This window comes from Rhinolophus hipposideros (assembly GCF_964194185.1).
Source record: "Rhinolophus hipposideros genome assembly, chromosome: 12".
NCBI classification, from domain to species: Eukaryota; Metazoa; Chordata; class Mammalia; order Chiroptera; family Rhinolophidae; genus Rhinolophus; species Rhinolophus hipposideros.
The window spans coordinates 59634800-59868626 of record NC_138058.1 but is presented as its reverse complement, the minus strand read 5'-3'; the positions used below and the strand labels follow the sequence as shown (position 1 = coordinate 59868626).

General features: G+C 48.4%; 14 protein-coding genes and 1 pseudogene across 46 annotated transcripts; 9 read left to right on the top strand and 6 right to left on the bottom strand.

Moving 5' to 3' along the window:
• The first annotated feature begins 13001 nt into the window (after positions 1-13001).
• Positions 13002-58050, top strand: MAPRE3 (microtubule associated protein RP/EB family member 3). 2 transcript variants are annotated; one of them, XM_081069767.1, is made up of 7 exons: positions 13002-13155; positions 53396-53523; positions 54178-54323; positions 54931-55132; positions 56449-56603; positions 56719-56871; positions 57126-58050. In XM_081069767.1, the coding sequence occupies exons 2-7, from the start codon at positions 53403-53405 to the stop codon at positions 57192-57194; spliced, it is 846 nt and encodes a 281-aa protein (XP_080925893.1). In that variant the 5' UTR covers positions 13002-13155; positions 53396-53402; the 3' UTR covers positions 57195-58050. The 2 variants fall into 2 exon arrangements, with proteins under 2 accessions (XP_080925893.1, XP_080925894.1); XM_081069768.1 differs by having other exon boundaries at positions 13007-13155; positions 54931-55087.
• A 4229-nt stretch (positions 58051-62279) lies between these two features.
• Positions 62280-72961, top strand: TMEM214 (transmembrane protein 214). The gene is made up of 17 exons (XM_081068931.1): positions 62280-62508; positions 63441-63640; positions 64212-64362; positions 64667-64801; positions 65040-65122; positions 65562-65667; positions 65777-65858; positions 66118-66219; positions 66572-66713; positions 67133-67224; positions 67507-67555; positions 67751-67864; positions 68081-68198; positions 68765-68861; positions 69053-69221; positions 69364-69509; positions 69726-72961. The coding sequence occupies exons 1-17, from the start codon at positions 62364-62366 to the stop codon at positions 69850-69852; spliced, it is 2058 nt and encodes a 685-aa protein (XP_080925057.1). The 5' UTR covers positions 62280-62363; the 3' UTR covers positions 69853-72961.
• A 3208-nt stretch (positions 72962-76169) lies between these two features.
• On the top strand, positions 76170-95263 carry AGBL5 (AGBL carboxypeptidase 5). Of its 7 annotated transcripts, none has more exons than XM_081068925.1 (17): positions 76170-76405; positions 77098-77235; positions 78559-78819; positions 79020-79191; positions 79514-79677; positions 80241-80418; positions 80695-80873; positions 81291-81747; positions 82255-82424; positions 82762-82897; positions 83564-83766; positions 84401-84615; positions 91809-91964; positions 93138-93250; positions 93551-93597; positions 94148-94278; positions 94729-95263. In XM_081068925.1, the coding sequence occupies exons 3-16, from the start codon at positions 78605-78607 to the stop codon at positions 94194-94196; spliced, it is 2454 nt and encodes an 817-aa protein (XP_080925051.1). In that variant the 5' UTR covers positions 76170-76405; positions 77098-77235; positions 78559-78604; the 3' UTR covers positions 94197-94278; positions 94729-95263. The 7 variants fall into 7 exon arrangements, with proteins under 7 accessions (XP_080925051.1, XP_080925052.1, XP_080925050.1 ...); XM_081068927.1 differs by lacking the exons at positions 76170-76405; positions 77098-77235 and adding an exon at positions 77392-77658 and having other exon boundaries at positions 94729-94849; positions 94922-95263; XM_081068926.1 differs by lacking the exons at positions 76170-76405; positions 77098-77235 and adding an exon at positions 77330-77923.
• OST4 (oligosaccharyltransferase complex subunit 4, non-catalytic) lies at positions 95112-96352 on the bottom strand. Its single transcript, XM_081068930.1, has 3 exons — positions 96253-96352; positions 95990-96127; positions 95112-95363 (listed from the first exon to the last, which is right to left on the bottom strand). The coding sequence occupies exon 2, from the start codon at positions 96124-96126 to the stop codon at positions 96013-96015; it is 114 nt and encodes a 37-aa protein (XP_080925056.1). The 5' UTR covers position 96127; positions 96253-96352; the 3' UTR covers positions 95112-95363; positions 95990-96012.
• A 6233-nt stretch (positions 96353-102585) lies between these two features.
• EMILIN1 (elastin microfibril interfacer 1) lies at positions 102586-110403 on the top strand (the record flags this gene model as incomplete). 2 transcript variants are annotated; one of them, XM_081068913.1, is made up of 8 exons in its annotated part: positions 102897-103191; positions 104153-104278; positions 104749-104969; positions 106102-108027; positions 108387-108503; positions 108945-108962; positions 109120-109257; positions 109696-110033. In XM_081068913.1, exons 1-8 carry the CDS (start codon positions 103022-103024, stop codon positions 110031-110033), a joined length of 3054 nt encoding a protein of 1017 aa, XP_080925039.1. In that variant the 5' UTR covers positions 102897-103021. The 2 variants fall into 2 exon arrangements, with proteins under 2 accessions (XP_080925040.1, XP_080925039.1); XM_081068914.1 differs by lacking the exon at positions 108945-108962 and having other exon boundaries at positions 102586-103191; positions 108387-108518; positions 109696-110403.
• Positions 110280-121784, top strand: KHK (ketohexokinase). Of its 5 annotated transcripts, none has more exons than XM_081068915.1 (9): positions 110735-111303; positions 114612-114728; positions 117076-117210; positions 117406-117540; positions 119273-119345; positions 119865-120011; positions 121071-121159; positions 121278-121435; positions 121523-121784. In XM_081068915.1, exons 1-9 carry the CDS (start codon positions 111212-111214, stop codon positions 121606-121608), a joined length of 1032 nt encoding a protein of 343 aa, XP_080925041.1. In that variant the 5' UTR covers positions 110735-111211; the 3' UTR covers positions 121609-121784. The 5 variants fall into 5 exon arrangements, with proteins under 5 accessions (XP_080925042.1, XP_080925043.1, XP_080925045.1 ...); XM_081068918.1 differs by having other exon boundaries at positions 111140-111303; positions 117162-117210; XM_081068916.1 differs by lacking the exon at positions 117076-117210 and having other exon boundaries at positions 110280-111303.
• Positions 121785-122948: 1164 nt separating this feature from the next.
• On the bottom strand, positions 122949-134964 carry CGREF1 (cell growth regulator with EF-hand domain 1). Of its 3 annotated transcripts, XM_081068921.1 has the most exons (7): positions 134766-134913; positions 134525-134600; positions 125321-125432; positions 124242-124307; positions 124082-124152; positions 123821-123945; positions 122949-123628 (listed from the first exon to the last, which is right to left on the bottom strand). In XM_081068921.1, exons 3-7 carry the CDS (start codon positions 125425-125427, stop codon positions 123158-123160), a joined length of 840 nt encoding a protein of 279 aa, XP_080925047.1. In that variant the 5' UTR covers positions 125428-125432; positions 134525-134600; positions 134766-134913; the 3' UTR covers positions 122949-123157. The 3 variants fall into 3 exon arrangements, with proteins under 3 accessions (XP_080925047.1, XP_080925048.1, XP_080925046.1); XM_081068922.1 differs by lacking the exon at positions 134525-134600 and having other exon boundaries at positions 123023-123628; positions 134766-134964; XM_081068920.1 differs by lacking the exons at positions 134525-134600; positions 134766-134913 and adding an exon at positions 125857-125966 and having other exon boundaries at positions 123023-123628.
• Positions 134965-140122: 5158 nt separating this feature from the next.
• Positions 140123-145428, top strand: ABHD1 (abhydrolase domain containing 1). Its single transcript, XM_081068234.1, is given in 10 exon segments — positions 140123-140341; positions 140344-140384; positions 143104-143264; positions 143593-143775; positions 143938-143983; positions 144135-144247; positions 144371-144544; positions 144722-144770; positions 144873-145038; positions 145144-145428. Coding segments are annotated over 10 exon segments (1215 nt in total). The 5' UTR covers positions 140123-140271; the 3' UTR covers positions 145356-145428.
• On the bottom strand, positions 145367-149266 carry PREB (prolactin regulatory element binding). Of its 3 annotated transcripts, none has more exons than XM_081068231.1 (9): positions 148888-149266; positions 148111-148303; positions 147701-147921; positions 147441-147521; positions 147218-147342; positions 146851-147024; positions 146630-146702; positions 146281-146440; positions 145367-146103 (listed from the first exon to the last, which is right to left on the bottom strand). In XM_081068231.1, exons 1-9 carry the CDS (start codon positions 149020-149022, stop codon positions 146009-146011), a joined length of 1257 nt encoding a protein of 418 aa, XP_080924357.1. In that variant the 5' UTR covers positions 149023-149266; the 3' UTR covers positions 145367-146008. The 3 variants fall into 3 exon arrangements, with proteins under 3 accessions (XP_080924357.1, XP_080924358.1, XP_080924359.1); XM_081068232.1 differs by having other exon boundaries at positions 148407-149262; XM_081068233.1 differs by lacking the exon at positions 146281-146440 and having other exon boundaries at positions 145916-146103.
• Positions 149267-151025: 1759 nt separating this feature from the next.
• Positions 151026-159921, bottom strand: PRR30 (proline rich 30). Its single transcript, XM_081068673.1, has 5 exons — positions 159665-159921; positions 159157-159234; positions 158710-158756; positions 152802-152855; positions 151026-152534 (listed from the first exon to the last, which is right to left on the bottom strand). Exon 5 carries the CDS (start codon positions 152182-152184, stop codon positions 151102-151104), a length of 1083 nt encoding a protein of 360 aa, XP_080924799.1. The 5' UTR covers positions 152185-152534; positions 152802-152855; positions 158710-158756; positions 159157-159234; positions 159665-159921; the 3' UTR covers positions 151026-151101.
• Positions 159922-162550: 2629 nt separating this feature from the next.
• On the top strand, positions 162551-165763 carry TCF23 (transcription factor 23; the record flags this gene model as incomplete). The annotated part of the gene is made up of 3 exons (XM_081068326.1): positions 162551-162772; positions 163533-163775; positions 165584-165763. The coding sequence occupies 3 exons, from the start codon at positions 162551-162553 to the stop codon at positions 165761-165763; spliced, it is 645 nt and encodes a 214-aa protein (XP_080924452.1).
• A 17879-nt stretch (positions 165764-183642) lies between these two features.
• On the bottom strand, positions 183643-184627 carry LOC308505967 (glyceraldehyde-3-phosphate dehydrogenase-like; annotated as a pseudogene). The gene has a single exon. The product of its transcript is annotated as a glyceraldehyde-3-phosphate dehydrogenase-like (transcript).
• A 9121-nt stretch (positions 184628-193748) lies between these two features.
• On the bottom strand, positions 193749-206896 carry SLC5A6 (solute carrier family 5 member 6). Of its 13 annotated transcripts, XM_081068893.1 has the most exons (19): positions 206745-206885; positions 206516-206619; positions 205297-205362; positions 203093-203187; positions 201758-202295; positions 201406-201471; positions 201061-201112; positions 200621-200688; positions 200156-200310; positions 199641-199781; positions 199320-199449; positions 198693-198781; positions 198177-198289; positions 197777-197844; positions 197286-197372; positions 196973-197139; positions 196656-196759; positions 196297-196412; positions 193749-195939 (listed from the first exon to the last, which is right to left on the bottom strand). In XM_081068893.1, exons 5-19 carry the CDS (start codon positions 202136-202138, stop codon positions 195790-195792), a joined length of 1887 nt encoding a protein of 628 aa, XP_080925019.1. In that variant the 5' UTR covers positions 202139-202295; positions 203093-203187; positions 205297-205362; positions 206516-206619; positions 206745-206885; the 3' UTR covers positions 193749-195789. The 13 variants fall into 13 exon arrangements, 12 of the variants coding, with proteins under 12 accessions (XP_080925019.1, XP_080925017.1, XP_080925016.1 ...); XM_081068891.1 differs by lacking the exon at positions 203093-203187 and having other exon boundaries at positions 206745-206896; XM_081068890.1 differs by lacking the exons at positions 206516-206619; positions 206745-206885 and adding an exon at positions 206056-206407.
• On the top strand, positions 206155-210327 carry ATRAID (all-trans retinoic acid induced differentiation factor). The gene is made up of 7 exons (XM_081068912.1): positions 206155-206284; positions 206882-207003; positions 208735-208806; positions 209067-209138; positions 209239-209360; positions 209658-209755; positions 209987-210327. Exons 1-7 carry the CDS (start codon positions 206186-206188, stop codon positions 210089-210091), a joined length of 690 nt encoding a protein of 229 aa, XP_080925038.1. The 5' UTR covers positions 206155-206185; the 3' UTR covers positions 210092-210327.
• A 205-nt stretch (positions 210328-210532) lies between these two features.
• Positions 210533-233592, top strand: CAD (carbamoyl-phosphate synthetase 2, aspartate transcarbamylase, and dihydroorotase). 4 transcript variants are annotated; one of them, XM_081068879.1, is made up of 44 exons: positions 210533-210779; positions 211030-211169; positions 213007-213136; positions 214047-214189; positions 214364-214505; positions 215216-215387; positions 215573-215758; positions 215942-216054; positions 216374-216519; positions 216797-216928; positions 217068-217301; positions 217437-217658; positions 217861-218049; positions 218302-218426; positions 218599-218729; positions 221335-221447; positions 221884-222128; positions 222340-222586; positions 222956-223054; positions 223600-223824; positions 223911-224093; positions 224295-224513; positions 224817-224984; positions 225590-225772; positions 225873-225977; positions 226422-226661; positions 226885-226966; positions 227244-227410; positions 227555-227719; positions 227877-228008; positions 228365-228566; positions 228935-229125; positions 229205-229345; positions 229564-229665; positions 230108-230204; positions 230823-230867; positions 230964-231136; positions 231244-231318; positions 231804-232016; positions 232193-232318; positions 232484-232639; positions 232726-232827; positions 233031-233125; positions 233235-233592. In XM_081068879.1, exons 1-44 carry the CDS (start codon positions 210698-210700, stop codon positions 233335-233337), a joined length of 6681 nt encoding a protein of 2226 aa, XP_080925005.1. In that variant the 5' UTR covers positions 210533-210697; the 3' UTR covers positions 233338-233592. The 4 variants fall into 4 exon arrangements, with proteins under 4 accessions (XP_080925005.1, XP_080925008.1, XP_080925007.1 ...); XM_081068882.1 differs by having other exon boundaries at positions 210567-210779; positions 230108-230195; positions 230967-231136; XM_081068881.1 differs by having other exon boundaries at positions 210567-210779; positions 230108-230195.
• Positions 233593-233827: the final 235 nt, after the last annotated feature.

The window sequence follows — 233827 nt, the reverse complement described above, 5'->3', positions numbered from 1 at the left end:
ATGGAAAATTACATGGCCACACCTTTAGCAGACCATGTGCATGGTATCAGGTGGTTTATAAAGCAAAAATAAAATATACCCAGGAAGACTAGATGCCTTTGTACGTATGCATGTATGTATGTATATAACTGTGGAAAAATAAAAGACCACAGACAGTAAAATAAGGCTTGACTGATTATAAGAATCTACATCTGGAGAAACCTGAACCAGCCAGCAAATAGGCAACCATCACCCTCAATTTCTTCACTGAGAATTACAGGTTGACTTTTATATACAGTTACAACCTAACGCTAAGAATTACCTTGTAGTTGGTGGAGGAGGAGATCTTATGACACCCCAGGGAGGAAGAAACCTCATGATACAAGGGGAGGGTAGACTAGTCTTAGCTTAATAGAAGGCTATTTGACAGTGTTACTGATGACACATTTGAAAGGCTCTTAGTACTTTTCCAGTAAACCATTAAAGGATCTAACATTTTGATGACACTTGATACTGTCTTACAATGAAAGCTGAGTTCTTCACTTTTTTCCCCTCGTGAATATACAAACCACACATTTATAACTAGAGGATTCTTGATTTGCCTATGACAATCCTGATTTAAGTATTGCTCTAGAAAAATTATTAATAGTACCCCATCTCACATTCAAATATGTCCTGGTTTGGACAACATATTACATGGTCACCTTATGTGCCTATATATTCATTAGGCTATTAATATTCCTGTCCAGGAGTTAAAACTATTCTATCACTGAAAGATGAGGGACAGGGCATGATGGGAAATGAGGAAAATGGGTCTGGATTGGGTGGGGACAAGGGTTTCCTGTGACAAACCCTGCGTCTCCACGTAGCTGCTGGAGGCTTCATGTCTCAGTGGCTGTGGACGCAGCAGAGTGATGAAGGCCTGGGGGCACTTTTTCAGTTTAGCTTATAGATCTTATTCCATTAAACGTTGTAAGTCCACCAAATTTTACCATTTACTTTTAAGGGGACTTGGATCCCATTTATAAACTTTATTGAATACCTTACATTTTAAACTACACTTAAAATTCTATTTCCTTTTTAAGTACCTTTCCTGAGTACTAAATAATTATTACCAATCAAATAAATTAATCTCATAAATATAGTCAACTTAGAGATTTATTGGATGTTTTGCTGCTAAACAAACTTAGTACGATTTCAACTTAAAAGTCCTAAGTCTTAAGTGACACATTTTAAATTAGCTATGAGGAGCTCACTCTAAAATACCAAAATTTTTTTTTGCAAATACAAAAAATACCAAATATGTGCAGATTCTCTCTTAATACAAAAATATTAACACTATTGTTTTGGTTCTTTAAAATCTTTACTTTTGCAATTCTATACGTCTGCCAAGTCTAAGTTCTCACTGGGTTTTGGCTGCCATTCTTATCTTGATGGCAAGCTGGCTCTTGGAGGATTAGAGGAAGGGCTGCTTACTAGCCCCACTCAAGTGGCTCAAATCTCCAAAGTTATGTACCAAAATTTCACTTTGCCACTATCTGGTCCGTCTACAAAACTGCATCGTTATCAGTGCAAGATTTATACATGAGTTCTGGCCAAATGAATTCTGCCTCTAAAATTTTTTTGAATAAATTAGATCCTTTGTATTTTAAGATTTCCTTAAATTTTAACTTAAATTCTGTCCTTGTATAGCTTTCTTTTTTAAAAACAGTTTTAATTTTTTTAAACTTAATTTTCAAAAGTTTTTGATTTATGGAAAAATTAAAAGGTAGTACAGAGAGAGTTCCCACACACCCCATATCCAGTTTCCCCTATAATTAATATCTTATAATTAATGTTACATAAATATATAGAGATCTTATAATATATCTTATTATATATCTTATATATATCATAATGTAGTATAATGAATATCTTAGATTAATATGGTGTATTTGTTACAATTAATGAACCAATGTTGTTACAGCCTCATTAACTAAAATCCATACTTTATTCAGATGTCCTTAGCTTTTCCCTAATGTCCTTTTTGTGTTCCAGGATCCCATCTAGGATATCACAATACATTTATTTAGTCAGCATGTCTCCTTGGGCTCCTTTTGGCTGTGAGTTTCTCAGACTTTCCTTGTTTTTAATGACGCTGATAGTTTTGAGGAGTATTGGTCAGGTATTTCATAGAATGTCTCTCAATTGGGATTTATTTGATGTTTTTCTCAAAAAAAAAAAAAAAGAAAGAAAGAAAATGGTTAGGCTTGTGTTAATGGATTTTGGGGAGGAAGACCACAGAAGTAAAATGCCCTTTTTATCATATCACATTCAGGGTGTATACTATCAGCGACTTATCACCATTGATGTTGACCTTGATCACCTAGCTGAAGTCTGGTACAGCTTTTAAATTTACATCGTTCTCTTTTATGAGCTACAAGCTCCCTTTTTTGCAATATGCAATTTCCTTAAGCAACTGAATACATATACTATGCATTGTTGTACTAAATTTTGCAGATGTTTGCTAAATGACTCTCACAGTTAGGATTTTTTTTTATTCATTATCAGTTGTAAAATCTTTAATTTGTATATGGGAGATCAAGAAAATACCAGTATCTTAGAATGCCACATGGTTAACAAGAAATACATAAACACAGGTTTAATTTAAAATCCTCTTGAGGTTTTATCTAAAATCCTCTTGACTCATGGGTCAAAATTTAGGCATTTATATACATACACACACACACACACACAAACACGATATTTTTATAGTCACTCCATAACACCAACTTTTTTAATTTTTATAGTTTTTAGCTGTACACAAATACACTCAGGCTGTCATACTGTCTTTCCAATTTGAATGACAAAAATATGTTGCCTATTTTCCTCAAAATGCAAATTCTTCACATGTTTACTAGTAAAAGTAAACAATGATTCCTGAGACCCTGAGATTCCTGAACACGATTTTTCTTTCTACAGATCAACATTATGTGAATTATAGACCTCCAAATCCCTTTGGGGGGCAACAGATTCTTCACCTGTAAATCAAACATCGCCTCAAAGAAAAACAGTTGCTTACAGTTATGCATATTTAAATTTCCTAATCTATTCAGTGTTTCCTGCTCTATTAGAATTCTTGGTTTTGAACTATCCTCTGAAGTTTTGCTGTCTACGCTTACTTTGAAGGGAGTTGTTCCCTTTTGATCACTTCCGAAAGACATCAAGTTTCAACACACTGGAGGGGTTCTTTTCAGTAAACTAGTCTTCTCCTGAGGTTAGCCTTCGATCCCTTACTGACACGGGAGCCACTGCTTCTGGGGAACAATGTCTTTAGGGAAAGATCAGGTAATTTTGAGCCCCAAGGGAAGGGAGACTTCAGTGGCAGGGCTTCGAGGGCCTGTTTCTGTCTCACAGTTGTCCAACAGAAAAATGCCTGGTGTCCACAGAAGGAGAGATACGGAGTCACCATCAAGGGTGTTTTAGGACCAGACGCCACATGAGGGGGTTGCTAAGGTTTATTCAGACACTCTGTTTTCCAATGGCCAGGCTTTCATAAGTAAATTTATCCCAATGTGGTCTGGTGGACAGTCAGGGCTGTATCTTCTCAAAGTTGTGAGGGTTTGAGCTTGTGCTTTGGGAGCACTTCATAGTCTTTACTTGCTGTCCAGAAGATGGTTTCGTAATTTCTCCTGGGTATCTGTCTGAGAAGCTATGAAAGAATTTTGCCTTTTCTTTTGTAACTCTCATGTTTTCATAGCTATCACACCTTCGTCTGGCATCACGGTCACAGGAACTATCAAGATGAAATTGTAATTTTGGACATCTCTGCTCTGCCCATTCCATTTTTAAAACAAATTCAATGAATTGGGGTTCATTATGTTTTCAACATGATCTGAGCAGAGGTGGGGGCTCCCTTCCAAATCCTTGAGCTAAAATAACCCATTAAGTCAGTGTAACACAGTGGTTCTTAACCAGGGATGATTTTGTCCCCCACGAGACATTTGGCAATGTCTAGACACAATTTTTGGTTGTCAAAACTGGGAGACAGGGTGCTACTAGAATCTGGTGGGTAGAAGTCAGAGATGCTGCTTAACATCGTACAATGCATACAACAACCCCCCCCCACCACACACACACACACACAATAAAGAATTGTCCAACCCAGAATGTCAAAAGCACCATTGAGAACTCCTGGTTGGGTGAAAACAGGACCGTCAATCATTTTAAGAAATAATGTGGGAAAATTTTAAGAGGTGGGAAAGGTAACTCAGTTTTTGATGCCTACCTTATGTGGCAAATCTTTCTGAACTAAAAACACCCCAGAGATGGAGCTGAACCACAGCTTCCCCTGGCAACAGAGGGGAGGTAAGGGTGATGCCTGGAAAGTAAGATATCAATGGGTCCTACCATGTGTATGCTCAGGCCTCATCTGGCAATCCTCTGCCACCATCATCAAGGTCCATGTTGTGCCACATCCTGCCACAACTATGTTAAAATGTTGCAGGAAAATAAAAGACCACAGATGCAGAATTTAAAATTAAGTTTTGTTATTTACTGAGACGCTGCATGCAGGAAGGCAAAAGGTTAAGCTCTCACCAAGTGGCAACTTAATGACTGTCACATCTCAATTCCTTACCAATCAAAAGTATACACTTTCTTATATCCATGGGTGTAAACTAAGACCCTCTCCAGGAATTGCCTTATGGCCAGTAGAGGAGGGAAGACTTCTTAAGACCCAGGAAGGGGAAAGAAGACCTCATGACACTCAGTTGGGGAAGGGAGAGTGGACATTATGGTTATAAACAAAACTCAAAAAAAACTATTTGAAGGAGTAAAAAAATATACATCTGTAAAAGGTCACATTTTTCCAGTAAAATACTAAGGTTGTATCTTTTTTTCTCTTCTCAATTCAAATACTTTCCTTTGGGTGTAACAGGTATACAATAAAATGCATTTGGTGGTTTCCCATTCTGCATGTAAGGAGTTTGGGAGTCGGTACTCCATCCTAACAACAAGCAAAAAGCTGAATAGACTGACAAAGCAACTATGATTCTTGGGTCCTTAAGAGGACACAGGTCAAACTGCGGCCCCCAAGATTGAAGAGAGAGATAAATGAATAAAGCTGAAGGGATCATACTTCCCAATTTTAAAAGCTGCTATGAAGCAACAGTAATCAAAACAGTGCCATGCAGTACTAGCAGAAGGGTGGGCATATAGATTAATTGAATAGAATTGAGAATCCATAAAAAATACCCAAGTGTCTATTGGTCAACTAATTTTTTGACCAAGATGCCAAGATGATTTAATGGGGGAAAATAGTTTTTTGACAAATGGTATATGGACAACTGGATATCCACATGCAAATGAATAAAATTGGAACTTTACCTCACATCATATATAAAATTAATTCAAAATGGATCAAAGACTTACATGTGAAAGCTAAAACTATAAAACTCAGATAAAAAAAACATAGGGGTAAATCTTCAAGACTTTGGATTTGGCAATGAATTCATAGATAAGACAGAAAAACAAACAAACATGATCAACAAAAGAGAAAATAGATCCATTTGACTTTATCAAAATTAAAAACATTTGTGCTTCAAAGGACACTATCAGGAAAGTGAAGTGACAGCTCAGAATGGAGGAAAATATTTGCAAATCATAGATGTGATAAGGGATTTGTAATGACTTATGACTCAATAATAAAAAGATAAATAACTCAATTAAAAATGGGCAAAAGATCTGAATAGATCGTTTCTTTAAAGAAAGTATACAAATAGCCAATAAACACATGAAAAGAAGCTCAACATTTTCAGTCATTAGGAAGATGCAAATCAAAGCCACATTGAGATTTCACTTCACACACCCTAGGACGGTTATAATAAAAAAATCAGATAATAACAAGGGTTAGCAAGCACATGGAAAATTGGAACCCTCATACACTGTTGATGGGAATGTAAAATGGTGCAGCCAACTGCAAGGCCTGGCAACCAGCAAAGAACAGCTGTTGAGGCAGAGGGTCCTGGGAAAGTGAAGCCCCAAGCAATGACCTCCTTTGGAGAGTGAACGCCTTCAGTTCCCAGGCGGTCAGAGCAGCAGCTGTAAGTTTAAAATGCCAGGAGGGTATATCCTCCCCTGCCGGTCTTCAGATTGGCCTCCTCTTCTACCCTGTCTGCCTTGTTTGGCCTTTCTTTGCTCTCCCAAGTCCTGGATTCATGAGATGGCTCCTGACCACAGTACTACCCATAAAGACCTCCAGATGGCGCTTTAAGCCCATCAGTGGCTACCTTGGCTTAATGATGCCAAAACTGACCTAATTCAGGTGAACAGGTAAGACCCAAGAAAGGTAGATGGTCTAGGTTACCATGGCCTCAATCCCAGCCCCCAGAGCAGCTCAGAATTAGCTCAGCCTTGAGTATGAGGAACAGGCCATAACAGTCCTTCTCCTACCATGAGAACCCTGGGTAAATTGTTCCTTCCAAGGCTAATCTCAGGTTTGTCAACTTTAGCAAATAAAAATACAGAATGCTTTATTAAATTTGAATTTCAGATAACAAATAATTTTTAGTATTTGTAGTATAGATATGTCTCAAATATTGTCTGTGTCATACTAAAAAATTATTTGTTGGTTATCTGAAATTTAAATTTAACTCGACATCTTGTATTTATCTGGAAACTCTGGTTTAGATTTACTTACATGAGTTTTCCACCTTTTATTTAATGTATGTTGATGGAATATCTGCTAAGCATGTGTTACAAACTACAAAAATGAATCAAGTGCAGCTCCTGCATTTAGAGATTAGTGTGGGGAAAAGGCATATTGACAAAATAATTGTAGGACAGAAAATGTAGGAAGCATGGGATAATGGAAGAAGTTTGGATTTTGGTGTTGGCTTTAGGTTCAACCCCTGTTTCTGCTGTTCGCTAGCTGTGTGTTAACCTTGGGCAAGTGAGTTAACCTCTCTGGGCCTCTGCTGTTTATTGTGAAAATGGAAGTGATACCAACCTCAGGAAGTAACCAGAGAGGTCATAGGAAATGGTATGTATGTCATGCCTACCTGTAGCAGGAGCTGAATAAATGCTAGTTTCCCCTTTATAAGTAAGAAATACTGTGAAAGAGAGATAACTAAAAGCGCCACAGTAACAATGAACTTTATATCTGCTGTAAAAAGATCTCTACAAAGAATGTTAACACTTCACTCTTTAAATAACAATAATAGCTGATACTGTTTACTGAATGTCCACAACATGCCAGGCATTGTCCTAACCACCTGATAAACATGATCCATTTAGTCTTCGTATTAACTCTGAGGTTTTTAGTATTATTATCCTCACTTTACAGATGAAGAAACGGAGTTAAATAACTTGCTATAGAGCTAGTGAGTGACAGATTTAGTGTTTCAACTCAAGTTCATGTAGCTCCCTAATCCGTGCTCTTAACTTCTATCCAATGATACCTTTGCATGAATTGGCCCTGGACGTTTCAGGTGATGATGACTAGTCATTGTGGCATGATTTGTGCCCACTGAGCAGCAGGAAGAGCTGATGCTGCTGCAAAAGCTGAGAGAGGTGAAAGAGAAGAATCCTGGCGCCCTGAGGCCACCTCAGACTCATCCGGGTTAATCTAAGCCTTTGTCACCCACCCCATCATCATGGTGGGTGTCTTCCACAAAAAGCGGTGTAGCATCTTACAACCTAAGCCACTGGTCTAGAATTACTGTTCATTCTGGATATCATAGGGCATTACTGGTTACAGGGAGGTTGTCTTAAGACCTTTGCAAGTTCTACATTTGCATATTTGCTCCTATAGAATGCAACGGTACAATTGAGAAGGAAAATCAAGTGACTTCTTGACCCTAATGAGAGTTTTGGTTATTATTGATAGTTACCATTTGTTGGGCATTGACTGTGTGTCAGGCACTGCTAGGCATTTTTCACACATTATGTCAACCACCCACCAAAACAACAGATAAGAAAAACCAAGGTTCAATTTTACATATCCAGGAAGTATTGGACCCAATGCTTGTGCAGCTCCAGCAGGGTCGAGGGTTAGATTCACTCTCTAGATAAGGACTCATGTGCTTCAAGTTGTGTAATTAAAATTCATTCCTTAGCAAGATTACATACTGCTTACATGGATAACTTGTACGTTTTAAATCCACATCAAGGGTTTCGTCTACGTGGCAATCAGTCCTATTTGAATGCACTGTTCCACTTTTAGCTGGTTTCAAATGAATAATGAATATTGTTGGTAACAGTTACCAGCACAGCTCCTCCCTGCCTTCACCTCACACCAGGTAGGACAGTCCTGCATGTTCCATTTTAAAATCTAAACCTCCACTAGCCAGGGTTAACCCACTTTCTTATACTCCCTCCACCACCTGGCTTCCCAATCTCCCTGGGAACAGTGCAGGAAGGCCAGATTGTTTCTAACTTGCTTGGCTGTTTTTAGTCCCATGTGAGGTGCTAAGAATACAAAGGTAAATAAGATATGTTCTTAGAATGTGAAGACTTCTGGTGGGGAGAGATGTGAACAAGAATGGTGACACCAGGCAACGCGGAGCTATGATAAAGAATGTATTTGAGCTGGGCTAATAGTAAGAGGTCCTTTACTTGGGGCTTCAGGAACACCTGGAGGCCCCATGAAATTTTATACAAAACTGTCTCTATGAATATGTGTACATTTTTCTAAGGAGCGTATTCACAGATTCATTAGACTCTCAGAGGGTATCTAATTTTAAAAAAATGTTCAAAACTACTGCTCTAGGATTTTGGAATACATTTTGAAAACCACCATACTTTTCAGGGATGCTACTAGTTTTGTCAGCTTATTTCCATCTAGACTAATCAACACCATACTATTTCCTTTCATTTCTTCCACAGATAGGTTTTAATTGATAATATGAAGTAATAGTCAATGCTAATATATTGACATATTTTATTATCACCTTTAAGGATCTATTAAAAATCTGTTCTCCTCTGGAAAAAGAAAAGAAAAAGAATGTACTCGATAGCAAAGAGAACATGTCAACTGTCTGGGGGAGGTCCAGGCCATTGTCTGAGAGGTGATGACACTAAAACTGGTCTTGCAGAATGAGTAGGAGGTTGCCTAACGAAGAGAAAGGAGAGACTCCAAGCAGGGCAACCCTCAGAATGCAGACTCAACCACAAAACAGAACTGCTTACTCAGCCAACTGCAAGGGGCATGCTCTTTGTGGCTGACATATATAGCAAGAGCTAACCAGGTTGGGATGAGGGGCATAAAAGGAATGGAAGGTGAAGTGAAAATGGTTAATAGGGGCCAGATTGTAACAGAGCTTGTCCACCATGTGAAGGATGCTGAACTTTTATCCCTTAAGCCAGTGTGTCTCAAATTTTCCATAAAAGTACCCTAAAAGGCAGTGGATAGTACAGGCTTAGAGTTACCTTGAGTTCAAACTCTTTTTAAACATCTTGTCTTTGAAATCATGTGATTCTTGCATTCTACTTCATCATATATCTGTTTGTTTTTGTCATGCAGGGTCTCAGCTCCCGCTCCACACACAAGAACACAGAATATGGTGAGGCCAAAAAGGAACACCAATGGAGCCATGGATAGGGGGTTCATACCACTATATTCTCGCTGGCGACGGGGTTGGAGATACAGGAAGCAGGAGCCACACGATGCGCAATCCGCTGGCCGCTTTTCTGCCAACCAACAAACCCAATAGCGTAGACACAGCAGTTATATTAGTGGCAAATGGCTAACCGGTCACAGCGGCTGGCCATCTAATAACCGAGCCAGCACCTTTCCACATGAAGCCGAGACGCTGGAAACTGCTCTCTGGGACTCTGTCCCCACAGTTTTAATATTTTAAAATGTTGCTTTCCTGAATCTCTACATAAAGTTTAAACTTGAGGGGGTGGCCGGTTGGCTCAGTTGATTAGAGCATGGTGCTAATAACACCTAGGTTGCCAGTTCGATCCCTACATGGGCCAATTTTAAACCTGAGGAAGAAATAACTATTCTATAGCTTCTCCACTCTGTTTCCTTACATGAATCCCCTGTGCCCAGAAAGTCTCTTCAGCCAGTTTGAGAAAGACTGCCATAGGGCTTTAAGCATAGGAGTTATGTAATAGGATTTATCTTCTAGAAAGAGCCTTGGAGCAGTGGTGTTGAAGATGGGCAGAGGTGGGAGAGACTGGAGGCAGGTGGGAGGCTCTGCCATAATCCAAGAAAGAGACGATGAAGGTGATGGAGATGAAGAAGGGAAATAGTTCTGAAAGGCATTTAAAAGTGGAGTTGATCGTATTAGAAAACTTCTGGAATAGGGAGTTGGGGAGAATGTGAGGGTTAGCATCATCCTCAGGTTTTTCTTGGATAGTGATACTATTAACAATAATAGGGAATATAGAAAGAAATATAGAAATGGGGGGAAAGGTAAATAAGGTACACCCCACAGAGTGTGAGGTGCCTGTGGGACATGGGGTTGGAGCTATCTAGAGGGCAATTACATATACAGGTCTGACAGTTAGAAGAGCTGATTGGGATGGAGATACAGATCCAGAGGTCGTGAGAATAGATTAGGCCATTCAGAGTATATATAGAGGGAGGAGAGAGGAAAATGAGATACGGAGGTGCCCTGGTTAGGGGCAGATTTAGGGAGCAAGGGACAGTGGAAAAAAGAGTGTCAAAAAGTCAGGGGCGCCCATGGCTCCCTGATGAATGGCCAATTCCAGGGTTGAGGTAGGAAAGGTACCAGATAAGCCTGGAACATCTTGTGCCAGAAAGCAAGGAAATGTTTGAAAAATGATGAGGATAAACCCAAAGGCACAGGAGCTTGAAGTTTCTTCCACTGGCCAACTCTGTGACAAATTGAGCATCAAAACAAATGATCAGAAGAAAGGATTATAACCCATAGGGTGGAACAAAATCCATGTCAACACTGACATAAACAAATGGCAGTGGGTCCAAGCTCTAAACACAGATCTGGTAGCAACACATGCCTGCTGGATTTCAGAATTGCTATGAACCAGTAACTGCTGTGTGTACCTGGTTTTTCTCTTTTTTGAAATGATGATGTTTATAGCAATTATCCTATGTCTGTAGTATAAGCTGGTGTGTACGAGGCAGTTGATGTGTCTCTTTACTTCACAGGTCTTCAGATCAAGAGAATTGGTACTCAAGGAGTTATACCCAAGGAAATGTACCTGAGGAGCCCTGTCCACTCTGGGACTTGAGTTAGATGATGAGATCCTGGACTTCAAGTTGGTGCTATCCCTGATAAAATGGGCTCAATCAGAGTGCTTTGACACCAATAGTCCTAGGGTTCAATCTCTGGGAGCTTGACAGGGAGACTTGGAAAAGAATGCTAGCCTATGAGTTCTTCCTTCTGAGTCATTGGAGGAGAATGAAGCATCTCCCGCAGGTCAACAAGCCCAGCAGAGGCCAGTGATGTTTACCAAGAGGGCTCAATCCTAGCTGGTTAGGAGATGATAGAATGGTAAGGTATGAAGAGTTTATACTGATTACAAAGGGTGACAGGAGTCGTGGAGGAGGCCAGTACCCAGTAAGGAAATTTACTTAGTGGAAACATTTGGGTAGTATAGAAGGTAGACTAGCTAGAGGTGAGGATTCAGGAAATAGAGAATACCAGAGTCTCAATTAATAGATTACTAGAGTTTTGGCATTACGATGGAGAGCTAAGGGAGTAAGAGAGTTATAATAGTAGCAGTAGTACTTAAAGATGAAATACATATGAAAATCATAGGGAAAATGTTGATTGAGACTCTGGCAATTAGGTCAGAGAAAGTGAGGAAGAATGAAAAAATTTTTTCTTTTAATTTTGTTACCTTTTGATCCCCTTCACCGATTTCTTTGGCGCTAAAGAAAACCTTTAAAGAATCTTTGAAGAAAATCTTTGTGTTCACTTGATTCAATTGTGTAAACACTTATTGGAAGTCCAGTATGTGTTCCATTCTGTGCAAGATGCTGAGGGAGCTGATAAGACAGAATTTTTGCCTACAAGGAGCACATAGTCTGATTGGGGAGATAGAGGTGTACACCAAGAACGATACTTTAGAATGTGTGTAATAAAAGAGATATGTACAAGGTGGGGACCAAGGTGACCTTAAGACATCCATGGAAGTAAAGGTTTAGGGAGGGAGAACCAGAAGTCATCTGCACAAAGAACAAAGCTGATGAAATCACAAAGTGAACAGAATGGAACCCTGGGCAGGCAGGCATGAGCAGGAAGAGGAGGGATCTAGAAGAACTGAGGAGATAGATCCATACAAGCAGACTTGGAACTGGGAATTCGGGAACACCAATAAATATATCAAAGGTGGGAGCTAGTGATGAGGAGGTAGAATCTAAGCCAGCTAGTGGGCAAGAAGAAGAAACACGAATTATTTACAAATGCTTTGGGAGAGAGTACAGTGGATAAAAACTCAAATGATATGTACATAGACGATTTTCTTAGCTCGATTTAGGAGTAAAGGTATAGACTTTCTGGTAGGAAATGAAAAGGAATGTTTAATACAAGTAGAGTAAAATTGAATTTGGGGATTCGAGTGACAGGCTGTAATTGCAAGCGAGGAGATAAAACCCAGCCTTAGCTCTCTCGAGTTGTTGAAAGAGAAGAAATATTCTCCACTTTTCCCTTTGCAGTAGCTGTGAGACAGATAAGAATCCGTCATCTGGCTACTATGGAATCAGGAGTAAAGGGTTCTTCCTGTGACTAGTTAGACCGGGTGGGGGAATTGTTACCCTGTTGCTAAGGAAAAAGGAAGGGGCTGTTCCCGGTTGCCATGGTGACAAGTTAAGAGCGTTCCCTCGGTACCGCGGTAAATTTACGAAGCGGGTTCTTCTCCTTGTTGCTATGACAATCTATAGGGACTGTTCTCGTCGCCCCCCACCTCCCGCCGCCGTTGCTAAGACAAGGTAGAGGTAGGGGCTGTCCTTCCCTCGCCACCGGTTGCCTTGGAGACGGCGGGTGCCCTGGCCCCGCCCCGCTCGGACTGACAGCGGTGGCCGCATCGCGCCTGCGCAGTTCTCTCTTCCCCCGCAGTCTCTGTGCGTTGAAGCCGGAGACCGCGGCGGCCTCTGTTAGGACCTTCCGCCCCGAGCCGCCGGCCGGAGCCGCAGCCTCAGCCGCAGGGCTCCCACCGCCTGTCCCCTCCCCCGCCGCCTCCACCGGAGCCGCGTCGCGCACTGTGAGTCCGGGCCGAGGCGACAGACGCCGTGGGGCTGAGTCAGCGGGAGGCCCGGGCCCGGGCTGGGGGAGGGGAACCGGCCTGCCCCCCTCGCCGACCCACCCGCGCTCCCGCCCCCCCCAACTGCGTCTCACCCCCCGCTCGCCTCCCTCCCTCCCTCCCTCCATCCCGGGCTCCCTGCGGCCTCAGCCGTCAGGCCTCCTCGAGCCACTCCCCCTCCCCTGCCGTCCCTCAGACCCGCCTCGGGGGTCCTTCCCCCCTGGATGGGGTGCTACCGCACCTCGGCCCTGGACTGATTTTTCCCCCCCAAGTGCCACCCGTCCTCCGTTGTCTCTCTTCCTTACTTGTGTCGGGCCTGACACCTCCGGCCTTTCTGGTTTTCCCCAGTGATATGCCAGAGAAAGAGTGACAAGGGAGAAAGCGAGGGGAGACTTGGGGGAGGGGGAGACATTCTGCCTGCCCAAAGCTTCGGGCCTCAGGTTTCGTACCCACACGCTCCTGCCCTGGCTGGTGTGGGAAGCGGGTCTGGACAGTTCTGACCGGCTGCTAAGAGCTCGAGTGGCTTTCAGAGTACATTTTGCTGAGAAGGGTTTAGCCCCGTCGTGGTCAGCTACTGTTTAGTGAACACCGGCTGGTGCACGGTGGCCTTGTGGTGGGCTCTGCACCGCCGTGGCGGGTGCTGTGGGGAGGGCGTGCAGGCGGGGAAGGTTGCATGTGGGAGCTGAAGTTCTTGCGCGTCCGGTGTGTAGTTGTGAATCAGCATCTTGCCGTACTGTTTAAAATGCATTTTTCACCCCCTCAGTACAATCCTGTAATATTGTGAGCTTTGGAAACAGGCTCGATGTCATCCATCCCAAGTGCTTCCTGTTTGTATATTGAGGGGTTGTGGCAGGACTTGATTTCTGTGATGCCTGTGAATTCCATGTGGTAACCAACTGGGTAAAACGGAGTTTTAGTCTAGCATGTGCAGATGGGAGAGGAGAGAGAGGTTTCTCCATGGTGTAGGTCTAAGGCCTGTACCCCCTCCCGGCCTTCTGCAGCTGTGAGTCTTCGTGGGAGCTGTCACCTGATAGGGGTTCTAGCATATTTGGAGGATTCCCTGGGTTGTATTTGCTACCCCTCCACCTGCCCATCTTGCATTCCCTGATCTTGGAATAGAGGAAGATCCCAAACTGGTTTCTTTTTCCAGCAGACATCCAGCTAAAGTCTGAGTTGTTGCCCACAGCCAGAAGCTGTCTCTTAATAAACATGCCTGAACTTGAGGGCTCCTAACTACTGTGTGTGTACTTCATTGCCAACTTCCTTTGATTTTTTTCCCCTGGCTTCCAGATTTGAGTGTCCTGTTAGAAAATATGTTTAAATATCAGCCAGTTAAACTGTACAAGAGGTTTTGGGTTTTACTACTGCAAAAGGAGTAGATGGTTCACTCCTAAAAAATCATGCTGAAGGACCCACTAATGTGGAGTTTCTGGAATTGCAGATAGTGAGAAATAACAATTTTGCTCCTTGACTTTGCTCAATCATGGCCTATTGGCAGCCTCCTCAGAGCCACTCCCTACTCCCATGCCCATCAGATTAGTTTACAGTAGGAAAGATGGCTGTCGCCCTAGTTTTAAACATAGAGATGAAGTTCAGGAAAACTACAGCCCCCATGCAGCAGTGCAGTTTCTTCTGTTTCGAATGCCAGTCTGGGGTTTGGCGGGATGCACCTGCCTGCGGGGCGATGGGAACTGTGGGGTCTGAGAGTTACATTCCTTCTGTGTGGTCCTCTCTGTGTCACATAGCTCACCGAAATACCCGGGCAGGGCAGGAGCAGACAGCTGTACTGGAGAGCTGCTCCTCCTGGGTTGAGTATATTTTGGGAATCAGTGATATACTGGGATGGAGGGTTGTGAATTAAGAAGCAAGAAAATTTGTCAAGGCTAGATAGATCGGGAGGGTATGAGTATTTTCCAGTATGAGGGTATTTTCCAGTCTGCTGTGGGACAGTACATTTTCAGAGTATCACAGTGGTTTTTATGTGGGTTAATTTGCCTTTGAAATCCATACCAGTGTTTTATGAGATAATTATGGAATGCCTTTTAAACTGCTACGATTGGGTGGGAAACAGAACTAATACCTGTTTCTCATACATTGCCTATCCAGTTGTTACTGAGTGTAATTGTTAAGATCCAGTAGAGGGACATTATTTGAACCAAGTTAGACCTAAATCTATGTAATCTATGTTGTGGTTCTATAGCACTATATTGTCCTTGATTCTAAGGCAAGGCACACCAGCAATTTACCAACAGATTTTAGATAAAATAACACTACCAGATCAAATTGTATATGTTGATTCTAAGGTAATCTTAATTTCAGGAACATGAAAATAGCCGGGAGGTGGCAAGACTTGAAGGAGGGATTTGTGTGTCTTAAAAGTGAGAAAGAGTGAGATTTATAATATTCCTGATGCCGTTACTGACCTATCGTCCTGAGAGTACATGCATTGTGAGGACAGATTTCTTCAAGTCCTTAACCCAAGCCAGCCTACTTTACTGGGATATGTGTCCAAGATGATTGGCTGGAATTAGGCATGGTAGTTGGCTATTCAACAGAGGAAAGAGCCTATGTGGAAATCTAGCCTAAAGCCTTAATATGGTACCCTCCAGAAGCTAAGCTAATTAGCAGGCAGCAAATATCATATGAGCTACGAGGTCTGACACTTAAGTTCGTGAACTTGTCACCTTGCACTTACACTAGCAGCACTGTACAAAGAACTTGGTGAGGTTTCATAACCTTGGTGTATCAGTGTCTCACAGCTGTTTTTGTGTCGATGTGTGGCAGTGTCTTGCTGAGCAGCGTTCATTATTGTTGCATGTTTTTGTGTGCTGTCATGAGAACGTCTGAGCTTGAATTAGAGCAGTGAACAAACATTCAATTTCTTGTTAAACTTGGCAAGAGTGAAGTGAAATCAGGGACATGTTAGTCCAAGTTTATGGGGATAATGCCATGAAGAAAACGGTAGTGTAAAAAAGAATTAAACGTTTTTCTGAGGGGAGAGAACGCGTCACTGATGAAGAGAGGTCAGGGCGGCCAGTAACGAGCAGAACTGATGAAAACATTGTAAAAATTTGTGGAATTGTGCATGAAAATAATCGGATGACTGTAAGGAGCATAGCAGAGCAAGTAAACATCAAATAAACAGTTAGGAAATTTTTAACTGAAAATCTTGGCACGAGAAAGGTGTGTGCAAAAATGGTCCCTAAGGAGCTCACCGATGAACAAAAGCAGAGTCAAAGTTTGCCAAGACCTCCTGGAGAGGCAAGATGATGTTTTGGGCCGTGTTATCACTGGTGATGAAACATGGGTGTACCAATACGACCCTGAAACAAAGTGTCAAAGTGCACAATGGAAGTCAGCCAATTCTCCATGACCAAAAAATTTCCATCAGTCCAAATTAAGAGTCAAAATGATGTTGCTAACCTTTTTTGATATCAGAGGGATTGTTCATTATGAATTTGTACCAACTGGACAAACAGTTAACCAAGTTTACTATTTGAAAGTGCTGAAAAAGCTGCATGAAAAAGTTAGATGAAAATGACCTGAACTTTTCGCCCACAATTCATGGCTCTTGCATCACAACAATGCACCAGGTCATAGGGCACTGTCTGTGAGGGAATTTTTAGCCAGTAAACAAATAACTGCATTGGAACACCCTCCCTACTCACCTGATGGGGCTCAATGACTTCTTTCTTTACCTAAAGATAATGGAAATATTGAAAGGAAGACATTTTGATGACATTCAGGACATCAAGGGTAATATGATGACAGCTCTGATGGCCATTCCAGAAAAAGAGTTCCAAAATTGCTTTCATTAGGGTAGACTAGGCGCTGGTGAAGTACTCCAAAGGGAGTATTTCAAAGGTGACCGTAGTGATGATATTCAGCAATGAGGTATGTAGCACTTTTTCTAGGATGAGTTTGCAAACTTAATTGTCAGAACTGAATTGTATAACCTGAATTTAACCAAGTAACATCTTTCAGAAACTGAACAGAAAATATAATTTTCTCCACCAGAATGCATCTGACCCGATGTGTTTACAAACATATTTGTAAAGATCCAAAGACATGTGTCCTTCCCACTTAGGATGGTAAAAGTGGAGAGGACTTCGAATGGTATAGTTCAGTGTCCTCATTTCCAGATTTCCACGAGACACCAAGGGTTAGGTCACCCAACTAATGTAGCAAGTATGTGAAAATACTATAGAGTATGTACATCATGCAAATAAACACTGATGGTTGTTAGTTGCTGAGTCAGGATTAGAACCCAGATTTCCAGACTAGAGCTATTCTGCAATACTACGTTGCTTCATCCCTCATGTTTAATATTCCAAAGTGTTTTAATAAAAATAATTTAGTAGTCTGTAATTAGCCCTATAGACAAGGGCTTGTTTTACTGTCTGAGATGTTGCAAAGCCAGGCAAAATGTAGTGTCACACTAATTAAATAGTCTTGACACCTTAAAAATAATAATTTTTCCTCACACATTCCAACTTCAGGGAGGTTGTTGTTTTTTAAATTTGTATTATCTAATATAAAGAAAATGTGAAGGAGGGTGTTTGAAGTCTTCTCAACTTCTTATCTGTGAAGTTGCTGCATTCCAGAATATAAGGTGGAGAGGGCCGAAAGGGGGCCAAGAGGATTCTCTTCCAGCTCCCAGAATGTAGCCTTTATTAGTTTCTGGAAGTCATAGGGACCTCTAATCCCTTCCTTGGGAAAATGAGGCAGCCTGGCCTCTAGAAGAAAAACGACCTGAGTTCAAACCCCAGTCCTGCCACTTCTTGGCTGTGTGGCCTTGGGCAAGTCGTGGGACTTCTGAGTGCCAATTTCCTCTCTTGCAAGTCTGGAATGACTGTTTTACAGGGTGGTTGTGAGGACTAAATGAAAGAAAAGAATGTAGAGTACATGCTTAGTAAGAGGTAACAATCATTATTTTATATCACTACAGTATAAAATAAAAAATAATGCTTTCAAAATTTTATTGTGATTTAAATTCATCTTCAGTCCTCAATTCAGTAGCTCCCATCTCCTGGCAGACCTCTCTGTGTGTTTGACATGCACAGAGAGAAGATTTGTCCTATGAAGACCTGGCACTTACAGTGTTATTTCAACTGCCAAAAAAGGAGTATATGAAATACCCCTTTGTCTCCATGTATTCAGCTGACCCGGTTATCTAAAAGACTGGCAGGGCAGGAGCAGTTGAGTAGAAGAGTGCAAACTTGGTGTGTTTGTGTGCATTGTGGGGGCGGTTGGTCCTCCAGCTGGGGAGGCCAGTCTGAGGAGTGATCTTAATTTGAAGTGGAAAAGCTGCTGAGTTCTTGCTTGTGAGTAAAGCCCACATGGTCTTGATTCACTTTCTCTTCTATTAGAGGTATAGCTTTACTTGGTGACTTTGCTCAGATCAGCTTCTGCATCCAGGAGATCTTAAGGGCCAGGGAAAGGAGCTACCCATTTAGGAGGGAAATCTCCTCACTAATGGGCAGAGAGGTAAAGGGAGGTCATTTTGGATGGCAGCAATTCCAGACGGACTCAAGGCAGAGACCACCGAGTTAATGAACCAGGGCCATTCAGATCAGAGAACATAAATGAATTTAAATTCCTATAAATTTCATGAGGGAAGAAAATACCCAGGAATAGCATCCAAAGACTGAAAAATAATAATAATAATGATAATAATAATAATAATAGATTTGGTTGTGGAAGAGAAGACTCAAAGAGGAATTTTTACTTTATATGTTTCTAAATATGAATTGTCTAGAAACACATACGTTTTTATAGTTTCACAAAGACCAGTAGAATTAGTAGTATTTGTTTTTCAGTGAATACATTTTGGTACAAAACAAGCAGTTGCCTTTCCGTGGAGCCTTCTGTGGCTCCTTTCCATGGAGCCTTTACAGGGGCACATAGGATTAGACTGCTTCCCTGCAGCAGACCAAGCCAATTGGCATCAAACCAGGCTCTTCAGTGATAGCAGGACCCTCCAATGTGGCCACTTCCCTGGCAGCCCAGCGTACTTATTGACCTCCTACCTCAACACCTACTCCTAGTCTTTTCATTTCCTTCTTGTGAAGTCCCCTCTTTCTCTTGATCAGTTGAAGTAATCATTACTATTCTAATAAGGTAATTTAATTTTCAACTATGGATGAAAATGGCATCTGACCATATGACCATATGGTCTTCATGAAAACTCCATGCCTCTTACTTAACATCAAGAGAGCTTGGAAGTTTAAAGGAACCCCAACTGAAACCCTGACACACTATGTTACAGTGACTGTTTTAGCTCCAACCTGGCTGATAGAGCACCCCTTTCATACGGAGATTTATTAAGTGTTTCTCTTAGGACTTACTGATAAACTATGACAACTTTATTAAGTATTATTGAGCTTTTAATTTTCTCATAAGTCGGTCAGTTGTGTTTCCTAGCCAGACGTCCTGCTTATTATAGAAAGATGACACACCTATCATTTGGACGCATGCTCCCTTACCCAGGAATTAGGATGGGTTATGCTGAGTAAGCCACATTCCATTATCTAGTCTTCCCTTTGGCCCGAAGTACAAATTTGTGTGACAGTTGACCAAGGTTGGTGAGGCACCCTGGGATGGTTTCTCCTCTGTGTAGAATTGACTGGCTAATACTGGCCTAAGCCACAGATCTTGTTCTCACCAGTACCATGCCCTACCAACTTGGCTAAACTGGCCAGATGTTGTTACCCAACTTTTTACTATAATATCAGTGTTTTAAGCTCTGGATGTCTCATTTGCCTGAAATAAATGACTTGGCCTATCTAAAGTGTTTTGACTCCATGTAAGATTATTTTTTTCTTGAAGCTATTTCCTATATATAGGAGATACATACCACTTGTGTGATATGTTTAAAATAACTGAGCAAGAAGCATGGCTTCAAATCTGCTTAGTAATTTTGATAATGTATATCAAAAGCCTTAAAAGGACACATATCCATAAACCATAAATTGCTATTCTGGGAATATTTATAAAAATCAGAGGTGTGTATAAAAATACTCATACAAGGATTTTTATTAATCCAACATTATTAATATTAAACATTTAAAACAACCAAAAGGATCAACGATTCATCTAGATAAAATACAGGCATTAAAAATCCTATAGAAGAATATTTATTGGTATCTTAAACTTTTGATACAATCAATGAAAAAAGGATGTAAAATAGTATGTTGAGAATTATACAATTTTCATACAAAAAAGTATGACAAGGTACTAGAAGAGCATATGCCAAACCATAAATGATTATCTTTAAATAATGGAATTATAAGTGAATGGACATTTTTCTTAGTGCTTTTAAGTGTTTTCCAAACTTCTTTGTGTTAAGCAACTATAACTTTTGTTACAATTTTTTTGTATAATACCAGGTCTTATTTTTTTTTGGGGGGGAGAGAAGGGGAACAGGACTTTATTGGGGAACGGTGTGTACTTCCAGGACTTTTTTCCAAGTCAAGTTGTTGTCTTTTCAGTCTTAGTTGTGGAGGGCGCAGCTCAGCTCCAGGTCCAGTTGCCAGTTGCTAGTTGCAGGGGGCGCAGCCCACCATCCTTTGTGGGAGGTGAACCTGCAACCTTGTGGTTGAGAGGACACGCTCCAACCAACTGAGCCATCCGGGAGCTCAGCAGCTCAGCTCAAGGTGCCGTGTTCAATTTTAGTTGCAAGAGGTGCTGCCCACCATCCCTTGCGGGAGTCGAGGAATCGAACTGGCAACCTTGTGGTTGAGAGCCCACTGGCCCATGTGGGAATCCAACCGGCAGCCTTCAGAGTTAGGAGCCTGGAGGTCTAACCACCTGAGCCACCGGGCCGGCCCTATTACAAAATTTTTAAACGAGTGATTTATAGATTCCATGTAGTAGCACAATCTCTAAAAAAATCATAAGGTTTTTAATTTTTTATGATTATTTTGTTTCATTATTGCCATGATTAATTATAAACACTTCTCAAAGGTGTTTCTTTAGATAGCTACTTCATGTCCTCTTGGAGAGAGAGCATGCCTGAAGTATTATTGGGTGGGCCTGTCACTTAAAATCAGCCTAGAAACTCCAAGTCCATCCGTCCAAGCAGTCATCTACCTTGACTCAAATGAGATGTAAAAAAAAAAATACATGAAAAGAAAGTGTTTTAAGATAGTTTTCTTTGCCTCTTAACTTTTGCTGTTTAAATTTAGCAAGTTTCCGTAAAAACCTGTATACCACAAGGCTGTTTGGGGTAGGCTGTGTTTCCACGTCTTCAGGTTTTCTAGATTCCCAGTTCCCCAGTGTGTTGGGGGCCCTATTTAAGCCTTTCTCTCATGTTTGCGGGGTGTGTACCTATCTGAACGACCTGTTTGGAAGACTGAGCCTGGGCTGCTGCAGTCTCCTTTCCCCTGTCTCCTTGGGCATATTCTGATCAGCCATCAGCTCTGAGGCCCTTTTCCTTACAGGGATTGAGAAGGTTGGGTGCCGGCCAGTGGCCTGAGCAGAAGCCCTCTGCAGGAACAGACTGGGCAGCTCCCTCCTTGCTCCAGCAGGTCCCCAGAGCTGCTGGCTGTGAAGGGAAGGGCCGGCCTGGCAGCTGTCCTCTCGCCTTGTCTTTCCCATCCACACACACATTGTACATTGCCTCAGGGGCTGCGTCCAGTGGACTGATACCTGCCTTCTGCCAGTAGTGGAGTCTGTCCGACCCTGAGCACTGGGGATCTGGGACTTAGAATTGAGGGCCATATGGCCTGTCCCACAGCTCAGCCTCGGCTGCGACAAATGTTTACTAAGCAGGATGTGCCTCTTCTTCCAAATGGTTCTGACTCCCAAAACACCTGTCCCACACGGGGTGGAGGCCTTCCCTGCCACCTGGGATTATTAGTGAACAAGTCCTTAGGTATGGCTGGCGGGAGACGCTCCACCCCTTGGAGAGAGTGATTGTCAGAGAAGCATTTATCTTCTCTTGAGGGCGTTGTTGTTGTCCTGGTCACCTTGTAATTTAAATGGTGTTTCCTGACTGGTAAGAACTGAAATTTTAGCTGCTCTGAGTCAGCAAGATCATACTGGGACTAATGTGCGTTGTGCCATGTGAAAGGGGCAGGCCTTGGACCACGGGCTGAAATTAAACATCCCTTCCCATGGGAGGAGTGTTTCACTGAAGGCTTGTCTCCGGGGGTATAATACGTACTGTGTAGGCAGACTTTTCTGCAGCACCAGACTCTTGGCAGACAGCCGCACCTTCCCTCACCACCTCTTCTCTGCCGAGTATTGCCTCTTATCGGGGATGCTGATTTAGTCTCTGATTTGTTGTGATTTTAGACGGGGAGAGTTCACAACTGAAAGTTCCCAGTTTGGGAATCCTATTAACACTTTTAAGTGACAAGACCACTGCTAAGTACAGAGATATGTTATGCTGGCCCCGAAATAGCAAGGTGCAGGGTTTTGAGACTTGATAAGACTTGTATTCCCCGGAAAGCATAGTTTCCAGGTTTAGAGGTTATTCATATAAATTTGCATATTGTCTTCTACTAGAATATTATCTACTAGAATAAGGCCTTATTCTAAGTATATTCTCAATAAGTACTATCTGTAAGTCCTTTCTGTTTTGTATTCTTAATCACTGTGAGATGTCAAAGAAATGAGATTCAACCCCTGTCCAAGAGGGAAAGGCAGTCTGGTTCGGAGATAAAATGGATGTGTGGAATGATGAGTGTATATGACACTGTCAGATGTCAGTGACACATCTGTGTGCTTTATGGTGTAAGACATGGTCTTTGCCCTTAAGAAACTCAGCTCACATTCTGGCAAGAGAATTGGACACAAAATGAGAAAATCACTACAACCCAAGGGGATGGGAACTCCAGCAGCCATGGGAAGGGGTGCTTCGGTAACCCAGAAAGAAGAGCCACCCTGAGCCTGTGAGAACGGGAAAGGCTTCACACAGGGAGACACAGGAGCTGAATGTGCAGGATGACGCAGGCTCCCGCCCACCAGAGGACAGATGAGTAAGAGCGGTCCAGCAAAAGAAGTGAAAGGAACAGTGTCTTGTGTGTCGTTAGTACTATAGAGTCTAAATTCAAAAGGATTCTGAGAGGAAATAATTATTGTGAACTGGAGTAAGCGGAAAAGGCTTCACAAAGGAAGCGGAACCTGAGCTTGCCCTGAAGATGAGCAGGCTCCAAGCAGACAGAACCCCAGGGAGGGCTTTCCATGGGGCCAGGCGCAGCCTCCGCGAAGGAACAGTCGGGGATGTGTGCAATGAGGACTCCACGTACAAGGTCCCCATACACAGAGAGGTCCCCGTACACAGATCCCCGTACACAGAGGGCGCGAGCTAGTTTTGAGGTGGGACAGCATTGGTGACATTGAGCAGAAGTTAGGAAGTTGAAGAGACAGACAGTTTGAAGGGGAGGTTAGTTTTAGACACGGAGAGCTAGAGCTGACAGTTGGAGACATCCGACTGGAGGGATCACATAGACCCAGAAGCTGAGGGTGCGGTTGGGACAGAGCCGTAGATGTGGGAGTCAGCAGCACAGGAGGGGTGGCTTCCCGGAAAGGGACCTCTCCAGAGATCCTGGGTACAGAGTATAAAGACCAGAGCTCCAAGTAATAGCTCTGAGAATTATCCGTAACTTGGAAAAAAGTGAAGAGATGTGGGGAAGTTAGGATGGTTTCAGCAGCAGGGTAAGAGAAGATGTTGAGAGCTTCAGTGCTACTGCTTTAACTAGACTTAAGGATTTACCCAGAAGAAAATCATGATGATTGCTAAGGGTGTCAGTCCAGTAAAACACTGGAAACAGAAGCCAGATCGCATAGGATTATGGGGAAAAGCAGATAGAGAGAAAATAGAGACAGTGGATAGTCACCAGAGAACAATAGGGAAGGGGAAAAAAGTAGTAACCAGAAGGAGCAGTAGGATCAAATTTTTTCTTATAAACAATTCTTTCACTATCAGCAAACATACGAGTATATAAAATTGTAATAAGCATACATCTTTTGTTTATATATATTTGTGGATTAAAATGTGCCTCATCTGCAGATTTCTCTATATCACTCCAATATCCCATTCTTTCTGTGGTATCCCGTCATACTGATACCAAAGTATGCTTAACCACCAATCCAGTATTGGGCAATGGGGGTATTTCCAACATTTTGCAAGTATAAATATTTCTGCTGTGAACATCACTTGCACAAGTTGCTTTCCTTCTTTTGTGGGTTATTTCTTCAGAATATAGCCCATGAAGTAGAATTACAGAGGCAAAGGGTACAAACAATGTTGTTTTTTTCTATTGAGATGTAATTGACATATAACATTAATTATATTGGTTTCAAAGGTACAACATAATGATATTATACAAATGTATAATATTTGTATATGCTGTGAAATGATCACCACAATAAGTCTAGGTAACATCCATCACCACACATAGTTACCAATTTTTCTTTCTTGTGATGAAAACTTTTAAGATTTATTTTCCTAGCAACTTTCAAATATACGATACAGTATTGTTAACTACTTATAGCTATAACTATACTTAATGTACAGTTACCATGCTATACATTACATTCCCAGGACTTATTTATTTTATAACTGGAAGTTTGTACATTTTGATCACCTTCACCCATTTCACCCACCCCGCACCTCGGGCAACCACCAGTCTGTTCTCTGTGTCTATGAGTATGGTTTTTTGTTTTTGTTTTTTTTTTTTTGTTTTAGGTTCCACATATAAGTGAGGTCATAATGGTATTTGTCCTTCTCTGTCTGACTTATTTCACTTAGTGTAATACCCTCAAGGTCCACCCATGTTATCACATATGGCAAGATTTCCTTCCTTTTATTGCTGAATGATACACACACACACACACACACACACACACACAGAGGGTGTCAACAAATGTATACACAATTCAAGAAAGGAAAAACTATTAAAATTGTAGTAATATATACCGATAACAAAAGGTAAATACAAGTCACATTTGACTTCTGCAATTACAAGAGGTGCTCAAAGTGGTTACCATCAGCGTAATTTTAATAGTTTTTTCCTTTCTTACAATGTTATACATTTTTTGCCATCCTCTCTCTATATATATGTAATACACGCATACACACCATGTTTTCTTTATCTATTCTTCCATCAGTAGACACTTAGGTTTCTTCCATGTTGTTTTTAATGGGCTTATTATACATTGTTCTCCATGGTGATACAACCAACTTAGAGTAAAGAGTTTGACATCGACTTGATTTCTGATAATAAAGAGATCTGAGCATGTCTGATGGCAGAAGGGGAAAAGTTTTTTTGAGGAAAATAATCCAGGTACAAGAGAGAAAGGGAGCAAATAGGATGACCTGGAAGACACCAGGGAAGAGGTAACTTTGCAGGGGAGGGAAGGAGTCCCTTCCTCTGAGACTGGTAGGAGGAGAGGGCGTGGCTGTTTTTACCCCTGACTCGAAGGGTGAAGTCCAAAGGAGCTGACTGGAGTTCCTGCTAAGAAAAGACCTCTCCCACTTGCTGGGGGGTGGGGTGGGGTGAGGCCTGAATTACCCACTGTGAGAAAGGAGCCTGGGCCTCTGCGAGATGAATAAACGTCTTGTTGCACAGGGGTGAGGGCTGAGTTGGGCCCATGAATTCCTAATGGGCTAAGTCTCTGAAGTCCTCTTGCCTGGAGAGCATCAGGACTGGGGGGGTGCAGATCGGCATGTTTGGGGCAAGCTTTCCCAGGGGGCAGCATTGAAGACGGCAGTGAAGCAGCTGGCCCTGAGGTCAGAGGTGGAGGGAAGCACGACAGATCTGACAGGCGCTGGTTGGCAGCGCCATGAGGGGGCAGAGTAATTACAGGCTCCAGTGAGAACAGAAAGCAGGTTTGGAAAATGAAGGATGCACAGTAAGGAGGTAATTGACAGAGGACATTTTAATTTTAAAACTGGGAAGAAGCTATTCTTTTCATTATTTACCTCTGAGGCATGTTGGATTTTTTCTTTTTACATGGGCATGTATTACCAGTAACATTTTTTAAACTACAATCGAAGCATTAAAATCTCGGGAGGGGAGCTGTGCCTCCAGGGTGTGGCTGGATTACTGCGAGCTTGACGAAGGAGAAGCGAAGATGGAGGAGGACAGAGTCTGGCTGGATGAGGTGTTAGAACTGCAGGTGTCTGCTTCTCTGCCGGTAGCTCCCATGGTTGCAGCTTGTCCCTGGGCCCGGCATCCAGCCCCCCCGCCCTTTCCACCCCCACACCAGTGGTGGTTAAGACCTTCCCTGGGCTGCACAGTCACGTTTTCAGTGTGCTGCTGTGTGGGTCTGGCTGTCTCCAACTCTCTGACAACGTGCCCCTGAGCCATTCCTCTGTGACTCAAAGTTCTTCTTCTAGGCAGACACAGCCCTTTGCCAGGAATGCAGTTTTGTGAGTGGAGTGTGGGCTCCATTTCAGCCTCACTCCCCTCCCTGGGTGCTTTGTGCAGTGTACTAACTGAGCAACTGTATACAGCAGTCCGGTGTTGTTTCGTGCCTGCTTTGGAACGTGGCATAAGGCCCGTGCCTCCTCTGACTCCTCTCCTTCTCATGTCGTCCTTCACCAACCACTTCAACCCCAATCCTGACTGACACCCTTGGTTGTGGCCTATGTTTCACTTGCAGGAGTCACATTACCTTCGTGCCGCACAACTGAAGCCATTTACACAGCTAACAGTGCACAGCAGTCCCCGGGACTGATAGCAGGGAACTGAGCAAGGTGGAAACACGTGGAAAGGCAGGTGCGGCATCCACATGGGGAGATGGAATAGTGGGGTCAGTGCTCTGCATTCTTCCCAGGCCCTTCACTGCGTCTGAACCTTGCCCGGATAGTTTGTAAATGCCTTTTCATTAAAGCCAGGACCAAGCTGGAGTGTGGCTTCCTGCCAGTCCCTACCGGGAAGGAACAAACAGCTTGCAGTGCAGGCCTCGAGCCAGGTGGGGTAGGAGCTAAGGTACATTGTTTTGCATGAAGAATTAATGGGCTCTTTGTAAACATAGCCTCCTGCGTTGCTCTTTTCTCTTTTCTCCTAGTCAACCGAGGTGAGAAGAATTGGCCCATGATTAGTAGAATGAAGAGGAAGGCTACCTGATAGGTGCAGTACACTAAAGCCCCTTGAACTTAGAACTAGGAGACCTGGCCTTGGAGTTACATGACCTTGAACAAATCACATCCCTCCTTAGTCCCTAGTTTCCTTTTCTGTAAAAGGAGGAATCTTTGCATGTGCTGTTCCCTCTGCCTGGCGCATTCTTTCCTGGGCTTTTAGGGCTAACTCTCCTTAACCTCGCATGGCTTAGCCTAAAGGTCATTCCCACAGGGAACTGTGCTGTGACCTTTACCCCAGCTCTGCCCCGGTTGGGGCCCCCGTGACTGGGTTTTTTATATCGTGTATCACATCCGTTAGTTGGCTGTGACATCGATTTATTGGGTTGTAACCATAATTTTTTAAATTAATAGAGCAGAAGATATCAGAGTACATTGCTCATAGTAAGAGTAAGAATTATTTAATGAAGGTTTTGTTTTATTATGTCTGTATGTGTGTGTTTGTATGTATATATTGGATTCTACTGTAAAATGTACTTTTTACCGAGAGGTTGAAAGCCATTGCTTTCAAAACACTAGTCTTGTATTTTTCCTCTACAGCACTTAATGTAACTTATATTGTATACTTATTTGTATGACTATTTTATTACCGATTATCCGTTTCACTAAATAACAAGCTCTAGGAGTCAAGGACCAAAACTGACTTTTACTCATCCTTATAAGACCTAGAACTAGTTGAGGCTCGACAAATAGTTGCTGGATGAGTGGCTTTCTGAGGGCTCTTTTGTTGATGTCATCCTTGGTCTATGAGCTGGTTCCCAGGAGTGAGTAGGTAGTGACTGCAATAATAAACTAAAACATTCACATTCATTCCGAGTGGACAAGAGAACGGAGAGAGCAGTCCTTGGACTTCTCAGTCTCCAGGTTGGGAGTGGAAACCAGGAAGGCCCAAACCAGATCCCCTCAGAGGAAATGGGAGGAAGAGAATACCGCTACATGGACCCTGTTCAATAGGCAGAGTTCATTCTCCAGTAAGAAGGACATTCGGAGACCCAACCCACCACAGAATCTGTGCTTCTGTAAAGACTGTCAACTTGTCTAGTGTAACCTCTCCCAATGGCCCATTTCCCACTCTCCTGGGAATGGGCGACTAGCCCCTGACGCAGGAGCCCACTGGGTTCCACAGGGAGACTCCTTTTTTTCACTGAAGCACCGCCACCCTGCCTGCGAGCACTTCCCGAGAACTGATACGATTCTTGAGGTTTCTTTCTGAACCGAGCCAGTCTGACAACAGGTGGAATGAGCACGCTGTGCCTTCCCAGATATAACAAGCCTCTGATTGTAGCCCAGAGAACTTCCCATGGCCTGGAAGTCTCCATTAGTGAGACCCAGCCAGGCACTGCTCTGGCCCAGCGCTGTTCCCGGATGTACGAAAGGTCATAACTCGAGAGGACTTGCTCCTCTGAGGCCCTCTTGAGAGCACTGGGAACCCAGTGATAACACAGGCATTGTCAAGAGTAGTTAAGAAGATCCAATTTGCCCCTTTATCTTTAAAGTTCATCATTTGAACTCAGATGGTTCTGCCAGCATCTGGCTATTATTCTGTGGAAATTATGTTGCTTGCTGCCTGGAGCAGATGACCTTTTGGGGAGGGAGGAGGGAATAAACTAGTTGTTTTAGAGCTCCCAGAACTGTTAGCAGAAATACCTTAATTTATGTATTGCTTTCAGATTGACTTTCTGGAATTGACAGCCCCTTCTCCGAACAGCCTCTCCAAAGAGGCTGCCTGTCCGCTTCTTTATGAAGCTTTCCCAAGTCCCCAAGCTGCAGTTGGGTTGTTGAAGGCAGGAGGCCAGCTGAGAGAAACAACTCAGGAACCTTTGCCTACAGGTCCCTGAGCAGCAGCTGCCTCTCCCCTCTGCTTCCTTCTCTGTGGTGGGGATTTGGGGTTTCGAAAGAGATTCCTCAAACGGCTGCCACTTCCTCAGTAATTCCACTGACGAACATGCCTAAGAGTTTTTGCATCACCTGTCTCACTCTCACCCTAATAATCCATGCATCCTAATTTGCAGCCACGCAGTAGTTGTCCCATGAATTTTTAAAAATTATTCTTAAAAATCACCATTACCTTGTTCATATTTTCAGAGAAACTTTTAAGAGTAATGTATGTCTAATGCCTCTAGTATATAGTAGTCACCAAAAAAAAACCCTATTTTTTCTTTTTTGGTTAACAAATGTAAGTCAAAATTGCCCTTAAAAATATTTTAAAATGAAAACATTACAGAAAAGCATACAGCAGAAAGTAGAAGCCTTCCATCACCTTCTCCCCAGAGAATCACTGCCACTATTTTGTTGAATGTTCCAACATTTTTCTCCCACACAAATACTAACATATTATTTCTTTTTTAAAGACATGGGATCTTACTATTGTTCATTTATATAAAAACGGGAAAAGATAGAAAAGAATAAATAAGAACATGCAAACCACTTGAAATTCTACCACTCCACTCAGACAGTACTGGCATCAAGGGATGGTGTCGTGCAGGGTGTCACGCGGGGTGTCAGGCGGGGTGTCACGCGGGGTGTCAGGCGGGGTGTCAGGCAGGGTGTCAGGCGGGGTCTCAGCTCCCGCTCCCCACATAATGCAGGATAGGGTGAGGCCAAAAAGGAACACCCACGGAGCCACAGATAGGGGAGTCACACCACTATAATCTCGCTGGAGGCTGGGTTGGAGACACAGGAAGCAGGAGCCACACGATCCGCTACCTGCCGTCCGCTTCTCTGCCAACCAACCAACCTCACTTGCGAACTGCAATCCGCTCTTGCCAGCTCAACCACCATCACCTTCCTAGCCCCCATTTGCTGCTAGCGTAGCCACGGCAGTTATATTAGTGGCCAGTGGCTCACTGGTTACAGCTGATGGCCAACTAGCCACAGCTGATGGCCATGCAATCACAGATGGCCATTTACTCCCTGAGCCAGCACTTTCCACGTGAGGCCGAGCCTGGAAAAGGCACTGCTGGCTCTGTCCCCACAGGTGGCTAGGTGGGCTTTAGTGCTGCCCCTGATCCAAAGCTATCCAAGTAAACATACAATCCAAATACAGTATGTCCTAGTGCTACCAGTGTGTCTCTCTCCCCACCAGATTACCAGCCTAAGCCCCTCCATACAGAAAACCTGTTGCCACCATCTCTGTTTACTACTGTGCCCATATCACTGCCTTTTCTTTCAGTTTTTAACTAAATTCGAATCATATCCATTTAGACTTTTCCCAGTAGTCATGTTCAAATCCCAGTGAAAGATACATGTGGAAAGCATTTCCCATTGCCCAGGTAACATTATATTTGGTTTTGGTTTTGTCCCCAGTAGCACTATTTCCAAGAGACTGAAATAACATGTCAGGGAACTTTGTTTTGAACTCATCCCTGGGAGATGCTTTCGCTGTGCTGGCGGAGAAGCTAAAACATAGGAGCAATGACCTGGTTTTAAGAGCAGAATAAAACTCTGCCTTAGCTAGACTGACCTATAGGTGTCTAAATGCACAAGATCATTAGCTGAACTGCCTGAGTTTAGGGAAACATTTGGAAAGGAGTAGAAGGGATATGCCCAGATCCTGAATTTTTCCTTCTCTAGCCTGGGTATCAGCTGCTTCCGTCCAGACAGAGGTTGTGAAGACATGTGTTGCTGAAACCGTTCCCCACTTTGGGGAAGGATGTTGGCCCTTAAAACCAGACAGAATCCCCCCGGGCCATCCTCCCAGTTCCTGAGATGCTTCACAGTATTCTAGTTCTAGGTTCTCTTCTCCTTTCTCCTTTCTCCATGTGCAAACATTTCGCCAGGGAGAGTTCTGACAGTGTAGATCTGAGTGGGCGAAACCATTCTCCTAGAAGAACATGGTAGAAGCAGGCTCAGGAAGCCCACTCCACCACCTCAGGTCTGGCTCAGACCATTGCCAGGGCCACAGGGCAATCAACATAATCCAGAGTGAGCTCCATGAGGGAGAGATCAGAGGGACTCTTCAGCTTAGAGAGTCCAAGTGAGAGGACATATGATCAGTCACTACATTAATTTCCTATTGCTGCTGTAACAAATTACCATGAATTTAGTAGCTTAGGACAACACAAATCTATTATCTCACAGTTCTGAGGTTGAAGTCCAAATTCTGTGTCAGTAGGTATAGTGGGTTAAGTGGTAGCTTCCAAAAAGTCCTAATTGCCAGAACCTATGAATATTACTGCCTATGACAAAATGAGTGATTAACTTAAGAATCTTAAGATGAGGAGCTGGGGCTGGCCCGGTGGCTCAGGTGGTTGGAGCTCCGTGCTCCTAACTCCGAAGGCTGCCGGTTCGATTCCCACATGGGCCAGTGGGCTCTCCACCACAAGGCTGCCAGTTCAATTCCTCGAGTCCCGCAAGGGATGGTGGGCTCTGCCCCCTGCAACTAAAATTGAACATGGCACCTTGAGCTGAGCTGTCTCCCGATGGCTTAGTTGGCCAGATGGCTCATTTGGTTGGAGCACATCCTCTCAACCTCAAGGTTGCCATTTCAACTCCTCGAGTAACGCAAGAGATGTTTGGCAGTGCCCCCTGCAACTAAGGTTGAACACGGCACCTTGACTCCCACAAGCGATGGTGGGCTGTGCCCCCTGCAACTAGCAACGGCAACTGGACCTGAAGCTGAGCTGCGCCCTCCACAACTAAGACTGAAAGGACAACAACTTGACTTGGAAAAAAGTCCTGGAAGTACACACTGTTCCCCAATAATAAAGTCCTGTAAAAAAAAAAAAAAAGATGAGGATCTTATCCCAGATTATCTGGGTGTGCCCTAAGTCCAGGCAGAGAGAGTTTTGAGAAAGAAGAGACAGTGTGAGCAGAGGCAGAGATTGAGGTGATGTGGTCACAGCCACTGAATGCCGGGAGCCACCAGACACTAGAATAGACAATGACCAGATTCCCCCCAGAACCTGCAGAAGGCGTGCAGCTCTGCTGACACCCCGATTTTGGATTTCTGTTGTGTTAAACCACCCAATTTGTGGTGATTTGTTAATACAGTGAGCTGAAATCAAGATGTCAGCAAGGCTACATTTCTTCTGGAGGATCTAGGAGAAAATCTGCTTCCTTTGCCTTTTCCAGCTTCTAGAGCAGGGGTGTCCAAACTGTGGCCCGCAGGCCAACTGCGGCCCGCAACCCATTGTTAATTGGCCCGCAGCAAATTCCAAAAATATATTTAGTTTACTTAAATAAACCAGGGGAGGCAATACGTACTTCACCTCGAGTGAGGGGCCCGGCTGTTTGTGTATTTTACCGCATATGGCCCTTGGTAAAAAACATTGAAAAAAGTTTGGACACCCCTGTTCTAGAGGCTGCCCTGCATTCCTAGGTTTGCGGCCCTGCGTCACTCCGACCTCTGCTGCCATCACCATATTTTCTCTCTGACCCTCCTTCCTGCTTCCCTCTTAGAAGGACACCCACCTGAATAATCCAGGATAATCTTCCCGTCACAAAACCCTTAATTCAGTTACCTCTGCGAAGCCCCTTTTACCATTGAAGGTGACATATTCAGAGGTTCCAGGGATTAGGACGAGGGCGTCTTTGGGGGCCTGCCACAATCTGTATAATCCTACGGGTGTGGCTGGGAACCGTGGGTCTGTTCACAGCATTCCCCAAGTGTTCACATTCGATGCTACTCCTTCACGTAAGAAAGGCTGCATCACAGGAAACACTTCTTTACGCAGAGGTAGGAAACATGAACTCCGACCCTCACGGGTTACTCTAGGCAGAAAATATAGAAGGGCCAAGGTCGGCTGTGCTAACATGATGGGGGTATGAACGTGAGCTGGGCGAGGTAACAGTGTCCCTTTAGGTTCCTGGGCTGCTGCTGCTGTGTGTGCCTGGGCTGAGGCCTCCTCTCCTTCCGTGCTTATTCATCTGGCAGACTAAACTGAACGGGCCTGGAAGGGCATTTCGGGTAGCCGTCAGTCATAAAGCGGGTGCCTGTGGAGACACAGCCCCCAGGAGAAGCCAAAGGATGTCCCGAGAAGTACTCCTCATGCTAGGATTAGAGGTAGTGGGGCAAGCTCATTGCACAGGGAGAGCTACAGGACCTATGGGAGGTGTTAGGGCTCCTTTTGTAAAAGGTGGGAGTCATCCATGGGGGTTGTGGTCAGAGGGACAGGAAAAAGCTGAGAAGCCAGCATTTCAAACCTATTTCCAGCTAGAGGTAATAATTCAGGAGGGAGCGTCCCAGTAGTAGTTGCTCTTGAAGGCGGATGTAATTACTTGAGGCGGTTCGAATCTACATGCAGCCCATCAAAAGCAGAGTTCCCATTCTGCTGATCTCTCTAGCTCTGGGAAATAATAATTTCTTCCTCAAAAGTCAATAAACCTTCCCCCTTGGAGAGGATGGGAACACATTAATTATTAATGTTTATTTTCATATTTACAGATGAAAGGCATGCGGACTTCAAAGAAGTAGAGTAGGGACTGGGGAAGAGAATTTTCAACATTAAAATTATCTGCTAGAAAACACTCATGCCTATTTCGGAAAAGTTTTTAGTGGTTGAATATAAAGTTGGAGAATTTTAAAAAGAGATTTGACAACCAGTAAAGGGATCAGAGAAGAGTCCAGTAGGATAGAAATGTCTGTGTTCCTAACCACTCAAACTCATTGCGAGGGCAAGGCATCAGACAGAGGTGTCCTGCCATGCTTGTGAAACATGAGACATTATGGCGAATACCTCAGAAACTTGCCAAATAATGAATGGCTTAATTCTGCTTCAGTTCCTCTTTTCATAACTCCAACGTCTGAAACTCCAATTAACGAATTTCTCTTTAAAAACAATCAGCTTGTTAGATGCTTGCTCTCACTGAGAGCATAAAACTCAAGGTAGGGGACAAAAAAGAGCCCATCATCCTGGGGCCACCTCTTTGCTGACGACATGCTCCCACATCCTCGGCAGGCAGGCCTGCTGGAGGCCAGGTTCTAACAGCCAGGGCTGTTGTTTCATGGTGTGTCTCTGGGCCACTGGCCTGAGCAGCACAGATGAGTCAACACTGTCTTCCGCGGGATCGGCACCCTGGCTTGGTGGGAGGGGAGGTTCCTCCTGGACAAGTTTTAATGCAAGAACATTCCAGTGTCTCAGCGGCCTGTGCTATGTGAGATACCATCTGCCCTAGCCTCTAGCTTGTTTTTTTAAATGTGCATATATGATTGTCCTTTAGCTGCTTTTTAAATGGTGGCAGAAGAAACCAATTAAGTGGTCGTGAGTAGCTGTGACCCTTCATTGAAATTGTTTTCAGCACCCATATGGGGTGTCAGTGTATTTTGTTATGTTTGTTCACCAAGTTGCTTTATCACAACATCCTGGAATCCAACCAGAAAGAAAACTGAAACTTCTGGAGATGAGGGAAAAGTGCAATCTGAGAAACCATGCTTCCCTGTGACTCAGCTGAATGCTGATCGGGCCACTGACAGAAGCAGGTAAATGGGAAAATTTCGTGTGTCTTCTCTAGAGCAGGGTGATCTCAGTGACTGTGTCACCAGGAGCAAAACATGCAGACTCCTGAGCCCCTGCCCAGATCTGTCCCTCTCCGGGCATGGGCTCTGGGATCTGCAATAGTAATAGACCAGTCAGGGGATTCTTGTGCACCCCAAATTCTGAGAACCTCTGCTTTAGAGTGTGTCCCTTCTTGAGGTACATGAGTCAGTCTTGGCTTGAAAGGCTCTGTCCAAAGCCAAATGTGACACTTGCCCCTCCTTAGCAGGAAAATGGTCCTGCCCTGGACCTAGGAGCGAGTTGTGCACTAGCTAAGCACCACTCTATGCTTGTGCACTAGCTACGCACCACTGTATGCTGTGAAGTTCCAGGTTTCTTATTCATTGTTACTGTCAGCCCGGCAGACAGCTTCCCTTCAACATTTTCATAGACAGCCATGCAATTACAGCACCCTTATGTCCCAAACTGACACAGAAGTGAAGCTTTGGGATATCACTGTCTTTACCTCTCTCATTCTTTGACGGCATTCTGAAGTTTTCCTTGACACCCTTAGAAGAAAAGTCTCTAGGGAATTTCTGATGGCTGTTTTGTAGAGCATGATGAAACACCCACTAAGCTCCAGAGCCCCTGGGCAGCCCCTGTTTAGTGTGGTCAAGGGGAGAAGTGACTTGTCAGCTGGACGTGATGCAGGCTCCTTTCCAGACACTGCCTTGATTAATAAGAAAAGCAATACAGGGTCCATGTGATTCAGGGGAGAGGACAATACATACTACCACGAACAGTACAAAAGGCAGGCTTGAATTCTGTCCTCAGCTTCAGTGTCGTCTGACCATGGCAGGGAAGGGAGCTCTCTGGGGCCTCTATTTATCCTTCTATAAAACGAGGGTATTACCTGCTCCCATTGCCCAATCATGAGGGCAGTGTTGGGAATACTTTGAACTTCTCAGATGAAAGATGATATAAAACTACAAAGTAAAGAGTTGGTGTAGAACTACGTCTGAGATGGCTAAGGGAGAGCAAAATGTAAGGCTGTCAAGATTTTCTGCTCTGCTACCAGGGGGACGTTCTGGGCCCCCTTTTGCCTTGCTTCTGTTATGAAGGATGGTGTGACGACACACGATCGTAGAATGAGAGTTAGCCTAGTGTGGTGGTTAAGGGCAAAGATTTTGGGGTCACCAACCTACTGAATGAGAATCTCAAGGTAGGGGATGGAGCAGCTGCAGTTTTAAGAAACTCCCAAGGTAATTGTGACGCACCTCAAAGGTAGAGGAGTAAGCATGTCCTCACCAGACCACTGATGGTCCCCAGAGAGGCTGTGTGTTTCCACACGTCCCTGACATGCTCAGCCTCTCTTTCTCCCCTGAAGCACCTCTCCCTCTCAGCCTCCGCCCCATCACGCATCACAAGCATTATCTCTTGACTACTTACCATGTTTCCCCGAAAATAAGACCTAACCGGAAAACAAGCCCTAGCATGATTTTTCAGGATGACATCCCCTGAACATAAGCCCTAATGCATCTTTTGGAGCAAAAATTAATCTAAGATTCAGTCTCATTTTCGGAGAAACCCAGTACCACTAAGTGAACTCCAACTCTTTCTTCAAGGCCCAGATCACCTTTTACCCAAAACATGCCCTCACTTTCTCAGAGAAATTAATTATTGCTGAATGCAAAAGTATAGGCAATTATCAAGCAGAATGCAGTGAATATCTACACCTTGCATGGAAAAGTAACCATGAATTTTTAGAGGGAAGAAAGTCACAGAATATTCACATTTTTTTCTATTTTTCTTTAAACAATGGAACAAAAATATATATATAGTTTGAATTTGTATATTAAGAGGTCTGAAAAATACATACACTGGATACCAGGGAATTTTGCTTTTTTATTTTACACACATCTGTATTATTTGAATTTGAATACCACTTTTGTAATTTTTCAAATTCCATAACAATGGAATCGCTCAAGTAGTTACCAGGGCAGAACTGACTGAGGGTACGGCCCTTATCTACCACGTTACCATTACGTGTCTATCTCCTCTGTGAGCTCCTTGATGATGGGGGTCTCGTCCTGTTCATCTGTCCATCATCCATGCGCAGCATGTCCCTGACACGCAGTGGGTACACGGTGCGTACTTACTGAATGTAAGCGATCTAAGAGTTTGGGCTGATCAGCCCCAGGGACAGTCAGTTGTGCTGCTGAGGTACAGCCTATCCTTCAGTTGGCATTTCGTCCTAGTAGAAGGACATAGCAGAAAGGAAGTGATCGTGGTGGTTGCACCAATCCTGCCTACAGCCTCGATCACAAAGAAAGAGCTTGATGGTGGTGTTAGGGAGCAGAGGACTTTCGGGGTGCCAATTGACTACCAGTGGTCTGTGGGTCACTGCCAATTCACTTTATTAAAAGTCACTACTCCATAGCTATGATTCATGACTGCCTGATCCGAAGTAACCCCAACGCTCTTTAAAAACAGGATAAAACTCCCCATTCACTTTGGAGAGCCCTGCAGAAATAAAAAATGGGTTCATTTTCACACTGTTTCCTTAATGTCACCTTTCTGTCCCTCCAGAATCCTGCAGTCATGAGATTGCTTAAATAAATGCTTTCTGGAAAGCCCTGGCAACTTACAGGCATCCACTCCCAGTTTTACATTTCTAGATCAGACTCTCAAACTCTTAATCAGGCCAGATGTAAACAGGTAACAACTGTCTCTGTTCTTTCTGCTCCACTATACCTAATGGGCATTCCTCCTCTCCTTCCGTTATTGAAATAACTCACTGTTAGAAGTCTAGCTAGACTTTTTACCTTGATCTTCTCAGGCCACACATGGGAGAACTAATTCCCTGTCCTTCACCACCACCACCACCACCGTCCCACACACATCCTTCCTTTGTGCCAACTTCCTATGAGAAACAGACGTGTATAATTACTGAAGCTCATGATTTTGGGAAATCAGAAACTGTTCTTACTCTTGTAATGAAGGGAGAAGAATAAATGAGATATGTTCATATTTGTTTTATTTACATCTAAAAGCTATAGCAATATTTTTGTTCAAACATTTTATTTTTAAAGTCATATTTTAGAGGAAACTCAACAACTCATTCTCACTGAGTAATGTTCTCAGATAATTTTCTTTTAAAATACTGATCTATCCTAGGGGTTGGGGATGGATTCTTTGAGGGGGAGGGAAAACAGGTCACTCCACAAACATTAAGCACCTACTTTGGAACATGCTTTGGAATTAAAAATACAAATGTGAGACACTACGCCTGCCCTTAAAGTCATGTTGTAGGTTTAATACATGCTGCTGTAATTTGGTACGTATGGGTGTGGCTAACTCATGGTATAGTTTTAATATACTCTACCGTAATTCGGTACAAGTGGGTGTGACTCCCTGCCCAGTGAGATGGCCCAGTTGAGGACCAGTTGCTCTCTGCCCCTTTTTCAGCCTCACTAATGCTAATGTTTGCTGGATTTAGGAAATAAGGCAGTTCTGGTTCTTTATCCCACTGTCATAGGCCCAGCTTTGTTTGTTTGTGTCCTCTTCACTGGTTGGGTCTGAAGGTTCATGTCTTCAAGGAAAGCCAGAACTGTAATGGAAATCTTGAGAACCATGCTCTCCTAAGTAGGGACGGGCTTCTCCCAAAAGACAGAGACTTATTGAGAACATTGGCTTAAAGGAATGCTTCTGGGAGACCCCAGGATTTGGCTGAAGCCCTAATCTTTGAGGGTGGGAGCTGTCCAACATTTCAGCATACTTTTGCAACTGCCCGCTTTGAAAGAAATGCAGCGGCAATCTGTGTGCCATGTTCTAAGGGAATTGACACAGTTCCCAATCTAGCCCCTCATGTCTTTAGATTTGATACTTTTATGATTAACTCTCCTTAAGGTCACTGAGCCCTGAGAAAACCTACTTACATTTATTTGCTCAGGCACATTTGTACGAAAAAGTAAATTTAATATAGCAAGGGATATACTTCTTTTGTGGTACCTTGAAAATCAGAAAGGTAATCAGAGCTTGCTTTGTGAGCATGAAATCAGAGCAAATAAGTTGGAAGATGTTAAAAAATGATATATCATCCACACTGTGGTCAAGCTTGATTAATTCTTCCTTCTCACAACACAGTACAAGTGATCAGAATACAAATGTCAACTGAACAGAATGCCATTCCATTGGACAATCTTAAAATTACACTAATATAGTTTTACTTTCCAGCCATCCTTTTTTCTGTATTCCATAATAACCACCCCCTCTGTTTATAATTGCCTTTACAACCAGATTCTACATCATGACATGCTACAGCTTTTCCAACTTTGTGGCTTATTTTGCATTGACAGAGGTGCTGCCTTTTGACGTCTAGGAAGACATATTGGTCTTTTTTACAGTATCTCCAAGTCACACTATTCCTCCTGATAGGTAATCCTGTCTATAACATACAGAAATGTGTTCTCAGGAATCAGCAGACATTTTCTATAAGGGCCAGGTAGTAAATATTTCATGCTTTGCAAGCCATACAATCTCAATCAAAACTACTCAGCTCTGCTGTTGTTATTTGAAAGCAGCCATAGACAGTAGGTAAATGAGTAAGCATGGCTATGTTCCAAAAAGAAACTTCATTTACTAAAAAACATAATAATAATAAGGCTTTAGCTCATAATTGCCAACCCCTGCTTGTTAGGGGTCAGCAAAGGGGGGCTCTTTCTTGTTCTTTCCTGACTTTGTTCAGTCCTCTCATCATAAATATTAATATGAGGCATAAGTCTTCAAAAGTGGTTTTCACTCTCCCCTAAAAGGAGCAGGAATCCTTAGAGAAATAGCTTTTCCAAGACTGAGGCAGGGAAAGTATAAGTTGAGCTTGAAACATCTTACTGCACAAGAAAGTAAAGAACTTCTCCAAAAATGTTGGGCATGTGTCAAAAAGGCACAGGAGCCAACTGGAAGGGGTTCCAGTGGCCACTGCTGGGACAATTTCAGCATCAAAATAATCACGGTAACATTGGACACTTAAAAAAATAATCATCATCATGGTAATGTATTAGAATCCACTGAATAAAATAACCTATGAGTTTATACTGATATAAAGAGATAAACGAAAAAATAAATGGGGGAGGAAGGGAAAGCTCTTCCTTAAAGATAGGGGGTAAGAGAAAAAAGTGGCTGTCAAACAGGTTGGAAGGCAAATCAGAATCACTTGGAGAGCTTTTCCCCATAACTGAGCCTCTTTCTACAGGGTGTGTGTGTGTGTGTGTTTGGAAAAGCTCCCCAGGAGACACTGCTGGGCTGGGAAGCAAGTATTTCATTTTTCTGACCTCCACAGAGGACAAGCAAGGGTGTTGGGAATGGGTGCTGAGTCAGTCAGCCAACAGCGCCAAAGAGCCATTACTTATTCTTCAGAAATATCGCTCTCTTACACACTGTCTAGTTTAGATGTACCATGGTTTATTTAACAGTTCATTACTGTTGATCGTTTCACTTGTTTTCAGTTTTTTACAATAAATACACTTACACCCAAAGTTTTATACCTACCCATAATTGCCGCTTTAGTATAAATTCCTAGAAGTAGAATTAAGGTCAAAGACTACATAAAATATAAAGGCTTTTAATATAATATCATTTTTCTAATCAAATTGCCCTCCAAAATGATTGTACTAAATGACATTCTCACCAACCATGTTTAAAAGAGTATATTTCCCTGCACCCTCCCTCAATATAAGAGGGTTTTGTTTGTTTATCATTAAGCTATTATCCTATGAGCATCATATGGATTTAACTCTGCATTAGCCCTGACCAGACTGCGACGTGCCCAGTGACCTCTGGAGACCCAGAGCAGGGACCCTGAGAACCTCAGCCAGCCCCACCCTCTCCATCGCTGCCTGGATGCAGGACTGCAGGGTCCTGTGGTGCCAGGAGGCCGGTGTGGGTCGTCTCCTGACAGGCATTGCAGAGGACCTGTGACGCTTCTGTGAGCATGTACTCGCTCACCTGCCCTTATTCTGAAAGTCCTTTCTGCCACTGTGGCGGCATCATTCGTCCCATCTGAATCCTAATTCAAGGCCCTCCTGGCTTGTCTGGGATTGAGATGCACCTGGGATCTGGCCTCTTTTGAAACAGCCCTCTCTACTAGTAACAGTTTACTCTTACCTGATGTACCTCAGGTAAGGTAGCTTGTAGGCCTCCTTCATAATCTGCAATAAAGAGAAGGCTAAGAAGATAATATTGGTGGGAGAGAGCGCCATGCTCTTAACAACAAAGTTGCTGGTTCGATCCCCACATGGGCCACTGTGAGCTGCACCCTCCACAGCTAGATTGAAGCAACTACTTGACTTGGAGCTAATGGGTCCTGGAAAAACACAAATAAATAAATGTTTCTTTTTTTTAAAAAAAAGAAGACAATATCGGTAGATTCTAGGGGGTATTTAAATAATATTCAGCTGATTTTGCAACATGCTGCAATTTTCTGGAGAGGTAGTCAAAGGAGTGAATGATCCCTACACATCATTTTGAAATAGGTATTATCTAGTCAGCACTCCTCATTGAACAGGAGTCATCCTTGAATGAGAGGATTCCTCTGATCAGATTAGCTCTATGCACATAGTGGGTGCTTAAATATTCCTATGTGTAGGCACATATTCATGTGTGAACAAATGAGTGAATGATGAATCCAAGCAAGACTTGTGCTCAGTGCAGGAACATAGGCCAAATCCCAGGACCTCACCACCACCCCTCTAAAATCAGAAAAAGAAAGTTCCAGAATTCTGATTCCAGGAGGGAGATGTTTAAGAATCCTATTTCAGTGGTCCCTTGAGGACTTGACCCTGACCTCCAGAGAGGTGACAGGCAAAATGTGAGATGCTACTGTCAATTATTATTTCTGTGAGGGAAAAGAATGAAGAGAAACTAAAATTTATGTACATGTGAGATCTGGAAAAATCTTGGCTGTAATGAGAAAGGGGGAAAAAAGCAACCCTGATTTCCCCTTGAGAGGCTAGGGTTTTGGTTCTTAAATCAAGGCCCAATTTTTCTCCTGCTTGAATTATCTAACAATCTCTTTTTCTTAGAGCAGAAACCAATGTGCCAAAATGACCTCATTGAGAACATGACATCTAAAAGTAGGGTAGCAGGATTCAAAGAATTACTGCAATGAATAGAAATGTGTGGGGAGAAAGTAGTAGGATTTCATTAGGGGTAAGCCCATTTCCTGAGAAATGGCGTGTGTTTTCAGTGAGCTACAAATATTATACAGCATGAAGAACCATCAAATGTAAAGGAGACCCTAAAACCAAGTGTGCAGAAGCCCCCATTAGCTTAGCTGCTAGGGCTCTTGCCCATAGGAGAAGTAGAAGTAGGCTTTTCCGCAGGTCAGGAGAGACTACAGTAGAATATTGATGTCTGATGAGTCCCATGAAGTTGAGTCGTAACAGGAAAGGTTTGTCTAGATCTCACGTGTGCACATAGGTAGACATGTTTATGATAATTAGGTAAGCCCAGAGAAGGAAGTTGTTGAAAGGCTAATTTAACTCACAAAATACCTCTTCCTGTTCAGATTTCCAAGGAAGTGATTTGCATATTGAGGATTTTGTTCACTTATAAGTGTGTTAGTTTCAGAAAAGTTGGAAAGATTTTAATGGCCTATCGTCTGTCACAAGTAAAGAATTTACTTCCTTGGGAAAAATCATGTCCTCGGTAATGAACTTCACTTTAACAAAATTCTAACTTCTCTTTGAAAATCTTATGCCTCTACTGAAAGAAAACCATAGATAGCTAGAGTCAGTCTTAGAGCTTGCCTCAACGTTAGGATCCAGTAGAAGGTCATCCACATAAAGAATCACAGGGAAGTTCAAAGTCCTAGAGGTTGGGGTTGAGAACTTGTAAAAAGTAGCAGGGGCTTCAGCAAATGTTCGGGGCATAACAATCCAGGTATGTTGTTGATTTGCCAAAAGAAAGCAACACTTGATCTACAGGAAGACTAATGAAAGCAGAATGAGGTCGGACAAGTAAGTTTGCGAACTCATCCTAGAACAAGTGCTGCATCCCTCATTGCTGAATATCACTACGGTAACCTTCGAAGTCCTCCCCTGGGGAAGCTGTGCACCAACGCCCACGCCTAGTCCACCCTCCAAAGCAATTTTGGAACTCATTCTGGAATGGCCATCAGAGCTGTCGTCGTATTACCCTTGATGTCCTGTCATCCAAATGTCTTCCTTTCAATGTTTCCTTTATCTTCAGGTAAAGAAAGAAGTCATTGGGGGCCAGAGCAGGTGAGCAGGGCGGGTGTTCCAGTACAGTATTTGTTTACTGGCTAAAAACTCCCTCACAGACAGTGCCGTGTGAGCTGGTGCATTGTCGTGATGCAAGAGCCATGAATTGTTGGAGAAAAGTTCAGGTCGTCTAACTTTTTCATGCAGCCTTTCAGCACTTCCAAATAGTAAACTTGGTTAACTGTTTGTCCAGTTGGTACAAATTCATAATGAATAATCCCTCTGATATCAAAAAAGTTTAGCAACATCATTGCAACAAGTTCGTGAACTTGTCAGACCTCATATATCTACAACTGTAAAATATGCAGCCTCAGGAGGCATAAAGTAGTACATGGTTCTGGTCAGGGAATGACTGTTCTATTTATGGCCTCAAGGTCCTGAGCAAATCTATACCCCACTATTGGGGTTTTGACTGGAGGGCAGGGGTGCTATAGGACTTGTTCAAGATACTATGAGTCTTTTATTGTACTTCTGACTATTTTAGTTCTTTAGATTCTGATTTAAGAGGGATTTATGCAAGTTTGTGGGTAGAAATTTAGAAAGGTCGTTCTGAACTTTAATGGATTCACCCCAATAATCCTCAGACAATTGGATGTTTGAAACTTTTTTCCTTTTTTCACTCTAAAACTCCTCTCAATTTTGTTCATACTGAAGGCTCCCCGAACTGGCCACTATAATTCTAGAGTATCCTTGATGAAATTGTGCCTTCGGGAAAGATAAGTTCACAAATTTCAGTTACAGTGTAAATACGTGTATATAAGAAGCAGGAATCTGGCCTGCGAGGGCACAGACTTATGTTTAGACTGAGGCAAACCCATCATTTTGGGAACAGTCAGGCCACAGAGTTGCTGGTATACCTGTATCTCTTCAGCCCCCTGCCCCAGCCTAACGCCTGGGCCTTCCAACCACAAACCCCAATCAGATGTGTAGTCCCAAAGAACAGAAAAGTATGGAGAAATCTCTCCCAGAGCCATACTGTCATGGACAAAGCAAGATGAGGCTGAGGAATGTTCTCATAAGGTTTTTTGTAGTCGCCACAAACTGGAAGCAATACAGATGCCTTATCTGGGTGGATGGGTAAACTGGCTCATCCACACTTGTACCATTGTTTGGAATACTACTCAGCAATAAAAAAGAACTGCTAATCCATGCAGCAGCTTGGGTGGGACTCAAAGGCATGCTGAGGGGGGAAAAGCCAATTTCAAAAGGTTACTGTATGCTCCCATTTATACAATTCTTATTATACAATTCTTAAAATTACAAAATTATAGTGATGGAAAACAGACCTGTGGTTGCCAGGGGTTCGAGTGGGGGAAGGGTATGGCTATAAAAGGGTAGCAGGGGGGGATTTCTTAGAGGTTAGAGAACCTTCTGTGTCCCAGTAGGGTGGTGATTACATGAATGTCTACATGTGATAAAATGTCATAAACTGCACACTCACAAAAAAAGTGGACGTAAAAGCTGGTGAAATCCAAATAAGGTCTGTAGCTTAGTTAATAATGTGCCAATGTCATTTCCTGCCCTTAACAATTGTTATGTAAGATGTCATTGAGGAAGCTGGAGGAGGATACATGGGAATTCTTTGTCCTATTTTGCAATTGTGAGTCTAAAATTATTTCAAAGTAAAGAGTTTACAGAAATTTGGAGGGGCACTGATTTCCGCAAGCAGCACTTGGGAATCTCTTCAATTTTTACTAGAAAAGATAATATAAAATAAAGCCTCAAGAATGATAAATCTAATGCACTTTCTGAGCACTGTATGGAAATTATGCTCAATTATTTTAACTATAGTATTGTTACAAATATATTTTATACATGGAAAAAACAATCGCCTGGTGAGTTTCCCCCAGGATCAAAGAGCTTCTAATCTCCTTGCAGAGCTCCTGGTGTGTGGCTTCTGTCTAAGGTGATAACCGGTGATAACCGCATCTCCTTCTGCCCCCAACATGCATTCTGGGATGAACTATCTGCAGACCTCTCCCTCCTCCCAGCCCATCCCTTTTTCCTTTTGACTCTTATTTGCTTGATGAGCTTCAACTTCAAGACCCAGACCCAGCTCAAACTACGAAGAAGACTTCCCTGACCCAGGAAGTGGCATGCCACTCTTGGGGGGGGCAGGGGCGGGGGTTGCAGCGTAACCTGCTGCCCTTTGGTTTTGTTTACTTGATTAGTTCCTACCCTAGCGGTGAATTCCTCAAGAACGCAGACTGGGTCTCATTCCTTCTTATAGGCCCCTGTTCGGCTCTGCCTGGATGGAGCACACGCTCCAAAAAGCAACTGAGTGAATCTGAGGCTCTTGCTTATTAAAGTCCTTCGTAATCAATTGTGCTTATTCTACCCTGCCTTAATAGAGTGTCAACAAAATTTTCAGGAAAACTGAAGATCAAAAGGGGTTCTGATTAACCACAGTTAAGCAGAATAGTAAATTAATATTTAAAACATTGAACTTAGCTGAGACATTATCTACATTTGTTCCCATTCTTTCTTTTCCTTCGTGACGTAGAGTTGTAGGAAGCTTTAGAAAGGTTGTACTCGTGAGCCTTCTTGGGTAGATAAGATCTAGAACTTAAGGCAAAGATGGGAACTCCAAAGGGGGTGGGTGGATGTTGAGATAGAGAGTACAGGTCTATGTTAAACCTGTAGATCACTTCCGATTTCTACTAAAAGCAGCAAGGTGTTCTCCACTTTGCAAGCAGTCCCTCTCTTGTCTACCTGCCATGCTGCCGCAGACATAAATGGCGTTGGTGACAAACTGCTCGTTTGCCTCCTCAGCATCCTCGTGGGCAAATGATCTGGGACTCCGTAATTGTCTGCGGCTCTAGCTTCTGTCCTCACACCCCAACAAAATGAGTCAGAGCTGCATCATTTTTCCTTGCACAATCTAATGACCATTTCTCCATCCAAGATCTCGTAACTTCATTAAACAAGGCAGGTCCCTCCTTTGGCTCCTGAGACACCAGCTACCTCTCCCATTTCCTCTCTTGATCACATCCCCTAACATTCTTCTAATATTTAATCATTGGTCTTATGCTCATTTTTAAAAATAAAAGTAATAATAGACGTGCTTTCTATGGCCTATATTGCCCATTTTCTCTTCACTGCTTTCTGACATCCTGTCATCTTTATAGGCCCAAATTAGGTGCTCCTTCCCCCAGAAACCATCTAACCACTGAGGCCCCATTCACCCTTTATACTCTCCTGGAGCACTTAAAATCCAAGTGTCCTTTTACTTCCTTTTACTATTTAGTAGGTCATATAATCTGGTGTGTGGGGCCCCTTGTTGTCTTATGACTTACTCGTATTTGTTCAACCAAACAAAGGCTCCTTGCGGACAAGACCCATGCCTTAAAGTGATCCTGTGTCCTCATGGTCCCTCCTGGAGTGGTTAGCACTTGTGTCAGTGATCAATAGACACTTGCTGATTGAGATGCAGTAGCTTGGAGAGAGAAATGTATAGAAGAGAACCTTTGAAATTTCCTTCCCCTTCTGCTCGTGCTCAGGGGCCTAAGAGTGAGCCATCGTGTAGTGGAGCTGTGCAAAATCAAATCACTCTTCCTCCCCCAGTGTGATGGTGTGGAGAGAGCATAGGGTTTGGGTTCAGATGGCCCAGGTTCATGCTCTGACCTTGCCAGTCGTCATTGATCCTGAGCTTGAGTAATCTCTTGAACAGAGCCTTCATTTTCTCATATTCAAAAGTGAGATAACTAAGGCTTTTTGGAGACAAATGTTATAATCCACAAAAGTGGTATTCGTGATGGGAATTGCAGGCACCCTGACAGATCAGAGAGAAGCTGTTTGAAGGTAGGCAGGCCTTCTGGTGCGCCTCCCGCGCACGTCCCCATTGAGGGGGGCTGACAGTCTCCTGCAGCGTAGCCAGGTAGGGCAGGGGTGAAGAATGGCATGCCTGCTGCATGGGCGAGAAGACAGAGAATCAAACACTGAACGTGGTTGTTTCTTCTGGACATCGACAGGGTAGGCTTTGTGGTGGAAAGGGTAAAGGATTATATGAGCAGACTATCAAAAAGGCAAGGAAATAAAACTGGAGGATTCTGAGAAGGATTGGCTGTGGGGTGGGAGAAGTTAGAGAGCAGAGAAGGGCTGAGCCTTGGGTCGCGGGAAGGGAGGTTGAACAATAACAGAATCCAGGTGTTTCAGAGGAGGGGTGAGTATACCACTTGGCAAGAAAACAGCCACACAGTCTGAAGAAACATTATTCTAAAGGAAGATAAAGCGACGTGGCTTATATATCCCCAGATACCCAAGTGTGCTTTTGAAGTGTGAAGAGAATCGTTAAGGAAACATCAAACCCACTAGGGTTGTGGAAATGAATGTGTTCTTCCCAACACGTCACAGCAGCTGCTGGAGCCCCGTTCCCTCTCTGTCCTCGGGGTCGCTGCAGATGGGCCAGCAAACCCCCCCCCCCATGAGCAGGCCAAGGAGAGAGGGTCTCCTGTACCTTTTGCGTTGCACAGAACTGGATTGAGAGCCATCTTGATGAGGGAGTTTTCCCAGCAGGTTACCAAGTTCGTGTCTCAGAACCATCCTGAAACCCTGCCCTGAGGAATCTGGCAGCAGCTTGTTATATAGTTTCTCTTTTACTTGCATTAAAGGAAGAGGTTTTTAAATCTCTTGCTGAGCATCCAGAGGCTTCCTGCTGTGTCTGGTTATGTGTGGCCAGTGAGCACAGCTACCATTCTACTCTCCTCCCTTCTCCTCCGGTCAACAAACAAGAAATAAGGCCAGAAAACCACCCTTTCAGAGCCTACCTACCACCTGAAACCCCACACTGTGGTTTAACCTCTACTGTTCATTCATTCATTCATTCAACAAATATTGATTGAGCAGCTGTTGTGTACAGGGCCCTGAAACAGTGCTAATTAAAAGAAATGGGCAACTTCGCTCCCAAAGTGCCACTCTGTCTTTATATCTGACAGCTACAACCGAAAGCCGAGCTTGTCCCTGCTCTGTCCCCACTAAGGACCCCAATCAGAGGGTCTGTGGGGAGTTGGTTCATGGTGCTGGAAAGAAGAGCGTGGATCGAATATGTCGATCGTTCTCTGCCTGCTGTAAAGATTGCTCAGCCCCCACAGGCAGGGTGATGATGAGCGTCTGGTTCCCACACACACGGTCCCTCATTAACCTGACAACAAGCCCTGTTCAATAGTATCATCATTCTGGTTCTTCAGACCTGAAAACCAAGGCTTAGATTCCTCAAACCATTTGCTCAAAGTCTCACGGGCAGTAGGTGGCAGAGCCCGCAACCAAGCCATATATGCCATTATACATCACTTCCCCGCACTGCACAGCTTCCAGGGGTCTGCTGCTGGTCGCCTTGGATGGATGGGTGACTCCCATCAGGGACATTTGTTGACTTAACAAGTAGATGTTTGAGGAACTTAAAGATCTCCAGTGGAGAACCTTCAGAAAGAAAGGTTTACCTTTCTATCTGCCCGCCTACATGGACCGTACTAAAATGAATTAATTTTAGCAAGTGAGGAGTTCTGTTTACTCCCATCCTGGGTTTCCGTTAACCCTTTGAGTTATGGTCAGATAGAGCATCCTGTCCAGAACTTGCCGAAGGACTCCTTCCCCTGGACAGCAGCAACAAGGCCTGTGGCAGCATTACCCAAACCAGCGTGGGGAAAGCCTCCTTAGGAGTTCAGATCATTATTCAGCAGGTCATGGCCAAGACTCCAGTGTCTGGGACCTCAGCGGGGTCAGGATCTCAGGGAAGAGCTGCGTGACCTAAGTGTTGTGAGAATAGAATCCCGGAGAAGCTCCCACCCCTGCCTGAACCTACACTGTCTAGGTCCCTGTTCTGGATCTGGATTCCTCTTCTGGGTGGACACGTGCTTGTTCCTCGTCAGCCCAGGACCACTCCGCCTGCCCCATCTCTACCTTTGCCTAATTCGCCTTTGAGAGGCCAAGCCTCCCTGTGAGTCAGATCCTTGCTCAGCCATGAGACAAAGGTGATTGGCTGGGTCTGCCCGGGCTTTGTGACCCGCCAGCGGGGATTCTCCACTCCCTCTGAGCCCTTCATCCCTGCCTGTACATATTGCCTCCATGCAACCCCAGGATAACCTGGATATGTGACCCAAGGGGGCAAGGGGTAGCAATTTTACAGATTTTCCAAACAGGTGACTTCAGCCCCCCTGGACCTGGACAGGAAGGGGTAGCCCAGTGACAATGGGCATAGCCCCTTGTCAGAAGCGGGAAATATTTTGGCAGGTTCCACAGAGTTCTCTCTCCTGTGATCCCACAGCGTCTGTTCCAGTTTTCCTGGCCGGTAGGATGGCATCTACAAAGCAGAATATATGGGAAATCTGGACTTGGGGAGGTATCGTGGTCTCAGGTCCAGCTTCAGGAAGCCCAGGTGGCTGTCCCTAAGCAGAAAGGGCAGAAAAAAGCCCTGTCTCCCTCCTGGACTGGAGTCTCAGAGACCTGAAGTTGGATGTGTGCTAGGGACCTGCTTCTCAAACAAGTGCCGTTGGATTCTCGTGGTCTGCCCAGTAGTGCTAATAACACTTACCAGATACTTACTGTGTGCCAGGCTCTGCTCAGCACTTGTATACGTGGCTCACTTAATCCTCATAACAGATCTATGAAGTGGGAACTGTTACTGTTCCCATTTTATAGATGAGGAAACTGAGGCTCGGTGTCAAACACCTAGGAGATAGTAGAGCTAGGATTTACACCCAAGTGGTCTGGCTGAGATCCAGGATTCTCAAAGCAGAAGAAGCTTTTTGGAGCCTGCTGGAGGCATGGCTGACACCCACTAAAGGACTGAAAGACCTTTCATAGCCATGCTAGGCAGAGGTTGAGGCCTGGAAGCTGCAGAGGGGTCTTCTAGGGACCAGAGAATTAGAGAAGACTGGGGGAGGTGGGGGCTGAATTGTCTTCAAGACATATTTGTGGAAGACAAATTTCCACTGAAGACTTAAAAACAAAAGGCCAAAATTAGATTTAGGCTGGTGATAAGTTTCTGAAATATTAGAATGTGAGATTTCAGAGGTATGCTGACTTATTTGTGATATAAGAATATAAATGCCTAGGAACTGTAACAGCTATATGTGATGTCGGAGGGGTAAAGATTGGGGAGGGTCATCACTTTATGAGGGGTATAAATGTCTAACTATTACATTGTACACCTGAAACTAATTATATATATATATATATACACACACATATACATATACATATATATCTGGGAAGAAACGGATGGTCTCTTGAAACTCTTCCAGCCATGGGCTGTTGAGATTTAGTCACGATGACCATTTTCAAGGCATCGGTTAACTGTGAGCTCCACCTCTCCTGAGAACTCTAACCACCTTTCTGTGGCCAGTGAATGCACCATAACCCTTATGGTCCTAACTTGGGAAATGAGTCAGCAAAATCGCCAGATTAAACCTCCTCAACATTTCTTTCCCATGACTCCACACCTGGTAGCAGGAGTCAGGAGTAGGCTTCTCCCAAGGTCATGTCCTCAGTCTAATCCTGAATGGGGTTTTCAACGGACCTAGAGGGTGACATGTCACCACCCAATCGGGCTGTTTCTCCTGACAGTCACTATGTGCCAAAGATGATGGTAGGAACACAGGGACTGGGTTGGAAGACCCCACAATTGTAGCCCTTGGCACAAAGCCTGCCCCCTCTGGGTGAGTGCCTACCATCATCTCCGGGGAGGTGAAGCAGCCCTTGGGAACAGGTATGGTAACTTTAAGAGTTTTCTCAGACTGTGTCTTCGCTCTAAGTGGAGGCAACTGGTCCACCTAGGGCCAAATGCTTTATCTACCTCTGCCCACAGAAGCTGGTCTGGTTTGAATCTAGGCCTGAATCAGCCCCCAATTCAAAAAGGCATCAGAAGATGGACCCATTGATGAGTTTAACTTGTGGCTTTAACTTGGAACTTGTAACTAGAGAGGTTGGTTTAGTTGAGTCCAGAATATTAGAGCAGGCTGAATGCTCTAGGCCACTCCAACTGGTCCAGCTCTTATAGGACATCCGGGTCCGGAACAAGCATTCCACTCAAGCCCCTGCCCGGACACCATGAGCTTTTGACAGAACCAGGCTTTGTGTTTGGAGGACCAGATCCAACGTAGGGGTCTCCTTTATTACTTGGAGACTTGGGGCTGGGGAAACATTTAGAGTCTTTGTTCAGGACCTGTGTGCCACCTGCTGGCCATGATTTAGTTGTGTTTACGGGGCCAAGTGGAGGAGAGGAAAATTAAAAGCGCATCCTGCCTTCCCTGTCATGATGAGGGGGTAAGGGAACTAGGAGTCAGTTTTCTTCATGACATGACCCTTGAGCAAATGTGACAGAGAATCCTTGCAGAGACCCCTGGGTGCCTTGGATGAGTCCTCCTGAGTCCCCTACCAGGGCAGAGGGTTGCCTCACCTGAAGAACCTGAGCGAGTCCTGAGTGGAGACAAGGGCGCTGTTCCTAGAATCAGATGAAGACTGTGGTTCTAATAAATGGTTGTGCACCAGAATCACCTGCAGGCTTTTAAGTTACATGCAAACAATCTATGTGTGTATAACTATATCTACTATGTTCTACAGTGTATATAGTTATATACATAACAGATGTAATAACATCATAACAAATATATTAATAGTTACATATCATATATATGGTTATACACACACATGCACGCACCTGGGCTTCCCTCCAGCCTGTTGGAAAGTCTCTGTAGGAGAATCTGATGTACTCTCCTAGTAAAGAACCTCTAGAGTGCACGGGGCAGGCCACGTTTCCTTCACTTTGGGTTCCAGACCAAACTTGCTAAAGAGGCAGAATGGGCAGGGACAGGGAAGTGGTTTGGGTGTGCTTCCTTCACAGAGACACTGCACATCAAACCCAGAGAGATAGTCTTCACTCCAGAAACATGCACTCTCACAACTCTTGAAGTGTATAGTCCTTTCAGTCTATCTTCCGTTTCCCCATTTCCGACGAAGACCTAGCTACAAGAAATAGCGCCCGTTTCCTTCCTCCCTTAACAGTGCGAGTCAGCGATAAAGGGCACTGGCCCTTGGCCTCTGCAGGGGGCGAGGGGGGTGGAGCGGCGCCGCGGGGGCAGGGCGAGAGGGGGGCGCCATTGCTCAGCTCCAACCGTAGGCTGCTGTGCAGGGAACCGAGGCCCAGAGTTGCCAAAAGAAGCCAGAAGTCCCAAACTGTTTGTGTGAAACATCCCAGCTTTGAAATATTGGGCACTAATTCAAAAACGTTTCCAACACTGTGAGTGCTAAAGAGTGCGAGTCCGCAAGGCAAATTTGGTCTATGAATGTATCATGTATTACTGCTGATTGAAAGGGCTTTCAGCTGGGGAGTGGTATGGCCAGGGCTGCTTTTAGGTTCTGACTGCGGCAGTGTCCGGGATAGACTGGGGGAGAGAAAGACTGGAGGCTGGGAGGCCTTCTAGAAGGCTTCCGCCAGCCTTGGCTAGAGAGAATGGGAAAACCCCGAGGCAGCAGGAGAGGTGGTGAAAGCAGGGCACCTGGGGAAGGCAGAGTTGCCGGACTTGATTAGATATGAGCATGAGGGAGAGCAGGCTGTCTGGGACGGTGCCGCAGGTTTCTAATGTGAGTGATTGGCTGGCTGGTGGTGACATTCACTGGCATAATGAACACAGGAGCAGAACCATGTTTTAAGGGAAGGTTCTGGTCAAGGAATTGAGGTGCCGGTGGATCAGCCAGCAGGCCCCAGGCCCCACAGGAATATGGGCTCTGAAGTCAGAGCAGAGGCAAAGGTTAGTCAGCTTTCCAAAACACAGATCTGGTCAGGATACCGTCCGCTTCAAATCCTCTAATGGTTTCCGGTTGTCTGAACAGAAAGTCCAAACTGCTCCTCCCGTAAACAAAGCCCTTGGTGATCTGTCCCTGCCAACTGTGCCACGCCCAACACAAAACCTGTTCCCCAGGCCTGCTGAGCAACTCGGAGTCCTGGAATAAGCCAGGCCTTTGTTCTTGCTGGTCCTTGGGCCTACAGCGCCCTTCTACCCCTTCCCTTTGTATGTTTGGAAAATTCCTGCTTCTTTCCAGCTCCCACATCTCTTCTCTGAAGCCTCCACTGACCCTGCCAAGCAGAAGCGATCACTTCCTTCTTGGCACCATCCCTGAACTTTGTGTGTGTCCTGTCACTCCCTATTGTGGGGATTGGTCTGTCTGTAAACTCCTCGAAGGCAGAGACCACATTTACTTCCATTTTCCCAGTTTTTAGCACACATCTAGCTTGTAGTACACATTCATTAAATGGTTCGAGAATGAATAGGTACCCCTTCTCTGGAGGGAAACAGCAAAGCGGCCTAGAGGAACATGCTTCTCATTTTCCTAGGGATGGTCCAGCTCCTGCTCTTCTTACAGATAGAGAACAGCACGAGTTCCCCAGTGCTGACCTCGCCTCTCTTCTTTCTTTGCAGCTGGGGTATGGCCGTTAATGTGTACTCCACATCCGTGACCAGTGAGAATCTGAGTCGCCATGATATGCTTGCGTGGGTCAATGACTCTCTGCACCTCAACTACACCAAGATAGAACAGCTGTGCTCAGGTAGGAGGCTGGAGGGAAAGGGAGGGAAGGGGGGAGGCCAAACAGCCACAGCAGAGAATGTAGCTTGTAATTAGGATTAACGATTGCTGCAAGCCCTACAGTAGTCAGTGTTTGGCATTGAAGGAAGGAATTGGGGTCTCCATGGAGTGGGAAGAGCAGGGCAGGCGCAGGGAAGGGTTGCAGGAGGGGCGGGGCAGTGGGGACAGGCAGTAAAGATTGAGGCTAACAGCATGAGGTCCAGTGTAGCCACTCTGGGTCCACAACTCAGCTCTTCTTGGAGTGCAGACCTGTGCAAGTCACTGCATCTCTCGGGGTCTCAGTTTTCCCATCCATAAAATGAAGATAGCATCACCTATCCAACTAGGGTTGCTAGTAGATTCAATTACGTACATACAGTGTTTGCTACGGTGCTGGTACGTAATTGCATCAATAAATAGTCATTGCTCTTATTCTTGGAAAGCTGAGAACTTGAAGGAGGATTCTGGCTGTGTCTATCCTGCAAGTAGGACTGGCGCCGACCCCAGAACAAGGAGAGAAAAGAGGAGATGGGGTTGTTTGGGGGATTAGGCTAGCACAGGGCCCGGGAAAGTGAGAGCAAGCAGCCTGGGCAGGGGGGCGGCCTGGACCTGCTCCGTCAGCCGTGCTTCTCCACAGGGGCAGCCTACTGCCAGTTCATGGACATGCTCTTCCCTGGTTGTATACACTTGAGGAAGGTGAAGTTCCAGGCCAAGCTAGAGCACGAATTCATTCACAACTTCAAGGTGCTGCAAGCAGCATTCAAGAAGATGGGTGTGGACAAAGTAGGTGCCTGTGCTCCCCGGGGCCCTGAGGAGCTGTGTAACCCTGGGAAAGAAGATGGCCCACCCGCCAGGGCTCCAGGGGCTGCGGGGGTCATGCCAGCTCTCACCCCCCCACACATCCCTGAGCCCCGCCAACACTCCAGAGGGAATGTTCCCCCAGCTCAAGGCACCGTGGAAAACCACACCCTTGACATCTCATCCTGACAACATGCCTGTCCCTTCCTCCTCTCTGAACCCGTCTGTCCCAGCAGTTGAGGCTTGGCCTACTGCTCCTATGAAGTTCCTTCTCTAGGGCCTGAGGAAAGTCTCTTGCTCATTCTACTGCCTCGATGGTACCAAGCCCCTGGTTCCAGCAGCCCCCCACCCCACATGCAGATAACAGCAGCTCAGTGTTCCTGTGCCTGGAGGGAAAGGCTGTGTCTGGGTCCCACGCTGGGGCCTGCAGCCTACCCTTTTGCTCCAGTGCCACGGGAGGGGGGCCAGGGAGAAGGTAGAGGACACTGCAGCCCAGGGGCTGGCTTTCCTGAGAACAGTGGTCCTCTCACAGAGGAAAGCAGCCCTCCAGCAACAGGTGATTAAAGTTCTCTGCTTATGTGATCTATTTCAGATAATTCCTGTAGAGAAATTAGTGAAAGGAAAATTCCAAGATAATTTTGAGTTTATTCAGTGGTTTAAGAAATTCTTTGACGCAAACTATGATGGAAAGGAGTACAACCCTCTGCTGGCGCGGCAGGGCCAGGACGTAGCGCCACCTCCTAACCCAGGTGATCAGATCTTCAACAAATCCAAGAAACTCATTGGCACAGCAGGTAACGTGCCCGAGCTGGGGGAGGGAGTGTGGGGGGCCGGGCCGGCAGGGCTCTACAGCCAGGAGTGCCCCCTGGGCCACCCGGCCCGGCCCTGCCTGCCTAGAGGAGACTGTTATCACGGAGTTCAGATGACGCCGCCTGCTGCCCTCTTAGACCCGGGTTGTCACAGTAGGGAGGAGAGGGCTCCAAAGATTGCTTCAAAAGGAGAGCCACCAGCACCAGCCAGGGTAGGGTGGCAGTTGGCAGTGGGAGGCCCAGGGCACCTCCTTCTGCATGATCTAGCATGTTTGCCTTGAGGTGATTGGCAACATGTGGCATGGATCCTCCATCCAGGTCCATCCAGGCCAAAGGCCCGGTACCAGCACACACACCCTTCTTGCCCCCTGCCCACTGGATGCCTGGGGATAGGAGTTTGCCAAGCTTGGTCATGTCTTCCTCCGTTCCAAAGGCCATAGCCCTAAGTCCTCAAGAGATGAGTCTCAGAAAATGAGGCTTTGTCTGGGTTCTAGAGGAGAAGGGAAAGAAGCAGCAGGGCTTTTGGGAGAAGAGAGGGTTGGGAGAGAAAGGGGGAGGAGCAGCCCAGCCTGCATCTGAACCCGTCATAGCAGAGCCCTCCTCTGTTTGCGCTGCTGCCCCCCACCCCCTCCCGGGCCTGCTCCCATTCACCTGCTTGCTTTGCATTAGAAGTAGCCAGTTCTGTCAGGGAGCTGCCCTAGCTAGAGAACAAGTAGCTACAGCATGCTCCTGCCCTGAGTCAGGTCCAGCAGAGGGCGTCGAGCCCATGCTGAGGTAGGAAGCCCGGAAGGGCCCGGTTTCTTTTGAATCCTCCAGTCCTGAGACTCTGCAGTCACCCACATGGAGGGTGGCTTTGGACTGGGGTTTCTGTTAGGACAGACGCAGTGAGAGCCAGATTCAAGACCCTGTATGAAACTGGTTTTCCTCAGGCTCCAACTGTCAGTACAAGAGGTCCCCCACCCCTCCCAGCCCCCCTTTCCAAATTCTAGGTCCCCTCATGCTAGATCCCCTCATTTCTGCCTCAGGCCAGCACTCCTCCCTCCCCACACCTCACACCTTCTTTGGCTCCTGTAGTCTCTGCTCTCCCAGGGTGGCCTAAGGGCTGGCCAGCTGCCGTGGTGTCACATGTGGCCAGTGGCTTGAGGCCTAGATGTAGATGCCCCTTCTGAGTGGGAGAGGAGGGGAGGGCAAGAGTGCCTGCCTTTCGCATGGGCTACCCCCGCACTTGTCACACCAGGCTGTCTCATGCCATGTGAGCTCTGGGCTCACGTGGCCCCATCCGACTTTTCTCCTCTGGGCAGTTCCACAGAGGACGTCCCCCACAGGCCCCAAAAACATGCAGACCTCTGGCCGGCTGAGCAACGTGGCCCCACCCTGCATCCTCCGGAAGAATCCCCCGTCAGCCCGAAATGGTGGCCATGAGACTGATGCCCAAATTCTTGAACTCAACCAGCAGGTGAGTGAGATGGGCAAGGGGAGCTGAGATAACCCGGCCACAGCAGGGCTCAGGGCAGGAAGGAGAAGTCTGAGTCAGGGATCTCTGGCTTGAACACTGCCTCTTCCCCAAGCAGCTGTTGGATTTGAAGCTGACAGTGGACGGGCTAGAGAAGGAACGCGACTTCTACTTCAGCAAACTGCGAGACATCGAGCTCATCTGCCAGGAACACGAAAGTGAGAACAGCCCTGTTATCTCGGGCATCATTGGCATTCTCTATGCCACTGAGGTGAGCGCTGCCTTCACCCGCCAATGTCCCAGGCCCACTGGGCCCTCCCCCATCCCTCCAGGCCCTAAGACCAGAAGGGGTAAGACCAGATGGGGCCTTGAAGAACATGGACCGATGAGGAGAGCGAGCTGAGGTCACGAGCCCCTGGTCACAGAGAACAGGGAAAAGGGGCCTAGAACTCAGGCCCTTGCTCTCAAGCTACCTCATCCTGGCCTGGCCAGCTCACCACTTCCCTCTCCCTTCCCATCCTCCAGGAAGGATTTGCACCCCCTGAGGACGACGAGATTGAGGAACATCAACAAGAAGACCAGGACGAGTACTGAGAGCGGCTCCAGCCCTGGCTGACTGCACGCCTCCCCCCCACTCCCACCCCCACATTATAATCCTTTCCTTACAGCCAGTCGGCCGGGTGCTTTGTGTCAGTGCCGCAGCATTGGGGAGTCAGGCACTGGGGGGGCTTGTGGGGATGGGGTAGGTGGGCAGGCAGAGGCCCCCTCCTCATATGGCACTGGCCCAGTGGGCGGGACCCCTGCCCACTCCCCACCCTTATTTATTTCCGTTGTCTCTATGCTGTGTCGGCCAACACTTCCCAGGGTGCTGCTGCCACCCTCCCCAGCCAGCCACCTGCTCCCCTGACAGCCAGCAGCTGTATATTTGACAAAGTCATTGGTATATTTTTACTTACTGGATTTTCCTTGCACTTTACCTGTTCTTTTCCCAGGGCTGACAGCACGGGCTCCGGGGCAGTGTGCCTGGCTTGGCTTCCCTTCCCCGTTGCCGGGCCGTGGCAGGACTCACCGATTCTTATTTATTTTGTCCTTTGACTTCCCAGTAGTTGAGGGGAAGGCTGATGTCAGGAGAGGGATAGGGGGACTGAGAAGGGGGTGCCTTAGGCCCTGGTGGTCAGGGAGAGGGAGGGGAGCATGCTTGGGATGAAAATGACTTCCTGGCACCAGGCTCAGCCCCCACCTCGGCCCCCAGCCCCCAGCTCCGAAGCCCAGCACTGCCCCGAGGCCCCTAGCCACTCCCTCTGCAGCTCGGTTCATACCACACAGACTGCCCAGACCCTCCTGTACGTCTGCCTCCCATCTGCCCACCTCCCCCACCCCTGCCCCTTGGGCCACCCAGCCTGCATATGTGTTCACTTTTATTTAAATAAACTTGTGTGGTAAAAGTCCATGCCAGGTCTCCCTCTGCTGAGCCACAGCCTGTGTCTCAGGGCTTTCCTCCTGCCAAGCACTCCCCTCTCCAGAGGTGGTGGCCACGGAGCACAGCACCACAGCCACCTTCTCCCATGTCTAGACGCTGCCACTGGCACTTGGCCTCAGAGCCCAGCTCTGAACTCGCCCCATCTCCCAACACTGGTGCCTGGTTTCTAAGACAAGGTATGGAGGCCCGACCCTGAATACCTCAGGAGGAACAAAGTTCGGAGCCATGGCTGGGACGATGGGCAGCCCAGAAAAGCGGTTGGGGCTAACAGGGTGGCCTGGCCAAGAGGTGCGTTGTTTCAGTCTCCTTTGGGCCAGCTAGCCTGCGTGCTGTCCCCCATCCATTGTCAAAGCTCACACAACTCACAACGGTGATCCAGCTGGGACAAGGGCTCATGTGCCCGGGAGCCGAGTAGCTTACAGCTCTAAGCACTGAAGCCCAGAAGGACAGCAGGGGCCGTGTGGTTCCTTCTGTAGAACAAGCTCTAATGGGAACAGGGAGGCAAGAAGCCATTCACATCATCCACACAGCCCCTACATTGCTGGCGTGTGCCCCCGCAAAGGGCCACAATAACCAGTGTCTGGGAAAGCCAACAGGAGCTGAAGGTACTGAAATGAATATGGCTACCAGGCCCGTTCAAACAGAGACTCAGTGGCCACCTAGACCAGCACCCTCATTTACTGATGATGGGACCGAGCCCCACATGTGACATAACATACTCAAGGCAGGAAAAACCTGGACTGGAATTCAGACCAACTGACTTCGGGTTGAGTGCTAGTCCCCAGAGACCACAGAGGTGTCACCTCCACAATGTTCCTCTAGTTTCAGATTCGTCCTGGTAGATGTTTCCTCACCATCCTGAGTATGACCGAGGTAGTTGTGGCTGTGTTTCTTCTCTGACCCTGTTCCGTGACCCTCCTTCCGGACCATGACAGTTTCTCTAATGACTCCAGGCAGAAGCCTTACATAAGCAATCCCTGTCCACTCCTCATTCACTTCGCCTCCTCATTTTGACACCCACCCCCACCTACGGATACTTCTGGCCCTAACTCTGTCTCTCTTTTTCCCCAACAAGTTCCTTGCCTGCTTTTATTGATGTTCATGATTTTTCAAATCCCCTTGCCCTCTTCTAAAAGGCTTTTCCTCCATTATTCCAGGGAAATACTAGGAAAGGATAAGGTAGTTGTTCTGCGTTGCCCAGCGTTCATCTTCAGGCAAAGACCTCTCTGCTGGTAAAGTGGGTGTGGGAGGCAGAATAATGCCTCCCCCCAGAGATGTCCACCTCATAATTCTCGGAATCAGTGACTATGTTAGGTTACATAGCAAAAGGGAATTAAGGTTTCAGATAGAATTAAGTTGCTAATCAGTTGACCTTAAAATGAGAGTATCCTGGGTTACCCAGATGTGCCCAATGTAATCACAGAGTCCATAAAAGTGAAGACGGTGCAAAAGAGAAGGTCAGAGTGATGCAATGTGAGAAGGATTTGACCCGCTGTTGCTGGTTTTGAAGACGGAAGCGGGCCATGAGCCAAGGAATGCGAGCAGCCTCGATGCTGGGAAAGGCAAAGAAATAGTTTCTCCCCTAGAGCCTCCAGAAAGGAACGTGACCTGCAGACACCTGTTTTGGCCCCGTGAGACTCATGTCAGACTTCCACCTTCCAGAACCGTAAGACAGTTTGTGGAGTTTTAAGCCACTAAGTTTGTGGTAATTTGTAACAGCAGCAACATAAAACTAACACAGTGGGTCAAACTGTGCTTCAATGAACTCGCCCCTCTTCTTGCCCCCACACTAGACACCTACCTGTCCCCCTTGACCCAATATCTTGATTCTCCCCTCAAATACGACGTGGGTATCTGCCCAAGCCCACCTCCATGGCTGGTGTCTAAGACTGTTCTTCGAACGCAAAGAGCTCAGGGATGTAAAGCCATTGCCTTTCCCCCCCTTCTTTTCCAGTATCTCGTACTAAGTGTGCTTTTCCATGGAACACTGAAGATGGTGAACTGTCATTTTCTGTTCACACTGTCTCCCACACCGTCTTTGAGTTCCTCACAAGCGAGGTATTTCCTCCAGCTCCATCTAGCACAGCGCTAGGTACTTAGGTAGAGATGGTGCTTTGGAAATGCTGCTGGATAAGTAAGTGAATGACTTCTGTCCCCTCTGTACCAAGTTACTACAGATGACCTGCCAGACTATTCTAAGGAAAGACAGGAAAGAAAGCCTCCCCACTCCTATATTTCTCCATGGAGCAGTCCCCTCCTTTGCCGCTATGGAAAGCCTATTCTGTTCCTTGTCCCAAAAGTGTCTCTTCTGTGACCATACATGTGACACAGAAGGGGTCAAGCAAAGAGGGGATATTATTGTTGGACTCTGACTAGAGCTAAACCAAGGATCTGAAAAATGAATTAATGATCAACTCCAATGTGGTCCTTGGCGAAAGCACTCCATCTCGGAGCTACCTGAGGCAAAGTCAGCCACGATCAGGGCTGAAGGGGCTGACGACAGGCAGAAGGAGGCAGCAAGTCATCGCCCACCTCCTGCCTTTCCCCCACCCAAATGCATCCTTCACATATCCCCATCTACCTTTCTAAAAAAGTGGATCATGCCACTTTTCCACTGGCTTCCCAAGGTCTGGAGGATAAAGTCCAAATGTGGCAGGCAAGGCCCACAGCGTATGGGCTCAGACTCCTTTCCAACTCATTTCCAAAATCCCATTAAGCGATGTCACACTAAACCACTTCCAGTTTCCCAGCCTTGCCCTGCCATATCCATCCTTTAGGCCTTTGCTTAAATCAATAAATCCATACAACCGGCCTATTCTCTCCATTGGTCCTGATCCCCAACCAATGAAAAGTCTTCCATTCCTCAGGACCCATCGCAAATGCCATTTCCTAAGCTGTCCATCCTGTAGGAATTTGGACTCTATTAGGTCTTGCTATAAGGGTTGGTCTGCCTGTACCTCATTACGGCAGGTATGAATCTCATCCTCAAATGTAGGGGAGTACACGAAAGGGCATATTTCCTTAACTGTGATAAATTACTTTCATTTCACCCTCCCTCGTCCTCCCCTGCTGGGATGCTTCAAGCTTTGTGGTCTCACGTGATACTACAAGCGTGGTGGGAGGCCCTCCAGGGATAGTGAGTGTCTGAGCAGTAACCTGTTTGAGTGGTTCCTCAGGTCTGGGGTGCTTGATCACGTCCCTGCCATATCTGGGACTTGGGACTGACTCTTGCAGTCAGCGCCAGAGCCATTTCTTTCCCATTGCCTGGAAGGGGAAACCCAGCCTTGGCTGCCCCAGACCCCCAGACTTTTCTCTGCCTTTTGTCAGAAGGACTGTCCACACTCCACCCTCCAAAAACTGCCTCTTCCCTGGAGCTCCATCCTCTTCCTTGTTCCTTCACAATAGATTTTTATAGCCCATTAAACTCAAAGTTTAATCATGAGCAACAGTAAAATGAGAACTTTCCTAGAAGGAAGGATTTAATCTTCAAACTCTTCCTGGAGGTGAGGAGAACTATTTCCATTCCATCTTCTAGCACTACTAGAAAGAAAAGAAAAACCCAGTTAAATTTCCACAAAGTCACCCAATGCAGTGGCCTTCACACAGTAGATGCTCAATAAAAGGTTGCTGAGGGCAGCCGGATGTTAGAGCATGAGCTCTGAACAACCGGGTTGCCGGTTGGAGTCCCACATGGTCCAGTGAGCTGCACCCTCCATAACTAGATTAAAGACAATGAGCTGCTGCTAAGCTTCCGGAGGGGCGGCGGGATGGCTTAGTTTGTTAGAACACAAGCTCTCAACAAGTGCTGTGCCCCCTGCAACTAAAGATTGGGTTCAATTACCGCATGGGGTGGTGGACTGCGCTCCCTGCCACTAAAGAGTAATGGTGACTGAACTTGGAACTGAGCTGCGCCCTCCACAACTAGATGGAAGGACAACTACTTGGAGCTGATGGGCCCTGGAGAGAAACACACTGTCCCTCAATATCCCTCCGACAAAAAAAATAAATAAATAAAAATACATTTAAAAAAAAAATTTGCTGAATGTAATAGCCTCCCCATCCCAACATCTTTCCCTGGGTGTTTCTTGCTATGACCCCCTCGCCCCTCGCCCCTCGCCCCTCGCTGGGAATAACCTGGCAAAAACGAAAGACTACAAGTCCCAGGCTGCCTTGCGGGTGGCATCATGCTCCGTGAGGCCCTACGAGCAGACGTGGCAGAGCGCAGTGCGCCTGTACCGGACTGGAAAGGCCAGGGAGGTGGCGTTGGCAGGAGGGTCGGAACCATGGCGGCCAAGACGGCTGGTGGGGGTCGCTGGGAGGTGGTGAAGAAGGGGCGGCGGCCTGGGGCCAGCGGCAGTGGGCGAGGCGGCGGAGGGGACCGCCGGGCGCTTGGGGAGGCGAACGGAGTATGGAAATACGACCTGACCCGTGAGTACCCACCCGGCCCGCTGCACGCGCCGCCGTCCGGCCCAGGCCTGCCCCTCTAGGGTGGTAACGAGGCAGAACGCCCCCGGGCTCCTGCCGATTGCCTCCTCCGGGTCAGCGAGCGCGACCCTCGCCTTGTCTCCCTCCGTTGAGCATCACGAGAGGTAGAAAGCACGAGGGAGGTTGCTGTCCTCGCCTCGCAGATGAGTAAACTGAGACCCAGTGAAGTTAGAGGCCTTGCCGAGTATCACGTGTCAGAGGGGACTTGGATCCCGGCCTTCGGATGCTCAGCTCGCTGCACGCACGAACCCTACCAGCTGTTCCCCGTCTCTGGCCCGGCCTCGATGGGCAGGGGTCCTAATGCAGGCAGGAGGCATCCTGGTTCAGTGTACAAGGTGCTCCCTCCCTAGTCACCAGCAGAAGAGGGGAAGGGACGACCGACAGGAGGCCTAGGGATGGGAGATATGACCCACCTCACACTCTCAACACCCACCAAGTCTTATTCTAAGTGGCACTTCTTTCCTCAGTCTCCTGGAGACATCTTGCCACTTGTTGATTAAGGTGTTGTCACATCTGAACCAGGAGGACATGGGGTAGAACCAAGTTGGAGAATTTCTGACCTCCCAGACTAGTGACCACTCACCAAGGAAGCAGCCCTCTGTCTCCAACCCCTCCACTAGTTCCCACATACGCTGATTTACTAATAAATGCCTCGTCTAGTGAAAGGGCCTATGAGTTCAAGAGCTGTGATGACTGAAAGAAGCAACCAAGAGGGCTCCCTGGTCTGCCCCCTAAGCAGGATAGCAAGGAGGGGCTTTGAGGCAGCTCCGCCCTGGAGATGAATTAGGCGACAGTGTGGGGGTGGGGACCCCTGTTCCTGTGAGGCCCTCATGACCTAAAGACGGCCCCCCTTTCTCTGCCTGTCATCACCCCAGCTCCAATCCAGACAACGAGCACCCTTTACGAGCTGGGTTTTGAGAGAATCATGAAGAAGCAGAATAAAGAGCAGGTTCCACCCCCTGCTGTGGAGCCTAAGAAACCAGGGAACAAGAAGCAGACTAAAAAGGAGGCGACCCTCACCAACCAAAACCAAAAACAGGGCCGTTTCCGCAGCCTGGAGGAGGCACTGAAAGCTGTGAGTGTACCTAGATTTTAGGTGGGGAAAGAGGGAGGACTTGGGATGTAGAGAAAGTGAAAGGACCCGGGCGAGGATGGGCAGCTGAGAGACATGTGGAATTTGGGACACTTGGCTGAGAGGAGGCTTTCAGGGAAGGATGGAAACCCCAAGCGATAGAATGTTTACACTTAGGGTAAAAAGGAAATAAGAAGTTTATAGGGAAACAAATTAGTGACAGGAGAGCCTTGAAACTTCATGGATGCCGCGGAGGGGTTAGAGAAATGACTTGTGGTTTCTCTCGGCATGGAAGCAGTAATCTTTCATTTTGTAGCTTGTCTTTTATTTTTCCCCTTGAACATGTGAAGGGCCTAAGTGTACTGGACCTTGAGATCAGCAATTCCAGCTGTCCTATACTTTGTAAAGATCTGGATGCAGCAAAATGGTGGCATTCTTCATACTCATGTTTAAAAGCAGAAACCCTTTGTTCTTCCTACCACCACCTAGTTCAGTCATTTCCCCACCTCTACCCCATTTTTCTACACTCAAAACTTACCCACGACTGACTCTGAGGGGCCTGTGTCCCTGGCAGCTGGACGTGGCAGCTCTGCAGAAGGAACTGGACAAGAGCCAGAGTGTGTTCTCTGGGAACCCATCCGTGTGGTTGAAGGACCTGGCCAGCTATCTCAACTACAAGCTCCAGGCACCTCTAAGTGAACCCACACTGAGCCAGCATACTTACGGTTAGTTCTCCCAACTCCCTCAAGCTCAGACAAGTTCAAGAAAATTCTCAAAGGGCTGTGTGTACGCACGTTACGTAGTGACGGCAGACCCCAGTGCCCCCCACTGTCCTGATTTATGTGGGTGATTTGAGCTGTTCTCAAACCATCATGGCCGTGAAAGCTGGACCTCATTGGGATGGGAAGGATGCCAGTCTTGGTGCAGGGACCTCTGCCTCCACTCACCATCCTTGAGGAGCACAGCAGAGGGCTCAGAGCTGGCAGAGGCTTCTGGTCGTAGCACTCACGTGGAGGCCTGTCGCCCCAGATTATCCCTACAGCCTGGTGAGCCGGGAGCTGCGTGGGACCATCCGAGGGCTCCTGGCAAAGGCAGCAGGGTCTCTGGAGCTCTTTTTTGACCACTGTCTGTTCACCATGCTGCAAGAGCTGGATAAGACGCCAGGTGAGACAGGCCCATGTGGGATAGCCCAGCCTCATCTTGGGCACCTGCTCCCTTTTTCCTGCGTCAAGAGTGGCTGGGTGGTTCTGTTTCTAGAAACGTGTTCATCTCGACACTCTTGTTGGGAGGAGGAGGGTAGGACTCGCTGGGCCTCGGTTCTGGGATCATACCTGACAAACGGAGATTTCAGGTTTGGGATGCCTGGTCCTGTGTGTGGGTCTGAGAACATATGTCTCTCCAGGGGAGTCGCTACATGGTTACCGTATCTGTATCCAGGCCATTCTACAGGACAAGCCCAAGATTGCCACCATGAACCTGGGCAAAGTGAGTTCAGGGTGGTGGTGAGGACACCAGGAGGCTAGGCCTGGGGTGGCTGGGTACAATCCACACTGTTGGAGCCAGTCAAGGGCTCGTGGAGGACCCCGTTAGACAGTCATAATGGCTGCCACTGTTAACGCTGGCTGTGTGTCTGCTTTATATACATGAGGCAGGTACTGCTGTTACTCTCATTTATAGATGAGAAGATTGAGCCACAGCGGGGTTCAGTCACTTTCCCAGAGTCAGTCATCTAGTAAGTGGCAAGTCTGGGTAAAGGCCATCGCCTGGTGCCAGAGCCCCTGCTCTGAATCACTGCACCACAAGACCAGAGAGCCCCCTGGCCCTCAGCCGTCGCTCTCCCAGTTGACAGCTCTTCTGCCTGGCTGTCGGGGTGCTCCCGGTGCTTTGCTCCGTCCCAGCCTGCCTCCCCCACTGGTCTCCTCAGTTCCTGGAACTGCTGAGGTCCCACCAGAACCGACCAGCAAAGTGTCTCACCATCATGTGGGCCCTGGGTCAAGCAGGTTTTGCCAACCTCATCGAGGGATTGAAAGGTAACAAGGCAGATGGGGTGAGGGGGGTGGTCTTAAAGCCAGGACGCTCGTCTTTACTGTCCCAGTGGATCCAAGCCTGAGGCTTCCTCCCTGACCTTTGTCCCCACAGTGTGGCTGGGAATCATGCTGCCTGTGCTGGGCATCAAGTCCCTGTCCCCCTTCGCCATTGCATACCTGGATCGCCTGCTCCTGTGAGTAGTGGGGGGGGGGCAGCAAGGGGAGGGCCCAGGTGTCTCCAAGTGGCTGTTTCAGCAAAATGGGATGCTGGGATCCTGGGGTCCATAGAGTGAGGAGAATTAGGGTCAGAATGTATGGGGAGGAAGAAGGGAAGGAGGCATTAAGGGATGGGGAGTAGGGTAGAGTTTATGCTCTTTTTCCTAGATGTCGGTCTCGGCTGGCATCATGCCTGGGTGGTGGTTCCCAGCAAACTGGTGTCTTCCTTCCCCACAGGATGCACCCCAACCTCACCAAGGGCTTTGGCATGATTGGCCCCAAAGACTTCTTCCCGCTTCTGGACTTTGCCTATATGCCCAACAACTCCCTGACACCCAGGTAGGGCTGCCTGGGGGCACAGCTGCTGTGAAGGATCCCAGCGGATGGTTAGGAGCAGGCAATGTATCCCTGTCCCTTCTTCTCCAGCCATCCTAGAACAACCTGCAAATTCAAGTGAAATTATATGGACCCTCGAGTTTGATTGGCATATGGGCATTTTCCTGGGGAGAGGGTCCTTGACCTTCAACAGCTTTTCCAAGAAGCTTCTGAGTCTAAAAAGATTCAGAGCCATTACAAGGCCTCTAGTGACTTCCCTCTTAGGCAAGGCGTGGGTTCTGAGGCAGGCAAAGGGACACAGGGCACAACTCCAGTTAGAGCCTGTGTCTGGTTCTCCTCCCCATCCCCACCCCAGCCTGCAGGAGCAGCTGTGTCAGCTCTACCCCCGACTGAAGGTGCTGGCATTTGGGGCAAAGCCGGAATCCACCCTGCATACCTACTTCCCCTCCTTTCTGTCCAGAGCCACCCCTAGCTGCCCTTCTGAGATGAAGAAAGAGGTGAGGAAATGGTGGGAGGCTCCTTTTACCTTTCAGGGGTCGGCTGCTGAGGTCCCTGTCTGCTGACTACGGCCTCGCCTTCGTGGACCCATTTCCTGCACATCCCTTAGCTCAGTCCTGTCAGCCTCCTGCCCCACTCCCTCACGCTCTACACTAAAAGAACAAAGCGAAAAGACGGCACATTCAGGTCTGGCTGATCTCTGATGTCCTGCCCCTTACAAACGAGGGATCTCTGAGCCCCAGGTCTAGCTCGGGAACCCCAGCCTCCCCTTTACAGCCTCTCAGATTTCTGGGGTCTGGGCACGCTCCTCTAGGGCTGCCTGGGTGGCCTCACTTAGGGGAAGGGGGTTTCCTTTCCGTACTCCCCGTCCGCCATCCCCATGCCCCAGCAGGGTCTGCCTCTCCTGTCTCCTGTGCAGCTCCTGAGCAGCCTGACTGAGTGCCTGACAGTGGACCCCCTAAGTGCCAGCGTCTGGAGGCAGCTGTACCCCAAGCACTTGTCACAATCCAGGCAGGTGGGGGTGGAGGGTCACCTGCCTCTGATCCACACAGAGAAACCGTACTTCATGCTTCCGAGCCTGTTTCTGTCTTAGAAGCAGAAGGGGAACATTTGTCACTATTGCTGGGGCTCATGCCTCTCTAGTCGAGTGGACACATCGCTGGGTGGCCTCTAGGAAGCGGCTCCTCTCTGGGTGGGGTAGAGAGTCTTTCAGCCTGAAGGAGGTGGGGTCTAATGGATGATGGGAGGAGCCAAGCAGGCCCCTGATTGGAAGGGGTTGTGCTTCCCCCACAGCCTGTTGCTGGAGCATTTGCTCAGGTCCTGGGAGCGGCTTCCCAAGAAGGTGAGGAGCTGGGAGGACATGGCAAGCTGAGCCTCACCTGGGTTCTGGGTTCGTACCCCTCAGCCGCTGTCCCCCCTTCCCTGAGAAAGTGCTCTGTTGGTACACTTGGTACAGAAAATGAAGCATGACAGAGGTTCAGGGTTCCCTCATGGGCCAAATCTTAGGTTCTTAACCCAGATATTTCTTACCCTATAGACATGGAAGTCTTTGCAAGAAACCATTCAGTCCTTCAAGCTTACCAACCAGGAGCTGCTAAAGAAAGGCGGCTGTAATGACCAGGATGTCGCCACCTGTGACAAGGCCTGCAAGGTGCGGGCACCCAGCCCTCCCCAGCCCACACACTGTTCTCTGTCGTGGCACACCCTGGGTTGGGCCTGTAACACATTCCTGCCCCACCTGCCCCTGGAGCCCCACTGCCTTGGGGGTAGTGTGAGGGCTTGACCCTCTCCGTGGACAGCCTAGCTTGAGGCAAGACCAGCCCGTCTCCCTCCTGACTGACCACTGCTCCTGCGCCCTGCCTCCTAGGGGCTGTTGCAGCAGGCTTGGGGCTACCGGCTGCCCTGGACACAGATGCTCCTGTTGATGCTGATCTTTGCCATCGGTTTCCTGTGCCACGACTTCCGGTCACACAGCTCTTTTCAGGGTAAGCAGGGGTTGGCAGACCAGGGAGATAGTGGGGGGTGGAGCGTAGAGCTGGGTGGAATGCTCCTGTCCCCAGCATACACAGCTTTGCCCTGGATACTGCAGAGACACACTTTTCAGACAGGTTTTTGTGTGCACAGCTGTGACATGACCGCTTCAGGTTGGACTAGCACTTTGCAGTGTAGAAATGTTTGTGTGTTCATGGTTTCATTTTAAGTAGGTGTTACCTTCTTTTTAACTCCTGGGAAAATTGAGGCTCACAAACATTTATCAATTAGTTTAAGATCACAGCTGGTAAGTAGACGGGCAGACCCCAGACCCGAGGCTTTCTGATGCCTAAGCCCAGACCTCCACCTGACTGCACCATTCCTGTGCACCTGGCCTGGCAGGAGAAGTGGGCTCGGCCTCCCAGCCTTGCGTCCCTCCCTCCATGCATGCTGTGCAGCTCTGTGAACACACTGAGTTCTGCCCCATCCCCCAGTGGGCCTGCTCTGGGGCCTGTAGTGTCTGTCTGCCCAGTCCCTGCCGCCCTCACTGCCCAGCTCACCAGAGGCCCCCTTTACTCAGCCTCCCTTTCTGGCCGGTTGCTTCAATCATCTGGTTTCTTGCCTGCTGGCCAACAAGCGTGTGCCAAGATCTACTCGTACAGCCTGCAAGGCTATAGGTAAGCACCTCCCAGGAAGGGGAGGAGGGAGAGGGCGGAGAGAGGGCTTGGGTATTCGGGGTGGTGACAGTATTGACCGTCCGTGGGAATAGATTGGGATTTTCCTCTTCTAAGGCCTCCCTGCTACTCTTCTTGGGGAGGCCAGCTGCCTGAGGAAACTCAGCCTTCCTCTCTCCCTCCGTCTTCTACAGCTGGCTAGTGGAGACGTTGCCGGCCTGGGGCTCCCACCTGCTCACCGTGGTGAGGCCCAGCTTGCAGCTGGCGTGGGCCCACCTCAGTGCCACAGTCAGCTTCCTTTCTGCCCACTGTGCCTCCCACCTTGCCTCTCTCCGTGACAGCCTCACCAGTCTGTCCCAGAGGGTAAGCCGGAGATGGCATTCCCAGAAGGGCTGGTCTCCCCAAGGGCTGAGTTCTCGGGAAGGTGCAGCCCCGCATGCACTGGGTCCTCAGGGCCGGGGTCCATTGCCGGTCACTCTAACCCAGTCCATTCTTCATGCTCCAGCTCCAGCTCCCTGATGCCCTGAACCAGCTGCTCTGTTCTCTGGGGGAGCTGCTCCTGCTTCTCTACCAGAACGTGCTGCTGCCGCTGTGGCACATGCTGCTCGAGGCCCTGGCCCGGGCCCAGCAACACTGCCACGAGGCATGCAGGTGAGACCCTCAGCCAGGGCTCCAGCAGGAGCCCCAGGGGCCGCGTGCCCTCTCCAGGGACAAGGCTCCTCTATCCGCTCTCTCATGCCACCCTGCCCCTTGCTCCTGCCTTGGCCCCCTTGGTATGCGGCTGTGGGTCTCAGTGGCAGCCTGTGACTTGACACAGCTGCACACCGCTACTCTGCAACCCCCATAAGTGCTCTGCTTTCCTCCCAGAGGTGAGGTGACCTGGAACTGCGTGAAGACACAGTTCAGTGAGGCTGCCCACTGGACCTGGCTCTGCCTGCAAGACATCACAGTGGCTTTCTTGGACTGGGCCCTTGCCATGATATCCCAGAAATAGCCCTGCCTCCCTGGCCACCGGGCTCTGTCTGGAGCAGGCCCTCTGAGACTGCTGGGGGGCAGAGGGATTCAGTTCTGTGTGGGGTCTTTTTTTCATCTGGTCCCTGAGTTCTGTCTCCTAGGCAAGTGGCCAGTTGCCTCTGCACCAGTTCGTCCATCTTTGGTGGTGACTGAGCCCAGGGGTGTCTCAGTCTCCTACCCACGATTCCACTGAACACGTCTCTGGCCCAATGGCACATAGCTCCCAGCCTGTCCTTGGACTGGTAGCCTCTCTTGCCTCCTCTCTTGTCCTCTGCTCTCCACTTTCTCCCATCTCATTCCTGAAGCTCCAAACAGCTTATCTCCAAAGAGGTGGGCCTCCAGCGAGTGGCTTCTACATACCTCTGACGAATGATTTCTGCTCCCAGACTGAGCACAGCAGGAAAAAGAAAGGGATTTCCCGGAGAATACAGCACCGCAGTGGGCATGGGCAACAGCACCTTCACCTCTACCCACCGCCTGGCTGTGGCAGTCAGTGGACATGGAGGGCTGGGTGAAAAACGCTCTCACCTCAAAATGCCCAATTGAGGTCCTTCAGCGTCGCTTGCTGCCCCCTCCATCGTGATCCTACTTCCTCACCATTCCCCTTCAGTGCTGGGGGGGTTCTGCCTCAAGGCTCCGCTTCTCCCCGCTGCCCACCCCTACCATCTCTGGAGAGCAGAGCCCAGGTAGTTGTGTGCCTCAGGGCCAGAGAACCTTCCCAACGGTCTGTTGAGACAGGATTCAGCATATGGCTCCTGGATATGCCGACTAGGTGGAATAAAGGACACAGATTTGATGTCTAGCTTTCCTCTCTGCATCCTCCATAGGCATTCCCATAGTTGTGGACAGGACAACAAAATATGGGCAACTGCATGTTCTCCTTTGGCCCCCTGCCCTCTTAGGGCTTGTAGCCACTGGCAGTAATTGAGCTTCTGGCAAGGAAAGCCCACACCCGTCATTCTAAACTTTGGCTTAGGAGGCTTCTAGACACTTTTTGCCCCTGATTATTGTCCCACTTGTCACTGATTCATATCCCAGTTAAGATTTGCCTTGACAGCTTGAATATTTTATGTTTGGAGAAGTTGCGGTGAGAGGATTCTCCTAGGGGAATGCTTGGCCAGTGATGAGGGGCTATCTTCTTTGCCAGGACCTTAATTTATTAACTGATTTGTTTCCTAAGGAAGTGAGTGAAAGATTTAGAACTTTAAGAGACACATGATCAAGGGTTTATCACCAAAATTCCTTTTAATTTTTGACTTGAGACTATAGTAAGTCGTAACTGCATGAGCTTCAGCTCCCACCTTGAGTTTCTTTGCTTGAATGTTGTAAAACAAGCAGTACTAGAGGTGCACTGCCCACTCCCAACTTCCACGGGCTGGTTTCTGCTTCCATCATGAACACCTGAGATGACAGCAGGGATGATGGCCAGCTACCACTTTCCATTGGCATGTGCTACCCCGAGATAAGTCGCTCCATTTTCCAATGGCAAGATTATAAAGTAGCAAGCATAGGAAAATCTTGATAACGTGAGGTCATGAGAACTATAGCATCTCACATTTTTGTTCCCTTGTTAGGAAGTAACTACGTTACCTAGGGAATTAAACAGCCCACACTGGACAGAACCAAGCTCTCCTAGTGACACTTAGCATGAACATTTTTCTGAGGAAAAAAAACCAACCCTGCCTGGCAAAGAGCCATGGTCTAGCACTGCTAGGCAGAACTGTCCAAGGTCCCAAGATGTTCCATTTCCGCAGTTCTTCACCAATCAGAAACAAACGGTCAATTTTTAATAGCGAATCCTTGGAACTGTCCTGTGTTCAAGACAAGTGAAAGAAGGCGCTGGTGTGATCCTGGGTTGGCAACAGCAAAGGACAAGTAGGTGGATGACACTCCATCCTACAATGACATTTAGTCCCACTAAGGTTGCTGGGCTGATCTCAATCCAGCAGCTCTCAGAATGCCACTTACAAGTGCTTCCTTTGTGCCTAATGTGTGTACTGTGCCTTGCTGGGTTCATTTAATTTCTGACATATTAGTCTGGGATACATTTTTCTCAAACTTAGGTTAACTGGGGTCTCCACAGCCTCTCAAGGACACTTGACACCTGAATTAGTTTTACTTGATAGATACAGTTGGTTGACCCAATGTTGGAATTGTCCAGAATTTTTGCTCTGTCATTGGAGGAGTCCAACCCTGCACTTGGCTGTCTATTAAAGCTAAACCAATCATCCAGATGTTTCATTTTTGTAGAACTGTCAACAAACAGGAATCCAAACTGAACCAGTGAGTTGAACGAGTGTAATCTAGTAAGAGTACACGCTGATACTGACAGGTGGGCAATGACTTGTTACTGAAGAATGGAAGTAAACTGACTTCAGAGGGCCTCATCCGGGCATTGTAACTTTACTTGGCACACACAGCTGGAGTTCTACAGATAGCATGCCATAAAACTAGGACAGTTTATAGTTATCTCTTACTAACTTTAGTTGTTATCAATTCTGTGTGGACCTGCAAATTATATCACATGACTCAGTTGAAACATTTAAAGTATGTTTCCAGAGTCCTCTGGTTATTTGTGCCCAGTCTACAGCTGCAGCTGTAGAGCAGGCCAGCTTGATGGGCCAGCCTGACTTACGGATTGATAATATTGCCAGGCAGACTATGTTGCTCGGCTCCCACATGCAGCATTGCAGGTCCATTCTCAAATGCCACCACCCTTGGGGTGGAGTGTTTCCCATGGAGACAGACATGCCTTCCCTCCCCTATTGTGGAATAACCTAGTTGTCAATTACACAGAAATTTCAATGGTTGGATGACCTCAGTATTTTAGCATGTCTTATCTCTCCTCAAGGAGTTTGAAGTGAACACTTAAAGTGATCCATCCTTTTTCTACATACTCTTCATGGTTCTGTTCACAAAAGGGTTTGAGGGGACAAAGGATCTTGCTTTCTCCTATGCGTTATTCCATTTTTGGTAGTTTCTTTGCCCCATATTTGAGATATGAGAAGGAATTTGAAGACGGACAGTTCAGGGTATGAGTGAATATCGAATACTGACTTCTGCCTATTAATAAAAATATTGAAATCAGACATTTTTGGATGTACCTTGGTATAATTTTTTTTTTACTGTGTTAGCACCAGTTATTAATTTTTAATAGACTTTATTTTTTAAGGCAGTTTCAGGTTCACATCAAAGTTGAGCAAAATGTACACGCTCTTTACCCCTACACTTGCACAGCCTCTCGTTCTGCCGACATCAGTGAACCTACACTGACATCACTATCATCCAGTTTGTAGTTTACATTTACATTAATCATACTTTGCATGATTTTAATCTTTTAAAATTGATTGAAACTTTTTACCTATCATACAGGCTATCCTGGAGAATGTTCCAGTGCATGAAAAGAATACATATTCTGCTACTGTTGGGTGAAATGTTCTGTGTATATCTGTTAGGTCAAGTCGGTATGTTGATCATGGCTTCCATTTTCTTGTTAAGCTTATAAATACAGAGGGTGTCAAAAAATGTATACACATTTTAAGAAAGGAAAAAACTATTAAAATTGTAATAATATATACCGATAACAAGAAGTCATGTTGAAATTACAAGAGGTGCTCAAAGTGGTTACCATCAGCATAATTTTAATACAGTTGTTTCCTTTCTTAAAACGTGTGTACATTTTTTTGGCACCCTCTGTATATCCTTAACGTTAAAGAACTCCACAAATCAATAAGAAGAGTGCTAAACACAAGAATAAAATTATGGATGAAAGACAAAATTCATAAAAGAAATGCAAATAAACAATACACTTGAAAAGAAGTCCATTTCATTGGTTAAAAAAAGTGCAAATTTAAAGTAAAACACCATTTACTTAAAGTAAGATACCATTTACTTTTGCCTATGTTTTTTTTAAGTGATAATATACTCATGAATGGTATAAAAAATTGGCGTAATGTTTCTGGGAAGTAATTTGGTAGTATTTATCAAAAGTCTTGAAAGTTTCATACTATTTTACCAAGTAATTTCATTCCTAAAAATATATTCTGGAGAATAGAGAAGTAAACAGAAATATGGACAAAAATTTATGCACCAGAACTTTTATTGTAGCAGTATTAACAATGAAAATTTGGATATAAACTGTCCAGCAATAAGATAAATATTTCAATAAACTGGTAAAACCTGAGGATGGGAAATGACTATTCAAATGATTTCAAAGAATCTTTAATGGTATAGAAAAATGGTTATAATTAATTGAGCTTTATTGAAATATTGGCTATAATAAAAAATACGGAAAATAAGTTGTTGGTGAGGATATGGAGAGATTGAAACCATCCTACATTGCTGGTCAGAATGTAAAATGGTTCAGCCACGGTGGCAAACAGTTTGGCAGTTCCTCAAAGAGTTAAATATAATTACCATAAAACCCAGTAATTCCACTCCTAGGTATATACCAGGAGAAATAAAAACATATCCACGCAGGAACTTGTACATGAATGTTTATAGCACATAAGCTCAGGGTTCATAAAAAAACAAAAAGTGGAAATAGCCCAAATGTCCATCAGAACGGATGAATGAGTAAACAAAGTCGTATATCTATATAACAGAATATTATTCAGCTATAAAAAGGAAGTAGTGGTATATGCTACAATTTGGATGAGTCTCAAAAACATTATAAGTAAAGGAAATCAGACACAAAAGATCACACATTTTATAATTTCTTTTAAATAAAATCTCCAGAATGGGCAAATCTATAGAGACAGAAAGCAGATTAGTGATTGCCAGGGCATGGGGGTGGGGAGTAATTGCTTAAAGGGTAGGGGATGTTCTTCTAGGGTGATTTAAAAAAATAGTTTTGAAACCGGAGAGAGGTGGTGTCATGCGGGACGGCCTGCGGGGTCTCTGCTCCCGCTCCCCACATAAGACTCCCCACATAAGAACGCAGGATGAGGTAAGGCCAAAAAGGAACACCCACGGAACCATAGGTAGGGGAGTCACACCGCTATAGTCTCACTGGAGGCTGGATTCACACGACGTGCGACCTGCTGTCCGCTTTGCTGCCAACCAACCGACTCTCCTTCACTCTCCTTCACTGTCCTCCACTCTCCTCGACCTCCCTCGGTAGCCGCAGCCGCGGCAGTTATATTAGTGGCCAGTGGCTCAATGGTTACAGCTGATGGCCAACTAGCCGCAGCTGACAGCCATCCACCACCAGAGCCACCACCTCTCCACGTGAGGCAGAGAGCCTGGAAACTGCTCTCTGGGGCTCTGTCCCCACAGGTGGTAATTTGCACAACATTGTGAATGCACTGAATGCCACTGAATTGTTCATACTTTAAAATTGTTAATCATGTTACCTGAATTCCGCCTCAAAAAAAAAGCAACATAAATAACTTCTGCTTCCAATCCAGAGAGAGGAGAGAGAGAGAGAGAGAGAGAGAGAGAGAGAGAGAGAGAGAGAGAGAGAGAGGAAGCTAAACACCTTGCCGAGAAAACCACCCCAAGCTAATGCCTTGGGTACACAATGGTAGCATTTGCTGCGACTGAATGAAGTTAACCGTCCTGCTCTGTGGGTGGGCGTAAAGCCTGCTGTGCTCGACTTCAGAGCCCTCGGCTTTAAAGCTCAGCCTGGAGAACCCGTAAAACGTGAGCTGCTAGGGCCTTGAACCCGTCACCTGACCTGGATTTACCCAGGATAATAGGGACTTCAGGCAGCACAGGCAGTTGGCGAAAGAGCTGGAAATGGAGGCCAGGTCTCCCCGCACACCCATCCCGCCAGACTACAAAGCAAGGCTTCACAGAGTTGGGTTTTAGGTTGGTTTCTTTGTTTTTAAAACACTGGGAACTTCTGGTGAGCAAAGGATAGTAGACTGGCTTTGCCTGTCCCTGGGAAAAGAGGTGAAATCGTGAGCCGGGTAGGGGCGGGGGCCGGGTGGGCGTGGCCCTGCTCCGGGCCCCAGTTTGGCGGGGTCAGCCAGTCCCCGGCCCTGCAGCTGCGTGGTTTGTATCTTTCTTACCCTCGTCAAGACGAATACATCCTGAAAAAACGTTGGTGAACTGACTGAAAAAATGTCCTTCACATCAGGAGAGCAGTAGGATTTTATTGGCGTCTCGAGAGAACCGAAGGGAAATGCGGAGCAGAAATAGCAAAAGCTATTTGTTTTGCAAACGGGGCTTTCGCCTCGTGGAGCACGTGTGCATACCGGTCTCCCTTGGCAGTGCTGCGCATAAGCTCAGGGTTGCGGACGGGATCTGTCTTCGTCCGCAGTCCTCTAGAAGCCATCGCGGGGGGTGAGTGTGGGGCGGCGTTGTATTGTTTTATCGAAAGCAGGGAAACGGAAAGGAAGTGTATTGCCTGTGTTTCCTCGGTCCAGGAGTCGGAAGCGGGTCCTTTGACAACATCCTTTGCTCGCACTTATGTCTCCGGCTTCATCTGTTCTGTGTTGCCTGGAGGGGCTTGGCCCGGGTGAGCTTTCTTAGGAGAAAGAGGGTCCAGAACCCCAAAATCTATCGGTCTCTGGAGTAGTGCGGCCTCGGTAAGTATTAGAGGGGAATTCGCAACACGCCACACCAGCGGGGCCTTCGATAGCTCAGTTGGTAGAGCGGAGGACTGTAGTGGGTAACATGAGCGGCAATCCTTAGGTCGCTGGTTCGATTCCGGCTCGAAGGACTTCGTACAACCTTTTTAACCTCCATCTAATTGAAATAGCCAGGGGGGAAAAAGGTTAACTCGAAGGCCGACTGAATTTGCATGAGCACTACCGAAGTTCGGTAAAATATATATGCAGTAAGAGATCAGAGTACAGTACAACTATTGTGGATTAAATGCAAACATATTAACAGGTGTTTTTAAATAAGGCTCTATTACTATTGCTTACGTGTACTTATCTCGTGCCTACTTTTTAAAACTTTTGCCCACAGTTCTACTATCCTCTGGTACTAAGTATTTTGAATGGAGCTTGTTCCCCGGGTCAGAGGACAGCTTGCAACAACCTGTAAGGCAAAGGGAAGAGCAACAACCACAACTGGGGGATTAGCTCAAATGGTAGAGCGCTCGCTTAGCATGCGAGAGGTAGCGGGATCGATGCCCGCATCCTCCACTCGGCTTTTGCCCATGCACCGCAGGATACCAGGCCCGTGGAAGATGAGCTGAGCCGGCTAGGTGTTTGTGGTACACGTAGAGCGACTCAGACATTGATTAACTTTATGTTGTTCTTTTATTTTGCAGGTCTTTTCCAATTTACTTCTTGGTCACTTTGTGTCTTCCCCCTCCTGATGGGCAGGCCGTTAACCGCCTTCTGAGAAGGCACAGGTGGAACCCTCCCGCCCAGTCGATCATCCGAACCCCCAAACGGCACTGGCTCAGGTACCCGCTCGCGGGCGAGGGAACCCCTACGTAATGGCCAATGGCAGTGAGTTTTACTGGGCGGGTAGCCAGCTGTACCCGTGGCCAATAGGCGAAAGACTTCTTGTTTCCTGGCAGAGCGGGGTCCCGGCACCACGGCGCTCGGGTTTTGTTTGGGTCCTGGGTGGAGGGCCCGGGTGCCGGGGCCCGAGGTGGCGCCTCGCTAGCGGGAAAGGGAGCGGGATCAGCGGCCGGGAGAGAGGTGAGGGGCTCTGCGTGGGATGCCGGCCCCGCCGCCCCGGCCCCGCCCCCTCCCAGCCCCGGCAGCCCGTGGCACTTCTGGAATCCCACCCCGCCCCTCAGCCCCGGCTTCGCTCAGCTCCGCCCCACGCCAGTGGCCCCGCGCCTGACCCCTGTCACCTGCCTCCCCGCCCTCCCTGGAGTGTGAGTCTGTCCCCACCCACCCCACGCCTCCAAGTCCCTACCTGCTCCGCGCAAGGTGGTCGGGGTAAGGGTCCTTCACAGTCGAAGGTTGAGAAGCCACCCGTCTGCCCCCAAGTAGTTCTCTACAACCACTTTTTTAGGGGTGCTCGGAACACCCATTACTCACCCATAACCGCCCGGTAGCTTATTCAGGGACTCCAGTGCTTACAGGGTAGGAGAAGGGTGGAAAGACCTGTGCCCTCACGGGAGTTGAGCTAGTCTCTAGGTAAGCAAATGGTTTCTGCCCAGTTTCCTTCGACTTGGCAAAGGCCACACTTTTTTTCCATAACAGGGATAGGGTGGTAAAAAAAAAAGGAAGAACCAACCCTTCCAGGGCTCAGGGGAGCAACAGAAGAATGCCTGGTCAGTTCTTGTGAGGACAGAGGAGCGGAGACAGGAAGCTGCCCATTTAAACTTAGAAACGTGGTTCTCGGCTCTGCTCTGCTGGATTGCGGGGAGGCAGCCTGGGAAGCAGAGGCGGAGCGGCCCATTCTTTAAGAACGGCCATGCGCTGTGGTGGGTGTATCTTGGCTAGGTTTGGGCAATCTGACCCCTCTAACTATATTCTCTAATCTTTGGGCTGCAAAGAAGCTTAAAGGCTAGTATCTCATTTTGAAATAGCCAAGCTGTCGTAAAACGGGATCCTTTTAGGTCAGTAATAACCTTAGTGTGGGGACAGCATACTGCTTTCTGTCGGCCTTTGCTGGAAGGCCACTTCTACCTTTTCTGAGGGGTGGGGAGAGAACCTCTTGCTTCATAAGGCACTCCGAAGAGTAGCTCTCATTTCTCCAGAGATACCCAGGAAACTTGTTTTCATTTTTCTTCCCTCTCCCCCCTACCCCACTCCCCATTTTTCTCCAGCTCTCAGGGCCGGAGTGGGGCAGGAGGATGCTTTCCCAGCCCCACCATGGAGCTGCGCTGTGGGGGATTGCTGTTCAGTTCTCGCTTTGATTCAGGGAACCTAGCCCACGTGGAGAAAGTGGAATCTGTGTCTAGTGATGGGGAAGGAGGAGCAGGCGGGGCATCAGCCTCCACCAGCAGCATTGCCTCTTCCCCTGACTACGAATTCAATGTGTGGACCCGGCCAGACTGTGCTGAAACAGAGTTTGAGAATGGCAACAGGTAAGAAGAAAGTAAGAGCGAGTGGAAGAAGAAAGGGGTGTCCCCAAATCGAGCTCAGTTAGCCCGTGGCCTTATAGGTCATACCAGTACCCTACCCTTCCCTGTCCCTTTCCTCCTCCTGCCTCCTTATTAATCTGCCACGTATCCCGTCTCCAACCCTCCTGTCTATAATGACCTGTCTCTCCTACTCTGGCCCTCAGGTCGTGGTTCTACTTCAGTGTCCGGGGAGGATCTCCAGGAAAACTCATCAAGATCAATATTATGAACATGAACAAGCAAAGTAAGCTGTATTCCCAGGGCATGGCCCCTTTTGTGCGTACACTGCCCACCCGCCCACGCTGGGAACGCATTCGAGACCGGCCCACCTTTGAGGTAAGTTCTCTGTGAGGAGGAAAGAAAGACTTGGGTGCTAAAAGTAGAGGAGGGAAAGGAAAGAGGAGTTACCCTTGATACAGAGCACTAGGCAGGCAGGACACCCTGACGCGCTAGCTGGAGTCCAAGGTAAGCCCCTGCCTCAGGAAGCCAGGAAGGAGCTCTTGGAAGGAGTTTGTTGACTGACGTATGGAAAGTCTCAGAGGGAGGGAAGTTGGTAAATGTGACAAGGGTGTGAGGTCAGTAGCTGGTGACTCCAGTAGGATCTTAGTTCTGACACCGATGGCATGTTGCCCCTCCCCTTTCCTCCCTTGCTCCTCAGATGACAGAGTCGCAGTTTGTGTTATCCTTTGTTCACCGTTTCGTGGAGGGCCGTGGGACCACCACCTTCTTCGCTTTCTGCTACCCCTTCTCCTATAGCGACTGCCAGGATTTGCTAAACCAGCTAGACCAGCGCTTTCTGGAGAACCACCCTACCCATCGCAGGTGCCAACCCCATTCTTACTAGTACCACACACTCCTGGACCAGACAGTACCTCTGCTACTTCTGGAACTTGCCCTAAGAGCCATGCATCAAAACTTCATCAGTTCTTTTCTCTGTAGAGAATGTGGGGCTTTGGGTACCTTTGACAAATGTTTCTGTGTGACCTTGATCTCAGCGTACCGCCACCTACACTGTACTCACCACCTGCTCAGTTCAAGGCCTTAATATCCCAGTTCCCATCAATTATCCAGAATTGAGCCAGCACTGCCATCGCTCAGCACACCTGTGTACTGTCCCCACCGAGGGCAGCTCTGTGTCTGTGCTAAGTAACCTATCGCAGGGAGCTGTACATTGGAGAAACAAAGTTCACCCTGTCCTGTAGTCTGCATTCTGGCAATGCAGACTTCCTCCCAAGTCCTGTACCTCCTTTAACACTGTGAGGGACTGTAAGGCCCAAAGGTTACGGTAAAGGACCGGAAGCTACAAGTCCTGGACTCATGACAAGGCCCACCTCCTGCTAGGACTTTAGGGACTTCTCTTGGCTTAAGGATTCTTCTCCCTATAGCCCCCTGGATACTATCTACTACCACCGGGAGATCCTTTGCTATTCTCTGGATGGACTTCGTGTAGATCTGCTAACTATCAGTTCCTGCCACGGGCTTCGAGAAGATCGAGAGCCCCGTCTAGAGCAGCTATTTCCTGACATCAGCACCCCTCGACCATTCTGTTTCACAGGCAAAAGGGTGAGTGGGAAAAGTGTAAAGGTAGGACCTTGGCCTCTCCCGAGTCTAGGCACTGTTGATTGCTTAAGGCCACCGTATCTCTAGGTGTCTTAGACACAGCCTCAGCCTGTATTCTCAGGCAAGTGTGGCAGTTCCACTTCACTTACAAACTCAGCCAGCTGCAAATCCAGGGGCTATGCCTGCCTCATCCACCACCACTACCCTCACCGCCCTATATGCTGTTCCAGTGGAACTGCAGAGTAACTGACCTAATGGCTGCTCTCCTTTCCACCTCAGATATTCTTCTTAAGCAGTAGGGTACACCCTGGGGAGACTCCATCTAGCTTTGTCTTCAATGGCTTTTTGGACTTCATCCTCCGACCTGATGATCCCCGGGCCCAAACCCTACGTCGCCTCTTCGTGTTTAAGCTGATTCCCATGTTGAACCCCGATGGTGTGGTCCGGGGCCACTACCGGTAAGAAGCGTCCCCAGCCTGTCTGGGTTGCCCCCGAGTCCCCTTCAGGCCCTGCATGTCAGTGAAATACTATCAGCCTCTCCTCTAACTTCTCCTACATTCCCAATCCTCTTGTACCCCAATGAGGACAAGGCCATGTAACCATGCAGTGACCCCAGAAGGAATGGGATCCCATCTAGTGACACTCTGGAGGGAGCAGAGCTAGAGTAACTGTGGGGGCATCTGCGTAGAGGGCACTCCCCTTAGGTCTGTGTGGTAGGATGAAAGCAGGTTATGGAGAGGGCCTCAGCTCTTTCCTAATGAACTTCAGTCTCTCATTATGTCAGTCCGTCTCCCACAGTCTCCTCGCATCTACTCTAGTGCCCCCTTTGCTGGCCCAGCCCTCTAGACCCCGCTCCAGTCCTGGTTTCCCTACAGCACAGACTCGCGTGGAGTGAATCTGAACCGTCAGTACCTGAAGCCCGATGCGATGCTGCACCCAGCCATCTACGGGGCTAAAGCTGTGCTTCTCTACCACCACGTGCACTCCCGTCTGAACTCCCACAGTCCCTCTGAGCACCAGCACAGTCCTCGTCTCCCTCCTCACGCTCCCCTTTCCGACCTGGAGAAAGCCAACAATCTCCACAACGCAGCTCACCTTGGGCGCTCACCGGATGGGGAGAACCCTGAAGCCCGGACACAGACCGAGCCAGCAGAACAGAAGCCCCACAGTGTGTGGGTTATGCCACAGCCGTCCACTGAGGTTGAGCAGCCAGCCCCCGACTCCATCCCCCCCAAAGAGAGTGGTGTTGCTTACTATGTGGACCTGCACGGACACGCTTCCAAAAGGGGCTGCTTCATGTATGGGAACAGCTTCAGTGATGAGAGCACCCAGGTAAGAGTGCACAGAACGTCATGTGCATGTGCGAAGTGTGGCAGGTTAGGAGATGAAGGTTAGGCCATGAACAGAGGGAAGGTGATCTGGCAGGAAGGCCTGTGGCTGGAAAGGGTGAACTACTTCTGAACAAGCGTCAAAGGGGCAGGAAGGGGTGGCATTGGGGCCATGTGTCTCAGTCATAACATGACCTTTGAAAGAGGGTCAAGCTGTTGGCATTGTAGTCCTTTCTTTTCGACAGTTTGGGAAACCAGGGGAGGAGGACAATTTTGTATTACTGGAGAGAAGAAGCTAAGAGCTTAAAAAGAGGTAGAATTGTACCTTTTTAACACCTGGAAATAATGTCAAACATTCTGTGAGAATTCAAGAAATGCTGACTACTGCTGATGGTTGTGAAGGTATCTGCTGTGTATTAGGTCACGTTTGGCCCCATGTTTGCCATCTCTCTTGCCCTTGTCTGTTATTTGTCTGGCTCTCCTGAGATGCCTTTTTCCTCCCCCGAAACAGGTGGAAAATATGCTGTATCCAAAGCTCATCTCCTTGAACTCCGCCCACTTCGACTTCCAGGGCTGCAATTTCTCAGAGAAGAACATGTACGCCCGAGACCGCCGAGATGGCCAGTCTAAGGAGGGAAGTGGTCGGGTTGCAATCTACAAAGCCTCAGGGATAATCCACAGGTTCGGTGGGAACTGGGATACAGTTGACGAAATAGTTTCCATAAAGAAAGCAATACCGAGTATAGACAGTTTAGGGCCAGGGGACGGCCCAAGTCTTTTCAAAAGGCCGTCTCACGATTAGTGTTATCATTGTCTTTAGTCTGGGACTCCACCCTTTTGGGACTTCCTGGGTATATGATACAGTGCCAAGGTCAGCTGCTGGTGGCTTGGGATTAGGACTTTCTATTTATGTCCACTTTTTTCCAAGTGATTACCTTCTAGACTACCTAGGCTGGCCCCCAAGGTTCTGTCCTAATTCTGTCCAAACAGCACACTGATAAAGCTCTCTGTGTTTTAGCTACACACTTGAGTGCAATTACAACACTGGACGCTCAGTAAACAGCATCCCTGCTGCCTGCCATGACAACGGGCGTGCCAGCCCCCCTCCCCCGCCGGCTTTCCCCTCCAGATACACTGTGGAATTGTTTGAGCAGGTATGAATACATGGGATAAGTGGGGAAAGGGGGAACCGCAAGGTCTGGAAAGGCCTTCACTCCTGCTGCCCGACTCTAAGTTCCTCTGAAGAGAGGCTCAGCGCTCTCAGCAGCTCCCCACTGGTTACTCTCCTCAGTCGGCAGGCGCAGGCCGCGGAGGATGAGTGGGCGCTGTTTCTGAGAACACACACTCCCTCCCCGACACACAATCCCCAGCCCATCTGAGTCAGATTCTTTGCCCCTGAGCTTATGTTCCTGCTGCTGTTGGGTTAGTTCACTCCTGGGCTAAAAGCACCCCTCTACAGTGGTCTTGATCCTTGGTGTCCTAGGGGGCACACAGGAGTAGAAAGAGCTGTGGGTTATAGAAGAGAATCAAATGCCTTCTGGTAGAACTCCTTCCAGGCACCAGCCAGAAAGCACACTTGCCCCAGCTCACATGGATATGGGCCCCAAATGGTTTAGGGACTAAGACACTGAGCAATGGTTTAGGAAACAGGTCTAAATCTACTTGTGATAAGCAGTTCAGGCACAAAAGTTAGGGTACCTGTTGAAGAAACTTGTGGCCTGGCCTCTCCTTCCTTCCATTGTGCTGTGCACCCCACCCCAACACAGCAACCTGGTTTGGAAGACTAAGACACTGAACCAGACTGGATGACTCCCCCCCAGGTGGGCCGAGCTCTGGCCATTGCAGCTCTGGACATGGCAGAATGCAATCCATGGCCCCGGATCGTGCTGTCGGAGCACAGCAGCCTCACAAACCTCCGGGCCTGGATGCTCAGACATGTGCGCAGCAGCCGAGGCCCGAGCAGCACTGTGAACGCGGCTGTCAACAAGAAGAAAGGCTCCCGAACTCCGCCCAAGTGTAACAAGTAAGACCAGCAGGGTGGAAGGGACAACGCATTTGAAAGTGGAACAGGCTGTAGAGTGAGGAGTTCCTGGGGAGTTATGTTCCTTCCCTACTTCCAGAAGGGCCACATGGTGAATATTTTTAGGGTCAATTAAAATTAGTAAGATTAGCTCATTTTTTGGGACTGGGATCCTCTTCCCTTCTACCTGGAGCTGCATATTTTATAAATATCTGAAAATCGGGTCGGGACTCCTTGCTCCAGAGCCCTGCTCAAAATCAAATATAATTGGAGTGGGGTGTGGGCAGGGCTCAGCTTCCAATGGTTGTGAATGACTGATTGAGGGATCCAAAGGCCAGCATCACAGCAATACGGGGGATCTCCACTGGGAGTTAAAGCTGCCCAGGGCCTTTGTCGCTCTCAGTATGTTTCCTGCAGGAGCCTGTATGTGTGGATAAGGGCTCCTCGGCATTCTGAGATCAGCTGGTATGCCCCAGCTTAGATAACTTATCCATCGACAAGAATTCCTTATCCCTCAGAATGAGTCCCTTGGCCTTTTCACCCCAGAGGTGAAGTTTTACTGAGCATCAGACGATGGGAAAAGGCTCGAGACACAATCTCCCTCGCCCAGGGTTAACTGGCATCTGCTTCTTTACAGTGGATTGCCTGTTTCCTGCTCTGAAAATACCTTGAGCCGCACGCGAAGTTTTAGCACTGGCACAAGTGCTGGTGGTAGCAGCAGCAGCCAACAAAATTCTCCACAGATGAAGAACTCCCCCAGCTTTCCTTTTCATGGCAGTCGGCCTGCAGGGCTGCCAGCCCTGGGCTCTAGCACCCAAAAGGTCAGCCACCGGGTGCTGGGTCCTGTGAGAGGTAAGCTAGTCTGGGAGCCCCTGCAACAGGTGTTCAGTTGTTTGGGGCTTTGCTGGGGGAAGTGAGAGCTTGAAGATATACACTTGGCCTGGGACCAAAGGGTGAATCAATAAAATTAGTTCATAGTGGAATCTGCAGCCTCTCCTACGACCTTGGTGTTCCCTGCGGCATGAGCTCCAGAGTGGGATGGTGTGTGGCATAGGTGGCAGTCCTGGGTATCTGGGCTTCAGCACGTGCTGGGAGGCAGGGAAGTTTCTAAGGATGAAACATTAGCTGAAGCAGAGCCACACTGAGTCATGGAGCCTCCACTTCAAGAACAGTGCCAGGCTGTCTTCTTGGAGACAGTGTAAGGAAATGCCCTTACAATCCAAATTGCAACACTGTAGAATGATGGAGAATCCTCTCCAAGGTCCTGTGGGCCGAAATTGTTCCTGGCTTCAGAGCCAATTCAGAAAGTGAAATCAAAGATTCCAGCTCTTCCAAAGAAAAATGGAACTGCAGACAGCTTCTGTTCTAGGCTTACAAAGCAAGTCTAGCCTCTTCCAGCAGTGGCCACAATTGCTCCACTTTGTATCAGTCCCCCTAATTTGGCCTGATGAGACCCTGCCTGATAATACAAGAGATTCTGGGTCAAAGTGGATACCAGAAACAGATGGTCCTTTAGGGAAAAATTAGAGGAAAAGACTCCAGAACCATTCTCTGGGAGTGACCAGGCTATGGTGGGGAGAGATTGTGGCAGTGCCCCTTCTAGAAATACACTAAACCACAAATCAACGTTGTATATGATTTCTGGGCCACAGAAATCTTGCCCGAGTATGGAGGCTTGTACCTAGCACCAGGAGCTTTGCTGGTTCTCGGGCTGTACTCATTCATCCTTGTTAGCCTGTCCCTGCTACTCAGCTTGTGCTGTAGACCAGACACATGCACAGACGCAGCGCCTTGGCAACCCGACTGCACGAGTTAGAGCAGCCCGAGGCGAGCAGCGGTCCCTCCCGGCTGTGACCAGTGAGACGTTTACTCTCTGACACATATCGTAGTTACCCTGCTTCTATGCTGCAATTCTGTCTTCCCTGGGACAGGACACTTGGACATGTTTGAAGGAGAGTATTCAAGTAGTAACAATGCCTTATATGTAAATAACATTAAACAGTGAACAAAATAGCATCACATACATTTCATGTAATCTTCACAAGAACCCTTTGGGATAGATGGCTTTCCATTTTTATGATGAGGAAACAGGCTATTTATGGGTGACTTGTTCAAGATTAACACAGCTATTAAGTGGCAGTTATTCAAACTATGTCTTTTCACGCTCTGGTATACTTGAGTTGTCCATCTCAAATCTGGCTAAAGGTTTTCCTCGTCTAATTTCTTCTTAACTCATAGTTCCTAGGAAGGAATATAGCATCATAAATTCTCCTTCCCTGTCTACACAAAAGGGAGATAGTAAAGAGCCTTTTCTAGGTCCTTGCTGGAGGATTCTAGGCCCTTGCTGGAGGATTCTAGGCAGTTTTAAATACCCTCCCAATGCAGAGAGCTCTATTAAGCTCCTGGAGTGAGAGACATGAATTCTGGTTCTTTGTTATTTCCCCGAATAACTAATAGAAAAGAGGCATGGTCAGTACAAAGTAATTCAATTCCTACTAGAAGATATAACATAAAAGCACACATTATAAACATACAGGGGACCTGGGAGCCACTGTCATAGATAAACAGGAGTTAAATTACCCAAATAATGTTTAGTTGAGAAACGGTTTTGAAGAATGGGTGGTGGTATACGGTTTGACAAAAACATTCCAGAGATGAGAATGAGAGCCAGGACCAGAGCTGCTATAGAGAGGACAGACTGCTGTACTAGCAGGCTGAAAGGGGCAAACCCTTCACCATGGGAACCAGGTGAAGCGAGGTGGGAGGAAGAAGCTGAAATGTTTTGAAAACCAAGATTATGAGTTAATGAGGCATATGGCAATGACTGTGTGCTTTTGAGAATGATGGGAACCAAAGGCTTACATGAGTGAGCGGTCTGTGAACTGTATCAGGCAGGGAGGGGAGGTGTGACCTTTGGAGTAGTTTATACATGAGAAGACCAGCGCCTGTACCAGGGTCTGGAAAGGAGAGAACCAGAAATAGAAGTGGCAGGACTCAGTGATGCTGGAAGAGAGACAAACTAAGAGAGCTTCAGGGCTACAAGCTGAAGAGGTCATGGTGACATTAAGACAGTGTTGGGTGAGAGTGATGAGCTTGTCTAGTTTAGACATACTTGGATGGCATGGTATCTACGTGGAGAGTCCCGCAGGCAGAAAAAGGGCCAAACTGTAGAAAAGGTGACTCAGGGTTGGCTCTATATACAGGTGCTGGTAAACCAAATGAGACGCTATGTTCCCCAGGAGAATGAGCTCAGAAGCAGGAAAAGAGAGATGGTTTGAGTGCTAACACCCCAGGGACTTGAATAAAGATTTATAAGAACTAAGAAACTATGTCTCTAAGTCAGGGGGTCAAGGAAAGGTTTACTACTAATACCAAACAGGAATACTGTGAGGAACTGAAAGAGCAGATACTGGGAATCTTGCCTCCTCTGTGCTCCTGGGCATTTGCTGCAGTTTGTGCTGCTTTGTCTCTTCAAGTGTCTGATATGAGTCCAGGATGGGGGATCGGCCCTCGCCTGGGACCAGGACCTGTGGTGCAGACTCTGGGTCTGGACTTGGTATTTTCAACCCTTGGGACGACTTCTGTTTGTCCAGTGTGATCTATCTGCTGTGGCTTTGTGACATTTCCTTTTCCACACGTCTGGCTCTTTGGCCCCTGCCACTTCTAGACATACTTGGTCTTCCAAGACAGGAAGAACACGACCCCCGGACCACTGATATATCTAACTATAAAGCAGCTATACTTTCCTATCCCAAAACTGGCATTGTGATTTGATGAAGGATTTTTTTTTTGACTTATGTAAGAAAATTTCCACTAATGTATAAAAATTGTATCACATTTAAGTATACATTTAATTAGTGACTCCTTTATGGCTAGAACAAAACGTGAGATTGGGCTATCCAGAAAATTTCAGAAGAGATCTAGGCAGCCCACTCAGAAGCTTGAGGCAGAGGTTCAGGGAACTAGTCTGCCAGGTTCTGTCCTCAGATGCTGGGGGATGACATTTTAGAAGGCCAACGAGTAGCCAACTTGGGGTGAACAGGAATGTTCCTAGGGAAGGAGGCTGAAGGAGCCTCTGAGTAAGCCTTGACTCCCAGCACCCCCAACCATCGTCAGGATCTGCTGTACCTCCTTCTCCCCTGCTACAAAACAGGCCCTGAGTGCCACCTTCCCAGGTCCGTGGTCAAGTTCCTGCCCACTGGCTCAGAAGCGCAGCCAGCAGTTAGCAGCAGCCGCTGCTGCAGAGAAGGAAGAGATCCGCTGGGAATAGTTAATACAATGACGGAATGAGGGAAGTCACGTCTGCAAGCTAACTGGTGCAAGGGCAGATGGAAACGGTTCAAAGAAGGGCCTGCTGGGGAGAGGGCGGAGAGATAATCCAACTTCTCCTAGGGGTTATGTATTGATAAAAACAGGGCAAGGACTGGGGGGGAGGCCAGTGAGGCGCCCAGGACACACAATTTAGGAAGGTACTTGCTCTCAGGCTCAGGCAAGGATCTCCCTATGTTGTATACCTTAGATGCCTCACTCGCTTCATCCTATTCCTGGCCCTAGATTCAAGCAAGTCTCAGTAACTGAAACATGCCCTTGCCCTCCAGCCTACCCAGCCTCCAGGACACTGGGGTAAAAGACAAGGGACTTAAGTGTAAAGTCTTCAGCTATCGTCCTACCACTGCCACTCATCCCTCCCAACCCGCAGTTCAACCTGAGGTTTTAGAACCCTTTCCTGGCCTGTGCAATGCCTTGGCTCAGCTAACAGACAGCTTTTGGTAGAGCAGCTAAAGGCCAGTGGTGAGTGGAGGTTCCTTTGAGAAGTGAGTCAAAGAACACAGGAAGAGTCCTCCAGCGCCTTCACCACTTTTACTGCAAACAAGTTTCATGTTAAATAACGACTGAAACATTTGATGGCAGGAGATGTCTCCTCTCACGTCTACTTATCACCCAGCACCATGCCCAGCACTTATTAAATGACCAGCAAATATTTGCTGAACAAATAAAAGGCAAGAAATTGGGAACTGCATGAACGTGTATCTTACCTTCCCACCCCTCCGAGGGCATAAATGAGGCCTGCAGTCCTAGGGGTTAAAGATCTGGGGTGCTACATGTAGGGGCAGTTCCAAAGTTGTTTTGGGGGGATGATCCAGGACCTAGGCACAAGTCACATAACTGCTCTAAACTGTGAGGCCTTAGAACATTCACTCGCATTCACACAGTGGGAGGTCAGTCGGGGCTCCTCGTGTCAGACTTGCCCCAGGACTGTCCTGCCACTCCAAAGGGAGCCTGTGGCCGATTACCATCGAGCATCACCTCACCGGCTCTGGATGCAGAGCTGATCACATACCACTTGCACTCAGTCTCAAGCTGCTGTTTCTATAGCTCAGAACCAAGAAATAATAGAGTTGAGGCTCCTCCCTTTAATTTGTCTCAATGGGAACTCTGCAGGCCTGGATTATACTGGGGGCCAAAAGCCAAAACATGAGACACGGCTGTGTGCTCAAAATGCCAAATTTTTAGGCAGGCCTGGCCAGATCTTAGGATAGCCTTTTCAGTAAGGATTGAAATACTATCTTTAAAAGCCTTACACTTTCCAGATCAGACTTGCCCCCTAAACCAGACCTTGTCTCCTCTCCTGAAACTCTCTTTAGAGGCAGGATTCCTGAGTTGTATCCTTAGTACCTTTCCTATCATCCCTACATTTCAAACTGACTTTTTAAAAACGATTTGCCTGTTTCGCTTCCTTCCTTCTTGAGTGTCATGCAGTTTCTCACCAGAACCTACAAGCGTCCCAAAGTCTTTTCGCCTGCTTTCTTGCTTGTGCTCTCATCCTTTTTTGGGGTGGGTGAGGCTTCATCCCTTAACATGGTTTCAGCATGCTCCTACCATATGTATGGAGATTTCTCAGAACACCTAGAAAGCTGCTATGTCCCCCTCTATCAAGTTTATTATTTATGCCTAGTGTACACTGTCACTTGGACATAATAGTGACATTACTGTTTTAATCAAAGAATTACCCCGGTCCGGATTCTACAGTATCACTAAGTCATTGGTGACGGGTAACGTTTCAGGTTACTTCACTGTGGCCTTGAATCTCTGACTTCTGTTGTCCGTCGGCTTCACTGTACCAGCTCTTACTAGCCCTCTACGATCTGGTTGTTTCTGACTCTTGGCTGTGGTCTTAAACTCTACTTGGTACCCAGCATCTCAACAAGCTCCTCAAAGCTGTAGAGTAGCTTCCATCTTGAGATCGCTCCCTTTCTAGTCCTTATTCATGAAAGTATCATTTTTTTAAAAATTTGGTTTGGGACCTTCCAGAAATCGCCTTGTTATTGCCAGCTTCTGCTCAGTGTAGCCAGACAAGATGAAGTTACTGTTACCTCCTTCCTAAGTTGGAGGCTTTTCACATCTAACATATGTTGCTCTTAGGTGTCAACTGACATCCTGGAACCCCCATTGAATTCAGCTTTGTGAAGGTTAATAGCTCGTGCAGTTTGAGAGCATTTCGCACCTGCTGTGCCTCTGTGATGAGGAAGTAACCTGCCAAAGCTGAAAGCCTCCCTACCCCACCCAGTCACTGTCTATACCACTGGGCCCCCACCTTTCAGAACTTATAAAGTGAGGCTCTAGCCACAAGGAATGGACCAGATTGCTGCCCCATAGGGTATAACCATATGCCCTTAGACAAGAGATTACTGAGCCAGCTTAAGGTCTGTAGTGTGTGTCTGCGATTCAGGTAAACAATATTAAGGTCTCTGTTTTCTAGACAGTATTTTATAGGCACTGGGATATGTAGTATTAGAGAAGGTCCTTACCCTCAAGAGACTCAAATCTAATTAGAATATCAGCAAAACATTTATTGAGTACTTACTATATGCCAGACACTATTTCAAGTCCTTTAATATGTACTGATTTAATAAGGAGACAGAAACTCCAATTACTGGCCAAGTAAGAAAATGACAATAAAGCGAGAACAATTAATTCTACCTGTAATAGTCAAGGAGGCTTCACAGAGGTGTCATTCGAGATGGGACATGTAAGACACCCAGTTTCACTAGGAAACACGTTGCAGAGGAACCACACAGCCAGTACTAGCCACAGGGGTTGTAACACAGGGTGTGAAGGATCAAGTCAGCACCCTACCGAGGGTGTGTAGACACGGACCACAGTGGGCAGGGCTGGGAGTGCCACGTGAAAAGGTTTAGACTCGCTCCTTTAAAAGACCTTCCGTACCTCCCCCTTGCCTGAGCCAAAATGATTTTTAATCAGGTTTGTATTTTAGAATAACAACTTCTGGCACCTGTGTAAAGGATGGATTGTAAAAAGAGAGAGACCAGTGGGGAAGTTTTTTTCAAAAGCCTGAATGAGAGCTAATGACTTGTATCTGGACATTGGCAACAGAGAAGGAGAAGAAAGGAGGAACTCAAGTGAAGGCGAGGTAGAATCGTCCCGATTTGGTTAAACACAAATCTAAAAGAGCGAGAAATTGAAAGATGAAACAAGGTTTCTTGCAGATTCTTCACCAAGATATGGAGAACAAAAGGAAGGGTGGGAGAAAATGAATTTTGTTTGCATCATGAGAGACTATCCGTCAGAAATGCCCAGTGGACAATTAGAACTGTAGTTCAGGAAAAGGGCGAGAGGAAGATTTGGGAGTTTAAAGTACATTGAGCAGGAGAGGACCAAGGACAGAATGGTGGGGGGGGGGGCAGTGTCAATTAAGGGACAGGAAGAGTAGTTGAAGAGGAGCAGTGAGAGGTAAGAGAACCTAGGAAAGCTATGCTCTAGAAGCCAAGCTCAGTAACTGCCACAGGGATAGACTGGTGGGGGAGCAGGTTGGGTAGTACAGAGAGGTGAGGAGTGGCTGAGCACTGGATGATGAATAAATATTAGAGGTCTTTCTACTCGTCTTAGATTTACTTCAGAAGAGGGATGCTGGTGTGATGACAAGTTTGAAAACAGGCATCTTCTGACCAAGGAGAGCCAGCAGGGCAGTGGAATGACAGTACCTCACTTACGTGCCTTTATCTGCTCATGTCCCTTCCACGCAGAGCCCCGAGGCCATGACAGGAGACGTCGGCAGCAGCCACTGACCTATCGCCTTACTTCAAGCAGCCTGGCCCCATCCCCAACGCCTGCCAGTTCTAGCCCAGCCTCCTCACGCAACATAGGCTCCTGCCTACTGCCCAACTCACTCAGCGTATCAGGTCTGTACCCACTGCCACTGAAATTGGGGTTGGCCAGCCTCCTTCCTTCCTTCCCACACAGGGTGTAGACCAGGCCTGAAGAACTCCCTTCAGCTCCGTTGCCACCTGACCTGGACCTCGTTGACTTGATATAATACGGGCCACTTCAGACCAGGGGCGTTGGTTATCCTCCTGGATTATCCTAAACACTCGTGACCTTGTACGTGAAGATGGAATTGAGTGAACACCTTTATATAATAGTTAACCGTTTATTGAGCGTTTACTATGTGGCAGGCAATGCTCTAAGCACATTATCTCATTTAATCCTCAGTTTTATAGTTGAGGAACCTGAGGACTTTTCTACCTGCTACTTAACTCAAGCTCCAACTTGAGGAGTTGGGCAACGTTGGACAAAATTGAAGAATGGAAAAAAGCATAGGCCTTTTACCTGTCATAGCCGCAAGTGTGTGACCATATCATCACATAAAACCTTGGCCAGGGTGGCCGGTTTGCTCAGTTGGTTAGAGTGTGGTGCTAATAGTACCAGGGTTGCTGGTTCAACCCCCATAAGGGCCACTGTGAGCTACGCCTTCCTTAAAACAAACAAAACCCCCTTGGCCATCCGCTCCTTTTAAGTTGCAGACCGCCTGGCTGGGAACGATTTGTGAGACGCCAGCAGGGCAGCATCCTCCCCTCCCTCACGGCCCACTCCTCCTAACCGGAAACTCTCTTCACTGGGTAGCCCTCAATCCACCTGTCTTGGTTACTGCTGACTTGATCCTTAAATGCTTACACATTTGATTGGAACAGGCTTTAAGGGCTAGAATTCAGAGTATTTCAGCTTGAGTGTGTTCTGATTGAAGCGCCGACTTGCTGTTCCACTCCTTGGACCAGACTAGAACATGCCAAGTTTCTCAACCAGGGGCAACCCCACCACCCTTGGACATCTGGCAATGTTTGGTGACATTTTTGGTGGTTACAAATGGGGAAGGGACAGGAAGAAATGCCATCTAGTCGGTAGAGGCCAGGGATGCTGCTAAACATCCTCCAATGGCACAAGACAGCCCCCAGCCACAAAGAAATATCCAGCCCAAAATGTCAGTGTTGACAAGACTGAGCAACCCTGATTTAAAATAAGTTACCACTTCTTCTCCATGGCCCTTACCCTGCTTATCAGTTTCCTTTGTTCCCTAGGGAGCAGCTGCTCATTCCTGTCCTCAGGGGACAAGCCAGAGGCTGTCATGGTGATTGGGAAAGGTCTACTAGGGACTGGCCCTCGGATCCCCTGCATAAGGACCCGATTGCAGGTAACACTTTTGGGCCTTCCCCAGTCTCCAGCCTAACAACTCTGGCAGAGCCCAACAAGGCACTGTAATCTGGGTAGCGGGAGGGAAAACGCCTAGCACTGCTTTACAGCCTCCTCCCTGAACCATGCCACAGAGCTGCTCTGGTTCTGAGTGCCTGTCTGTTAAGTGTCTCATCCCTTCAGCCAGGTCTCTTGCTTGCTTCCAACCCCAGCGACCCTTCCAGATATACCCCAACCTCTCAGCCTGCTAGCTTTGGCTTTGCTCGCCCCTGCCCTTAGCTTTTCCTCTCTTTCTGCCCAGACCTGCCCGAGGAGAGTTCCCGCCAGGAGGGGTCCCGGATTCCCCAGGTAATACATCTGGTTGCTACTCCTAGGAACAGCTGTATGAACTCTGCTTCAGGCCAGATCCCCAAGCTAGGTTGGCTAAAGGCAGGTGACTAGATGGGTGAAGCTTAAGCTGCTCTGGCAGGAGCTAAGGCATAGAAGGCTCTGTGGAAGCTCTACCCGTCCTCGAGCATCTTTCTATACCGTTTTTCTCTATTCAGCCAGATCTTGGCCATGGTATAGCCACGAAGGTTAAATGCTGGATCCTTTTGCCTCCCCTAGTTAAATAAGACTTGGAGTATATAGTCACAGGTTGAATCCAAGAGTTCTCTAGCTATTAGGTTGGTGCCAAAGTAACTGTGGTTTAAAAGGTTAAAAACAATTGCAAAAACTGCAACTCTTTTTGCACTAACCTAATATTACCCTGCCTTACCCTCTCAGCTAGGGACAGTGCCCAGGAATTCAAGGTCCCTGTACCTGTGTTGACCACTAAACTACATTCTTACTCATGGAAACTCCAGAAGCAAAAAAGTTGGAAGAATCCAGCCTCTTAGCACATCCCTTGTCCACACAGGCTAGGCCCAGGTTGGGCCGGGGCTCACCGCCGACTCGCAGAGGGATGAGAGGCTCTTCAGGCCCCACATTCCCTACCCCTCGGACCAGGGAGAGCCGTGAGCCGGAGCCGGGACCCCGCTCAACACCAGGGTGAGCCCCGGGGTCCAGTTCCTCGCCCAGCTCATTTCTATCCCCTCATTCCCACATCTGCCATTCAGGATCATTTTCTTCTTTCCCTACTCCCTTTGACCCCAAAAAGACTAAATGTACTTTAAGAATCTAGTCCCTGATTTTTCCCCCCATCATGGCCTCAGTCTTCACTCTGACATGAAAACTTCTAATTAGGGCCTTCAAAAAGACTAAATGTACTTTAAGAATCTAGTCCCTGACTTTTCCCCCCATCATGGCCTCAGTCTTCACTCTGACATGAAAACTTCTAATTAGGGTAGAAGGCTTAGGAAAGCTGGCTGGTTCCAGCGTCAGACGACTGTGCAATATTCAGCCTTCCCCACTCACCTCTCTCATCTCCCAACCCCTGGCTAACAGACCAGAAGAGGGGCAATTTTTACAACCCTGATTCCTCTCTCTTCTCTGTTGCAGGCTGCCTCAGGCCAGGCCCCCACGGCCCCGCTCTGCCCCTGCCTTTTCTCCTATTTCCTGTAGTCTGTCTGACTCCCAGTCCAGGACTTGTTACAGCGGGGGGCCCTTGGGCCAACCTGAGGTTTGTTTTGTCCCTAAATCTCCCCCACTCACTGTTTCTCCCCGGGTCTGATGCCTTGACCTTCATGCACAGGATAGTGCCACAAGATGGGGAACACAGTGAGAAATGTGCTAGTCCCCTCCGAGCTGCTGATTCCATGTGACAACCGTGACTCCTTGGAATGCCAGCCACACTGTTCTGAGGCACTGCAGAGCATTACCTTGAAACAGGACAAAGCAGAGCTGTGCCACCCCTTCCCTCTGTCCACAGCACAAGATTTGGGACCACAAGAAAAAAAATCTATATTTTTATATTGGGGGGGGAGGGAGTAGAAAAGAAAAGCAGCCCCTATACTGGGTCCTACTCAGTGGCAGCTTCTTGTTCCATAGGGCTAAGGAAGACTTTGAGGAAATAAAAGTTGTTTGAAACAAATCCAGCTGTAGTTGCTTTGTATGTTGTGATGGGTAGAAGGGAGGAAGTGAAGTGTGAAGGCCCCTGGCACCCTCCATCTCGCCTCGGACTATGTCCTGGAACCCTGGAAAAGAGGGGAAAGACCTGAGGTAAGAAGGATGCTGCAGCTTTCCTCTGGGGGGGTCCTTCAGGAATCAACGCCCATCCGGCCTCCTCCCCCTCTCCATTTTGACCCAGACTTCAGGCTGGTTTCCAGGCCCCTCACCACCCGTCCCCACCGCCCTCCCCTCTCCAGGACGTGGGTCTGCAGCAGCCAATCCCTAAATCCGTGCCCTTTACCCCCAGAACATGGAAATAAAATGTTTCTTTACAGCCCCTCAAAAAAAGCTGTGTAAACAAAGCCTAAACAACTTTGGAAAAGTGTGAACAACCCAAATCCTCATCCGTGGATGGCATTTACTCCCACGGGTGACAGTGCCTCCGTACCCCAACCGGGGCATCTGGGGACCACGTGGAGTTGCGGACCGAGGGGGCTGGGAAAGCCATCCGCATCCTAGCGGGGCCGTCTGAGGCGCGGACTCCGGGCGCTGGAAGGCACCCCTTTCTCTGCGCGGGTCAAGGGCCCCGCTTCTGGACGGCATCGCGCTCGGCCGCACGCGTTCTCGTCCGAAGTTTGCAGCCCTGCAGGCCCGGGCGCGGCCTCGCCACTCCACTCCCCGGGGGCTGGGCGCTACAGCCCCGGGCCGTTACCTGGGCTGAGAGCGCGCCACTTGTCATTCCTGCTTCTTGGGATTGTTGACGGCCACGTAGTGATAGAGAACGACAAGCAGGAAGAGCGACACGCCCAGCATGTTGGCGAAGATGGCGAGCTGCACGTCCGTGATCATGCTGCGGAAAAGAGGAGGGAGTAAGCCTCGGGACGGCACGCCCCTCACCCAGCCTGGGACCCGTCCTCACTCCCCTGGTTCAGCCACCGCCACATGGGCCGCAGACCGCGCCTGCGTGCCTCTCACCTGATCAACTGGGCTCGGCTCCGACGCGGTCTGCGCGCTAGCCCGAGGTAGGAGAGTTGGACCGGAAGTTTGTAGCGCCACTCTGTCCGAATCCAGGCACTTCCGGCTGGGCGGCTGGGCCGGATCGGGCTCTCTAGCCCCCCGTCTCGCCTGCTCCCCGCGGCTCGCTCGCAAGGGGCGGGGTCTCGGGCGGGGCTGCGGAGAGCGCGCCACACAGCGCAGCTGTTCGCAGCTGGCGCGGCGGGGGACCCGGTTAGTTTACCTTCGCGGTGACCGCTTTCCCGGAGCCGAGGAGTGCACTAGGGTGAGGGTGCGACGGCGGAGACGAGCAGGAGGCTCGGCCTGACCCTAGACTCTGACTCCCCCCTTCCTGCCCCGGTCCCCAGCGCTGCTGCCCACCCTTCGCTTCCCGGCCCGGCCCAGCCAGGTGCTTCCTTTGAGCCCCGCCCACAGGGTCCCCTCTCTGGCCCGGGCTTCGGGGAAAGGGATGAGAGGCGGTGCGGAATGGAGACGGGGCTGGGGCGACCGGGTGCTCCTCTTCCTTGGCGCCAGCCTTTCTGCCCCACAAACACCAAGTAGAACGACCCTGTCAGTGATCTGACCTGTGCCTCTCCTACCCAAGCTCCCTCCCTCCACCCACCCCCGGAGGTGGGCGTCGGAAATAGGGCGGACCCTCCCGGAATCTAAACCCAAACCGTGGGACTTTGGCCAAGTGGGAAATCACCCCCCGGATATGCAGCAGGGGGGAGGAGAGGAAGGGCTGAAACAAGCAAGAGGGGTCGTGGGTTCAGAGCAGAATGGGTTGTGGAGGAGAAAGAAGAAAGAGGACTGTGGATAGACGTCCGAGGGTCTCTGGCGAGGGGAGAGGCACTCGGGCTCTACAGCCCTCTGCCCAGCCAGAAACTACTCCCCCCTCACTCCTTGCTTTCCCTCAGCTTCACCATAAAAGGGAACGGCACTGAGCCAGGGCTGGGGCCGGGGGCTGGGCTGGGTTGGGCTGTTGCGCTGGAGCTGTCAGGGGTAATGGAAGCCAGTTGCTTTGCGGTAGAGGGGGGGGCCAATGCTCAGGGGACGCCTCTGCTTCTCTGAGCCAAAGAAAACTACAGGAGCTTCTATGAGGCTGGAACAACTGGGTCAGGGGACCAACTTGGCTGCCTGTGTGCAGAGTGAGCTAGGGTGCCCTAGCCTAGAGTGGCCTTCCCTGGCCTGGGACCATCAGCAGTTTGTCCTCCATGCTCCAGCCCGGTGACTCCTAAGCTGAGTCTCTGCCTTTAGGAGTCTGTAGTTCCCCTGGCCTCACCCCGAGCCCCCAGCAAGTATTCCCCAGAGGTTTCCTCTTTGGAACCCCAAGCCCATGTCCCCTCCACATAACAGTGAAACCTGTACTCCCTCGTGTATCTCTCAGTGCACAGTGTGTTCCCAGCTCTGCTCTGGGAGAATGAGAGCCTAGGTCTGAAAGGACTATACGCATCATGCTTCATGTCTTCTAGACATTTGAAGCAGATCCAAGTCCAAACAGACACTTAGGTCTACTGTTGGAACAGAATTAGACCTCTAGAACTAGACCCTAGAAAGCAGACTTTCTGGACTACAAACGACATGAGGTGCTTCAGATTTTCAAGGCTGTCCCAAGACCAGCTGAGCCAGGTACAAAGTGTCCTAGACTGTCAGAGCTGAAGGGTGCCTTTAAGATCATTTTTTAAAGAAGGAAACTGAGGCCCAGAAGGTAATTGATTTGATCAAGGTTCTGCACGTTAGAGGCAGTGTCACTTGATCCTCTTTATTCCATACTCCATGTCAGATTGTGGAGTCGTAGGTTGTCCTTCGTCAGGGACAAGAAGGAAAGGATTTGTTTTAGAACCATCTAGAAATGTCCTCCACTCTCCAGAATTTCCTGTGCCTAGGTCAGCGAGACTTTTCAGCCCTGAATGGGTCATTTGGCCTAGTGCCTGAAGGAACTGAAACTAAAAATGGTCTCCAGAGCAAAACTAGACTCAGCTAAGAATGAATAAAGCTTGAAAAAAGCTTGGGTGGAAGAATATGTGGGAAACGACACAGGCAAAGCCTCACCCTGAGGGGAATTAGAGGAGGAAGAGGATCTGGAGTGGGACAGGTATGTGGAGCTTAATCCTGGTGATTAGTGTGATATTTTCAAGGAAAAAATAGGAAGTTAGTGTTAGACTCAGGAGTGAAAAAGCAACAAAACCTAGAAAAAGGGGACTGGACCCTGAGTCCAGGGAGGTTGACACCTAAAGTATTGTACCTGTCAGAAGGGTTGAAAGGGAAAGGAAATGTATACATTTGAGGACGGGTGGACTTTTGCTCGAGAGTCCCCACAAGCTTCAATTCGCATCTGGGTTGGCATGATCCAAAGGCCCAATTCACATTTTCCCCTCCCAATATTCAGTCCTCTGACAGTATTAGACATAAAATGTCCTTACTGCTAGTGCCCCCTGGGTATTCTGGCCCTGGGACAGGAGCTCGTTGTTCAGCCGGTGATGGTTGACTGAATGAGTTAGTTTGCCTAGTATAGCCAAGATTTCCCATTGAAATCCCCCATCTTGGAGAGGTTATAAAATAGATATTGTCTTAGTGCCCCAGGACTTAGCCTATTTTGATGTCAGGAATTCTCTTGACAGTTGCTTTGGAAATGTGTGGCTATCTGCCAGTACCATCACTGCAGCCACCACTGTATTCTCTCTAAACCTAGTCTCCATTGCAGCCTGCTTGCCCAGGCTGCTTGCCCTCAGGCCTCCCCAGTGAACCCTGGAATTGTTCTCCCCGGTGAACCCAGAGCCACTGATTTATCTGAGATCTCACAGACATGTCAGCCTGTAGGTCTTGGCTCCTAATTCCAAGACTAAATGAAATGCAACCTACTACAATTGTATTTCAAAGACAAGATTTTGACTTGACACATTTAAAACACAACTAATTTTTATGCTTAAGGGGGCAGGTGAAGGAATGGGTGACACTGGGCAGTGACAAGATGGCTGGGAAGAATTTTTAGGTTGCCAGAGGCCCATGAAGGGAGAGAAGAGGGGAAAGAGCCTAGAAAGTAAACCTATAGCAGTAGCCAGGGCAACTAAGAGGGGAAGTGGGTTGGCTTCCTGCCAGGGCCAGGGCCTAGAACTCATGCTGAGACGGGACAAAACCGCAACCCTTCCATGGACAGCCACTTTGAAATCAGGGTCTCCTAGGACCATTTCCTTCAAATCTGCCTGTGTGCTGATCTCTACACCTCTGAGGAGCAGCCACAAATGTCCATCTCTTGGTTCCAGTGCTTCCTTTCACCATCCTGTCTTTTCACCAATGTGGTTTTCAGCCATCAGGATCATGTTCTGTGCCACAGGACCTCGGGGTGACATTGAAGATTTGGTGGCATCTGTTATCATGTTTTCCAATTATTGCTCTACAAATGGTTCCCAGAGTCAAGACCCACATTTCTAACCATCTCCTGGACATTTATTTCCGTTGAGATGTGTTATCTTAAACTCAGTACAGGCATACCTCAGAGATACTGCAGGTTCAGTTCCAGGCTGCACAATAAAGTATCGTAATAAAGCGCGTTGTGATCTTTTTGCTAGTGGAGAAAGTAAATTTGTCAAAATGCACATAATTTTTAATTTGTAAAAAAAGGCAATATCTGTGAAGCACAATAAAGCAAGATATGCCTGTATATCCAAACTAAGGTCATCTTTCTTTCCTCCAAACCTGCTCATTTTCTCTACTTACCCATCCGCATTAGAACCCTGGAATCCTCTCTGGTATCTCTTTCCATCAGGTCCCTCATTACCCAGGCAGTCACAGCCTTCTCTTCCAGCTCTGCAACTTTGCAATATAGAATTTGGAAGGGACCTTAGACAACAGGCAACAGACCCCCAATGGAGTCTTGGGATTTGCTCAAAGTGATAGCACTATGTTTAGAGGAGGTGCTGGAGCTCCTAGCATCCTCGTGCCCTAACACCGTGCCCATTGCTCTTGCCAACAGTGTCTTCTTTCTGTTTGTGTATTAACCCTCTACTCAAAACCTTGTAACCCAAGCACTTAACCAGTCATCTGAGCCTCTCCCTAATTTTTCCACATTCAACTTCTCTTTTTGTGCCACTTCTTCCTGACACAAATAAGAGCTAATGTGTATTGAGCATTTACCACATACCAGGCACTATTCTAAATGCTTTACATGTATTAACTTACTCCTCGAAAACCTAGGAAGGAGGGTACTGTAAACAAAAATCTAGACATACTTTTTTAAAGAAATTTAAAGAGTTTATTCAGGTAATGGTTTGCAAACTAGGAAATGTAGTCCTTAGTATGAAAAGAAAATATGTTCCAAAATGGAGGGTATAGGGCAGGGTTATAAAGGCAAAAGTTGCAAGGAACTGATGTGATCAAAGAGATGGGTTGCTATGAGAAACAAGATCATCAGCTTACCTCATTTGTTTTCTGATTGGTGGGGGCAAACTGGACTTTCTGTAGTTGACTGACTCAGTGATTGAGCAAGAGGAGTTATGAAGTGAGAACAATGGGTGATATATGATTAAGCATTTATCAAGTCTTAGTTTCAGTTCAGGCCTATAGAGCCAAAAGACTGTCTTTGCTCACACAATTATATTAGGTTGGTGCAAAAGTAATTGCGGTTTAAAAGGTTAATTGCAAAAAACCGCAATTACTTTTGCACCAACCTAATAATACAGGGAGTATTATTTAACAGCGATGCAAGGAGTACAATTTATTAAACAGCACAATCAGCACTGAGGGACTGCTCGCTCTGCAGGCAGTTTCAGAGCCCAAAAGGGCAGCTTCAGAGGCTCAAGCTGCAAAAATCCAAATTGGGGGCCACCAGTTATGATACCAAAGTTGTTTTAAGTCCTCAGTTCTATCATTATTCCCATGTTACAGAAAAGGAAACTGAGGCAGACCACATTCCCCAACCTGAAATTTCTCCGCTCACTGTCTCTTTTTTTTTACACCCCTCTCTCCTCACTGTCTCTATTCTTCAATTTTTACCCCCAACGCCATTCAAGTTGTACTTTTTCCAACAGCTTTTCTCTCACTCCCCAGCAGCCAGCTGTCTTTCTCCTTCTGTTACCCAGAACACACCTCATCCATTTGTCTGGCCCCCTTGGCACTCTGTCTATCCTGCTTTGTGTTCGTTTTCTGTTCTGGACCTTGTGTCCCATTCCCCAACAGCCCCAGCTGCTCCTCACTGTTGTAAGTGAGCAACTCCTCACTTACAGTTGCCTGTGCTACCTGGGTGCCTCCATAGTGCTTGGCACACAGTGCTCTCATCTGGTATTTCCACTTCATTCTCACAAGTGAGCATCTCACTTCACAGGGACCTCTGGTCCAGAACACAACGCTGAGGGCCAGGTGGTTAAGAGGGGGCAGCTGACAGATTCAGACATCTCAGGAAGAGCTGTAGGGTCAGGCTGATGGTTGAGTCTGACTGAGTTCCTTGCCTGCTACGGAGGTTATCAGACTTGCCTCCAGGCTAGGGAGTGACTTCCTTTTCTATACAGATAGGGCCCTATTTTCTATATAGATACCTCTCTCCCCTCCCCAACTTAAGGCCTGACACTCACTAAGACAAGCCTGGGACCCATATTCATTTGGCCTTTTAAGAGGCTCCCTCCTCTGCTCCCCCCTCTCCGGATTCCTTTCTTCCTTTTCTGGCATCTCTGAATTTCCTGCCTGCCTCAGTGGAGTCCTTTTCCTTCTACTTGACCCAGTAGCCCTCTCTTCTATCCGCCTTCTTTCTCCCAAGTCATGACCTAGGTATTTAGATTCTAGTCTCAGCCCTGCTGTTGATCTGCTGTGTTACCTTGAACAAGTTACTCTCCTTCTCTGGGCCTCAATTTTCATATCTATAAAAAGGAGAGAGCTGGACTGGTTGGTGAATGACGTCCTGCTGAGCCCTCCGAGCCCGTTCTCCTATTACAGTCCTCCCTCCTCCTGTCCCCTCCAGGCCCCTCTCTCAGGTCTTCTATCCCCTGGGAGGCCTGCCCTAGCCCCAGGAGACCTGTGGCTCCAGCTCCTGTTCCCCGGTTCCCCGTCTAAGCAGCCAGCCCTGGGCCTCCTCCCCAGCCCTGGCCCCGGCTCTGCTCCATGTGGCCCGTCTGAGAGGCTGGCCCCAAGCCCGGCGGCAACTCCACATTTCTCTGTTTTTCCTTTTTTTTTTCCCCTCTTTTTCCCGGAGTTAACAAGAAGCAGATGTGGCGCACGATGGTTGGAGAGGTGGGGGGAGGAAGGGGGAGGCTGGACCGCCAGCCAGACAGGGGGGAAGGGAGGGGAGTAAGCAAGAGAGAGAGGCGGGAGGCCAGGGCCCGCCCCACACAGCCACTCTAGCGCCTCTGGACAGCCACAGGGGTAAAGTCCTGTCACCCCCAGGATCCGGTCATTGGGGAAAACAGATAGGGGACCAGAGGAGAGCCAGCTGGGGCAAGGAGGCGGAGGCCCAGGAAGCAGCATCTGAGAGGGGCAGGGACCAGGCACAGGAGGCCGGGGGCACTGAGAACAAACTCCCCTCAGAGGTGGAGAAGAGGAGAGCGGAAGGAACGAAGGGAAGAACAGACGGGAGCCTGAGGAGGAAAGAGGAGGGGGAGAGAGGTCAGGCCAAGAGGCCAAGGAGGAGGCGAGTGGCTGGGGGCTGCCTGCAGGAAGCTGAGGACAGGACCCAACTTGGAGCAGCGGGCATCCCCACTCCAAGCAGAGGCGCCAGTGGTCAGGCGGGATGTGCCTCTGAGGGCCACAGCGGAGCACCCCCACCATGGCCCCCAGGAACCTCTGGAGCTGCTATCTCTGCTGCCTGCTGACCACAGCTGTGGCGGCAGCTAGCTACCCTCCTCGTGGTTACAGCCTCTACATGGGGAATGGCGGGGCCCTCAGCCCTGGTGGGCCCCAGGCCCAGAATGCCCCCCGGCCTGCCAGCCGCCACAGGTAAGAATCTGGGTCCCAGCCCTAGGCTGGAGGTAGGTGGGAGGGTGGGTCAGAAGGTGGGCATCCTGGCCCTGCCCCACTTTGGCTACCCTCTCCTGGGCTGTATCGCCAATGCAGGGAAGAACGGGAGAGGAAACCCATCCATCAGATGGCTCCTCACACGCCCACCTTCCTGCCCGGTGTTTCCAGGGCCCCCCTGCATAGATGGGTCCCCCATCAAACCTCATAGGATCGGCTCCCACGTCCTCCCCATGGGACGTGCAGTTAGGTGCCCAGGGAAACTACCCTGAGGGGCATGGGCCAGGCCTTCCGGCCAGCTGTGTGCCAGCCTGGGATCCTCAGGCAGACCTTTTATTCCTGTGTAGGGCTTCCTCGGCCCATCTAGTAATCCATGATTTTAACACCACTCCTGCTCTGCTCCCTTCGGGTCTCCAGCCGGACACAGATCAGAGGCCAGCATGAATGGGGCCAAGAGTGTAGAACTGCAAACCCCATGGGGGACAGGGCTCATCAATGGCTTATTCTCTGCTTAACCCTGAGCTGGACCCCTGCCTGCCCAGTCCTCTCCCCTGAGGGGCGGGTGGAAGCCAGCATCCAAAGAATCACCAGAGGGCCCCCGCCAGCCGGCTCATACAGGCCACGCCAAGCTGGGGATTCAGACAGCGAAACGAATGAATGTGTGAATTCAGAGCCTCTCCAGGACCCCTTCCCCAGCCATGTATCAACTTTTTGTAGTTGTGGTTTTCCATTCTGTGCCTCTTCTCCTGTCTTGAAAAGTCTTTATTGACTCCGTCCGTACAGGAAGGCGTGGGGGGAGCTGCCCTGGCCAATGCCCTGGCTCCCACTGGTCCCCAGGGGCCCTTCATCTTTTGACCCTCCCTCAGCCCTTCTGGTAGCCTCAGTGCCCTGCTTTGGGGCATGTGTCTCTGGCCCTCGGGCCCAGGTGAGGTTGTGCCTGCAGGAACTGGTGTGCCTACGTGGTGACTCGGACAGTGAGCTGTGTCCTTGAGGATGGAGTGGAGACCTTCATCAAGCGCGAGATCCCGGCCTGTGGCTGGGGCCAGCCCCAGTGTCACCGCAGCATGATGTGAGCCCCGGCGCTGGGGAATGGGTAGTTGGAGGGGGCTGGGCTAGGACGGAAGGTGACCAGCCAACTCAGGGAATTTGTACAAAGCAGGTAATTGTGGCAAGGGGCAGGACCAGGGGTTTCAGTCAGAGCCATTTTGAGAAGATACCGAGGCAACATTTTGGTGGGATATTGAGGGCACACTTACCTAGACTACTCTGACAGCCCCCAAATGCCATCTCTGTGCTGGGTCATGCTCAAGGAGAGGAGTTCAAGGTTCTAGCACAGGACAAGGGGAGAAAGAATAGGGATTTGGCCCTTGGCCAGCAAGCTGACAGCTGTCAATGGAGCCAGGCCGCATGCTGGACAGTCAGGCGGCCCAGCCTGAGGGACAGGTCTTGCCCACCAGCAGATGCCCATCTCTGAGCACAGGGGCCAGGGTCACTGACTGTACAGGGAAGAGTACAGAGCCCTCCCTCTACCTCTCCCAGGTACCGCAGCTTTCTCCGCCCTCGTTACCGCGTGGCCTACAAAACAGTGACGGATATGGAGTGGAGGTGCTGTCAGGGGTACGGGGGTGATGCCTGTGCCGAGAGTCCTGCCCCAGCGCTGGGTCCTGCACCGACCACACCACGCCCCCGGCCCCGGCCCGGCCGCCCCAACCTCTCAGGTTCCAGTGCGGGCAGCCACCTGAGTGGACTAGGGGGGGAAGGTGAGTATGGGAGCCCTGGGGAGAGAAGTGGGAGATGGGATTGGGTGGAAAATGTGGTCAGGATGTTGAGGGAAAACCCCATGTCCAAGTCAGAAAAACCGGGGCAGAAGGGAGTCAATGAGATCCCTGAGATTCCCTGTCCGTGCATACATGCGTGCACGTGTGTGCGTGCGTGCGTGTGTGTGTTTGTGTGTGTGTGTGTGTGTGTGTGTAACAGATTAAGAGACCAAGAGAAAAAGGCAGAGAAAGTGAATGTGCTCACGCACGCCCACATGTGGCCAACATACTTCCTCGTTGGGAACAGCTGCGGGAGGAAGGGGGCATTCCTTCGAGAAGCTTGGTCCAAAGGGGTAGACAGTTGAGACTACAAGTCCTAGCATGCACTGCAACCGACTACAGGTCCCAGGCCTCTCGGTGGCCTCTGGAGACGGCAGGTCCCAGAATGCAGCAGTTCCTGTTGCCTTCCCATGTGTGTGCTGGGCGCTGCGGATGTGCTGTGTTTGCCTGCCAGAGAGATAACCATGATGTAATTATAGAAACAGGAACTTCTGGCCAACTCTCCCCGCATCCAGCCAGAGCCCCCGCAGGCTTGCCACGGTACCTTGTTTGTCCCGTGGTGTTGCAGAGAGGTGCCGTCCAGGAACAGCCACTGTCATGCAGTCCACACGGCCTCCCCCACATTCCCATTTCATTTGTTCTGAGGGAGCAACCTAGTGTCATACCTATTTCACAGATGAGGACACAGTTTCCATAGAGTAAAGAGGCCCTCTGGACAGTGGGAAGGACATGGGCTCGGTGGTCCGGTGGACGACTTGGGTTTGAAACTTGGCCCTGCCATGTATTACACTTGTAATCCACAACCCAATTACTTAGTCTCTCTGGTCCTTGATTTCTCAATCTGCAAAATGGGAAGAGTTGATGACAGCTGCCCAATGGAGTTGTAAGGGGGAAAGGTTTGTCCTAGAGGCATTTAGTGAATGGGAGTTTCCTTCCATCTTTTCTTGCCCAAATCACCCAGGAAAGGGGTGGCCAGATCTGCTAGGACCTCTGACCTGTTGGAACTGGGGAGCTGGACCTAGGAGGTAGGCACTGAGCTCTGACGTCCAGCCTTATGCCTTCCCTTCTCTGCCAGGTCCTGGGGAGTCAGAGAAGGTGCAGCAGCTGGAGGAGCAGGTACAGAGCCTGACAAAGGAACTGCAGGGCCTTCGCGGTGTCCTGCAAGGACTGAGTGGGCGCCTGGCTGAAGATGTGCAGCGGGCTGTGGAGACGGCCTTTAATGGGAGGCAGCAGCCAGCAGATGCAGCTGCTCGCCCTGGGGTCCACGAAACCCTCCATGAGATCCAGCAGCAGCTGCAGCTCCTAGACAATCGCGTCTCCACCCATGACCAGGAGCTGGGCCATCTCAACAACCATCACAGTGGTGGTGGTAGCAGTGGTGGCAGGACCCTGGACCCAGTCCCAGCAACTCCTGGCTACAGCGAGGACCTGCTACAGGAGCTTGAGCAGCGGCTGCAGGAGTCCTGCTCTGTGTGCTTGACGGGACTGGATGGCTTCCGCCGGCAGCAGCAAGAGGACAGGGAGCGGCTTCGAGCACTGGAGAAGCTGCTGGCCTCTGTGGAGGAGGGGCAGCGGCAGCTCACAGGGCAGATCCTGGGCCGCAGGCCACCTCAGGAATGCTGCCCACCAGAGCTGGGCCGCCGACTGGCAGAGCTGGAGCGGAGGCTAGAGGTCGTGGCTGGCTCCGTGACAGTGTTGACTGGGCGTCGAGGCACTGAGCTGGAAGGAGCAGCAGGGCAGGGGGGTCACCCCCCAGGCTACATTAGCTTAGCATCCCGCCTCTCTCGCCTAGAGGACCGATTCAACTCCACCCTGGGTCCTTCCGAGGAGCAGGAAGAGGGCTGGCCTGGGCGTCCTGGGGGACTGGGCCATTGGCTGCCTGCTGCCCGGGGCCGGCTAGAGAAGCTGGAGGGGCTCCTGGCCAATGTGAGTGGGGAGCTAGGTGGGCGGCTAGACCTGCTGGAAGAGCAGCTGGCAGGGGCTGTGCATGCATGTGGGCAGCTCTGCTCTGGGGCTCCAGGGGAGCAGGACTCCCAGGTCAGCAAGATCCTCAGTGACTTGGAGCGCAGGGTGCTGGACAGTGAGGCGCAGCTGCGGCTGGTGGGCTCGGGCCTGCACAAGGTGGGAGCAGCTGGAGAGGCCCAGCAGGCTGCACTGGAGGGACTGCAGGGGGTCATAGGCCAGCTCCAGGGTCGTGTCGATGCGCAGGATGAGATAGCTGCAGAGTTCACACTTCAGCTGAATCTCACAGCTGCACGCCTGAGTCAGCTGGAGGGTCTGCTGCAGGCCCGTGGGGATGAGGGCTGTGGGGCCTGTGGTGGTGTCCAAGAGGAACTGGGCCGTCTTCGGGATGGTGTGGAGCGCTGCTCTTGCCCCCTACTACCCCCACGGGGCCCTGGGGCCGGCCCGGGTGTTGGGGGGCCAAGCCGTGGGCCTCTGGATGGCTTCAGTGTGTTTGGGGGCAGCTCAGGCTCAGCCCTACAGGCCCTGCAAGGAGAGCTCTCCAAGGTTATTCTCACCTTCAGCTCCCTCAATGACTCATTGCATGAGCTCCAGACCACCGTGGAGGGCCAGGGAGCTGATCTGGCTGACTTGGGAGCCACCAAAGACCGCATCATCTCTGAGATTAACAGGCTGCAGCAGGAGGCCACAGAGCATGTTACAGAGAGTGAGGAGCGCTTCCGAGGCCTGGAAGAGGGACAGGCACAGGCTGGCCAGTGCCCCAGCCTAGAGGGGCGATTGGGCCGTCTGGAGGGAGTCTGTGAGCGGTTGGACACAGTGGCTGGCGGACTGCAGGGCCTACGCGAAGGCCTTTCCAGACACGTGGCTGGGCTCTGGGCCGGGCTACGGGAAACCAACAGCACCAGCCAGACACAGGCAGCACTGCTGGAGAAGCTACTGGGGGGGCAGGCGGGCCTGGGCAAGCGGCTCAGTGCCCTGAACACCTCCCTGCTGCTCCTGGAGGACCGACTTCACCAGCTCAGCCTGAAGGACCTCACTGGTGAGGGGGCAAGAGAAGACCCGGGGTGGTGGGGGTATCCCTTTCAAGTCCTTCCCGGCCCCCCACAACAGCCCAGTCTTCACCTCATCTACTTTTTCCTTGCTCTGCCCAGCAAAAATCGCAGACCCAACACTGTCCCAGGGTTGGTTCATCTACAAGAGATTTTCCAAGGTCCCAGCTCCCGGCCCTCCCCTGCAGCTCGGACAGGCCTGTGGGTGGAGGTGGGGTGCTGCTCTGCCAGCCAGGTATCCAGCATGGGCAGCGAGGGGTCCCATCAACTTGTCCATGGAGCCACACCCCTCTTTGTCCTTTGGGAATTCCTCATGTGGCTCTCCTTCAACTTGCGTTTGTCACTGTAGGGCCTGCAGGTGAGGCTGGGCCCCCAGGGCCTCCTGGAGTACAGGGACCCCCAGGCCCTGCCGGACCTCCAGGACTTCCTGGCAACGACGGACAAAAGGGGCCCATCGGACCACCAGGTATGTGGGCTGAGAGTCTTGCTGCAGCTGGGTTATCCGCCCCCCGCCCCGGGTCGCCCCAGGCTTGACATTCTACTCTGAACTTGACAGGGAAGGGGGGAAAGGGGCAAGAAATTGGGAGTTCTAGATGGCTGGTAGTGACTAGGAAAATGACTAGGAGCTGTGTTGGCTAATTGGACATGGCGGCCTCACTGCCGTACTGAAGACCAAGGTTGAGCCTACAAGGCCTGTGTTGCATATGAAAAGCTAGGGGCTAAAGAGTTATGGCCTAATAGTCGAACAGAGTTGACCTATCCCTCCTTTTCTTAGTACCCCCTTTCCTGCTTTGAAGTCTGCATAGCACCTAGCACCTAGCACAGCAGGGCAGACTCAGCAGATGTTTGCCAAGTGACTTAGTGAGAGCGGCTGTACTTCTCACTGCTCCCTTTCCTCTTCCCACAGGTCCCCAAGGTGAACAGGGTAAGTTCTCATGTGATGCTGGGGGGAGGGGAACTGAACTAGGGGTTGGAGGATAGAAGGCCTCAGGCAGTCTTGAAGGTAGAGACCTAGGAGGAGAAGGGGGCTAGGCAGCTCTGCACTGAGCCTCCCCTCTGACACCTACCCTACCCCCACCCAGGAGTGGAGGGGGCACCGGCACCTTCTGTGCCCCGGGTGGCTTTTTCAGCTGCCCTGAGTTTGCCCAGGTCTGAACCAGGCACAGTGCCCTTTGACAGAGTCCTGCTCAACGATGGGGACTACTACAATCCAGAGACCGGTAAGCCTGGGAGTAGGCTGGCTGGGCACTGCGGGAACCAGGAGGGAGCGGCAGGGAGGCTATGCAGTGACATGCTCTCATTCTTGCCCCTTCAGACAAGGTGAATCTCTTCATGCTCTGGTTTGGGGAGAGCCTATTCTTTCCTTCATTTATTCTTTCTCACCACAGCTTGGGCCGAGCACTGGGGTGGGAAGGGGAGGAGCCATTGGTTCAACAGCTCTTTACTGGGGGTGGCTGTTGCCCAGGCCACTATTGTGAGTGCTGGGGATGCGGTGATGAACGAAACACGGAATCCCCTGCCCTCGTGGAGCTTACATTCTGGTGGAAGAGAGATGAAAAGACCCAGCAGGTCCCTCCCTAGTCCAAGAGTTCTGGGTCGGGAAGCCTTCAGGGGCCCAGCCACCTGTCGGTCCTCCTGACTGCCATCCTTGTCCTCAGGCGTGTTCACAGCGCCACTGCCCGGCCGCTACTTGCTGAGCGCGGTGCTTACTGGGCACCGGCACGAGAAAGTGGAGGCTGTGCTGTCCCGCTCCAACCTGGGCGTGGCCCGCATAGACTCCGGTGGCTACGAGCCTGAGGGCCTGGAGAATAAGCCCGTGGCTGAGAGCCAGCCCAGCCCCGGCGCCCTGGGCGTCTTCAGCCTCATCCTGCCGCTGCAGGCCGGGGACACGGTCTGCATCGACCTGGTCATGGGGCAGCTGGCGCATTCGGAGGAGCCACTCACCATCTTCAGCGGAGCCCTGCTCTACGGGGACCTGGAATTAGAACAGAAGTAGACTGGGGGCCGGGCCGACCTGCCCGGAGTCTAGGCCGGCCAAACAGCCAGCGGGGGCGGAGGTCCCGGGCACCCAGCCCCGGGCGAGTCGCCGTCTCGGGACCCGCCGCGGCACTGGCGCCCAGAGCAGCCTCCTCCCCACGAACGGAGTGCGTCGGGTTGGGGTTTCCGGAGCCCCTCGTCCAGACTTTTGGCCTGATCGCTGTCCCACGCAGGACTCGGACAGTGGAGGAGCCGATCCTGGCCCTCTTTACTTCCCCAACTGGCCTCTAGGCCGATTCCCTGGGTTTCAGGGCTCTCCCGAGGGTGTTTCGGGAGAGTGCCCCACCGCCATACTAAACTATTCAGGAATAAAGACACTTGGTTTTTATAAAAAACAAAACAAAACACCCCGTCTGCTTCAATATGTCCAGGTATAGATAGGAGTACACAAGGGACAGGATGGGGGAGCCCCGGCTCCGGACCCCGGCTCGCGCCCTCCGCTCTGCGTGGGGAGGCTCTGCCAGCACTTGCACGGGACGTGCGGGCCACACTAGACCCAGGTGAGACCCTCCTCCCGGCCCGCGTCCGCCAGAGGTCGCTGGGCGCCGTCTCCCGTCACGTGACCATCACCGCTCTACTTGCCCGGCGGAGGCGGGGCCTCGGACAGGGATTGGCTGGGCGTCTGGGCCACGCTGTGCAGGAGCCGGCGCGCGAACCACTGCTTCGGATTGCGTGGACTGGTTGCAGCTGCGAGGTCCGCTCAACTCAGTGGGTCTAGGGTGTAGCGTGGGAGCCACCCGTGCAGCAGAGGGCGAGTTAGGGGCGCCTTTCTACTGCACTTTCTCTTTGCATTCATGAGATTGCCTAGCCGTGCTTTAGCTCCTCCGTCTGACAAGTGAGGAAGCTGAGGCCGAGAAGTGGGAGGCGTTGCCATCTGCTGGGCCACACAACCTGTTAAGGAGAGCCAGTGGCCAGGACCTCGGGGTCTGCGCTCCCACGCCCGCTTGGATTGGTGGACGTGGGGAGCAAGGTTCTCTGCACCCCACTGCACCCGCCGCCGCTGCAGGAGGCTTCCCTGGAGGAGGAGCTCGAGACGAGGAGGAGGAGTCAGGGCAGAGAATTCGATCCTACGGGATAAGAGCCCTCCGGGGAGGAACCCCTGCAGCCGGGTGGGCAGACAGCTCCGGGAGCGGCCTCATGGAAGAGAAGCAGATCCTGTGCGTGGGGTTGGTGGTGCTGGACATCATCAATGTGGTGGACAAGTACCCGGAGGAAGACACGGACAGCAGGTAGGGGCACCCGGGCCCCTCGGAGACCAGGGCCTGCTGCAGCCCCGTGTTTGTGCCTGGCAGCCAACACTACAGGGCCACGGGGTCAGGGCCCCCCATTAAAGCGGTGAGAGTCCAACCTCGGGGGCCCGTGCCCCGTGCCCTCTGCCCGACACCGGGGGAAAGAAGTGAGGCCTTTAGTAATAAGACTCAGACTTCAGATAGCATTGTGTTCTCCAGTTCTCATTTCATCCCTGGGGCTATGTCAAGTATGATTATCCCCATTTTACCCAGAAGCAAGTAGACACTCTTGAGAGACGAAGTGATTTATCCAAGGGCACGCAATTAGTACAGTGTAGGGCCAATTTTTTTTTTAACAACATGACCTATGCACTTGCCTCTCACCAGCATTTACTTCTCATTTATTTAGTACATATGTATCTCATCTATTAAAATAATTCAGGTAGCCTACCATAAGAAGTATGTACAGTTAAGATTGTTTAAGAACATTTAAAGGTGTGGTATTGAGCTTCACCATGTAGCTCAGGGCTGGCCGGCACTGGAGGCAACTTTGGAGATGCTGTGGGTTATGGACAGAGCTGGTCACTACAGACTTTTCCCCGGTGCTAAATTCCAAAAGGAGTTTACCAGAAGTCCTTTTTATAAAAGGAAAAGTCTGTCGTGAAAAACATTCTTCTCATTTGTCTGGTAGAAGATGAAGAGTCATTTGTTGGTTCTTACTCTTGATAAGAACCCCACTGTTACACTGTAACCCCAAGAAGGTATTTCTGTGGGTGAAATACAGGCTTCTCTCTTGGTGCAGTCCAGTGCTTAGAATACTGAGAATTGCTCTTTGGCTATTCTGGATAAAAGGCCAGTTCAAGACTGAGCTCAGCAAGACATTCCAGCACTGATAGCCACGAGGCTAATAGAGGGGAGAGACCGGGCATTCCTCAGGCTTTGGGATCATCTAACACTGTCACGTGTTACCACATACTTTCCTCACAGCGGCACATGGGAAGTGTGCAAAGATCAATCAGATCCTTTCTTTCTAGCTGAAGGAGATGTAGAGACATTATAGTTTTTGTAAGGCCACGTGGTTCACGAGTGGCAGAGCAGTCATCACGTCCCAAGCCTCCTAACTCCAAGCTTAGCGCTCCAGCCCTCCGTTGTCTGTCGTGACCCCGTCCCATTGCTGCTGCCCTTCTCATGGAGCTCACCCTTGGCTTTGGGCTGCTTTGTTTGCCAGAGGTTAGAGCCTCTTGCCAGCGGTGCCGGGGCCAGTAGGAGAGAGGCACAGGCCAGCCCCCGCTCCTGCACAGTGAGGAGTTAGGCGTCCTCTCAGAAGAACAGTCTACATTTCAGGGCCACAGGTCCTCCGAGGACTGGTGAGGGCCTGGGGAAGACCCAGAGTGCCTCTTTCGACGAGAGCTGCAGCCCCGTTTCTCTGAGCTTATGTCAGAAGGCCAGGGTGAGGAGATCCTGCTAGCTCCCACCCTGACTGGGGCTGGTTCTGAAGGTGGGCACTCAGAGTGGTGCCTCTCTAAACAGAGCCATCCCATGTTCTCAGTACCGCTGCCCTTAGGTATACTTTCCCTTCCCCCAGACCCATGGCTCTGCTCCTCTGCAGAGCACTTGGGTTGTGTAGGGCCTCTCTCCTGTGCTCCCATCCCACCCAACACAGATGAGCTAGCCTGAGCGGGGACTAGTCCTCAGCCATCTCAGCCCCACTTGTCTCAGGCTCCACAGGCAACTGGGGACTCACTGGAGCTGCTGATCGGTACTTGGCCCAACCCCTGAGAAATGGCCCTGTCTCCCAGAGTCCAGGCCGAGAAGAGCCTTCCAGAAAGTATCCTCATGCTCATTAGAGTCTTCCTGCCCCGGAAGTTGGGTATCAGTGTGACTTTTAAGGGTCAATTTATACCCTTTTGTTGACACCTCATTCAAGCTGGAGCCTCACTACTCTCCCTTCAGAATTACAGAGGACGTCACAGTGGTTTGAGAGTCAGGAAACCTGGGTTCTCATGGTAGCTTTGTCATTAATTATTGGTGTGACCTTGAGCAAGTCAAATCCCTCTAGGCTCCTCCTCTCGGCATGAAAATTCCTCTAAAGCTCATAGTTTGAGAAACGTTTGCCCCTTTACAAATTGGTATCCTTCTTTCTAACGAGATTATGGTCCCCTTTTCCCAAGGCTGAACGGAAGTTCAGGGTTAAGTTTTGTATACAAATATACTTTAGTCTAAAAATTATGCTTCATTTGCTTCCCTTAATTAATTGGCCCTTTGGTACTTGTTCCTCTTATTGTAAGAGGCCAAAGTTATCATTATTCTTTTTGGAACTGGGAGAATGGAAATAACATCCTGCATTGTTTACCCCATAGTATTATTGGCGCACAAATGAGAAATCATTAAAGTGCTCTGATATGTATGCATAAGTTATCATTTTTGTTGTTGATGATTACAATGAAGTCATACGGGTGTATCTTGAGTTAGTTCCTCTTGTTAGATTTTCAGTAAAGATGGAGAAAAACTAAAGAAAAGAAAGGTAACTGTGATGTTACGGACATGTCAACTAACCTTATTGTAACCATTTTGCAATATAGATGTATATAAAATCACCATGTTGTGCATCTTAAACTTACAGAATGTTACGTGTCAATTATATTTCAATAAAGCTGAAAAAAAAAAAAACCAAAAGGAAACAAATCAAAAAATGATGGAGAAAAACTGGTCTTCACCCAATAATCTTTAAAAAATTTTTGATATTGTGAAAGTTAGCTCCCCCCAACCCTCACTTCTTAAATGATCACAGTGTCTGGGTTTGATTCCTGTCTTACTCATTTTAACATGAGTTATTGAAGCAGCTCTTCTAAGAGAGAAACAGATAGTAGATTTGACACCTTTGGGAAGGAAGCAGCACTTGTAGTTATCCAGCTCTCAGGAGAAGGCTGTCCCAGCTGTGCCTGGGGGAGAGGTGGGCCATTGTAACTGAGGAGGAGGTAACCCTGAGGGAGTAGAACCCTCAAGTTGTGACAGATTTGAGTGAATGGTTTCCTAATGTCATAAGTATAGGTGGAAGATAGAAATTAATTGCTGTGCATTTGAATTTAGCCTGGATTGGAGAGACAGACCTGGTCCTCAGCCAAGCCACTGTCCTTCCCTAGCCTCAAGCTGCCCATCTAGAAAATGGGAAGACTGGCTTGGATGCTTGCAGAAGGAGTTCTCCCAGCTTTTACATTCTGTGGCCCCTACCCAAGGCTCTGTGATCAGCCCTGCTTATTTCAGGATCAGCCTGCTGGCACTGCAGGGACTCTCCTTGTATTTTGCAGGTGCTTGTCCCAGAGATGGCAGCGTGGAGGCAACGCATCTAATTCCTGTACCGTTCTCTCCCTGCTCGGAGCCCCCTGTGCCTTCATGGGCTCACTGGCCCCGGGCCACGTTGCTGAGTGAGTTGAGGAGGGAGCACGGGAGGCCTGCCTTCAGGGTGGGGAGAGAAGAAAGTCTTACCCCTGAGTGGTGGGCTATAAGAAGAGGTGTGTGGCCACCAGGCACGGGTGGGAGGAGGCGGAGAGGAGTACCAGCATCCCAGACCCTCCCTGGGGTGGATTATCTGCTGCTCAGGTGTTAACGCTGCTCCTGTGAAAAGTTTCATCTCTACAGCCTGTTTCCCTGTCCACTCCCTGGAGCCTGCTTCAGCTTCCCCACTTTCTCCTTTGCTTCCAACGGACTCTGAGATGGATGTGACTTTGCCCTTAAGTTCTTTATTCCAGCAGAAGGAATAAAGAAGCTTGAGGCAGAAGGCAGTTAGGGACATGCTGGACCCACCCTCCCTGAGAGTTGTCCAGCATCCATGGTCCGAGGGTCCAGGCCTGCAGTTTCTTTTCCAGTTGAGAGGGCAGGGCCAGTGCTCGTGTCCCAGTTGTTCCCTGAAGCAGAAAGAGCACCCTGCCCAAGGACACTCTGGAGCCACGTGCTAAAGCTGGGCCCAGACCCATGCCTCCCAGCTCATCTGCTATGAGGCTGCAGCCTGTAAGTGGCCTACACACTTAACGCTATGTTGGCTACTGCAGGGACCCAAGATCCCTTTGACCCCTGGCACTGCCAACTCAGCAAGCGCTTATCAGGAGGTGAGGCTTACACTTTGCCCACTGTGGGCACTGGAGTAGGCTGCCAGGTTGCTGGCCTGTGAAGCAAAGCCCTTTGAACCCTGGTTTGGAGGGGGAGGGGGGCTGCTGCCAGAGCCCTGCCCCCGAGCCACAGCCAGATGCCCTTCCTTGATGAACTGGAACAGAGCGAATTAAGGGGCGAGAGCCTGCCCTGTGAGCTGGAACAGAGGGACCCAGAGTCAACAGCTGGTCTCTTGTTAACCCTTTGCAGCAGCTGCCTTCCCTCCCAGCTAGAAGCGAGACTAGCTCTTGCTTCAGGTAGTGGACCCATCCTTATGTAGCAATCATGCTGATAGTGGGCCATTTCGAATTCTCCCCTTGTGTTCAACAAACATTTAAGGAGCATCTACCATGTGGCAGGCACTATGGGTGCAGAAAGTTATTTGACAAACCAAACCGTATTTCCCAGGCTGTGGGGAACCTACTATTTGAAGGATCCTTGAAGTGTAAGACAAGGACCGATGTCCCGACTTGGGTGTGTGTGTGTGTGTGAGTGTGTGAGTGTGACACGCCATTGAGTTGGCCTCTACTCCTGGTGACCCTGTGAATGAATGATGTCCACAGTGTCCTGTCCTCACAGCCCTGCTCAGCTCCTGTAGGCTCACGCCTGTGGCTTCTTTTATGGAGTCAATCCATCTCATGTTTGGTCTTCCTCTCTTCCTGCTGCCTTCTATTTTCCCAGCATTATTGTCTTTTCACTTTCATACAAATCTGTATTGTCCAGCTTTGGTGTTGCTATAAGTGGGGTCCAGCCCCAGTGAGAAAAGCCAAGATGATGGCGGGTCGACTGGCATAAATGTCAACTCTTGAGCACAGGACCCTGCATTTCCGGAGACGGCCAGGAGGGGTGGGCCTGGCTTGCTTGTTCTCCCGCTGGTGTAGTCTTCTTGAGGGGCTGCCCTGGGCTCGCTCTGATTGGAGGGGATTCTGGGCAAGAGTCTTGGACTATGCCCATGCTGAGGGGCATCAGGCACTGGGAGCCAGCTCACTGCCCAGGAGGGTTCGCCTCACTGTGCGAGGAGAGGACAGTGAGCAGGGCTGCCAAGGCAGCACCACTTCCTGGCTGGGCATCATAGTGTAGCATGAGAGGATTCATGTTCAGGCTGGAAGGGACTTCAGAGAGAAGAGGGCCACGGGGATGAGTGTGCAGAGGGCAGATAGGGGGCAAAGTATCATCTTGGTAATTCATTTTTAAAAATTTTTTCCCCTTGTTTATTCATCTTGGTAATTATTAATTCTCCCTGGGCTTTGCATGAAACAGACCACAGTGTCCTCACCTACTTGTTTCAAAAAAGGCGCATGTGCTAGGCCCCAAACCTACCCCAGTTAGCTTTATGAATGCGAGAAAATCCTTTCCAGCTTGAGTCAAACTGAAGGCCTGTGTCAGGATTGGAGTTTGCTTCAGTCAGGACCTCAAAGAAGGACCCTTAGTGTTTTTCTCACTGAGCTCCAGCCTATGCATTTCTGCCTCTCCCACCTCCTTACCCAGCCTGTAACAACCGGTGATTTCCAGTTCCTTCCTAGCCCTCTCTGCTTGCACCCTGGGTCTGTAGTGGCCCTGCCAGCTACCCTCCAGTCCCCAAACCCTAGTCGAGCTGCACCTCCCTGGGTTGCTCCGCCCCAGCAGTTTTGTCCTGGATGACCTCCGCCGCTATTCCGTGGACCTGCGCTACACGGTCTCTCAGACCACGGGCTCTGTCCCCATCTCCACAGTCGTCATCAGCGAGGCCAGTGGTAGCCGCACCATCCTTCATGCCTACAGGTTTGTACACCTGTCTGCGTCTTGGCAGCTGCTGCTACCATCGCTGAATCCCAGGACGGGACTCTTCTCTCAGAAGAGGGGTGCTCACACCCACATGCTCCAGCACTCCTCCCTACCCCGATGGAAGGTCCAGGCCACTTGTAGGCTCTAATTTGTGTCTCCTTGCCCTTCCCTTGGCTCGGGCTCCACCCCAAGTTTCCTGGTGGCTGACTTCAGGCAGCGGGGCGTGGACGTGTCTCAGGTGGCCTGGCAAAGCAGGGGGGAGACCCCTTGCTCTTCCTGCATCGTCAACAACTCCAATGGCTCCCGTACCATTGTGCTCTATGACACGTAAGGCCCCCTGGCCTTGCCCTGCCATACCCACCAATCAGTCCCCCAACTCGCCACCACGGGCATCCCAATTGCCCACCCTATGTGGCCTCATTGTACCAGAAATTGTCCTATGCTAAATTGCTCAGTGATTTCTGAATTGTGTTCAATTAGGGGAGAAGTGGGTGGGAAGGGATGGGCTTTGCTCTGCCTGGCAACCTGGCCTTGGTCAACATCACGGTTGGGCAGGCAAGCCTGTATAAAATGTAATTTATGTGATTGCTCCTTAATTAGTCAATCAGCAGCCTGGGTGTGGGTGGGGGGAAATTGTTCTGAGGGTGGAGGGATGGGAGATGTGATTTAAACTATCGTGAGCCCTGAAGGGGAGCCAGTGGGATTTCCATGGTCAGTCCCCAGAATTATCAGCCTGCAGCATGGCACCAAGGAGCTGGGGTTTGGATGTTCAGAAAAGATGAGCCCCCTGCAAAGTTCCCAGCATAATGAAGGCAGACCAACACAGAGAAAAGGGGAACACGGGGTCAGCACATCAGGCCCATCTGATATGGTACTAACTTAGGGGGATGGGGATCCCTTTAGGTTCTGATCTATTAGGAGAGGACCTGTGGGCACAGAGCCTTCTCTTCTCCAGATTCTTTCCTGAACTATCTCAGAGGTTTAGTTTACTGAGAACCTAGTGTGTGCCAGGTACTATGTTAGGGCTGAAATGCCAAACTCAGCTGCCCTGGAGTTCAGGCCATCCTTACTGCTCAGCATGACCACTGGACCTGGGGGAGAGGACAAGTTTATGGCCAGTGGTCCTTAGGTTCTGTGAGTCCCAAGGAATGATTGGGTGGGCATACATGCTACTAGTGGCAGCATTCACATTGGGCCAAATCCTAGTCATCTGCCCGTTAAGCAACAATCTGTAGTGATTCTGATCAAGGACACAACATGGTGTTCACAGAAAGGGAGAGAGAGGAGCTCCAAGGAGAAATGTTTATTGCCTACTGGCCTCAGTCCAGGCATAGCCACACATACCTCCAACGGCAACAGGCCTGTGAGGCTGGGGGTTTTGGCCCCATTTACCCATAGGGAAGCAGTCTCAGAAAGGCCAGGTTACACAGCTAGTTAAGTGGACAAAGGATTCACCTACAGAATTGGCAGGGAAGGACATCGGCTGTGCGTAAGTCTCTGGCTATGGAGGGTCAAGGCAGACCCTTCTGGGGTCTCCACCATAAGTAGCCAAAGTGGTGCTGTCAATGCTGGGGTGCCAGAAGCGAGTGGGACCAGACTGGAGCTCCAGGCAGAGTAGCCATGACCTTTGTAGTTTCCCATGGCACAGGGCACTGGGAACTATGTGTGCTGCTGACAGGGGGAATTCTGGGAATTATAGTCCTTGATGCTCTTAGTGTATTCTGGGAGATGTGGTCTTCAACACACACAGAACTTGCCCTTTGACACATGCTGCTGTTGAGTTTGCTCTTAGATAGTACCACAGTCTCAAACACAGGAAAGGGAATCCCAGCAAACCACCTCCAGTCCCATCTGGATGGAGCCGAGTGGGGCAAGGAGTGGTTGGGAGTTTAGCCCTAGGACAGGGTCTGTCCTGGAGCTGAGCCTCAGAAGACGGGGCTGTAGATCAGCTTCATGCTGCAGGCAGTGCTAGGCATAGGGGCCCCAGCAGCCCGTTGGAGATCCTGGCCCTGGCCGACCTCACCATGCCCCTTCTCTGTCCTTCCATCTTGTGACTTAGGAACCTGCCAGATGTGTCTGCTATGGACTTTGAGAAAGTTGATCTGACCCGGTTCAAGTGGATCCACATTGAGGCAAGCCCTGCCCTACCTGTGTTTCGAGGGGCTCAAGTTGCCAACCCCTCCTCATGTTTTGCCTCTTTCTTGGTTTCTTTGAACCAGGAAAGTACCTTAGAGATCAGTGAATCCAACTTCCCTCGTCCCATCTCCATCCTTCTTTGTGTTTTCAGGTAGGACACTAAGGCCCACAAAGACTGAGTGACTTCCTCAACATTACACAGCAGGGTGCAGGCACCAGAAGCAGGAGGCTAGCTCCAGACAAAGTCCCCTGCTCTCTGTGGTACAGGCTGCCCCACCACCTCTGGACTCTGGCAGCAGCCTGGCTGCAGAAGACCTGACCCATTACCTCTAGGGAAGCAGAAATGGGAGGTCACCTAGGTCCATGACAGCTCTAGAATTCTGAGACTGAGGATGTGGTTCCAGCCCAGTCCCCCCCAGTTCCTCCCAGTTCCTCTCCCCACTCCCCCAGAGTTCCAGCAGGGAGGGAAGAATGAGCCAGATTAGCTGGTCCTGAGCTGCCCTGTCCTGCCCCAGGGCCGGAACGCAGCAGAGCAGGTGAAGATGTTGCAGCGGATAGAACAGCACAATGCCAGGCAGCCTCCAGAGCAAAAGATCCGGGTGTCCGTGGAGGTGGAGAAGCCCCGAGAGGAGCTGTTCCAGTTGTTCGGCTATGGAGACGTGGTGAGCCTCCTTGCAGCTTCTGCTTGCCCATCCCACTAATTTGGTCCTTAAAAGGAGCCTGAGCATTCCATTGTCCTGCCTACCTTGCCTGGAACAGCTACTCATGGCTTGGTAGTGTTGGCAGGAGAGGTACAAAGCAAAGAGGCTGACCCCCAGCTTCGGGCTCTGGTGCAGGCCTCTGCAGTGACCAAGGAGAATTCTCTACCCCAGTGTGTGCATAGGTATGAGGGTGGCCAGAGGGCTTAGACAGGGTCAACAGAGCCAGCCACAGAGCAAGCCTGCATGGAAGCATCTCCTCCGTGGGCCTCCTCAGTCTTTTCCTCTGTCAAATGGGAGTATAGGACAGTTTCTGAGGTGTCCTCCAACTCAAAGGTGGGTAGCAGGTTATGGGAGCCACTAGGGGCTGAGGGAGCATGGGAAGGGGACTTGGACAAGGTGGATTTGGGCAGGACTGATGTATCATCATAGCCAAAGCCGGTTGGTCCTCAGCCTTGGCCAGACATTAAAAGATGAGGATGCCTGAGCCCCATCCTTGTTTGTTATTTAATAGGTAGTGGGGGAGCCTGGGCTGAAGTGTTGTTTTTTTTTAACAAAACTCTCTCTGGCAATTCTAACATGTAGCTGGTGTTAAGGAAACTTTTGGGCCCATACCCCTTTGTGTTTAAGATAAAGAATCCAGACCTTGAGGGTATAGTTATGTGAGGAAAACAAACCAAACCAAAACCAAAACGCTTCTGAAAAGGGGGCAGTTTAACTTGCAGTGGTAGATTTCACCTCAAGATGGCGCTCAAGGCTCGCTTTGGGTTTTCAATTGCGAAGCAATTCATTGATCGTAGAACAACCAGACCAGGGCTTGTGTGTCACAATTTACAGGGCTGTCTTCTGGCATGTCCTGAGCAAGTATGACAATGCTATGTTGGGGATTTAGGTGGCCACGTTGGAGGAGAGGGTTATAATATGGGGGCCATGCTGGGCTGCTGGTGGTGGGTGGTGGGTGGTGGGTGACTGAGCTGCGGCTAGAGTTAGGGTGACCATCAGCCTCGCTTCCACTGCCCATAGGTGTTTGTCAGCAAAGATGTGGCCAAGCATTTCGGGTTCCGGTCAGCGGCGGAGGCCCTGAAGGGCTTGTACAGTCGTGTGAGGAAAGGGTGAGCTGGGGGAAGCCAGGGAGAAGCCCTAGGTGTGGGGATTGAGGGAGCCTGGGCTCTGGGATCTGCCCTGGGGTCAGCGTTGGGATCACACCCGGCTGAGTGGAGTGTCTTACAGGGCTGTGCTTATCTGTGCCTGGGCTGAAGAGGGTGCCGATGCTCTGGGCCCTGATGGACGGCTGCTCCACTCAGATGCGTTCCCACCACCCCGTGTGGTGGACACTCTGGGGGCTGGAGACACTTTCAATGCCTCCGTCATCTTCAGCCTGTCTCAGGGTGAGTACCTCAGCGGGAGGCGCAGGGCTGGTGCTCCGCCCTGCCCAGAAGACGGGGGCTGACCCACCTACTTGTCCCTCCCTCCAGGAAAGAGCGTGCAGGAGGCACTGAGGTTTGGCTGCCAGGTGGCCGGCAAGAAGTGCGGCCTGCAGGGCTTTGATGGCATCGTGTGAGTGCCCTGTGGCAGGAGGCATTGGCTCACACCCCCCGTTGGCCTTCTTCCTTCTGTCTAGCCTGGCATCCAGGCTGCCCTGCTCCTGGGCAGATGCAGGCTGTGGGAGGGCGCTCCCTGTGTCCTGGCATCTCACACTGCAGAGCCGCAGAACAAATAAATCTTCCCCAGAGCCTGCTTCCTTCTGGCAGTCTGTGTGTCCTTGATGTCCAAACTGCTCTGGCTGGGGCTTCAGGAGGCTTTGCTACTACAGTCTTTCGCCCTTTTTCTCCATTCCCCCGACTTACCTCCCTGCCCAAGACCAGAGGGGCTGCCTAGACCAGAGCAGCAGAAGTGCCCCTGGCTTGCTACCAGCTGTGCCTGTGGGGGAGGCCCAGCTCAGGGGTAGGTAGTGACCAGAGCCTTTCTGGCTGGGGAGGACACTTAACTCCTTGCACCCCAGGGACCCTTCCAAATCACCACGTCATGAGAAAAGCTCCTTTGGACCTCTGTGCTGTCGCAACACTCCAGTCCTGTGGCCCCAGGAGTGGCCCAGGCTGAGTCAACTTGACAGGCCAGCAGGCAGGGAGCCTACTCTGTGGTTTGGTGGGGCCTTTGCAGTCCAAAAATATTCCCTCAGTGACTGCCCCAAAGCCTGAAAGTCCCACCTTTGGAGCCTTGTAGTTAAGGCGGTGCCTCAGCCGCAAATGTGACCCCGATACATAGTGCTGCTGTCCCTGGGGGAGACCTGAGGGCATATCGCAGCTGGCCAATTTCCACAGGGCAGTGGGGTCAGGGTGAGTGAGGCCACAGAATGTGATGAACAGCTTGGGCTTTGCAGTCACACAGACCTGATTTCAAATCTGCCTATTCGTTAACTGTGTCACCTTGGGAACATTACGGAATTCAATCTTCCTCAATTTCTTCATCTGTAAAATGGAACTAATTCTGTCTGGTCATAGAATTCTTGTGAGGATAAAATCAGACAATACATGAAATGCCCAGCATGCTGCTGATGTGTACGAGGTTCTCAATAAACGGTAGTTATTGTTAATATGATGGGGGGGGGCAGACACAGAGTGATGGGGAAGGTCTGCCCTGAGCTGCAGGAGGGCACTGGGTGCCTGAACACCAGCTGAGGAGGGAACAGGAGCATTTGGGCCCCAGGGAGAGGCTGAGCTCTCTTCCCCGGGATGTCTGCAGCTGGTTGTGGCCTAGTGCTGTACTCTCCTATGTCTCAGCACCAGCTGGGAACGCTGGGAAAGCTGAATCCCTGCTCCTCCAAGAGACCTGTCCATTCCCCAACCCTCTGTGTCGCTGAGGTCTGGGCAGGCTGGACCAGTAGATAGGTGGCCCAGCGGGGTGAGTTCATTCGTTCTTTATTGGTTGTCTGAGTCCTCAAGCTGCCCCTCAAGTTAGGGTTTCCCTGAGCTGCACAGAAAGACCTGCCACCTATTGGGGCCAAGAAGGGGACGCAGAGGTGGTCCTTATCCCAACATATATATCCCACCCTTTGGGGCTTATGTTCTGGCACTGAGACTTCTAGGGGTAGAAACCTGTATCTTTAAGGTTTATATCTCATCATTCTCCAGTTGAATAGCATGAACCTCAAACTTATTTAGGGTGTTCTTAGACTCCAGTGTTTCCCCTGGAAACTCTTCTGCTTTCTCTCCTATGTCTCTGGCTTCTGCCTGTCCCCCAGCCTCCCCTCCCAGGCCTGGTGCTTCTCCCCCAGCGCCCCCTCCAGGGCCTGGGGCTTGTCCTCCAGCCTCTGCTTGTCCCCCAGCCTCCTGTACAGGCTCCAAGGACTCCGTTCTGGCCTCCACCTGTCCCCCAGCTTCTTCTCTGGGATCCAGGGCTTCCGGTGCTTCTTCTGTTGCTGGGCTTTTAGCTGAAAGGGGCTGCCTCCCAACATCTTGTGGCTCCTGGGGCTCTGTGTGCTGCGGGGTCTCTCCTGGGAAGTTGATGAGCTCAGCAGGGGTCATGAGCCCATCCCCATTCAGGTCCTGAGTCTCAAGCACTTTGTCCACTACCAGGATCACCTGTGCAAGCACACAGTGGCCAGAGGTGTTCCCAGCAGCCCTGACCCTCCCAATGCCACCCGCCTCCATCCCTGTCATGCGGGCTTTGAGCATTCCTGGGGATTCACCAAAAAAATCATGATGAAAAAGACCAAAGCCCCAAGGAGCTGGGTCTCCTTCATGATAGAAGTGCCCCCATCCAGCAGGACTTACGGGGTTGGTGGTGGGAGAGTCAGCAGCTCCAGGGGTCAGAGCTGCGGTCAACATGGACAACAGCTCCAGGCCATCCAGTTGTCCACTCTGGTCATAGTCATGGAGGGCAAAGAGGTAGAGGAGAACTAAGGAAAAGAAGCTGGATCAGAAGAGGCGTCAGGGATGGGGAGGAGGCAGGAGGCCACAGGACGGCCTGTGGTCAGTCCCAGCGCTGCTTCCCTGTGCCTCCCACCCACTGGCCCCATCAGCCCAGCCCCTTACCCTGCTCGCGGCTCATGTGCTCTGGCTCTCCTTCCATCTTCTGTAGTCCCTTTAGGTAGCTCTGTAGAAGTCTGACAGAAGAGTGGACAATCAGCCCCCAAGCGGCCAGTCTGCACGCCGCTCCAGGCCTTTCCTCAGGCCTCCAGCCCAGCCTACTCACCGGAGCTGCTCCTGGCCTGGCTGGAAGGGGTTGGGTAGGGGCTGTTGCTGCTCTTCAAGGTCCAGCCTGGAGGAGGGAGGAGGAGACCAGCCTTGCAAAGAGCCTCACTCAGGGCCCAGCCTACCAGCCATCCACCCCCCCAAAGCTCCTGGCAGAGTTCTCCCCAGACCCTAAGGGAATTGCTCCCCACATTCCGAAAAACCTTGTGGGGAGGAGGTCCTTCTGGTCTCCTCAGAAGCAGAGCCTTACTCCCTCAGACTGTGTTTGCAGATTCCTAACTTAGATGGTAAGCGGAAACCCCCATAAGATATTTGGTTACAAAGAGACCAGAGGAGGCCACACCTAGTAGCCACAAGCTGGCAACCACAGGAAACAGGCAGAGGGGGCAGGACAGCATGGATTGTGGCAATCCTTCCACTTTGATGCTGGGCCAAGGGGCAGGTCTCTGTGGCACTGCCCAGTTTTATATAGGCCCGATATACTCCATGACACAAACTGGACTCTCCCACCCTCCCCGAGGTGAAGGCATATACGTTGCTTCTGGAGCTGCAATCTGCTCAGGGTTTCTTTGTCAGTCTTTAAAGCTCAAGATTTGCTCCCAGTTCTGGACCAAGTCCAGCTCGGTCTAGACTGGTGACTCTAAAGAGCTGGCAGGAGCTGCTGCAGCAGCTTTTGTCCGTGTGGCCAGCCCTTGCTGCTGATCCTCCACCCAGCCCAGCCTGCTCACTGCATAGGTAAAAGAAAGGTATCCCAATAAAATAGAAATGATTTCTTAGTGAGCTCTATTTCTTTGGAGTCCCCACTAGAACATCTTGATAAGGGGAGTGCAGCTTCTTCCCTGGCCCATAGCCTCTTCCCTGTGCTTCACATTTCATTGGGACTGAGCTCCTGGCTCCAAATGAGTCCAGCAAACACACTGCATACCGACTTTTGTAGAGGGTGAGGTGGGTGGGAAGGGATACAGCCAGCGACTTACACCCTGGTCTCCTGCCTCCCAGAGGGGTTCACCACACCCTCACATCCTCCCAGACTCTCCCTGCTCCTGGGCCTTGCTTGGCCTTGCCCTCTGAATCCCTCACCTCGTGGTTCCATCCCTGGGAGCAGCCTGACTCAGAGGAAGCAGCAGCAGCGCTAACATTCTCATCATCATCGGTAACATCCTTCCTGGAATTGGAACAGGTAACATCTTTCCTGGGAACAGAGTTAGGGAGTGGGGGAAGGGGGGATTGGTGAGTGAGACAGGAATGCCTTCTCTTCCTGCCTCCCCGCAGTCCTGGCATAGGACCCCTGCTTGGGCTGGAGTCACACACAGACATCAAGGACCCCTAAGATCCCATGTGTAAGGTGCACAAAGCTGCCCCGCTCTGGTGGAAGCAGCACACGGACAGGAGCCCCTCCCCACACCCCACTTCCCTGGCCCTGCCAGCCCCCTGAGGTACTGGGAGGAGCGCAGTTTAAATTAAGTCTGATCCAGTTCAGTCCACTCATTTTACAGATGGAAATTAGCTCAGAGAGGTTAAGAAAAAGGCCAAATTAGAAATGCAGAGACTCACAAAAAGACCAAGACTTATAAACAGAAAGGCAAATTGTTAGTTTGTATTCATTAAAACCTCACCAAAGAGGGGTGGTTGGATGGCTCAGTTGGTTACAGCGCCAGCTCTGAACAACAGGGTTGCCGGTTTGATTCCCACATGGGCCAGTGAGCTGCGCCCTCCACGACTAGATGGAAGACAATGAGCTGCTGCTGAGTTCTCTGAGCTTCCGAGGGGCGGCTGGCCAGATGGCTCAGTTGGTTAGAGCACGAGCTCTGACCGTCAGGATTGCCCGTTCGATTCCCAAATGGGCCAGTGAGCTGCGCCCTACACAGCTGTGCCTTCCACAACTAGTTTGGAGATGAGATGCAGCTGAGTTTCCGGAAGGGCGGCTGGATAGCTCAGTTGATTAGAGCTCAAGCTCTCAACAACAAGGTTGCCAGTTCAATTCCTCCATGGGATAGTGGGCTGCGCCCCCTGCAACTAAAAATTGAATACGGCAACTGGAATTAGAGCAGGGCTGCACCCTCCACAACTAGATTGAAGGACAACGACTTGGAGCTGATGGGCCCTGGAGAAACACACTGTTCCCCAATAAATCTTAAAAAAAAAAAAAAAAGTAAACTAACTTAAAATAAATAAAAAAGCAAAAAAAAAAAAAAAAAAAAAAAAACCTCACCAAAGAATAAATCAGACTCGTTGAAATAAGTCTAATCTCAGGTAGGGATTGAAAGAAAAACAGGGTCAAACGAACAGCGGCCTCAGGAACTGCAGTTAGGAAATCAGGTCCCGATATGAAGGAAATAAAAACTTCCCCTGAGGCCTACATTGTGTAGGCCCACTGGCAATGCAATCATCATTTGATTATATGAAAACAGTCAAAAAGAGAGGATCGAACAAAAGCACAGAGCATGAAGTGTGGATAGTCCCAAGTGTGTGTGCATATCGTGCGCTCCTGAAGCAGGCACCCACCACAGCTGAGGCCTGACCCCCACACCCATCTCCAGGAAGACAAATCAGCAGATGTTTGGTCTAGGCAGAGGGTGAGGAGCCCTCGGAGACAGTGCCCTACACTCTGGCTGGCACTCAAATTTTCTTGGAGAAAGGTTCATAACTTTTAGCAGATTCTCAAAGAGTTCCATGACCCTGACAAGGTTCAGAACCACTGCTAGGGTGGACATCAGCTTCCTAAAGGATGCAGGGAAGATTAGGCCAGCATCTGGTTAACAGGAAGATACAGGTGGGAACCTGCCTGTCGCTGTGCCAGCAGAGCTGCCCTAAGGAAGCAGCAGCAAAACATGGAGGTGCACGTGAAGGTGAAGCTACTGAGAGTCCTAGAAACTGTTTTCAATTTTCTACGCATACGTTGACCCCAAAAGAGATAATCTACATAGTTTGTCCATAATCCCCGGTGGCCAAATGGGTGTTGCAGCCACAGCTGCCCTAAAGGTGTTCACAAACATCGGCTGGCAACATAGGTCCTTGGACTTTCGTTGCTGCACCCAGGAGAGAAGACAAGGTCTTGGGCCCATGCGAGAGAGGCAGCTGGAACTGAGATCTCCATAGTAACTGGGGACCTCAGAGATCCCACCACAGTAGAACCCCCCCACAGTAAGAGGATGGACTAGAAAAACATCCAGACTTTCATGTCTGGTAGTATAATAGTAAATATCCCAGTGAAAGTAAGTCCAAAGCTGGATAAAAATAGAAAGTATCTTTTCAAATGCAGTAAGTTGGCAAGAAAGTTAAGAAATTCTCTGAGTATAAAAGCGCAGTGAAACCTGTAATCCTGGGGGAACAGTCAGTTTGAAGTCAGCCTTTGCCTTAAGAGTATGTGCTAAACCAAACCCCAGGTGAACTTGACTTATCAGTTTGAGTGCTTTGTGCAATAGAAGAGACCACAGAGACAGCCTGGCTCCACCGAATGTGAGGAGATGAATTGGAGACTATATACAGAAAGTGGGATTCAAACAGCTCAACTCTCAATCTAAGGGTGAACAAGAAGTAAATTCGCCATGTAGAAGGACAGCACAGACTCTTGCTTACTTTGGCCTAGGTGCTGGATAGAAGGGAGAAAAATATCTTCCCGGAGAATTTGTAATAAACCTGCTCTAATGTGGATTCGAGGCCTCTGTGGTTCAAAAACCTAAAGCAGATCATTTATTTTGAAGTGGTACCTGGTTGATAATTCTCCCAGTTCTGACAGGAAAATATACATCTGGTCTGGAAGAACACACCTCCAATCCAGGGCTCAAAGAAGTCCCATAGGTAAAGTTTCAAGGAGCATATACTCAGCCAAAAAGTCATAAACATACAAGGAAAAGAAGACACTGAATAAGAGCCAGCTAAACAACTGCAGGCAAAACCAGACTTGAAAAAACTAAAGATACCGTGTTTCCTTGAAAATAAGGCCTAGATGGACAATCAGCTCTAATGCGTCTTTTGGAGCAAAAATTAATATAAGACCCAGTCTTATTTTACTATAATATAAGACCAGGTCATAATATAATATAATATAATATAATATAATATAATATAATATAATATAATATAATATAATATAATATAATATAATACAGTACAGTACAATACAATATATAATATAATACCGGGTCAATATAATATAATATAATATAATACTGGGTCTTATATTAATTTTTGCTCCAAAAGACGCATTAGAGCTGATTGTCCGGCTAGGTCTTATTTTCGGGGAAACACAGTAGTAGAATCAGTACACACAGAATATAAAGCATATTTAATATGTTTTAACTAAAGCTTGAAATTATGAGAAAGGAATAACAGCATAAAAATGACCAACTAGATTTGAAAACAAAGTATAACACAAATATATAGAAAAGATTGATTTAAAAAATACAACAAGTGAAACAGATTACACACAGATGTGAGAATTAACGAACTGGAAAATAGATCTGAATAAATTAACTAGAATACAGTTTGTGGGGCAGGAACAAACTATCCTCTACCCTCAAGGTTCTTTCGATTGGTCTAATAATAATCAATAGACATCAAAGAGATATCAGACAGATTAGCAAGAGAAAATAACCAAATTTAATACATATGTATGGGAACCCCACATATATGAAAGAGTCAGAGACCCCCATATGCACAACAGGTTCAAAAGTAGAAAGGGGGATTGAGGTACATGAAACATTCTGAGCTAAGGGATGAGGTAAAGTGCCTTGAGGGCTTCAACAGGTCCTTGAAGGATGATAAGAAGAACAGACATTTAATAAATAGAAGTTTGCCCTGCCCTATAGATGAGTCAAAAGAGGTTATCTCTGATAATCTCCCTTTATGGAAAAGGCCCCTAATTCAAATTCTTCCAAATAGTCAAGGGAAGGACAGAAGTTTCTCCTGAGCCCGCAGCTAACGTGGCCTTTAGCTCAAAACAATCTATACACCACAGAAGCACATCTTGGGGTGAGTAGCTTTGAGCCCCTAAAAGTTCATTGAGTCAAAGAAATAGAAAATATAAAAAAAAGGTTAAGCAGCATGGAGGATGGAGGAAATAATAGAGCAAATTGGATAGAAGCAGTATTTGAAGAAATAACAGTTGAGATTTTTCCATGTTGCAAATCCCTAATATTCCAATCCAGGAAGCCCAACAATCCCAGGTGAATTAAATAAACAGAAATCCACACCTATAGTTTTTGTGAAACTAGAGAACACCAGGAAAATGAGACGATCTTAAAAGCAGTCAAAAAGAAAAGACAAATCACCTAAAAGGAAGAGTAATTAGACTGACAGCTGATTTTTCAACAGCAAGAGTGATGCCAGAATACAGTAGTATAGTCTTTTAATATGTTGAAAAAGGAGGGAAATGGCCACTCTAGAATTCTATTTTCAGCAAAATTATCTTTCAAGAATGAGGTGAAACAAAAACAACATTAGATAAACAACAAATCAGAGAATTTACCACCAACATTCCTTCATTAAAGGAAATTCTAAGGGATCTATTTGAGGAAAAAGAAAAGTGATCCAAGGCTTTGAAATGCAAGGAAAAGTGGTGAGAGAGAAAAAAAATCAGAAAGTATGTGGGAAAATATAAACATAGACTATTAAACGATGATAATTATGTTACTATATGGGACAAAAGAAGTGGACTGAACTACATTAGAGAGCAAAATACAACGTGAAGATGGTTGTTTGAGAAGAGAACAGACATACTATACTGATCAACTTGGTTAAATATGCATATAAAAATTTTAAGGATAACCACTAAAAAAAAAAAAGAGAAGAAATAGAATATATATATGACCTCAAGCCAGCACAGAATAAAGTGAATGGAATTTTTTTAAAAAAATCAATTCAAAGGAAGGCAGGAAAAGAGAAAACTTACTTACAGCTGTGCTATTAATGTTAGTGAAAGAAATGTAAACAACTTTAATGTCTAACATTTAGGCAATGGCTAAGCAAATCATATTATATGACAGAGCCACTAAACATGATAAATATTTCAAACTTATGTTTTACTGGAAAAAATGGACCAATTTGAGTATATCAAAAGTTTATATTTTTGTATCATGAGAGACACCATAAATCAAGTTCAAGGAGTGATAGAAGGCTGGAGGGAATGCAACTGGTGTACAAGGCTACCTGGGCTCTCAGGAGGGTGGAGCTCACCACCACCTTGCCCTCAACGGGGTGTTGAAGACAGAAATCTCCATTATAACCCACAGAGACTGAGTGGAAACCCAAGAACTGCAGAGATGTGTGCCTAATCTGGGAGGATTAGTGAGAAGGCTTTTCCCACAGGGTGCCTGAGTGGTCAGGAAGCAGTGGCTGAAGGAGAGTCTAGGTGAATGGGCAAAAGGGCCACGTCACCCACTTCTTTTTATCCAGAGTGCTGTGGTTTGAGGTGGGGGCAGTGGGACAGCTGAGGGTTCCAGGCTCTAAGGTGGAAGGATGGGCATACAATGGCTAAGGAGGCCGGTTGGCCAGAAGAGGTCAGAAAGAGAAAGCTACAAGGTATGGAGCCTGGGGCTCAGTGCCACTGATACCGTGGGAAGCACCTTTGGTGACAAAGGCCAGGCAAGCAAGCATCCATAGGGAAGGCAAGTATAAACATAAGTCTGTAGAATAAAGATAAACAGTATTCATTTCTTTCATATTTATTGAGTACCTACTGTAGGTGAGGCACTATCTTATAAGATAATAATATAAAACAGAATTACTTATTCTTTTTCTTCCTTAAGGTTTGCAAATATGTTAAGTAGGAAAAGTTATACATGATTAAAATGATGATTAATAGGACAGAGAAACACAGAATTGCCAAGGAATAGGTAGCACGGCCCAAAGTTAAAGGATTTGGGGCCTAACCTCAGGCTGCCTAAGTTCAAATCCAGGCTCTGCCACACACTAGCTGTGTGACTTCTGTGTTTCAGGTTCTCCGTCTGTACCCTCTCCTGGGGTGTGGTCAGGGTTAACGAGACAAGATGTGTAACACACAATGTCTGGTCATACAGGAAGGCCTTTTTCCTTCAGAAGTTTTCCTGGATTGCTCGGCAGTGGCTTCATACATACCCACCATCCTGGTCTCCCCACCTGGGTACCCTCAAATTGCTTTCTCCTCCCCATCTGTTTACTGCCAGGACCTAGGGGAGCAGGAGGCACTGGAGTAATTTAAATCCCTCAGAGCTGTCAAAATCGATTATCCAGGCTTAATATGTCATCCATTAGCAATTGCCTTTTAAAAGAGGACAAAGACGACCATCTCTAGCGGTAGCAAGCAGTTCAGGCATAAAGGAGATGCACCCAGCAGATCTCACTAATCTACTCACTCATGAGGCCAACTGTGCTGGTTTGAAAAAAAGGTCTACAAATTTCTTTTGAGAATCCTCCCCACAAAAGCTGGAGTCTATTTTGCCTTTCCTTGTATATGAGCTGGACTTAGCAACTCACTTCTAACGAATAGCTGAAATGACGCTGCATGACTTCCAAGTTTGGGTCACAAAAAGCCACATAGCTTATGCCTGGTTCTGGTTCTCTCTCCCTCTCTTAACATGCAGATATGCACCTCTGGAGCCCTGAGCTGCCATGGGAGAAGTCTGGCTTCCCTGAAGCCACCATGCTGCAAAGACCATGTGGAGAAACCATATAGAGATAGAGATGCCTGAGGGCCCCAGACATTCTGGCCTCTAGCTGCACACATCTCCCCAGGCCAGGGACCACACAAGTGAGAGCAAACTTTCAGGTGATTCCAACCCCCAGCCTTCAGGCTGCCCCAGGTGACACAGCATGGAGCAGAAATGTGCTTGTTTCCACAGCCCTGCTCAGACTGCACACTCATGAGCAAAGTCAGTGCCACTGTGTTCAGCCACTAAGTTTTTTTTTAAAGATTTTATTGGGGAAGGGGAAAGGACTTTATTGGGGAACAGTGTGTACTTTGGGACTTTTCCAAGTCAATTGTCTTCCTTTCAATCTTAGTTGTGGAGGGCGCAGCTCAGCTCCAGGTCAGTTGCTGTTGTTAGTTGCAGGAGGTGCTGCCCATCATCCCTTGTGGGAGTCAAAGATTCGAACCGGCAACCTTGTGGTTGAGAGCCCGCGCTCCAACCAACTGAGCCATCTGGCCACCTGGGAGCTGAGCGGCAGCTCATTGACTTCATTCTAGTTGCAGAGGATGCAGCTCGCTGGCCCATGTGAGAATCGAACAAGCAGTCCCGTTGCCCAGAGCTCACGCTCTAACCAACTGAGCCATCCGTCTGCCCTGGCCACTAAGATTTGAGATGGTTTGTTAAGTTGTCGTAGTAATTAGAGCTGGTTTCATGGCTGTGTGACCTTTACAGCCACTGGTGCCCTGCTCTAGGAAAGGTCTTCTACTTCCTCTTAATGTTCAGCTGTCACTGTCTCACAATTCTTAATCTTAGTTTTGCACCGGGACCTGAAGAGGATGTACCTGGTCCTGAGCGCTGCCCACATGAATTACTATCACTCTCCTCCTCTTAGTTCTGTATCTGTCCATGTATCTGTCACACTTATGCAACTAGTCGGCATGTGTAATGCACAGAGAACAGAGCTTTGGAAGCAGCCAGACCCACGTTCAAATCTCAGCTCCACCATCGCACCATCGCTGTGACCTTAGTAAGTTAATTATCCTCACTAAACTTCAGTTACTGTATCTGCGTAGTGGAAAGAGTACTTACTCACAGGGTTACAGCGACTAGTAAGTGGGTAATGAATTAATTACTCCTTGCACAAAGTAATGCAGTAGCCTCTCATTCTTATTCCTGCCTCTTCTCCATTTAAAGAAGCCCCCATACCCACATCAGCTTAATCTTCCTTTGCTAGAACTCCACTGTTCCAAAACCTTCAATGGCTCCTTCTATCGATTATAGTCCAGAATCCCCCCCTGAGCATTTCAAGCCTTCTACACTCAGATATCAAATTATCATCTTAGACTCTTCTTCCAGTGCTCCATCACACTAACAGAGGGCTGAGTGGAGTCTCCTGACATACTTTTCACTTTCTTTTCAGTGCTTTGGCCCGAGCTGTCCCACCCTCTTCCTGGAATATCCTGGTCCCTCGTGACGACCCTAGCACTCTGGTTGTAGTCCACTCCACAAACTCAAATAAGTGCATGTGGACTTGTGCATGTGTCATCTAAGTAACAGTCTCTTAAGTCGTCCTTCCAACTGTGACATTTTTAGTACAGGTAACTCACCTCCCTCTATTATTTAAAGGAAGTCAGGCTCAGGCACCTCCAGGAATGAGTAATGAGGTTGGTGTCGTGTGATTTGTTCACACAAATTTCTAAGTATTTACAAAGCATTTGTAAGCAGCAGAAATAAAGCAGTTACAAACCACTGCCTGTCAAATAAAATGTTCCTAATCATTTCCTGTGACTTTAATGTGCGTAAACATAATTTACCCTAATGACCACATGAAAGCCACCACGACTGTCAGTTAACAGTTGTGATGTAACTCAGTAAAGTTATTCACATCACACACACACAGGCACACTCACATTCACAACGACCCTCTGGCCTCTGATTTCTTCAAACCTTTGCACCAGCACAAGAGAGGAGAGCCAGCCTTGGGGTTAGACCTCTGATCAAACCCTGCCTCTCACAGTGGTAACAGTGTGATCTAGGCAGGTGTCTTAACATCTCTGGGGGCCCTGGGATCTTCCTTTTAAAAATGAGGATAGCACTATCTATCTGGAAGGGGTTTGGGGAGGATGCAATGGGATAATGTAGGTTAAGTGGCTGAAAGCGAGCAGATGCTCCCTGAGTATTTCAGAGACTCTAGGATGTGGCAGGGGCCTTTCATCTTGCATAACTTCCCATCCAGTGCAAACATTGCTTCCACAGTATCCCTGCCAATGGCCATTCAGCCTCTGCCTGACTTTCCAGAATGGGAGCCTAGCACCTCACAGGGCATCCACTCCACTTCTGGCTAATTCTGTCAGGAAGAAGTTATTTGGAACCAAATCCTCTCCCTTAGCTTATCCCTCTGGTGCTTCCCAGCACATCCCTCCCAAGAGAAGAGGCAGTGGCTATACCACCAAAGGGTCCCACAGCTGAGCACTGGGCTCCATCCTGCCACTTCCAGCTGGGTGATAACCTTGGCCCCCACCCAGTCCTTTTCTTCATCTGTCAAATGAGAATGAAACTCCTGCCAGCCCCCCTCTCCCCAGGGCAGTCAGAGTGACGAATGAGACACTTGGATAATTGTGAAACCTCATCATCACACAGAGGGAGCTCAGGATTCGCCTTCCACCCCTTCCTTTACCTGCTCTCAGGGGTGACCTCCTCCCGAGAGGTGCCTGGAGGCGAGGTCCACCGCTGCGGACGCGTCACAGCTGCAGCTGCAGGGGATGCAGGGGGACTGCGCCTTCAGCATCCGGACCCAGAGGCCAGGAGGCCGCCTCCGCCCCGCGATCCCGCTCCGCCGCGCGGTTCGCTCCCAGCTGGCTTGGTGGGGGTCCCCCGCCTCTCCCAGCCCGCCCGCCCCGGGCGGGTCTCGGACCCACCTGCGGCCGCGCAACCAGGCTCAGCTGAGGGCCGGCTTCGGCGTCGCTCCAGGCCGTGCGCCGCCGGCGCCTCGCTCCGCGCCTCCCCCAGGCAGCTCCACGTGGCCGCTCCACGTCGCCCTCCTGGCTGCAGCCACCGCCCTGGCACGGGCAGAGTCCGGAGCGCCAGCGAGAGGACAGGGTTGCCGCCCCGCCCTGACCGCAGGACCGGGCCCTCTGCAACCCCCACCCGGCTCCTCCTCCCCGCGGTCTCTGCGTGTGTGTGTGTGTGTGTGTGTGTGTGTGTGTGTGTGTGCTGTGGGTGCCACTGCCTGCAAGCACCCAGATGTATGTTACAAGATGGAATGGAACTTACTGTGAGCGCGTGTGATTGTGATTGCTGTGTGTGGCTGTGTGTGTGGGGGGGGAACTTGTGACACAGCAAGGGGTGTTTTGTGCGACTGTGTATCCAGTGTGACAGTCTGGGCTTGAGAAAGTATGACCCATGTGTGACTGACCGTGTGGCATGTGGTGGTAGCGGTATGTGTGTCAGGGAATCTGGGTGCACGCTTCCTGAGTTGTTTGTGATCCTCAAGTGGCCGCTGGGACTGCTGGTTCCCAATGACACTGCCATTGTGTGGCTGTGCCTGTCCATCCCTGAGAAGAGGCTCGGTAGGAGACCTGGCAGCAGCGCTGGTGGGAAGGGCTTGTCTGGGAAAAGCATCTCAAGGGTGATGGTGGCAGTTATTTGCCAGCACCAAGTGTGGCAGTGTGTGGCTGTAGCTTTGTGGTCGAAATAGAGTGTCACCTGATTTTGTCAGGGGCCAGTTCCTCCACGGAGGCTCTGGACTACATCCTCACCCACTGGCCCAAAGACTTAGTTCTTTGAATAAAAGATTTCTTATCTCCCTGGAATCTTCATCTTCTCCCTCTCCATCGGCTCCTTTCCATCAGCATCCATCACAACAAACCCACTCTCATCAAGGTCCTTCTGTCCTCCTCGTGGTGGACACTGATGGACACTACCTCCTTGGATCATGGTACCCACTAGTCTCAGCAACACCGTTTTCTCTCCAGAGTCATTTCTTCTTAGTTTTCTTCATGTACCAGAGTTCCTCTGGGCTCTCTCCTCACTCCCCATCTGCTCAGGTGTTCATCTATTTATGTAGCTTCCATCACTCTTTGTTATGGGTTGAACTGTCTCCCTCAAAATTTCATTTACTGAGGTCCTAAGCCCTAATATCTCAGAATGTGACCTTATTTGGAAATAGGGTTGTTGCAGACATGATTAGTGAAGAGGTCATACTGAAGTACGGTGGGTGCCTAATCTAATATGACTGGTACTCATATAAAAATGTGGATACACATACAGTAGCATGTGAAGATGCAGGCAGAAATTGGGGTGAAGCTTCTATTCTACATGCCAAGGAATACCAAAGATTGCCAACAAAACACCAGAAACTAGAGGAGAGGTGTAGAATGAATTCTTCCTCCCAGTTCTCAGAAGGAACCAACTGTGCTGATACCTTGAACTTAGACTTTTAGTCTCCAGAATTGTGAGACAATGAAGTTCTATTGGTTAAGATACAATTTGTAGTACTTTGTTTTGGCAATCCTGCAGACTAATACATCATGTAAATGCTGATGACTGCCAAATCTCAAATTCCAATCTTTAAGCCCCAGACCACTTCAGAAATTGAACAGCCTACTGATTTGTGTCCAGATCTTAATTTATAAAGGTGACTGAATGGCAACAGGGAGAGGTCAACACCACTGAAGAAAAGTTTAATGTTACAGTTCCCCTAGAAACGAGAGGCACAGCTCACCACACAGAACCGCAGCGGGAAGTACCAGTGTAAGTCAGAAGCCAGAAAGAAGCAAGGGGAAGGCTTAAGCCACAGCCTTTATTAAGTGGAAAAGGTAAGGCAGGGCAGGGTAAACAGCTTCGGATTGGCTAGTTTGAATATTTCTGGCAGACTCTGGGGGACAGGGGCTATCCCTAGTTGTCTGATACCTGGCCCTATGTTGATTTACAACAGAGGACATACTTACTTGGTGTGTGAGAGTTAAATAAAGGAGGTGGCTCAGAGTATGGGCTCTGGGTAGCAAGGGAGATATAAACAACTTTGGCTATTAGTTTGGCTTTATAGTAATGGATTCCAAAATTCAGAGTCTAAGAAAACACAGAACATCTATTAGCACCCCAACCTCTACATGTCTGAGTCAGAATGCATCATCTTCCACCTCAAACCTTCCCCTCCCCCAGTTTTCCTATCCCAGGGACAAGCACCACCATGCATTTCTGAATCAAAGCAGTCAGGGGCCGGCCTGGTGGCTCAGGCGGTTGGAGCTCTGTACTCCTAACTCCAAAGGCTGCCGGTTCAATTCCCACATGGACCAGTGGGCTCTCAACCACAAGGTTGCTGGTTCAATTCCTTGAGTCCCACAAGGGATGGTGGGCTGAGCCCCTGCAATTAACAACAGCAACTGGACCTGGAGCTGAGCTGTGTCCTCTACAACTACAATTGAAAGGACAACAACTTGACTTGGAAAAAATCCTGGAAGTACATACAGTTCCCCAATAAAGTCCTGTCCCCTTCCCTAATAAATCTTTAAAAAAAAAAAAAAAGCAGTCAGAAACCTGGGGGTCATCCATGATTCCTCCTTCTCCTCCCATTTCCAAACTACCACAAGTCCTATCAATTCAGCCTGTCTCGAAGATCTTCACTCTTCCCCCAGTTCAGGCAGCCATCATCCTTGCCAAAGTTCTGTGGACAGCCTCCTAATTGGTCTCTGTGCTTCCATTCTCATCCTCCTCCAATCCATTCTCCAGGAAGCCTGAATAATTCTTCCAAAACAACTCTGATCATGTAGCCCACCACTTTATAAAACTCTCTGTTCATAAAACTCTCTGATGGCTTTCCTCCACCCTTAGGATAAACTCTACCATCCTTTATGTTGCTGCTCAAAACCTGGTTCTTGACCATCTCATATGCTCCAGCCACACCAAATTTCTTTTGGTTCCTTTAAGAAGTCGCTCACATGCTTTTCCTTAGACTGTTCCCTCTCCTGGTACTACTCTTCGCTTGCTTCCCTCTTGCCTGGGAAGCTCCTACACATTTTTTTGTTTGTTTGTTTCACCTTAAATGTACTGTAAACCTCCCCATACCCTACTGTTATTGTAATGACGAGTCGGGTAAAGAAAGAGGAGCACACACTAGAGTGGGGTTAATTAATTAATTAGCAAGAGCTAATCAATTTATTTAGCAATATTAATAGCAAAAGACAAAGGCATTTAAAAGAATATGCTGATGACGGGAAGTAAAGGTGGTTAAGACTAAACTATATACATTGATAACAATGTCATGTCAAAGGAGTACACATACATATAAGTTTAAGAGATCTCAACATATGTTTACTATTGATCAAAAATCATTTGACTAAATACACAAATAACATCAATAAGGAATACCCAAAAGCAGTAATAAACTCTATAGGATATCAACTATTACAGTAGATGCCAAAAGCGCACCAAACCATAGGAAAAACAACAGTGAAAAGGTCAGGTATCAAAACCTTGCCAGGTCTGCAGCCGGGAAAGCTGAGGCATCTCCCACTGCTGCTTGCTAGTTCCCAAGAATGTTGCTGCTATTTTTTCTGTTGTTGTGGTGGTTGCTGGACGTTTGGGCATCTCCTGATGTTGGCAAGCTGCATACAAGTTTTCAAACTGCTAAACAGTTCTCAAGAATGCTAACTGTGAGGAACAACACTGGAGAGGCCGGGAACCAGCCAGACCTCACCAGGTCTGCGGCTGGAAGTCGGGGCGTCTCCTGGTATTGTAAGCTGCATGTTGTATATGAGTTTCCAAAATGTTAGAATGATGAAGAATCATCGATGACAAATGACAAAATAACAAAATTACACTGCCAACTGAGGTCTGTTATATATATATATATTTATTTTTTTTAGATGTACCTTAGAGCCAAGCTCCTTGTTCCTGCCTCGCCCTCATGGAATGGCCAATTCCAGGAGGTTTGGGCACTTACTGTGATAAAAACATTACTTATCCTGCTGAAGGGCCAGTTCATCCAGACAAACAATACTTACTGTTTTCGCCTGGGATCATCGGCCCAAGGCCTTCCAAAGCCTGGCAACATGCCTGTCACATCATTCCGATATAACTTACTTTTTCTACCTCATCTGCTGATGCGGGCAAAACAGACAGAAAGCAACATCATCCCATATCTCTCCTGCTGGGAAAGAGACGAGGGAGAAATTTTCTTAACCCTAAGCTAACCAATACCTCACATGCAGTCTCTCATGTTGGGGGAACAAAGGAACAAAAAGCTAACAGACAAAAGCTCACATCAGTCAACGAAGGCACATTTTCCTAACATCTTCCCTACAGTTATCTAACATCTGGGGATACTTTCGCTGATCCCATGGAGTTTAGGGACCCTCCTCCATGCTCCCACTACAGCTAGACCTCCCTTTATCTAACCCCATGCTCTACTGCAGAGGTTCCACCCTGACTACACATTTGAATCTTCCAGAGAGCTTTCAAGTTATATTGATACACAAGCTCCACTGCAGACCAACTGTATCAGGCGTGGGCTTGCACACTGGTAGTTTTGACACTTCCCAGATGATTCCAATCTTTAGTCAAGATGGAGAGCCACTGCTCTGGTAGATGAGTTGTTTCTACGTCTCCCTGGAAGGCAGGGACAGCGTCCTGGCGCGTCTCAGGTGCTTAGTTCACAATGGGTGACGAGTATCTGTTGTGTTTACTTGACAGGGATTACGTAATACAGAGAAACACGGGGAAGAGTGAATTTAACCTGTGTGTGTGTGACTGTGTTGTAATGCCAGCCGCTCAGTAGCTGACACCTGACTATGTGACAGGGAGGGGTGTTACAGTGTGAACGGCTGTGTCCAGTGTGGAGGACCGCTATGAATGGCTGAACACTGGAGCTTCGGGGTGTCAGACACGACGTGAATTGGCCGTGTCCGGAGCGTGAAGATTCCACTGAATGGCGGTCCTCTGTGTGACAGGGCAGGACGTCACCAGCGGTGTGGCTGTGTCCTGTGAGTGACGGACTGAGTGGCTGGGGTCCTCCAACCCGGCTGCCGCACTCGCCGACGCCGGGGCCGGGTCTGAGGAAGCCGCAGGAGGCGCCCCTCGCCAAGATGGCGGCTACGGGGAGCCGTGAGTCCTTGCAAAGGGCTGCCCGGCTGTCCACCGCCGAGCGGAAGCAGGAGGCGCGAGGTCCGGCCGCGGGCTGGGAGCCATCTGCAGGTCAAAGGGGTCAGCGCCGCGCAGGGTGCGGGCCGCAGCCCGCCCCCGCCCGCCCGCGGGGGTCGCAGGGCCGGGGCCGCCGAGCAGCGGTCGGTGGAGGCGGGACGTGCACGGGCCGTCCAGTGACGTGTAACACCAGGTGGGGTGCGGCGCGCACCTGCGGGCCGGCTCGTCCAAGTCAAGGCGCTGGAGCCGGTCGAGAGCTTGGGAGTCGGGACTCGGCCACCAAGTATGCTGAGCTCCTTCCTGAGCCCCCAGAATGGCACCTGGACACACCTCTTCTTTCCGCTTTTGGGTCTCGTCGCTCCCTCCACTTGGGCTACTACTGGGCGTGTGCGCCCCAGGTGGGTGCGGGTCCAGAGCTCTGGCCGCGGGTCGGGGATACTCGGGTCTAGGGGGCAGCTTCCAGCCGGGGGCTCGAGCCCTTTGTGGGCGCTGGCTTGTTTGGCCTCCCGTCCCAGGTGACATTTGCTGCCCCGATCCCACCACCACCAGCCCCGCGCTTCAGCCAGGCTCCGCTTTGCTGCGGTATTATCACCTAATGGAGAGTCGGTTCTTCGCCTGCCTCGCTTCTCCGCGTCTCGCGCGCTCCCCATGCCAGCGGGGCCTTTCGGTCATCGGAGGGGCGCTGCTCCCTCCGATGTAGACAAACATTCGGGGAAAGGCCAGGCGGAAGGCATCCTGACGTGTCAGGGAGATAAGCACGCCATGCTTTCCTTTTCCTTTTAGGCAGCCTAGCTGAGTTTCTCATTGGTGGTCCTAAATGAAGGAACCAGATGCCTGCGGGTTTGTGGCTTACTCCCAGCACCACTGCAACAGCGTAGTAGGGCCTTGCTTCTCGTACGGGCTGGCGGAGGTTCTCCTCCTGGCTAGGATTAATGGATAACCCTAACTGCTCTTGCTTATGCAACTCTGTTTTCAGTTGTAGGTTCCCCATGGATAGAGCAGGGAAAAAGTCTGAAGAGGCTGACTTTGATAAACTTGGAGATTTTATTCCCATTGAAATTTAGATAAAATACATATCTACAAAAATCTAAACCTTTTAATCTTCATTAAACACAGTTCTATCTACGTAGCTGAGTCTAACAAGAAACCTATTGATTCAAGCCCTTTAAAAAGATCAATCAGGGATTTTAATTTTTCCTTGACTTTTCTGTAGTTTTTCAGCTTTCTACATTCACATGTATTTTTTTTAAATAAGTCTGCCTTAATAAAACAATTTTAAAAATCCAAACCTCCCCATACCCTATAAATTTTATGTCTGATTTAGAAAGTCATTCATTTCAGACCAGAGCTGTCCTTAACTAAACGTTTTCCTTTGCTTGCAAGCAGCCACAAAAGTCAGAGACCTCTGCCACTTTATACTCCAAACCCTTCCTTGACTGTCACGTACTCATCCATCTTCGTTAAAATGCCGAAGTGCCATTCTGGAGGTCCTGACGACATGGAGTTTGTGCAGCATGGTATCGGACTGGTAGTGATTAATCACAGTGACCAATGGCATCTTACAAGTTAATTCTCAGGAATGAGTCAAGAAGTACTTCACAAGAGTTAAAATGAAATTAACCCGCATAAATCAAACCCGTGACCTAATGTATTAGCACTTTGTTCTACACTGCTAAGCTGTTTGACCAAGGATTTACTAAATTGATAACAACTCAAAATCTTGGCAATTAGGAGGTAATATAGTATGGTGACTAAGATCATAAGCTCTAGACTCAGACAGAACTGAGTTTGAATCCCAGCTCCGCCACTAACTAGCTTTGGCAAGCTTTGTGACCTTTGACGAGCTGCTCAACATTCAAAGCTGTTATCCCACAGAGGGATAACACCTATTTCAAAGAGCTGTTTGTGAAGATCACAGGATATAATCATGTAAAATGCTTGGTATAATGCTGGAACATAATGAGCACTCAACAAATTTTACTACTAGTATTAATGGTAATATAATTATTAATTCCGCTTTGCCTCTTGGTTGCTATGTGACTATGGGAAACAACCTCTGAGTCATAGTTTCTTCACGGAAAATATCCTATCTGATAATGTTGAGCTTAGCTTGGTGCCTGCAGACAGCACACAATGAATGACAGGTGTTCTTATTCCAGGTTTTACGGGTGAGTCACATCTCACAACAGTCACACTAGCAACCTGGCTTCTCTAGTTCATAATTTACCTAATCCCTTTTGAGTACTCAGACAGCAGAAAAGATAAAATCTGATCCTCGGGTTCCTTAGGGCTTGTGACAGAAATGCAATTTCTTTTTCTTGAGTCTGAGGCCTTTTGGCTTTGTGAGGCATACTCCTTCATAAGCCTTCCGTGTGGCTAGGTCCTCTCATTCACATGATGTCTCTCCTGAAGAACCAAGCAGAGGCGTTGTGAGTAAGGTTGAATGCCCTCTAACCTCATCTGTCCCTATTAGCCCATCCCTGTTACCTTCTCCCTGGCTGGCAAGAAGGAAGAGAAAATCTATTCACATCAGGATGTTTCCTCTTTCAGAGTATGGCCTAACAGCAGGGGCCCCACAAGAAAATGATGGGCTGTGGTAGGAAGAAGCCTTTCAGCAGTGAGCACACACAGTAAGGAATAGGACTACGCACCAATGGGGTGCTAAAAGCAGGAGGAGCCAGCATGGCTGGAGCTAGTTTTGGAAAGATGACAGTGTGGATAATTCAACCGCAAGGCAAAGGTAGCAGGTTGAATGGTTCTGCATTTCTTCTGCCTCTGTCCAGGATCCCAACCCTTCCTGCAAGGGATCAGCTGGGCAACTTCTATTACCTACTCTCTCCAAAATGGGTTTGGGGCATGGATAGGCTGAGAGGGGGCCTCAGCACCCAGTCAGCTGCATCAGCACCCAGCCCTAGGTATGAGTTGGTTCAGGGTCAGTTCTGGACGGGTGACACTCCTGGAGTTCTTTGGGCTAGAGCAGATGATATTAACAGATGTGACTTGTTAGATTTCTCACCGCAGCTGAAGCAGTGCCCTCCAGGCTGGCCTCTGCAGAGGGGTCACTGGTATTGGGTGCCTCACTGGCTTGGTGTGAGGCCGATTGTGTTGTGATTACAGAGGCCTCAACTGGTGACTGGGTCCCGGTTTCTGGCCTTCCTGGAGCAACACTGTCCAATCACTGTGGAGACTTTCTACCCTACGCTATGGTGTTTTGAGGGGCGGCTACAAACCATCTTCCGAGTCTTACTGCAGTCTCGGCCTCTAGTCCCTTACTGCAGGTAAGGGACAGAAAGGGGTGAATGTGAAGCTGCAAGTATAGGGGAATCCTGTCTACTTTTTAAAATGAAGGTAACCTTTGCACCATATACCTGGGTGTGTTGAGGGTAATAAAGAGTGGCTAGATGGAGGGCTATTTCATTGCACAACCATGAGGTAATCCATCTTTTATGTCCCCATCATACCTTGTTAGTCTTGTTTGGCATAACACATGCCCTCAAGTGAGGCTGATGGGAGTTGTGGGAGTTGTGGTGTGGCAGGGGGTAAACCTTTGGAAGTACATGGAGTTCCTAATGATATCTTTGTGTGCCCTCTTCTCCAAAACCACAGTGAAGTCCTCCAAACCCCAGATGGAGGACGGCTCCTGCTAGATTGGGCTGACCAGCATGACAGCAGTCAATACCCTGACCCTGCCACCCAGCCCATTGTACTACTGCTTCCCGGTATCACAGGCAATAGCCAGGAGGCATACATATTGCACCTAGTTGACCAAGCTTTGAGGGATGGTTATAGGTAAGGATGGCCACAGCCCAGAGGAGCTGGGTGGTGAGAACTGGTAATAGGGAGGTCAATTCAGACGGTGCTATATGAAAGGCAACTTTTGACTGGGGCCTTCCTGAAGGCTGACAAAGAGGGGCTTCTAGGGAGGGGCTAAGATGTACCTGTATACCACAGGGCTGTCGTATTCAATAACCGGGGCTGCCGTGGGGAAGCTCTCTTGGTGAGTACCCTTTCCTCAGTCCTTCAACCCACTCCCTTGAGAGATCCTTGGCCCTGGGGCTCCACTTACCTATCCTTCCCCCATTTCCCTTCCATTTTTCTGCCTTCTGGCAAGGGCCTCCCTCCCTATCCAATGATCCGATTTGCCTCAGACCCACAGGGCCTTTTGTGCCAGCAATACTGAAGATCTGGAGACAGTCGTGAACCACATAAAGCATCGCTACTCCCAAGCTCCATTGCTGGCTGTGGGCATCTCTCTTGGAGGGTAAAGTCTGCCTGGGCTTAACCCAAATGCCCAGTCTCCCTTTGTTTCTTTTCTCCTCCATATCCTCTGTCCCAACTCATTAATGCAAACCCTTTTTTCATGGCCACTGACCTGATCCTGCAGGATACTGGTGCTGAACCACCTGGCACGAATGGGGCAGGCTGCAGGACTGGTGGCAGCACTGACTCTATCTGCATGCTGGGATTCCTTTGAGACCACCCGCTCCCTGGAGACCCCACTCAACTCACTGCTCTTTAATCAGCACCTTACTGCTGGGCTCTGCCAAATGGTGGACCGGTAGGGTCTTGGCAAGTGGGAGGGAGCAGCAGACAGAGTAGGATGGCAGAGACACCAGGTTCTCCCAGTGCTTGGGTCAGTTCTATATCTGGGCTTTTTCACTCATAAGATAAAACGGGCTGGGGGCTCTGGATCAGATCCAGGAGCAGAGTCAAACCTCTAAGCGCTCTTTTGCAGAAATAGAAAGGTGATGGAAAAGGTGGTGAATGTAGACTTGGTGCTACAGGTATAGTCTTTCAACCATCTCCCCTCCACCCAAAATTGTTCTTCTAGTATCTTCCTGTTCCCTATGTTCATCCTAGCCTATCCTGCCCTCCACCATCCACAGGCCCATACAATCCGCCAGTTTGATGAGCGCTACACATCTGTGGCCTTTGGATATCAAGACTGTGTTACCTACTATCAGGCAGCAAGCCCAAGAACCAAGGTAGATGCCATCCAGATCCCCGTGCTCTGCCTCAATGCAGCCGATGACCCCTTCTCCCCAGTCCATGGTGAGCACCCTGAATCTGGATGCTTTAGGGCCCAAGGACAATGGGCCAGGAGGTGCAAGTAGAGAGCCTGGGCTCTCCTGACCTCCTCTCCAACCCTTCCCCCAGCCCTCCCCCTACAGGCTGCCCAACAGTCTCCCCATGTCGCACTGCTTGTCACTGCCCAGGGTGGCCACATCGGCTTCCTGGAAGGGCTGCTCCCCTGGCAGCACTGCTACATGAGCCGCCTCTTCCATCAGTATGCCAAAGCTGTCTTTCAGCACCCAGCAGAGCTGCTCGGCCTCAGGGCTCCCTCACCTTCTGAAGGAAGCAAAAGCTGACAACAGTACCACTGGGGTCTTAGTTCAGTCTTCCCTTGTTTATTAAATATAACTTTTCCTGCTGAATGGACTGAGGTTCCTCTTCCCTTCTCTCAAGGCTAGGGAACTTACTGCATATTTAGCCTGGATGGCTTACAGCTACCCAGCTGAACCCACACATTACTGCCTGGGTCTTCCTTTTGCCCCTTCCTTCCCTAACAGCAAGTCCCAGGCCAACAAATGCCAGGGGCTCATGTGAAGAGCAACTGGCCACAGGTTGTGAAGGGAGGAGAAATGGATTGTTTTGCAGGAAGGGACAGCAGTGCCTCCAGATTCTGAGGCATCTTCACATATTTCTGGAGAAAGGACAAGCTCAACTCTGGAGCCTCTGGTAAACAGAGGGAAGGAGGCAGGTGTGGTCTGGAGCTGCAGACACTGATCTCCTGGGTGGATCCACAGATGATGAATGCAGGGTTCCCAGGACTCGAGTTGCACAGGGCCACAGCCGAGCTTTAACTGGGAAGGGCAGCAGTACCCATCAAGTCTCATCGGAGGCCACCTCAGCTGTAAACCCAGGTGGAGGTGGAGTGGCAACGGGGTCCAGTACTCCACCCTGGTCCAGAAGGTGGCAGTGTGGCAGTGTCCAGGTGGCAGTCTCCCTGGGAGCAGGGAGGCTAAAGAAAATCTGGAAAGGCACTCTGGAGCAGCAGGATGGTCATAACAATAAGCCCGACACACAGCAGCAGCAGCAGCCACACAGGAACACTCCCTGCGGGGGGGTAAGGGAAGTAGTCAGGGGGCAAAGGGACTTCACAGCCTGAAGAACAGAACCCTCAACCAGTTCCATTCAAGGAGGGCGGATGGCTACAAGCAAGCAGCCCATTCTCCACAGAGCAAATTTTTGCTACAGCAAAAGGTTAGGTGGTACCCCACCCCAATGACTCACGCCGTGAGGGCAGCAGGTGCAGCTGGCAACGGCTATCAACAGCCACAGAGAATAGGGCAGTTTCGTGGGACCCAAGGAGCTCTGGACCACGACCTTTCTCAGGTAGAAAGGTCACATCTGTCACCACGATGCCATGGGCCTCCCTCACATAGTAGAGGCGCTGGAGACAGAATGAGAACTAGTGAAGGAAGGCCCAATTGGGAACAGTTCTGGAAAACATCCCCTCAGCCCCCAGAAGGCTTTCCCTCTACAGGAAGGCCAGACTCCTTCCTGCACACTCAGGGTAGAAGCAGGCCTAGAGTCCCCACTCCAAAGAAACCTCAGGGCTGTGCCCACCTCTACCCGTTACCTGGAGAGAGAAAGCTATGTAGATGGCAACAGAGCCAGTGACCGTGCCCAGGCCTAGGAAGGTGCCCGATTCACTGCAACAGACAATAAAATGCTCATTGTCCTGGAGGCCTGTGCAGCGACACTCATTCACTAATAACAGTCCTCAGGGACTCAGGCAGGACTCCTTCCCAAGCTCCCCCAGCCACCCTCACACCCAGCCAAGCCAGCATCATCTCATACCTGACACTAAGGCAGGAGATGACTTCATGGCCACAGGGTTTGGTCCGAAGGGGCAAGAAGGTGGAGCCATCCCAGGCTGTGAGGTAGCAGGGTGGGGGCTGGCGCAGACGCTTGTGGGGAATCTGCACTGTGAAGAGTCGCAGCCCGGCAGGCTGGTCTGGAACCTGCCCAAACCTGGCAGCCAGGTGAGAAGCTGTTAAACGCCTGGAGCCTGCACAACCCTCAAGAGTCTGTACCCTCCTTCCTCCTGGTCAGGCCTGAGGTAACACCCACCAAGGCCATGATGCTCCCCAGTTTCCCCTAAGTCTTTCCCCACTCTCCCAACACATCTAGGCTGACCCTCTGGGGTCAGCCAGGGTCTTCACACCTGCAGGCCTGGTAGCGGTAAGGCGTGTTAGAAAAGGTGGGTCCATTCTCTTGCCAGTGCAGCTGTGTCACCAACTGATCCTTCTGCCACACAGAGGCCTTCAGGTCCCAGCCCACAGTTACCAACTAGTCAGGAATCAAGATTCCAAGATGAACAGTTAGGAGATCCACTTACAGAACGCGCAGCAGAATTATATACTTTCTCCACCCTCTCACCTCCTCACCTTGCCATCAGGCCCCAAGGCTAGGTCCTCAATCTCTCCTTCATGGGCTTTGAACTCCAGCACTTTCACTAGGTTGGGTACCTGCAAGCCAAACCACCATGATTAGCCCGGCAGAGCGCATCAAGTCCCACCCTCCTCTCTTCTGATGGCCATGCAGCGCAGGTTTCACTCTCATAAATTCTAGAACCCAAGTTCAGTTTCTCACAATTCTGGCCTTGCTGAGACTGACATTCATCCTTCCTAATCCCCCCAAACCACACCTTCCAGACACGAACGTAGCCATCTGTCCCTCCAGTGGCAAGCAGGGTATTATCATGGTTGAAGCATACAACTTTCTGCAGTGGATCAGGGCTGAAGTCTGTCTGCACTGCCTGCAAATTCTCTACTTTGAGTTCTACTCCATCCTGGTGGGTTTCAGCTCCAGATTTCTTCTCTGCCGGGGCTGCCCCCTTCCTTTGTCGAGGTCCCTGCTCCTTGGAATCTGCAACAGAAACAGCCTGCCACTTTCCAGGCTTCTATAGTAATGCCAGGTCCCTCCCTACATGGCTGGTGAATATCCAGCTTCTCATTGCTACCATAACCCCACTTCCAGCCCCAGTTTTACAGAGACCAAGATGAGAGTGATGTTACTCATGTAACCTTTTCCAAAGCTAGAGAGGGGGCTTCTCACCTGCCTTCTCTGCCTTGTTTTTGCCCTTCTGCTGCTGGGTCTGGAAGCGCAGGAGCTGACAGTGGGCATCCTGCCCTGCAGCGAGGATGTTACCAGCCAGCGCCAAGTTCATTGTGGCCCGTGTCTCCGTGTCATGGGAGTGTAGCAAGGTGGCGCTCAAGCGCCCATTAATCTGCTCCAGCTGCAGAAAGTGCTGTGGGAAAGGGAAGCACAATGAGCAGGGTTCAGGGGTGCCGGGAGTTTACCTCAAGGGCAAGCCTGCATCCTATAGTCTGAAGCTCTACCCCTTTGCTTACCGCACTTTCTAGTGCACAAGGCTTTCTCCAACCCTTTTTCTTTTTCTTGAACCTCGCAAATCTGGGCAGCTGGCAGGGTTGGCGTTATTGCCTCCAGTTTACAGTGCAATAGGGCGGCGCTTAGTAGAAGGAAGAAACCTAGCCTAAGGACCAAACGCAGCGCCGTCGCCGCCGTTAGAGGGCGGACGGACAAGTCCATGAGGCCTCCCAGGAAAAGCCCAGGGTAAGACCCGCGGAGCTGCTCCCGTGCTCGAGTTTAAAGCGTGCCCGCCAACGCAGCCCTAAGAGCAGTTTTCACTTTACCTCGGGAGTCTCTCAATCAATTGCTCGGCTGAAATTCGCGCCGGCATATCCGGCACGCCGGGGATTTCAACCGGGGAGGGGCAGGGTCCGAAGCTGGGGTGCGGCCCGACCCGGCGACCCTCCCGGAATCGCCTTCAGCCCGTGGAGCGACCCGGCCCCAGCGGCCCTGCGCTCTCACCACGCCATTCTTTATGCCCGTCTTGGCGGCGCCTCCTCCGCCCGCAGCGATGAGCAGCCCGGTGCTGGGGTCGACCTGAAGCGCGTACAACGGGAACGGGGCCCGGTACAGCTCTGGCGCCCGGCGCCGGCCCATCGCGCCCGCTTCACTGTCCGCACGGCGGCACCCGGGACATGCCGCGCCCGGCCCTCGATTCTTGCCCCGGCCGCGATTGAACTTGGTCCCGTCGTTGCCGGGAGGACTCCCGACACCTCTCACATCTGCCGAGTGGCCCAAACTCTAACCACACAGTGCTCGGTATCTCTGCCCGCAGCCGGCTAACTCGGGCTCGCAGACGCTCAGTGCGCACGCGCACCGAGCGCGCTCTCCTCGCGCAGGCGCACAAGCGCCGTTCCGCGTCAGCACCAGCCGGCCGCAGGGGGACGGCGATTCTGTTCCCCGCCCCCCCCGTGACGTCAGATTCCGACCTCTTATTGCGGGGGGGGGGGGTGCTCTCCTGTTTCTGGGGAAGGTCCTCGGGGGTTCTGGAGGAGGAAGGGGAACTAATAAAGGTTAAGGAAGGTTAATAAACCTTTAATAACGAAATCCTCGGATGAGGGCTGTCTACCCTTCAAGAGGGAAACGCAGACTCATGCAGCTCAGCCTTCATGTTTGACCCCAGAGAGGAAGTGATTTGTCCAAGGTCACGCACGGGAAATGCAATCTCTCAATGGAGGCAGTGCGGAGTTTAGCACACGCTTGGCTTCAAATTCTGAATGCACTGCTTCCTGGCCTGAGGAAACCACTATTTACCTTAACAACTACCCAAGGTTGGCAGGCAGGGGTGGGCGTGGCTCCCGAGGATTTGGAGGTGGAGGCTGCTCCCCTCTGACACCTGTAGAGACAGGCAACCTGGCTCCCCGCCGGGCAGGTCTCACTTCTGCCTGACACCCCACCCTCCTAGGAGGCCCTTGGGTTTCTAATCTCCCCTGAGAGGGTCCCTGTGTTTCTCGGCAAGTGAACGCCAGGAGTGCCCTTTCCTGCAAGGATCCATCTGCAGCTCCCCTGGCCTCATCAGCATGCATCTTATTAACCTAAGGTTCCCCCAGAGGAAGCGGCCCAGTGGCTTCGTCTTTGGGGATGCCATTATCTGTCTTTGCATGTGTGAAGTGTCTGCCAGAGCCCTCTGCACATCTCAGGGCTCAGGCCTTGTGGATCCATGCCTTCCTCAGATACATGGCATCCACTGTCCCTGGCCACTGTTTCCTTTGACTCTCCCCCACTCCTTGTTGGGTCCTAGCCCCCCTTGAAGGTGTTACTGTAGGCAGAAAGAACGGCCGCCGGAGGGAAGGGGAAAGGAAGAAGGAGGTGCAGGGAAACAAAGGATGCGAGATCATTCTTAAGGTGCAGCTACAGCTAATTGTAATAGATTATAATATTATTAGCATTATAGGCAGGAAAAAATCTCTACCCCCTATGTCACCATGACAGTTCCAACAAGGGCCAAGTAAAGACAAGGGAATCCCACCCCCACACACACAGGAAGGAGTGGTAAGTGAGGACAGCAGGAACCTGTCCTCACACCTGTGACGCCACCCCTAAATCTTGACTATTTCGTGCCCTGATTCAAATAAAATCCTAAACTTCTTTATTGTTTGGCGCAGTTGCTTGTTCTTCTGGGCCTGCTTACTCCTGCGTTTTGGGAGTCTATTCTCTTTCTTTTAAGAAATCCTCTACTTGCTTGGCTTGGCTCACTTTGCTTGCTTGCTTATTCGGTGCATTCCTGAATTCCTTCCTGAGGCTTAACCAAGAACCCATTTTCCAGTAACATAGGTACCCACTGTGACTGCTCAGCAGAGCACAAACACAGGTTTTTCAGGGTCAGGCTTTATTGGATAAACTGAAGGCTGAATGGGGCCTTGGATGCCCTTGGTCCTCTTCAGCCAGGAGAGAGCAGACTCCACAAAGGGCTTCCAGGATTCAAGGCTGGAGAACACACCTGACCTCCAGCCAGCCAGCCCTTCAGGGTGTCTTGGGGGCTTCCCAAGATCTGGGGCCTGGTGGGGACAGTGGGGTTTAGCAGAGGTGCTCCAGGGAGCCTCCGTGGCTCTGGAACTAAGGTGGTGTCTTTCGGAGAATGGGCTCTGGAGAGCCAGGCCTCTCTCGAGCAGAGGAAAGCTTGGGCTTCAGGGAGACAGTGGCCTGTTTTGGTGCCTGAGGTGGAGGCTCTGAACATCAGGCGGAGTTTGACGGCTGAGGGCCTGCAGACCTGAGGCTCCGGATCTGGGAGGGTGTGCCTGGGGCTGAATTTGCCCGGGCCTGAGCCATTGCTGGGGCCTGAGATGCCTGGGTTGGATACCCACGGGCGGGAGGGGCCTTGCCCTGAGACCTTACTTCCTCTGGCCTTCTTTCTGGTAACAGGTGCAAAGCCCTGGCCTGGCCACGAGGCAGGCGAAGGCCAAAGCCGATGCCTAGGCGGAGTGGCCTGGATTCCTGGCCCTGTGCACAGGGCAGTAGTTGGGGGAAGGCCAGGAGCCGGGGTCCAGTCCTGTAACTGGGGATGGGGCAAGAGGGGCTTCGGGGCCGGAGACACACCAGGCATATGGGATACTCCACGACTGGAGCCTGGCCGGTTCTGCCTAGCCACAGGCGCTGCAAAAGCAGTAGCCGCAGGTCGTGTGCAATGCGGCGGTGCCCCAAGTGGGCCACCAGGGCCTTGGCCAGGGCTCCTGGGTCCCTGAACTCTGCAGGGTCCCTCTCGCTTGGCACGCATTCCCCCACCACCCCAGGGGACCTGGTGTCCTGGTATTGATGAGGCCAGTGCCATGTCTGCTTGTTAGAGTAGATCCCAGGAGAAGTTAGGCTGGGACTTGGGGAAGTAACAGGGGAGCTAAGTAGGTCTACAGGGTGGGAAGGAGACTGGCAGCCTGAGTGGGAGAGAGAGTTCTTTGGCTCAGAGGGAGAGGAGGAATGAGTAGGAGGAGGAGAGGGGTATGGCCGTTGGGAGGGAGAGGAGGAATGTGGAAGAGAGAGAGAGGGGTGATTCTGATGAAAGAAAGTGGGAGAACTTGGGAGAGAGAAAGAGTAGGGATGTAGGGCAAAGTCAGAATATGACTCAGAAGAATGAAAATGGGAGACGGGAGAATGGGACTGTGGGGAAAGGGAGCTAGGTGGGTAGGAAGGAGTGAGTGATTTCTGGGGAGGCAGAGGCTGAAGGTTGGGGGGATGGGAATCCACAAGTTGTGAGGGGCCCTGAAGGGGGTGCCCAGGGGGCACTGTGGTCTGTAGAAGCACCTGGTGCTTGTTTTTAGGCAGCATTGCCTTGAGTCCAGAAAGGACTGGAGTGTCAGGTGCAGAGATTAGAGATCTGGCAGAGTCAGAACCAGAATCTCTGAGGTCAGACTTAGCTGAGAAACCAAGGTCTTCTGTGTGCCGTGTGAGGCTGCGCTGGTACAGCTGTTGGTGGCAGGCCAAGGAGACAGCCAGCCCGGTAGCACCAGGCTGTCTGGGCGTTCAGGCAGAAGCTTGGGTCTGAATTCCGCCTCTCACTTCTTTGCAGTCAGCCATTGATGAGGGATGTATAGGGATGGAGAATCAGAGCTGCCTCGTGGGAGCTGAGGGGCAGCAGCAGTTATCTGAACGGGTCAGGAAGACACAGCCTGTAGGACCTATAGAGAGGGAAACAGAGCCCAAGATATTGGGAGAATCAGTCCATTTCTGGCTCTGCTTCATGTGCCAGTACCAGGCCGATTCACCAAGACCCTAAACACATGTCACCTTTGGGGTCAGAAGAGCTGGAAAATGCTCCAGGGAAGGTTAGAGCTGAGGAGAATTATAGGGAGGGAGGATAGGATGGAGTTGGATGAGGGAGTTTGGGGGGTGAGGGCTGAGATGGGACTAGGAATGGAGGGTATTCTGGTGCTGTGAGCTCTTACCAATGAGGGTTCCTCTGGGCTGTGTTTCACAAGGCACTTGAGCAATGAGGGGACCTGGGAGAAAGATAAGCAGTCACTACAGGGTGGATACACCCCGCTCTGCCCCCAGCTTCCTTTACCTCACTCAATTCACGCTGACCCAGATTTCTATCTGAGCCTTGCCCTCAGTCCTCTTCCAGGGAGGTGGAGGTCTTCTGTTACAGGCTTTTGTTCGAAACCTGAATCAGGGATTCTGCAAGCATCCTGGTCTCCTGCCACTCTGGTTCCCCTAACCCCTTGCTGCCCGCAATGCTGATGTCCTCTGGCTCAGCCTGGCCCAGGCTGAGATGGTTTACCACACCCAGCAACAGCGGTAGCAGTGGGCCTAGCTGGTGAAAGCCTCTGGGAGACTGGGACTTTGTTTAAGGAGTGGCGTTGCCGCCCCCCTTGGGAGCTAAGAGTCCCATTTCCTAGGGGGAGTTCTCCTTGACATCCAGTGCTTATGTCACAAAGGTCAGGTACTGATGTCATAGACCCTCTGCCTCAAGACTCTGGGACCTTCTTTCAGGGATCATCCAAAGCTGGTCCTTAACAAAACTGAAGCAGACAAAATTCTTTGAGGCCCTCAGTCTCCTCTTCAGGTCCTCTGCTCTCTGCCCTCTCTTGAACTATATAGCCTATTGGTCTGGGCTTTCCCTTCAACTTCCTGTTGTCTTTTGCTTTCTGATCAGTGGTTCATGCTCCATGCCTCCCTGGACTTGGGATATGGTTATATGTTTTAACAACTGTTTTATTAACAGCTTTATTGAGATACAATTCAAATACCACACAATCCACCCATTTAAACTGTGCAATTCACTGTCTCCTAGTATACTCACAGGGTTGTTAAACCATCACTACAATCTCATTTTAGAACACTTTTGTGTTCTAAACAAATCCCAGACCCATTACCAGTCACTTCTTATTCCACCCTCCCTACCAGTCCCTGGAAACTATAAATTTACCTCCTGTTTCTATGGATTTGCCTACTCTAGAAATTTCATATAAGTGGAATCACACAATATGTGGCCTTTTATGTCTGACTTCTATCACTTAGTATGTTTTCAAACTTTATTCAAGTTGTAGTATTGCTTTATTCCTTTTTATTGCCAAATAATATTCCTTTATATGCATGTACCATATTTTGTTTTCTCATTCATCAACTGATGAACATTTAGTTGTTTTTACTTTTTTGGTGATTATGCACATGCTGCTATGAACATTCTTATACAAGTTTTGTATGGATATATGTTTTCATTTATCTTGAGTAGACACCTAGGAATAGAATTGTTGAGTCACATGATGAGTCTATATTTCACATTTTGAGCTGTACCATTTTTCAGTCCCACCAGCAATGTATGAGGGCTCCGATTTTTCCTATCCTCACCAACACATGTTATTGTCTGTCCTTTTGATTTTAGCAATTCTAGTGGGTAAGAGTTAGTGTAATATTGTGATTTTAGTTTACATTTTCCTAATGACTAATCATGTTGAGCATCTTTTCATGTGCTTATTAGCTATTTGTTTATCTTCTTTGGAGAAATATCTATTCAAATCTTTGGCCCACCTTTTAATTAGATATTTTGTGTTCTTATTGTTGAATTGTAAGAGTTCTTATATATTCCGGATACAAGTCCCTTATCAGATATATGATTTGCAAACATTTTCTGCCACCCTCTGGATTATCTTTTTATTTTCTTCGTGGTCTCATTTGATGAACAAAACTTTAACTTTGATGAAGTCTAATTTATCTATTTTTTTCTTTTCTTGCTTGCTTTTGGTGTCTTATCTAAGAAACCATTGCCATACAGTATTCCCTTTATCCTTAGGGGATATATTTTAAGACCCGCGGTACATATATATAGATATATTGGGGGCGCCAAAAAAAATGTATTCACATTTTAAGAGATGGTCAACGTTGCTCAAGCAGTAGTTTGCCATAATCAGAAGTGCCTGGACACTGATGGCAACCACTTTGAGCACCTCTTATAATTACAGAAGTCAAACATGACTTGTATTCATTGTTTGTTATTGGTATATATTAAGTATTACAATTTTAATAGTCTTTTTCTTTCTTAAAATGTGTATACATTTTTTTGGCCTCTCTCTCTCTCTCTCTATATATATATATATAATATATATTACATATATATGTATGTATGTATATAACATATATACATATATATGTATGTATATATGTATATAATATATATACACACACATATATATGTAATGTTTTCCCCTATACATACATACATACATTCATACATACATACATACATACATACACTTTACAACTTTTCTTTGGTGTAGCTTAATTGCCAGCATCACTACTGTTGTGCTTTGGGGCCGTTATTAAGTAAAATAAAGGTTACTTGAACACAAGCACCAAAATACCATGACAGTGGATCTGATAAAGGAGACGGTTGCTGACTAAGGGGCAGGTAGCATGTACAGCGTGAATAACCTGGACAAAGGGATGATTCACATCCAGGACAGGATACAGCAGGAAAGCACAAGATTATATCACACTACTCAGAACGGGGTGCAATTTAAAACTGATGGATTGTTTATTTCTGGAATTTTCCATTTCTTCTTTTCAGACAGTGGTTGACCACATGTAGTTGAAACCACAGAAAGTGAATCTGTAGATAAGGGGGGACTATTGTATATGCTGTGTCATCAGAGAAGGCAGTTATATCTGGCTTTTCACTTTCCAGGATAAGAAATGTGCTCTTGACCATGCCAACTAAAACACAACAGCCTAAAGTAATGCCAGAATGCCAATTTATAAATTTACCCTGAAAAAGTAGCTCACACAACAGGAAATAATTAGCATATTCTCTGTCTATAGTCTAGCTATTTGGGGAGTCAAAATGTAATCAGAATCCACATCATTGATTTACCATGAGAAATCGTAGGTGCAGGGACTGACCTACTGCTTTCAATATCATCAGTATTCTCAAGTCATGTAGACAAACCTGCCTGGGAGTCAGCAAGATCCTTGATGCATGGTATCGGAACAAGGGATGTTGGGCAAATTAATAAATTGATTCCCTAATAACACCAAGCTAGAAGAGTTAGTTTCATTCATCTCAATAGAAATACTCAGTTTGTTGCACAAAGCTCTACCTTTTCTGAACAGTGCTGGGATGAGTATAACCAGATTGACCTCTGTGACTCTTCTTTTCTTACTCTTCCAAAGTTGATTGACACATTCTCTCAAATGAGCTATTAAAGAGACTTGCTAGATGGGAATTAAAATTCACGCTCCTATGCTCTGACCCACTGTGAATTGCTTTTGCAGTTCAGCAATGCAATTTACCTTATCCACAGGTGCTTGTAGGTACCTAAATATAACGCTGAAGTACTTATCACATGCATTTTCCCATATTGCTCTTATTTTCTACTTTGTAAATGAGTTTTCTAGCCTGGGAATCATAATAACCCCAATGTATTTGATTTCATCAAGGCTTTTAGCAGAGTATTGTGGCGGAAAAATGTGAGCGAGCCAGTTGAACCACTATTGATTGTTTATTTATTTATTTTTGCCTTTATCTCTTATTGTTATTTGAAGTATACAATAAACCACAAATTCCATTGTACAAAATCCAAATAATACAGAAGTATAAAGAGTAAAATTTAAAAGTTGGCCTTGACACTCTTCCTATTTTTATTCTGGCCAGGGATGTTTACCATTAGTCCTTTGTTTCTGGATATATCTAATATCTTGAGTCTATTAATTATACTTCAGTATCTCTGCTATGTATCTCTATTTAATCTATCAGGTCCTGAAAGGATGTGTTAAAATCAACTATAATTGTTGATTATTTATTCCTGCATTTTTGTCAGTTGTTACTTAATGTATTTTTGAGGCTGTACTATTAGGTGAAAACATATGTTTATGATGATTAAGACTTCTTGTTCTGTTGTTCCTCTTATAGTTTAGCAAAATACAATAAAACTTTAAAGATAATCCAACCAAGTTCTCTTCTCAAGAAGTTAGAAAATGAACACTCGGGCAAAACTGAAGAAATGAGAAGGAAGAAAATAAAAATGATAAGGGCAAAAATTAATAAAATGGAGACTTAAAAAGAATATAGATTCATACCCATTAAAATGGTGATTATAACATAAAAACAAAAGCAAAACAGAAAATAAATGTTACTGAGGATGTGGAGAAATTGGAACCTTTATTCACTCACTGCTCATGGAAATGTAAAATGGTATGGTACTACAGAAAACAATATGGCAGTTCCTCAAAAAATTAAAAATAGAATTACTGTATGATTCCACAATTTGACTTTTGGGTATATACACAAAAGAACAGAAAGCAGGGTCTCTAAGTGATATTTGTACATTCACGTTCATAGCAGTATTATTCACAATAGCCAATAGGTGGAAACAACCCAAATGTCCATCCACAGATGAATGGAGAAACAAAATGTGAAATATACATACAATGGAATATTATTCAGTCTTAAAAAGGAGGGAAATTTTGATACATGCTGCAACATGGATGAACCTTGCCTATATTCTATGTGCAAGAAGTCACAAAAGGACAAATGCTGTATGATTCTACTCATACGAGGTACTTAGAGTAGTCAAATACATAGAGACAGAAAGTTCAGTGGTGGTTGCCAGGTGTTGGGGGTAGGGAGAACGGGGAGTTATTGTTTAATGAGTAGAGAATTTCAGTTTTGCAAGATGATTAATGTTCAGTGGATGGATGGCAGTGATGTTTTCACAACAATGTGAATGTCTTAATGTTAACCATTTATGTAAAAATGGTTAACATGGTACATTTTATGTTATATATTTTATCACAATTTTAAATAAATAATTTTTAAAAAGATATAGAATATTAAAGAACTCAAAGGCTGGTCTTTGAAAAGATTGATAAGCTAAGCATACTTCTGGCAACACTGATGAAGAACAAAAAGAGTTGAGTGCAAATAAAATACAGAACTGAAAAAAAGGGAAATATCTAGAGACATAATGGAGATGAAAAAATAATAAAAGAGAGCTCCCATTTGGGGCTGGAGGTAGTGAAACTTGCAGAGAACGTCTATAGCACTTGAGGCACTAGGAAAAGAATGAGTTACTTACTGTTCTAGAAAGAGAGGGAGAAGGCTGCTTTTCTTGTTCCCTACCACTACTAGATGAAATAGATAAATGTATAGAAAAATATGAAATACCAAATATTTATAAGAAGAAATAAAAAACTTAAACCAATCAATAAGAAACTAAAGAAACTGAGATAGAAGTTGAAATGTTTTCTCTTCTCTGCCAGAGAAAAAACCTGGGCCCAATAGTTTTACAAGTATGCTTTACCAAACTTTCAAAGAAGAGTTAATTCCTATCTTATGTAAAGAGTCGTTTCAGAAAATAGAAAAAGAGTGAGAGCTCCCCAGCTCATTGTATGAGGTTAGTGTGAGTTTGTTTCCAAAACCAAATGATAATAATTAAAGAAAAGAAAATTATACTCTCATTTCACTTATGAAATAGTTGCAAAAATCCTAAATAACTTATTAACGAAATGAATAAGACAGTGTATTTAAAAAATGAATCACAAGCACATGGGATTTATCATAGGAACTCAAGGAAAATTGATCATCAGAAAAATCTAAATAATAATTTAACATATTAATAGACTGAGGGAGAAAAATCATGATTATCTCAAATGATGCAGAAAAACATTTGATAAAACACTACACCTATTTTGATTAAAAAAAAAACACACACCAAAAACCTCTTAGCAAATGAGGAACAGAGGTGTACTTCCTTAACGTTGTAAAGGTCATATATCAAAAACATAGCAAATATTATGCTTAATAGAGAAGTTATAGATACATTCTACTTAAGAGTAAGAGAAGAAAAGGGCACCCACCATCACTATTTATGGTTATCATAGCCTTAGAAGCACTTGTCAACACTCTAAGGAAAAGAAACAAGAAATACAAAGATTGGAAAGGAAGAGATAAAATTGTCATTATTTTATCTACTTAGAAAAACCAACAGAATCAACAAAGTGGTAAAACGAATAAAATTCCACAAGGTTGCTGGATTCAAGATAAACTTAAAAAATTTAATAGCATTTCTCTATAGTAGCCATAGTCAAGTAGAAAATATAAGAATAAGAGCATTTGCAAGAGTAACAAAAACTATGAAATATTTAGTTCAATAAAACTATGAACTGTTTCACTGAAGCAAGAATATACATTCATGGAATAAACTATAAAACTAATAAAGGATATAGAGAATGACTGTAATAAAGTAAGAGACATTCCACGTTTTTGGAAGGATTGATTTAAAAGTATCAAGATGGCAAACTTACCAAATTAATGCATTGATTCAATGAAATCCTAATCAAAATTTCAGTTGGATGTTTAGGAACTCAAAATTTCTCTAAGACCTATATGGAAAAATAAGGGTTCAGAAATTACTAAGTCAACCTAGAAATATAAGAATAAATAGAGGAATTTTATCCTACCAAATATTAAGACATGCTACAAAGTCATAATAATAAAAGCAGTCTGGTATTGGCTCAAACACAGACAAAAAAAATCAGTAGAACAGAATAGAGAGCTCAGAAATTGACCTGTATGTAAATACGGAAACAATATATGGTGAAGTGGGAGCTGTGACTAAACAGGGAGAGAGAATGGACTGTTTCGTAGATGATGTTAGCAGATAACACAGAGATAATAAAACTGGCTCCTTATATGGGGAAAAATAAAACTGAATCCCTACTACACATCACATACAAAGGGTGTTTGAACTCATCAGTAATCAGATAAGGGCAAATTAAAGTGGGAACAAGATCATCCTTTGTACCTACTTACCTGTAAAACTAGGAGTCTGGTTAACACCAGGTGGGGTGAGGACGTGGGCCTCTAGGGCCCCATGCAGTGCCATTGGACATGCAGACTCTGCAGCCATTCTGGATGGCACTCCGGCAGTACTTCGTCAATTAATCCAGCATTCTGCTCCTGGAAATATGCTTTTAAAAATCTTACTTGGATCCACAAGGAGACATGCAATGGTATTAATGCCAGCATTGTGTGGGGTGATGAGAAACTGAAGGCAATCTGGATGTCCATCCCTGGGGCTTTGGGTGCTCAAAATGTGATGGGTGCACATTGTGGAATACTCTGCAGCAAGTAGAAGCAAGGGACTTAAAAACATAGGATTGAACGGGAGGAGTAACAATGACACATATAATACAATACCTAATACATAAGTCGTATTGTATTATATATGTATAGTATAAAATGTATTATCATTTTACTGAGTTTCAAATTCATTCCTACGGCAACGCACACGGTTCAATAACACATATCACCTTAGTTATCTATTGCTGCTTACCAAATTACCCCCAAACTTAAACAGCAATACGCATTTATGATCTCACATGGCTTCTGTGGGTCAGGAATTCTATGGGTCAGAGCAGCATAGCTGGGTGAGACTGGCTCACAGGGCTCTCATGGGCTACACTCAGACTGTCTGCCAGGGCCGTGGTCATCTGAAGGCTGGACGGGGGCTGGAGGATCTGTTTCCAAGGTGGTGCATTCACATGGGTGCCAGGGAGTGCTGGCTGTCTGTCTGTGAGAGGCTTCTGCTCCTCACCACGTGGGCCTATCCTCAGGGCTACTTGAGTATATTCATTACATAGCAGCTGGCTCCCTTCAGAGCGAGCGATATGAGAGACCTGAGCGCTCTGAGAGAGAGCATGGAGGAAGCTACAGTGTCTTTTATAACCTAGTTTCAGAAGTGACACTCCGACACTTTGGCCACACTCTGTTAGAAGTAAGTGATTATGTGGGGCCCACACACAGGGGGAGGAGGGGATTAGGCTCCACCTTTTGAACAGAGGAGTGGCAAAAAATTTGTGTACATACTTTCAAACTACCAAACATACTAGCAAAATAATTTACATTAAGCAGTTTAGAGAGGTTGCACATAATAGGGAAGAATGATAGGAATGGGATAAAAGGAAATAGAAGGAGGGGAAAGAGGGAGGGAAGTTAACAAGTGGTCCTGTGTGTACCAAACACAACAGTGTGCCACAAATTGAGGTATATGTTTAATTGTCTGCATCTTGAGTTAAAAAAAGAAAAAGAAAAAGAAAAGCTGTGTGTGCATCTTTTCAGCTTCCTTCCTATGTGTTCACATAAGCCTGTAAACCTTCACATTTACAGGTTGTGTTTTTTGGTGTTTTGATCCTGGCTGGGATCTTATGATACATATTGATCTATAACTAGGTTTTTTCACTTAATTGTGCATCTTGGAGAGTTTTTTCATGCCGTTATACAGAGGTCTGTCTTATTCTTTCTTTTACTGTACATCATTCCATGCTATGGATATAGCAAAATTTAATTAATCACTTTCTTATTGTTGGACAGTCAGGTCAATTTTACTTGTTTTCTTTTTTCCTTTCTCTCTGGTTGGCTGGGTGTTCTGTCCGATTGTATCTATAGCCACTTTTGTTTTTCTGTCCTCTCTGTGCTTTCCTTTCATTTATTTTGTTTCCCCTGGAGCTCAAGAGTCAGGGAAAGGGACATGCAAGATGATTCTGCTACAGGCAGAGATTGTAACCTGAGGGCAGGGAGGGGCTACTGTAGCAGATGGGCTATTTCTTCCTACTCCTAACAAGTTGGATGGAGGATACAATGCCACTCTGCAAACATCCTGGTCCTTGCTTTCAAAGACTCCATCCACATCTAGCATGGGGACCGACAGGTGAGTAGCCCACCCAAGGCAGAATAGCATCAGGTAAGGGTTGGCCTTCCAAGTCCACTGAATGTCTGTGTTTCCCCCACCCCACCCCCATCACTTACTAAGTGCTTGACATAGGGCGTGTTATTTCACCTCCCAATACCTCAGTTTTCCCATCTGTAAAATGAGGATGTAAGAGTCTATTTTCTTATAAGGTTGAGCTGAGAAATAGATAAGGAAATGTATATAAAGCACTTAGCACAGTGCCTGGCATTGCTGATCTGAGAACATGGAACTGATAGGGAGACAGCCAGGGTGTGGTTGTGTATAAATGGGGGCACCAATCCAACAGGGAGCCAGGAGCTCTGGGTTCTGTGCCTTCACAAATGAAGGGAATAACCCACAGGATGGGCAGCCTTTGCCCTGGATGAGCTAGTGGAAGGTATTGCAGGGTGGCAGAAAAGCAAGAGGAAAAGCATTGGGTTGGAAACAGGAGGCATGTTTGGAGATGGAGAGTAGCACCCTGTAGCTGGAAGCTTATGTTCACTGGCAAGGGGAGGAAAAGTCCTTTCAGGGATGTGTGCAGGCAGGCTTCTGGCACAGAGAAGAAGGTTCAAGGCCCTTCCATGGACTTGAACTCCAAAGCTAAAGGCACAGGTCTATCACGGGACAGCTGTCAGGCTCAAGCAAGGCTCCAGGAAGGAAGCTCCCTTCCCACCATCCTCTTGCCTCCTTCAGAAGGGCCTCCTCCCAGGCCCTGGCCACTCCCAGCCCCCTGCACCCCCACCCCTCAGCTGGTTGGGAGGCAGGCAGGAGGCTTTTCGCGGGGGCTGTGCCGGTGGGCCGTTTTCCCAGAGCAAGGAGTGAGGCAGGACTGAGTTGGCGCCAGCTCCCTCAGATACAGACATTGCTGGCTGGATGACCAGCCTGCCCCAGCTAACTTGAGCCCAAGGGCTCCTTAGGCACTGTGTTCCTGGCCTGGAGGCCTTGACACCACATCCCAGGGGTGTGGCATGTCACAGAGGGAGACCACAGGGGCACCAGCTATGCCTGGAGTAGGGCAAAGCCCGGTGAAGGCCAGGCCGAGGTTGGTAGCAGGCAGTGACAGGAGGAGGAGCCGCCTGAGCAGGACAAGTCACCACTTGTGGGAAGAGACCATCTGGAGCAACCAAAGGTGGAGCAGAGCGGCCCCTGGACTGAGAGGGGTCAGGGCCAGGAGCCTGGCTGGAGGCAGGGTAAGGAACTACCGGCCTTGCAGAGGGGAGCTGGGGAGGCCGGGGTTGGAGGCCTGGGAGGTCGCCTCTGAGGGCAGAGCCTCACTCAGTATTGTAGTCCCTGCCCAAGAGAGGGGACATTGGCTCCTTTGACAACAAGGCTCCCTGCTGGGGTGGTTGGGACACTTCAAAGCTGGTCTTAACCAGAATGCGCTTCAGAGAGCTGTCCTGACTCACTTCTCTCAGGAAACTGAGGCTTGGAGGACTGATGTGAACATCCCAAAGTCCCAGGGCAGCCGTCAGTGGCAGGGCCGGGACATCAGCCTGTGGGATTTGACCCTGGTTTGGTCCTTTCTTCTTCGCCACAGCTGTCTCTTCCTCACGGGACTGGTGGGGCAAAGGTCAGCCCTACTGAACAGGCATGGCTCTGTGATCCCTGTGGCCCGAAGGGCAGGCCCCCTGATAAACTGGGTTCAGACATGCATATGGATGGAATGAGGGCTAGGAGGAGGCACCGTGGAGACTTACAAAGAGTACAGGACTCTCAGGGTCTGAGACAAGCATTGTCATCCTGTTCCATCTGACCCCAGGCAAGGCCTTTTCTCCATTTCCTCAGCGGTAAAGCGGGGCAGGGCCAAGAGACAAATTGGGGGTGAGGCCTGTTGGTCTCTGCTGACCAGTGTGCTACTACTATGGCAGGAGACCTCACACTAGAATGTTCTTAGAAGCCAAGGACATGTGGGGATGTGCTCAGACTCACTCACCTGGGTCCTCTGTGCAGAGTGAGACCAGTCCTGAGAACGCAGCGCGGGAGCGGAGCCGCGTGAGGACACTGCACCAGGCCTTCCTGGCCCTGCAGGCTGCTCTGCCTGCCGTGCCCCGCGACACCAAGCTCTCTAAGTTGGATGTGCTGTTGCTGGCTACCAGCTACATAGCCCACCTCACCCGCACACTTGGCCATGAGTTGCCTGGCCCTGCCTGGCCACCCTTCCTGCGTGGACTCTGTTACCTGCACCCTCTCAAGGTAGGCCACAGGCCCAGGGCCTGGGGGAAGGGGGTTAGGGATAGACGGATATTAGACTCAGGCCCCCTGCCCTGAGCAGAGCAACATGGGGATCAGCTGTTTCCTGCTCTCTCAAACAACAGGAGCCTAGATTGGCTCTTAGTGTGCAGTGGAGGGTGGTGATTGGAAATGACTTCATGAGACTGTGGTTCCTCCAAGAGGAGGGAAATTCATGGAGGTCCCAAGACTCTGGGGTGCCAAGTGGGAGGGGAGAAAAAGGAGCAGTTTCCAGGGTTGGTGCCTAGGAAAGGAAACCACACCTAGGGGAGTCCTAGATTCGGGGGGACATCATCCCATCATACAATGACTCATGTCCTCTGGACTTGTGTGACAAAGAGATTTCCCCTCTGGAATAACAATAGTCTAAAAAACCATCACTCTAGAAGCAACTAAGCTGGGGAAAGAGGGAGCAGAGGGCACAGTGGGGCCTGGGGTGGGGGCTTCCTGAATGTACCACTTACCAGACTGCAACCTACCTTTCCTGCACCTCAGTTTTATTATATTGAAAGGGAAGTAACAGGAGCCTTACTTCTCTTCCAGGGTATGAAATAAGATCATGAATGAAAGTATAATTAACAATAAATCACCATCTCAATAACAGCTAGCATTATTTGGATGCTAAAGTTATGCCAGGAGCTGGACTAAGTGCTTTAGTGCACTCTTGTCTTTTAATCCACACAAGAACCAAAGGAGGATAATTTAACAGATGAGGAAACTGAAGCTTAGGGAGATTAAGTGGCTAAATGCAGTCTGAATGCAGGGAGTCTGACTCCAGACGCCACCGCCATCCACACACACAGCCACCAAGCAGACCCAGGGGCTGGCATGTGAGTTGCTGGTTGCAGAGTATAACTGTGCTATAAAGCTTTGCCCTCTGAGAATAGCGCTGTAATAGGGTCAACTTTATCTTTATGGTAGATGCTTTTAACCATGTCTCTCCCCTAAACATCATAGTTCTGAAATGTCTTGAAACTTGAGGATTTTTTCTGTCAAGAAAATGTAGCTGAAATGCAAAAAATTGAGACTAGATGGGCACAACACTAAAATGGTGACAGCGGCACCTGGGGTGGTGGCCGTGGATAGTCATTGCTTTAGCTGTAAAATGGTGGCCAAGGCAAGGCCATTGCATATAGTTGACAACACGTTGAAGAATGAAACATGAGAGACTGGTTAGGTCTAGTACACTGGCAGCTTGGTGAGGAGGGGTAGTCAGCCAGGAGCAGTGCCCTCTCAGCCTCAGGTGAAGGAGCTGCCAAGAGGAGGGCAGAGTCAACCTGGTTTGCTGGGACTATCCACGCTCCTCCTGGAAGGATGGACTATCATGGAAGTCCTCAGCTTGGAGGGAGTAGGCAGCACTGATGTCTGGGGCCAGATACCAGTGCACTGGGCAGGGGACTGGGCAAGATGAGGGCTCAGGACTGTTCAGTGTCAGGAGGTGCCTCTCCTTGCCCTGGCTCTGCTGCCCTCCCCACTGCCCAGCCATGACTGTGGCCAGCTCTGTTGTCCACCTCCCTCCCTACTGTGGGGTCTCCTCTCAGGGCTCGCTCTCTCCTCAGCTGGCTTCTCATGTGCTTCCCGGCAAGGCTCAGGTGACCAGGAGAATGTGTGGGGCCAGAAGGGGTGGTGAACCAGAGACCGCTGTCATCAGAGCAGTCATGGAAGGGCAGGGCCTCAGGGAGGGAGACTAAGAAGGCCGACGTTTGGGTGCCAATGGCTTCGAGAAGCTGCAACAGTGAGCATTACTCACTTTCCATCCCTGTGTCTTGCAGAAGTGGCCGATGCGATCTCGTCTCTACGCTGGAGGCTTGGGGTACTCTGGCCTTGACTCCACCACAGCCACCACCTCAGGCCACAGATCAAAGGAGGCAGAGGCTGGGCCCCAAGTCTCTGGAGAAGCAGAGGCTCTCCTGCCTACCAGGCCACTCTCACCAGCTCTTGGTGACAAATGATCACACTTACCCTTTTCTCCGAGACTAGCACTCAAGCTTAGGGGCCTGGATTCTCTACCAGGCCCTGCATGTCTTCACTCTCTTACCCATCACATCTGACTCAGTTCCCAGGTTCCAGCGCACAGACCAGGTAAAACCGCGGGCATCTCTGTGATGAGAGTACTCAGTAGCAGCAGGGAGCACCGAGGGGGTGACTTCCCTGTGGCAGTTTCAAGGGAAAGGGACAAGGAAGGGGTTTGATTGGGTTGGAGGTTGAGTTAGGGCACTACCCTTTGCTTTCTCCTGCTCAAGTTCCCACAAACCCTCTGGAAATTGCTAGAAGACAGACACTGCTGCACAGGTGCAGAGGTGGGTGTCTAAGGTGGCAGCAGCCATAGGTGCTGATGGGACAGCCAAAGGCCAGACAGGCTCTTGGAAATTATGAGAGTGAACAGAGCTGGGCCTGGATTACCTAGCCAGAGGAAAAACTGAAGAAGGGAACATGTTTTGTTACTACCCCACACGATGCTTACCGGACATCAAAGAGGCAGGAAGGATTGTAGGGGGCTTGTCTGTGAATTATGGTCTCTCCAGCTGCCCCTCATCGCTCCATTTTCTGGGTTCTGCACCCTTCCAGACTTTTCTTAATGTGAGTTAGTTACAGGTTAAGCCATAAAGCTTACATTGCTTGCATTCCAGTTTCCAGAGGTGTTTTTAGATGGTTGCAGCTGCCTAGTTTGCAAAGATCTTACCCAGAGGCAGCTCTACCTTAACTGAACCAGGCAGCACCGTAAAGCCTTTGCCTATGAAGAATATTGATAGACTCGATTACATCCGTGAATGACCTTCAATGGAGAACGGGTATCTTTTCCAGGGGGATAATTCGTCTTTTGTTTCCATCATGTTAGAAACCTAAGCTCCAGGAAAAACAAAGCCTGGGGTCAGTGGGTTCCTTGTATGACTTTGGCTTAAGGCCTCACTGGCTCGGGAGTTATTTCTATAATCTGTCTACAGATGTGCTTCCTCCCCACAGACACTGCCCTCCCAGGCTCTCCTTAAGCCACAGGGTGCCACACATCTGATAGGGTTTTAGTGGAATTTATTTCTGGCCCTGAAGAAATCGTTTGAGGACTAATCACAGAGTCTACACATACTGGAAGTAACTTTCCAGACCTGGTATAACTTTCAACTAGGCAACTGAAGTCCAGACAGAAAAGGAATCAGCTTTTTGTTAAACTTCAGGGCCTCAGAGAGGGAGGGGATGGTCCAGGCTGACTAGAGTCCCAACAGGGGTAGCCTTAGCTAGAGCTACCATGGCCATCATGAGCATAACTGAGGTTTTGGGCAGGCTGGGAGCGGCCAGGGGTAGGGTTCTGGCATGATGGGGTGCTGTTCCTCCATAGGGCTGGCCAGTGCAGCAGGGGAAAGAGGGCTGAGGGGGTGACTCAGCGAGTTGAGGTGGAGTCAGAAAAGGAGACACAGAATGTCCCAGCCGTGGGTGCATGGGATGGGGGAGAGCAGCTGGACTGTGGCTGGGAGCCATGGGGAGAAGGCCTCGGCCAAGGCTGAACTCGTAAATCTACCGAGTCTCGGCCTAGAGAGCTTGTGCAGAGCTGCTTCTGGGCAGCTGCACAGGGCCAGGAGGAGCAGAGACCAGGTGTGGGTGGGCACGAGTACAATGCTCTTCAGGACCATAAAAGTCCAGCTCGAATGTTCTATTTTGAAGCCAAAGAGCAGGATCTTCCTGGTTGAGTTCAAGGACGATAAGAAGAGGACCAGGGGAATTTCCTCCAAAGCTTGTGGCACACTATCTTTTTCTGAGGACGAAACTGGGAAAGCTGGCTTTGGGTGTGCATGGGGGGGGGGTCCCCCAGAACATGGGGCTTTTCCTGATAACTGGGAGACTGGTTTGGGGCTCGCCCCAACCTGCCCAGCTAAGACTCAAGCCCTCAAAGGTGACCACATCGCCCGAGTAGAGAAGACAAGGAGGGCAAAAAAAGGATGAAGCGGGCGGAGGGCTGAGAAAGGGCAAATGCCATCATCACAGGTTTCTAAAGCTGCCTCAGGCTCTTTCCAGCAGAGCTGTCTTCCTTAAGGCCCTGACAGGACCGTGGGGTCCAAAGGCTGTCTCCTCCAGCCGGACAGCACCCAGCACAGTCAGACCAGGGAACAAAAGGGCTGTGAGGGGGTGGGTGGAACGAAGGGATGAGCAGGAGTAACCATAGGAAATAACAGTTTGGAGATTTAGACCCACAAGCGAACCAGAACCATCAGTAACCCCCTTTGCCTCTGCAGCAGTGAAAGAAAAACACCTTCTCATTGGGAGATGTTTTATTCCTACCAGGGCTGGAAGCAGGGGGTGAACAAGAGCAGGGGGTGAACAAGTCTCAGTTGAAGGCAGCTGAGACTCAGGGCCAAAGACAGCTTTCATTCCCTGGGAACGAGGCTATTTGGGAAAGAGGCTCCAAAAGGAAACAGGAGCACAGTTGACAAAGTGACACTAAAGTGATCTGGCTCAGGAGTCAGAGGGATGGCTGGCCCACTTGGTTATCTTGTACCGCCTGCCCCATTCCCAGTGCCCATGACTCGGGGTGAGGGTGGAGGCCATGATGATGACAGTTTCCCCAGAGTGGGATGTGCTGTGCTTTCTGACGAGCTGCAGAATTAAGGGCAGAGGCTTAGATGGACTGTGGCAGAGGAAGAGCTGGCCAAGGGTTATTTAAGTACTAAGGGAGAGGCTGCAGACCTTACCAAATTGGGAACTAGAATAATTAGAAATAGAAAAATCTAGTCTTTTCTGAGAAATTCTTTTTCTCTTCCTCTGGAAGGAGCCTGTCTAGGATGAGTCAGATGGCACTGTCCTTTCCCTTTTGTGGCACAAACCCTAAACCCAGGGCCCCTGAAAGTTTAGATTCTAGATCAAGAGTTAGCAAACTATGGCCAATGGGCCAAATCCAGCCCCTCCAACGTATTTTTGTAAAGAAGTTTTTATTGGAATACAGTCACACCCATTTGTTTACTACCTATGGCTGCTTCCTGATACCATGGTAGAATTAAATAGCTGTGAAAGACTGCAAAGTCCCAAATATTTACACTGTTCCTATGAAGGAATTCTGGCCATTTACAGAAAAAGTTTGCTGACCCCTGCTCTAGATCAGAGATACCCAAAGTGTGGCTGGGAACCCTGGGGGGTGTCCCTGAGACCCTTCCAGTTCTCTAAGTGACTGAAACATAGTACAAGATGCTATTTGCCTTTTTTTGCTCTTATTTTTTCACAAGTGTAATGGAATTTTCCAGAAGCCATAAGACGTGTGATATTGCAACAACAGATAGGATGTAGAAGCAGATAGGAGAATCCAGCTATCTGTTACAAGAGACATTAAAGATATCTGCAAAAATGTAAAACAATGTCACTCTTCTCACTAAATATTTTCAAAAGTGGAAAACAATTATTTTCCATAAGAATTGTACATATGTTCACCTATAGTGGGTTAATTATGTTATTTTAAAATAAATGTTCTTAAAAATTCTCTATTTTAATTTCTAATATGGTGACTATAAATAGAATAACCCACATAAGCAAAAGCTCTTCAAAGTCCTGCTTTTTTAAGACTGTAAAGGGTCCAGAGACCAAAGCTTTTTAGAATCTCTGATTTAGAATAAATTGGTGTTGGTCAAGGAAAGCTCCTACCCCACCCATGACCGTACATGTGACAGCTCTACCCTCTGTCTAAGGGCAGCTGCTATGGGATGGTCCAGGTTCAGACAAACAATCAGAGCAAAGGATGCTGGGTAGGGGAGAAAGAAAAGGGATGAAAAGGAACCTGGAAGATTAGGTGGTAGTCTGGAGAGGGAAGGAAGGGGGCAATCTGGATAATATAGGTGCTACCTGGCTAATGCAATAAAGTCGCTTCTGACAGGACACGGGCAGGAGGTCAAGGAGTCCTGGCAACACTGGGTAAATGATCCGAGGGTTCAGGGTCTGGCCCCGCATTCCCCCTGAAGGTCAAGGTACCTCTGAGTCTTACCGTGTAACTAGTGCACACCTAGCAAGCCCTGTGTTCTTGGGGCTCCCAGCCCCCAGCCCCTGCCCACCTCCTGGAGCTTGGCCAAGAAACCTGACTCATAGACATCCAGGAGCCCAAAGGGCAAGGTCAGTTCTCCCCCAAAGTCCAGATTCCCTGAGCACTCTCCCTCAGCCTGTCCTGCTTCTCTGTATACACATCCTGCACTTCCTTACCAGTGAGCAGACTGCCAGGTCCCGGGACTTCCGCTGGACTCACAGCCCCAACCACAGCTCCCCATGCCCTGGCCTTCAAAAGAACCACCATGGCCCCTGCTTTGATGATGAGAAACACCCGGAGTGATTATCTCTTCTTGGTTGAACCTGGGTTTCCCATTCCTCCCACCACCAGGCTGGTGGCTAGAGAGGCTGGGAACATGCAGATGGGCACTTTCGCTTTCTGCGGGCTCTGCCTCCCCAGCCTCAAGTTGGGAGAGGAACCCCTACCCCCAACACAGCAAGGGATCATCTGCTGAACAGAGAAACAAAGGACAAGGGACCTCCTTAACTGCCTAGGGTAGGGCTGACCACTAGCCACCAGAAAGATATTCGTGGGGACAGAGGCAGAAACTAAGGACCAATGCCATTGAAAAAGCTGAGAAATTATGAAAGAGCAAAGGAGAGTGAGGTTTTTCGAAACCAGAAAACAATTACAAAAAATTATGATCCAGTAATCAGAATAGAAACAATCCTCCACATTAGGATGCTGGAAGTTGAAAAACAGTTAAGTAAATCAGGCCTAAATAACAACAGTGACATCAAGGCTTCTGTGGGGCAGAACCTCTGGGGGTTGGGTCCAAGTTGGATGGAAATAGACTCTATACCGTGCGTCCCAGAAACCATAGCTAATAGCATGGTGGCTGGCAGAGCCCCTATGTCTCTGGAGTCTTGGGGAAAATACAGTTAGTCTGTCTCCCAAGATGCAAACATTGAACTTTGGGAGGGAGCCAGCCATAGCTGATGCGCACATGACAGGTGAACATAATAAAACTGTCGCGATCTGATATGCTCTGAGAAGTGCAGTAGTGTAAACCGGAACTTGAATCAAAGCTGAGCTGTAACCGCTGAAGTGTGGGCATATGCCAAGTCTGCTGGGAAGGGCTACATCTCATTGCAAGAAGCCATTCGCCCTGACACTGGGAGGGCTGCCAGATGTGGGATGGGCCAGCCAGTCAGCAAAGCACCTCTTCCTTCACATGCCAAGGCTGGGTGAATGTGCCTCGCAAACATGGTTATCGTACTCCACCAACTGGCCAAGGAAGTGAGGCTCTCTTTTGACCAGTCTCACCAGCTGCCTATTGGCAACAACAAGCCACCACCACGATTTCCCCTGGACATGAGGGAAGACCAACACGGACCTATTTTTGCCTTTGGAAGGTCATCATAAAAGTATGCCATTGACCCAGACAGGAAGGGCCCTCATACATTACTATAAAATGAATACCTACTTGTTCCTTGAAAAGGTGGAACTCCACATGGGGAAAATGTGGTGTTACTAAAAAAATTATGAAATTCTAGGCTGTATTTTTGATGTCTACAGGACCCAGGGTTAACAGATTTTCATCGGGTTCCTGTTATATGTGAGCCATGGGAGAAGTTGGCGGGGAAAACTGGATGGCCCTTTTTGAAAAGCAGTGTCACTTTGTAGAAGAGAACTGGATATTGCAAATCCTTCCAAGAAACCAGCTGTAAGAAACACTAGCCGTGAAGTGATGTGGTGTGTTATTAACCCATACTAATTTAAGAGCTAGAACAGAAAGAGGCTGGTCTCATGCATATAAAAACAAACCAGAGCCATCAGCAGCTTCCCAGAAACAGTAAAAATCCTAAGTCAATCATTATATGATGATCCTCCTAAAGCCCTTTTAAGAAGACGGAAAATGTTCTTTCTAGATTAAGAGATTGGCCAGCTTTCTGCCCTATCACCTTTACTGGAGGATTTTTTTTTCTTTAAAGTATTGCAAGGATGATCTTTGTATAAGGTCAGAACTGGAATTGTTCAGAAGCTGCCCACAAAGACCTAAAGTGATAAAGCATCTATGTTGACATATCCCCTCTGGCTTTAGCAGAAACTTCTCTTAAATTTATATCCCCAACCAGTGAGATTATCTAAATTGAAACAACTATCTCTTCCTAAATTGCAAACTTGCGAAAGAAGATGGCTCTGATCTTGATAGAAGGGTATCAGTGGGGTTGATCGGCTCTCCCATAGCCTGTGTTGTCTCCCAACTTGATGTAGTCCTGGATAATCGTCTAGTTATCTACTGTAATAATTGTTATTCTTATAGAGGTTTCATTCAATCTGTGCTCAGTTATGGCAACTATGCAAGTTATAGAAGGAATTTCTCCAGAGACACTCGAAACAAACATGAACAATCAGAGAAGGAAAGAGAAAATGTGGGTTTGTAAAACACACTGGACCAACTGCTGATATAGAAATGACCTGCGTTATAGGACTCCTGCATGAGTGACATATTTTCTAAGAAAAATTGTTGGACTTCTGTTTCTGACAATATGGTGGACTAGATGTGTAGAGAAATCCTCCTGGTACAGAACACTTGAGATGATGCTAAAATATTAAAACATATTTTTAAATGATAAAATGTAAAAAATATTTTAAGTCGTTGAACTGGCAGAGAAATAAGGGGAAGGAATAAGAGAGGGATTAAAAAAGCCTACAACCAAAATAATCAGCATGACTGAGGTCTGTGTTGCTTTGGTGGTATCTGCAGATTTCTGGTGCCCAATACCAGGGTTTTAACAGACCAAATTTGGGGACCAGAGACAAAGCCTGGGACCCATACGAAATGGGAAGTTGGGTCAGAGATCCTGTCATAAGGTGGGGATTGCCATAAAGCAATAGCCTCTGTGTAAAAAAGAGAGATAAAGACACTTGCCCAAATAGGTCTTGGCTCAGGGTGGGATTGGAGGGAGTCTCCCAGAGATTTCTAAGCCCTTAAACTTTTAGGACAAAAAGAACAAAAATTTCAAGTGGTCTTGATTTAGTAGTATTTTTAGGCACAAGCAAGTACAATTCTCTGGAAGAGCATGCTTTAAATCCAGGCTTTGAAGGCTTCCCATGGATAAAATTCCAACAAATTTAAAAATTCATAGCAAACAATTCTAAAAGTCAGAAGGAAATATGCCACCATAAGCAAGCAATACTAGAAACATTGAACTGTAGACTCAGACTTGCTAGGACTACAGATATGATCATTTTTAGGTACAGAATATACATTAAATACGTTTAATATGTTTAAAGAAATAAGGAGTAATTTGAAAAGACATGCAGGAACAAAGGCTATCAAAAATGACTAGGCATAATTGGGGAAAAATAAAATTTCTCAAAATTAAAAAGATAATATTTTAATTAGGAACCCAGAAGATGATTAAAAATTGTTAAAAACAGAACTAGTAAATCAGAAAATAGATCTGAAGAAATTACTCAGAATTCAGTACATATGGACAAAGAGATGGAAAATAGAAAAAAAGAATATAATATAGGAGAATATCTTCGTGACCCTGGAATAAGGAAATATATCTTAAAGGAGACACAAGCAACACTAACCCTAAGGGAAAAGATTGATAAATTGTACTACGTAAAATTAGGAACACCTGTTTCTCACAAGACACCACTGAGAGAGTGAAAAATGCAAGTTCACAGGCTGGGAGAAGATATTTGCAATACATATAACCAAAGAGCTTGTATCAAGACTATATTTAAAAATCTCCATAGAGCAATAAGAAAATTGTAAATGGGCGAGAGACTTAGTCAGACTTCTTTGTAAAAAAGATATCCAAGTGGTCTAAAATGGTCCACTTCAATAGTAATTCAAACTATGTAAATTGAATCACAATGAGATAGTACTATACACTCACTAGAATGGATATCTGTATCTATTAATCCAGTAAGTACACTCCCGTGTATATAGCTCCGAAATACGAGTGCACAAGTGCTTCAAAAGATATGTACAAGAATGTTCATAACAGCATTACCTGTAATAACCCCAAATTGGAAACTTGTGTTCTTTCCTATGGCTGCTGCGGCTGAGCTTCTGCACCAACCCAATATGGTTCTATTTTTCTTTGCCAGCTGGCACCCTGTTAGGCTCTGCCAATAGGGGGCGCTAGAGAAAGCCTGCAAGGCAAGAGGAGAGAGAGAAGGCGCTTGCTTCCTGAAGTTTGCTTAGGGCGCCTGGGGTGTCATTGTGGCAGCAACTCTTTACCTTGGCAGCTATGCTTGGTTGAAGTTTACAGCCTTCCTCCCTTCTCAGAACCAGCCTTTACTGTACCCCTCAAAGGTACTGCACTAACTGTTCAGTGCTGTTTCCTCTGAGGTCTGAGTTCTACCTTCCTCCCACCCCACCCCCAGGCTCTTCCTCCAAGCTTCTGGATTCCAGTAACTCACCTCTTCCCGTTGTTAACCCCAACTCCTCCTGTGGCTTCCTTCAGTTGCCACGTCTATATTTCCTGGGCATTTCCCTTTGGCCTTTGTAGTCCTTATAATAAACTCCTATTAAAATAACAAGTATGGTTTTTATGTCCCTGGATATAAAAACCTGGATGCAGCCGAGGATTAATATTTTTGGCATCTGACCAGCCTCCTGACCAGGAATGAATTGTAATATCACTCCTCTGTTAAATAGGGAACCTGAGGGCTGCAATGTGGTTGGTAAGTTTCCCAGATCCTCACAGCCTTGCTTGGTTGATTGTCGATGGCTTCTTGTCATGGTTACAGAAATCAACCAGAGCCAAAGAGATCAGAACATCCTGGGTGTCTACTGCTGTGACTGCCTACCAGGAGGACAACTAGGGTTCACGCCAACCTTTATGAACAATTTCTGGCTAAACTCTTTTTCTCCTCTGAATGGGAAAATGGCATCTTGCTTCGAGTCTTCATGGCCTTTCTTAGATGAGTTGCTGAGGAAACTGAATTTGAGAACATCAAACTTCAGAGGCACCCTGCTGTTACTGTGGCCACCACTGTGTATGTGTGTGTTTAATAACGTCATTGCTATGGCTGATTCTTTAACCAGATTGTAAACATGTGTGCCGAGCTTACCCAACAAATGAACAAAAAGTTCGTGCGATTTGTAAGCAAAACAATGTGAGCTAAGACCTTGATGAGCCAGGAACTTTCAGTGTTCACCCCCTAGCAGGCTTGTGTACCAACCATTATGAATTATTATAAACCTAGTCCACACTCCCTTCCCCCAGAAATCCCTCGTGGTATATAATTTTCCTAACCCAGTGAAATAGTTCCCAACATTTAAATCTGTGTCTAAAGAAAGCAGAACACAAGTTGTTTATTCAAAAATCTATTTTTACTTACCCTTTAAGCCATAATATTCTTATAAAAATGTCCTGATGTATTCATTCTAGATGGTGATAATCTTCTGGTCTGCCCTAGGGGCATTATCCAATGTCTTGGGACCTCAGCTCTTGACTTTCTCAAGTGTAATTTCGGTCACTTCAGCCACCCACTCCTAGGGACATGCCCTTTACCTTGTCATCACCACTAACTGCACCATCTCCAGAATCTCTGTTCCAAGCATTCTGATTTGATAATTTGATCCCTATCTCCTGTTCGTCCATCTGACTTAGGCTAGTGCTTCCAGCCTAATATTTCTTCAATCTTATTGAGACCTCTGATGTATTTACCACTTCTGTTTTACTAACCGTCTTCCCTCATCTCCTTACCTCCTCTCTACTCACCCCAGATTCCATGTACATTATTGTAATTGCTCCCTTGAAAACTACCCTTATCACTTTCCCCCTCCCCCTCCATTGTGTTTGCTTGGCAACATGCAGACTCTGTCCTATGTTTCCACTCCAGGCCTTGCCCAAACGTGACTGGAGATGAATACACAACTGTGCTCACTGGCCTCCCTTGAAATTCTCATCATAAACCTCACATGGGCACTCACCACTCTGTGGCAACCTTCCCTGATATGTCTCCTTTCCCACATTCTAGCACATTTATTTCCCATGTCTTTTTTTCTTCTCGAGACCTCTCAGCATGCCTTCACCACTTACTTCATGGAATAAATAAAAGCAATCAGGCAGGAACCTTCCCATCATCACACCACACCTGCCAATTCCCCAGCTGCGTGCCCGTGCTCACAATAGATGGGGCTTGCCCTCTGAGTGGGCCAGAATCCCACTCACTCGTGCCCTTTTGAAAAGCCTCATCTTAAAGTTATTTCCTCTGCTCCTTCTGCCTCCTTAGCTTTTTCTCTCACCACTGGATCATTTCTCCCATTTGTATCAGCATACAAACACTCTCTAGTATATCTTTCATTAAAAACAAACAAATAAACAAACAAACAAAACTTCCTTGATCTCAGATCCCCATCTCACTGCCCCCACATTTCTCTGTTCCACTGCATAGCAAAACTTAAAAAAAAAATACTCTCCATTATCTTCCTCACTTACTCCAACCAGTTGTCCATCTCCTCTAACTTCACCTGTAACTGCACTGGAAAATAAAATAAACCTTAATAAATTTTTTAAAAATTGAAATCATACAAAATGCGTAATTTTCCAGCTGCTGTGGAAAACAGTTTGACAGGTCCTCAAAAAGTTAAGCATAGATTATGATATAACTCAACAAATCCACCCCTTAATATGTACCCAAAATAATTGAAAACAAGTATTCAAATAAAAACTTGTACATCAATGTTCATAGCAGCTCTATTCATAATAGCCAAAAAGTGGAAACCACTCAAATGTTGATCAGCTGATGGATGGATAGACCAAAGGTGGTCTATCCACACAATGGAAAGTTATTTAGCAATAACAAGGAGTGAAGTACTGGTACATGTTACAACACAAACGAAACTTGAAAACATTGTGCTAAGTGAGAGAAGCCAGGCACAAAAGGCCACATAGTATATGATTCCATTTATACGCTCCTCACATTAATCACTATGAAGCCATGTGAAAAATGCAGAGCCTTCACCACCCCAGAAGTTATGTTGAATGTACAGTCAGCGTGAGCTAAGCAGACCTACATTCAGGAAAGGGACTCTGCTGTGAAAATTGTATCTATGAAGTATCTTCTAATCTTCTTATTTTTCTGTAGTCATAAAAATACCTTTCTCTACTATTTGTAAGAAATTTCTTGTAGACGTTTGGCCTCCACAAGTTTCATACTATCCCCCATAGAACGCAACTATCAATCTCCAAGTCTTGTAATAAATGACCTTGTAAAGTAGAAGTCAGTCTCAGATCTGTCCCTCAGCTACTTACGTTTCTGAATTTTGTTGTTTGCCGAAAGGGTTGTAGTTTTATTTTGCCAGCTTCTTCCTTGTGTCAAAGAATTGGTAATGCAATCACTAATATAGCATTTTCATTGTCTTATAATGTGTGTTAAGGAGTTTTTGTGTCTGCGCTAATGTAAAGAGATGCATGGGAAAAAGCATTCCCCTTCTTTGCTGGATGAAATTCATGCATTGTCTGGAATTGCTGCCGCTGTCTTGAAACCCCAAGTAGAAATATCACCAACGTGTTGAGGCTAGCAAGACAGAAAGATGGACTCCTTGGTGAATCTCGATCTATGACCTCATCAGGGCTCTGAGCTGACCTTGGGCCGCCTAGCTCCCAGACATCTTGTTAGGGGAGATAATGCCTGTTATTATTGCTGGTCTGTAGTTTTTCTTTCTTGTGCCGTCTTTGTCTGAAGGGAGTTTACAAACAGGCAACAGGGGAATACCTTTATATTTGTTCCTGTTGCCTCAAGCCACAGAAGGATGAAATGAAAGGCGGTAAGAATGTGATCGAGGTGCATTCTTATTTCAATGTTGGATATGGCACCAAAGGTCAATTTTCACAGCTTAGATCACAGCTCAGATCCCATCCTGAACAACTACTCAGTTTAGGAAGCAAAAGCAAGCAAAGATAGTCGTGCCACAGAGCAGCAATATGCATAATAAAAGGCAAATCATTACATATGATAAAAACAAAATACTGCTTTAAAAAAAAGTATCCCAAACTTTTGAAATGCACCCTTATGACTTCTGAGTCCTGTCTGTACAACTGCAAAAATAATTTGTGTGTGTCTGTATCCTGGCATGACTGTCTATTTTAGAGGAAACTAATCGGCAGGGAACTTTTTTTTACATAAAAAGGGTGATTAACTAGTATCTAAAGTACCAGAAAAAATAATATGGTGCAAAGGGTGTTTGGCAGCCTTTGTACAGGACGTTACGACACATTTTTCAAACACTCTGCTGAATGGGAATCCTCCTGGCAAAACAGAATGACAATGAGTGCATTTCATGTGAAATATTTGAACACAGTGGTTGTGGACTACCTGAGAGGCAGGGCAGGGGGTGGAGATTAAAGTGAAATGCTATCACTAAACATTAACAGCACCAGAATTTGGCATCCTTTCTATCATTCAAACTATGCTGCCTGGGCATGAGAAGCCACACAATCAGTTGATTTGAAAAAGCTAAAATGTGGATGCAAACCCCAGTGTCCATCGCTGACGAATGGATAAGCAAAATATGGTATATACATACAATGGACTATTATTCCGCTTTAAAAAGGAAGGATATTCTACGTGTTACAACATGGATGAAGCTTCAGGACATTAAACTTAGTGAAATAAGTCAGTCACAAAAAGACAAGTACTGTACGATTCCACTTATATGAGGTATTTAAAGTAATCAATTCATATGATAGGAGAAATTAAGTTCATTTTGAAAAGCCTTCCAACAAAGAAAACTCCAGGCCTAGATGATTTAACTGGAAAAATTCTACCAAATATTCAAGTAAGAAATAGTACCTATTTGACATAATCTCTTCCAGAAAACAGAAGAGAACACATCCCAAACTATTTCTGAGACCAAAGTTTCTGTCTTAGTAAGGTCAGGCTGCTATAATGAAGTGCCACAGACTGGGTGATTTAGAAACAACAGAAATTTATTTCTCACAGTTCTGGAGGCTGGTAGTCCAAGATCTAGGACGGCCGGGTTTTAGTGAAGACCCTCTTCTGGACTGCAGACTGTCATCTTTTCCTTGTGTTCTCACATGGTAGAAATCGTGCAAGAGAGCTGTTTGGGATCCCTTTTGTAAGGGCACTAACCTCATTCATGAAGGCTTCACCCTCATGACCTAATTACCTCTCAAAGGCCCTACCTCCTAATGCCATCACATTGGGGGTTAGGATTTCAACAAATGAATTTGGGGAAAAACAAACATTCAGCCCATTGCAATTACTCTAATATCAAAACCAGAACCAATGTGGTATTAGGCTAAAGGACAGATACATAGGTCAATGGAACAGAACAGAGAGTCCAGAAATAGAGAGTCCACAGTTGATTTTTGACCAAAGTGCAAAGTCAATTCAATGGAGAAATGATAGTCTTTTCTACAAACGGTGGTAGAATAACAGGACATACATTTACAAAAAAAATGAGTCTCCACCCATACTCTATGTCTTATACAAATCTAACTCAAAATGTAGCCTAAATTTAAATGTAAAATCTAAAACTATAAAAACTTAATAAGAAAACACAGGAGGAAATCTTTGTGACCTGGAGTTAAGCAAAAAGTTCTAAGAAATAACACCAAAAGCACAATCTATAAAAGAAAAAATTGACAAATTGGATTTCATCAAAATTTAAAACTTTTACTTTGTGAAGGATACTCTTGACAGAATAGAAAGACAATTAACAGATGTGAAGAAAATATTTGCAAATCACATAAAGGACTTGTATCCAAGATACATAAAGAACTCTCAAACTCAATGAAAAGAAAACAAACCAATGTAATAAATGGGAAAGATTTGAACAGACACTTCACCAAAGGTGCTGCGTGGATGGTAAATAAGTACATTAAAAAATTCTCAGGATCATTAGTTGTTAGGAAATTGCACATCAGAACCACAATTACATACCACTTCCATCCGCTGAGATGGCTATAATAAAAAATACAGACAATAGTAAGTGTCAGTGAGGATGCGGGGAAATTGAAACTCCCATACACCACTGATGGGGATGTAAAACCTCACAGCTGCTATGGAACAGTTTGGCAATTCTTCAAAAAGTTAGACATAGAGTTGAAGCAGGCTTTGGTTGGCACCCCCACAGAAGAGGCCTCTCCACATCCCCGGCCTCACCTTTCCTTGACCTACCTATAGCTTAACTATAGATCAACCCCCTGTGGCGTGAGCTTAGGCTGTCCCCTTTCCCAGCCAGTTCCCGGTTTTAGAAAATTACCCTGAAACTTATGATTAATCCCCTTAGGCTTATTGATCACAATCTCTATGGTCTAGCATTCTTTCCAAGCTAAACCCATCATTGTTCCTGGGTTGCTGACTCCACCAGAGAGTCACGTGGCCAGAGGGAAGGCTCCATGCAGAACCCCTGGAACCATCACGTAACCTCAGGAGGCCTGCCCAGATTTTCCCTTAAAAACTCCAAGCTGGTCTGAGAATGTTAAGGCAGTTTTTGGAGGTGTTAACCCACTGCCTTCTCAGCCCACTGGTATTCTGATAATAAACGCTTATTCTATGACCCAACTCCTGCGTTGATCTATGGGCTGAGCGGCGCAGGCAGCACGAGCCCCGGACTCGTTTGGCCTACGGTTTCAGTCACTATATGATCCAGCACTATATGATCCAGCAATTCTACTCCTAGGTAACTGAATTCTACTCCCAGAGAACTGAAAACATATGTTCACACAAAAATTTGTTCACAAGTAGTTATAGCAGCATTATTCATAATAGCCAAAAAGTAGAAACAACCTAAATATTCAAATGATGAATGGATAAGAAAAATACAGTATATCCACACAATGGTATATCATGAAGCCATAAAAAGAATGAACTATCAATGTATTTTACAACATGGTTGAACCTTGAAAGCATTATGCTAAGTGAAAGACGTCAGACACAAAAGGCCACATATTGTATGATATGATTCCATTTATATAATTGTCCAGAATAGAGAGATCCATAGAGATAAAACGTAGATTAGTTATTGTCAGAGGATGGGGGTTGAGGGGATTGGGAGGTGCAGGGTTACTCTTGTGGGGTTTCTTAGTCAGCTGTGGCTGCCATTACAGCAGAAATTTATTTCTCCCACTTCTGCAGGCTGGGAAGTCTAAGATCAACGTGCAGGCAAGGTAGGTTTCACTCTGAGGCCTCTTCTCTTGGCTTCTAGACAGCCACCATGTTTCTGTGTGTTTACATAGCCTTTTCTTGGTGTGTGAGCAATGAGAAAGCTTATCTTTCTCCCTCTCCTTATCAGGGCGCTACTCCCATCATGAGGGCCCCAACCCTCCCAATCTTATCTCTGTCTGATTACCTCCCAAAGGCCCCAGCTCCAAATACATTGGGGGTTAGGAAGCTTCAACATATGAATTTGGGGAGCAATTCAGTCTATATCAGGACATCATAGAAATGTTATGGAATCAAATAGTGGTGATGGTTGCACAACTTTGTGAATATACTAAAACTCACTAAATTTTATACTTCGAAAAACACAGTAACATTCCATCACATATCTGCTAGAATGGCTACCATTTTTTTAAAAATAAATAAAACAAAACATAAATGACAATAGTAAGTGCTGCCAAGAATGTGGAGGAACCAGGACTTTCATGTATTGCTAAGAGTGCAAAATAAGGGTGGCCCAGCTGCCTGTTGGCTCAGGTGGTTGGAGCACAGCTCTCCTAACGCCGCCGAGCGCAGGACGCTGATTTGATTCCCATGTGGGCCAGTGAGCGGCGCCCTTTATAGCTAAGATTGTGAACAGCAGCTGTCCCAGAAGCTGTCCCAGGAGCTGGAGCAGTGGAAGTTGGCGTGAGGTGCTGCCACAGGCTACCGTGTGCTGCCATGAGCGGCCGGTGGCCTGCAGCCTGCGTGAGTGGCCAACATGAGTGGCCGGCAGCAGGTGAGAGCTGCCTGGAGCTGCTGTGAGCAGCCAACCGATGACCAGCGACCGCCTGCCTCAAGGAGGGCTGGGGTGGGGGCGGGGTGGGGGTGGGGGAGCGCAAGGCTCATAACCAGCATGGGCCAGGGAGTTGTACCGGAGTGGGGATGGAGGGGGAGGCAGGACAAGGGGGGGGAAAAGAGTGCAAAATAGTGCAGCCACTCTGGAAAACAGTTTGGAAGTTTCTTACAGACTTATACACATGACCCAGGAATTTCACTCCTAGGTATTTGCCTAAGTGAAATAACCTATGCTCACAGAAAACCTGAAAAACCACTTGGAAACAATCCAACAAATTGTGGCCCATCTGTAAAATGGATCACTAGTTAGCAATTACAAGGAAAAAAGTCATATGCTACTACAACAACACAGATGATTCTCAAATGCTTTATGCTAAATGAAAGAAGCCAGTTTCAAAAAACTACATACTGTACAATTCCGTTTATGTACCATCCTGGAAAAGACAAAAGCATAGGGATGAAGAACCCATCTGTGATTGCCAGAGATACACTGCGCCTTCAGTTTCTGCCCCTTTCCTGTGTTCTGCTGGGCCAATGGGCTTTCGCTTTATTGGTATGCCCCCTCACTCCCCTGCTCCGCCTGCAGCACCCCTCCCCCCCGAGCTCCCTTAGGTGTAAACCTCTCCGTTCTGCCCATCAGTTACCACTCCTCCATCTGCTTTTATTTTCCAAAATTGTGTTGACATCTCTTGATCCTGTCATCATTTCTCCCTCTTTAACGCTATGACTTTATGGTCTTTTTATTTCTTTACTGTTATTACAGTGAGGATTTGACAGAGAACAGATAAATACATATTCAGTGTTTCATATTTACTTACACAAGCTCTTCTTTAATCAAGTCTACAACATAAATATAGGAAGTGGATAGTATTTTCTCATGAACACACACACATGTGTGTGTGTATAAAATTTATCTCTGATCAACCTCAGAGAACATAGATGTTTCCCAGATGGGATCCCAGTAAGTATCTCCATGCAATCCATCGGATTTTTGTCTCCCAGAGGGGACACACTTGAAAGAGTTGTCACATGGTTTTCTAGTCTGGCAGCCAGAATTTCCAACAGCTTCCTGGGCTGTGGGCCACAGTTTCTGGGGGTCGGACAAACCAGTGGTCTTCTACAGCGCTGTGGTAGCTGGGGCAACCCACTATTAGTGGTTGGCCAGTGACTTGGCAAAGGAGCTGTGGGTCTGTGTCTATCTATGAGCAGAATCCCAGTAGTCACACTTATAATCAGGACCCAGAAATGCCTTTTCATTACTTACATTATAATCATCCCATTACATAAATGCATAAAAATAGTGTTGAAACAACACTGACTCCCAAAGGAATCATTCCTGTTCTCTCTCATCATTTCTACTGCACCTTGATCTTCAATCCCAAGTGGTCTTTGAAAAGGCAGTAACCCTCAAATCTTTCACAGCCAGAAAAAACTCCAGGGTCTCAGGAAGCAGTGCGCCTGGAGTTTCCTTCTTCTTTAAATGTCACAGTAAAGCTAGAACACTAGGTGGTGGTTTTTAAAACTTTAGGTCACACAAATGTAAATTGCAGGTTGTAACATGTCCGACACACACCTTATTTTTAACAATTCTTTCACTGTTCATCTTTGCCACCTGATCCTGAAAATTTAGGTTTTATTTTATAAAACTATGACCTTCCAAGCCATGTAAACCAGATTTTCTTTTTTGGCGGGGAGGGGGTAGTGTACTTTATTGATGGCACATGACAAGATAGGACTCCCTAAGCCCCTCTCCTTCAAGGGGTTTAATATGGAAACTGCATTGAGGACTGGTCGGGCTGGGGCAAGGATTCCCCAGTAGCTGAGGGCCTCTTTCTTCCTTTTGCGTTCTCGCTGGGGCTGGTGGCCCAGGAACTCTTACTCCTTGGAGGCCATCTGAACCATAAGGTCCACCATCCTGTTGCTGTAGACAAATTCATTGTCATCACAGGAAATGAGCTTGACAGAGTGGTCATTGAGGGCAATACCAGCCTCAGCATCGAAGGTGGAAGAGTTGGTGTAACTGTGAAAGTGGCAGGAGACGATTTGGTCCTCAGTGTAGCCCAGGGTGCCCTTGAGGGAGCCCTTTGATGCCTGCTTCACCACATTCTTGATACCATCGTATTTGGCAGCTTTCTCAAGATGGCATTTCAAATCCATGACTAACGCATTGTGGGTGGGGATGAAGAAAGGTATGCCAGTGAGCTTCCATTCAGCTCAGGGATGACCTTGCCCACAGCATTGTCAGTACCAGTAGAAGCAGGAATGATGTTCTGAGCAGCCCCTCAGCCATCATGCCACAGCTTCTCAGAGGGGCCGTCACAGTCTTCTGGATGGCAGTGATGGCATGGTCGTCTGTGGTCATGAGTCCCTCCATGATGCCAGTTATCACGGATGACTTTGGCCAGGGGAGCGAAGCAGTTGGCGGTGCCAAGAGGCATTGCTGACGATCTTGAGGAAGTTATCATACGTCTCATGATTCATGCCCATCACAAACATGGGGGCATCAGCAGAGATGAACGTTTGACTCTACTCTTCAAGTGAGCTCCAGCCTTCTCCAAGGTAGTGAAGACACCAATGGACTCCGCAATATATTCAGCACCAACATCACTCCATTTGATATTAGCAGGATCTCACTCCTAAAAGATGGAGACGGACTTTCCAGTGAGGACCAACTTCCTGTTCTCAGCCTTGACTGCCATTGAACTTGCCATGGGTGGAATCATACTGGAGCATGTAGACCATGTAGTTGAGGTCAATGAAGGGATTAGATTGCAGCAATGTCCACTTTGCCAGAGTTAAAAGCATCTCTGGTGATCAGGTGCCCAATATGGCCAAATCTATTTATTCCAACCTTCACCATCACATCTCAAATACATGGCTGTCTGTCAAATGGGGAAGAGTCAAACGAGGACTTTCTTATTGAAAGCTACAGGAAATCTTGTGTAGCAATGAGGCAGAATGTTCATTACTCCTTTTAGGCACTACCTCCTTCTTCTTGCTAATGGAACTATGAGTTTGTTAAGTGTGGGCTGGCAATGGACTTAAGAAAGATGGGGGTGTCACCGAGTAGGGTTGTCAGATTTAACAAATAAAAATATAGAACACCTAGTTAAAAATGAATATCAGACAAACAACGAATAGGCAACACTATCCCCCAAGTTCCGAGGATGAACCATGATTGGTTAAACCAAACATGGTAATCCCTTTCCCCCTTGCCAGTGATTGGTTAGGGGGTAGGCATATAACACAGTTCCATTGGAGGAGAAATCTTCTGGGGGCTTCTAGGAGATATTTTTGTCCCTGGTTAAAAACACGCAGAGACCAATGTGGGAAGTCTTTCATGCTTCCTGCCTGAAATAATCTCATGGAAGATGTGGTGCTGGGAACAGCAGAAGTCATTTTGTGATCATGGAGAAAAAGTCATGTGAAAGTCAGAGAAATTGACCCAGAGCTCTGACATTGTTAAATTTCTGAAGTAGACAGCTCTGGAATTCTCTTCTCCATACTTCTTGTTTTGTGAAGTAATGAATGTCCTCCCGTTTGAACCTCTTTTAGTTAGGCATTCTGTTTATTCTGCTGGAAGCATCCTAAATGATTCAGCTGAAAGAATTTTGAATCTCACTCAGCAGGTTTTAATAGGCCCAGTCTCTGCTACAGAACCTTATGCTACCCAAATAAACAAAATTATTTTATTATAACATCAGTGGCCTGGTAGTATCACATGGGTCTTTCTCAACTTCTTATGGAAGAGTCATGGAAACTCGCCTACAGACTGCGTGTGTGTGTGTGTGTGTGTGTGTGTGTGTGTGAGTTGGGGGGTGAGTGGGGTGAGTGTTTCTTGCTTCCTAGGATGGAATAGTTATTTTTATTAACAGTTCTCTATGTTCTCAATGTCACTGACAGCTTTAGAGATCTGAACTGGATGCTTGGGGAAGTGCTAGCCAGGCAGGCCAATTTTGTGGAACAGATGGATGCTGTTTCACAGTTGTGGGTGTGAGCTGGGCAACCTTTAGACCAGAAGTTGAGGTTGGATGATCCTAAGATATCATTAGCATCAAAAGCATCTGTGCTGTTACTTTTGATCACAATGTAGATAATACCCACTCTTGGTTTTATTTCCAAACATTCTAGAATGAATACAATTTACCAAATGTTTAATAGCCACAATTTGTATGTATGGCAGACATTTTTATTTTTAAATATTTTGAATAAATTATATGTTCACGTGGCATACACAGAATTCAGTCCAATAAGCTCTCCTTCCATCCTGTCCCCTTTTTCCTTCTCTAGAAGCAATCATTGTTATCAGTTTTTTGTGTATCCTTCCCGACGTTTGAATACATGGACAAATATATAAATATGTACAGCTCCTTTTAAACTACAAATGGTAGAACAGATGCATATTAATAATATATTGGATATCTTCTGCCATCGTTACTTTTTAAGCTATCTTATTCTGTTCAAGGGCTGCATAGTATTCTAAAGCATGGATGTGCCATAACATATTAGCCAATCTCCTATTGATAGACACTATATTGGACCTTTGTCATGTTTTCTGGTTGGCCAGCTCCTTTGGAACCCTCCTCATATTTGTGGGGAAACTCACTATCCAGCCTCCTCTGAAACTCCACCAATCAATTATACCCATGCCAGTCTCCAAATCAGAAATGGACCACAGGAGGAAATGGGCTTTGGGCAAAACATCCATTTTGCTGGCAAGGATGCAGCAGAGCCTTATGGTTTTGGGGCAGTAGGGGTTACGAAGTGAGTTCCTGATGCAGAAGAGGTTAAACACAGAGTTATCACATGACACATGCCCCAGCAATTCCACTCCTAGGTCTATAACCAAGAGAAACGGAAACATATCCACATAAAAGTTTGTATATAAACATTCATTGCAACATTATTCATATCCTGTTTCCCTAAAAATAAGACCTGGCTGGACAATCAGCTCTAATGTGTCTTTTGGAGCAAAAATTAATATGAGACCCGGTCTTATTTTACTATAAGACTAGGTCTTATAATATAATATAATATAATATAATATAATATAATATAATATAATATAATATAAATATAATACCAGGTCTTATGTTAATTTTTGCTCCAAAAGATGCATTAGAGCTGATTGTCCGGCTAGGTTTTATTTTTGGGGAAACATAGTAATAGCCAAAAAGTGATAACAACCCAAATATTCATCAATCGTTGAGTGGATAAACAAAATATTGTATATCCACAAAATGGAATATTATTCAGCAATAAAAAGGAATGAAGTACTGATTCATGGTACAACATGGATGAACCTTGAAAACATTATTCTAAGTGAAAGAAGCCGATCCCAAAGGACCACACATTGTATGATTCCATTTATATGAACTGTTCAGAATAGGCAATCCATTGAGTCAGAAAGTAGAGACCTACCCCCAGTGTCACTGGAGGCGACGTAAGGAGCACCCCTTCCCCTCCTGGCCAGAATGTGTCAGCAGAGGCCTAGTGGAGAGCCTGAACTTCCCATATGTCTAGCAAGGGCTCCGTAGGGAACCTGGACTTCTACTCCCACCTGACAGCCAGGTGACTGTATGTAATTGCAATAAAAGTACAATTGGTAAACTCAGGTTTGAGAAAAAACACAACTGATTATTGGCAAGCATACAGCTTAACCCGTGGGAGCCATGTGTGTAGATTGCTTTAGAGAGTCGCCTACTAGTTCTGGGATTTTAATGGGTTTTGGTTATCAGTCAGTATATTTTGCGGAGTAAATGGAGAGCATCTTTCAAGCTGAGGTGGTTAAGTAGAGGTTAGGATCACTACTGTATTTCTGCATAAAAATATTGCGAGTTAAATGGGCCTTTTGCATCTGAGCCTGCTTGCCACTTTTTGGATTACAGCACCTGTCCAAAGACAGGGAGAGGAGCCCGCTATAAGTGCCATCCATGCTTTGGGTATGGAGGACCCCATGTAGACAGTTCAGACAGAGCCACGGCTCCTACGAATTGCCTGTCAGAGTCAAACACCATACACAAAGGAGACTGCCTGGAAAGCCACTCAGGTCTGGTACTGACAGCATCCAGGGAAAGCAGTTTCTATGCTACTGTCATCCAGGACAATCAAACAAATCTATAAATTCAATGCAATCCCAACCAAATTTTAACAGGATTTTTAAATTGGAATTTAAGAATTCTGATTCTCTTCTGAAAGAGAAAATGTTCAATAGTAGCCCCCAAAATCTGAAAAGATTATTGAGTGGGAATTCACCCTATAACATATGAAAATGTAAATATAAAAATATATAAAGTTATATAAACATAACACTAATAGATTTAGTAATATAAAACTAAAGGGATAAAAATTGACAAATAGATCAGTGGAACAGAATAAAATGCAGAACAGATCCACATATGTATGCAAATGAAGCTTACAATAGAGGCAACATTTAAAATCTGTGAGGAAAGAATGGCTTTTTCAATAAACCATGAGAGATAACTGGTTAACCACCGAAGGGAAAAATAACATTAGATTGAAACTCCTGCCCCATCACCCCAAACACAGATGGTACAAATAATTAAACAATTAGGTGGAAAAGTTAAAATATTTTAAAAGCTTTTAAACTATGTTTTTAATCATTTTTGGGTGGAGAATGCCTTCCTAAACAAGATACAAAACCCAGATGCCATAAAAATAAAACTGAAAGATTTGTTCTCATAAAAATTTAAAACTTCTGTTAAAATAAATACCATAATAAGAGTTAAAAGAAAAGGGAAAGAGTGGGAGAAATCCAGAATATATTCAGCATTCCGACAAAAACTGCTTGACAAAGGATATAACAAGGAAATTCACAGAACAATCCAAGCAAAAAAGAAGGAGAGGAAGAAGAAGGAGGAAAAGGGGGAGGAGAAGGATAAGGAGGAGGAAGAGAAGAAAAAAAAGAGAGGAAAAAAAAGGTGCTTAAACTCAACAGTAACCAAGAAAAGCAAATTAAATGAGATTTTCTTTCTCTGCCCATCAGATTTTTCAACATTTAAAAGACTGTTGGTCTAAAGCCACAGTTTTTGCTAGGTAATAACGCTGAAGTTGCAATACATTTCTAAATGATTTAAATTTCCAGTTTGATTTATCTTTCATACAGGTGATATTCAAGTATTTTTTAAACTTCCCAATGTATAGGACTTTTAAAAATATATTAGTATGGTAATACATAAATTGTGCAAAATCAAAGTGTGTAAAAAGTTGTAGAGATGAGAAGACCCCCCCCAACCCCACCTCAATCTTCTTATCATCCTTTCCCCTCACATTCATCGCTGTTACTTTCTTCTCTACCCTTTCAGAGACAGTTTGTGTATACACAAACAAGTATTAACGTATTCTTTTCTTCATCATTTTTACTGCAAAAGGTGGCATGTTGCTTATGATTCTGCATCTTGCTTTTCTTCTTAATATATTAGAAATGAGAACTATGTCAATGACTCTCATATATTAGTAGATTCAAAATATGTATTGCAAAATAGACATAGAGCATATCAACATACTTTTAACGTTTAAAGTGAACCTTTATAATATTCCCACCCAGTGAAGAACTTAGTCCCTGCAAAGCCCTTCCCTGATCTCATCATCTACCCTCTTCCCTAGAGGCTCCTGGCTTTTCTTTTCTTGATGGTTTTACCACCTTTGTGTGGGTCCATAAACAATAGAGCTTAATTTTTTTCTGTTTTGAGCTTTAACAAATGGAATCAGTGTTTTCTTCTATGACTCACTTTTTTTATTTTTTATTGTTTTTATTAGTTTCAGGTGTAAAGACTCACTTTCTTTTGATCAACATTTCAGCTTGTTGTATATGGCTGTGGTTGATTTTTTGTCATTGCTGCATAAGAATGTAACCTGTAAGAATGTAACACTAGCTTTTATGGACTTTGGGGTTGTTTTCAGTTTGGATAATTACGTTGCTATGAAAATACTTGTACATCTCCTGGTTCAGGGCAACGAGTCTCACAGTGTGGTCAATGACCCCATAGGGGTCCCTGGGATCTTATTAATGACCTTATCGCTGAAGTTAAAACTATATTCTTTTATGATAATAAGATGTAATGTGCCCTTTTCAATCTGTGGACGTTTGCACTGATGTACAAAAGCAAAGATGGGTTAAACAATAGCCACTTCAGCATGAACCAAGTTAATGGCTCTAAATAGTACATGAAGTCATGTTTTGGCCAGTCTGGTAAGGATGTAATTGTACCTTGTTTTGGTTTTAATTGGCATATCCCTGGTTTCAAGAATGAATTCCTTTTCACATGTTTATAGGCCATTTGCATTTCCTCTTTTGTAAAATGTCAATTCAAATCTTTTCCCTGTTTTTAATCAGATGGCTTGTCTTTTTTCATGTTGGTTGTTAGGCAGTCTTTACATCACAAGTTCTTTAAGTCAACTTTATGTGGTGCAAACAGATTTTCCCTACTTTTGGTATGTTGTCTTTTTTTACTCTTAATAGTCTTTCATTGAAAAGAAGTTTTAAATTTTAATATGGTCAAATTCATCACTCTTTTCCTTTGTTTTGAGCTTTTCTATGACTGCTCTGACTAGATTGTAATAGCAGATATCCTGATCTTGTTCCTGATCTCAAAGAGAAAGCTTTTCAACACAAAAACGTTAAATTTCCCCCCCCTTTCCCTTTTTAAAAAAAATTCTTTGATTATAGTTAAAATAATTAAATTATTTTAATTATTTGACTTGATTATACTGTTAAAGGTTTTGCCCTAGAATTTTTCTATAGATTCTCTTAATCATAGGTTAGGGAAGTCCTTCTATAGCTATTTTTGCTCATAAATGAATGTTCACCTTTACAAAACACTTTTTCTGCACCTATTGAGATGATAGTGAGATTTTTGCTTTAATCTATTAATGTTGAGGACTATACTATTTGGGTTTCTATTGTTAGACAACCTCTCATTTCTGAAATAAACTCAATAGGTTGGTGAGGATATATTATCTTTTTTTAGATACATTGCTGGATTCTGTTCACTCCTGTTTTTTGATATTTGCATCTGTGTTCATGATTAAGATTGACCTTTTCTTCTTATGCTTCTTTTCTTCTTATGCTGTCTCTGTCTGGTTTTGGTATTAGATGGATCCCACTCTAAAAGACATTTAAAATTTCAAACTTTAAATGCTAGTCACTGGTATCTAGCAAATGCATTCAGGACAGTTTTCTCTTCTTTACTCTGGAAATCATTTTTAAAAATTTAGCATTATTTATTCCTTGAAAGACGAGAACTCAAGGTGGGTGAGGGATTTTCCTCATGGTAAGATTTTTTTACTACTATTTCTATTTCTTCAGATATTTTATCATTTCCCTGTCTATTTTAGTGAAACTTTTCTAGTAATTTGTCCATAATATCTAAAGTTTCAAATTTATTACCCTAAAATTGATCATAATTTTTATCATTTTAGTGTATACAATATCTGTATTTATATACCCTTTTTATTTCTGGAATTGATTACTTGTGTTATCTCTTTTTTCTTAATCATTTGTTTGCCAGAGTTGGTGAATTTTATTATTCTTTTCAAAGTCCCAAATTTTGACTTGTTGAACAATGTGAAATTGGACTGCAAATCCACATGAGATCTGATCTGTGATTTTCCAGAGATTTTTTTCCACTGCTCTGTTTGGCTCTAAAGCAATTCTCTTTGCAATCTCTGTGAAGATTGCAAGCCAGTTATTTTACAGAATGTCTCTTAATTTTATTTTGTCTGATTTTTGTGTGTGATTATATTCAGGTTACATCTTTGACCTAGTATCACAGAAGTAATTGTGTTCTTCCCATTGTATCTTATCAGACGATCCACCACTGAATTGTCCTGTTACAGATGTTCATTTTGCTCACTTAATTAAGATGGTGCCAACCAGGCTGCTTCTCCACTACAAACTTATTCTTTGCCCCTTGTAATTAATAAGTATTCTGTGCAGAGCGAAGTGTCTGAAACTATGTAAATATACCATTTCTCATCTAAATTCCAACTTACTACTTTCATCAGTAGAAACTCATGATTTCCTTTTTTCAATGGATTATAGTCCATTCCAATTATTTGGTGTTCAGATTGTCCCAGAGTTGACCAGTTGGAGTCCCTTCAAACTAGCTTCTATGTTCTTTTGATATGATCTTAACATTCCCTGAATAGTTCTTTGTTTCAGGCACGAGATGTCCTAGGCCTAAAATCAACTATTTTTCCAAGAAGCCCTGTGGGGTTTTTTGTTTTGTTGTTGTTGTTTAGTGGAGAATGTACTTAGAATCCAAGATCCCCGCATTAAGCCTTTATTGCTATTGGGCTGTTACTGCTCCCAAACCTTCAGTGGACAGAGCTACTTCCATCCCTATTTCTACATCTATACAGATCTGTTGAAAACCAGGAACGCATGCTAGTATCTCCTATTCCAATTCACCACTACGGGCTCATTCTTGCTCTCTCCCTTTCCATGCATCTAACGCCCTTCTCCAATAGTGCGAATCATGACTCACATTATCCTTAATATATTTGATGAATCCTCTGTATGTAGTCAAAGCCCCATCACTCTCTTGCACATACTCGTATGCCTTCTTCATCCTACTCAGGCTCTGAAACTGCCCTGGGCCACACGAGGCTGGCCCCTGCGTGGACCTCTTCATCAGCCTGCTTAGGCCAACACCCCACCCCACACTGCCTCCTCAGCCTACTTGGTCTCCCACCTGACCACAGATCTTTCTCCTACAGAGGTTTGTGGGCCAGGCATTGTAGGTGCCCTCCTCACTGTACTCAAGGCTCTAACAGCCCAAGTCGGCCGCTCACACATGCAGGTGCCCTCTTCATTCTGTTTGGGCTGCTTCTCCTTGTGGGACACACACAGGCTCTGAAAACCCATGCCAAGTCACCCCCAACCTTGTGGATGCCCCCCTCATGCTGCTCAGACTGACACCCCACATCAGCCTGATCCCATGCATGGACTCCCTCTTCACTCGCCTCTAGCTGACCACCCACATCAAGCCTTCTTTCCTGTGGGGACACCTTTCATGCTCCAATCCCACATAAGGCTACCAACCCAAATGGACACTCTCCTTGTCCAACACCATGCAAGCGCCCCTGTGCTCTCCTTGTCCTGCTCAGGCTGTGACATCCAAATAGGGCACTCCCTCCACACATGGCCTCTCTCCTCGTTTCACTTGAGCTGACATCCACACCAGAGCCCCAACGTGAATGCCTCCCTTGCTCTGCTTTACATAACGGCTTTAGCACTGAATTATCCTGGAAGGGAACGGAAGAGGAAGAGTTCAGAAAATAGTAACTACGCCCAGAGGTACTTTTTCAAGAAATGTTTTAGTAACATAATGCAGTGTATGAGTGTATTGGATCATGGTGTGAAATACTTCTTACGGTAGGTCTCAGTCAATGTTTGAAAGCCACTGACACAGGAAGGTTCAAGAATGATGATATAATAGCACCCAATTTAGTGCCTTGTTGTTCTCTGGAGTGCTGTCTCAGGAGACAACTTGTCAGCTGTGTGAACACCCTATCCAAAATAAGACCGCTACCATGGCAACAGAGATACAGTTTGGGTGGGCTACTGGTAGTTATTGACTTGGTTCTAGCTCTGCCTCAACTACTCACTAGCCAAGCAATCCGGTTACTTTGTCCATTAAAAATGGAGATGATATGGGATGTACTTCTCTCCCAAAGTATAAAATCAGGTAGCACCCCAAAAAAAAAAAATCAGGTAGCACTCGAAAAGTGCTCTGAAAAATACAATAATAATCACAATAAATGTCATTTAAGGAACGCATGTCTTTTATGTGAAATGTGATTTTGAATCCTTAAACAATCCTATGAAATCCACACTTAATAGATGAAAAAAACGAAAGCTTAAGGAAGTTAAATGGATGAACCCAGTATTTGAATCCAGGTCTCTCCATTAGACGCCACCTTCATAATCATTAAATGGCACTTTTTCTTTTTTTTTTAAGATTTTATTGGGGAAGGGGAACAGGACTTTATTGGGGAACAGTGTGTACTTCCAGGACTTTTCTCCAAGTCAAGTTGTTGTCTTTTCAATTTTTTTTTTTAGTTGTGGAGTGTGCCATTCAGCTTCAAGTTGTTGTCCTTAGTTGTGGAGGGCGCAGCTCAGCTCCAGGTCCAGTTGCTGTTGCTAGTTATATGGGGCGCAGCCCACCATCCCTTGCGGGACTCGAGGAATTGACCTGGCAACCTTGTGGTTGAGAGCCCACTGGCCCATGTGGGAATTGAACAGGCAGCCTTCGGAGTTAGGAGCACAGAGCTCTAACCGTCTGAGCCACCGGGCCGGCCCAAATGAATGGCGCTTTCAAAATGCTGCATGAAATTTACTGAGTTAGAAATGAAGGAGCATCTCTGTTGTTATGGAATTTGAATTATATATATATGGAGAATTGGATCTTTTTACCATTTCCTCTTAAATATCATAATTCTTAAAAGTGTCAAGTCCCTTGGGTTTTTACCCCCTTCTATGCAAATATAGCTACAATTCAAGACTTTGAGACAAAACAGGGGCAGCGCTGACATGCCAACGGTGACAGCTGGTGCAGGGTCCTGGGGGGCAGTCATTTCCTCTTCTGTAAAATGGTGGCCAAGGTAAGGCCCTTGCATGTAGTTGGTGGATAAACACGAGAGCCTGGTTAGGTCCAGCTTGGTGGGGTGGGGTAGCTAGCTAGGAGCAGTGCCCCTTCAACCCGCAGGTGGAGGGGCTGCCAAGAAGGGGGCAGACCTCAGGGCAGAGTCAACCTGGTGTTTTCTGGAACTATCTACATATCTGCCTGGGACCAAACGGGTAAAGAAGAGGTGTGGGTGGGAATGAGCACAGTGTTCTTCACAAGACCATAAAAGTCCACCTGGAACGTTCTATTTTTAAAGCCAAAGAGCAGCATACTTCCTCTAGCCCCCAAAGTGAAAATCTCAGAGGAGCAGAGATTGTTCTGCTCACGGACAAGGAGGGCAGGACAGGGGACAGACTAAGCCACAGCGGATAAGCAGTAAGGGGGAGAATGTGTGCATCTTCCACTGTTGAGCACAATGCTGCCCCCTGCAGACGTGCCAGGGGCATGACTTGAAACTTCACCAAGCCAGAGCTAGGTCCCCTTTGCTTCTCCTCAGCAGAAGACCTATGCATGGGAAACGGAAGCACTTATCCTCACCAGGGATTGGACTGGGGTGGGTAAGAGCAGCTGCAGACAGTACAGGGGCCCAGATTCTAGACCCAATGACAGTTTTTATTCCCTAGGAACAAAGATACATGAGAAAGAAACTCCCAAAGGAAACAGGAGCACGAATGACACAATGACACTAGGGTGGGGTGGCTCAGGCGTCAGAGATGGCACAATCCACAGTGGACCTGGTCATGCCCTGTTTTCTTGGATCAGTATCCCCACCCCCAAGTGCCCACTGGGGTGGGGGCGGTGGGTGGAAAGCTTCCCCCCACTCTACACAAAGGAGACATACATACCTGTCTATTCCGAGGCCTCCCAGGGACACCAAAACCTCCCTCTCCAGATTGGAGGTAGACAGGTAAGAATGAGAGGGTCGGGGTGTCACAGACCACCTGAAAGTAGTCACAGGGGCTCTTTGTGGCTGACAGAATCTGTGCTTAGATGCGATGGCAAGGGAAGTAACAGCTGGCCAAGGCAGCACTGAGTTTTTGGTGGAGATGGTCAATCTTGCCAAATCAGGCCCCATGAGAGCTGTAACAGCGCTATGGTTTCTATCCACTGCAAAGGAGCCTGGTGACGTCCAATCAGAAGCCATTACCCTCTTCCCAGAGAATTCCCTTCTATCCTCTTTTTTGGCAAAATCCTGTCCTGCCCTCACACCTCCCATGACCTGACAGCTTCTAATGTTCCGGACCCCTAAGAACAAGGTCCTTTGGTTGGGTTAGGTCATCTGGTCATTCAGTCCCCAACTGTCCCTGCAGAACACATCAAGTAGCTCATCGTGCCCTGCAGGGTAGCCTCCAGGGCTGGTCCTGAGTGCAGATCACAGTGAAGTCTCCTGGAGGATGGCGGGGCTGCTCCCCTGGTGCGCCGGGCCTTCCTCAGCCACTGGTGTGGCCTCCCTATCTCCGCTGTCCTTCAGTATCCCATTACTCATCTTCTCTGGAAACACAGCGGTGTCCTCGGGGAGGTCCTGGGGACACACAGAGCAAAGGGAGAGGGCATGTCTCCATGAACAGGAGACAAAGGGCTGGGGGGGAACTCATGCTTTGCTCCCGGCCAGAAGGGAGATCAGCACGAGGGGGAGAGGAGAGGAAAGGCCAGCACGCTGTGTGCCTCTCCAGGCTAAGGCCCCTTCTGCCCACCCACCAACCAGTACTCCCCCATGGGACCCGCGGCAGCTGCTGCGGGATGGTTTAGGCTCAGGCAAATACTCAGAGCAAAGGGTGCTGGGTGGGGGAGAAAGAAAAGGGATGAAAAGGAACCTGGAAGACTAGGTGATAGTCTGGAGAGGGAAGGAAGGGGGCAATATGGACAACAAAAGTGCTACCTGGCTGTAGCTTTTGCAGTGAAGTCGCTTCTGACAGGACACAGGCAGAAGGGCAAGGAGTCTTGGCAACACTGGGTAAATGGTCCGAGGGTTCAGGGTCCGGCCCCGCATTCCCCCTGAAGATCAAGGTACCTCTGAGTCTTACCATGTAACCAGTGCACACTCAGCAAGCCCTGTGTTCTCGGGGCTCCCAGCCCACACCCCCGCCCACCTCCTGGAGCTCGGCCAAGAAGCCTGACTGTTGCAGACATCCAGGAGCACAGAGGACAAGGTCAGTTCTCCCTCCGAAGCACAGATTCCCTGAGCAGCCGCCCTTAGCCCATCCTGTTTTTCTGTGCTCTCATCCCACACCCCCTCACCAGTGAGCAGACTGACAATCAGGCCCACCACAATGACTGTGGTGGAGTTGTGAGCGCTGTACCATAAATAGGACAGGGAATAGAGCGGCTGTAGCCCTGCAGGCCTGGGGAGAACAGAGAGGTGGGGACAATTAGCAACTCATTGACAGGGAGTTCCTCGGCCCTGGCTCCACCCACCTGCACAGTCCTAGGGGCTTGGGACTCAACACCCAACATTTCCCTGAGGCTTCTGGTGGCGCATTCCTTAGCAAGGCCCCTGGGGAGCCCCTCAAAAATGAGCTATTCTCCCCAAGGAGAAAGAGTGAGGCCCGACTCACCTAGAAAGGGTGATGGGGGGCATCAGCGTGGTCATGGTGACAGTGGTCAGATTGCTGGACTCGTTCCAGGGTGCGGGTTCCATGCTGGGGCGCATGCTGGTCACTAGGCTCCCAATACCGATCCAGAAGGCCATGACGAGTCCAGCCAGCAGGCCCACAATGGCTCCCTGCCGCGACACGGAGTATTCTAGTGTCACAACGCCAGCCCCACCGAACCTTCCCACCAGTTCCCAGTACTCAGGGTGAAAGCCCTTCCAAGCCCTCCCTCAGGCCCACCCCTGCAGGTGACTGTGGAACCAGACGGGTCACTCACAGGAGGGTTGGCACAAGGAAAGAACATCCCTAGGCAGAAAAGTCCAAGCAGTGGCCCCCCGACCATGCCAAAGATGCTGATTGCTGCCTGTGGGCGGGGGGCAGGGTTGGGAGAAGAACACACAGGCTCAGAAACCAGCAGCCTCGCGGACATTGTCCCAGAGCCCTCTCGGCAGATGGGTCTGCCTGTCTCTTCTATCTGGAACCATCAGACTATAGGATTTCAGAGTGCAGGGATGGGTAAGGGAACTTGCTTTAGGTTCTCCTCTGAAGTTGATTCTTAGATCTCTCTGAGTCAACAACGTCCCAGGAATGACCCTGGGGCTTCTGGCTACTTGGGTCTGTTCACAACTAAAGGTAGTCCACCAAAGGGAAGTTTCTGACATCTGCCCTTGTGCCATTCTCTTCACAATAGCTGTCTTCCTCAACTTCCTGTTTCAATCTGCTCCTTTCCGCCCCTAAAAATTGCTTTCTTTCCTCCATAGTCATTACCTGCAGCACAGGTCCCATCTGGGAGGAAATATAGGCCATTCCCAGACAAAGGAGCCCATAACCAAAGGCTGGGGAGAAAGAAGAGAGGAAACAAGATGTGAGTTAACACACTAAAATGGGGGTAAGTTGAGCAAAGCTCCTTCGCCAGCCAAACCACTATGTCTGTGTCCCTGAAAACAGAATGTTACTCATGCCGCCCCAGCTCCAGGTCCCACCCACCGTGTCCTCATTCTTATGTGACTCAGAAACCTGCCCAGGAAGTGCCCTGAACTGTAAACAAGGTTGTGTGCTTCATTCAGCAAGTGCTGAGCCCTGGCTAAAGCTGGTGCTTTACAGCAGACTAACGACAGTGCTTAGGGTGTGGCTTAGAGACTGTAGAGATGAGGAAGCATAATCCCACCAAGGATTCTGGAAAGCATGGTGGCCCGGACTTCAGAGAACTGAGGGAACCAGGGTCGAATCAGGTCTTCCATCGTAACAGTTGCCAGTGAATTAAAAGCAGAGGATATGGTGCTGAAAAGAGAAGAGAAAGAAGTTGGGTTGTGAGGAGCAAAACTAACAAGGGACTCTATTGAGGAAACAGCACCCTACAGGTAGGAGATGACGCCTGCAGCCAAGAAACTATCTGCACAGTTGGCAGCCAACGAAGAGGCCTGGAAGGCAAGGACACTTGTCCTTTTCTGAGTGGGGTACAGGTTTTGTTCAGATCAACTCCTAGTGTTGTAAAAGAATGCTTCATCAAAATGGTCACCTCTTGGGACAGGACATGCTGTCCTACACAGATGAGCTGTCGCTATTATTCATAGATGGATGGGCGCACTGAGAAACTCAGAGGGATCCCCTCCTCTACCTGCCTGCTACCCTGCACTAAGTGAGGTCAGCTGCACCAACCATGAGGGAAGTGGTCAGAGGGTACCTGAGGGAGCCACTGAAGAGGCAGGCAACAAAGAGTCCAGGCAGACCCGGAAGGTCTTTCAGGAGATCCATCACAAAATACAGGACGAACTGCAGGCAGAGAAGTGCATAGTTCTCCTGAGAGGGGAGCCCCTCCCAGAGCAAGGCATACGGGAAGGCCCCCTGCACATGCCCCGGCCGGTCTGCTGCATCACAAAGAGGAGCCGGGCACTAAGGGAGACCCCACAGGAAGTGGAGAGAAATAGGGCTTTGGAAAGAGGATGCAGTTCATACCCCAGCTCCAACCCGACTAGCAGTGTGAGCTGAGCATGCTGGCCACCTGTTGAGCCTCTATTCTCTGTAAAAGAAGGCTGCTGGAAGGGTTAGATGAGACCCCAAGTGGATGGCAGCTCCTTGCAGGTTACATGGCGCATAGCGGTGATGATGAGTCAATGAGGGTAGGGCCCCACCCAGTAGGGTGAGCACTGTGATTAGGTGATGCCGGGGCTGGGATCCTCACATCTACAGCACTAGAATCCCAGAGTGGGAAAGAACTTAAATCCACTTCCCGCAGTCACCCAGACATTCCTCTTGAGGGACCCTGGTTGGCCCCTTTTGGGTACAGGAGAGGGTTAGGGAGCCTCCTCACCTGGTCAGGGGCTGCCTGACTCTGCTGGATGCTCATGGGGTTCTTCTGGTAGTAGGCGAACATGACCAGGCCAATGAGGCAGCCCATGCAGAGGACCACCTGCTGGCAAGGGAAGACTGCATAGCAGGAGCTGCGAAAGAGGCCAAGGCCACACGGAGAGGAGGGTTAACAGACAACCTTACCACCTCCCGAAGCCCCAGAAAGCAGACTTACGGCCTGACCCCAGGGGCGGTGTGTGCACTCTGACATCCTGCCCCCGTGGAACCAGGGTTACTCTCTTCCCCTAGTGTCGCTCCCCAGTCTCCCTGTCCCAGCACTCACAGGACAGCAGCCTTCTCCGTGCGGGAGCTGAGGTAGCGTTGCACCTGAGCCTGGTTCACCCCATACAAGGAGAGCATCATGAAGACGCCCCCGAAGGCCAAGGTCCAGAAAGTGTGCCGCACAAAAGGGTCTGGATCTAGCCTGCAATAAATGCCACCTGGTCAGAGCCCCAGAGATAGACTCAGCCCTCCTCACCCTCCTACCACAGGGATCAAAAGAGACACTATGGCGAAGGCCAAGGAGCTACTGAAAGCAAGAACGGGATGGACTCAAGAGACAGTGCAGCAAGTTGGAGGGAGGGCTCCATTCTTCCAACACACAACCTCATCCCAGGAACTGAAAATGTCCTGATACCCCTTAACAACGAGCTGGACCCCTGGCATCAGCCTCCCTCTCTGCAGTGCCAGTTTCCACCTGTCTCAGTGCTGCACTGAAGCCTTCCACAGCTTGCCCTCTGCTTGCCCAGGCTCTAGGATGGCACTAGAGACCCCAGCCAGGGGAAGGGGTGTACTTACTCAATCCCAGAGATGCGGCCATGCTTGGAAGCCAAATCCCACACATGTCCCAAGCCGCCCACCTTGGCCGACCCCACAATGATAACTGCCAGCTGCCCTAGGAACATGACCAGTGTCTGGAATACATCTGTCCAGATGACTGCCTTCAGCCCACCCTGTAAGGAAAAGATCATGCCTGACACAGATGTCTTCAAAACCATCCATCAGTGAGGACACCATACCACCAGAAATAGCCACATTGCCAGGGGCATAATTCCTGAGACCTTGTTGTCATCGTTCCCACCAAATCCCATCTCCTATGTCTCATTTCATTCACTCCACCCTAGAATTTCATCCCATCTTCTCATCTACATTCTTACCCCGTCCCCTCCTACTTTCTTATCTCAACTCTTCTTTTCCTTTTCTTCCCATTTCCCTCCTTACTTCATCTCTTCTCCTCCCTCCTCTAAGGCTTACTGCACTTACCAGAGCAGTGTAGATGGCACAGACAATGCCTAGGGTCAGCACTGACAGCCACAGATCAAAGCCAGTCACTGTAAAGAGATAAAAGTCACATTTCTGTCTCTGGAACAGGTTTCCCCAGTGGAGAAGCCAGAGAAGCCCTGGTAAGACACGAAGCACTTGGTCATTAAGGATGAAATAAATCATTCACCACAATGGTAAAAACAAAGCTTGCAGAGCTCCACAAAAAGGTGGTGATTAATCATCTCAGCTAGGGCACGGTAATGTTTGATTAGCTTTCAAGTGAAGTGAAGCTCTGGTGGAGACCAACCAAGGGCCCATGCAGTGAAATAATTCCTAGGCCAAAGTCAGATGCTTTTCTGCACACTCTCCTCTACCTGCCCCTCCGAAAGGCTGTTTTCCCAGCCCACCGGGGCTGGCAGCCAGGGGCTGTGCCTCCTCACCTGCATTGAGGGCCAATGATGGTGCATAGAGCACAACCCCCATGTAGATCACCTGTTGGGCATGGAAAGAGAATGTGAGGGGCAGAGGAGATGAGAGTGGGCAGAGAGAGGAGGAAAGACGGACCTCGGCTCCAATATCCCCAGGGCCTCCCTTCACCTAAGGCTCACTTCCCTCTCCTTTCTTCCAAATTTTGCTTTCTTGCTACCAGCCAGTGTCTGTGCTGGAACTGGAAGGAATGGGAATCAGGATGCCTCTGGGGGCTTCAGTGCACCAAATCCTGCCATTCTGAGAGCAGGGAACGCTTCAGCTGCCTCAGGCTCAATTTCCAGCCTCACCCCACTTACCATCTGAAATATGAAGGTCACGGTCCCGCAGACCCGCACAGTTTTATTGAATCGGAGCTCCAGGTACTAGGTAGGAATATTAAAAAATAAAAGTATATTCTTGCCCACTCCACCCCCAATTCACACACAACTTCCCTCTGGAGGTCCAGGGACAAGAGGGAATATCGAACTCATATTCATGCTGAACCCCACTCAGCACCGCACCCTCCTTCTCCCCCCACCTGACCTCACCCTGTCACTCTCATCAGGCAGAGGCATTCCAGGGTCCCAGGTCCTTCACACGTGCCCTGTTCCTCCTCTCCATCCCTGACCCTGAGGGTCCTATATGCTCCTCCCTTCCTCCCTGGCTCACCTCATAGGCACTAGTGAGATGCAGGCGGTAGAAGGTAGGGATGAAGATGTGTGCAGGGATCAGCAGCCCCAGGAAATAGGAGCAGCCCAGGAACCAATACTGGGTCCCGAACCGGTAGATCTCGGATGGCACACCCAGGATGGCCACAGCGGACTGGAAGGTGGCCAACAGGGACAGCGCCACAGGAAGGCAGCTCATTTTGCGGTCTGCCATCAGCAGCTGGCCAGTGGTCTGCCGACCCCAGCCACGACAGGCATGGTAGAGCCCAATGGCAAGGGAGAGAACCAGCAGCAGGACAAAAACCACATAGTCCACGAGGGAGAAGGCAGACGTGTCTGAGGTTGGGGGGAGGGGAGCAGAGGTGGTCACCCCCACACTCATGTCCTCACTGTGGCTGTGACCTGGAGTCACTTGCTGCTCCCGGGCTCTGGGCTGACGCTTAGCTGGGCAGTGGCAGACAAGTGGCTACAACCTGGCTGTCAGCCAAGGTCGGTCTCACAGTCCTCCTGCTCCACCAAGTGACATTGTCCAGGGTGACCTGCAAAGGAATCAGCTCCCCGTCAGGCCTATCCTGCCTCTCCAGCCTCCCACCGCCAGGCCTGTGCATCTCACACCCTCCGAACTGGACCAGCCATCGCAGTGGCAGCCCTTGACGGGCTGGAGATCCCAGTATGGACTTGGTAGAAGAAAAAAGGGAGGCAGGAAGCCGCAGAGTGAGACAGCCAGGAGACGACTACGTGGCCAAGACCTTTTTGAGCGTGCCTAGCTGTGAAACAGCCTTCTTAGGTCTCCACCCCAGAACAAAAGAGAAATCAACTCTAGCCCAAGTTTCTTCTTGAATATTTCCCTGCCCCCAACTTGCAGGCACAGACCCAGTCAGTACAATGCACTAAGCCAGCAGAGCACAACCTGGCGCCACAGCTCAGTGGGGAAGAAGAAATGGAGACTGAAACAGCATGGCTTCCTTTATTCCCCCTGGCCTCAGCCCCCACCTTCCATGATCCCCAGTTTCACCTTGCTAACAGCACCCCTTCTCTTCTCAGCACTGATTCCCAATAAGATCACCTCCATTCCAGGCATCCCCAACCGCTCCGTTCTCCTCAACCTTACCAGACAAACCCTGCCACATACCTCTCAGCTATTCTATTTGTAACACCACAGTCAACAGCAGATCTGGGGAGAGCAGTGGGATTCAAAATGAGGGCAACGTGCTGGAGCCAGGAGTTCGGAATTATGATTGCAGGAGCACTTTAGGGAGAAGCAAACAAGGCAGGGAGCTAGGGCAAAGAGAAGGGCCAGGGAGGGTGATCTTATCCTGCTGGGGCAAATACCCACCTAGAGAAGCAATCCGTGTTCTGAGGCAGAGCTGCCTGGAGAAGCTGTGTGTGTCTGGAGCTGGACCAAGACTGAGGGTCTGGCTCTGGAAGTGGCTGAGGTGAGATCAGGAATTGGGGGCGGAGTGAAACTCAGCAGTTGTTCATTCTGGCCCCTTCAGAGAACCAATCGCCCTGCTCTAAATGGCCCTATCACCCTAGGCACTCAAACTCCACCTCAGCCCTAAAGGCTCCAGAATGGGGAGCCGGGAGACTACATTCAACAACATTCCTAGATGGATTAGGCTTTCCTAATCCACTTGGCAGTGTACTAGAAGGAATTGGAAAGGAGGGGCTGAGAAAAGATGGGAAAGTTGCTTTTCTGACTCCGGCACCGAAATACTAATCCTCAAAGAACATACTATTGTTCTAGAACAAGGACAGGATCATAGTCTTTCAAAACTTAAAGGAATCTTAAGAGTCACTATGACAATACCCTTATTTACTGACAAAGACACTGAGGCCTAAATGACTCAAGTGAGCTTTTCAAAACCACAGAGTTGATTATTGTCAGAGGCCACATTAGAACCCAGGTCTCGTGATTCCCCATCCATCCATACACTCTCCATTGATACCATACTGTCTTTAGGGACTATACCCTGGGGTAGTTGTTGGCATGGGGGGAAAAATAACAGAGGATGCCAGGTATTTAGAGAGCCTGACATGATGACAGTTAACATTTTTGAACACCTGCTCTGTAACCCAGCAGTATGCTATGTACTTTATGGACATTAGTAACAATCAGTAATTATAATAAATTAAAAAATGATAATTAAAATAAGTGAAGAAGTAACCATAGCTATCACTCTCAAAATACCGTGTCTCAGGTTACGCACTTTACATGAACACTTTCTAGGAAACTAAGATTTAGAGAAGTTAAGTAACTTGCTGAAGGTTATACAGCACGAAACCGAACAGGGGAGAAAGAAACAGTGCTATCTGCAGGTCTGACAGGTTATTCACCAGGGGATCCCCTCCTTACTACTCCCAGAACCAGGGCAGAAGGAGAAGGTTCATTGTCGTCAGTCAGTCACGAAACAAAGTTCACATTTCAACTGCTCTAGACACAGATCATTAGAAGCTATGCCTTCTGTCCTTGCCCACAGGAGGAAGATCACCATACTGCCTTCCGGCTCTCCCACACTGTGTTTTTGGGCAGCTTTTGCCTGGTTAGAATTATATGGCCTCATGCAGACAAAACCTGAACTCTGAACCTCCTGGGGCCAATGAAAAGAGGAAATCAGGGCTGGCAACTCTTGGATCACATGTTCTAGAGTCACAAACGTTAGTCCCCGGAACAACGTTCCCAACAAGCCACGCTGGTTTAACCTAAAGATGCCCTGGGCCTTCGTACATTGCAACATCTCAAGTTTTCTCACTCCTTTGGCAAATTTTCACTACTCCTGTATGACAGAGGTGATGGGAACTACTGGAATATAAGAAAGATGTCTGCTGTGTGCAAATAAGAATATGAAGTGGTAAAGAGCTAGTAATATGGATAGGTAGAGAGTGGGGAAAGAAAGAGAGGTCCCAGTACAGACGGGAATAGACACACAGAACTGGAGATCCTCCACCACTGGGGTAAACTGGCAGGGCTTCCTGATAGAGTTCAACTCCCCTAGATGGCTGAAGACAGAGCCATTTAGACGAGACAGGAAAAACCTGACCCAGTAACAAAGACTTCATCAGACTCGATTCTAAGAACAGGATGGTGGCTTTCTAAAAACTCTACACTGGTCTAAACCCTATGGACTTGCATCTCTCTGAAAAACTGGGAGTCCCAAGTAAGAGCTGAGTTGTTCCACACTGGGCACGAATAGCCGGCTGTAGGACCCCTTTTTAAGTGTCCCAGATAAAGACAAGCCTCTTTCTCCCCCACCCGACCCCCACCCTCACTTCAGTCACAAACTACACTGGTTTTGACTCCTGCAAAGCGGCCACAGTAGGGCCAACTGCCCCCAAAAGATTCTGTCTTTACGCCGAGAATTCCTCAAGGTCTGGCAGGCTTTGGGGGCGCTCACTAAAATGCCAATTTTTATTTAAAACTTAAGGCTAATTTTTAATATTAATGCTAAGTTTAATCTCTAACACCTTAACACTCAGTCCCTCCAGGCGCGGCCCCGCCATCCCCGTCCCACCCAGGGACAGTGCTTGCCTTCCCCTTACCTCTGTGACTTAGCCGGGGTAAGACGGTCCCGTCCTTCTTCCTGATGTCACCATCGCTCCCTTCTTCTGGGAAGGCAAAGGAGATCAGGAGTTAGAGAAGCATCTACCCGCCTCCTGCCTCCTGGCCAAGGCTCCGGGCACCGCGTGGTCTCCGGACTGAGCTGAAGGGTACAGGGTGCCCGGAGCGTCCGTCCCCAGGATCGTCTCCTCCCGCTGGGGTTTGCCCTTCGCCCTTCACTCCTCCATCACCTTCACCCTCTTTATTTCCTGGCCTTCTGCCTTCCTCCACGTCCGAGGCGGCGGGGGCACTCCCAACTCGCGCCCCGCACCTAAGATTTCCCCGGACTTCCACGCCGGAGACCGGCTCGCCCCGACCCTCTTCTCCTCGTCCCTTCCCCAGTCCGCTCTGCTGCGGTTCCCCTGAGCCTCTCGGTACCGGCGCACACCATGCCCTCCGGCCCCCGTCCGGCCCACCTGGGGGGTCTCCACGCGTGTGGAGATCCGAGGTCGGAGCGCGGCAGAAGAACCCGTCCGCGGCGTGCGCGGGCCGGGTGACAGGCGGCCCCGCCCCCTGCCCGCCCCGCCATGTTTACTGAGGGAAGAAGGACTGGGCCCCGAGACGCGACCTCGGCGTCCCGGCGCGTGGAGCGCGGGGCACCAAGAGCGGCGGCGGGGAGGCCTTCGCTAAAGGGGGGAAAGGACAGGGGGTCGGCCGGCTCCCCCTAAGGAGGACTGGGGCGCACGGAGAAAAGTGCTGACCGTCCGGAGCAGGAGCGACCCCCAGTCCGCCCCGGGCCAACTGGCCCGCACCAGTCGTCCACGCCCCGGGGGGGCGGAGCCACGTGCGCAAGTCTCGCGAGCGGCAGTGAAGGACGAAGAAAGCGGAAAAATGTCCCCTTGCGGGCCTGGCAGTCCTTCGATCCCGGTACCCGGGGCTGCGGCCCTGCTCCTCTTTCTGGGCGTGGAAAGGGCTCTGGCGCTACCCGAGGTACAGAAGCAAGTTAGAGCTCAGACTGAAGCCGAGGTGCTAGGCTAGCCGTGGGTCGCGCTCGCCCTCCCTGGGGGTAGCCCACCAGGCTTCAGCTCCCGATCACCCACGCCGCGCAGTTCTGCCCCTGTCCAAAGACCTTTGAACGTTGACCTCCTCGCTCCTAATCTTTGAATAACTTGTTCTTTCTACAAGCGAGTCCTCTGGCTCGTCTGCAAAGTGTCCACGCACCTGTCGTCTGTCATGCGGTGGCAAGACGGCACTTTTTGTAATGCTGATGAGTTCTTGGTGTCCCTGCAGTCCTCCCAAACCAGGGCTGTCAGATTGGGATGTCACTGGAGAGGACGTAATAAATATGTTTGAATAGCGATCCTCAAAGATGAGGGCCCTCTTTGGGTGAGGTCTGGTACTCGGATTTGGCGCCCGGTCCTAGGGGAAGAAATGCAAATCCTACTCAAACCTGATAGAAAGTCAGACACTTCTCTGCACTGGGTTAGCGGGATTCTGGAGAGGTGTACTGGCAGTTAACTTCTGATCATCGTTTGTTCTTGTCTTGGCTTTCTTTCTGGAGTCCTAATAGTTTTCTCTCTTCTGCAGGTATGCACCCAGTGTCCAGGGAATGTGGGAAATTTGTCAGAAGTGGCCCTTTATTGTAAGCAGACACCAGAGCTAATATTGCTGGCTCGCTGCTGCCTGAATCAAAAGGGCACCATCCTCGGGTGAGGGAGAAGACATCCCTGGATACTGGAAAAAAGTTCCCAACCCTCATCCATCAAAGCTTGCCTGATTGGCTTTCGGGATAAATATTTGTGCCTATTTTGGAGGCATCTAAACCATGATTCTCAGACTTTTAAATCTGTTATAACATTTTTGGCTAGGTAAACAATCCTGTGGTTCTTGCAAGTTGAAACTGCATAAAAGTCATAATTTTTGCCTATTTTTTAACAAAGGCTTTTATGACTTTGTTTTAAAAAGAGCGTTCTTCCTTTGTTTATTAAGTATTTGAATTTACTGTGTGTCTCCAGGAAATGACCGGCTTAGCCTCCAATACACTATACTAATATGGTTTTCTTCTCTAATTCATGTTTGTCTTTGAGACAAGTTCCTCCTTCTGTCCCCTTATGCAGGTTAGTTCCTGCATTTTCTCCATTTAAACCTTTGAGACTCCACCTATTCTTAAAGCTTTAACTGTAACCACCATGCAGGAGGTTAGATCTCTTTTAGTATCCTTTGACCTCTCTCCAAGCTCCAGGTACCTATGGGTACCTCTAGCTCCATATTATGCATTTTCTCTTGAGTGTACCCTCCCTTCAAACTCAAAATATTATATGTCTTGCTTTCATTCTCCTCGTGCCCTAACTACCTAAATACTTCTCTACGTTAAACGTTCTGAAAAACAGTTTGTTTTCCATTATCACTGTCTAGCTTTAAAATTAGATTTCTAATTATTTGCCCACTCAAAGACTTCTTGAGGGTCTAGCTTTAGCCTAGACCCTCCAAAAGCATTGTACCTTTATTTCTTTGTTCAGGCTTCTCTCCTTACCTGAAATTGCCTTCCTCCACCAAACTAGGACATATCTATCCTTTAATTCTAACATCTTTTGTGAATTCCCCCCTACTACTAAATACCAGAGTAATAAATACCAGAGTAAAATTTCCCCCTACTACTAAATACCAGAGTAATGATCCATAGTGTACCACTCAAATATATATATACCGTCCTGTGATTTCTTTCATATTGTAATTTAATATATTGTTATTTTTGGTGATGGTCTCGTTCCCCTACTACATTATAAACCATTTGAAAGCTAAGATACTGAGGGTGTTTTTTTGGGGTTTTTTCAATTCAAATATTTGAATTTGGGAGGAACTCAGTAAATATTTATAGAATAAAAGAATAGAAAGCAGTAGATACTGAACGAAAAATAATGTGGCATGTTCCTTAATATCCAGTAGTTTACATACAATTTGTGGTAGAAAATGTACTTCAAAAAATCTTTATGTGATTTGAATTTTTTTCTCCATTTGAAGGTCCTTTGTGGATCTGAGAATCATAATATCACAATGTGAGATTCAATAATCTAGACAAGAAACAAATTTCCAGTATATGCACAGATGCAAAGAACTTTCTGCCATGATGCAAATGTTCCATATCTGTACTCTCCAATACTGTAGCCACTAACCACATGTTAGTGGTTACTGAACACTTGAAATGTGGCTAGGGCTAATGAGGGACTGAATTTTTAAAAATTTAAATTCATTGAAATAGCTATATGTAGCTAGTGGTGACTAAATTGGATGGTGCAGAATTAAAACATCTACTCTAGCACCTAGTTTGTGGACCTGAACATAGCGGTGTTCAACTAATATTAACAGAAAAGGGGTAGTATTAGCTTACCATGGATAAAGAGGAGAGGCACATAGTTACACCAATTACCTTATTCCATCAGGCTGGATCTCCAGAACTGTTCTCTGAAGGACCCTGGTCCAAACTTTCCTCAGGCACATACTGCTGTCATCATGTAAGTGGTTAATTATCCTCTCTACCAAAAGGGGACTATGGCAAAGGGTTGATGGGAAAGTCTTTGAGGATGAACCCCTAAAAAGTAATATTATGAATTTTAATATAGTTAGTATTCATAATATTCAAAGTAATGATATGAATACTAATGTCTAAACTTGGATAACTCAGAATGAGAAGTGGATTACCAATACAGGAAGATGTATCAATGGAAGTAGGGTGTTTTCCTAGAGTACCATGCTAACAGTGTGTGCTTTTCAGAGACCTGCAAGCAAACCCCCTCAAGGATGACTTGGCCAACACCTTCCATGGCTTTACCCAGCTCCAGACTCTGTGAGTAAGGGTATGGGGTTGGGGAGAGAATCGAAGAGGGGCAATGCTGTGAGCTCAGCAACTTCAGGCAGCATATTATGACTGCCTGTGTTGTGTTCAGGATACTGCCACAAGATGTCAACTGTCCTGGAGATACAACTGCCTGGAATACTGTCACGTATTATACAAACAGGCGAACCTGCCAAGGGCAAAGGAACCTTTGCAATAGCACCAGGGACACAGGTATGCTATTTTATCTCCGGCCTCCTAGGAACTGCCTTTCCTCCTTTGTATTCTCCCCTTTAGATCAGAAAGAAAGTAAAGTTGCTTACGTGCCTTTTCAGGTTTCTGAGTCTCTAACCCCTTGGGAAGAAAAGCTCTTAAAATATATTTTATTATTATTGTTATGTTCTGATTATCTGTAATCATCTTTCTCTACTTTGACCTAGAAAAAATTGAGAGAATCTAAGTTGAAGCAGGTATTTGAGAAACATACCTAATGAGATCCAGTGATGTTCTCTGTTTCTCTCTGTCTTCCAGAAATATGTCCTGAGAATGGATCATGTGTGCCTGATGGTCCAGGTCTTTTTCAGTGTGTTTGTGCTGATGGCTTCCATGGCTACAAGTGTATGCGCCAGGTGAGGAGTTAGGCCTTCTAATTAGGGATAAGAGAAATCCACAGAGCAAGAACCTCTCAGAAATAAGAGCCATAAGACCAGGATCTGATGCAAATCACCGAGAAAGGGAAACTCAGAGAATTGCCTTGGACAAGGGGATAGATACACTAGGAAAGAACTGGGTGTTAGAATGTAGTCCTTGGGGTAACGGTGTATGAGGGTTTTTGTTTTGTTTTTGTCTTTTATTCACAGGGCTCCTTCTCGCTGCTTATGTTTTTCGGGATTCTGGGATCCACCACATTATCCATCTCCATCCTGCTTTGGGGCACCCAACGCCGAAAAGCCAAGGCTTCATGAACCACATAGAGGTCGTCCTACTGATCTAAAGGTCATCCCCATCTATCGTAGCCCAGCTAGGGAGATTTGTTTTCTCGACAGGTTAGCCAACAGAGCCTCCTCAAGGCTGAGACCGCCGTTGGAAGATGGAAAATTGCACAATTTTGGAATGTCACACTCCTGTCCAGGAGAGGACTAGTACCAGTACCCATTTGTGCTGTTAACCATAATAAACTTTTTTTTTTTTTTTTTTAGGGAAAAGCGCTCTGACTTTGTGTGTTTCTTGGTTGGGATGGGAGAGACTGCTTTGGGGATGTCGGCTTTCTTTTTCAGGTTTCCCCCGGCTTTGCACAGGGGAGACCGAGGCCTCCTAGCCCGGGGCCGCCCTGGCCCCGCCCCTTACGTGTCGGCCCCGCCCCTCACGCCGTCTGCTGCCCGCGCCGCCGCAGTCTGCAACCTCCCAGTGCGCCAGGGGCTCCATCGCTTTCCGCGCGGCACTTGCTATAGGCACCCGCACGGCTGGCCACGTGGACCTACTCTAGGCGCACAATCCTCACGTGGTTCCAGCATAGGAGGAAACTTGCTGCGCTTCCAGCTTCTCTGCCCACGTCTCTGAGCTCCGTTCCCATGGCGACCCTGGTGTTGGAGGATGGGTCGGTCTTGCGGGGCCAGCCCTTTGGGGCCGCTGTGTCGACTGCCGGGGAAGTGGGTAAGCAAGACCCGGCCGGCTGCCGACCTCATCCCACTCTCTGCTGCCCCTCTTTGCCCAGCGTGCCCTGCCCAGACCCCGCCATTTTCCCGCCTGCAAACCCCCCCACCCGCATTCAGCGCCCACGTCCCCAGCCCAGCCCCTTTCATCCCTGACGGTGGAGGCAGGCTTCACTGGGGCATTCTCATCGCGCGGGTCAGTGTTCCGAAAGATGCCCTGTTTGAGCCCCAGCCCTGCCTCTTTATTGCAGTGTTTCAAACCGGCATGGTCGGCTACCCCGAGGCTCTCACTGACCCTTCCTACAAAGCACAGATCTTAGTGCTGACATATCCTCTGATCGGCAACTATGGCATTCCCCCATTTGAAGTGGATGAGTTCGGGCTCAGTAAGGTAGTCACATCCAATGCTTTCCTTATATTCCTTTTCAAATCAGTAATTATTAACTTAGTGAGGTGACATTAGCATTCTGCTACGCATCCTGGAAAGAACGAAGACACACACCAAAGTGATAAAACAAGTACTACGTATGCAGGGCTTGTTAAGTACCTTGACAGGCAGTGCTAGAGGCCAAGCCAAAGTCTGGGTTTTCGTAAGGAACCAGTGAAGATTTTTTTAGCATCAGAGTCCTGTGATGGGAGCAATGCTTTATGATGAAATGCATTAGTGGGAAACAGACTAGAAATAAGGTCACACCCTTCCCAGTGACAGTGGGACACACTTCCCAGTTCACCTATCAAACCAATGAAGTTGGTTTTTTGTCTTCTAAACCTTTCCTTACCTTGCCTCATTTTCTACCACTTTTCAGTAGAGCTCTTACTACCTCTAGATGAGAAAACTCAGTTTCTTCCCACAGTGAGGTTTCCCCTATTCCTCCTCCTCTAGAATTTAGAAACAAAGTTGCCCTCTGAGAGTTCAAATAATACAAAGATCAACACTAGTTAATAGTGGAAGTCCGCATAGCCTAGGTGCAGGATTTCTCAAATTTGTTTTGTCTTGAGTCCAGGCTTATGGAGTCTTTAATTCTTAATTTGCCTTCCTAGTCACCCTGACACTTGGGAGAGGGAACTCTAGGTAAGGGGCACACTTTTATTCCTGAAAAGGACCATTTCTCATCACAAACCTATAAGTATACCTCATTCTAGTTTATAATGCAGTATCTTGGTTAACATATGCCAGTCTTCAGCTTTGTCAACTGTAACCACACTGACAAAATTGATTTTATAAACCTGTAAAATTGAGGCCCCGACAGAACCAGGGTGAGTAAGGCCTCCTGCAGCCACCAAACCACCACGGATGCTTTTGTGGCACATACGTTGTAAACACACTGGTCCATATGCAGACTGGTCCTGGCCACAGAGAGTTCTGCCAAACTATCCTTCAAATCCCTAAAGAACAGTCTCAAAATACATCTTCCTTTAAACCTTCCACGACTAAGCAGATGTAATTTAAATATGCCACTCCCTCCCACATAAATGACCTCTTTCTCTGTTTAGTTATTAAATGCTTATCTGTTGGGTAACAAATTTGTATTATCTTTCTTTTTATGATAATCCCCTATGAAGAGGGAGGGTATAATCATGCCCAGTATTATACCCTAAACCTTTATTTTTATTTAGTAAGGTATTGTGCACCTACCTATCTTACACTGTTTTTATCACACACTGTAGTTATGACCTTGTTTATTTACATGTTACCTTGTTAATTTTCATGCTCCCTAAGTACCAGATTAACATTGTGATGACAGGGACCTTGTCTTTTTTCATGCTCACTGCTCAGGAAGTGTTTATTGACTGCTACCATGTATCAGTCACCCTGCTCTTGAGTTCACAGTTCTGTGAGGAAGACACACAAACACATGCATATTACCACATAAATAGCAAGAACAGTGGAAATGAAGTGAGCTTAGGGGAGTTCTAAGGAAGAGACATAAGCTGCAGTGGGTGAGTGGCTGAGTGGGTGAGTGGGGGGGGCTTCATAAACAGGAGGTTTGTGATTTTAGTTTTGGATAAAGGAAAATGTCATTTTAAATGATCAATTGGCACCCTGGGCCCATGTGTTCTGTGTTTCATACGGGGGACAGCACTGCGGCCCAGGGCAAAAGCATGAGGTGCTCGGTGGATTTAAGGTCCTCAGTGTGGCTGAAGTAGAGGGTCCGTGCTGTACAATGGGAAGACGACATAGGGAGGGATGTGGCCCTGGGCTCCTCATGATCTCCTTCCTTCGACAGTGGTTTGAATCCTCGGAGATCCATGTGGCAGGATTGGTGGTGGGAGAGTGCTGTCCCACGCCCAGCCACTGGAGTGCCACCCATACCCTGCATGAGTGGCTGCAGCATCACGGCATACCTGGCCTGCAAGGTATGGTGCAAGTACAAGTGTGGGCAGACCACAGGTGCCAGAATAGAAAGAATCAAGAGAAGATCTCTGCATTATTGGCACTTGAGTCCAAGGTTGTCATAGAATGTATCTGATTTGGAAGGTATAGATTGGGGTCTGAGGAAAGGAACTGAGCTCTTGCTCACATGGAAAATTTCAAACATACAACAGAAGAGAATAGTATAGTGAACTCCCAGGCTCGTAGTCATCCACTCAGGGCTAAACTTATTTCATCACCACTCCTGTAATTCCCGGATTATTTTCAAGCAAATCTCAGACATCATATCATTTCATCTGTAAGAAAGGAGTTCAATATCTATGAAAAAGGAATCCTTTTTAAAACATGATCCCATTAACGTAGTCATACCTTTAAAAATTTAAGTCATTCCTTAATGTCGTCAAATATCCAGGCAAGGTTTAAAATTTTCCCAATTTGCCCAATTAAAAAAAATTTTTTTTTTTACTGTTTGTTTATTTGAATTTGGATCAAAACAAGATCCATACATTGTATTTGGTTGATGTCTTTTTAATCTTATAGGCCTTGTAACTTATTTGACAAAAACAGGTCAGTTTTTCTTTGGGCTGTCCCACAGTCTGCATTTTGTTGATTACATTCCTGCAGTGTTGTTTAGCATGTTCTCTTTCTGTAAGCAGATAGATACGGTATTATTTTCTGTAAACAGATCTAGAGTCATGGTGCAATTCAGATATGATAGTTTTGGCAAGAATTGTTGGTGGTAGTGTACTTCCTTCAGAATGGCCAAGGATTTTGATGCCTATAAGACAGCTGTGTGTGCTCAGGGCTCTGGAACGGAAGTACTCCCAGAAGCCTCTACCTTGTGAATGACTGAGTTGGGGGAGTGTGATCTCTCAGAGTGCGGTATTTTGACAGGAGTGGACACTCGGGAGCTGACTAAGAAGTTGCGAGAGCAAGGGTCTCTGCTGGGAAAGCTGGTCCAGGATGGGACAGAGCCGTCAGCCTTGCCATTCTTGGACCCCAATGCCCGCCCCCTGGTGCCAGAGGTCTCCATTGAGGTACAGAGGTGGAGTGGGAGAGTATTGCAAGCTGTAGCACGGTAGGCATATTCCTCTCATAACTGGGGAGAACACTTGAGGGAGAATCAGAAGAGGCCTCCAAGTTAGGGGTTGGTGTGTGCCAATCTGTACCCCCTGATCAACAGCTGCCATCTGTTGCCCTTTATTCCTCAGGCTCCGCGGGTATTCAATGCAGGGGGTACCCCTCGGATCCTTGCTTTGGACTGTGGCCTCAAGTATAATCAGATCCGATGCTTGTGCCAGCGTGGAGCCGAGGTCACTGTGGTACCATGGGACCACGCATTGGACAGCCAGGGTGAGTAGCTGGGCGTCTGTATGGGACCACAGACAAACAGCATGGGTGGAAGATCTGTCTCTCGGTTTAGTTGCTCAAAGTCAACATGAGTTGCAGGGAAGATGATGGGAGAAAAGACTTTGCTCTAATGGTAAGGGCTGCAAGTGTCTCTCTAGATGAATGCTGGGGTTTGTTTTTGTTTTTGTTTTAAAGATTTTATTGGGGAAGGGGAACAGGACTTTATTGGGGAACAGTGTGTACTTCCAGGACTTTTTTTCCAAGTCAAGTTGTTGTCCTTTCAATCTTAGTTGTGGAGGGTGCCGTTCAGCTTCAAGTTGTTGTCCTTTCAGTCTTAGTTGTGGAGGGCGCAGCTCAGCTCCAGGTCCAGTTGCTGTTGCTAGTTGCAGGGGGCGCAGCCCACCATCCCTTGTGGGAGTTGAAACGGCAACCTTGTGGTTGAGAGGATGCGCTCCAACTAACTGAGCCATCCGGGAGCTCAGCGGCAGCTGAGCTCAAGGTGCCGTGTTCAATCTTAGTTGCAGGGGACAGAGCCCACCATCCGTTGCGGGACTCGAGGAATTGAACTGGCAACCTTGTGGTTGAGAGCCCACTGGCCCATGTGGGAATCGAACTGGTAGCCTTCGGAGTTAGGAGCACGGAGCTCCGACCGCCTGAGCCACCGGGCCGGCCCATGAATACTGGTTTTGATGCCATCTTTTCTGCCCCTCCAGAATATGAGGGTCTCTTCCTGAGTAATGGCCCTGGTGACCCCGCCTCTTATCCCGGCGTGATATCTGCACTGAGCCGTGTCTTATCTGAGCTGAATCCTCGGCCTGTCTTTGGCATCTGCCTGGGACACCAGCTGCTGGCCTTGGCCATCGGGGCCAAGACTTACAAAATGAGGTGGGGCTTATGGGGAGAGGAAGGGCCCATGCTACTGACATGAAGGGTGGGGCATAAACTCGGTGTTTATTAGTGCTGAACAGGAGTGGGGCTGGTGAGAGTCCTGAGAACAACAAGAGCTGGGTTTGGTCCAGTGGTGAAGGAGGGTGAAAGGGGCCTGTGACTCAGCATGCTTCTATCTCCAGGTACGGGAACCGAGGCCATAACCAGCCATGCTTGTTGGTGGGCTCTGGGCGCTGCTTTCTGACATCCCAGAACCACGGCTTTGCTGTGGAAACAGACTCACTGCCAGCAGGCTGGCTTCCTCTCTTTACCAACGCCAACGATCATTCCAATGAAGGCATTGTACATGACAGCCTGCCCTTCTTCAGGTGAGCCTGGGCGATTCTGACCGAGTGACTGCATGTGCACAGCTCAGCAGCCCCCGGGGCTGGAAGATCAAGAAATAAAGCTTAGTAGTGATCCCCCGTCATCTATCCCACTACCCACCTTTTAGCATGCCAGTGCCCGGGCCAGTGCTGATGACAGGTTTTGTGATCCAATCTCTTCAACAGTGTCCAGTTTCACCCAGAGCACCAAGCTGGCCCTTCAGATATGGAGCTTCTTTTTGATATCTTTTTGGAAACTGTGAGAGAAGCCACCGCTGGGAAACCTGGGGGCCAGACAGGTAAGCACCTGGGTAGGTGTAGGCTGTGAAACCAAGAACAGGGCTGGCTCCAGGATGGATAGAAGCTGGACATGCCCCAGGAAACTGATATATGTTTGGGAGGTTAAGGGGGTAGGGTGGAAAGGCAATCAAGCCAAGATGATTCATTTATGCTTCTTCTAGTGAAAGGAACTCCTGAGTCATGAGGGGTTTGGGTGCTGACTCTGCCACTCATTAGAGGCATGACTTGTTCTGGATTCTTCTGTAGAGAGGGTTAATCCAGGTGATCTCTTCAGTCTCACTCAGCTCTAATAGTCTACGACTTTCTTTGCCTTCACAGTTCGAGAGCGGCTGGTTGAGCGCCTCTGTCCACCTGGGACTCCCAGACCAGGCTCTGGGCCTCCACCACCACGGAAGGTCCTAATTCTGGGCTCAGGTGGCCTCTCCATTGGCCAAGCTGGAGAGTTTGACTACTCAGGCTCTCAGGTAAATTCTGTCCATCCTGCCCCTCTGGGTGTGTGACCTTCAGGAATGGATAGAAGGTCCATTCCGAGGAGAAGGGCTGAGGCATGAACACTAGTTGGAGGAAGAAAATGAACACAGAGATCTGGGGAAGGTGCGGAAAGGTGAGGTGCTGTGGAATCGTAGTTGGTTAGGGACTAGGAGTAGAGGGAGGAAAGAAGAGAAAGATAGCTGTCTGAGACTGTTTAAAATCTTGCTTCTGCGATCGAGGCAGACAAGGCAGCCACTTTTGTCCTCCTAGGCAATCAAGGCCCTGAAAGAGGAAAACATCCAGACATTGCTGATCAACCCCAACATTGCCACGGTGCAGACCTCCCAGGGGCTGGCTGACAAGGTCTATTTCCTTCCCATAACACCGCACTACGTATCCCAGGTACGATTGGGATAAGGCTGGCCTGAGGAGAGGACCCATGTGGGCAGGGAGACCCTGTGATCCCTCTGGGTTTCTGAACTTCTTTGATCCATTCCCTAACCCCAAGGTCTTAATGCCTGTTTTTCCTCTCCTCCCTCAGGTGATCCGTAACGAGCGCCCAGATGGTGTGTTGCTGACTTTTGGAGGCCAAACGGCTCTGAACTGTGGTGTGGAGCTGACCAAGGCTGGAGTGCTAGCTCGGTACGGTGTCCGGGTCCTGGGCACCCCCGTGGAGACCATCGAGCTGACCGAGGACCGGCGAGCCTTCGCCTCCAGGATGGCGGAGATTGGAGAGCATGTGGCCCCCAGTGAGGCGGCAAATTCTCTCGAACAGGTTTGCGGGGTGGTTGTGGGGGCAGATAGAATGGTGTCATTTTCTTTGTATCTTATTTTCTTTGGGTCCAGGAACCCTCTGCAAAGCAAGCGGTCGAGGCCTGACTAGTTTATTCATCTCTTCTGCTTGTTGCAGGCCGAGGCAGCCGCTGAGCGATTGGGGTACCCTGTGCTGGTGCGTGCAGCCTTTGCCCTGGGTGGCCTGGGCTCTGGCTTTGCATCTAACAGGGAAGAGCTCTCTTCTCTCGTGGCCCCAGCTTTTGCCCATACCAGCCAAGTGCTGGTAGACAAGTCCCTGAAGGGCTGGAAGGAGATTGAGTATGAGGTGGTGAGAGACGCCTATGGCAACTGTGTCACGGTGAGTGATGGAGGAGGGTGAGAGGAGTGTCAGGTGGCACGAGCTCTTGTAAAAGCAGAGACCGGGCTGAGACCTTTGAGGGTTCAGTGTCCCTCAGACCCAGGATGGACGCAACCCCAGAGGCAACTGGACCCTGGGATGTGGCCTCCTGTCTCTCCCGACTCCCTTTGGCAGTGACCTCCATGGGCCCCTCCCTTCACAGGTGTGTAACATGGAGAACTTGGACCCACTGGGCATCCACACTGGTGAGTCCATAGTGGTGGCTCCAAGCCAGACACTGAATGACAGGGAGTACCAGCTACTGCGGCAGACCGCCATCAAGGTGACCCAGCACCTGGGCATTGTCGGGGAGTGCAATGTGCAGTATGCCTTGAACCCCGAGTCTGAGCAGGTGAGACTCGAGGCCCTGGAGCTGATATTCTAGCTGTTGGACCTCCTTCCAGAGTTTTGGGGCCTCAAAGCCAAGAGGACTTCTGGAGTAAAAGCCAGAATGGTCTTTGTTGGGGTTGGGCTTGGGGTGTGGGGGTTGGGGGTTGCTGTTCATCACTTTGAGAAGGGCTTTATTCCCTTTCTGAGATCTCTCCTCAGTGGGCCTTCTAGGCCAGTTACCTAGTGACTGTTTCTCTGTTCTCTCTCTTTGCAGTATTATATCATCGAAGTGAATGCCAGGCTCTCTCGTAGCTCTGCCCTGGCCAGTAAGGCTACAGGGTATCCATTGGCCTATGTGGCAGCCAAGCTGGCATTGGGCATCCCTCTGCCTGAGCTCAGGTACAGCGGTGGGGTAGAGATCGGGGAGGTAAAGGGGCAGAGAGCTGCATAATACGTTCATGGACTGAAAAGGCTGTTGGCCTGGATGGTGGGGATGGAGAAAACTGTCTGGGAGCTCACCCTTTATGTCTCCCACTCTGCCCTCCTGGCACCCCCACCCGATGGCTCCCAGGAACTCGGTGACAGGGGGAACCGCAGCCTTTGAACCCAGCCTAGATTATTGTGTGGTGAAGATCCCTCGCTGGGACCTCAGCAAGTTCCTCCGTGTCAGCACGAAAATCGGAAGCTGCATGAAGAGTGTTGGTGAGAGAGACACACCCCAAGAGACCCTTCCCCAGATCACCCCACGGGGTCCCACCCATCCCGAGAACCTAGAATGTCATAGAGTTAGTTCCCTGGCATAGCCGTTTAGCTTCTATTTTAGCAGCTTCTTGGGAACTAACAGGGACAGAGCTAATAGGGACATTTCAAACTAAGATAGTAATCCTTACGAGGAGTGGGGATGAAAGGCATCTGGAAGTCAATGTCCGAACACATATGCCACCTCCACTCCCAGATGGCATGTCAGAATCCCTGGGATGGGGTGATAACCATCAGACGATCTCAACTGTCTTCATTTTATCTTTGAGTAACTGAGGTGCCCACAGAAGGAAAGTGTCATGGCTGAGTAGAGGGCAGAGCCAGAACTGAAAACTAGATCTGGTTGCTAGTGTTTCTCTCGCAGTGAGATCAGTTCTGTGAAACCACCCGCAGTATTTCATGGCATTTTGCCCTTGGCCCTTAGGCTGTTAATGACAGTGACACTTTGTTTTCTGTGCTAGTTTAAATACTGAGGCTTGGGGGAAACTGACTTGTTTTCCTGTGAACACTTCTAAATCCAAGTCAGCACAGTGGCAGCCATGCTTAGCACGTCCCCTTCTCTGGGCACTTTCTGTCATCATCACTAAATGACACTTTTTTTTTAAACAGTGTATAATATCAGATTTTCAGAGACCTTTTTCATAAAAACAAGAAAAGTTAGTGGCGAACAGTGTATGGGTACAGCAGTCGGCCTCCAAGCAATAGTAGAGTATGCTAGAATTGAGTTAATATGCTTCCCTATAGTATCCTTTTAAGTTGCCTTAGACTATCCTCTAAAACATTTCAGCCCAGGCAAAGCATGTGCACGAACCAAAGTGCCACCACCTAAGGATAGAGTATGTCACTGTGCTCCAAATTTCCATTAAGAGCAATGGTCGTCTTTAAACAAGTGAGTCTGACTCAGATATTATTTCAGGATTTTTAGAAACCTTACAAGACTGCCAAGTTGTTCCTTCTGGAGATGAATTGCTGTTATATGAAAATTATAATAAACATGGGGACGATGCCATAATTAAATTGTGGCTAAAAGAAGTGGATTGAAAATAGGACAATCATGTCACCCAATAAACTTTAAAAAAAAAATAGGACAGTCAAAGATTGATTCCTAAATGATACATTTCAGTGTTTTAGGTTTAGTCAGGTATTCTTGGAATGTGATCTTTTTGGTAGCTTTTTGTGACTTTCATTATACAATAAGATACATGCATCATTGAGAAACTACAAAAGACACTTTAACCAAAGAATAATCAATCACCTGTAATCTTGTCACACAGGTATTAATTTGGGTATATATGTGATTCTAGAATTTTTTGGGGCATGCACATATGAGCCTGTTGAGTTTTTATTTTGGTTAAAAAGAAATAAAAGTTCTTACCCAAAACAAAAACTTATATAACCACATGACAAAGGAATTAAGCAAAATCACTCACAGTCCACTTTCTTAATACTGTTAGCACCTTGGTGTCTTAAACATTTTTAAAGAAATGTTACTAGGATTGTAAATAGAAAAATACAGTTGGAAAGAATACTTGGAGACCCTAGGGGAAATTGTCACAGGACATGAACAAAATTTTGCAGAAGAGGAAATCAGTAACTAAACAGGAGGGGCAGTGGGATGGGGGTGGGATTTTTCTTATTAGTAAGTAGAAATCTAGTTAAATGAGATAACGTTTTTGCTTATTAGCAAAAATTGTTTGAAATGATGATACACACTTCTTAATAGGCTGGTTAAACTTATACTTTGAATTGTAAAGCACACATTTCTATAAAGCAAATGATAGTTATTAAAGGCCAGGAAATTTACCGATTGGCCCTGCACTTCTGGAAATTTATCCTCAAGTGACATAAAAAGGTAATCCAAAGCACAGAAAACATCACAGCCGCACTTAGAGTGATGGACACTTCGGAGTTAAGTGTCCCTCAGTAAGTGAGCAAAGTGGTAAATCATACAGGAATTAAACTGCTGGTTATGAGGTCACATAGCAATGTGGGGACATGCTTATGATGAAGGAGAAAGCAGGATGGAAATTGTATATATACTATAATCATGTATAAAACATATACTATAAGCATGTATAAAACATACATGTGAAAATAATTCTGGAAGAAATGCTCTAAAGTGATAGTAGTAAATGTGATCAGCTCTGGGTGGATTCAAGGAGTAGCGGGATCATCTTATTATCTAAACTTATAAAAAGTTTTAAGGGATGAGACAGATTTCAGATGGTGTCTTCACAATACGAGTATGAATAAAACATACCAAATAACTGGAAACCATTAGTGATTGGGCCACTGTGATGAACTGTAATATGTTCCAATATCCACATGCCCGTTTTAGGTATTTTAATTCCATATTCACCAATAAACATGAAACACGAAAATCGTAGGGAGAAGAGCTGAAAGCTTGAGATTTCTTAATAACGAAGCACCATAGCTCCTGCCGCCATGGGACTTGAGAACCTCCTGGAGATTTGACTAAACCACAGGCATTCTGGGCAGCTCCTCCTTCCCTGCCCCAGCCCTCAGTTTTTCCATCCTGTGTCCCCAGGTGAAGTCATGGGCATTGGGTGTTGTTTTGAGGAGGCCTTCCAGAAAGCTCTGCGCATGGTGGATGAGAACTGCGTGGGCTTTGATCACACAGTGAAGCCAGTCAGCGATATGGTAAGCGGCCCCTTCCCCCAGCAATATCCCTAAAACGGACCCCGCTGCTCTCTGTCCCCAGCCCAGGAGTGTGTTACCAGTAATAGTAGCAGCAATCGTTACTGGACATTTGCTGTGTTTTCACTTTGCTGAGAATTTTGTGATGTCATCTCATTTGTCATTAGATGAGGATGGATTATTAGACTTGTTTTTATAGATGAGGAAGCTGAGGTTTAGAGAAGTTGTGGAACTTGCTCAAAGCCGCACAGGCAACCAGAGGCGGCAGAGCCTTCTTGTGTCTGGGTTTTTGTGACTGCAGAGCTCTGGTGGCACTCATGCGGTCAGGCTTCCTGAGGTGCTGACAGTAGTAGACTGGGAACATTTTGCTTCACATTCTGCCATCTCCTACCCTCAGCGCAATCCTTCCGTATCCGTCTGTCTGCCCTCCCTTCATTAGGAGTTGGAGACTCCAACAGATAAGCGGATCTTTGTTGTGGCAGCTGCTCTGTGGGCTGGCTACTCGGTGGAGCGCCTGTATGAGCTCACACGCATTGACCGCTGGTTCCTGCACCGAATGAAGCGAATCGTCGCACACGCCCAACTGCTAGAACAGCACCGTGGGCAGCCTTTGCCCCCACACCTGCTGTACCAGGCCAAGCGCCTTGGCTTCTCAGACAAGCAGATTGCCCTCGCGGTTCTGAGGTGAGAGATGGTGGTGAGAGCCCCGGGCTAAGAAATGTGGGGCAGAGAACCTTCGTACCAGCAAGGGGCCCTCAGAAAGGGGCAGTAGGGAACGTTAGAGACTTCTGAACTTCGTCCCTGGGTATTTTTTTCTGTGATCCCTGCCCTGGGATCTCCCCACTCTACTCAGTCCGTAGCCCCCTCCCAGGGCCTGTGTTTCTGCCTCTTTTAGCACAGAGTTGGCTGTTCGCAAGCTGCGTCAAGAACTGGGGATCTGCCCAGCGGTGAAACAGATCGACACAGTTGCAGCTGAGTGGCCAGCCCAGACAAATTACTTGTACCTGACGTATTGGGGCACCACCCATGACCTCACCTTTCGAACGCCCCATGTCCTGGTTCTCGGCTCTGGCGTCTACCGTATTGGCTCCAGCGTGGAGTTTGACTGGTGTGCTGTGGGCTGCATCCAGCAACTCCGAAAGGTCCGAGAGCTAGTCGTTCATGCCATTTGCTCTGCTGTTCTGTTCGGCTCCAGCAATTGCCTTCCACCCATCCTGAACCCTGCACTTCCTGTTAATTGCTACTCCTCACCTCTATTATAGGGCTTTGGGTTGGGGAGGGTCCCCTTAGCCTACCTTGTGCCCCACACAGGGTAGGTGTCACCTCTCTAACACTTTGTGCCTACTTCTCCGATGATTACACTGTGGGCCCTACTTCCCTCCCAAGCCGGGTGTCCTGTGCAGCTATTTCAGGAAGCTGAGGTGGTGCTCTATGAAGCAGGCGCTTTGGCTTAGCTTCTCTGTGCTCTTCCTCCCACCTAATCACTAATAGCTATCCCCGCCCGCTCACAGATGGGGTACAAGACCATCATGGTGAACTACAACCCGGAGACAGTCAGCACCGACTACGACATGTGTGACCGACTCTACTTCGATGAGATCTCTTTTGAGGTGAGAGGGATGAAGGCTGCCTGTTAGCCTGGATGGTCAGGGTCAAGTGGGACTTGAGAACCTTCCAGAGGGGCGGCCGGATGACTCAGTTGGTTAGAGCGCGAGCTCTCAACAACAAGGTTGCCGGTTCAATTCCCGCATGGAGTGGTGGGCTGTACCCCCTGCAACTAAGAATGAAAATGGCGACTGGTCTTGCAGCTGAGCTGCACCTTCCACAACTAGATTGAAGGACAACAACTTGGAGCTGATGGGCCCTGGAGAAACACACTGTTCCCCAATGTTCCCCAATAAAATTTAATAAAAGAACCTTCTGGAGATTTGACTATAAACCAGACATTCTGGGCAGCACCACCTTAGCCCCCAGTCCTCAGTCTGTACATCTTGTGTCTCCAGGTGGAGTCATGGGCCTTGGGGGGGGCTGACTTAAGATTCTTTGGCACTTGCGGGGTGTGAGGATAAGTGGATGGAGGGTGAGGAGCAGCGAGCCAGAAGGCTCAGGTCCCTGACCCCACTTGTCAACAGCTTGTTTCTCCTCCTGTACACAGGTGGTGATGGACATTTACGAGCTGGAGAACCCGGAAGGCGTGATCCTGTCCATGGGTGGGCAGCTGCCCAACAACATGGCCATGGCTCTGCATCGGCAGCAGTGCCGGGTGCTGGGTACCTCCCCTGAAGCTATCGACTCGGCTGAGAACCGTTTTAAGTTCTCTCGGCTCCTTGACACCATTGGGATCAGCCAGCCTCAGTGGAGGGAGCTCAGCGACCTGGAGGTTGGCTAGGGCCTGCTGAGGAGCGGGAGGCTGGAGGATGTCATGGGTGAGGATGACTAATCCTGCTACGCTCCCTGCTCCCTTAGTCTGCTCGCCAGTTCTGCCAGAGCGTGGGGTACCCCTGCGTGGTGCGCCCCTCCTATGTGCTGAGCGGTGCTGCTATGAACGTGGCCTACACCGACGGGGACCTGGAGCGCTTCCTGAGCAGTGCAGCAGCCGTCTCCAAGGAGCACCCTGTGGTCATCTCCAAGTTCATCCAGGAGGCCAAGGTGGGGCTGTAGACAAGTCTCTGAGGGCAGGCTCCCCGCCCTGGAGAAGACTTCTCTCTCTGGTCCTGCAGAAATGTGTAGGCACAGTAGCTGGGAAGGATGGGTTTTACCGGGGCTCTTAAATGAAGGGAGCATCTTGGGGCAAGTGGGAGAAGAAAATGGCCCTTGCCCTACACCACTGCCCTGCACACCCCACTCTAGGAGATTGACGTGGATGCGGTGGCCTGTGACGGAGTGGTGGTAGCCATTGCCATCTCTGAGCATGTGGAAAATGCAGGCGTGCATTCAGGGGATGCCACGCTGGTGACCCCCCCGCAAGACATCACTCCCAAAACGCTGGAGCGGATCAAAGCCATCGTGCATGCCGTGGGCCAGGAGCTGCAGGTCACGGGACCCTTCAATCTGCAGCTCATTGCCAAGGTGGGAAGACGGGGCTAACTGAACGTTCTAAAGGGACACAGCACCTCCTCGTTCTGTGCCAGCCCCAGAGGCAGGGAGCCCTGCGCTGTCTCCTGCCCTCATGAGTGTAGGCAGGAAGGCTGGAGGGAAGGGCTGATAGCTGGGGCCCCCAGTGTTGTCAGGGTTTGTGACAGTCGGTCACCCTGACCCATGTCCCAGGTTGATTGCCCACAGAATGGTGAGCGAGGGGAAGAGTTAAGGTCGGTGGGGTGGTGTCAGCAAGCCCAGCTGGGAGAAGGCCTGACCAATCCCTCTCTGCCCCAGGATGACCAGCTGAAAGTTATTGAATGCAACGTGCGTGTCTCTCGCTCCTTCCCCTTCGTCTCCAAGACACTAGGTGTAGACCTAGTAGCCTTGGCTACACGGGTCATCATGGGGGAAGAAGTGGAGCCTGTGGGGCTCATGACCGGCTCTGGCGTCGTGGGGGTCAAGGTAAGGGAGATCGAAACCTGAAGTTCACAGTCAACAATAGGGAGACAGTGGGAGAGAGTTCCCTCACCGCGCAGACTGTACGTCAGTCAACACGTAAACCGAACACCTGCAATGGGCAGGGCATTGCTGGACCATAAGGGTGGTAGATGGCCTTTGTCCCCTAGGAGCTTACACTCTAATAGTGGGAGGCAGGAGTTGGGTCCAAAAACAGCTTGTGTATAGAACAGTGTGTGATAAACCTACATAGTGGAGATACAAACAAAATGCTAAAGGAGTTGACTGATGGGAGGTGCCACTTCCTGGGAAGGCTTGAGAGAAGACGTGGTATTTGAATTGAGCCTTGAAGGGTCGTCAGCATGTTTGATTGACAGAGCTTGTTGAGGAAGTGTTCCGAGGCCAGGGAATAGCCGAGTGGAAGCTGAGCGGAGGCCTGGAATGTGTTTGGGAAGCAGCTAGCTGATGGGTGTAGAGCATACAGAGCAGTGGCAGGGCAGGCTAACCCCACTGTTTGGATGAGACCAAGGAGAGGGGACCGTGGCTGCCTCTCCCGCTGAGGGGAGGTGGGCCCCTCATGCCTTGGCTTCTCTCACATCCTGCTCCCTCAGGTGCCCCAGTTCTCATTCTCCCGCCTGGCGGGTGCTGACGTGGTATTGGGTGTGGAAATGACCAGTACTGGGGAAGTGGCCGGCTTCGGAGAGAGTCGTTGCGAAGCCTACCTCAAGGCCATGCTAAGCACTGGCTTTAAGATCCCCAAAAAGAACATCTTGCTGACCATTGGCAGCTATAAGGTACAGAGTCCAGGGCGATCACCCGGAGAGGTGGGGCACGTGGGCTGACCTTGAAGTGGAAGATGGAGGAACTACCTCATCCTCTTTCTGCTTGGCTCAGAACAAAAGTGAGCTGCTCCCGACTGTTCGGCTGCTGGAGAGCCTGGGCTACAGCCTCTATGCCAGCCTGGGTACTGCGGACTTCTATACTGAGCACGGCCTCAAGGTACAGGGTCTCCACGACCACCCCACACGGTCCTTCCTGCCAAGGTGTGGAAGCACCAAAGAATTCTCTCCCTCTTCCTCTACCTTGATTGTAATTGTATGAATTGTGTATATTCCTTGTAGCGCAAATAGAATATGCAGAAAAGCAAAGAAAAAAGTCCTTGACAATCCTTCCACACTGTTAGCATTCTGATCTATTTTCCTGGAGAATTTCATCTCTATATGTATAATGTGTGTGGGCTCATACTGCACAGAGCCCTTGGTAACCAAGTTTAGATTATCCTTCCTGTCAAGAAATAGACTCTGCCATAGAGGCGGCCTCGTTCCCACCCTGTCGGTCCTCAGTGCCCTCCTCATGGCTCCTGGGCCACCTCGCCCTCCCTTCAGGCTGGCCTTCCTGACCCCTCCAGCCTCAGGTTGGCCATGACCTTGTGTTGGGCCACAGGTCACAGCTGTGGACTGGCACTTTGAGGAGGCAGTGGACGGGGAGTGCCCACCTCAGCGAAGTATCTTGGAGCAGTTGGCTGAGAATCACTTTGAGTTAGTGATCAACCTGTCCATGCGTGGGGCTGGGGGCCGGCGTCTCTCGTCCTTCGTCACCAAGGGCTACCGCACCCGGCGTCTGGCCGCTGACTTCTCCGTGCCCCTCATTATCGATATCAAGTGCACCAAACTGTTTGTGGAGGTAACTGAGACCTAGGTGCCAAGGGGGACACAGCCAGTGTTATTGGGGGAGGAGGGAGAAGTGAGAATTGCGGAGTTGGGAAATCTTAGTATTAAGCCGCCATGCTAATCATCAAGCCTTGTGGGTCTAGAGAGATGGGAGCCTGGTTTATGGGAAACTCGGTCCCTACCTGCAACTTCCAGGATGCCCGCGAGTCAGAGCTGACCATGGTTTCCGCCTGCAGGCCCTGGGCCAGATCGGGCCAACCCCGCCTATGAAGGCGCACGTTGACTGCATGACCTCCCAGAAGCTAGTGCGGCTTCCTGGTAAGTTCACCTCAGGAGGACCTGACTTCTGGACACTGGTAGCAGCTGGCGTAGACACCCTGGGTTTGGTGAAAGCTGGCTGTGGGGCCACTCCCGGCGCTGGCTGCATAGAGAGTGGATGCCCCAGAATCTCTGTCACTTTGGGCTCTTTTATTCTTCCACCCATGGTGCCCTTGACTGAAGAACCACACCACCTCTCTCGTGTATTTTCCTGCCGCCCCAGTTCACCTCCTTGATGCCCCTCGTGTCTCTGAGTCTTCCTCTAATGTTCTTCCAGGATTGATTGACATCCATGTGCACCTGCGGGAACCAGGCGGGACCCACAAGGAGGACTTTGCCTCGGGCACAGCCGCCGCCCTGGCTGGAGGCGTCACCATGGTGTGCGCCATGCCTAACACCCGGCCCCCCATTGTCGATGCCCCTGCTCTGGCCCTGGCCCAGAAGGTGAGGCCTTGAGCTCCTGCATAATGGTGACCCACGTGCCCCCATCCTCCTCTCCTGCCTCCGTGAGCACTGCTCCCTCTGCACCTCACTAGGGGCCCAAGCCACATGGATGCCACTGGGTCCTATCTCGTGTATCCTCTCCAGCTGGCAGAGGCTGGTGCCCGCTGTGACTATGCCTTATTCCTCGGAGCGTCGTCGGAAAATGCAGGGACGCTGGGTGCTGTGGCTGCATCTGCTGCGGGCCTGAAGCTCTACCTCAATGAGACCTTCTCTGAGCTGCGCCTGGATAGTGTGGCCCAGTGGATGGAGGTAGGGAGGGGGCGTGTGGGAGGAGGCAGCCGGACAACCCCTCCTGGCTAGAGGAGTCCACAACGTGGTCTGATGACAGCAAGGAGCCAAGAGAACTCTGATGAGCATGGAGAATCCGGGGCCCTGCACACTCCCTGAAAACTCTCTCTGCCCCCAGCATTTTGAGACGTGGCCTTCCCACCTTCCCATTGTGGTCCACGCGGAGCGGCAGAGTGTTGCCGCCATCCTCATGGTGGCCCAACTGACCCAGCGCTCAGTGCACATCTGTCACGTGGCACGGAAAGAGGAGGTGAGGGTGCACTGGATTTCCTGGTGCCCCTATGGCTTTCCCAGGAACTCCAAGAGGTCAGGGGAGTGCTTGTGGGCAGTGGAGGGTCAGGGAAGCCTGGACCAGCACCTTCAGCATGTCTGCCCCAGAACTTTCCAAGAGCAGGTGCTGGCTGTGGAGACTTTGTAGGGCAGGGCATAGGGAGAGACCTCTAGATGCCCCCCATACCTTGGAGGAGAAGTGTGGGCCCAGGCCTCCCCTGGGTTTCCCGGGCCTGGACACCATGCTGCCCCTGCTGCTTAGCGCCATGAGCAAGGGCCGGCGCAGTCTGGACGACCTGCTGCAGTGACTGTGCCACAACCCCGCTCTCCCCCCAGATCCTGCTGATTAAAGCTGCAAAGGCCCGGGGCTTGCCAGTGACCTGTGAGGTGGCACCCCACCATCTGTTCCTGAGCCACGATGACCTGGAGCGCCTGGGGCCTGGGAAGGGGGAGGTCCGGCCTGAGCTTGGCTCCCGCCAGGATGTGGAGGCCCTATGGGAGAACATGGCTGTCATCGACTGCTTTGCCTCAGACCACGGTGAGAGGGCCCCAGACGTACCTCCTCTGTCCAGCGGGGCCCATGGCCCAGCTCGAGGAATCTGGGCCAGGACTCTGGCTCCGTGAGGACTGGGACGTGATGTGTCCTACCGGCCTCTAATGCAGTGGCTGGTCTGTGGAGAGTGCTTGATAAATGTACATCGAAATAGTGAGCAAATGAGTAAAATTATAAACGAGGGGACATGGGTAGAAGGTGTGGGCCCCAGAAGATGGCAGTCCATGTCCCTATTTTCTGATTCCCAAAAACACTTAGCGTCAGGGTTGAGAGCGAGGTGGCCATCCTGGTGGCGTGTGTGACTCCCCGGATGTGGAGGTGATGGGTGCTGAGTGAAATGCTCGTTCTCCCAGCACCCCATACCCTGGAGGAGAAGTGTGGGCCCAGGCCTCCCCCGGGTTTCCCGGGCCTGGAGACCATGCTGCCCCTGCTGCTGAGCGCCGTGAGCGAGGGCCGGCTCAGTCTGGACGACCTGCTGCAGCGACTGCACCACAACCCCCGGCGGATCTTTCACCTGCCCCTGCAGGAGGACACCTACGTGGAGGTGTGTGGATAAGGCCCGAGGGGTGGGGGGGTGTCCCGTGCTGTGGCCTTGCCCAGGCGTGACCTGTGACTCTGGTCAGGTGGATCTGGAGCATGAATGGACAATCCCAGGCCACATGCCCTTCTCCAAGGCCCACTGGACACCCTTTGAGGGGCAGAAGGTGAAGGGCACCGTCCGACGTGTGGTCCTACGAGGGGAGGTGGCCTATATCGACGGGCAGGTACGTGTGTGGCCCGTGCCCAGTCCCAGTTGTGACCTCACTGCCATTTTCATCCCACCCCAGCACAACTGCGTGTCCCACTACTCCCTCCAGATGCCTTTACATGGGTGGGCACAGGTCTCCCGGGGCATTTGTTCTTGCTGGCTTCTACTCCTTCAGGATCCCAGTCCGGCTCTCTGCCCGCTCTTCACTTGCCCTCCCCTGCCCTCTGTCTGCAGGTTCTGGTGCCCCCAGGCTACGGACAGGATGTACGCAAGTGGCCTCAGGGGGCTGTTCCCCAGCTTACACCCTCAGCCCCTGCCACCAACGAGATCACCACGGTACCCACACTGCTCGTGGCTGGGGTGGGGTGTTGGAGGTTGCAGCCAGAGGCAGGGCTCATGGCATAAATGTGTTCATCAGTGGTTCAGAGGCAGAAGCTCTCCACTTAACAGTTAAAATCCCCACTACCCCACTATCTACCTCTGTCTACTGCAAAACACAGAATTAACTTTCAGTGTAGGAGGCCACCTATGGGAAACATAGGCCCACTAACCCAACGAGAGATACATCTTGGGGCCCGTCACGGGGCTAGCACACACCTCTAAGAGGCCAGTGTGTCTGTCCCTGTGGAGGACAGCATAGCAGAAGGATGGAGCTATGGGGAGATTATGGAGAATGGAATCCATGTGGACAGTGAGCAGTTTGGCTTTTTGTGAGGGATTGAATTTAAGGAGTTGGGTCAGTGATTTTCAAAATGCTATTCCAATGTTGTCTCTTCAGACACCTGAAAGGCCCCGCCGGGGCGTCCCAGGGCTGCCCGATGGCCGCTTCCACCTGCCACCCCGAATCCACCGAGCCTCAGACCCAGGTCTGCCAGGTAAAAGAGAGGTCTCATGACATGGAAGGTTGGCTAGCTGGACTTAGAGATGTGTAGGGACGGATGGGCTCCTCTCCGCCTGTGTCCCAGAGGGACCAGGGTTCGGGGCTCCGTGGCCTAGGAACTGATCCAGGCCCTCCCCTCCCAGCACCTTTTCTTTGTCCACTTACCCTGTTCTTCCTGCCATCCCCTCACCCGACGCTGACCCACTGTACTCTCCTTTGCTTAAATCAGTAAGCATCCCACAGCTTTTGCTCACAGGCCCTTTTTTGTTGGGGGGCAGCTGCATTCTTTCTCCTGGGAGCTGGGCTCCCATGGGGCAGCTGAGCCTGGGGTAAATCTAGGTGGACGGTGGATATGAGCCTGGCGTTCCCCTTCCGTACGATCCCTGTGCCACCTGGGAGGGCCATGGGAGAGGACCACTGCTCACACACAGCTGCCCCTGTGGGAAACCACCTGTGTGTCCCCGGAGCTGTAGTCCTTCCTGCCCTCCCCTAACCTGCTCGAGCTAGTGGTGTGAGTTGGTTTAACACAGATGCTGATCCGGAGTCCTGGGGAAGTCGGGGCTCTTCGGACCTCAGCCACAGCCTTACATCTGCCCTGTTGCCCTCTTTGCAGCTGAGGAGCCGAAGGAAAAGGCCTCTCGGAAGGCAGCTGAGCCAGGTGAGAGACCCCCCAGCACACGCTCACCTTGGGAACCTGATCTGGCCTTGGTAGGAGGAACCCTCTGACCAGCCTCTTCTGCCCCATCCCTCGCAGCAGAGCTGATGGGAACTCTTGATGGCACCTGCTATCCTCCACCGCCACTACCTAGACAGGCATCACCCCAGAACCTGGGGACCCCTGGCCTGCTGCACCCCCAGACCTCACCCCTGCTGCACTCACTAGTGGGCCAACATATCCTGTCCGTCCAGCAGTTCACCAAGGATCAGGTGCCTGGGCGAGGGAGGATGGGGACACCCAGAGCTTTGAGAATCTGGCAGGTTGGGGCCAGGACCCCCGGTGGCCGCTGCCTCCAGCTGACTGGGCTCTCTCGTAGATGTCTCACCTGTTCAATGTGGCCCACACGCTGCGTATGATGGTGCAGAAGGAGCGGAGCCTCGACATCCTCAAGGTCAGGGTCAGGGCTGTGGGCTGAAGGTCCCGACCCCCGTCAGTCAGCAGGACTGTTCAAGGGGTCGGAGGGGCCTCCCTCCCTGGTGTGAGACCGAACCCCTGCTCCCTGTAACTCGGCCTTCTCTATTCGGGAAGGGCCTACTGCTCTAGGTCCACAGCCCCACCGCCACCCCCATCTGTCCTCCCAGCAGCGTGCAGCTCACACGTGAGGCCCTGAGCTCCAGCACGTCCTCCTGCTCACCTGGTCACTTGGCCTGTGCTGATGTAGTCACGGGAGAGATCTAGCACGTTGCCTTGTCTCATTCCGACCCTTACCAGTGGCTTTCTGGAGGCAGAGCCCTTAGCTCAGAGTGACACAAATGGTGGAAGTTCAGGTGGGGAGGTTTGGGAGAAGGATTCTCTCAGCACCCCTTTTGTGTAAGTTGGGGTAGCAAGAAGCAGCCTGTGTGTTCCCGAAGATGAACACACATGCCCTCCCCCCAGGGGAAGGTGATGGCCTCCATGTTCTACGAGGCGAGCACCCGGACCAGCAGTTCCTTTGCAGCAGCCATGGCCCGCCTGGGGGGCTCTGTGCTCAGCTTCTCAGAAGCCACGTCCTCCGTCCAGAAGGGTGAATCCCTGGCTGATTCCGTGCAGACCATGAGTTGCTATGCCGACGTCGTGGTGCTTCGGCACCCCCAACCCGGAGCGGTGGAGGTGAGGCTGGCCTGTGCACCTGTGCCTGGCACCCAGGGACACGGTCCTTTCTGCCCACATTTTCTGTGACTGCAAGTCTCGGGTTGGGTCAGATGAGCGAGGGCCCCAGGAAGAGCAGGGCTGAGGCAGGGAGACGCAGCAGACAGGAGTCTCCTTCCTCGTTCCCCCTTTCGCAGCTGGCAGCCAAGCATTGCCGCAGGCCAGTGATCAACGCCGGGGACGGCGTCGGGGAGCATCCCACCCAGGCCCTGCTGGACATCTTCACCATCCGGGAGGAGCTGGGGACTGTCAACGGCATGACGGTGAGGGTGGCAGCCTGGCAGGGGAAGGTCTGCAAGGGAGGCAGTTGGGAAGTCGTTCCTCTGCTCCGGGGCATGCTGCATCCTGGTCCTGAGGCGGAAAGCTCGGAAATGGGAGCGAGGAGCTGCTCAGTGTGGGGCCTCTTGGTGACTGGGCTCCTCCCCTAGATCACAATGGTGGGGGACCTGAAGCATGGACGCACGGTGCATTCCCTGGCTTGCCTGCTCACCCAGTACCGCGTCACTCTGCGCTATGTGGCGCCTGCCAGCCTGCGCATGCCACCCAGCGTGTGGGCCTTTGTGGCTGCCCGTGGCACCGAGCAGGTGAGAGCCTGGGAGGCCGTGGGGGACATGGGTCAGGCCGGTGGACGCTGGCACTGCGTTCACCCTGCCTCGGCCTCCCCCTTTAGGAGGAATTTGAGAGCATTGAGGAGGCACTGCCCGACACTGACGTGCTCTACATGACGCGGATCCAGAAGGAACGCTTCGGCTCCACCCAGGAGTATGAAGCTGTGAGTGCCGCGGTTGGGGACAAGCCGGGGCTGCCGCTGCCGGGCACCCGGGCTCAGCCAGGAAGGCTGGGCTGCCTGAGTGTGGTCTCGGCCCCTCAGCTGCGATAGCCTGTGGATGTGGACGGGACCCGGGGCAGCCCAGGCCTGTGGCCTCACAGCCCCCCTGCCCCGAGGTGCTCACAGGGTCCCTGTCTGCCTCGCAGTGCTTTGGCCAGTTCATCCTCACTCCCCACATCATGACCCGGGCCAAGAAGAAGATGGTGGTGATGCACCCAATGCCCCGCGTCAATGAGATAAGGTGACACGGCGTCAAAACTGAGGATACGCTGGGGGCTGGCTGTGGGAGGGCACTTCGTCCCAGCTAGGCCGTCTGGGGCTGCGTGGTAACTCCTTTCACTCTCTTGCAGCGTGGAGGTGGACTCGGACCCCCGGGCAGCCTACTTCCGTCAGGCCGAGAATGGCATGTACATACGCATGGCTCTCTTAGCCACTGTGCTGGGCCGCTTCTAGGGCCCGGCTCCTCAGCCTCTCTTGGCAGGCTGGCCCAGCTGCTGGGCATGGACTTCGGTGCCCCCCACGGGGGCCGCACACTTAGTAGGTGCTGTGGGGCATTCAGATAGCTCACATGCACACACGTGAAGACTACACTTCAGACATTGGGCTGGTCTGGAGCTCTCCAGCCTGAGGGTCAGCCCCGTCTCCCTGACTGCACCTCAATTCTGTACAGTTTTTCTACTGATACAATAAACAGCTTCGCTGCCTCTCGTTCCTGCTTCCTTGCGGGCATCCTGGCTTCAGCACAGGATGCTAAGTGTAATAGGCAGAGCTTTCTTCTAGAAAACGAGAACTGGCAGGCTCTTGCTCTAGCCAGGGCTGAGCAGCCAGGCTTGGCATTGTCAGAGTCGTGGCTCTTTGGGTTCTGGGCAGGAACATGCTGTTCTGATGGTGCTTTCTGAGTCCTGTGCTACACTGATACGTGTCCAGACCTTCCTCAGTTAAG

What these genes read in the sequence shown, in the direction of transcription:
- MAPRE3 (XM_081069767.1), top strand. Translation starts at nt 53,403, where the DNA reads ATGGCCGTTAATGTGTACTCCACATCCGTGACCAGTGAGAATCTGAGT. An exon ending in GATAGAACAGCTGTGCTCAG is followed by an intron (nt 53,524 to 54,177) that starts GTAGGAGGCTGG and finishes GCTTCTCCACAG; the next exon opens with GGGCAGCCTACTGCCAGTTC. An exon ending in TTCTTGAACTCAACCAGCAG is followed by an intron (nt 56,604 to 56,718) that starts GTGAGTGAGATG and finishes TTCCCCAAGCAG; the next exon opens with CTGTTGGATTTGAAGCTGAC.
- TMEM214 (XM_081068931.1), top strand. Translation starts at nt 62,364, where the DNA reads ATGGCGGCCAAGACGGCTGGTGGGGGTCGCTGGGAGGTGGTGAAGAAG. An exon ending in AAGCACTTGTCACAATCCAG is followed by an intron (nt 67,225 to 67,506) that starts GCAGGTGGGGGT and finishes CTTCCCCCACAG; the next exon opens with CCTGTTGCTGGAGCATTTGC. An exon ending in CCTGTGACAAGGCCTGCAAG is followed by an intron (nt 67,865 to 68,080) that starts GTGCGGGCACCC and finishes CCTGCCTCCTAG; the next exon opens with GGGCTGTTGCAGCAGGCTTG.
- AGBL5 (XM_081068923.1), top strand. Translation starts at nt 78,605, where the DNA reads ATGGAGCTGCGCTGTGGGGGATTGCTGTTCAGTTCTCGCTTTGATTCA. An exon ending in GTGGTCCGGGGCCACTACCG is followed by an intron (nt 80,874 to 81,290) that starts GTAAGAAGCGTC and finishes GTTTCCCTACAG; the next exon opens with CACAGACTCGCGTGGAGTGA. An exon ending in GCATAAGGACCCGATTGCAG is followed by an intron (nt 93,251 to 93,550) that starts GTAACACTTTTG and finishes CTTTCTGCCCAG; the next exon opens with ACCTGCCCGAGGAGAGTTCC.
- OST4 (XM_081068930.1), bottom strand. Translation starts at nt 96,126, where the DNA reads ATGATCACGGACGTGCAGCTCGCCATCTTCGCCAACATGCTGGGCGTG.
- KHK (XM_081068915.1), top strand. Translation starts at nt 111,212, where the DNA reads ATGGAAGAGAAGCAGATCCTGTGCGTGGGGTTGGTGGTGCTGGACATC. An exon ending in GAGGAAGACACGGACAGCAG is followed by an intron (nt 111,304 to 114,611) that starts GTAGGGGCACCC and finishes TGTATTTTGCAG; the next exon opens with GTGCTTGTCCCAGAGATGGC. An exon ending in ACCATTGTGCTCTATGACAC is followed by an intron (nt 117,541 to 119,272) that starts GTAAGGCCCCCT and finishes CTTGTGACTTAG; the next exon opens with GAACCTGCCAGATGTGTCTG.
- CGREF1 (XM_081068922.1), bottom strand. Translation starts at nt 125,427, where the DNA reads ATGTTACCTGTTCCAATTCCAGGAAGGATGTTACCGATGATGATGAGA. An exon ending in CCAGGCCAGGAGCAGCTCCG is followed by an intron (nt 124,153 to 124,241) that starts GTGAGTAGGCTG and finishes CTCTTCTGTCAG; the next exon opens with ACTTCTACAGAGCTACCTAA. An exon ending in ACTCTCCCACCACCAACCCC is followed by an intron (nt 123,629 to 123,820) that starts GTAAGTCCTGCT and finishes GTGCTTGCACAG; the next exon opens with GTGATCCTGGTAGTGGACAA.
- PREB (XM_081068231.1), bottom strand. Translation starts at nt 149,022, where the DNA reads ATGGGCCGGCGCCGGGCGCCAGAGCTGTACCGGGCCCCGTTCCCGTTG. An exon ending in CCTTGGGGCCTGATGGCAAG is followed by an intron (nt 147,343 to 147,440) that starts GTGAGGAGGTGA and finishes ATTCCTGACTAG; the next exon opens with TTGGTAACTGTGGGCTGGGA. An exon ending in TACCGCTACCAGGCCTGCAG is followed by an intron (nt 147,025 to 147,217) that starts GTGTGAAGACCC and finishes CCTGGCTGCCAG; the next exon opens with GTTTGGGCAGGTTCCAGACC.
- PRR30 (XM_081068673.1), bottom strand. Translation starts at nt 152,184, where the DNA reads ATGCTGCCTAAAAACAAGCACCAGGTGCTTCTACAGACCACAGTGCCC.
- SLC5A6 (XM_081068891.1), bottom strand. Translation starts at nt 202,138, where the DNA reads ATGAGTGTGGGGGTGACCACCTCTGCTCCCCTCCCCCCAACCTCAGAC. An exon ending in GTGCCATCTACACTGCTCTG is followed by an intron (nt 200,311 to 200,620) that starts GTAAGTGCAGTA and finishes TTTTCCTTACAG; the next exon opens with GGTGGGCTGAAGGCAGTCAT. An exon ending in GTCAGGCAGCCCCTGACCAG is followed by an intron (nt 198,782 to 199,319) that starts GTGAGGAGGCTC and finishes CTCTGCCTGCAG; the next exon opens with TTCGTCCTGTATTTTGTGAT.
- ATRAID (XM_081068912.1), top strand. Translation starts at nt 206,186, where the DNA reads ATGTCCCCTTGCGGGCCTGGCAGTCCTTCGATCCCGGTACCCGGGGCT. An exon ending in GGGCTCTGGCGCTACCCGAG is followed by an intron (nt 206,285 to 206,881) that starts GTACAGAAGCAA and finishes TCTCTTCTGCAG; the next exon opens with GTATGCACCCAGTGTCCAGG. An exon ending in TTTACCCAGCTCCAGACTCT is followed by an intron (nt 209,139 to 209,238) that starts GTGAGTAAGGGT and finishes TGTTGTGTTCAG; the next exon opens with GATACTGCCACAAGATGTCA.
- CAD (XM_081068879.1), top strand. Translation starts at nt 210,698, where the DNA reads ATGGCGACCCTGGTGTTGGAGGATGGGTCGGTCTTGCGGGGCCAGCCC. An exon ending in AGTTCATCCAGGAGGCCAAG is followed by an intron (nt 224,094 to 224,294) that starts GTGGGGCTGTAG and finishes ACCCCACTCTAG; the next exon opens with GAGATTGACGTGGATGCGGT. An exon ending in GTGTGGCCCAGTGGATGGAG is followed by an intron (nt 227,720 to 227,876) that starts GTAGGGAGGGGG and finishes CTCTGCCCCCAG; the next exon opens with CATTTTGAGACGTGGCCTTC.